Below are 288358 nucleotides of genomic sequence, written 5' to 3'. Positions count from 1 at the left end.
TATTTCCCGTCGCGTATATTTTTAAAGCCTGCAACCTTCGGCCGTACCCGAATTGCAACTGCACCAGCTGTTCTTATCAGCAAAAACAAACGTCACTCGCGTGTCATGATTCAGTCCATGGGTTCGCCGTATTCTATCCTTGTTATCGAAGACGCACTAGTTTCTACGGCCCAAATTCGGTTTCGGCATGGCACGCCGCGGAGAACATTTGTTTCGGCTTAGAAGGGGGTCCACCCTGTAGGTGGTTGCCACGAGAGAGAACCTTGGTGTCCCGAGCCATCTGGAACAACTTAAAACACCGAGAGAATGGGAGAGACAAAGATGCGCATTCCGAGGTCCTTTTCTTTCGACCTCGTGCCCTTTTCGTTCACCTTCGTTCGGATATACGTGCGCGGAAAGGGACAAGTCGGATCTGAAAGGATGGTCAAGACGACCGCGTGTCACCGATTGACAGTTCGGCTAGATGAACTCGTAAATGGGTCTAGATTAACCTGTGGATTACGGATTGTACGTTAAACAACGCCACCAGTCGCCCAGCGGGAAAAAGGGGAAACCGTTCGACAATGATTCGAAAGTTGCCGTTTACCGGAGGCCTACATCAATCCGTGGATTATACCGGCTTAAGTCGAATAACGCCACCAGTCGATCCGACGGATAATCGTCCTCATTGAGAAATTTCAATCTGATCTGGAAACTCCGAATCTTGACTTTCGACGGTCTTAGCGGAATTATCACCTTGGTATTTCCGTTAACAAGAACTAAAGCGGATGAAAAAAGTGTGACTATTCATTTCCGAGGGTCGGTCATACGAGGTTATGGAACGAGTAACACAAGAAAGACTAGTAACGGTACGAACTATATGGTGTCGATACATTGTTCACCGATACATTTTTAGAACTTTGTATAATATTTTTTAAAATATTTATTCAATTATTTCGTATTTACAATTAGATATATTTAGGAACTTCTTTTTAAATGCAGAATTTTACGAATTCGAGTGTGCTTCGTTTAAGAGATCTTTTCAACGAACTGTCGCAACGTCTCGCGCTTGTGCGCGTCACCGTCTCCTATTACCAGTAATTCCTGGTTTTCGTAACGTAGAAAGTTGTCAACTCCGAACAAATTACATAGAAACGCTCCTCGTGGAACAGGAAGAATTGAAGAAGGTACGAAAGATCCGCGAAGAAGACGGAAGTAGAGAAAGAGACAGATGGAGCGTTGAGGTGAACGCAGAGATGGAAGAGGCTTCGATGGCGAACAACATCAAAGGGAAGCGACAACGGATACGCGTAAACTTCGCGAGCTGCGAATGCCGAAAAAGCGACAGAGGTTCGAGGTAACCAAGGCGTTCTCGGGAAAACTCATCAAAGAGCCGTGAACGGATAAATGTAACCGGCCGTTTAGCGTGAACCCCTCGCTAATTTTAATTGCCGCCTGATTTACGTCTCGATACGTTTCTTCTCTCGCTTTTCTATTTTTTCTTTTTTTTTTGTTCCTCCTTCCTCCTCATACCGCAAAGATTCCCTTCTATTGAGCTTTCGGCACACATGGGTGGAAAGTCTCGCGAAGAACTCTCTTCGCGAGGAAAATGATAAATGTCTCGAGGACCAACAACTATTTGTCACAAAAATTTAATTGCAGATGCCGCGCGCATCGTCCCGCGTGCTTATTTTCCGTTCTGACAGTTCCCGTTTCTACGTGACAGTTTCTACACTCAATTTATGTAACAAAATCACTCCCCCCTCCCACGTATTGTTTATGTTTCTTCAGTCCCAGCGGTCAGTAGACTAAGTGCCCGGGTGAGAGTGATAAAATATACAAAGTGAATCTTTTTTTTTCATTCTCTAATCAAAATTAAATTTTTTATATTCCTCGTATATCTGCGAGAGTATTCGCGAAAGTAAAAATCCTTCGAATAATAATTTTACAATAATAATTTATTGTAAAGAAAAAATCAGAATAAGGTCGTGTTTGTACTCATTTTCAACGGGAGAACTTCGCCAATTCGTCGACGATACTCTTGCAAAGGTGTAAGAAAATCCGGAGATAAATATCTTTCGTGTCCCGCTTTCGAGCGAATTTTCCCGACTTTCTCATATCGAAACGAGAATTACGGTACTTTGTAACGCGGTAACATAAACGTGACCCTTTTGAAGCCGGAGTGGTTACATTTTTGCACAGTGTCTTCGTAATATTTTGTTCGTCGATGCAAAACGGTTCTACGGAAAAGAGAGAGGGCGAATTCACGCCAGACGTTTCCACGAAGATCAGGCCCGGCGATCGATGTCCGCGTTTCCACATCCCCTCTTCCCGTTCAGGTACGCGTCAGAACTAGGTTCCGTTTTCCTTCGCGTCCGCGCGGCCATCCTGGCTATCGTGTGTTCCAGGAGGTGGGGGGAGGGTTAGGGGAGGGAGAGAACGGAGTCGACGTAAGTGTGGACGCAATATTCAGTTTGGTTTGATGCCACAGTCCGTCACCCCTGCGGCTGTTTTCACACAAAACAAAGAAACCCGTCCCCCCGCGTCGATATTCCCTCGTTCCTGTCGCTGTCGTTCTCTACCCGAAGGGCGGCACTCCACCCCGCCTAGCCACCCTCTCCTTTGCCGACCTGCGCCTTTCTTCGATCGCGGCTCGAACGTGGACGCGAAAGTTCAGAGCCCGCAGTTACGGGAGCAGGAGAGACAGAAAGCGTCGTCACCATTGGCTCGCCGGACAGCCTTTCAATTACTGGAATGGTGGGGCACGGGGAATTGACGAGAGCAAAAGAGTCGCTCGTTATCAGGGTGACGAGCATCGCGTTCGCAGGACACGTAGAGTTAACGCTTTTGAGCTGGAATATGATTTTTTATAGAGTAGAGGAGTAGGAGGGGGAGGGGGATAGGCTTAAATATGCAATAGTGTTTTTAACCCATTAAGTACCAAATAACTGTTTTTTGACGAAGAATTGTAATGACTGTAAGGTAAAGTTAGTTCGACCAAAATTTTGCGAAAAAAAATTTCAGCTTGGAAGTATTAAGTAAACGAATGTATCTTTTTCGTTCATTACGAGAAAGTTTACGAAAATAATTATTATCTATTTGTTCGAGTCTCGACTCGTTATTTTAATAATCGTGTGACATTTAAATAAATTTTAATACGAAAAAGAAAATGTTTTTCTAAGTGTCCTCCAAATAGGACACCGGTATCTACTTACTGACATGAGAAGAAGATATTATCAAGTTACGCAATTCGGAATAAGTAGTGGGGGTAACATATGGTCGCGTATATTCCTTTCAGATTTTTTATTTTATTTTTCCAGAGGATAATCTTTCACTTTGCTTCTAGTATAATATTCTGTTTCCTTGTGGAGAACGAAGTCGTTGAATAAAATTACGAAATAAAGAGAAATAAAGGACGATAAATTCGGTAACGTATAACGATGGACTACGCATTATCTTGATTCATGGCACAAATATTTCAATTTTATCATTTTCAAGGGCACAGAAACGAACGAATACTGCGCATCTGATCAAAAGAATTCGTACGACATTGAGATCTTGAAACAAAAAAGAGAGGAACCTTGGGAGTGTATTTTTATATTATCGTGTTTGTACTTTCGAATCGTACAATTTCGTCGTTAGCAAGTGTCCCGTGTCTTGGAAAGATAACGAGCGGCTTGCACGGTGTTCTGTCTAATGACGGTCCTGGTGTGCATCTGTTTCACGATATTGTACTGCTTTGTCTTGTTTTGGTAACGATAAGACTTTGGAGAAAACATTTGTCTCGAAACTTTTTGCAACGCAATGACACTGTAGCGATAAATAGCGGTATTTGCCACCAAAACAGAAAAATTACTTGATCTGTAAAGAGCAATCGTATATTATATCATTAACCATCGATGTAACTAATAATCTCATAATCCACTTGTACATTATAACGTCCGATTCGATCTAGACCCAGAATGATAGCCACTTGTATCATTATATCTAAAATAATAAACGAAAAAAATGTTCAGGTGTTTGCCCCTACTTCGAGCATTTTCTCAAAAAATAATATTTAATGCACCGACAATGGATACTCGTAACTTGAAAACAAGGTCAAACAGGACACATGTTTATATTAACCTCTTTTATTGTCTTATCCCAGAGTCCACAGCTAAAGTGGCGCCCTCCTGTTATCGTATCTCCTGTATCCATGTTCCGACCTATCGAAGCCATTACATTCTCAAAATATCGTTCGGTGCAGGTCTCATTTGAATACTCAAAAAACAATAGGGGTAACCTGTAATTGAAGTGTACGCAATGTGAAAAAGTGAAACTCCGATAAGTAGAATGACACTGCTGCGTACGGATGAAAAACACGAAGGACGAACGTTCGTAGGTCATTTACCAAGATCTCTCCAAATACTTCCGATGGAGATTTGAGGGAACGACTGCGCTCGCCATCGTGGTCGGAGAATGCCGTCTTTGGCAGACAGCGTGGCACCGAAAGCTGTCTATCCTTCTTTTTTTTTCCTCGGGCGTGGCAATAAGGAAGTGGGCCCGCTGCTTAAAAAAACAGAGAGCCGCCAATATCGGGCAGGCCCTGCCGACTGCCTGAGAAAACAGTGAACCGTTTTCGGAATCCTGTCGAGGACGCTAGACGGACTTCACTTTTCGTCATGAATGAAAACGTGAATGCCTCGCGAGTCGTCACGCGAACCGTGTCCTCCAAGCGACGAACACAAGCATAAATATCTTGAGTCACGGCGCGCCTGCAACACCGTACCTTCTAACCCAACCTTACGAAATCACCGCCTGCGATTCGTTGTACGATTTTTCGAACCGTTTCGGTCCAATGATTCGCGTTCCGATCGACAATTCTGTATGCTCGACGCACGTATGTAGTGCGGTGCTGCCATCTCCTCGCGTTGCAACGCGCACAGGTTATGGTAATCGAGGATATCGAGCAAGCGTGCAAGGAGTCGTCAGAGTTCGGAGGAAATGTTCGTAAATTTGTCAAATCTTCACCGGACACACTATAATTAACATCTTATTAGGCACACCGAGTTTTCTAGAAGTACATTATCCTTTTGATCGACTTAGCGCTACGAAAAGTGTTCAAGATTTTACAAAATTCTTTCTACGCGAAGTTTTCAATTTTGAGATTTTCCGAGGTTATGGATCGTTCGGATCTCAAGGAAGTTGAGGTTGTTCTCAATGAAAATTAACCTCTTCGAGAATACGGTTTCGTTTAACTTTTGAACTGGTTTAGTTTATATATTATTACGAGAGTGATGACGTATAGATTGTATCGTTTCAATGTGAAATTATAAAGCGAGATGTCGAGAATGTCGTAGGTTTTGGAAGCGGAACGGACTTACGTCCTTCTGGATTTAAAACGAAACAGACGATCGTCTTTCCAGACTGTTTGCCGCAAGACAGCGTGGCACCAGCGGCCAGAAATCCGTGCCGACGTCCAGGGTAGGCGGTGACCGCTTAATTAACGGCCTGACGAAAGGCAGCGGCAATTAATACGATACCAGCTTCCTTTCAGGCTTTGGTGTCCCTTCGGTCCAGCTTGCACGTGTGAAATACCAGAAGATGATATTCGTCACGGCTCCGTCGTATATTTTCCTCGCGACCGAGCGGTGTACCACGCACGAAACAACGTGGTGATTATGTAAACAAACAATGCCGGATGGCAAACAAAGTATTATCGATCTAGTAAAGTATCTGCGGTAGACTTTATCCCTTTCGAAACAAAATGTTTTTGCCCCTGTAGAGTCACGTCGAACCTAAACAGTATCGGAGGTTAACTTCTTTAAGAACACTGTCACTTGCATGTTTCATTTTTAAATTATTTTCAAGGTTCCGACACACTGCAATCGTCGCAACACTGTTGATATCGGTTTCGAGGTTTTGCTTATTTCGAACAGAACCATTCGTCTCCGAAGAGGTGAAAGTAATCTTTCAACTCTCGTAACAGTGTGTGCAATTTTGTTTACGGAGTCGTGAGATTGGGATGACTCATGGATCTCGTGACTCGACGTCCGTTTCAATTTTTGCTTATTTGGAACACAAGTCGTGCCCGAAGAGGTGAAAGTAATTTCTCGACTCTTGTAACAATGCGTGCAATTTTTTTTTATAGAGTTGTGAACAATTATTTTGCACCCAATAAATTTTTCATGAATATTTTCTGGGTGAAAATGTCTACCTCATTCGGAGCGGCTCATTTTTGAAAAAAGCCGGTTTGTAATTAAACAAAGACGTACCCTCGCGATCGATCGATCGATCTCGAGCTACAAAAGCAGAACTCGTTATCGTTCCTCGAGCGATGCCAGTCTGTCTTTCGGTTTAACGAGTTGCCGCGTGAACGACAGAAACTTCGGTCCGGCGAAGGTGCAAGGCGGATACACAATGTGTGTATCTTTCGCGGTGAGCCCATAATGGGGCTTAATGGAGCTGACTGTCAGCGCAGAGTTTCTCCTTGTCTCGGTAGCAGTCTGCAACTGGACAATGCGTGCTCGGTAGCCATGCTGCCGGAGTTATTTGACAGGACGTGTCCTCGCACACGTGGACACACGTATGAATGATCATTGTTGAGAATGCATGGCGTATCGGGAGCTCGAAGAAGATTAAGCAAAATATGACGAAAGTGGTGAAATTAAACCGACAGTTACGAACGAGTTACAGTGAAAGGAATATTTTGGACGTCTCGAAATTGCTTAACCTCTCGAAGGTAACCTCTATAGGCGACCTCTACACTTGTAGACATCCGATATGTAGATAATCGATAATAATTATTATACAATGAATGATATACGCAGAGATGAAAATAAATATACTTTCGGTACAATTATTGTTATTGATCTAACCTTCAAATCAATAATATAGATTAAGAAGATGAGAAAAAAAATTTGTTTTAATCGCAGTACTATTTTCCAAACAGCTTTCCGTCGTTGAAGAACAATTTATATCGAAAAATTTTCACTTTTCGAAAACTATCAAGAATTTACCAACGATCCACGTATAATCAGAATTTTTGTCTCAAATTTCGTTTCTCGTTAATGTGCACCTATAATATTTTCATTGAAACGTGAAATATGTTAAAGATATGTTAAAGAAAGGTGTTTCAAACTTTTGAGCAGCAGTGTGGACCAAATACCGACGAAACCAAGCCTCGTGGTCCAATGTTTGACAGATTGGCGCGATAACTGAGTCGAATGTTCACTGTTTACCGTGACAAACTAATTACCATTATCGACTACCATCCTTCGGGACACTCTGTCTCGCGCAGAACCCTTTTGGCACTGTTTCTCCTCGCGACGAACGAAACGATTAGCGATTCTTCTTCGGGCCATCGCGTCCATTGGATGACAGCGACCGTCAGAGTCAAGCTATTCTTGGAGGGCTGGTGTTTTGACACGATGGCACCTCTGAGGATAATCCTTTAAACGGCCACGACGGGTGGTCCCTCGCGAGTCACCTTGCTCGCCAGGACCTGCCTCGTCGCTTCTGCCTTTAATCCTACGGGCCAATCCGGCGCACGAGCACTTCCTGGCGTTCTCGAGACCAGGAAAGTCTACTGCCAGGTTAATCCTCGCGAAAGTCTGAGGGACCCCATGCTGGGGTCAGCTTCCGCGCAACCTCGCCGAATTAGCGGATCCGTGAGTGTGTAAATCAGAGAAGAGGTCCAAGATTTTCTATCGAATCTTTTCGAAGAAACAGACGAAGACATTACGATAGCAGAGACGGTGATAGAGACTCGTCAGAACTAGGGTGGATGTTTAATTTTTCAATTTTAAATATTCCAAGATGGAGACGATCACCGACAATCGTAGCAACATTGTCGACATTGGTTTCGAATCTTATTTCGGACACGGTGAGTCGTTCTTAAAGAGGTGAATGCAATCTTTCGACTCTCGTAACAGTACATGTATTTTTTTTTTCACAGAACGATGAATCCCGTGTTTAAGGTCACGTCAATTCTCCCTAGGTTATTAATGACCACGACCTTGTGCTTATTTCATCCCTGAAGAGGTAAATGTAATTTTTCGACTCGTAACAGTACATGGAATATTCTTTTTTAAAGAATCACGAGGAATCGTTTCAGAGCTAATATGTTTTTGTAAATATGTTTCAGATGAAACTTTTTGCACTTCCTGAAAAGGTCTGTTGCAATTAAACAAATGAAGGAGAAGAAGTCCAAGTTTTCCTTTGCGTTGTTTCATCGACGATACATTACGAAACGATCGGAACGGAGATATTCGATCGAAAGAGGAGTGGGACTAACGTGCTCCCGTCAGATTCCGGCACGTGTTTCCCGGTGTCCATCTTTCTGTACGTCTGGAACACAATGCCGTCATTGTCCTAGACCACATATGAATACCGTTACAGGATTCGACGGTAAGAGCACGACGTGCCTCGTATAACCCGATATTCGAACAGAGATCCCAGCTGTCAGACCGTAGAAACTCGTAGAGGACGAAATCGTTAAGTCTATGGAGCTCGAAGGTTCGACGCTCTGAAGAGCTAAACCGAGCACTCTGTTTCGAAGGCAAACTTGTGATAAAATACCTCCAATAGCATTCGGCAGTGTCCAAAATGGTGGAGGTAAAGAAAAAAGGTGACCAAAGTTCATCAGAACACTCGATGAAGAGTTTACTCAATTTTTTACAAGAGTTTTACAAAGAGGAAACCCTGAAGATTACCCTCTTTTAAAGACCAACATATAGTAAATTACCTCTAACAATATTTAATAGTGTTAAAGCTTGTTGACTTGAAAGAGGTAAGAAAAAACAGTGATCAAGGTATATTAAGATACTTAATAACGAGTTTATTCAATTTTTTACAGGAATTTGACAAAGAGGAAACCCTGGAGGGCACCCTCTTCCAAAGACCAACTAATAATAAAATACCTCTAATAATATTTAATAGTGTTAAAGCTTGTTGACTTGAAAGAGGTAAGAAAAAAGAGTGATCATAATATGAAGTATATTAAGATATTTGATGTCAAGTTTACTCCATTTTTGGCAGAAAATTGACAAAGAGGAAGGTCGAGCCCAAAGGACGAAGAGCAATTTATCGGTCATTCGGCCTTTCTAAGGCTCAACGTTTCTGCGGTGGAACCTTTGTCTTTAATTCCCAGCATCCGGTTCCGGTCCTTATCTTACGTTACACATGTAACCTTCTGCGCTATTTGGCCCATTGTTGGCCACATGTGCCTCGTCTCAAGAGGTTTGCTTATGTTGGCCCACCTAACATAGCAAAGCTATGCCCAGACTCGAGTGTAAACTCCGCCGACAGACCGATCCTGGAATTCGATTGCATCTAATCGTTCTCTGGCAATGATATGACTCTATTTAAGTAACTTCGATAAGTTCCACGGCATCGGGGAGGGGGAGGAGTCGTTCCTCGTTTCCGAGGAGAATCAAAATCCACTACGACTACATTTAACGTTTTCAATTTTACAATAATTTTAAACGCGGTGCAACCGTTTCTGACGATGAAAATTTTATCAGCATTCGATGAAAAAATTTTATCGATTTTCCTTCCGATTAGTATTCTTTTCCACACACACACACACACATATATACATAGTAAATACTTCCAGAAAAGTCCCCAGTTTAACCAAGGAACCGTGTTTTCAGTTTTAGTATTATCGTAAATACGGAGCGACTGTTTCCGACGTGTTTAAGTAACGAGATTTCTTTTTTTTTTTGTCTTTATTGAGAACGCGAAAATATACGAGATGTCATCACAGAAAACAAGATTTCCACGAGATTCGTGATCCCGGTGTTTTCCGAACCGTCAGAGCGGATGGTGTTCATCCTCGCGTGAGTTTGAAACTCCTCGAATCTCGTATAAATTTTCTACTAGCGCCGAGTTTCCCCCAGAGCGTACTTGAAACAAGACGGGGATGAAATTAATTCCGGGTTAATCCCCGGAGGATGACTACGAAAAACCTTTAACAATTTTCTTCGTCGCTCGAGTGTCGTTTATTTTAAGTAATTAAATGTATTCTGTATTCCTTTCTCTATTTATGGGAAATACCGGTTCTCCGGTGAACGTAGAATAGAGTAACATTTATCATTTTAAATTTCTTGAAGATAATACTCGATCGTTCTCAAGTCGTATCTCCACATTTTTTCAAACAAAAATACTCCTATATGATCTCGTTCCTAACCAAAGACACCTACGATACAATTGTATCAGAGTAAAATTATTTTTTAAACAATAGCTTTTTGATACTATATTCTCTATATTCGAAATAATAAATTAAGTAATCTACTACAAAAATTGATAAGGAGTGGGTAAGGTAATTTCTTCCTCGCACGGATGATCGTTCTGTATTTAAAATAAAACGAGAATGAGGAACTCTTCGCTAATCGAATAGCCATCGTTGTACGACAATGGTCGTCAAATTTTTCAGAGGCTGTCGATCGGTCGGCGACATCTAATAAACGAGTAAATAATTTCGGTCACGTACCACCGTGGCGGGTAGTGTCCACAATGGCAGCTCCTTAAATAGGATTATATTAAGCTGTTTCGTCGGCGATGAATGGCGAGTCAAATGGAGGATCGTCGAGGATGTTTTGGTAGGCGCGACTACGTGAGCAGTCGATGGCAACGCCGATGGTGTGCCACCGCAACGCGTACCGCCGCGCGATGAACAGGACGAGGGGCGAGATGGTGTAGGAGGGAGGTGGTTTGACAGGTGAATGGTCAGGGGCATCTCAGTGGTCCGTTGTCCACGAGCTTTTCCCACGTCCTGCGGTGCTACTTACAATCGATGTCCTTTCTTTCCTTTTTTCTTCTCCTTTTTCACGCCCCTCCCTCTTTTTTCGAATCCTCGACGCTTTGCGCAAGTTCGAACGAGATTACCACGAACGTTTAGCAGTATCGAAACCAACGATCACGAGTAAGTACTGCGAGTGTATCGTTTGATGGCACGCGGGACGGCCCAGGGAGAGGGGGGAGACCCACTTTCACCTACCCCCACCACTGGACTTTCACTCTCTCCGTTACGCGCTCAGTTTGTGCGACTTTGACAAATAGTACGCTCCGTTGCTACAAATAGCTACAAATAATAGGGGAGAAGGTAAGAACGCGGATCGAGTCCTTATTTGCCTGTTAAATGCCACGAAATGCGAGGAAACGAACGGAACAATGTTCTCTGTTGTCATCGGAGATCTTTTTCCAATTGAAAGGTAAAAATATCTACTTTTACTTGTGTGAACAGTTCTCCAAGGATCGTTTATTTTTTTCTCGTGCTAATTACAGAGGTACGATCAATCGTAAGATCGAGCTTCAAAATATTGTATTTTGTTATTCGGAAAGATTACACGTCGAGATTTTTAGGTTATTGTAGAAATCGGAAGGGCAGGAAAAAATATACTAACGAGAAAGTTTCCGAGTTAGAGGACACGCAATTATAATTTTCTCGGAGAAAAAATATCAATTTATAATTAATGTCTCTTCCCTCTACCCGTTGACCTGACCCAAACCGGACAAAAAATTCTCCACCTATGCTTCGCGTACTGACGATCGGTCCCGAACATTTTTCGAGGCACTTATTTCATGCGTTCAATTTTCGATCGCGATTCAATTCGACGAAACGAGCAGAGCTGCAGCACGTGGGCAACGGTGATAGGGAACGCGTCGACGCGAGTTTGTCGTCGCTGGTTTTCAGATACCATAACCTCGAATTTGTCCCGTGTCGTTTCAAAGAAAAGGCGGGCGCCGTGCTTCATATATATCAGTGCGCACGCGCCGTTAAACTTTCATTTTGTAGCGCGCTCTGTCGCTCGTTTGCTCGGACAACGTACATACCGATTGAACCGCGGTCCCCATAAAACAGAGGCCTTTCAACGTATACAACGCGCCACCATCCCGAACCGAAAATCACCGACGTACTATTTCCGAGCCGCGACGCCGTTTTAAAAAGCCCGCCAATCGGTGGATACCCGGACTGTCGACCTGTCGTTGGATCGCCGCGCTCTTTGTCGTCGAATTATTTTAGCGGCCGATATTTCCATCCGTACTGCCACCTAAGCGAGGCTTCAAGCCAAAATCAACACGAGGAGCGAGCTTCTCCACCTTCTCTCGCTTCCTTTCGCTCCTCTGCCCTTTTCTCTCGTTCCGTCTCGCTTCCACCCCCGTGAACTTCCAGAAACGAATCAGAATTCGTGGACCGTGCAGGCAAGGCATCTCGCGTACGAACAAGTTGCGAGGGAGACGTCGCTGGAGTCGAGTTTTGCGAATTTCAATTAGGGAAAATTTACTCCAGAGCTTTGAACTTACCGTTGCAAACAAACGCTCCTCGTGCAAGATCCTGAAACTTCTCAAAATGTTCAGGTAGGTGATCGTCGAACTAATGTTGAATCGTGCAATTTGTACTGGTCACCGGTGTTGCCAAAGTTCCTGAGCAATTTTGAGAGAGCTACATGAATCTGGACAATTCGTTATAATTTTTGTATTTCTTCTCAATTTTATTTTCGTGGAATCGCAAATGTATTGGGTTGTTCGGAAAGTCATTTAGTTTTCCAAAATGGAGAATATATAATTTAATAAAATGTTCAAACACTCTAAAAAGATCGTGTTTCATTTTCATTGAAAAAAAAAACAAAAAAAAACGAAACGACTTTCCGAACAACCTGGTAGATAAAAAAAAAAAGTCAACACTTGACCTCACTGACTACGATGGCGCCTATGGGAGCTCGATCGAGTGCGGTAGACGCCTATGAGCGCCCAGCGTGTATATAAACTCGATACACGAGAAACTTTTCCGCACACGGTGCACGTATTGGGTCGAAGTCTGTAGTCAGAATATTCTCTTCGAAAGTTACGAACGTAATTGAAAAGATTATTTAACTCGAGTAGATATCGGCTGGGAAATAAATTAAAATTGACAAAAGATACATCGTGGAAAGTTAACGATAGACGAGAAACCCCATATTGGTACTTAATGAAGAAAACGAAAAATTGTACAATTTTGTTCTATCCGTGTAATTCGCGAGAGAAAAAAAAACTTTCGACCGCTCGTAATTGAGATTGACGATAAATCGACAGTGTCGATGGCGCCAGGTGAGTGGCGCACTGATCTTACATCGAATGTGCAAAACGAGGGAACGATTGAGTGGGGGGAAAAAAAAATAAGCATTGAAATTTGTTACTCCCGTCTCCCTGGTTTCTGTTGGTTCACGGTTATATCGATCGACGATCGTCGAAAATAGCGTTCCGTCGTCGCAGCGCCGGGATCGGCGAGTGGTCTCTGAGAATAGAGGGCTCGGCTGAAACGCGTGACGCAACGCGTGTCCTGTTTCCTCGAACATCGTCGCGACGAATCCTCGAGCCACCCCGTTCATCGGGCGTCCATAAATCGGTCGTTTGCCGTGTATCCGCGCGGGAACAGAGAAAGCAAACAAGAGATAAATCAACGATAAAACGCTCCGCCGATCGACGAATCGACCGGAAGAATAATAGTTGCCCGTCGACCCGATGATGGCACCGTGCTAGGTGCCAAGCCGTCTAGTTAGAAATGGGCTAACAAAAATAAAAGTCTCGCGCATCCAACTATCGTGAAATTGTTTCGGCCGCGATCGAAACGCACTCTGCATCTCCTTTTCCCTTTGACCTCGTTTAAAGTCTACGCGCGCCTCGTTTAAAGTCAATCGGTCCTTCTCCAAGCGTAGACGCTTCTCCAAGTTTCTTTGCAAGTTGATAATCATCGCATTGACTAGCTCTACGATAAGAGTACCCGATGAATCGTTTTTCGGGGGGGTCCAGGCGTACGTCCTATTACAAAAATACCGAACGTCGTCAAATATATCGCTTTCTTGGTCAATATCTTCTTTCGGGGACCAGCGGGACCGTGGCCTTCTCAACACGGAATCGTGAGTCGCAACCAGGCGACTCAAAGCGGATTCGAGTGTCGCGCGAGAGAGTAAATATTTGAGGACAGATGCATTCCGATGGAATCCCAGGTCCTCGGTAGACATTGTGGCAACGAGACGGACATCAATGGCGTCGAGAACGACGGACGACCGACAAAAGTAGGTTGCAAGTGAACGATTCGCTGCACCTCGACCTTTCACCTTGCCAATTACCTTGTGGTAAGACTTGGTGGCTGACGTTAGGTCCGTGGAATGATCATACGGGTCTGTATAACGAATCCTCGCGTCTATAGTCTCTACACGTTAGTGTTCAATCGTTCCATCACCAGTGTCTTCGACCACTGGACATTCCACAGTACCTTCAGCTACCATACTCATAGATCGTCCCCTCACCGATCCTCTATCTGCTCCCATAGCTCCAAAACTATGAATACGTAACTCCGAGGCTCCCATCTGAAATTAAAAAGTCAATGTAAAGACCAGTGGAATCCTTACGTATCCATGACCCTTACACGTCGATGTACAATCGTTCTGTCACCAGTACCTTTGATCATTGGACATTCGCTAGTTCCTTTGGCCAGCACCGTCGTAGATCATTCCGTCATCGATTCCCCGTCCGGTCGCACAGATCCGTCACCAAGCGTCGCAACCGTCCGTGAACCAATGTCTCCAGTGACACCTATCACGTCGCGCGATCTCGCACGAAAACGACTCGTCGAGTGCACACGGGGACGGGGGCAACTCCAGCCTGTCGAAAACTCGACGATTCAACGACTCACGGGGCCCCGGCCGCCTATCGGGATCGTCCCGATTATTTATATTATAAGCAAAATACCACGGGCTCCCGGGCACACTCGGTCCGCGCGGCAGAATCAGCGGCACTCGTAATTCGAACGAGGATCGGGCGCGCAGCCTGTCAAAAAACGAAATACCATCCGGTCCGCCTCGAGCCTCCACGTCCACTCGAGGATGGTATTATGAATGAACCGACGTGGATCGGGGAACGGGTGCAGAGAAGAGAGAGGAGTGACTCGAGGTCTCTCGAGCCACTCCAGGCTCAATGGAACCGAGAGAAAAATCCGTGCGGTCATTTTTCGAGCGCACAATGAAGTCGGAGCCCCGTACCCAATCCCCCTCCGCTCTTCGTTTCGTTGCCGTACTCCCCCCCACCCCTCGTCCACCGTGATCGCGGTCTCCGTGTTGCTGCGTCACAACAGTGACATACACCGGCGGGATTCCTCGGCGGGGGACAAGAAGCGTGAAGACGCGGAACGGGGACGGGGGTGAAAGAGAAAGAAACGGGGTCCGACCGGGGCCCACAATGAGCCTCTCTCGGATGACTTAGCGTCGTGGGGTAAGGCCTCCGTCGGGCTATTTATGCGATCTCATTCCAGGGACGAGGTGACACGGCCCACGTCGCCGTAAACAATGCGATCTTACGAGGGAAGAATGTCCCACTGATTCGATTAACGGCGATGATTGGTTGGTATCTTGGCTTCGGTCCGTTCCACGGGATTCTTTGGAACTTTTTCTTTTTTCTTTTTTTTTTTCTTTCTTTTGGTGGAAAAGAATCTCCTGGGAAGCGTGCCTAGGGGTACTTCTGGTTCTGTGCGCTTCGAAATTCTCGGACCGGGTTTCTGGTCTCTATTTGACAATTGGGGAACTCTTCTCGTACCTTGAAAAAAAAAAATAGATTGTTCCAATGGATTCTTTGGATTTTTTATCTTTTAGAAAAATAACGCTTTTGAGAAGTGCGTCTAGAAATATTTTGATCTGCCCTGTAACTTTGTGTCTCCTAATTCTACGATCGGGTTACTCGTCTCTTATTTGTTTCCTCGTTGTTACAACAATTTGGAAATCCTTGTTCAGCCTCCCTGAAAAAAAAAAATAGATTGTTCCAATGGATACTTTGGATTTTTTATCTTTTAGAAAAATGACGTTTAACTTTGTGTAACTTGTCCTATCAAAAAATACAAGATTATCGTTTGTGTTGAATGTTCGTATCTTCGATATAAAACAAAAGTCTTATTCCCAGGTGAGATTACTTTCTGAAGATAGTCCAAAACTGAAGGGTCGATAGAGTGCTCGGTTGAAGCGTTACTAAAAATTGTCATTTCCTCTCGAACGAGATTAGTTTCTTTCGTCTCGGTCTGTTTCGCATTTTAACCTCTTTGAGGTTAGGTTCGATATTGCACTCGATCAAGCGCCGCGAACGGGGCTAAATTATTCAGGTATTTAATGCTATTCCAGTTACCGTAAATTTCCCGAAATAGGATGGAAGCACGTAGCGAGACACTCGATACCCCTTGCCCCGATCACGGAGCTTCTCGATCGATCACGCGGTTCTATGCGAAAGCGTGATCCAGACGGCGTTTCGAGAATCCTTCGTCGATCCATCGGTCAAGTCGTTGACATCTTGACGAGGCGCAAGGAACGTCTGGCGTCACGTAAAAAAGCCGTTCGTCTTCACGAACGCATCCACCCACCGTCGACAGGTCTGACGCCTTCCGAGGGCCCGATGTGGGGTCTCCCGAACACGGACCGTCCACACGTACGGCGTACATACGTACATCTGAAGGGTCTTCAGCCGTCAGAAGCCGTTTCGCCTTTCGAAGCTTAACGGATGTTAATTACAACGGACTCGGTTAATTTCTGTAATTGGGTTTGCTCACTGGCTACGATTCGAGCTGCTCTGCAGATGTTAGGCAATGTACGTACCAGACGATCTCGTCCCAATCGTATCGCGTCGATTTCGTTTCTTATTCTTTCTCGATGCACGAGGCTGGTGCACGCCACCGTTTGATCAACAATTTCACGAGCCTGTTTTAGTCATTGGAAAGTTGTTAGGTGTTAACGACCAGCGGAAGCGATTCCTGGTGAACGATCCGCCCACCGATCTCAACGGAACAGGAAAGTGTCGTCGACTAGGTGACCCTCCCTCAGGAAGTAAATGATCGAGAAACCAAGCCCCGTTTTTGTGTAAACACGACATTGTCGCGCGTGTTGTAGCTCGATCGAAAACAGAAGCGTCTCTCGAACTCGTTTCTTTGATATACTACAACTTCGATTTCGCGCGTCAAGTCGTATCCTAATTCGTTCATTGTCCACCTCCAACTTCAGGTACTAAATCTAGCTGTACTCCTTGAACTATCTCTGTAGGTTTCCAGCAGTGTGCAACAGCTTCTAAACAAAAACAAAAAAGAAAAAGAATACATCACTTCCATACTCTCTCGATACCTATCAATACAATTACAGTAAATACATATTTACAATAAATACAAATTTACAATAAATACAATCCAAACTTCGACTATTGCATCAGTCTGAGTAGAGAGTAGTACCGAGTACCACTCAGGGTACAGTATCTCGTGCAGAAATATTGTAACTTCATCCTCCAGACGAAACGATCACACTCCAGTTGTCCTCGAATTATTTCCATCGGCCGGCAGCAGTGTACGGACAGCTTTTACCCAAGAAAAGAAGAGAGTATGACATTTCGATACTTTGGCGTTCGGTCGGTGCCACGCTTTCGTTTCGGTGTACGCGCCAAAAAAGATACTTCACACGATACGCTGTTCGACGTGCTTGTTTGCATAGGTCCGTCCCGATGCGTGGAAATCCGAGTTCCTACGGTTGTCACTTTGAAAACGCTTCCGACGGTTGCAGCCGATTTCCACCTCCTCCTCCACCGCCTCCTCCTCCTCCTCCACGGTGCCGACGCTGGGTGGTTCCGCTATCAAACGGTTGAACGCCTCCGAAGACGAATGTCTCTCGTCTCTACCCTGATTTTTTTCCTCGCGGCCCGTCACCCCTTTCTCCTTCTACTTCCTTTTCCTAGCCCGGGAGCTTTCAAGCCCCATTACCGTCACTTTGAAACACGCTGCAGCGGCCCGATGAGCGTTTTTATTGCTCTATTATTGGCCACGGCCCGACACCGCAAAAGATTGCCGAACATTTCGGCAAAAAGCTGTCTCGTGCTCTCGTTCTACGTCCCGGTCTCGTAAACGGACGACATCTTCAACGTTACATTTCAATTTCGCGGTTCGCTTGCGGCTGTACACGGACCGAGCACCTGCTTCCTTTAACAAAGTGCGTTTTGAAGTTGTGCGATTTTCGACGATCTTCTCAGGGGTCGTGGACCGTATGGCCACCTCGTTCTCGAATTGTTGTTTCAAACGCTGAAGTTCCATAACTCGCCACCGTCGCTTTTCGTCTCGGTGTCTCGATGCAAAGTACTGCGAGGTCCGTTTATCCTGGACCATTAAATGTTCAAGGATGTACAATACTGTAGAACACGGTACACGGTGTGTATTCTATTTTATTTATATGTAGAAATATTCCCGGTTCTGATAGGTGGGATCTACTATACTTGAGTAAGCAAACCAGCAGTCCATTATACGGCTTGAGAACGAAAATTATTCCACAGTTCTATAGTTGGTATTTTCAATGCTTAAAAATACCTGTCGGTATGGTTTATCCTTTAAATCAACGGTTTCCAAACTCTCTGGAAGGCGCTCTTCTGGAAAAGAAAGAATAAAAATTTCTATTCCGAAGATAAATGGTGGGTTTAAAATGATCGATGTAAGAAAAATATACTCCTACAGTTGTTAAACTCCGATGATCAACGTACTATCTATTAATAGTGATTGTTAAGTTATTCAGATTTTTCTGTTGCTTTAGAAAACACTGCTTTAAATTATGTGGTACTCGGTTTTACAGGCAAGAAACCGTTGTTGAAATATATTGGTGCTACAACATAAAAATATTATCAACACCGTCCAGGACGGGTACGATGATTAGGTTTTAAATTAATTCTGTAAAATATTACAATCACAATTCACGGTGTAATTATAATATTAAAAGAAAAATCATCCAGAATGTGTATTACAGTAAAAAAAAACATACTCACACAATCACCGTCCAGATCCGGTACTACAACATAAAAAAATAAATAAAATATAAGAAAAATCATCCAGAATGTGTATTACAAGTAAAAAAAAAAACACACAATCACCGTCCAGATCCGGTACTAAAATATAAAAATAGAAATAAAATATAAGGAAAATCATCCAGAATGTGTATTACAGTAAAAAAACACACACAATCACCGTCCAGATCCGGTACTAAAATATAAAAAAAGAAATTGGCACTCTGACCAGATTATAATATTTGTGCCCGAGTGGATCGACTTCTGCTTGCAGTTGTCAAACAGCAGCAGATCCAACCTCCACCCGGATGGTGATCAACATCGGTCACCATCGGTTGAGAACAGGACCGATGTTAACGTTTCATCGAGTGTAACGCGTGCTCTGGGAGAACTCCGTTAACACTGGGACTTCCTAGTGTTTGCGCAAGGTTCACACGGAACACGATTGACGCCGTGTTTGTTGACGTATCGACTTTTCCAAGGGAGATCTTTGATTCTGATAGACACCGAGATCACGCTGATCCCGGGTTATTAGTAGAGTCACTTGGCCGGGCGAGTGCGCGAAACGCTGGATTCGATGGAATTCAAACAAGCGGGTTGTCGGATGCGGTGAAGCGTGATATCAATAACGCCCGGGACCTTCTGTCTGGTCAGCCCCAAAATTGATCTTTTTATAATTGCTTGTCGCACGGCTCGTGATCCATCGAGCGGTTATTATTTCTCACTCAGCGTGCGCTATCTAATTTTCTTGATCCCTGGTTGGCGTATCTGTCATAATATGTTCTTAATATTCAACAGCGCTTACGACACGTTGTGTTGTGTCAACACAGCTCATTGCCAGCATCAACAAGAAACGGATACAGTCTAGGTGCGCGTCCAAGATGAACAGGATCGCGCCACCCGGTCTATATCGTTAGCTATCCACCAGAACTCTAGCCTCTATCATTGTCAGGGGCGAGAAGGGATCCAGCACGTCTGGTTGCACGTTTTCCTTTCGATTCCGTTCCACCGGTGATCGAGATCCTCCCCACCTGCGGTAAGACGAACTCGTTAGGTCTGGAAAAATTATTTTAAAGTAACGGATGAAACGAAAATGGCGAGGAAAGGTAGGCGAAAAAAAAAAAAAAGTAACGCTTGCCTCCCGTAAGGTATAAAGGTTCTTATTTCGCCTCCTCGCGTCCTACGTTCTACGTTCCTCAAAGTGTACTCGTCAGACAAGAGGAAGTGCTTTTTGTCCTGCCTGGCGCGTCCTACGCGTATATTTAACTTGGCATACCTACTTCAACACCTTCCGCGCGCGAGGAACGCTCCGCTGACTTCTTTGCCTTCTGCTATTGTCCGCTTCTTAGAATCGCTCGCTTTCGTGACAACATTCTGAAAAGATTTGCCAGTATGAAAAATTTGCGCGACCTTGACGACCGAACGACAACAGCGACACGCGATATAAACATCTCCGAGTTCTGTATTCATTTTTGTTGCTCAGCGAGTGAAACTTTCAAACAAGTTGGGAACCACTGACTCGAGGTCGTTAGAGAGATAGAATTTTCTGCAAATTTTTTACACGGATACCGTATCGATAAATTATGACTTCGTTACCCTTTTGTATAGTCCTCTTCTTAAAAACGTTCGCTTTTATGACAAAATTTTGAAAAGATTTGCGAACGTAAAAATTCGCGCGATATTGAACACTGAAGGACAACAGCGACAAGTCAGTAAGCATTGCTAAGTTCTAAATTCAAAAGGTTTGAGAACCACTGGTTCAAGTTCGTTACAGAGACACGATTTTCGGCAAATTCTTTATGTATATGCAATTTATGCTCGGTCATATGAAAATAAAAATACGCGACCGATGTGTCAACGTTAGAAACGTTACGGAGATTCCTTTTTGACTTTAAATTAGTTGGACCGTTTGATTAAATTCTCAATCGACGACCTTTTACTTTGCTGAACGATCGCAGATTGCACGACACTGTTGTATGTACACCACGATCCAAGAGTAGTTGCGCTCGGTCACGCACTGAGAATATTTTGTCAATCGTCAGTGGTGCTCGTTAGCGACATCCGTCAGAGACGCGGACGTGCCTCGGCGGCCTGGCTTCTCGAAATAATCACGTAGACGCATAGAACTCGCTCTTTTTTTATGTTTCTTCCTCGGTCTTGTTTCCCAAAGCATTTGCATCAACCCCAGTTGCGTTGGATGCAAATACGCCATGCTCGGAATACCGTATTGTTCGAATTGTCGTTACTTTCATAGTTACATCGAGTGTTTCATTTCTCGAGTGACAAATTTCTCGCCAGCACGTACAAAATGAGTCGTTTTCATCGATCAACGTAAACTTGGCGCTAATTATTAACGTTGAAAAAAAAAATTTCAAAATTGACCATTGACCTAAATACTGTCAACAATTTATTTAACTATTCATTATTTTTGTAACTATTCACGACATAACCCTCTAACGATTTGGGCCTGTTGCAGTCACGTGACTTTCTTTACAGTCCTTAGACGGACCATAGAAGGATTGTCGATTAAAAGAAATATATAGATTTATGTATAATATATTCTGTTTCTCCGCTACGAATTAATATTTAGGATGGCGGAGATATCGTTGTGGGCATTATCGCGTTAATCCATCCAGGTCGAGACCACGTATCAATCACACTGGGAAACATTTAGGAATAACAGAAAAGCCGGAAAAGTCAACGAGCAAATATGTGGGTAAATAAGTAAAGATCCAGATACCGCAGCGACGATACCGCGCGATGGTTATGCGTTCGTGCAGGTGGTTTTGCACGAGGACACGAAGCGGTGCTTGGCTGCTGTTTTCAGAATAAACTAGCGAGCTTATACTCATAACAAGAAAAATATTAAATCACCGTCATCGCCCTGTACCCACCCTATCGTAGCCCTTATCTGTGTGGCGCTTTCGATAACAACCGTGCCGAGTCAAGAAGCTTATTTGCCCTATCCACGATTCGATTATTTTTATTTTCATTTAAAACATTAATACGTAATAATTTACATGGTGCTAAACGGTGCGGGAGGACAGATTATTGCCGTTGCGAGAACGTTCGCAGTTTCTTGAAAAAATAGCCACGGAATAATTCACGGTCTGTAAAGTACTTTGACGTCTCGCGTAACGCAGAAAATTAAAATAAATCTCCATGAACGTACGTACCACCTGCGCACGCTTATGGGTAAATGTATCGTGCTTCTTTCCGTCGAACGTATAGATGTAATCTCCTTTGTCGCGTATCGCCTTAATGGATAGAGAGGAACGTTTGCCAGTTTATTCGTTTTCATTCTTCTCCGCATCGCTCGTAACGTGGCCAGACACGAATTCGCGTACCATTCCCTTCTAGGTTAAATCCACATCAACGACGCACCGATTGAGCCATTATGTCCGATGGTAATGCTATTTCGAAGATAGGACGACCTGCGGGCCAATCCGTGTTGTGTTCTCGTTCTACCGTGACACCACAGGAGGCACTCGCACACAATGGGTTTGCGTAAGGGCACACCAAACCCACGTTTGAGAAACGCTCGATTTACCGTGAAATCGGTAAATACGGCCATGTGTATGCTTGCCACCCTCTGTCAGCACGATGATCTTTTTCAGGGGATCACGTTCGAGCAACGAGGAAACCGGTCTGATCCATTTTCGACTAATTGTTGGTTGGTATGTTTTTTATGGAAGGGACGAGGGAAAACGATGCCAACTCACAGGTTAAAATTTTACACTTGAAACGAATCGTTCATAATCCACGTATCTACACAGTTTCTTACGACACAAATTACTAATTTCTTGGCATTAGATACCATCTATTTTACATTTATTTGGAAGATTTTCTTAACCTCTTTGGAGACGTATTATTTTGTTCGAAGCAAACAGAAATTACAACAGACATCGATCTTCCAACGATATTACTATGTAATATGTTGTATCGTTAGAAAATTTAATTCTGTATATTTATTTACTATTCGTTAGTAATATTACAAAGCAAATAAAGGAAGTATTGTTTGTGGACCACATTAGACACACGGAGCGTGTACTGTAGTTTCCATGGACTGTTGCGCGATAGAAAGTCGATACAGTGTGTTTGCCTAGTTAAAACAATGCAAACGATCTAGGGGGCGTGCTTTCGCATCTATAAGAATCGTACGATCTTAGATTCGTGAGTAGTGAAAAATTGTCTCTCGCGGAGCCCGGTGACGATTCTACCAATGCAAGAAGACAAAAATTTAATCCGACGTGAAAAATACAAGTCGATCGAGCAACGATGTGGCCGTCTTCTCACGGGAGCAAACACGCCGTAACTAGCGTGCACGAATTCGAAACAATGAGCTCATTGTCTGTTTCTCATTGTATATCTTTCTGTCCAGGAGGATCCCTGGCTGCATCCATGGGGCCTGAAGGTGCATCCGCGGTACAATACGTACGCGCGATGGGCGCGTAACAATACAATCGGTAGGCGACAGGAGGATATCACGCGCACGACTGGCCACCGGCAATGACTTAATGCTATTTGGAGCCCACGGCCTCCTCTTGCACGCCATTATGCACGCGTGGCGGGTGCACTCGTCCGTGAATGCCGTAACACGAAGCCCAAAGAGAGAACGCCGACACAACGGAAATGTTTACGGTTTCACGGGTCGCTTTGGGACGAACCTTGGCCACCAGATCGGAATCGATTTCCCTGAGAGAAAGTGGAAGACGCGAAATCGCATGGTGTGTACACAAGCATTTCTTTTTTTAAATACTTTTAATGGAACGGAACATTCGCGTGTAATAAATACATACACGACTGTACTTTTGACAATTACACACTTAACCTATTCGAGCGCGAATTACGGCCATCTTCAGAAATCATACATAACCTGATCGCTGAATTTTTCTCGATCGAATAATTTAATTTTATACACCTATATAATTTAAATACGATTAACTGTCCAAGGAAGGACAAAATATCAAATTTAACTTCGTACGAATTTTTTTTGCACTAATTTATCGAAATTTAGTTGAAGTTGTACGCGAATAGTCAGAGAAGTGTCGATATTGCGAAATTCGCGTAAATCGAACGTCATGCTCGTAGTTCCCCAAATAAGGCGGAAATAGGCTAAAATGTCCCGAGGCCGTTGATCTGTTAGCGTGACTTTAGTAACGATGCAATTCCGAGAAGAGGAGTCTATTCGACGGTTTAATGGCATTCGGTGTCAGAATTTCGTGGGACGCACGTACGTGTAAACAGGCACGGTGTCGGGCAACATACCGTATGGGGGTTGAACACCCTAAAATTAGCCCCGGAGCGAGACGCGACGCGTATACGCGAGCAGCACGATTGGACGTGGACCCACACGCGTGGAGAGCGTGAAAAAATGCTTACATTATCATCCGTAATTTCGTAAACACACCACGGGTAGTACGGGCATAGACTATGGGGACCTGATGGTGCACTCGTTGCGGGTGGCCCAAGGAACCGTCCGTCTTCCGTAGTGGGATTTCACTCTGGGAAGTGGGTCTCCCGTGAAAGGAACTTGAAAACCGTCTCACGTTACGGATTTAGACAAAAAAAAAGAACAAAATTGCATCGATATGTACACAATTGGAGAAATGGCACAAGTGCGACGATGCAGTGTTACTAGCCTGGTTATTTCACATTTTAAAAACTAGATTCTTCGAAGGCTATTTTCTTAAAATAGGTACACAGTTTAAAGAATATACACACGTGTTTCGAATTGAGAACAGCAACAAGAAAATATTCTTTAAAAAAAAATTATGTTTACTAATGTTCCTTTTTTTTATTCGTAGAAAAAATTAATTATAAAAATCTTCAATTTTCATCCGATCCTGATCCAAGTTTTCAGATTACGTGTACCTGCCTGTGTTTTATTTAAATGCAATTAATTTACAGATAATTAAATACAATAATTGAAGATATCGTCGTTGGGTTATTTCATCGTCGTTGCTTCTTAAATTGCATCGGTGTGTACCGTGATATTAAAATTACGAACGGTCGGTGTTTGAATACAAACGGTAGCATTAACAGTAGAAAACGGTCTGCTTACCTGAAAATCCCTCCGGGTGTCGGAATTATTCCGTTTACACGGCATCGGGCGCTGTAAACAATCCAGAAAACAGATACATATAAAGTATTCACGAGCGGACGATAATTCAGTGAAGTCGTACGTACGCGGAAAGATCGGTCGGCGCGGGCGGTTAATTAATTGCCTATTTTAAATTTGAATTACATACCATGTCATTATAACGTTGTCACGCGTTAGGACGGCCTCGGGCAACAACGTTACGCGTTACGGGGCGAAGGAGACAGACGGGCGGAATAGGACGGGCGAGACATCGATATCGACGTTCCTTCGTGTGTTGGTGGGTGTGCCAATTAAATTCGAAATTACCAGGGAAAACGAGCAAATTGTTGCCGTTGCGCGAACTGCAAATGTGCCTACCAAACGTTCCCGGGAACGTTCATCGCCAACCGATTTAGCATTTAACGTCATAATGACGAATGCATTTTCGACTGCGCCGTTGTTTACATTATTTCGAATCAAACCGCGATTAAGCGTGACCTCATCTACGCGAATATCCACGTAATGATCATTGCGTGGTCGGTTCGCGATCGGTTTAAAAACCCGCTGCTCGGTAAATCGTGGTATTCGCGTAATGGGTTTCAAGCTTACGGTGGATCGACGTGAACGGTCGGGATTTTACGGAGGAAATGTGGTCGAATGGATCGTACACCGACGCCCGCTTTCGGGGTCGGAGAACGGGGGCCATCGCGCGATTCCTCGAAAACGGGGTAGGTGGCGGTTTAAGTTCTCGCTCGAAACTCGGGAATTACCCTGCTGCTTTCCCGTGTATCTTCGAAACCACGTAGTTTAGAATATTAATCCTTAAAGAATAGGTGTTCGAAACGAACTTTACGATTAGAAAAAAAATAATAAAAACAAACTATGCAAATTTTGCTTAGAATCGAGAATTAAACATTGACGAATAATCGCACAATTTTTAACGGACCTCTAACAAAAACAACGCAATAAAATCTTGAGTCCCGTTGGAACTACCATCCGACTCTGTGCTAAAATTCGTAACGCGACACAATTTACGAGGTAGAAAATTACGAAACTTCGAAACGACGAACGAAAATATTACCAACCCCCCTATCGTTAGTTATCGCGGGAGTAGTGCGATCCATCGTTCGAAATTGTGGTGGACGAGTAGGAGGGGGGAGGGGGTTACGTTATCTCGCGGAATTCCAAATCGAGGCTGCCTGGTTCGACAAATATTTTTCTCGCGGGAGATACGCATAACGAGCACTCCCTCTCCCCTTCGCCCCCCTCCCCCGTCACAGTCGATGCTCTCGCGCGCGCCTCTAAACCGCTTTTGAGCGATTTTCACGATGGTGGTCGCGCGGGCAGGGCGATGCTCCACATCCAGCGACTATCGATCTGTACCTGCAGATACCATTGGATACCGGACCTTCGTACTACACCGACGCGAGCCAATTTCCAATTGGTCCGTGTGGCCCCCCCCCCTTCCCCCTCATACTTCGCTACGCTTTCTGTTTTCCTTTCCTTCATTTTATTCCTGTGGCCGTCGCTTTTCCTTTGTTCTCTTTTTTTCCTCCTACCTCCTCCTCCTCCGCGTATCCCGCTTCCGCTCCCCGCGCGTCCCTCCCTCCCTCCCTCCCTCTCCCGCCGAGAGCTCTGTCCATCTGAGAGACCGAGCGAGAGAGGGGCGCGCGAAGAACGTAGGAGAAAGGGACGAAAAATATATAGACGCCGGCTGGGAATATTGTAACTTCGCCGCTACCTATTGTAATTGCCAATTTTAATTGGCCCCGGTTCGCGCTACCGTTTTTTCAAACTCGTCCCCCCCGGTTCTTTCGCCCGGGTCCGGTTTCTACCTATCTTCCCGTTCTCCGCGAGTTCTTTTTGCACCCCACCGAGCTTCGCTCGAAGAGCGCGAGACTGTGTTGGATGTAAATTAAATTCTATTTATCCACCCGCGCGGGCACGCTCGCTCGCTCGCTCGCGGTCTCTCTACCGTTTCGGTTCGACTGTTTTCTTTTTTTTCCCTTCTTTCTTTCTTCTTCTTTTACCCATTTCTGTGCAATTTTTTCGGCGCGTCCAGAACGCGTTACACCCTTTCTCGAAACACGGTGAATTTCGTCCCGTTTCCCGCGTAAGTTTGTTTTAGTGGACCAGGTGCCCCGTGTTCGTTTCAACCTTGTTGTCGTACGCTCCGCACGCTGTTATCTGCTCGATCGCCTTCGTCCCGGGGTGGGGGGTTGGGGGGCGTGGTTACCGATCCCTAGATCGTGAGACGAGAGCGCACGAGATAATTTCAAGGAGCAGACGAAGGGATAATTTTGTCACGGATGTAAACAATAATAGGTATTCGTCGAAACGAGCAAATTTACGGAATATTATTTATCGTCGACGCGAATAGGAAATTGTAACAACGATCGCGACCAAAATTAAATTGAATCGCAAATTAAAGTAGGTAACAATGCACGTTGCAAGTATTTTGATAATAAACATGCTCGAAAAAGATCAATAATCGGACCTTTAACGATACGTACCTGCGATACGAATGGTAAATATAAAATGATCAATTAAATTAGGAGGTCTAATTTTTTTATTCCTCGCATTTTGGAAACATTTCACTGATGAACCACTCTCCGTGCGAGACACTTTTCTTTCGTTCTTTTAACATTTATTAGAAAAAGTGTCTTCTAAGTATTATTGTAACAATAGAAAGGTGAAGATGGTGGACGATTTCGGTCTCCCTCTCCCTCGTTATTTGCAATTCAGTTTGGAAACTTAGATCATTATTTTCTATGAAACGAGTGGAAAATAGATTTTAGAAGCAAAGGGGAGCCAGAGAGTGAACTGTAGGGAGGCTGTGCGCGTGCAAAGGACAAGTAACAATCGCAACGGTAGAAGCTGGCTACATGTATCGAGGTTAGGTCACGGCACTCAGCAGCGATTCCAGTTTCGCGTTTTGCCGCGGGTCTCTGGGAAACGCGCACCTGTCGTCTTTCCCCTGGACGAGCAGACGATGGTGAAACTCCCTTTTCGCTCCCGCTCTTGCCCTCTTCCCGGTACGTTCGTTCTTCTCTTTCCACCCTCCTTCTCTCCGTCAGCCATGCCTTGCTTCATCCTGTTGAACTTTTACGGTAAAAATATTCGTGGAAATTTACTAGCCGCGTTTAAGCGCGAAACCTCTATCTATTCCGTAGGTCTCCTTTTAAGCGTGTAAAGCCCAGGATTTTCGAAAGCAGATTATAATTTTGATCTTCAATCGTCGTCACGGTTTTTCATTGAGTCGAATTTTAAGTGATATTTTTAACGCGATTGGAGACTAAAACAAATTAAAATACAGATGGTCATATATTGCAAACAATTTTATTAAGTTGTTCGGAAAATCATTTCGTTTTCCAAAATGGAGAATATATAATTTGATAAAATGTTTGAACGCTTTAAAAAAATCGTCTTTCATTTTCACCAAAAAAAAAAAAAACGAAATGACTTAACCGGACAATAGTTGTAAATTACACGTTTGCGAGAAATGTTACAGTCAAAATTGTAATTTGGACAGGTTTACCTGAAAATGTGTGCGAACGTTCAGTTTGTTCCAACCGATGGTCTTGAAGTACAACAATATCGTATTTTTTGCTCTAGATAAATATTGTTACCGCTGAGAACAAGACGAGCGTCGTATACATCGAGCAATAAAATTCTTTTCAACGTTTCGAGCACATCTCCCCTCCTCCGGGTGGGAAAAAAATAGTAGTATTATAAGAACCGATGAAAGTTCGGACCTAGCTGTTTATTATTACGTGCAATTAGTTTCGCGATCGCGCTTGTTGCTCCGGTTTTAGCACCGTTTCTCACTTTCCAAGTTTTTTTTTGTAAGCGACTGCTAATGCCCTTTAACGAGAATCAATCGCGCCCTGTCCACATTCGTTACACATTTACAGCCGTTCACGGACGTAATTTGCGGGTAAACCGACAAAAACGTTCCCGTGGTGGGGAGGGAGGGCTCTTTCTTTCTTCAAACACACGAGAGTCCTAAATCTCTCGTTTGCCATCTAAATCGTTCAATGTCCGTGGATAGAGGCCCGTTAATAAAAAAAAAAAAAAAAAACCGAGATGGAAAGAAGAAATTGTTGCCATTTTTATTTTAACGTTCCGAGATCCGATGTTTGTGTGCGGTTGTCTCTCGCGATTCTGCAAGCTTTCTCGTTGCCCCTGTCTCGTCGCGCGCCGCTTAGATGAAAGAGAGAAAAAAGAAACAAAAATTGGTGGTGTTATACACGTAAGACGGAAACGAAAGAAGGTTTACGCGTTCGATTCTCCGTCTCTCTCCGTCCATTTCGTAGAGCGAACTGTTTGTTTAAGTAAGCCGGCGGCCAAACTTTTTTCACCCGTGTTCTCTTGTTTGAAATTGATGATTGCACGAACCGCTAATACGGCCGCAACGGTTACGCGGGAAGAAACAAAAAAAGTGGAAAAAGCGAACAGGAGGGAACGGTGTGGGGGGTGGGTTAGGTTAGGTTGGCTCGTGGTGGGGTGGGGAGGCGTTCTGTTCGCGTTGCAGCGAGCGTAGCGTGCGACTACGTTCGGTCCCCGCCGAAATGATCGTCATTTAGTCGTGGTTTTTCCGTCGGACGATGTTTACGTCACACGTGGGAACCTCGCCGTGATGTCATCAAACTTTCCAACGGTTTTTACGGGCGTGGATTCTTCTTTCGAAAGTGACGTTTTTTTTTTTTTCGTATCGTCGACAGATGCTTCTGGCGCGATAAGACGACGGAGAGTCGTCTCTACTCGTACCGGCAACGTCACGTGGGCCGCGATTGACCGTCGGAGACCATTCGCTCGTTTCGTCGGACGCTATTTTTCGATACCACCACCGGGAGAATACGTTTCTCGACTCGAGAGAACGAGTCTTTTTCTTTCTTTTTTTCTTCTTCTCGCGTCTCTGACAATGAACACGCGATAATCCCGATAGATCGTGGCACGTTTCACTCGCGATTCTGTCAGTCGGCCAATTGGCCGACTAAGGATACGTAAATAGTTCGTGATGGATGAAGAGTCCAGGTGAAAAACGATCGTGGCTTGTTCCAAAATCGAAATTGAGATTCTAGCAACGCGCGTTTCGAGCACATTGTAGCATAATGAGAGGGAGAACTTGGCACGGCTCGGAAAAATCAAGAAACAACGATGCCTGTGTTCGGTGGAGAATGATCAAAGTCCGAACGGACTTACGATTTTCAGGGACACGGTCCAACGCGAGTCTTCCACCGCCAACGTTCCAAACGAATCTCTGTCACAATGGGCATTATTAATTTTCATTCTCATTAATTAATTTACTTTCAAAAATTTATTTCTATACTTTACGATAATTTCTCACCATATATTTCCCATTACTTTCTTCTTTTTACACCGAACACCGTATCGATTATCGTGTTCGAAAATATACGATCCTGTTAAAAACAACACCGGTGACCTTCAAATGTCCTCTGCGCCACCTGCGAAGACACTAATTACATGGAATTACTCTCACCCTGAAAAAAGTTCCTTTTCGAAATATTTTCTTAAACAACGAACATCGTCACCCTATATACGATTAACAATGTAAATTCTATCGTAAATTGTTAGATCGCGACCGTTTACGTTACAATTACGTTTCGAAAATTTCGGGTTCGGTAACGGCCGGTATTATCGTTAGGTTGCGCGAGCGAAACAAAATATTGAATACTTACATAGGATAACTTTCCCCGTGTGTAGGTCTCGGATCACGAAGTTTTGCGGTCGTTCCATTGGCAACGAAGTTCTCGCGACGATCCAACGAAACGCTCAAGGGGTCGGGTTTCACGGGACGCCGCGCGGTGGGTTTTCCCGTAGAATCGGGCACGCTCGCCCCGACAAGGTATACGCGCGGTCATTTGGGTTAAGTTCCGGCGCGAAGGAGGGGGACGTCCGCGGAGAGGGGGCACCGTATCCGCCTCGACGTATTTGCGCGCCGCGGGGTGGATAATTTTAAGTGTTTGCCGTGGAGATAGAGCAACGAGGAGGGCCCGGTGACTTTTGCACCCTCGGTTTCCACTGTACCGGTCTAAAATTGCCCCGTTGCTTGCTCTCGCGCGCGGAACACCGCGTGTTTGCACGGTTTAGAGGCTAATGCCGAGCCGCCATCCCGAGAGTTTACGTTCCGCGCAAATACCACTTCTGACGCCCGTCACTTTCGCCCGTCGATCGCTAATTTAATCCCGCCTTTGATCGAGTGCCTGCCGCGAGCAATTAATAAACGCCACGATAATTCCCTACCGGTTACCGACCGCGTCGCGTTGTCAAAATTTAACGTCTTTCAGATCTATCGACTCTCTGTTCGTTTTTAATCCACCAATACACAGTGATCCACACTCGGAAGCGCGAATTTGTTCGATTTAGCGATCAATGTTCTATATTATTTTTCAAATCGTATGAATTGTTATCTACGAGTACTTTTTTCAATTTTTAATCGATTCGCAATGAGCGAAGCTTACAAAGCGTTACCAATGAGTTCACGAGGACACTGTGTCGACGAAATAAATTTCGTATACCCATGGTGTGAAAAAAAAAATAAAAGAAAATAAGTCTCGTATTAGAAACCCATTTTCAAATAAATTCAAGTAAATACTGTGTATTTACATAATTGCATAATTTATATAATTTCGATTATATACTGTCGAGTCTCCAAATCAAAAACCATGGGAAGACCATAGGAATACAGCAGAGTCTGTCAATGTGTATTGCACGTACAATGCTTTAAATTGTTCAACTATAATTTCTTAAATTATGAAAAAAAATATATATTACGAGGATAATGGAAAAAGTTCCGAGGAATGCACCGAACCGAGAGATAGTAAATTCTTCGAGGGATTCGCAGAAGAATTTTCACGAAGAATGGCCAGAACGCAAGGTAGTTAAATAGCGACGAATTGGACGCGCAAGAGCACCAAGCATTTCAAAGTAGTGTGTTCGTTTACCTTTCGGAGATCCTCGACCTCAGGTTTTCCATAAACTGGGAGCCCTAAGGCGAGAGGAACGGAATAGAGTGACGCGTGCTCGAAGGGATTCTGCTAACTGGTCTATAGGTACACGTATATACTCTATCTTTCGGCGAACTAACGGATTGGCGGCACGGAACGTTCCAAAGCCCGGCTTTATCCGGAGCACGTGTTTCGGCAGATGCAGTTAAATCCCGCCTCGAGCGAAAACCACCGACGGCCGAGCCAGAAACTTTGTTTGCTACTAATCACGGGTCCGGTGGTGGTCGTTGATCGTTTCTCCAACGTTTACACTCGGGGTTTCCTTTGAAAAATTGAATCTACAATTTTGCACTGTCGGGAACATTGTCGAAACACGGTCCGATACTTGAATACCATTTTTTGAGGGTACAAGGTCTAACATTTAAATATAATTTTTTTTTAGGGTTACAAGGTATACCAGAAACATAATTCGACTCTGTTCTAATAAATTGGTAATAGTATTGTCCGATTAATTAATAACATTAATGTTAACAGATACGAGAAGAGAACGGTACTTTTTAATAACTGGACATTACTTACTAACTGGACATTAGTTAAATAGAAAGTTATCAAATATAAGCTCCACCCTAAAAATCACACCCCGTATTTTGTTTTAAAGCAACTTCTAAAAGAAATAATATTTCTATACAATAGTTTACCGATCGAGAGTCAATTAGAACTGCATATATTGTTAACACGCATTTATATTTCTCTACAATACGTTCGCTCAAAAAATTGCACCCTTTACGACGAAACGTACAACCATCTCCCCCGTGTCCCTCGCACCAAGTGTCTTTTCTTAACTTTATCTCGCCCCTGTCGAGTAAACTCGCCAAAATAGCCCAGACGTCGCGCACCTATGGTGAAGCAGTACACGTTTCCCGCACCTTGCTCGAAAAATTATTTATCCGTGGATCGTTCGATGTGCAGCAACGAAAGCATCCGAATCCGCAACCCCCGCTCGTAAATATCGTAAGTTTCCAGACCGGTTTCGATAAAAAGTGACATTTACGCGAATCAGTTTTTCGGGCACCGGTTGTGCAAATGAAATTCCATCGGGATTACGCAGCGTTCGATGTCGTTCGAAATTGCTCGCGAAACATCATCGCGCCCCGGGTTGAACAGGCGCGCGAGGCGGGATATTCTTACCTTTCCATTACCGCCCACGCGGGCCCGATGCGGTCCGACGGAGAAATAATGTTTCGCAGATCGCGACTAGAAATAATCGAGATCGATCTCGCCTCGTGAGAAGCAACAAAGTGCCGCGCGGTCGGAATGCGCGCGCGAAGCTACGAGGATTCTGTTTGAAGATTTCGCCGCGGCTCTAAACACGCCAGCCCCGTACGGGTTCCACCGTATTATTGTTATCTCGGGTTTCGGACGGTGGCCGACGCTTTTATATCCGGCCCGTTCGTTCTTTTCGCCTGGCCGAGATTTCGTCGTTTTGCAGCGCGTATTACGACAAATACGGCCGAAACAAGCGTACAAACGTTTATTTAATAAACGTATCGATCCTCGGGGTCCTCTTCGGTACACAAAAGGTGATTTAACGTAAACGTTTCGACGCTCGGTGTCCTCCGCGGTACAGGGGTCCATCGTGCGGCGTGGATTTTCCTTGGGTCACGTATTAAATATTAAAATACTAGGTTTGAATCTTCGTTAGGGGAGTTTGTATCTGATTAGTAATTTCATATACAAATCGGGCAGGTTGCGTTGAATATTGAAATATTAGGTTTAAATGTTCACTAGGGACGATCGGTAAGTTTATGTATAAATAAGGTGGGTTGCTTTAAATATTCAAATATTAGATTTAAATGTTCCGGGGAGTTTGTAACGCGATATTTTTTTAAGGACAATTTTTAATTCTTTGTAAAAAAAAAAAATAATCGAAGTTACAGTGGGTTAAGGTAGGATGGAATCGGTGTAGCTTTTTTAGTTAAACGAATAATGTATTTATTTTTTATTAACTGTTCGATGTACATTAAAGGGATTCATAGGTGTTTTAAATATTGTAATTGAAAATTTTTGCCCAAATTTTTCCTTCATTTTTCAAGCGGTCTTCGATTTGTAATGTTTTTCGAAAAATTCAATCGTACCTACGTAACGATCGATTTACATTTCATCGAATGCTTTTATCTCTGTACTACAATTTGAACAAACGTCGAGAGAGCACCCCGTAAACGCGAAAAAGCTGATGCGACGGTGAAAACGTGCTAATCGTGGTCCCTGGTCGCGCGCGCGCGCGCGCACGCGATTGTGACCGTTTACCTCAAAAACGTCGAAACGGGGAAAATTTTTTCGCCCGTGGTCGACGGAATTAATTCGGACGAGCCGCGACTAATTAAAAAGTCGTGTTGTTTTCGCAGCTGTTTATATCGGGTCCCGTGGGCTGTACGCGCGCGTATTTTTGTAAGTAGCCGAGGTGCGCGTCGTTAAACAGAAAAATGGAGAGAAATGTAACGAAATATTTTTTTTCCAAGCACTCCGCACTGACAAAATCAATAAACATTCGACGCGCTTACGCGAAGACAATAGTTTTACAAGAGTTTTCGCGTTTCGAAGGTGTCGGGTACGAACAGCACCGGGGGGAGGGGGCGGGGGGAGGTGCGGGAAGTGGGAAGGACATAAAAATCGAGACCACGTAACTGGTATAGGTATCTCTCCCGGAGGAAGAAAGAAACAACAACCAGTTTTCGTGTGATTCATTACGTTTATTTCGTAAGGTTTTTTTTTTCGTATTCGCACGACTCATCCTACGTTAATAATTTTTTGCGGTAATATTACTAATATTAATCGTAATACCAATACGTTTTTTTGTATACATATATATATATATATATATATATATCTGTCTATTTATACATATATAGTTTTATCTATACAATCTATAACTATTTATTTATATATATATATGTATTTATATATCTATATTCTTTGTAGTAATATACACGCAGAGATCTATCTAAGATTACGATTCGGTTTCAATCGCTTCTATTATTCACATTATCGCACGTTATCAATAAATATATTATCTCAGCTCTCGTCGAACGATCAAAATCTCGTGCGCCCGAACCTCGCGTCGGTCCCGCAAGGAATGACGTTACGAATAAATGCACAAGAACAAGACACGCAACCTTCGAAACGATCACTTTGCTTTTTTACAATGAATATTTTTCAATTTTTTTTTCGTTTTTTTTTTTTTTGTATCATCACGCCCACGTCTCGCTCCAGCTAAATTTATCTAGGAAGAAACTTTCATGATTTTAAACGTCGTCGTTCCACGTCGCGAGAACGTACGGAGGCGATCGGTTCGTGCACGAATCGCGTTTCTCGGCGTTCTGGCGACGATTTATTTATTTATTTTATACTTCGATCCTAAAACCAATCGTAAAACTCCGCTACAATTGCTACTCGGTATGGAGTATAATAATGTACAATTTATCCGCGACCGTTACATTAACCCGTTCGCCGCCATCTTGGTAAGAGACTGACGAGACACCGCTGCCAGCGAAATAACCTACGAACGTTCCTCACGTTTTGTAAAACTGGCCACGATCGATAATAAAGTACCAAAGAGAGGGAAAGTTCACGATCCTTTCCTTCTTGTTATTTTAGAACAAATAAGAATTTGCGAAAACGTGCTCGTAAGAAGATTTGTCGAAACGAGGTGAGATATTGTACAATTATCTTGAGGCTTATCGATTTTAATTTCTCAATTTCTGAATCACACCTTCGATCGCTTAAAATCTCCTTTATTGTTCGATCGTTGTTTCTGCAATTCTGATTTCTACTAAAGTATCAATAAGAAAAGAACACCTTCCAAGAAGACCAATTCGACATTTCTCAATTTCACTTTTAATCGATTGCGTCATCATCCGATCGATCCTGGTTTCTGTCCAGGAACAACGAGAACGATCAAAGCGAATAACTTAATGGCGGCGAACGCGTTAAGAATCGCTATTCGAAGGGCTTCTCCGCGTCGCGTCGGAGGGAGATCAACTACTACAGAAGATCGATAAACGTGTTCGCGGATTAAAAAGGAAAACGTGCGAATAATACAGTGGTCGCGCGATTAAAAGCTACCCGTAAGGACCGAAATGTCGGCTGTATATAAAAAACAAAGAGGATCGTTGAAACGAGCACACTCGACGTACGAAGGTCTATTAATTTATCAAAAAAAAAAAGAAGGGAAACAATCAAATCAATGCGTCCCACGATATCGCGATGCATTTCGCGACGAATACATCTTGCGATGAATGCATGGAGAATCACGTGAGATTTATATATATATATAAATTTTTTCCCCCCATTTGAAAAGCTCTATCCATCGATAGTATCACCTACAGTACGCGGCGTCTATGCGACGGAAGTAGACGCGCGACGAAAAACAAGGACGAGCTTATGTTTTTTTTTTTTCTTTCTCTCTCTGTCGGTTAATTCACGGCAGTTTGTACAGTTGCAACCGGTTGGGCGCGGAATTGTGCACACGTTCGTCGCGAAAACATCGTTGCGACGAAGAAACGGAATCTCGAATCGGGGCGAAATTAACGTAGGTCAGGAAAGGGACCTGCCTTTGTTTGCACAGGTGACACCGGCCGACGATCGTCATTGATATTCACGGTTGTTTTCACGGCTCATCTCGCGCTCGATTCATTACCGAATAACTTTCGGCGAGCAGATAAGAACGATTACAGGACCGCGCGAACGTGTTCGGACCGGCGGCGGCGGAGCTACCGCAACGTTCTGAAATTTCCGACTCCGGCGTATTCCTGGAATTCTTGAAACGTTGCAGAGCAGGCTCGTTTACGAGCAGTGACGTAGTTCTCCCGTTGCGAGTTTAGAACCGGCAAACGGACGATGTTGAGTTTCGATTCGAAGATCTCGTTAAGCGCGAAGAAAGAGAACCCCGTCCGGCGCCAAAAGAAAGAATCAAAAAAAAATTGAATAAAGAAAGAGTTACGAGAAAACTTTCGACATTGAAACACGGTTTCCACCGATCGTTCAATTATCGAGGTTCAGCTTGATCCATGGACGAAAGAAGCGCGCGAGAGAGGAAATTGTCTCCGGCCGCCGACGGGGCCAGTTTCGAGGTTATTTATCAATCCACGGTTCCCTCGCACCCAAATACACGTGTACCGGGGAGTTTTTTCTTTCTTTCTTTTTTTTTTCGTATCTAAACGGTGGACACGTGTTCGCTGATCACGATAACGATTTTAGAAGCGGGGACGAACGTTCGTCGAGCTCGTGCCAGAATTCGAGAAAACTTTTATTCCTCGATCGCTTTATACGCTACCTCGATGTCTTCGTGAGTAGAATAATCGTGTACTCGCGCATCGTGCCCGCTTAATGGTCGAGGGAGACCGGTCAGGAATTTCGAGTCGAGTTACCAAAAATACACGACGGTGTATCCTTCGATGGAGTCGTCATTTTCTATTCGTTGATACCGCAACGGTTCTAAGCACGGTGGTTCGTTCCCCCTGTTCTCGAGCGACAATTTCTTCGTTTAGATCGCGTGGCTCGAGCGCGAACGATCCGTACTGGCCTCGGTTAAAGATCAAAATCGCGACGTGTTTCGCTTTCAGCGGTAAATGAATTTCGTCGCTCGAAACCGGGAATCACTGCGCGCGTTCACGGCTCTCGTTATCTACGGTTACTTATCTCGGGTAGTAGCTCGAACAATTCATCCGGGTGTCGATCGAAGACCACCGATCACTTTTCCGCGTTATTTAATCGGGACTCGGGGACTTATCTAGTTCCACTCTTTGGCGAGCTCCTCCGTGGAGGGGATCCATTCCTGCTTCACGTAAACCAAACTCGGGTCGTAGTGATCGGCGTGGTGTTCTTCAAGGCCCCGATGATGAGGCCTTGAATTTCGGTATTCTCAGTATTTGTGCAACGTGATCGGTAAATTGCCGCTGGTGTTAACGGTGTTGCAGTCTTGGTAATATCTGTGGTACAAGGGCGGAGACGGTGCCGCGCTCGTCGATAGTGGAGTGGGTGGGCTGGATCTGAAAAGAAAAGGAAAGCTACGATTAACCTTATTTTTTCACAAAGAATTTTTCTTAGCTGTTATCTCGCTCGGTGGTATTTAATCGTTACGAATGTTTGAACGCTGAACACGTACCGTGGGCGGAAAGTCTAAAGTATTTTATCAGGTACGACACTGACTGAATTCTTACACGCGTTCAATAATCTAAAGATTAAGTCGAGCTATATAAATTGATATGTACACTACCGCCGATCGAAAGTATTTGATCATGCATTCGGACAAGAATTTATTTTTACTACAAATATTTGCTTTCACGAGAACAGTAAAATTACGCGTATTATTAACTCCTTAAAAATAATAATCTCTTACTCTTCGTCAAACGTATTATCTGATAACTTTAATAAGATTTCCGAGGAAGTGGCCTGAGCGAAAAGGTGGGGCTGAAACTATTCTTCGGGCCTATAGTCTTGCTATCGGGTGTCACCTGATATTGTTCGAAAGAACGACAAGAACCTCCCGAGAGGAGTAAGGCCCACCAGGAATCTCATTTAAGTCGTTGGAGAACGCATCTAACGAGTGATCGAATACTTTCGGGCGACGGTGTATCTCGAGAATTCTGCTTTTAAAACTTAGTGGACAATTAAAAGGGAAAACTAACCTAACTTTATTGCGAGTACACACAAAGGACTCGGTCTAATAATTTAACCAAGCCTTTGTAAAACGATGATTATACACTTTTAGAACTACAGTGACAAAATGGATTTCTGTCTGCCAACAAGTGAAAGTAAATAATAGCGTCAACTACCGCGTCCACAATAAGTGGACCAATTTATGGCCTCTCGGAGCAAATATCAAGGTTGGGACCACTTACCTTCTGGAAGGCCCGATAAATAAAAAAACAAACTGTCTCGAGTAATGACATTTTTGAAAACTGATATTACCGCGTTTCGTCCTGGATTTGCTAATTGAACTTATCGACAACGCTTACATCTAGCAGATCCCGTCTCAGCTTTCAATTACTCCGCAACGTATCGATGCATAATTTACTTTCAACGATCAACAGACAAGATCTGCTATTTAAGCGTCATCAATAGAGTCCTACAATCCGAATGGACCGATACTACTCCGCGTATTAAAACTCTCAATGTTACCAAATCGCGAACTCACTAACGAATACATGCATACAAATTGCTTAAAAATCTCTCCCACGTGAGTCAAGATTCCTTGTAAGTCGACCGACGCGATATGGATCGATCCCGCAATTTTTGTCCTTACCTGTAAAGCTGACAGCTCGGCGATTGGGTGTCCTGATAAATGGCGGCTGTGTCGGGACTGGCGGCCTCTTGGTACCACTGCGAGTGTCCCGCCGTGTTGTTGTGGTTTCTCGAGTTGTATTCCGCGTGATCCATTATGTAACCGGTCGCAGGCGTGCAGTAGGGCGCGTACATGGTACCAGGCGGCGAACCGTTGCTTCTGGAGACGGTGCTACCGTGCCCGTATCCGGTGGTCGCCATCATCGCCGCGACGGCTGCCGTCGTGGTGGTCGTGGTCGTGCACACAGACGACAAATGATCCCTGGAGACCACCCCGGCGCCCATCGACTCCCTGCTCGTCATGATCGAGTGCGAGTGAGGATGCGGATGCTGAAGACCGTGGGGGTGGTGCGCGTGGTGTTGGTTGTCTCTGGACATCAACGCGGCGGTGTTCTCCCGTGTCGTCATCAACGCATCGACGCTGAAACTGGTGGGATCGAGGCCCATCGAGACGTCCTGAATGGAGTCCTGATGGACCTGGTGAGCTTGGTGAACCTGGTGACCGAGGGCGGTCTGTATGACGCTTTGTCCAGGTACAGCGACGGCCGCCGTGCTCGCGCTAGCCGTGGTTTTCGTCTCCTGAATGGGACTGTGAAGACTGTATTTCGCTTGCACGGCCATGCAGTGGCTACCGGCGTCGTTCACGGGTTCCCTCTTCGGTTTGCAGAGCGTAGCGTCCAGGGTACCGCCCAGTTTCTTCGACGCGGTGTCCGTCGGCGGTTGGATCACGATACTGCTCGGTTTCGCGTCGTCCTGGCTGCGTTTCTCCGGCACCAGGCCTTGCCTCTTCATGGCCTCCTCTTTCTCTTTGAGGGCGTCCTTTTTCTTGAAGCGTCTACGGCGTCTCAGATAAGAGCCGTTATCGAACATGTTGTAGCTGTCCGGGTCCAGTGACCAGTAGCTACCCTTCCCGGGTTTCTTATCGTCCCGCGGCACCTTTACGAAGCATTCGTTCAGGCTGAGATTGTGCCTGATGGAGTTCTGCCAGCCCTGTTTGTTCTCGCGGTAGTAAGGGAACCGTTCCATGATGAACTGATAGATCCCGTTTAGAGTGATCTTCTTGTCGGTCGCGTGTTGTATCGCCATCGTGATCAAAGCGATGTACGAGTACGGTGGTTTCACCATGTCCTTGCCCGGATGATGGATGTGTTGCTGAGTGATACCCGAGACCGGGTAACCAGCCGCCGTCGCGTAGCCGCCGTAGCGGTACTGTTCGTAGTATCCTGGCGTGGCACCGACTCCCGGGTACGAGGGAGTTCCCATGCCAACCGGGACCGCGGTTGCGTGCCGGTAGTAGGCATTCTGTTCACCGAATAGGGTATGCATGATTTCCTAACGCGGGTTTCTCGATCGCGTTCAAGTGGAAAGGTCCTTTCGTGGGAGATTCGTGAAAGATCCTTTCGGGAAAGATCAATAGAGACCGTCGCGAATCTTCGAGTCGCTCCTGGATGAAAACGACTTCAATGCCCCGCCGACACGTTCGACATCTTCGGTAACTCGAGATGGTCTTTCTTATCTTTCTTCTCTTCGATTCTCACTCACTGACAGGCGAACACTCGCGCGAATCACAGTGCCTAGCACGGGGTTCTACATCCGATCGGAACGGGCAGGCGATGGAATTTCACTCGATTTGTCACGATACGATCGCGATATACGTCGCGGTCACTCACTCAACTTTCCCGCGAAGGGCGAAACGGAATATAGCACAACCTGAGCCCCGGATCGATCGATGACGGATCGTCGCCGGCGATTGATTCCGTCGGGCGGGCAACCGAGACGACGGCGGGTGTTGGGTTCGTTTGCTCGTTAGCCGTACGAAACGGTGTTTTGTTGACGCTTTGGGAATATCTGTGTCTACGGGCGTGCTCGCAAGTTGCTCCCCGACGGCCGAGGAAGACAGGCGGCGTTGGCGCGAGACGAGGGTGCGATTCGGTGGTCGATGCCAGGCTAACCCGTAAACCCGCGTGCATGCGTATTATGATACACAACAGGCCGGAGTTTACTCAACCCCGAGTAAAAACACACTGGGGCCTCGGCCTCGCGAGCGAGCGAAGTGTTCGGTGTGCGGCGAGCACGGCTGCGCGACCCGTGGTGTGGCGCCTACTCTTCGAAAAATCCACGGTCCGCGTCGCCGACCTGCCGCCTATGTCGTCGCTGGCCAATCGCCGCGCTGGAACCGCGATCATGTGACTCCACCTACGGGCACCGGCCAATCGGGCGGCCCACCGTAACGAGGCGAGCCGGGACGCCTCTGCGGCCTACGTTGCCAACAATCGAACGACGATCCTAACCTAGTCACGCCCTCGCGGCTCGCACAGGGCCGACGCAACGAAAGCGAGACAACGAGCGTGTCGCCCCGCGCGTGGTGTGAGAGCCTCGCGAAATTTTTAACCGCGCCCGCGACTACACCACGGCCGTCGGATACTTTTAACGACGTGTCGGAATCGAGAACAGATTGGACGAAATCGGAAAAGGTTCGTGGCGCGGATCCTCGACCACGCCGAGGAACCTGAGCGGCCTCGCTGCTGCGACACGTTGGGCCCGTGGATGACGGGAAATCTCGAAGTGACACGGTCGACCACGTGGTGTTTCGATCGTATCGATTCGCGTTCATACGGGTTCTGAAGAGTGTTCGTTTATCCGCGATCTAGTGAGAGAGTTCTTTTTAGACGGCGGAGTTTTGATGGATAATAGCTTGCTGCTAGTGGTAATGATCCGTCTAATATACATTAAATATTTATATCTATTGTATCGTTATTGTCGAATGGGTGTACTTTTCCTTTTTGTACGACAGGTTTTTAATAACGTTAACCTAGAAAATTTTCTAACCTAGACCGGTTGTCGGAATATCGTATAGTTTCGTCCGCGTATCGATGAGAATCGATGCATTGTTTGTAACGATCGAATATTATAGAATACTTTAAAAGTTTTGTTCCTTTGCTTGTGCAAGTATATTGGTTATAAAAAAGTAAACGGTTGTAACTTGATTGATTTTTGTCGGGGAAACGTAATCAACATAACGTTCCAATCGCGAAGAAATATGGTTCTCTTTAGGTATAATAGAACGCGTATAATCGAAAAATATCGATAGGTATATTTAATTAAAGTATGTGTCACGAATATAGCCGAAGACAACAAAATTAAAATTCATACTCTTCATAATTATAGTATACACTGGATTAGATTTTGTCATAGTGAACAGTGGTGACCAATGTGGGTTAGAATATTACAAAATACATTCGTGTAACGCATAAAAGTATAAACAGATTCACACGTGTCTTCTTGATATTTGTTTAATGCTATTTAATGGTAATTCAATTTTCGTTCTTTCTTTTTCGATGTTTTTAGCAAGTATAGCAATTCTTTTCTCCATCGAAAGCTTGCAAACCTCTCGACGACACTTTGAGAAACACCGATGCAATCGCACAGTGTCGCGTATTAAGTAATTCCGTTCGGTATCGATATTTTCAAATATTGATAGACGTACTATCCCACGAATGTAGATACATTATTTCGTAATCAATGTTCAAACGTGAATGGAACACACACGCTCGTTTCACGACACGAATACTTTTTTCTTATTCATGCTCGGAACGATTAACAATGTTTACATTCTTTGACATTTTTCAAACGATAATGACCTCAATCGCGTCGCCGCGACACGTGCAATTAAGAGTGACGGAAATTACACGCGTTTCGTTGATACTCGGCGACAATTTTTCGCCCCGAGATACACAGATACGTAGATGTGTAATCTGTGAGCGAAGAAACTCGAAAAACCGTGGACGAAAGAGGCTCGAGTGGTAGAGTTATATAGATAAGGGAGAGACATCACGTTCTTATAGACGAGGGATTCAATTTGGCGTCTGTTTTTCCAAGGGTTCGACTCCAGCCTTGCGAAAACACTCGAGAGGACATCTCGGCTTCCATCTTGCCGTTTCGTCGCTCCTCCGCGAATCGCCCGAACTTCTATCCAGGTTCTCAAAATATCTTCGATCGCCGCGATGTTCCACTTTTTCGTTTACGGTTTCACGAGTCCACGGCCGCGCCATCGGCGACAAATTTTCCAACTACCGACCGTTCGGCCTGACAAAAAAAGTGATCGACGATCCGCGCGAATTGCACACTGCCATTTTACACTCTCTACGTGGAGGGGGGCGCGTGTACCCCTTGAACTTATGAAACGTTTTTCCTTCTAATTTTTTCATTTTTCACGGATTATTTAGAATTCAAGTTTTCAATTCGTCACGTTTTCAAATAATGAAAAACTTCCGAATTTTTGTAGAGAATGTGTGGATCGAGTAGAACTTGTTAAAGTCAGTCTTGGACTTGTTAAAAGTTGTTTAGTCACGCTTGATATTTTGTTCCAATTTTGAGACCTTTAATAGATCGTTTAGCATTCATACTTCGAATTTGAAGCAAATAATACCGACGAAACACCTTGCGGATTTTTTTGAAGAATATAAGCGAAGTTCAGTACCGCGATTACAACAATCGCAAACGAGGAAGTTTCCAAGGCATCGAGAGGAAGGTTATCTTAAGAAAATATTTCTTATGTTGATTTATCAGATTCTCGATAACGCGTCTGGAATAAGTTCCTATAATTTTGCGGGCATAATCATCGCCTCCGTGAATCGAGAGTGACTAAATGAGACGGAAGTGACGATTATTGATTCGGAATACCTACGGTACAGTAATGCACGATAATTTTGCGTCGTATTCTTTTCGCGAGAAAGAATATCGTTCACGTTTCTGAGGACTTATATAATAAAACTATCCTCCTTAAATTCAACACCGTTGAAAGTCGACTTTTACACAAAATAATTGTACAAATATATTCAGAAGTGATAAGGACCGATACAGTGACGAAATATTTAGATTCTATTTCGTAGCTCGAATTTAATCGACTCGTGCGAAATTGTGGGTAATTTCTCACCACTCTTTCTCGACGTTAAAAATTACTATTATTCGAGATGTGATCGTCGGACGATATATACCTGGCGGCGAACGTCGCTAGACTTTCGTTCCCGCGAATTTCACGAGGCAAGTAGGCAAAGGAAAAATCGATGGACGCGACCACGGCGTCTAATTTTCATTTAAATGAAACGACGTTGCTGTAGATGTTTCGATTCGGTCCCTCGCCACTCCCCGTACCGCCGGCAGCCCCTGGGGGCTACGCGAAACGCTTTCGAACTTCCGGCCAAAGTTTAATTGTCTTTTGCTTGCGTTCTATCTAAATTCGTCGTTCGCCGGAACCCGCGTTTCTCTAATGGATAATCCATTTGATAAGGCAGCCGCGTGTTGCCGCACTTCCACGCGATCCTTTCAAAGGAAAGATGTACGCAATTCATAGCGCAGATTGCGACCGGAAACGACGTCGACATCCTCGCTGAATAGGAACAAAATATTCGGAATAATTTCAACGGGGGCGTTGCACGTCGAGCGTGGCTTTTTTGAATTAGGTGGAGGGGGGAGGACGTTTGAAAGGTCATTCGAAGGTCGTTGATATTTTTCTACACAATATCGTGTATTTTTTTTTTTTTTTTACACACCTTAGTATTTTTTGACAAACTTCGAGCGAGATACTTTCTTACCAAAATTAACGATTTTTTTTATTTAAAATAATTTATACACTTGTGTAACGTATTATTTGTGTAACATATGGTTGGTTAAAAATCTGAAAGAAATGTTAATTTATCGTTTATGTAGATTGTATAATCTACGCTTGTATAATCATCGGTGAATTTATTTTTGATCTCATTTTCGTGTCGATTAAAGCGTAGGAAATTTTTAATAGACTTTTTTTGTAAGTAAAGAAGACTGTCGGGATTAGGAAGGATAGAGACAATATTTACAAATGTTTCTGGTATTGGGTGCTTCGATTAAAGGTAGTGTATTTCTGTATATTTCTATGTTTAGACTTTTTATTTCCTTACGTCGAATTCAATAGTCTTTGATCACTCGAAAGATACTGCTACTCTCACAATTATTCAATAGAGTCGGTCTAGGTTTTCAGAAGTTTTACCAATTATTTTTTCATTGCAAACTCGCGCGTTATTCGCTAACGGATCCTTGCGTAACGCTCTTCTCATTTTCTTGTTGACTTTTCTGCGCTTAATTAACGCCGGTCTGCACAGTGACCTTGCGGAACAAAACGCGAGCCACTTGCGGAATGACTCACGGCCACGGTTTTATTGTATGGCAAAATCTGATAAGTATCGCTCGTATCCGCGATATTTACACAGACCGGATTTACATAGCTCGCGTTCAATATAACGAGATCGAATCGCGGGGCGAAATTTATTAGTAATAGGGATTAGTATTGATTAGAGAGCGCGTATATGTACTGGAGAATACTGGAAAGAATGCATCCGGATGGAATTCGGAATTTTTGTAAAATTTTATTTCATTATTGGTCAGAGAATCATAATTAATAACACCACTATCGTCAAGACGTATTTTATAATTGGAAGCATTCTTTATAGCTTCGTACAATATATAAAGTCGATTCAAGAGCGTGTATATGTACTGGAGAATACTGGAAAGAATGCACCCGAATGGAATTCAGAATTTCTTAAAAAAAATTACCCCACTGTCACAATTTCGCGCCACGAAGTAAAGTTGAAAATTACCATCGTCGAAAATGTACTTCACGATCGAAAGCATTCTTTGCAACCTCGTACAGTACACAACAACCTCTTCGACGATAACGATTCGTACCCGAGTGATAGTTCGAAAACGGAAACTCGTGAAAAGAAGGTAAAAACGCTACACGGTGTAAAAAAACAAAAAAAAAAAAAAAAAAAAAAAAAGTTTCTCAAATACGTCGCACTGTTTGCCAATGTGTTTATCCCGTGTAGGTTGATTTGCACAAGTGTCGTCCCGGTTGATCGTAAACGAGTTACGCCCGTTGCGATTGAACGCGACGGAACGGAGACACGGATAAGAACGATAATAATTTTTACCTCGTTTCACGTTGATTCGCCGACAAGAAGCTTTTTCGCGGGGTGTTTAAGAAATTTCGTTGCCTTTCCAAATAAACGTCCGCCTTGACCTATCCCATGCGACGCGAGCGCTGCTTTTTTGCCCGACAGAAACAATAAACCGGGAATTTCGTGGCCTCCACGGGGTTCGGGTTGCGTCAATCCCTCCGTTAAAAGAAAGTAGAGTTTCTTTGTGACGCACGCTGTCCGCGAATCGCGCGCGCCAAACAGAGAGAGAAAGAGAGAGGGGTGGGGGAGGGAAGAGAGAGAGAGAGAGAGAGAGAGAGAAACTGTTACGTGGTGCTCGTCTTCTGCAAACAATCGTTGGGTTAAGTAGCGTTCAAAGGCTACGGTACCAAGGCCGGGAATTGAAGTCTCTCGTTCGGGCAAGCGCGAACGCGGTGGTTGTTGCATTTCGCGGTCGATAAGGACGAACGTTGATTGCATTCTCGCGGTTAACAGGCTGACAGTCGTTACAGCTGTCTGCATTTTCTGATAACAGATTGACGTTGATTGTACCTGCCGGTGGCTTGATAACGAGCAACGTTCAACGTACATTGTACTAACGGGTTGATAATCGAGTTACTCGACGACTGCTTATCTAGCATTGCAATTATGTGCATTTTCTGCTCGAAGGTTGATAATATTTTTCTCTTATTAGTGTACGTTTGTGTACAGTATTCGTTATGTATTACATTGTCGAGTATTCGGGGCATAGATTAATTCGAATGTATTTTCTGATCAAAGGTTGATAATATTTTGTTTTTTATATTAGTGTAAATTTGTATACAGTGTTTGTCAAGTATTTCTGGTCGAAGGTTGATAACATTTTTTTTTATTAGTGTAAATTTGTACACAGCATTTGTCAAGTATTTCTGGTCGAAGATTGATAACAATTTTTTTTTATTAATGTAAATTTGTACACAGTGTTTGTCAAGTATTTCTAGTCGAAGGTTGATAATATATTTTTTTTATTAGTGTAAATTTGTATACAGTGTTTGTCAAGTATTTTTGGTCGAAGGTTGATAACATTTTTTTTCTAGTAGTGTAAGTTTGTACACAGTATTTGTCATGTATTTTATCGTCAGGTATTCGATACATAATTCGAACGTAACGTTGAAAGTTATCGATGATGACGACGAGTGCTGAGCGTTTGTCACAACAAGTCGATCGTTAAAGTTACTCGAGACTTATCGGAATAGTTCGATGACGTCGATGGACGTTGATTGTACCTGGTCGTAACCAGTTGATAACGACCAACGTTTCTCGTATTTTGCGGTAATAGACGGATTATGATTAACGTCGAATGTACCAGGTGGTAACAGTTTGATAATGATTAACGACGAGATTGATAACGATTGAGTCACAGCACGGTTTTGGCGAGACAATGCAATCGAGTTTACCGGTTTCATTGTATGATTTATCGTACCTGGAATGCAATGACAGTATAGGTTGCGGGAATGTCGCGAATATTGGTTCTATATTCGGAGCGAGAAATTGGAGAATTTCTGTGATGGATTACGAGAATACGATAAGGTTTTCCATTCTTTGGTAATGGTCAATCTTTGCAAAGATTGGACTTGAAGAGAATCGTTGTAATTGATATTAGGTACTTGTTTGGTAAATGTGGGTTCTGCAAAGTAGAATGATGGACAAACGTTACTCTAGAATAGAATTATGAGAGAATAGTACTTCGAAGGAGGGTAATGAAAACATACTACTCCAAAGTAGAATAATGGAAACTGCTACTCAAAACTGGAATGATGAAAAATACTACTCCAAATTAAAATGATGCAAAATGCTACTCAAAATTAGAATGATGAGAAAATGCTACTCAGAACTAGAATAACAAAAAAATGTTACTCCAAAATAGAATAACAAAAAAATACTACTCCAAAATAGAATAACAAAACAATGCTACTCAAAAATAGAATCATGAAACATTGCTACTCCAAACTAAAATGTTGAACAAATGCTACTCAAAATTAGAATGATGAGAAAATGCTACTCAAAACTAGAATAACAAAAAAATGTTACTCCAAAATAGAATAACAAAAAAAATACTACTCCAAAATAGAATTAAAAAAAAATGCTACTCCAAAATAGAATAACAAAAAAATCCTACTCCAAGAAAACTCTACATCGGAATAGAGTAACATAAAAAGTCCTATCCAAGTTTAAAAAGTATTGACTAATTCCCAAGAAGCACACTTTTCACGAAACTCGTTACACTGGAACAAGACTGTCCGATAGGAACCCTACGAGCCAAATTTCCATCGAAATCGCAGACTGATCGAACTTAGAGTGAAGAGGAAGGACGAGGGGGAGATGTGGGTATCTACGAGAACGCAGATATTTTTACCGTGCGAAGAAGCACGCGTGAAAGAAACGGGTCCAAACGTCGAGCACCGTATCACCCGATCGGATTAACCCGTGGAAGTCTCTTTGGATTCCGTATGCTTCTCGTCTGGTCCCGACTTGGTGTTTACATAACGATGAAATTTAATTCTCGAGACCACCGAACTCAGGAACTCGTGTAAACCAATACGCGGGACGAGCAGCCCAACAGTAGGAACGACGGTTCCGCCGCAAAAACTACGGCTGAGAAGAACTCGGTGAAAATCGTTCCTCACCATCTTGGCTCGGACCACCATCTTCGAACGCGACCTCGAAACGACGCGTGTCCGATTCGTCCGACATTTTGATTGACGGAACGAAAATGCGACCGATCGAGTTCTTAATTAACTTCATAGCGGCTCCGATGGAGCAGATGTCTCAAGGGCTTGCATTATCTTCTGAACAATCTTGAATATTGTATAAAAAGAAAATTTATATAAAGGCACTCGACTTTGAGCTAGCATTATCTTCTGAACAATTTTGAATATTGTGTAAAAAGAAAATTTATATAAAGGCACTCGACTTTGAGCTAGCATTATCTTCTGAACAATTTTGAATATTGTATAAAAAGAAAATCCAGATGAAAGTACTTGACTTTGAAAGAAGAGGAACATTGACCAAAGATTTTCTCTTCCTACGACTATGATCTGTATTATCTTTCTTTGTGGGTTGTTCCTGAATTTTAAAATCTTTAGTTTTGTTTTTATTTGCATCCATGGACCTTACTGATTCTACGACTATGTACACCACTGAATTATTTTCTCTTGTGTATTATTTTCGAACATCACAAATTCTTCTTGCTTCAAAGTCGAGGGTTTTTACTCGTATCCATGCATTTTCATGGTTCTACGACTATGAACTATTACTCCATACAGTACTTAAGCACACGCCATATTGGAGTCATCTACTCTGTGTATTAATGTGAAGTAGAGGATAGGTCATTTCTTGAACTGGTGAGACTACCTTTCAATCTTTCAGCCATTGATGATACCTGGCACTAAGAAGTTTTTTAAGAATTCTCCACCAAGAGTTTTCCAAAACACAAAAAATCTCAATGTTACATCTCAAAGTTGCTATTTTTAACAGTAGATTCCATAATCTCAGAATGATCACCATTTCCCATTTTAGACCTGTTAGTAAGACTACTTTGCAATCTTTCAGTAAGACTACTTTGCAATCTTTCAATAAGACTACTTTGCAATCTTTCAGTAAGTAAGACTACTTTGCAATCCTTCAGTAAGTAAGACTACTTTGCAATCTTTCATTAAGTAAGACTACTTTGCAATCTTTCAGTAAGTAAGACTACTTTGCAATCCTTCAGTAAGTAGCCTTGCAATATTTCAGGCATTGGCGTTACCCAGCACTAAGTACTTTTTTAAGAATCCTCCACCAAGAATTTTCCAAAACACACCAAGCCTCAACTTAACATCCGAAAATCGCCATCTTTAACACCAAGTTTCGTAATCTCGGAATGACCACCATTTCCCGTCCCAAAGTTTCAGCGACGAATCCACAAGAACTAGAGTCGATGGCAAAGCCATCTCGCGAGTACGGTGGGCATCGCCGCCATGTCGTATTCATCGTCCATCGGAACCAGAAGCGTGTCCAATAGGTTCTAAATACTCGTGGAAGATCCTCTTTCGACAACGAAAGTCGTAAGTCGCGTCGATCGGCAACGAATTCGATTACGTTGAACGTATCGTTGTTTGTTGCCCCAACTCTCTCCCCTTTTTGGCACTCGGAACCAAAAATGTATTGTTGACACGCTGCTCGTCCACGGACGAAAGAAATCGGGGCCTCGTATCGCGGAGGAAAGTGGTAATGCTAACCAGATTAGCTTTTTCTCTTAGCGGATTTGAGAAACAGCAGACGCTGCATCGACGTGTTTGTTATCTTTATGCGCGATCGCATCGGCCCCCGCGCGCGTCATATTCCTGCATGAAAACGCGTGGAAACGGCGCAGCGTAAACCCGGACGAATTACAGGCTCGCGGGAGATACGATGCAGAATTGCTCGATGCTGTAAAGACAAACACCGGGGAACGCGCAGAACATCCGACCGTCCGTGCACGATGCCGTGGAAACCCCGTGGAATTGGGAACGAGTCCTACATCGCTTTTTCCGCTTCGACCACGGGATTGGGAAGCAGAAAATTATGTTTCAGAAGGTTGGGAGTATTTGTGGGGAATGTAGTTATTTGTTTTTTTTTTTAACGATACTTTTACTATTGGGATTCGTTTAAGGATCTTTTTGAGCGTGGATGCTACTGATCTTAACCTTAGATGCGAATGATCTTAACTGAACTTTGCATTTCTTAATGGGGTTTTTTTTTAAGTACAAATGACTCTGTTAGTTTACAAAATTGATTAAGAAAGGAAGTCTGGATAGAATGTATTGTAACAGTGCAGAGTGTGTGATAAAATATTTTTTATTTATAGTGAGTATTAGAGTAGTAGAGTCGAGGGTAAGAAATGTGATGTCGAGCTACACTCGACGTACGAGTGGTAAGGGTTGAAGTATCCTTGCGTTAGAGATTTAATATTTATGAACTGAAATGTCTCGAATGTATGGAACTCGTGATTTTAAATTTGCGATAGAATTTATGGGAAATATTATATATATGGAACTCTCGTTTTTACAATAGAATGTTAGGGATAACGAAATACAGAAGCATTCGGCCATTTTGTAATAGTTATGATTGTACACGGAGAATATATTACGGAAACTAAACGCAACTCGTGATTTCAACTTTACAATACAATCCATGGAAAATGTACAGAATTCATAATTTTAAATTTGCGATAGAATCTACGAAAAATATATAAACCTCTCATTTTTACAATACAATGTGAGGAATAACGAAACACAGACGAATCCTGCCAAATTGCAATAACTTCGACCATAATAAACCATACATTATTACATACCACAAAGACCGTACTTTTATTAATAATTCACCGTAGATGTAATCAAATCTTACATCGTCTATTAAAAATCGGTGTGTAATATCGACGAGAACTTTAATAACAGCAAACAAACATTACGAATAGACATTAAAAAATACACTATAGGGGCGAGTACAATTCATTGTTTCGAATCGTTCGTAATAATTTTTCGAATCACTGGACATTCCATCGAAGTCGGTTACCTCTTGGAGAAATTCGATCGGTAACTTTTTCTCCGGTTGGATCGAATAAACAGCCGCGATGGCTGGTGGTGGAAATCGGTGGTTTTCGTCGGTAAAACGAGAAACCTGCCTCGCGCCGATAGGATTGAATCACCCGGTGCGAGGGTGCGAAGTTGAAAAGGACCGCGGACGGAATTCAGCCGAACAATGCGTACCGGGTGGCAATTTCACGCGACACGTCTCACCATCAGCATATCAATAGGCCGCTGGGATTATCTGGATGTGCAGTGATATTCTGCGGTTGGCTCCGCCAGATAGGGTTGCGTGGTTTCCGGCTGCGCGTACGTGCACGCGCTTTAACCCGAAACGGTGCGCGTGTGTGGGTGCTCCGAGGCCTCCTCTGCGCAGGCGCGCCGCGACGTAGGAGGATTTACCAACCGCTTGTATCGCGAGGGTGCTTTACAGGGTTAGAAATTCGAGTTCATTATTTCCTCGTTACGGTGACTCGGGTGTCTCGAATCTTGTTCACCGATCGTATCGATATCGTCGTGATTGGAGCATTTTTCCTTTTTTTTGTTTTTATATAATGTGTTTATTTATGTTAGAGAATCGTTTGGAAAGTTTATTCAGATCTGTTGCAGAAATAACACAGCTTGAGGAATTGCCTTTTAACGAGGTGGACACTAAACTGTGTTATTGTCTATTAGTTACTACAATGCTGTTCAAGATGTATTTGATAGTGTTTTTATTTTTGTTTTTTGTAGTATTTTTAAGGTTAGAGAGTGCTTTGTTGCTTTGAATGTTTAGGTAGGCTATGTATAGAAATTGCATAGCTTGAGAAAGAATTGTCTTTTAACGAGGTGGACACTGAATAGTGTTATTACCTAAGGTTCTTGACCTAAGTTCCTCGGGTGAATAATGGCACGTCAGTGATATTGTGCTATCCGAGACGTATTAGATAGTGTTTTTATTTATTTTTTGCAATATTTCTAATAACAATAGTGTTTTTTTTATATGTCTATCGTTGTTAGAGAGTGCACTGTTGCTTTGAACGATTATTTAGCCTACTTATGGAAATAACAGCTTGAGAAGGAATTGTCTTTTAACGAGGTAGACACTGAACAGTGTAATTACTTATTAGTTACCACAGTGCTATCCAAAACATATTTGATAGCCAATGTTCTTATTTTTTTTTGTAATATTTCTAACGATGTTAGACAGTGCTTTGTTGCCCACCTATGGAAATAACACAGCTTGAGAAAGAATTGTCTTTTAACGAGGTGTACACTGAACAGTGTAATTACCCAAGGTCTTGACCTAAATTTCTTGGATGAATGGCACGTCAGTGATACTGTACTATCCAAGACGTATTAGATAGTCAGTGTTCTTATTAATTTTTTTTTTGCAATATTTTTAATAACAACAGTATTTCTAAACGAACACAAGCATTAGAATTTATTCACCGGTTGTGTTTTCGATCGTGCGTGCCCCCGGGGAGCTTCTTATAGGGGCAGACAAATTAATACAGGTTGTTCCACGTGTTGGGTCATGGTTGTAGAATTTTTGTATTTTTTTTACAATGAGTTTATCGATGTTAGAGGCTGCATTGTGGTCAAGGTGATGCATACGTAATGAGCTTGTGTAACGGTGATATTACATTATTGCTTTAAACGTTTATTTAGCTCCCCTATAGAAATAACATAGCTCGTTGCGGACGTGTGTTCGCGAAGAAAGTAACTTTTAACGAGGTGTACACTAAAGTGGATAAATAACGGCGCGTACAACGGTGATATCGCGTTGACTATGCGACAGGTTCGTTGTACGGTTATATTTGATAGTCGTGCTTGTTATTTTCACGACGATAACGTTATCGAAACATTCCGCAAATATTAGAATTGATTCTCCCCATTCCGAAGAAACTTTGCAAATTCGGAGTGTTAACGACCCAGATCCGAATCGTGTTTCTTCGGCACTCGTTTCGAAGTAGTATTCTTGTACGACCGAAGTAGAACCGCGAGTTATTCGAAGGACTTTATAGACTATTTATAAGCTCTAATTCGTAGATCTAATTCAGTTCTGTATTGATGTTGCAAGAGGATGTAACAAACCACACGATGTTTCTCTGATCGCGAATCAAGTTACAGTTGGTTGAATCTCTTGATTATAGACACGTTTTCCAATAATCCTTGCTGTAATTAATAATAGAGGATTTCGTGGATCGAGTACCGAGTGTCTTTCATTTTTCTTTAACAGAACAATAATCGATTTTACCTCACAATTGTCGAGAAAGAAATCGTCAATATCTTTGTTCCTTTTCTGTACATTTTCGCTGCGACAATCATTATTAGAATAATTATCCATTACGAAAGACTCGATTTCTTTATTTTCTTCACTATGAACATTTTTCAAATACAATACTATAGTTATTTGTTGCAAGAGACGACACAAATTTCTTATGCAATTTTAACGACAGAAAATTTTGCAATTACAAAGGTATAGTTATTCACATTCTTTATTTTTTTTCTATTTACTTTATTTTCTTTGTTTTTTTATTTGTTTTATTTTCTTCATTTCCTTCATTTTCGTAATTTTCTTTATTTTATTAATTTTCCTTATTTTCTTCGTTTCATTTCATTTTCTTTATTTTTTTATTTTCTTAATTTTCCTTATTTTCTTCGTTTCATTTCATTTTCTTTATTTTCTTCAGTTTTTAAATTTTTTTTCATTTTCTCCATTTTCTTCATTTTCTTTATTTTTTAATTTTCTTCATTTTCTTTATTTTTTCATTTTCTCCATTTTCTTCATTTTCTTAATTTTTTTATTTTCTAAATTTTCCTTCTTTTCTTCGTTTCATTTCATTTTCTTTATTTTCTTCATTGTTTTAATTTTCTTCAGTTTTTAAATTTTCTTCATTTTTTTAATTTTCTCCATTTTTTTAATTTTCTCCATTTTCTTTATATTCTTCGTTTTCTTAGCAACAGAAAATTTTATAAATACAAGCACCTAGAGAATCTCACGGATCACAATTATCCATCACAGGGGCCCAATATCTTCATTTCCCTTTCGTCGACAGAAAAATTTTTCAAACACGAAGCTACAGTAGATCTCACGGATGACAATTACCAACCACAGTACCAAATTTCTTTAAATTCTTCCCCCGAACGACCCCGTTTAAAACTCGTTACACGAAAGCGGGTATCACCGACACCGGAAACCGTCCGAGCGGATCTCTCGTACGGAGCGCGTCGCGCGGACCGTGTTAAATTATGTTTTCCCAGTAACAAAGTGGAGCAGCCACGGGTTCGATGTCCCGTTTCAACCTTGAATGAATCACGCGGGGACCGTCTTATTTTGATTAGGGTTTAGCAACATTATAATGCGAGCGATTCCCTCCGGATGAAAACAAACGCGGCGAGGTCCGACTTCGTCCCCCTTTTTCCGTGCCCTCCCCACGTTACCGACCGCGAGACGTTTATTTTTCTTGAAAACGTATCAGCCGCATTTCCTTCCTCATTGTCTGCCTTAAGGAAATAAATCTACTGCCAGACTGTCCCGGGCCAGCCCGTTTCCTTTCGCGCGCTGTCATCCGACGTTTCTATCTTTCTCGCGAACGACGAGCCGACGTGAATAATTTACCATCGGTCTCTCGTTAATTCCACTAAACGGTAGGGGAAAATACTTTTAGCTATTTGCTCGTTAAATATTTTTAACGAACGATCGCGTTTACACGGTGACGAATCGTTCCTGATGACGAATCGTTCCTCGGTGATGATTAGTGTCGATTCGAAGGTTCTGGAATCTTATTAAAAATTTCTGGGAAGTATTAACTTATTGTAGGATTGTTCGTTGGTAGTTAATTCGAGAGAAGATTGGCGAAAGTATTTAGAGTTACGAAAATATGTTTCGATTGTTTCTGTTTCAAGATTGATATCGTATATTTTGTAGAAACTTTTGTTGAGTATAGAGCAGGCTTAACAATTTGCGGAATAGTCCTCGTTTCTTTGTAATTGTTCACTCGAGATGATCGTTCGGAACCGGTTGGACTCTATTCTTCGTTGAGTACGAACCTTCAACTTAGGTTCACTCTTCGAAGTGAGTCGTGAATTTTCTGTTTCAAGATTACGGGATCGTTCGTTACGATAGAAACTTCGAGATGATTGGTTTAGAGTCAAGTTAAGATTGGTTTAGAGCGTTAGGTATAGGTTAAGTTTGAGTTAGAGCGTTGAGTCTGAGTTAAGCCTGGGATAGAGCGTTAAGTCTGTATTAAATACAGAGTGTTAGGTCTAAGTTAAGACTTATTTAGAGCCCTAGGTCTAAGTTAAGCCTGAGTTAGAGCGTTAGGTCTGAGTTAAGCCTGGGATAGAGTGTTAACTCTGTATTAGGTCAGATAGAGAGTGTTAGGTCTGAGTTAAGCCTGCGTTAGAGCGTTAGGTCTGAATTATGTAAGATAGAGAGTGTTAAGTATGAGTTAAGCCTGGGTTAGAGCGTTAGGTCTAAGTTAAACCTGGGTTAGAGCGTTAAGTCTGTATTAGGTCAGATAGAGAGTGTTAGGTCTGAGTTAAGCCTGCGTTAGAGCATTAGCTCTAAATTATGTAAGATAGAGAGTGTTAAGTATGAGTTAAGCCTGGGTTAGAGCGTTAGGTTTAATTTAAGCATGAGTTAGAGCGTTAGGTCTAAGTTAAGCCTGAGTTAAAACGTTAGGTCTATATTAGGTCAGATAGAGAGTGTTAGACCAAAGTTTGATCTAGGTTTAGACTATTAGGACTGAGTTTGTTTTGCATTAGTGTGTTAGGTCTGAATTACACCTGAGTTAGAACGTTAGGTCTATATTAGGCCAGATAGAGAGTGTTAGACCAAAGTTTGATCTAGGTTTAGACTATTAGAACTGAGTTTCTTTTGGATTAGTGTGTTAGATCCAAATTACATCTGAATTAGCATGTTACGTCTGAGTTAACTCTGGATTAGAATATTACGTCCAACTTTGATCTAAATTAAAGTGTTAGGTCCGACTCATATCTGGGTTAGATCTAACTAGAGAGCGTTTCTCCAAAATTTTCCATCCCCAAAAACCATATATTCTTTCACTACGAAAAAAACTCCAAAAATTCCGAAAACTACCTCTTAATAGAATCCACCTTCTCGAGAGTATTTTTCCAAACCCGGTCTCAAATCGTCCGCTCTAAAATAATCGTTCTCTCGCCGGATATGGTCCCATTGCGAGAGAGACTACGAAAAACCGGGTCAGGATTAGGTCTTCGAAAGCGTTCCATCGAACGTAGTCTTCAATTCTCTGTCCCGAGACCATGGTTTCGTCCGTTTCGTAGAGAAACTCCGAGAACTGGGCGCAAGAGGGGGGCTCAGGGAGGGTAACCGTGGAACCGTGGCCGGAAATCGTGGAAGCTACTTTTCGTGTCTGGCGTTCCAGAAAAGTAGACGCCGTTGGGCACGAATAACCGCGCCGTGGCAGCGGAGAAGATAATAGCCATAGAGAGGAGTAAACGGCGAAAGCACCCCGGGTTCCTCGTGGGCGGGTAACGCGGCTAATTCCGACTGTTTGGTTAGCAAGCATTTAAGGTTTGTCTTGGCTGTTGCTTCGTGTCTTTTAGACAGCCGATCTGTGTTCCGACCAAACGAAACGGAAGCTAAACGCTCCTGACGAGGTGACGAGCCGACGACTTCGTCGTTCGGTGTTCCGGTCCTTTCGCGGACGTGTCTGATTAACACGGTGACGTAGCGGCGGTTCACGAGCTCGCTAAATAGCTACCATTCCCGTGGTTCGACTTCGTCGAATCGCTAGAGTGGAACCATTTCACCCCGAGGGACTTTCAGAGTAAAATGTAATCGGTTTTTCGGAAAGTGGAAAGCGCAATTCTAGCTCTCGAGGGTCCTATATAGCCTCTATTCTCGTGGTGTACTTTGTCGGGTTGCTAGAGTAGAAAATTTTACTGTGAGGGACTTTTAGAGTAAAGTATAACTTGTTTTTCGGAAAGTGGAAAGCGTAATTCTAGCTCTCGAGGGTGCTATATAGTTTCTACTCTTGTGGTTCAACTTTGTCGAGTCGCTAGAGTAGAAAATTTAGTAGGAAAGTGCAAAGCTTAATTCTAGCTCTCGAAAATGTTATATAGCCTCTATTCTCGTGATTGAACTTTGTCGAGTCGCTAGAGTAGAAAATTTAGTAGGAAAGTGCAAAGCTTAATCCTAGCTCTCGAAAATGTTATATAGCCTCTATTCTCGTGATTCAACTTTGTCGAGTCGCTAGAGTAGAACATTTTACTGTGAGGGACTTTTAGAGTAAAATGTAATAGGTTTTTCGGAAAGTGGAAAGCGTAATTCTAGCTCTCGAGGGTGCTATATAGTTTCTACTCTTGTGGTTCAACTTTGTCGAGTCGCTAGAGTAGAAAATATTACCCCGAGGGACTTTTAGAGTAAAATGTAATCAGTTTTTCGGAAAGTGGAAAGCGTAATTCTAGCTCTCGAAGGTGCTATATAGTTTCTACTCTCGTGATTCAACTTTGTCGGGTCGCTAGAGTAGAAAATTTAGTAGGAAAGTGCAAAGCTTAATTCTAGCTCTCGAAAATGTTATATAGCCTCTATTCTCGTGATTCAATTTTGTCGAGTTACTAGAGTAGAAAATTTTACTATAAGGGACTTTTAGAGTAAAATGTAATCAGTTTTTCGGAAACTGGAAAGCGCAATTCTAGCTCTCGAGGGTGCTATATAGCCTCTATTCTTGTGATTCAACTTCGTCGAATCGCTAGAGTAGACAATTTTACTTCGAGGTACTTCTAGAGTAAAGTATAAATTGTTTTGCAGAAAGTGAAAGAAAGAGGGAAATTTTTCAACCAAATATTTGGATGTCAAAGTCTAATTCTAGCTCTCGAGAGTGCTATATAGCCTCTATTCTTGTGATTCAACTTCGTCGAATCGCTAGAGTAGACAATTTTACTTCGAGGTACTTCTAGAGTAAAGTATAACCTGTTTTTCAGAAAGTGGGGCTAGAAAAATGGAACATATACAATTTATTTATAGTTTACATTGAAACAAAGTTAACTAACAAGTGTGAAGAAGTTGCCACAAATTGAAAACTGCAATAGAGCACACACTTCTAGATTATTTCCACGGTGTCAATATCAAGGTCGAACTATGTCAAAACCGAGATTTTGATGTTCCCAGTATATAATTCTATTTCAATTTGTTTCTAATTTTAATCGTCGTGAAATGTCAATCTCTAAATTGTTGAAAAATCTCTAGAGTCATCAAAACCTTGTTGAAAAATGTCTAAAGTCTTCAGAATCGTGTTGAAAAATTTCCAAAGTGTTCATAACCGCGTTGAAAAATTTCCAAAGTGTTCAAAACCGTGTTGAAAAATTTCTAAAGTCTACAAAACCGTGTTGAAAAATCTCCAGTATTCAAAACCTTGTTGCAAAATCTCCAAAGTGTTCAAAACCATGTCGAAACATTTCTAAAGTCTACAAAACCGTGTTGAAAAATCTCTAGTGTTCAAAATGTTGTTGATTAACCTCCAAAGTGTTCAAAACCGTGTTGAAAAATTTCTAAAGTCTACAAAACCGTGTTGAAAAATCTCTAAAGTCTACAACACCGTGTTGAAAAATCTCTAGTGTTCAAAACCGTGTTAAAAAATTCGTAGTCTTCGAAACCGTGTTGAAAAATTTTCTTATTTTCAGAGGGCGCGGGTGGCTCGGTCCTTTCGAACCCTTTCGTTTCTCTTCGAACGCGAACGCGTGGTACCTGAGCGCTAAGTAGGCACATAGGTACCTACTCGGACACATATGTAGCCGCGTGTACACGAGACAACCGCAACCCTCCGCGCTGCACAAAAGATTTAGAGAAGTTGCGGCTGAACAAACACCGCTGGCATAAGCGCACGTTCCTCCCTTCGGCTTTTCCTGGCTGCCGTACGAGCAACCGTGAATGCCTGCCGGTTCTCTACGCGCTCCGTTCCCTGATAAGGCTTTTCTTAACAGCAACCCCTGTGTACATTAATTCATTCGCCGTACGATTACTTCCAGAGCGAGTAATTCTCGAACGACCTCTATTCTAATAGGTGCTTCCGAAATTTCCGTTTGAAAAAATGTCTCGACCCATATCGTGTACCAAATCACTCCAGAAAAGTAGTTCTCACGATATTGAAATCAATCTCAACACCAGTGAGACCTTTGTCTCGTAATACTCTACTGAAATTAATTTCAACACCAGTGAGAAGTTTGCTTCGAAATATTCTATTAAAATTGATTTCAACACCAGTGAGACTTTTGTCTTGAAATATTCTACTGAAATTAATTTCAACACCAGTGAGACTTTTGTCTCGAAATACTCGACTGAAATTAATTTCAACACCAGTGAGAAGTTTGCTTTGAAATATTCTACTGAAATTAATTTCAACACCAGTGAGACGTTTATTTGGAAACGTTCTATACACACTAATTTAAATACCCCTGAGACATTTGCTTTGAAATATTCTACTAAAATTAATTTCAACAGTGAGACACTTTTTCTTAAACACTCTACAAACAGAACACTGGTAACTTACGAACATTTTAAGGTACTTCGTACCCCGAGAGAAAATAATAGATCTTTCGTTTCGTTCATATTTGATCTTCTACTTCTTCTCTTCCTTGCAAACCGAACGACCTAGATTCATCGGTATAAAATAACACTACACTTATCACTATTGACGCCCTGCAAAACCACACATTAGTATATCAATCTTCCTTCATACAATTCATTGATATTCCCTTTAACCCTACAAACATCTTCCCAGTTATACCAAAAATTGATCAACATTCTTTCCCTCTCTCTTTTTTATTTTCTCAAATGGTATTAACTCAACAGTAAATCACACTTCTGCGCCACGAAACGAATCGATTCCTCTGCGATCCATCTCGAAGACGATCCCGTAGATCGGACACTGGGGATGTTGAAACGTTCCCTCGAAATCGGTTGCAGGGATCCAACGAGAGGAACACCGTCGATTCCAGAGCGACAGCCGGCAGAGATAATGGCGTCGAGCTGAAAATGCGACGCATGGAAACGATGCCTGTTGTTATTTTATGGGGGCGGAACAGCGGCCCGGCGGGGCAGGAGGGGGACCTCTCGTTAAACCGATTTGCACATCGGATGCACTCTCGATTCCTCGAACAGCGGACAATTTCACAGGGCTCTATTTACGCTGCTGCCTCCACCGTTCTCTCCGCCACACCCGTTCCCGTATTTTCCTCTTTTCCGTAAATATATCGCGTTGATCCGCTTTCCACGAGACTGGTCCAAGTCCTCCACCTTCCGAGGATGAGGAAAATATCGATGCATCGTCCGAAGTGGATCACGTAACGATTCCTGATAGATACGACGAAGGAACGAAGACGAGAGAACTTTTGCAAAAGGATATCAATGTTTGAATACTTACGGTATTAAAAATTAGGTCGTACAAGAATAGTGTATTGAGATAGGTTGATGAATACTTGTGGAATTAAACATTAGGTAGTACAAGAACAATGTATTGAGATAGGTTGATGAATACTTGTGGAATTAAAAATTAGGTGGTACAAGAACAATGTATTGAGGTAGGTTGATGAATACTTGTGGAATTGAACATTAGGTAGTACAAGAACAATGTATTGAGGTAGGTTGATGAATACTTGTGGAATTAAAAATCAGGTAGTACAAGAACAATGTAATAGGATAGAGTAGGTGTTATAAATGTATTGGGTTGAAAGTTAGAGACAGGGAGAGGATGCTCAGAAGTAAGTAAGTACTAGGTTGTTCGATAAGTTTTACTAGATTGTTTGTCGTTTTTTTCTCATTGTAAAAGAATAGTGTGACACTTCAACTTTGAATGACTGGTTAGTGTACGAACGGGTAGTCATATCTTTAGAAAAATAAAACGATGTATCTAATAGATTCATTTCTTATCGAACGATAACCTATTGAGGAAGCTATTAGAGTTAGATGTGAAAGTATGGAAGAAAAGAATATTGGATCGAATAGAGGTAGAAGGAAATGTAGGTGCTGTAGGGTAAAGAGAGAACGAAAATAAACTGACCCTAAAAGTGTGTGTTTCAGGGGTTTTTGACTGTCTCTAACCGATTCTACGTGCAAAGATGATCACGAGACTTTACTATCTACAGAATACCTAAAAGTTTCGAGACTTTGCTATCTTTAGAATATTCAACAGTTTCAGGTCTTTACCATCTTCAGAATGCTCAACAGTTTCGAGACTATACTATCTTCAGAATGCCCAAAATGTGTCTTCGAGGATTTCTAACCTTCTCGAATTTATTCTACGTGCAAAGGTAGTCACGAGACTTTGCTACCTTCTGAATAGCTAAAAGCTTCAAGACTTTAGTATCTACAGAGTACCTGAAAGTTTCCAGGTGCTGGAACTTTGCTATCTACAGAATACCTGACAGTTTCGAGACTTTACTATCTTCAGAATACCTAAAAATTTCAAGATTTTACTACCTACAGAATATCTAAAAATTTCAAGACTTTGCTACCTTTAGAATACCCAACAGTTTCAGAACTTTACTAACTTTGGAATACCCAGAAAGTGTCTTCGAGGATTTCTAACTCCCTCGAATTTGTTCTACATGCAAAGATGGTCACAAAACTTTGCTATCTTCAGAATACCTAAAAGTTTCAAGACTTAACTATCTACAGAATACCTAGAATAATAGTTTCAAGAGTTAACCATCTACAGAATAGCTAGAATAAAAGTTTCAAGACTTAACCATCTACAGAATACCTAGAATAATAGTTTCAAGAGTTAACCATCTACAAAATACCTAGAACAAAAGTTTCAAGACTCAACCATCTACAGAATACCTAGAATAATAGTTTCAAGACTTAACCTTCTACAGTATACCTAGAATAAAAGTTTCAAGACTTAACCATCTACAGAATGCTTACAATAGAATAAAAGTTTCAAGACTTAACCATCTACAGAATGCTTACAATAGAATAAAAGTTTCAAGACTTAACTATCTACAGAATGCTTACAATAGAATAAAAGTTTCAAGACTTAACCATCTACAGAATGCTTACAATAGAATAAAAGTTTCAAGACTTAACCATCTACAGAATGCTTACAATAGAATAAAACTTTCAAGACATAATCATCTACAATATACTCACAATAAAAGTTTCAAGACTTAACCATCTACAGAATGCTTACAATAGAATAAAACTTTCAAGACATAATCATCTACAATATACCCACAATAAAAGTTTCAAGACTTAACCATCTACAGAATGCTTACAATAGAATAAAACTTTCAAGACATAATCATCTACAGTATACCTAGAACAAAAGTTTCAAGACTTAACCATCTACAGAATGCTTACAATAGTATAAAACTTTCAAGACATAATCATCTACAGTATACCTAGAACAAAAGTTTCAAGATTTAACCGTCTACCGATTATCCAAAAATGTCCAAACTTTACTATCATCGGAATACTCGGTGGCCAAGACCCCCGAACCGATTCTACGCTCAAAGATGGCCACGAGAACCAAGTGATCTACGATCGTCCGAAGGTTTCCGATTTTTTGGAATACCCGAGCCGCGCCCGATGTTCCACGCGAGATCCGTCAGCCGTTATTGAAATAACGAAACATATTTCATTCACGGAACGTCGAAATTCACGTGACGCGTGTGCGTTATATCGCGGACGAGATGAAGAGCGGTTCATTTGCTCGTCTAGTTGAGTGCTCGCCCTGGCTTCCCTTTCGCACTGACAAGATGCAGCTTGCATTCGGACGTCACGTCACCCACGGAAGACCAGTCGTCGACCATTAAATCGTTTTCTTCGTCGCTCGACAGCCGTGGCTTCGCATAACTGGCGCTCCGGGACACCTCGAAGACTTCCAACGCGTTACTATGTCACTTCTCGGACCCACCTATTCGTTAATATTCTTATCGATACCTCGGGTATTCTTATAAGGAGACAATGCTTTATCTCGCGAAATTATCGGGTCGTTTTACGTACTTTGGTGTACTTGACCTTGAACTCTTTTGTTATGGTACTCGATTATAGAGGGACCTTGTCTTGGAAGACTTTCTTTAAATGAGAATACTGAATGAGAATATTCTTTTGAAATATTGAAAATTTTCTAGCAGTGTTAGAGTAGAGTTTTACTTGTTAGTAATAGTATTCTGTGGTAATAGTATTCTGTCGTTAAAATAGATAAACAAATATTGAAACTGGAAAATAATAACCCAGACCTAACCCAGATTACTTGTCTTGGAAGATTTTCTTTAAATGAGAATATTGAATGAGAATATTCTTTTGAAATATTCAAAATTTTCTAGCAATGTTAGAGTAGAGTTTTACTTGTTAGTAATAGTATTCTGTGGTTAAAATAGATAAACAAATATTGAAACTGGAAAATAATAACCCAGACCTAACCCAGATTACTTGTCTTGGAAGATTTTCTTTAAATGAGAATATTGAATGAGAATATTCTTTTGAAATATTCAAAATTTTCTAGCAATTTTAGAGTAGAGTTTTACTTGTTAGTAATAGTATTCTGTGGTTAAAATAGATAAACAAATATTGAGAGTGGAAAATAATAACCCAGACCTAACCCAGATTACTTGTCTTGGAAGACTTTCTCTAAATGAGAATATTGAATGAAAATATTCTTTTGAAATATTCAAAATATTCTAGCAATGTTAGAGTAGAGTTTTACTTGTTAGTAATAGTATTCTGTGGTAATAGTATTCTGTGGTTAAAATAGATAAACAAATATTGAGAGTGGAAAATAATAAGAAGTATAAAAATAATAAGAAGTAAGAAATATTATTCAAGTATTGAATAATAATACAATATTTATGAGTATAAAGTTACTACCCAATAGTGTCATAGTGCAGTTTGCTACATCGAAGACACCGACAGTAGTTATTAACTTATTCAAAAATTATTTTTTCCTTATTTTTATAACAAGATGTGTATCTCGACGTGGAAATTCCAAGATATTGGGTACAGAGTTGTATTCATTCTTACAGTTTCAGTAATAAAGGAAGAATACACAACGAAGACGCGATGGGTCGAAAAAGACCCGAGGGCCGTTTAAAATTGCAACAATAACGTTGGAATTAGACGGACACGCGTTACGTTTAAAGTATGAAACGTTTAAAAGTTTCGAGCCCTCTTCAATGCAGAAATACCTGGAAAAATAAAAGATTTGTTTTTTTCGATAGAAAAATATTTTTGAAAGAACACCGAAAAGCTTTGAGATCGAAACGTTTAAATACATCAATCCGAGCTCCATACTTTTACAAGTGTACATCGAGTCATCGTCAAGGGTGAAGTTTCTTCCACAATGAAAAAACGATTAAAAAAAAAAAATACCTAGCGAGACCTATCCAGAAAACTTTATCAACAATCTTTCAACAATATCAAAATCAACACCTAACCACTACTTTTACAAAAATATATCAAACTATCGTCAAAAGTAAAGTTTCTTCCCCAATGAAAAAAAAATGATTAAAGAAAAAAATACTTATTGAGACCTATCCAGAAAACTTTATCAACAATACGAAAATTGATACCAAACCACTACTTTGCAAAAATATATCAAACTATCGTTAAAAGTAAAGTTTCTTCCCCAATGAAAAAAACAAGTATTAAAGAAAAAATACTTACTGACAATATCCAGAAAACTTTATCAACAATCTTTCAACAATATCAAAATCAACACCTAACCACTACTTTTACAAAAATATATCAAACTATCGTCAAAAGTAAAGTTTCTTCCCCAATGAAAAAAAAATGATTAAAGAAAAAAATACTTATTGAGACCAATCCAGAAAACTTTATCAACAATCTTACAATACCAAAATCGACACCAAACCACTATTTTTACAAAAATATATCAAGCTCCATCGTCAAGAGTTTTCTCCCGGATGAAAAACGATTGAAAAAAAAAAAACCTACCCAGACAACTTTATCGACGACCTTTCAACAATTCCAACGTACCAAAATCGACATCGGAAGAGTATCGGAAGATATACGGAGCGATTTCATCGGCACGTCGATAAATAAATTGAACGTGAGGTATCGCGCGGGAAGATGATTAATATTTCTTGCGCAACCGTCCGTATAATTTACGAAAAACAAAAATACGCCCGAGATTCGACGCGAAACGAGCTGATAATTCTTTTTAATGGACGCCTCCCGTCAAATTTGACGATTTATACCCGTTGCCCGGTTACCCGCCACGGTTCCGAACCGGAACGATATTTGGATACGTTTCCCGGCCTATTTTCGCTCGTTTTAATTGTTCCCGTACCGATACGGTGGCAAGAGGAGAGAGATCGTCGCTTCGCGCGTCGCTCCTATCCGCGAACGCGACGTGATTCCACCCTGTCGAGCCCCGGGGGCGACGTGAACGATTTTAATAAATTTGGCGCTGGCTAAGCTGCAACAACAGCGCGTATGAATTAAGAGGGCCCGCAACACCGCTTGGATAAACATCTCGAATTAGGCACCGAATTCTTTTCCGTCCGTCCGCGTGCACGGTAGCTTTACGACTTCGGTATGTTTCGGCTGACGTGGCCGCGGTTGATATGTATATGAGCGGTTAGCGCCGCCGCAAAGTTGCGGTAATGGACGGGATATTTTACAGCCGGGAGATTCCGGTTCGATGTTCGCGGGATTAGGTTCATCCTTAACTGCATCGCGTAATCCGTGAAACGTGTGAGTTGATTAATAGGACACGCTCTCTCTTTCCTCCGCGGTAGTCTCCGATGGCGTCTGGGTTAACTGCGTCGAGCGTACACACGGCTATATTATCATTTTAATTACTGATCATTATTTCGCTAAGCACGGGTGAATTGTTGTCTAGTTACTGATTATTGTTTGATTAAATACGGGTGAATTATTTTGTTCAGTTGCTGATTATTGTTTGATTAAATATGGGTGAATTGTTGTCTAGTTACTGATTATTATTTGAATAATACGGGTGAATTATTTTGTTTAGTTGCTGATTATTGTTTGATTCAATATGGGTGAATTGTTGTCTAGTTAGTAATTATCACTTGATGAGTAAATAAGGATGAGTGAGTTATTTTTTAGTTATTAATTATTACTCGATTAAGAATTGGTAAGTTATTGTTTAGTTACTAATTAGGATTTAATCAAAGATGGGTGAATTATTGTTTAGTTACGGATTATTATTTGATTAAATTTGGGTAAATTGTTATCTAGTCAGTAATTATTACTTGATTAAGAATGGGTAGATTATTGTTTAGTTACTAATTAGTATTTGACCAAATATGGATAAATTATTGTTTAGTTACTAATTAATATTTGGCTAAAAATGGATAAATTATTGTTTAGTTACTAATTAGTATTTGGCTAAAGATGGATAAATTATTGTTTAGTTACTAATTAGTATTTGGCTAAAGATGGATAAATTATTGTTTAGTTACTAAATATAATTTGATTAAAGATAAGTAAATTATAGTTTAGCTACTAATTAGTATTTGACCAAGGATAGGCAAATTAATGTTTAGTTACTAATTAGTATTTGACAAGAGATGAATAAATTACTGTTTAGTTACTAATTAGTACCTTATCAAAGATAGGTCAATTATAGTTTAATTACTAATTAGTATTTGACCAAAAATGAGTAAATTATTGCTTAATTACTAATTAATATTTTACAAGCAATGAGTAAATTATATGTTTCGTTACTAATTATGACTTGCTTAAAGATGAGTAAATTATTGTTCAGTTACTAATTATTACTTGCTTAAAGATGAATAAATTATTGTTTAGCTACTAATTATTATTCGAGTAACGATAGAAAAATTATTCTTCAGTTACTAATTACCATATAAGTATAAATGGCTAATTATTATTTAATTACGAACATTTACGCGCAAATAGTCTTCAGATCGAAAAGAAATGAAAATTTCTTTTTTCAATTATTTAATGGAGCTCTTAGAAAATGTTTTTCTTTTCCATTATCACCCAATGCATCTTGCTTTGTTTCTAAAAGATCCGGATAACAACTTGTTCATCCTTTATTCCTTATTAAAAATGTTCATAAACCAATCTATTATACATAGGTACACCATAACTCCCGTAAAATTTCATCTGTAACACACAAATGGAATTTATCTCGCTCGGGAATTCATTGTGCAGCTCGGTTAAATTTCTATAAAAATGAAAAAAAGGACGGAAAATTCGCGAAACGAAAAGGTGAAGGACCACCGTGGCGAAGACTCGATCGAATAAGCCGTATACCTTCACAACCGTGACAATGCGTGGTAAATGCTGGACGGTTTAGTATTCTCGAATCACCGAATATCGACCGCCATTCCGGTGGTCCGATTCGAAATCCACGCGTGGAAAGATCTCATTCTACTGAAAAGGATCGAAATCCTCCCTCGGTCCCAGCCATTATGCTCGAAATGCGCGAGGAGACACCGGTCTACGATTTCTCGGTCATTTTATATCGTCTATACAACAAGAATCCCCGTGTCCACTCGCTGCAATATCGTGGTATCTGTACTCAACCTCTCGGATACTCTTTCTTGCGAGTACTCGAGTAATTCGTGGTTATAATCGAAGAAACAAATTTTTCCCAAAGGGGTGACAACGCTCCGAGACGTCGAGAAATGGGTAAATTTTGCGAATTTTTTTCTAAGTAGTTACTAAACGAAAAATGTAATCTTCTTCGGAGAATATAAATACAACTCTCAGTTTTGTTTGAAAATTTTGCGAAAGTAAAAATCGTACAAAATGGCGAAGTTATTCGTTTATTTCCAGAACCCCTTCTGGTGAAACGTTGTTCGTTGGGTGTCACAGTTGACTAGAAGGGAGAGGTTTGAAATGAAAAAATGTCGATTTGTAAACTCGAAACTATTGTCTAAAATTTAGAAGAAAAAACAATCTTTTTTGTCCGAGAAAACGATTTTAAACGTTTATTTTGGAAGTATTCTCAAATTTTTAATTTCGGTAGAATGCACGAATGATAGAAAAATGATAAAAAAAGAATCATATTAAATCTATTTTCTAATTGATTTATTTATTTCAAAATAATAATCTTATATACCCGTAGAAAATTGTGTAATACAATAAAACCTCGATTACAAGTAACATAGCTGAACGTTCGCGCAAGTATCGAGGTTTGCTGCGTCGAATGGTAATTATAAATAAATTCAATGTGTCGAGACATTGAATATATGAAAATATGAAATAGGATATATGAAAATACATCTAACATAGATTTTTTAAGACGTTTGAAAAAATGTTTGAGAACTTCCAATCTCGACCGATCCTCGATGCAACACCAGCTACCTGTGCTGTGTAAGTTTGGTCGGAAAAAGGTTTTCCGTGAACATTGACGTGAAACTGGCACTTGTCGACTAAATCATCGAAGGAAGAAATTCCTCTGTCGGATTTACTGGATTCGACCCCAGTGATCGTGACACGAGTTCGATTCCTTTTGTGATTTGACGCAGTCCGGTAACGTTGTTGTGTAAACAGGTCATTGGGTCTCGATGGTGATGGATCGGTGAGGATAATTCGTGTAATTGTTCGACGACGTTTCTAGGGGAATCGTTTAAATTCCTTTTTTTTCGTTTAATAGGTCGCGATAAGCTGGTTCGTCATTGTGACGAATAATCGTACGATGAAATTCGTTTCTTACCGAGGAATCGATGATCATCGATTTAACATCCCAAAAAGTTCAATTTTTGAAAAGATCGATTCAGATCGAGTGGTGACAACGCTAGAAACAACATAACCTTGCATGTAATATTGAGGTATGAATTTTTAGGTTTCAATTATTGTATATTATCAAAAAAATTTATTCGTAAGTTTTTATTCACTATTATACAAGTTACTTCCAGATTACGGTATTCAAAGTATCGTCCATCGAAGAGATAAACAGTGATGAGGTTAGCTCGATGACAACCCGAGAGACAGTACTACATTTCTCCCGTTAACGATTGTAAAATCGCGTTTTTTTCGTGAATTTTCCTAAGATCGTAAAACTTTTCCAAACATCGGTCAAACTCTCGTACACAGAGTGTCTATTTTGTCTCGTCAGGGTATAACAAAAATTTGTTTAGGAATATCGTTTGGTACATTGAGGCATGGAAAAATAATTTACATCATATGGCACCCTTCGTACCAATACATTTTTTTTAAACACTAAGAGAATAAATCAGAAATTTGCTTAACGACTATTCTACATTTTAGTCATTATAGATGCTCTTCTATTACTATCACAGCACACCTCATCTTCATTCCTCATTTCTCCAAAACATTGGATCACAATGTCCTCTTCTATTACTGTCACAGCAAACCTCATCTTCATTCCTCATTTCTCCAAAACATTGGATCACAGTGTCCACTTCTATTACACTTACATCACACTTCATCTTCATTCCTCATTTCTCTAGAACATTGGCTCATAGTGTCCTCTTCTATTACTGTCACAGCACACCTCATCTTCATTCTTCATTTCTCCAGAACATTAGCTCACAGTGTCCTCTTCTATTACTGTCACAGCACACCTCATCTTCATTCCTCATTTCTCCAGAACATTGGCTCATAGTGTCCTCTTCTATTACTGTTACACCACACCTCATCTCCATTCCTCATTTCTCCATTGAACTACAGGTTCCTTGGACGCAAATCGAAAATTTACCTTCCCATTTTTATCCCTCTAAAGGATCACCGGGTCCAGATCAATTAAAATCTCCTAATAGATACGAATTGTATTCCGAGCTGATGCGTCAGGTTGCACCGAGGCCATCGAGACTGGTCGATGGATGGACTAGAAAATTCCTTTCGTATCCACGCCGACAGGTGCGATCACCTTCACCTGCGGATATTATTTCTGTCAACCTTCCCCGTGTTTATCCGCATACATATTTGACGAACTCCTCTCGTGCGGGTCCGACGTCTGGGTCGGCGGCAGGAGCGTGTTACCTGAAGAAGCAATCTCTGTCGCATGAAATAACATTTAGGCCGGACTGCCTAAATCCATGCAGCCGTGTACACGCTTGTATGCTACTGCATACCGTGTTACGCAGTTCTGGTGGCCCCGAAAAATCCCTCCGGTGGAGAGAACAGGCTCCTCTGTTTTTGCACGATCACTTCTATTTGCGATTTCGATCTTCTCAGGGCAGAAAAAAAATAGATAGGTCAAAGATCGACGATTAAATGTAGTTCTTCTACACCTATCAAAATTTTACTTTTTAGATCTTTGTCAGATATTAATTCTGTACCAATAGTAGAGTTTGGGTTAGGTCTGGGTCTAAGATTGATGATCCAATGGGGGATACTATACAAAACTGGTTCTTCTAGGTCTAGCAATGTTCCAATGCTTTTCGTAGCCTCTTCAAACTTAAATTTTGTATAGATACTAGTGTCTTGATTAGGTCTAGATCTAGTATTGATGATCCAATGGGAGAAATTTGATACAAATACTTGTATTTGGATTAGGTCTAGTTCTAGTCAGAGATTGATAATCAAACAAGGGAGGCTATAGTTCTTCTAAGTCTATCAAAGTTCTAATAATTTTCGTAGCCTCTTCAAACTTAAATTTTGTATAGATACTAGTGTCTAGATTGGGTCTAGCTCTATTACTGACGATCCAACGACGGAAACTATACTTCTTCCAGGTATATCAACATTTCAATGCTCTTTGGATCTTCTTTGGACTTAAGTTTTGTACAAATACTTGGGTCGATTTTTCGAACCACCATTTTTGAGCCATGCTGTACACGCGTCTATGTCGAGGACACGTGTGCTGTATCTACACTTTGCACCAGTGGCCTTCTAACCAGGACTAACATTCCGACGTTCACAGGTCGTCCATTACCGGACTATTAGGGACTCGTCAACGCAGTTCGGTAGAACCGGGTGGTGGACATCTCGAGGATACCAGGTTATTTACCTAGTTTGCGTGACTGTTTGTGTGTCTCTTGTTCCGGTGGTACCCGTAGAGCTACTTCGAGTATTTAAAACGTTCCACGAATCTCATATTTTCACGTTATCGAAGATTGTACTGTTGCCTTTAGTCGGGTCCTCGATAGACAATCTTCTCAATCGAGGTTCTTCAATGTTTTCATTCCACGATCAAGTAATTGTTTTCTATCGACCACACCACCACCCTTTTAAAATCCCACAACGCGCGAGAAGAAGTTCTCTTATCCAACGAGCTTAGTGTCTCCCATAAACGGTGGTCCAAGTTTGCTTAAGGCCTCGTGAGTCCATCTTGGAATTCATTCCGGAGGCACGAGATGCATCTACCTTCGAAAAATTCCCCTTGAGCTCGAACCGAAAAATTAAAGACTATTTTCAGTTGCAAATAAATCGTCTCGTTCGCGTTTAGTAGTTTCGAGCTTGAAATTACCTCGTCTGTTGCTCGGTGTCGTTGATCTACGGTAATGCAATTTTTTAAATTTAATTTTCAATTTTTCTTGCAACGAATTTAACGAGGAATCGACGAATACGATTCCTGGAGAAATTATCGGTGTAAAAGTACACACGTTGTTGCACGTTGCAGCGGCAACAAATTAACATCGTGAAAGATCACGATCGACGACATTGTTCCACGCAGATGCATCGAGTGCAACGTTTCGTTCGACGAATCCCTATTTACGCGGTACGGTGAAGGTTTCCTTCCCACCCTTCGGGAAGAACAACATGAGAATTTCGAGGAAGAGACGCGAAGGATTCGGGGGAGTGTGAAAAATAATTTCCTGCCGCTGATATGTGGCGGATCGAACGAGGAGAAAAGTCCTGAGCGGGGCGGCGGCGGAGGAGTAGGAGGGGGGGGGGGGGTATCAAAATATTATTCGAAGGTTGCCTAGGGTAGCTCCGCATTCTCGCGCCGTATAGAAGCCGCGCCGAGGCTAAAGTGGATGGTTATCGGCCTCAACCTCACTGCGTGAGCTGGCACGGTCGTGCAGCACCTCTTGGCGGATACACGAATTTCGTATTTACCGCCGGTCAATCCAAGGAGCGAGTCGAAAACGAGACGACTACCGTGCGGACTTTATCGGTTGGACGATTAGAACCGCGAGTGAAAAGGAGGGAGCGAGGGAGGGCTGTAAATTGAGAAAGAGAGCTTTAAATTAAGAAAGAGAGCTCTAAATTGAGAAAGAGAGATTTAAATTGAGAAAGAGAGCTCTAAATTGAGAAAGAGAGCTCTAAATTGAGAAAGAGAGAGCTCTAAATTGAGAAAGAGAGCTCTGAATTGAGAAAGAGAGCTCTAAATTGAGAAAGAGAGCTCTAAATTGAGAAAGAGAGCTCTAAATTGAGAAAGAGAGCTCTAAATTGAGAAAGAGAGAGCTTTAAATTGAGAAAGAGGGGGCTCTAAATTGAGAGAGAGAGAGAATCTAAATCGAGAGAAAGATGAAACTCTAAACTGAAAAAGAAAGAGAAAGAACCTTAAATTGACAAATAGAGAACTCTAAATTGATAAAGAGGGAGCTCTAAATTGAGAAAGAGAGAGAGAATCTAAATTGAGAGAAAGATAAAACTCTAAATTGAAAAGGAAAGAGAAAGAGCTTTAAATTTACAAATAGAGAGCTCTAAATTGACAAAGAGAGAGCTCTAAATTGAGAAAGAGGGGGCTCTAAATTGAGAAAGAGAGAGAGAATCTAAATTGAGGGAAAGATAAAACTCTAAACTGAAAAGGAAAGAGAAAGAGCCTTAAATTGACAAATAGAGAGCTCTAAATTGAGAAAGAGAGAGCTCTAAATTGAGAGTGAGAGAGAGAGAGGAAGAGAGAGACACACAGACGATCTAAGTTAAGAGAAAGATAAAACTCTAAATTGAAAAAGAAAGAGAAAGAGCTTTAAATTGACAAATAGAGAGTTCTAAATTGGTAAAGAGAGAGAGAGCTCTAAATTGAGAGAGAAAGAGAGCCTTAAATTAAGAGAGAAGGACAGAGAGTCCCTCAAAATTATTTTAGGGAACACCGTGGAACCCCGGTGATAATTCAAGGTTTTATGAAAATTAGATTTCCCTCCGTTTCGTTTCGCTCGTACGCTTTTGTTATTGTATCGCTTACGAAATATTACCGCCCCCGGTACCGTCGTCGCGTTGCACAGGGTGTCGAAATTATCAAGAACAGCGAAGGTACAACTTCTCAGTGAACGAAGAATTTTTTTCCTTTCTCTCTCTCTCTCTCTCGCTTCGTTAACGAAACAACGATTCGACTTTTCGATGCGACACACAGGAAAGGGAAAATCGATCAAGGTCGCTCAAGGTCGTTTTGCTAATCGACGAAGCATGCGACGAACAAGTATTTCTTAGGCTCGTTCCGATCAAACTATCTACTCGATCAAAATGACCTTGGTACGACCGACTCGGGTCATTGTCGTCCTTTTTCCAAGTCGCGTAAAAGTACATAATTCCGTTTTAAAATGCACCAACGACCTACGAACGGTAATAGTTTAAATACAGTAAACGTTACCTCATCGATGACGAGCAAGGACACGGAAATCGAGATTGTATCTCGCGCGATAAGCCGGCAATGCGCCTCAACGATGAACAAACTACACACACGGATTGGACCGTAGCGGGGGTGTCGGTAGCAAATCAGAAAGCGACCGTGCTTCCCCCCCCCCCCTCCCCACTCTCGCGGCGCAATTAACGCAAAATCTTTCGCGCGGCTCCCAAGGAGCCCCGAAGTGCCGTTAAAAGCATAGGAGGGCCGACGCGAGAAAGGTCCGCCATTCTCGACACCTGGCAACAGCCAATGGTAGGATAAAGGCAGACAGGAGAGAGCTTTTGGTCCTCGAATGCCACACCCTTCATTGTGACCACATATCGACCGAGTCTCTCACGGGCTTGGGGCCGCGTTCGCTGTACAAATTGTAAGTACATAAGTACATACTTGCAGGTACTTGTGCGCGCGCGCGTGTTGGTGCCACGGTATTCGCGCCACGCGCGCACGCGCATGCGCGTCTCCCTCGAACCTGGAACCGAGCAAGACCGGTTACAATTTTATTTTCACCGGTTCCAACCACGCGCTCGCGCTTCGAGTTTCGAGAAACGAACAACAAACTGTTGGCTTCGAAATCGTCCTGGAAATTATCCGGCCAATGTATCGGGATTTCGCGAAAATCTTACGGAAGAAAGATGGAATTAATAAATTATGCGTTACGTAAAGGGAAAATTGTATGGTCATTACTTCGTATTATAGTGTCGGGAAGTGATTTTTGTAATGTAATCACTCCAGAGGTACGAACTTGAGTTTCTAACTTTACGACCGAGAATACAATACCGTAGCATCGAATTCCATCTGTTGTAACAATTGTAGAAAAATTTTATTACGTAAGATGGAAAATAATTTCGTGGAACGATAATTATCTAAGGAAGAGAATAATTTTGCAGAGAAATTTTAATTGTCCAAGGAGGGAAATAATTTCGTAGAAAAGTAAATAATGAAAGGACGCGATGGGTCGAAAAAGACCCAAGTAACGCACCACGGTCAACTCGAATCGCGAGTAGTACAGCGGACCACGAATCTTTGGGAATGGCTGCTCGAACGGGTGAGAGAACTCTTCGGCGAAGGGATCCGGAAATCCGGTCGTGATGCGCGTCATCGGCGTCCGCGTGAAAAATTGTATTCGCGGATGATCGGTGGTTCCCGGTACAACGTCGATTTGGCCAGAATGTGACGTACTCGAGGTTCCTGGCATACACCGCTTTAATGGAGACACGTGTCGCGTGTATTTTAGATCGTCGTTACACCATGCCGCGATGATGAAGAGAACGACGACGTTCGAGGAAGATTGATGAGGTGTGTTTACCGCTAACTAATTCCCGTCTGCCGGCGGTTCGCGTCTGGCTAACTAACCTCTACGCCGACGGTGGAACGAAGCCCTCGATAACTTCCCCAAAGTCGACGGCGGACAAATTATTCGAATTCCACGACTGGCGAAGCGGGTGATTAGCGATGGGATCGAACAACGCGCGGGTTCAAATCATCGCCGAGTTCCGTTCGAAGACGCAAGCGAGACCCGTTACCCGATTGGTAGATTTACGTTCACCGTAACGCCCAATGAACATTACCCAATCGTCGAAAAAAGATCGATAATACAGCTGGTAATAATCTTTGTGAGAACTTTATGGAAAAACGTAATTAAAAGATAGTCGAAGGTTGGGTAGTATTTGAAAATTAAAGGAATGATCATTGATGTTATAAAATAGAAAAGAACGAATATCGTCTGTGTTTCACACTCTCCCACTGAAGGGGTTAAACTGCGATAAAAATTCTTGCAATAAGTATCCTCTTTTCGGATGTTGTTTGTCTTTCAAAGCCTTAGAATTTCCAAAAATTAAATTACTTCTGCCTCTTCTTCTATATAGTGACATTCTAGGGATTTCTTTACCTCCAGAGATCTCGTAGACAACGATTCATGAAATTCACCACACACTCCTCTCTTCTATATCAGAACCTCGTTTTCGGACGCTTTCAAATTTTCCAGAACCGAATTACCTCCTCCACACCGCGACAGTGTACAACATCCTGGGGATTTCTTTACTTCCCGAAGACCTTACAAACGACGCTCCATTGAGTTCGCGGCCGCGATGCAAGAATCGCCATTCACCGAAGAAGTAAATTTCATAGACACGAGCGATGAAAACGAAAACCGTCGGCAGTCGTTTGCCGGAGGTGGTTAACGAAGCATCACCCTGGATTAGGCTTGCGTCAAGCCACAAAACCAGCCTCTTCTCGGGGTTCGGCGTACGATGAAGAAACGGAGGTTATTCCTGGTTGAACAAACACTGGAATGGGTCGCGTGCGCCTCCCACATATTTATAGATTTTATCTCTCTTTGACTTCGCCGAGGCGAGTAGGCGTTCGTGTACTCGCGTGCTGCCCGAGGGGCAGGAGGATGAGGGGGAGAATTTCGGGAGGGAAAGGGACGTGGTGTGGACGCCGCGAAAAGCAAGAGAAAATTTTTGGGATGCCGATGGAAAAAGAATGGGAAAGCGCAGGACGAGGGAAAATAACGGGAGAGGATTTCGAGAAATGTTGGTGGAAGCGTCGATGAACAGCGAACGCGAGGAACTATTACAGAAAAGATCACTCAACTTCTCGATTGAAGATTAAATTAGTCGAAGGTAGTGAAAGTTCGAACGAAAGAATTCCATTCCCGGAGACGTCAACTTCTCGATTAAAGGTTAAACTGTTCGAAAGAATTCTATCCGAGGAAACCGAAACGCGATAAGTTTAGGGACAGTTTCGTCCGTGTTCGTTGCAAAGAGATTGCACGCTCGAGAGAATAATTATTTCCCGAATATTAAAATCGATTCGTGTGTCCGAAAGTACCACAAGAAACTATCGTAGCGCGCAGTGTGCGTTCGTGTTCTGTCGTGCACGATCGCGCGTTTACGTCGCGCACGTGATAGTATAATATAAAGCGTCGCGGAACGATCATAGAAATCGAGTCTTGAACGATTCGCACGTAACGACACGCTTACAGCGCCCCTCGTACTAACGCGACCTCTTTAGGTATGAATCTCTCGTTCGATGTTCCGAGTTATCACGAGGCGATACATCCGACACTGCACGTGCCTACCTACCGACGGTGTTCTCTGCAAAAATATCGCTGCCTTGTAGGAAAATACGATTAAAAAAAAAGAAACTTATTCTCGAGAATCGGATGGTTGGAATCCCGCGGTCGTGAAAATCTGAGCAACGTGTGCGCGGGGAACAGTCTAAACGCGTCTCGTTATTTATTCAACGCTCGTTCCTGCAATTTTCGCCTGGCAGTCCACAATAAAAAGACAAACAACGTCCGGCTAGAGGGCAGAGGGAGACACCGAACAGTTGTCACCGGCAGTGAATGGGGGGATTTTTCACGAGCCGCAGAAACGGAACGGCCACCGAATCGGCCAATTGTTCGATCGTTTCGCACTGTTATTTTTATAATTCACCGTATCCTCGATCTTTCTGTCGGCTCTCGTGGCAGGCGCACGGTGTTGTTTTTATTGGCCGCATTTAGGGAACGGATCAGGAGACAGCGAGCAAAAGGGACCAAGCGCAAGAGAGACTGTACCAGGGAATGATGTAGCAGCGAGAAAGAGAGAAAAGGAGGCGAGAGTTGGGGGGGATGAACCGGTGGGAACGGGGTGTTGTTTCATCCCTCCTGGCAGCACCGTCTATTCTGTTCGGAAGCACCTACATTCTAGTGCCTAAACTGAGCCAGAGCTAGGATAGGTTGGTCTAGGGGAAGAGAGACACGATTTCGAGGGACGGAGAAAGCGACTGAAATGGACGATAAAGAAAGGAGAGAGAGAGAGAGAAAGATAGAGAGAATGTAAAGGAGAAAGGGAGAAGCGCGGAGGAGCGCGAGTAAGGAGGTTGACAATACCACAGCCATTCAATGTTATTTCAGCACGAATGCCCTCTCTCTCTTTCTCTCTTTCTCTTCTTCTTCTTTCCCGTCTTATCTCGTTCCCTCTTACCCCTTTTCTTCGTGCGTTTTTTTCTCTTCCTTTCATTCTCTACTTTCACTTTTCTCACTCTATGCTCTCTTATATTTTTGCCCTCCTCTCCCCTCCTTCATTCTTCGCGCGACTCTTTCATGTCAGCATTCCATCCGTTTCTTCGCGTCACTTTTTTCTATATAGATTCTCCTGGATCCGTCCATTTCGCTTGCCGCGAAAGAAAACATTCGTAGCCTTAACCGGTAATTATTACTTATCCTGTATTTTCCGCGGCAGCGGGAAAAGGGAGAACTATTATCGTTATGGATGGCGACACCGTTGCGGCGCACCGATCAGAGTGTCACGGGCTCGATGTGGAAACGAATAAACTGACGCGTATCTGTCGTACTGTCGTCAATGTCGAGATAACTCTAGTCGCGTTTCACGACCGTCGTATTAAAAGAGCGAGAGAAACACGATAGTATTTCGAAAGTAACCGAATGATTAATCGTACCGGCAACATGGTAATCTATTGGTATTTACAACGACCCAGATGTTCGGCAACTTAAAAAGAGAATCAATTTACAGACTGTTATGCACAATCGTTAATTAAAAACGAAACGACGATTGAGTCGGTTTTCACATTTCCACTCTTAAGTTCCTGGATCATTTTCCAAAAAATAATAACTCGAAAAGTAAGTAATGATAATTGTAAGTTTAGAGGAGAAATTGTGAAAATGAAAAAGAATATCAATTGTGAACTTTATCCAATGTGAAAACAAAGTGTCGATAATTTGAATTCGCGAGCGTTACGGGATGACAGATCGATTCGATTGACGTCGCGGATAATCGGAGTCATCGGTTTTTCAAGACGAACCTTACTGCGTCGGTATTGCAGTTCTCGTGGTCGTTCTTCAGAAAACCATGGACGCGCGATCCCGAAAATTAGGCGTCACTCTTCCGGATTGGAAGGAGGCTTCTTTGTGCCTGAAATATACCCCGGGATCCCGAACGAGTGGCATCTGTAATAACAACGTCCGTTCTTGCGGCTCTCCCTCTACGTACACGGCTACGTGAACGCTATGTACGATGGGTTTCCAAGAGTCCGATCAGCTGGGATCAACCATATCCATGTGGGAATACCGATTAACACCGATCGAAAACTAGGGTCATTAACGGTAGTAATATCAAACAGATGTATCGATCTATCGTCGAAGTCTGACGAATAAAGATAACTTTATCACTTGAAACGTAATTGTATTTCTAAAGAAGTATCCACGAATTGGTCTAAACACCGATCGATTTGTGATGAGATTCTAAGACTATATTCGATACCAATGCATCGCAATTTCAATAGTACCTTTTCATCGTTTACAATTTTTTTTCGATCCTAGTGATATTTTTTAAATACTTAAGTACGTACTAAATTTCAATCACGCGTATCGCATTAATATCTTTTTTCTTTTTGTAGTTGTGAGAACGCGAAAAACAATTTCAAGGAATATACTCTTAACTTTAAAAGGTCGTAGATGTATTGATATTTATGTATTTCGACCAATGAGAATGTAACTATAAAGTGACTTGCTACCATATACGTACTAATCTAAGAAATAATATATCATTTGCATCTATATCGATTGTTCGACTCTACACATCGAGTTTCCCAGCTGTGAAAAGTCGACTTTCATGTTCAGTTTTGTTCTAATACTTAATGATCGTCGATGATACTCATTTTACAACCCGAATGTCTGAATGGAAACAGTGACGAGACGAACTGGATGAACCGACACATCACGGGACAGCACGAGCCACAGTATTGTTTTGGTTATTTTGGCAAACCTAACACAACACCGGCTTGTTGTTTAACAAAATAATTGATTTTGTCGCCTCGTCTTTGAACTATGCTCACCCTTCTCTTTCTCTGTTCCCTCTCCCTCGCTTGCATCTCTTTCACTCACTGTCTTTCGACTGCTATGTACCGCACTGCAAGGTTCGCGTGCCAGATAGTTGACTACTTAGATGGCGTACAAAAACAAATTGTTCGATTCAGTTTGTTTATCTCCGGCGGAAGTCTCGAGTGAATTAACGACGCGCATCTTATTGTCAATGATCATACACCATGGTACGATACACGAGATGAAATAATTAACGAAGTAATTCTAGAAGTCACTTACAGTATGCAATACCATTTAATGTTTTTTTTAATATAGTTTTCGCAATTCCGAAAGTTGATTCACCAAATAATCTGTAAAATTGATTCGAATTTATTTTCAATTATAGGTTAGGTTATTTTAATTGCAGTCAATTTGATTACATTTATGAAGAATGTTTTACAAATGGTCCGTTTTTCTCTTTCGTTGATAAAGAAAACAACGATAAGTTTTGTAGTTAATACTAATCTAAAAGTAATGTCTATGTAAAAAGTTACGCGTGATACGAAGTCGACGATTGACGATGTCTTCACGTATCGTACTCGTCCACTGTAGTTTGGCCATACGGGAAGAGGAAAAGAGAGAGAGTAGCCTTCTGTCGCCGCCTTTTTAAAGCCAACAAAAATATTGTTTCACGTAAATACGCGTCCGTGATGAACCACTTTTATCCTCTCCTTTTCACACCTTTTAAGCAGTAAGCGCTGTGATTGTCATCATTCCGTCGTCGGGAACTTTTGTAAAAACTGCTACAAAAACTTAAGTGATTTGTAACGTATGAGTGTACGCCGATTTAACAAATTGATCGAAGTTTTATCTTAAATAAATAGAAACTGTTTTTGAAAATGATTAAAAATTATGATATCGTATGAACTGAACTTTGATAGCATTGTAATGTACGTTGCAGTTTTGATATTTTTAAGATAAATGTGAATACAACAATTAAAAAAATAGTAAGTTGATAATTATTGTTCAATTCTGTTTGAAAGAGAAACATTTCATCCGTATAGTGAATTTTCATCTGTTGTTTGTCCGAGCATTTATAGTGAGGTATACAAATCATTGCAAACTAACTAAAATTATCATGGGGTCATACACTTCAAAAAGTATGAACGAATAAGCGAAGAAGTGATCCATTAGGTAGGAAGCCCCGACTGACACACCCTGACGCTATCAAAACACGCCTTAAAACTTATATTCCTACGTAACGGCGTGGTAGTGGTGGAAAAACTGTATACGTGAGATAAAATAACAGAGTGTAGTTAACAGGCTTGGGTAAAAATATTCACATAGCTTCCAGCTACCCTCTCACCCTTCCTTTTCATTTCTTTTCTATTTTTCCCTTCTTCTTGCTCTTTTCGTTTCTTTTTATTTCGATGAATTTGCGTATATCGCGTGTATTGTATGTGAAACGATATTCTGTGATTGATTTTACGATAACTTCTTTTATAAAAACATCATGGTTTACAAAACGATAAATATTTGTAGATATATATAATAGTGTGAGTTGGGTTTAACTTATGATATAAAATATACATAAGAAATATTTATAAATAACTAACAATACGCGAAATATGTATCAAATAAGTGAACAATGTGACTTTGCGAACGTAATGTAGAGATTCTTATATAAAATAATTTCCGGAAGGAAACGTTTCATATAAATATAAATGTTATCTGTTGCTAATATATTATCGACTCGATTGCTCAAGTTCTCGGAAGGTGTCACTGATGCAACGTAATCTGTGAAAACGTATCATAAGTTCGTGAATAAGTCTATTATTTATAAATTAGTTCCCTCTATGAGTAAAAATAAATAGCGATTGTGCATCGTTTCTGGCGCTTGTAGCATTTAAACTGCTTGACATACGAGTAAAGCTTCTCTAAGTATTTGTTAATAATAAGTGATGTGTTCATAATTGCAGTTTGTATGAATAAGGTATGCAAAATTTAATAAAATATCCAAAGCGACAGTATGTCGATTCACGAATATTTGTCAGTTCCTTATTTAAATGTAATTCAAAGAACGTCATGTTCAAAAATATCAATCTTAGTAATGAGATGAATAGGTTATGTTTACCGATATCGCTTCAGGTAAGTAATTTCGGCGTTTCAATTCAATATCGATTAGACACATAGTTATGAAAAAATTTTTATTTCAGTTTTGCATTCAAATACGTAAAGAACTAAACACGATACAATCGTTACTTTTTAAAAATGACCCTTATAGAATTTACCCTTTTCGAACATTGTGCAGTACAAGAAATTTTAGCACAACTTCAAGATTGTTGGATAAAAACACCAGTAATGAAGGATCAGATAAATCGTCCAAAGATCCTAACAAGAATGATGAAAACATAATGTTAATAAAAAAGATATTATTTATCTCCTTTCTTACTCTTGTAGCTTTTTATTGGTTAGCAAAGCGTAGTTCAACTAATTATTTGGTTTGTTTTTACAAATACATAATTAGTTTGTTAGTTTATTGTTTAGTATTATTTCTTATTGATACAAGTCTTATTATTTTGTATTAGCCAAATACTTTGTCATGGGAAGATTTTATAAAGGATTTGCTCTTAAAAGGAGAAATACAAAGCATTGAAGTTCACAATTCAGCGTATATAAAGGTATATCTCCATGATGGTGCTGTTTTTAAAGGAAGTAGACTACCATATAAATCATTTGTCATAATAAATGAAGAATTTGTTAATAATTTAGAAGAGAGAATCAGAAGAATAGAAGAATCAATGGGTATCAAACCAGGTATAAAATATAAAAAGCATTTAATAAGAAATACAGCATATATTGTTCTAATAAAAATGTTATTTTATTAGAGGATGCCGTTCCAATTACGTATATACGTTCAAACAGTTCTACCATATCTTCTCTTCTATTGTTTGCTTCTCTAATACCTCTTCTCATTGCACTCTTACGAAAATCGGGTGGTATAAAGTCCCTAGATCCAATGAGTTTCTTGAATCAAAAAATGAAAGCAAAATTTACATTAGTACAACCTTTTTCTGGTAAAGGTGTGCATTTTAAAGATGTAGCTGGTTTGAAGGAAGCCAAAGTAGAAGTTATGGAATTTGTAGATTATCTTAAGTATCCTGAACGATATAAAAAACTTGGTGCTAAGGTACCTAAAGGTATTTTCAATTTCTCTAATTACAAAATATCAATTCATTCTGTATTTTTCTGTTTTATACAATTACGCTCTCAGCTGTTATTGATTCTGTTTATGTCTAGGAGCTTTACTGTTAGGACCACCAGGATGTGGCAAAACACTTTTAGCTAAAGCCGTTGCAACTGAGTCAAATGTTCCATTTTTAGCAATGAATGGATCTGAATTTACTGGAATATTGGGTGGTTTAGGTGCTTCACGTGTAAGAGATTTATTTGCAGAAGCTAAAAAAAGGTTAACTATTTTCTTTCTTTCATAAAAAGTATGCCAATTTTCTAAATATTTCTGTATTAATTTTTTTATTGTATTTATTTTGCAGAGCCCCTAGCATTATATACATAGATGAAATTGATGCAGTAGGAAAAAAACGATCAGAAGGCCGTGTGGAATTTAATGATGGAGAATCTGAACGAACATTAAACCAACTTTTGGTAGAAATGGATGGAATGACAAGTGCACAGGATGTTATTATTTTAGGCTCAACAAATAGGGCAGATGTTTTGGATAAAGCATTATTGAGACCTGGTAGATTTGACAGGCATATTTTAATTGATTTTCCTACTATGGATGAGAGAAAACAAATTTTTGATTATCATCTTAAATCGTTGTCGCTAAAAGGCAGTCCAGACAAATATTCTGGATATTTAGCTTACCTTACTCCTGGTTTCTCTGGTATTGTATACGATTGTTATTAATGCATTTTAAGAATATTCCTTTTCATTTTAATTCGATTTTAAATGATATTTTTGTAGGCGCGGACATAGCAAATATTTGCAATGAAGCTGCATTACATGCGGCAAGAGAAAAGAAAACATCAGTCACTGGTAACGACCTTCTATATGCAATCGATAGAACGATAGGTGGTATGGTAAAAAAGGACAATACATTAACCCCTTCTATGAAAAAAGTTGTTGCTTATCACGAAGCTGGTCATGCTTTAGTAGCATGGTTATTGGAACATGCAGATGTTTTACTTAAAGTAACAATAGTACCACGAACAAATTCACGTTTGGGGTTTGCTCAATATACTATATCAGATCGGAAATTGTATAGTAAAGAACAACTTTTTCAAAAGATATGTGTGGCATTAGGCGGAAGAGTCGCTGAAAATATAATATTCAATAAAGTTTCAACTGGAGCAAAAGATGATTTAGAAAACATAACAAAAATAGCCTACAAACAAGTTCAAGAATTTGGAATGAGCCCGGTTATAGGTTTAATTTCTTTTGATGAAGAAATGACAAGCACGGTAAGGTATTTGCATGTGCGTGCAAATGCGTACATAAGTATTATTATATAAATCAGAAATTAGTTCTATATGACATTGATTTTTTCTTTTTTTTTTTCAGAGAACCAAAAAACTGTATAGTAAAAAATTAGGAAATGTAATGGATGCAGAAGTACGAAGAATAATAACAGAAGCGTGTAAAACGACTGAGGAGCTACTATTGAAGAATAAAGATAAGTTAACATTGGTGTGTATAATCATTGTTTATAAAATCAATGTATATTTTAATACTTTTAATATATCTAATATCTCTATTGACTTTTCATCACAAAAATGTACAGCTTGCTGAAGCACTTCTAGAAAGAGAAACTTTAATGTATGATGATGTACAAAAGTTACTTGGTCCTCCACCATTTGGGAAGAAACGACTTGTTGAGCCAACCGAATTTGTTGCAGAGATAGAAACACAAACATAGAAATCAACAGCATTGTAGCCTATTTTAAAAAATATTTGTATCATATAAAGTAGTAACAAAAGAAATGATTTTAACATAAATTTCGTTACATCATTTTTCATAATACGATAATCTCTCAAAAGATACACATTGAGTATTTTTACGCAAACAATTGAACAAAATGAAGGTTTCCTAACTTTATTTAAGAACGAAATTTTTACAAAATACTTTTTGCAATAAATAAATTCACAATATAGAGTTACAAAAATTAAGATGCTTTGTTTTCATACAAGTCATATTTTTGCTTGCACTATACATTGTGTAAGTAGAATGTGTTGTGTGGAAAAGGAAAGATCGTATTATAATTTAAAAGTTATCTCGTGAGGAATTGTAAAAAATAAAACTGAAGCGTAAATAGATTATTAAACGTATAGATAAAAGGAATATATCTTTGTTATATTTTTCCCATTTATACTATGTCATTCTTCACAAAATGTACAAAGAGTACTTTTGTGCGATACATAATATATAGTTCTTGGTATTATAATAAAATTTACACAAGGTTTTACTTGATAATAAACTATCAACTCTTTAAGAATAACGTAAAAAGTAACATTAGTAACAACGCATAAAAGGAAAATTAAAAATAACTTTCTAGTTCTATACTAGTCTTTAAAGACGTTAGAAAAATTCTTAAAATATAGATAGTAATTTAAGAGAATAAACGTAATGGTACGTTTGTTCTCAACATCGTACATTATAGGAACAGTTCACTGACTCAAACCAATGAAGACAGTTTTGATTTGTGCATTCCTAGTCTTCAAGTACAGTTTCGACATTGTATCACATTTAATAATAAAATCACACTTGAACAATTACATCTTTCAGATGGTGCAGGGTACTTTCTAATTGCGTTCCATCCCAGTATACCTTTCCGCATCGCTCACAAACATAAAAACATTGTTCAGTTTTCAGTAAGGTTACTGGTATTTTTTCCAATTGTATTCTCACATTATACTTTGTCGAGCATGTCAAAATATTCTTGGAATACGTATTTAATTTCCACGTCCGATCTTCGCTTTGTTTATAATCATTGTTATTTAAATTTGTTATTGAAGCATACGGAAAACGATAATCCATATGTTTGTGAGTCAACCAAGTGCAGCTAAGTAATTATAAAAATTCATCATCATTATTATTATTATTATTATTGTTATTATTATTATAGTATTTAATTTTTTTAAAAAAGAAATTGATATAACGAACCTTTCTGAAAGTTGATACATTAACAGTTTTGGAACTTTTAAAAATTCATCGCTGTTACAAACTCTACATCGACTAAAGATATCTCTTTTTGTGACCAACACTTCAAAATAATTCAATACCTCTCGTAACTGATCGTCAGGAATATCGGCTAATATTAGATAATTGTTGCCAAGTGGCAAGTAGTGCGAAAACTGTGTAATACAATTTAAATAATTAATAAATGACGATCGTATTAACAAATTTAATTAAGAATATAAAACTAAATCTCACTTTTAGGTATTCTTTACGACGAGTTAGAAACACTCTATTTTCCTTCTTTGCGATTCGAACAGAGCGTTCTCCATACTGATCCGATGCAATATGAATACAATCACATCCACATATTCGTAATTTGCTGGTTAATCTACCTAACATCGAATCACAAACAACACGCCATTTGTGAGCCTGTATCTGTTTCTGATTAAACATTCGCGATCTTGCAATTCTATCGTCTACTCTTTTTACATGTTCTAATTTTCGTAGTGGCCAATTTTTTTTTAAATTTTGTTGCCTATCGGAATTTAATACTCCATTTCCAGGTGTATGCGACTGCAATAAAATGTATACAAACATGTGTAACTGATTTTAAACAGTTTATTCTTTTACCATACTAAAGTTTACCTTATACATAGGTTTTTTCGTATTCTTTTTTGGCGATTTGTGTGGAATGTATTGTATTTCTGCGCAAATATCAGAAAATGGTATATCCAATTGGTTACATTGCCTTTCTAAAACTGCATATATTTCTAATAAACAATATGCATCTAGCGCTGAAATAAGAAAATTGTATTACTATTATGTTTGACTTTGTACTCCTTACATGTTAAAAGAATCGATTACTAACCAGCATACATTATTTGACTTTCCCTTAGTGGTCTTTGTTCCCAATTAGAAAATTGATCAGATTTATCTAATTTCTGTCCAAGGCAAAGCTCTACGAGCTTGCTTAAACTTTTTTTGGTGAAATGGTCATCACCTTTGTGTGGAAATACAAATTTATAATCATCTACTAACTTTTTCCACAATACTACTATGTCTAAATATCCTTCCCCATACATTTTTACGTTTGACAAAGCAGGTAGGCTAACACGCATGACTGTCATGTCATGAGCTATCCCAAATCCTACATTACAAAATTATATAAATAGATACAAGTATAAGGTGTATTACTTTAATACAGTGCTTTTAATTAATTTAATTTCTTTTGAATTCAATTCTGAATCCTACTAGACCGGAAAGTTTATAATTGAATGACATTTACCGAGTTTTAAAATATTCTTGTTTTCAAATAAAGTAGAGACCAATTCAGTCCAGAATTCTTCTAATTTGGTTCCCATAGTTGTTACATCTAAGATGTACACATTTGTTTCAGTTGCTATTTGTATTAGAGCTAACTCCGTCTTTTTTGTACCTAACAATTAATAAGAGTGTTCCAATTATTTTTTATATTAAGATTCTTTACTAAATTATTAATATAGAATTTTACCGAAATTAGGTTTCCATTCTAAATCAATACCAACAACACAAACATCCTTTAATCCATCAAGAAAATCTTCAAAACTTCTCAGATTATTTACCACTTTAATAGAATTTCTTGATAATTTTAATTCATGATAATTTGCAGAATCATCAGAGCCTTCCCAATCACTCATCTCTCCTCTACTAGTGGAAGCTCCCTCATTTATTCCTTGAAAGCATAATTTTATGAAATTGTAGGTAATCAAAAGAAAGATATTAAAGCACAAAAAAAGATTACCTTCATCTCCAAAATGCTCCGCTTCGCTTAAAAGTGCCCATGGCCATTGATCTTTAGGTATATTAAATTCTTTAGCCCAATACAAACCTTCTTTAGCAATCCTTAGATTAATTAACGTTTTTATCATATAAAGTTGTAATTTTCTGTCATCTCCTACTGCTTCTTGTACCATTTCTTTCCAACTTGCTGTACCTTGATTTAAAAATGATTTACTTTATTTACATTGTTTAAAAATTATATCATAATTTAAGAAGTATACATACTTAAGCTACAATCCGTATAACGTTTGTGTATGAGGAAATGTAAAACACCTTCGCTTCGCCTTTTATTTAAATTTTGGCAAATTTCTGGTGAAAGATTATATAATTTAACATAACGTGCTATCAATTTAGTCATTGGTCTTGTTAGTTTCGTTGATATCTTTACATCTGGTATGTTTTTTTCTCTATAATACATTAAAAGTATTATTATAAATACTTAGTGTTTCTTTTTTCTCAATTATTGAAACTTACTGAATGATTGTAGTCAACTGGTTATGCATATTATTATCAGGTGCAATTAAATTATCCAGATATTTGACTAAAGCAGTTTGCATTTGTGGACAATCTGTTAAAAACTCTTCCACAATTGATAGTTTGTTTTGTAAAATAAGTGGTAACAATAAAGATTCCAGATCTTGCAAATGACTTTGTAATTGTAGTATAACTGCATACTGCGCTGCTTTTTTATATTTTTTGTCTTCAATCATTTGCTAAAAAACAGACATTGTAGATTAATTTAAATTTAATGCATTAAATTGTTTATTTTGTAATTATACCTTTATTATATGAAGAAACTCTTCTTTATGCTCTATAAAATCATATGTTATTGCAACTAATTTAACAAATCGCAAATTTTTTTGTTTGTTAATTAATCGAAATACTGGTAGTTTTAAATCTGGAACTAGGAAATGTTTGTATATATCTTTCCTTGGTTCTAACCACTTTGCAAATTCTTCAATAACTGGGATATAAAAAAGATTATTAAATTAATTATTGTCACAATATTAATGTAACAAGGTTTTTTTTTACATTATTGGTACAAATGTATCAAACTCTTTACATTTAAAAGAAGTTAACAATTAGCATAATGAATGCCAAGCTCCAGTTATCAAATGATTAAAGATATATGTTAATATTACATATATACAAAAATAAACCTGCAAATGCTAATGAGGAGTTTTCCACTTTATTAAAATCTTCTATGTTTACTATTATTCGTATTGTGCTTAAGTACGGATTAGGTGCACTTTCAAAATATTCTGTCAATGTTTTCTTTATACCGTTACACTTTTTCCCTGTAAAAATATATGACAGATGAAGCATTGAAAATAAAGAAATCATAATTACAATATTAACATTGTTATGATATGTATAGTACTTACAAAATTTCCATATATAAATAAGAGAATTCAGCCATTCTGTTGTAGCCTCATCTATTTGTGAATAGAACATTAAATCATCGTTAGCATCATTTGTAGCAAATTGTACTGCTGGAAAATCCAACATCAAATTTTGAATTTTGTTTGCCATTACTGCACAGAGATATATTGACGCTTTGTTACACGTAGCAAAAGCGAAATAGTTTATAGTATTTGTATAGATTGTTACGTTTGGCAAACAGTCACAATTGTTCGATGTAACAATCCTTCGTAGAAACATCGACCTATCTTTCGTTGTCACGGTTATTGTAAACGACGGTTCAAGAAAGAATTTTTTCCAGTGAAACGATTTATAGTGAAAGGGAAAGCCACACCGCTCAGAACTTCCAATATGAAGTAAATCGTAGCACTTAAATTCCCTAGAAACTTAATTCTATTATCAAATACAGAGGCAGGTCGAATGAAATGGGAAAAAATTACTTCCTTTTTCATCTGCATGATCGTCTTTTATAAACTGCTTAAAAAAATGAATAAAATACAAGCGCAATAAAAAAAATACAACAGGAGTAAGAATTTATAAATATTTCAAAACGAAATAAGATCGTTATGGCGATTTCTATGTTGATTTTGAAATTTATTATTTCCGAACACACGATTGACTGTATACTTTGTTTACGTCTTATAGAACCTATGAAATGTGGTGAGATGTAATGAAATGTATGTAGATTGTTATGATACGTAGTAAGGGGTTTGTGTTTACTAAAGTCGAACCAGTTTTAGTTGATTTGAATTTTGTCTTACTATTAAGCATTTTTACATTAGCAGTGATTTATTTATTGATTCCTTGAAAAATGATGAATCAGAAACTACTGAAAAATTGGATTGTCCTAAATTCAAAAACACATTCCAATAAAGTGTATTATTTCAATACCAAAACGAAACAGTCTTCTTGGGAGGAACCATCAGCGATCCAACCCGAACAAGTATTGTACAATTTTCTAATTATCAATATTAATTACAGTAAGCAGATAATTAACAATGTTTTGGTACATGCAACTTATACACAATTGCTTTTTTTGCTGTCATCGTTATTAGCAATGTAACTTTTAACCTGTAATTATAATGGTATCATATTAAAAGTTTAATTTCCACTTCATTGTTCAGATCACAAAAAAATTGACAGGATCTCTTAAGAAATGTAAAAATTCAGTTCAAGAAGGATATGTCTCTGAAATTCTGTCTAAGACTCCCAAACAAGATGTACTTGAAACAGAAACTAATGAGCGAAAGAAACTTGTTGCTAAAAGGTCTATTCCAAAGGTACAGGAGAAAACCAATGAAGAAAAAAAAGAAACACCACAGATGCGAACACTTCGTGAAAAAATACATAAAAGAAAAGAAAAGAATAATATTTCTAAAATTCAGAGTCTTAAAAATTCCAAAGATTCTATAAAAGTAACATCTTCAAAGATTAACAAAACCATTTCATTACCATTGAATTTTGAAAGTGATATAAATACAAAAATAACTTATACACCACAAATGCAAGCAATTCTTGAAAAAATGCAAGAAAGAAATTTAAATAGTACTTCTAAAACAAAAAAAATAAAACAAAGTGTAGACAATAATAGTAACAGGAAACAAGAAGAACCAATTAAACCTAGACGATTGAGAAGCCAAAGTATGTATCAACAGAATACTGTTTCAGAGTTTTCATGTACTTTACAAAGTAAAAATAAAAAAGATGAACAACAGACCCCAAGTCTTGGTAAGCATATAATGAAATTATTTTGTATTATATTCTACATTTTTTCTTTATCTTCAAAGTAAATAAATTATAATTTATATAACTTTGAATTATAGCTACAGTAGAGAAGAGTCCGACAAAAAAGAGAACAGATGATCGGAGTTCAGTTGGAACTATATCCACAAAGCGAAGTCAAAAAACTTTTAAGAAAAATTTAGGAAAGGAACGCATGGAAAAATTAAGGAAAAACTTAATTTTAGAAAATAGTAAGAGTGAAACTTCTGAATGTGCTAGCTGTTCATCACAGAGTACTGCCTCAATAAATAAACATGGTAATATTTTTTAGTAATATCTTACTATTAGAAAAAAAATGTCATTCTAATATTATTATAATTATAGTGGGGAAATTACCAAGTATTTATAAAAATGCAGAAGTTAGGTTGGTACGTTTAAAAAGCAGACTTTCAAAGAATAAGAATAAGAGTCCATGTAATGTCCAATCTGAGAAAATTGAAAAACTATCTGAAAAATCTGTAACAACAGTGGATGACTTAGCGAATCAGTTCAATGAAGATTCCTTTTATGAAGAGATGGATTGGGAACCAATGCAAGATGAAAAAATTACCTTTGAAGTAATGTCACTTACACTAATAAGAATTAATATATTTTTTATTCAAAACTACTTTTTCAAACACTTTTTATAATATTTATGTAAAGATTTTCGAAAATGGGGTCTAAACTTCATTTATATTACTTAGGTCCAGGCTGTCAGAACACAACTTTGCGCAGAAAATAATACAGATATATCATGCAGTACATTTTGTAATATTTTAAATTGTTCACCATTATTGGAACAACAAGAGAAAAGGCAATTGTACATTGTTGTTGATACAAATGTATTTTTATCAAATATTGAAGCTATTGAATTGGCAAAAGAAACTACCTTCAAAATTTATGATCAACCAGTAATTGTAATACCATGGACGGTTATACGTGTAAGTAATATATTAATAATAGATAATGTATGTCTTATGAAATCATTATAAGTTTTTTTTTTACAGGAGCTTGATTACATTAAAGATGATAATGGTAAAACAAAATCAGTAACATTGTGTGTAAAAGCAAGGAAAGCTGTAAATTACATTAACAAACTTTTTTCTTCTAAACATCCACGTATAATCGGCCAAACGCGAGAAGACGTTGCAAGAAATAAAGAAAAATTTTCAATTGATTGTCCAGACGATGAGATTTTACAGACGTGTTTACAAATTCGTGATTTTGAAAAGTCTGTGGTAAGTTAATGATTATATATCTGTCAATTAATAAATTCGGTAATAAATTCAAATTTTCATTTTTGACGTAGGTGTTATTATCATACGATATAAATCTTTGCAATAAAGCAATGGTTTATGATATTATGACCCTTGGAAGGAATGATCCTTTCGAAAAGATCGATTATTTGAATGCAACGAATTATGTAAACAAATCGTCTAGTGAGTCTAACGAACAAGATACAGGAAGATTGAGTCTGAATTCTGTATCTATTTTAAATCAAAAACAATGTGTAGCTGATGAAATCCTTGACGATGCAAAAAATGTTATAAGAGATTTTTTGACAGTGGCAAGTATAACAGGCATAAATAAAATGTATATGTAGTATATTATGTTACAAAAAAAAATGTTCTATGACATTTATAAACAAATTTGTTTGCAGGTAATTAGCAAAGAAATGCGTTCATTGTATGGAGATTCTTGGGAGAAGTATGTTATTATACAACCACCTTGGACAATTGTTACTGTTTTACAGTGTGCTATAAAACATTGGATAGCTGCTGTTAGCGAGTCATTTCTAAGAAAAGCAGAAGCTATTCTCAAAGAATTGTTAGAAGTATTTAAAAATGTTTCTGGTAATTTTGTTGTAGTAACGAGGTAACATATATCGTTTAGAGAATCTTTACTGGTATAAAAAATAATTTTTTATAGGCGAGTTAACATTAAAAGATGTTAGTTATATTGTGGATAAATGCAACGATGTAATTCAAATGGCTAATATAGACAAATATCCTGATTTGATGCCACGAATTTCCCAAAAAATTGATGTAATTAATTTCAAATTTGTTGAATAATGTTATTGAACTGTCACTATTCATATTCATAAATTGCATTGTTCTTTAGGAGTTGAGACAAAAGTGTCGCAATTTTGAATCTCTAGTCATCGATCACGAATTATGCGATGCTATTGGAGTTGAAAATAATGTTGCAGAACGAGAACGTAGAGCGCAAAAAGCTTTCCGATATTTTGAAGAGGCGTACATTTTTGCTCGTGATATGTGGCAAGTTTTTGAATTTGATTTTATATGATGCAATTAAATATTATTTAGGACTTTGTGCGACAATGACATTAATTTGTATACGCACGTTTTCATTTGTGTTATATAGTGGATTGGCAGCTGAAGCTGTGAGAATGCCATGTAGCTTTCATTATACTATTCCGAATCCGCTTCCACCTCTGGATTATATAAAACAAATACAACCAGAACTTGCGGCTAATGTAAATAGACTATTGCACACTTTGAGCGCGTGAGTAATTAATTTCAAAATTATTTAAAAAAAAAAGGTATTATCACCTCCTCGATTATTCCTTTTTGCAGTGTAATAGAGCAAGTTAAAGATTCTTCTACAAACTATCGAACGGTAAAGAATCTGTATCAGTCTTTGATAACTTTTCTCCCTGAATCGGAATCGATAAGAATGAAGTTGACTAACGATGATTTAGCGCCCCTTGACGTGTACTGTTGCGTCAAACAGAAAAAGGAAGTATTGGAAACAGGTTTGCGCCAATTACAAGAACTCAGTACGCATTTCTGTAGATTAGCAAGCTACAGATGTACTTAGGCGTAGATATAAATCGGTAAAAGGTGTACCGAATTTGATTGTACTTTATTAAAAGTATATACACATATTTGTTTAAATCAGCACCAGTGTCATGTCATACAGTGTCACTTAACAACTGTGATATATTTTGTACAGCTAATCGTGTATCTGTAAAAAAAAAGGAGAACTATAAATATTTAACAATTTTTTATTAACAGTTCTATATAATACAAGAAGTAACTTTTGTACAATGACAAAAATAAAAATGCACAGCCAGAATTACAAGCGGTGCTGTATCGTGTTCTTCAATGATTTTTTTCACAAAATGCGCTCCAGTATTCGAGCGTGTTTGGACAAATTTAATTCCTGTAAAGTTTAGGAAATCCTCCCGGAGGTGGTTGTATCCAATTTTCCTTCGCGTAAGACGAATGCTGCGTTTCGATTACGTGGAACGTATATGCGTGTCTCGATTTATCGCTTCTATTTGGATATGAGAAATGTACAACTTGTCCGTGAATGAGGATACAGGTTCCTTTATTGACTGGCACTGGTCTGAAATTACTAAGTTGATAACAAGGTGCCGCTGTGTCGTAAATTAACAATTCCTTGGAATTTGGATCTTTGTTCCTGATAAAACGTCTGTGTACACCACTTTGATGCGAGCCTGGTGCGATCCATAAACACCCGTTTTCTTGAGTACTATCATCCAGGGCGATCCAAAAACCGACTAATTTCTCTGGATCAGTGTATAGGTATGTTGCATCTTGATGCTTTTTTACTAATTGGGGCAAAAATTATGGTTATTAAGTTAAAAATAATGTAATTATTATTAAAAAGACGTTTATTTATTTCCTCAGCTAATTCTTATTTAACTTTACCCTCTGAACCAATGCCCGGATTTTTGTATATGTACATTGAGTGGCAAACAGCAGGCTCTTGATAACCCAATTGAAAGGCTACTTCTTTTACCCTTTCATCAAATGTGTACTTTTTGAATGTGGGATGAAGCCAGTGAAGTGCGTGACCTACCTGTTGGTTTTATAAACAAAGCAATTAACGATGGTTGTTGTAAATTGTTAATGTACAATATCGAATTCAAATATTATTACCTTATTTAAAGATATTCGGGGATGCACCTTCAATTTTCCGTCGTTATCCAATGCTTCGGATTCAAAGAATACGCTGACTTTGTGAGCGCTATCCAAGAAATATTTGTCATTGGTCTGAAATGATTACGATTTCAAAATTGAAATATACCGACGGATACAACAATCGAGATAAGAATATCTTGATCTAACCTGTTGTAATTCTATCGTATTGAAAATACTTCGTTCATTTTCCGGAGGTAAATTTTTCGTGAACTCTTCGCCGCAAAATTTGAGTTCATCAATTTCTTCCGGTTGAAAGAAATCCTCCAGAACGACGAAGCCATTCTTCTGAAACTTTTGAAACCCAAGGAGTATTATTTTCTAGTGATGAATCTACATAGTAATTTGTGTCTGTGTGTGTGTGTATGCCTCTTAAAAGTATTTCTTACAACTGTATAGAGAATTTAAAACGGTAAGTAAAAACAATATCCGAGTGAAATTTACATATATTAAGTTGTATGTAAGTTAGACATATCGAAATTTAATCTTACAATGTAATAAGACACATTTAATAAATAGTAATTTAATACTCGGGTCGACCATTTATTTATAAAGAAAATGGACAGTGAAGTGTTAAATTATTTAGCAGTAAATAAACCGAACTATTTATACAATTTAAGTAGTGTTTTCAACGTCAAAACATCTAAATTTTGAGAGAAATAATTCTAATTTTTGTCTGTAGATGACATCATTAATTTTTGTGTATCAACACACAGCCATATTCATGCATATTCTATTTTTCTTGGTATGTACACATAGATCTATATGGATTAAGTATTATGTGTAATAGCATAAGTTGCAACCTTTGATCGTTGCTGCAGTGTTCAGTGCTGCCATCTGCAACTGGAAACTGGAACTATTTTTCTACAAACTTGAGTATTTTGTTAATTAATTACTGCTTGTACTATATAAAAATAGTTCTATCCGTTCACTGCTAAATGGTTTAAAAGTATTTTACTATTTAGTTTTTTTGTAAATCCAATTTTCGGTATGTGGAATCTAGACACATTTAATACTACAACATAAGAACTGTCAGCAGTTTGACGATGTTTTTAACTTTACAATGGGTTAAGCTCAAGCCTGGAAATCGAACTACGGTATTTAATACGTCATACTATAATATGTACACAAATCGTAACTTACAAATCATGTGATACAATTCACCGATGCAATTCAACAGTTGTCGCTACTCAAGAAACTAAACATTTTTATCCTTAGAGTAACTAAAAATTCAACTCACTGTGATACGCCTTTTACACGTAGAGACTCTTAATTACTCAGTGTTTTTATTCGTTCCATTTGAAAATTTGACGCAAGAGTCATTTTGTTTATTGTCATGTCTATCTTTCTTGTCGGAGGAGCTAGGAGATAGAGGATATAAACAGAAATTCCCTAGTCCGAATGCCGCAGAGAAATTTTAACGCGAACACGTCTTCGATTGCGTTTTTCAGCTATTCGATACGACGTGTCGCCTCGATTACGTGTGCCTGGGTCACGGAACCTCGCGAAGTCTCCTAGTTTATCTTTGCAAAAAAAAAAGGATATAGGGGAAGAGATTCTCATGTATACGTACTCTTCTACGAATTCGGAAAAATGTGACCGAGCACGTGGTATTTTTAGCGTTGAAACGCGAACACGTTGTAGCCAGTAAGCCGTAAACAGACGGAAAGTTATATTCCATTGTCATGGAAACTCGGTGTTTGTCATCTCTAGTCTCGGATATGATTTTCCTCTCTCTCTTGGTACGACGAACAGCACTTTGTCTCGAAATCGTAAAAATACCACGTGAGAGGATTGACAAGCGTGCAATTCCCGGTGCTTAATATTTTCCATCGTTGTATACCGGTGACGGTGTCGCTTTCGTCGATTTGTATTTACTGTCGGTGAAGATTCAATTCTTTATAGCGCCGTCTTTGGTCATTAAACACGATAGATAAGAACATACTGAGAAACGGTTAGGTTACGACGGTGATTTTTTCTTGGTCATTTTTTTGTCCCATCGTTGGCACCGTTTGTTTTCATCGCGAGCTCAAACGGCCGGTCGACGTGTTTGACATTAAACGCGATCGATATAATTTGCGCTGCTATAAATGTTCGGAATAAATTAAGCTCTGCTGTACATCAAGCTCGACTTGGCTCCGGTTCTCGTGTCACTGAGAGCTTAACGAATGCACGGGCTTGAAGTGTTACTGTTACAATTACTCATTTTGACTCCTGAAACCGTTCATTTGTCTGTCATTAAACGTATTTCGCTTTGTCTTTCCGATCGATCATACAATCCAACTACTTTACTTATAGCACCTATAGTTTATGAAAAAAATACTCTCGATCTTTTGAAATTCTCATTCGACTGATATTTTCTATCTCGAAAATATTTAACGAGTAGAACTATCTTGGAAATATCAACGATAGATTTAACGAGTTAACGATCTATATAGCTGTAGATTCATTGGCTTTACCAATCGTTAGCCAATCACGTATCGAAGCATGAAAGTGAAACTATGTTCTAGTTATGTTCACCCACGAAAATAGGCGCGCGATCACTCGACAGGTGGGTGGACCGTGTACGTGGTTCCGTGTAGTGAAATCACAAGTGCAAAAATAGACGTAAAATGTAAAAACGTTTCCACGGAAGCAACGTCTCGCTTCTTTATATTTATAGAACTGTCAGTGTGGAGATCCACTTACCGATTTGCCAATGCGTAATTACACTTTAAATGAATATTGCTCGCGGATTATTTCGCGACTTCCCGGACGTGTCGATTGTACAAGTCACATGGACGCAACATTTTCCGAACCCGAAAAATTAAAAATTTCGAACTTTTCGTTCGACCGTCAACGCAAAATTTTCGATCTCAGCTTCGAGGATACATTCCAAATTTACAAACAAAAGGAGTTTTCCAATTCGTGCAGTGAATAATTCCTTGATCCGCGGTACGAATCTACGTTGCCGCAGACGCAATCCCGGTGTTCAATTATTCCCGGTGGGTAAGTAATATTTGTAATTAACAAGTGTAAAGATTTCCGATTCCTGGGTGGAGGGGGGTGGGTGGGTGAAAAGAAAACATTGTTCGGTTCGTGGTGTCGTTTAACGAAAGACGAACGACTCGATAACTTCGATTATTCTCCACCGTGGGTTCAATTATTACGTGAACTCTGTACACCGCGAATCCTTCGAAAAAATTTCCCCGATATTCACGGATGAGTCAGGTGAGTGAGCGTGAATCGCTTGGCCGAGAATAGAAAGGGGCGCATGGGCGTTCATTCTTCTTCGTGAATGGACACGGCGCAGTCTTTCGCGTTTTCACGGGTCCACGAGCCCGGATTTCACGTGGTCGTTAGACGAAAGTAACGACCAGACCTCGGACTCGATTGTTCCTTCGCGAGAGACCGTATCCGAACGCCCCTTTCCTCCATCTATTTCAATTATAGAACTTTTAATCGACGCGCTAAATGCGGTAATTTCCACTTTCGAGCGACAATTTGTACACCGGGCCCGAGCAACGTAATCATTTCAGCTACTGCGTAAGCTTCTTCGAACACAAGGGACCTAATAAACGCCAATGAAAAATTATAATTTTCACAGTTTTTCGTTGCGTCTTCGTGTCATTATCATCGATAGTACGGCGAGATTCTCCCGATGGAAACCAGTCCAAACGCGACCCTGTCTGGATTATGTTCAACGGCGCGTAGTTCGAATTATTTTCAAATTTTGAAAATATTGACGGGTCATCGAATAGGGTCGTGTTTGTACTCATTTTCATCGGGAGAACCTCGCCAGTGCAACGATAACACTCTCGTGACGATACGACGAAATATACGAAAATCTGAATTTTGCACCGGTGGCGCGTAATGTGAGACTCGTTCGCTGTTGCTCTGTCTCACTCGCTCACGGGGCGTGTCCCATTCACTTTCCCCGGTCGGTGATACAGATTGGACTGTCTGCTAGAAGAATTTGCTCCGCTTTCTAGCGAACGAACGATTTTCGTCGGTTGAAAGTGTATCGAGAATGTACACCTTAAGACCAACTATAACAATTAGAAATGAAACAAAAATTCACGTGTATTCCACTCGATCTCGCCAACGAAATTTGTCAATTTTTACGTAAATAAATAAAATAGTAACATGATAAAATTGAACCGAAAATAACAAAACAAGGGACCCTGCTCTGTCAGTTACTTCCACATTTGATAAGAAATAAATAAATATAATTATACTGTGCGTCCAATTTTTCGCCCAAGAAATTTGTCAAATTATATTATTGTCGGGGTAAGTCAGAAACTGAAATACGGAATTGAGATACGTCTCGTGAAGTGCGATTTCCCGAAATATATAGGTTCTCGAAGTACATTGTACACTATAGCGTTCTGCATTGGAAAACATTCGAATTCTATTGAATTACGCACGATTGGTGAACGAGAAACATCGAAATTGCTGTTTGAACGATTGCCAAACGTCTCGAAACACTACAGAGATCTAATTCCTCGGTCCGGTGTTGAAGCTGACTATAGACCGGCTTCTCTGTTGCTTATTCAACGATCGAATATCTACAGGAGGAAGAGACGAAGAATCGTTAGATTATCGCGGGGCCATAGATCAACGCGTGGAACGTATCGTGGCGATAAATTATCATCGGAGACGGGTCTCTGCTCTTAGTAAACAGTGCTTGCCTAAAAATACAGGGCGTCCTAGTCTCAGTGACGCGCCACCTTTGCTCGTTGCCGCGCGGCCTCTTCACCCCCCCTCGCCTGCGCGTCACTCCCCGCGGGGTCTGTACAGAAGTTCTCTGGGCTGGAATTCGAGTCCCGGGTTTCCGGGTTACTTGGACGAGTTCTCGCGGACCGAGCTCGAAAAGTTTTGAGAGTAAAAACGAAATTTCGAATAAAATGGAAAATTATATGCGTTGTTTTTTTTTTTTAAGAATTCTCAATTCAAGTCGAACCTTGAAAATGTTAACAAATCGGCCTCTTTTGAGAGTAAAAACGAAATTTCGAATAAAATGGAAAATTATATTATTGCGTTGTGTTTTTTTTTTTTTTAAGAATTCTCAATTCAAGTCGAACCTTAAAAATATTAACAAATCGACCTTGCTTTAACCTCGAATCCCCAGAGCAATTGATAACCGAAAATTGATGCATTCGAGTACGAGTGGAAAAATGACATTTTCAAATATATTTTGGAAAAAAGTTTTTTTTTTCCCGAATTAAATTCAAAAGCCTACGTGACGCACTAGGGCACTTCTTTCGTATTGTTTCCATAGGCGATGTTTTGACATTGTTAGTACATATCTACGTGAACAATTATTTTCCCTTTAAAAGACCGATAGAATTTTACACAGGGCGAGCTTAACAAACATTTAACGTCTATATTAAAAAAACATGAGGGTCGTAGAAAAAGATCTCAAGTTTCAAGTAAAAAAATATTAATCGTCCCCTTTGCAATGTATAATTTTGTAACTTTTCCAAGTATAATTAAACAAAAAAAAAAAAAAAAATGTAAAGTTTAAATAGTCATATCGAATCACCAACATTATTTCGAGGTGTCTTTTTTTTTATCCAAGAACCATACACTGTCACACAATGTTTATTCAGATATTTATCCAGTTACACTAGACGGTTGATCCGATTCAAATCATTCACCATTAGTACCAACTATATTCGTCTAATTGTACCTATGAATACCTCACGAAATTACCATATTATTTTTGTTAATAATTTTCGATTATATTCACGGTCGAGATACAAAAAAAAAAATGTCTTCCCTCGAAGACATTTCCCTCTGTACACATTTTTCGCATCGTTAATCGAATTTTGTTCGATTTGGAACCGCGATGAGTCGCAAAATGCAAATATCTCTCATTTCCGGTATTGGTCTATTGTCATTTAGAAATTTCCAACTTGTAAAGGTCTAACGTATTATTCCCTCTTGCGAGTGGATTTTTACATGTCCGTGTAGGTTGGACGAAAAAGAAAAGGGGAAAAACGGGAGGGACTGTAAGTGTTTGAACGCGAGCTATAACGAGGGGGAGAGAACTTTTAATGAAGAGACGTATGTAGAGCGGAGAATACGCGTATTAATCTTTTCCCGTCGGCCGTTGGAAGGTGCGCGTCATTTTAATTGCTCCTCGATGCCCCACCGTAATTACAGATGTTCCGTGGTACGAGAGAATGCAATATTAATTTTTCTGTGTCAGAATTTTCGACCATCCGGTCGCGATAAGGATGACAGCGAGCGATGTCTCGCCGTGCGGTGGAATTAATTTCTCGCCTTGGGAAAAATCATCGCGTCGATCCTCGTTGATAACGTAAGGTTCTACCCTCGTTATAAGTCTCGTAACGTTACACGAGCGAGCGGAGACGTTCGTGGGGCGTGTTATTTCTGCGATGAACCGATACTTTTCTATGAAAAAAATTCTACGTTTTCACGAAATATGTGTAAATAAACGTGCAAAGTTTGAATTAGCTATTGTTGATAGTCTTCGAGTAAAAAATTCGCGACGAACCCACGTCTTTTTAAGAGTGGAAAATTCGATAGAATTTCAAAAATCGGAGACGTTCGTGGGGCGTGTTATTTCTACGATGAACCAATACTTTTTTATAAAAAAAATTCTACGTTTTCACGAAATATGTGTAAATAAACGTGCAAAGTTTGAACCGGTTATTGTTGATAGTTTTCGAGTAAAAAATTCGCGACGGAACCCCTTTTGTTCAAGGATGAATGATTCTTGTGAAGAACTTTCATTGGACAAAAGAAGTATAATAACCGTAATCGTGAGTTTTGGAAATGCATAACAATTATTACTAAGAGTCATTTTTAAGACAATTCCGGTTGGACTCTTCGACAAGGCCATATTTAACGCCCTCGATCATTATTAGTCTCCCTTAATTAAAAGAAATATCTTACTTGGGTTTCCTCGGAATAATTAACGTTCGTTTATTACGCTTACAAAAACATTTTCCTTTGTACTTTTTAAACGATCTTCCGTCACCATCTACCGGTGAATGTTCACCAAAGTAATATAAACAAATAAATAATTGATGTTACCAGAGACGTCGTTTCCTTTGAGGAAACAGCTCGTTCGAGGGGTTGCATTTTATTGTATAATTGTTCGCTGAAAACAATTAGAGAATATTGCTTCTGAACCAGGATTTCAAAATGGCGGACACGACGAACGAAACGAATACCGTGTATCAAACGTAGCGACAATTTTATCAAACGTCCAACTTACGTGGAACTCAATCGTCATTTTTTTACGTCGCTCTTATCGAAATAATGCGCATTACTGATACTGTTCAAGGCTTTATGATGTAAGCAGGGTCTGTTTGAAAAAACGTATCGACGTTTCGCCGTTAACTTCCAACGTTAAAAATTAATATCAAGAATACGAAATTATTCGCAATTTTATCGATGAATTTCTGTACAAAAGATTAATTCATATGTTTTTTTTTTTCAGGTAAAGAGTGATGCTGAATCCTTCACGATGATAAATTATATTTATAATCGTTCAAAATTATACTTATTATAAAATTAATGTTAAAAATTACATTTGTAATTGTTCAAAATTACATTTGTAACTGTTCAAAATTACATTTGTAATTGTTCAAAATTACATTTGTAATTGTTTAAAATTACAATTTCTAACTGTTAAAAATTACATTTGCAATTGTTCAAAATTACATTTATAATTATTGAAAATTACATTTGTAATTGTTCAAAATTATATTTACAATGATAAATTATACTTATAATTGTCGGTGGAAGGAAATGTGAAGATACATTTTCACCGATTGTAAATGGTTAAAGTAAATGAAAAACCGATGGTATACACACGTGGATATATATGCATCCACGAAGAAGTTGAGATCGCGTGGGAGGATCGGAAACGACTTTGTGTCGCCCAAGCGCGAACGAGATAACACGCGTAGGCCCCCCTTGGCCGCCTAATCGTCACCTTAACCGGAATCTAAAAATGGAAACTCGTGCGCAGGCAGGGTCGAAAGATGGTCACGGAGTCGGACCACGTGCACCGATTGCTTAAGCGGTCCACAGACGCCGATGCACGTCGCGATGCAGGTTTGGATACATACGATGGAGTTTCAGTTTGGGGTAGGCCAGCAGTGAACCTGACAGATGCTGAAAGAAATTACCATGACGTAGGTATCGAATATTTGTACGTATGTCATGCAACCTGCAATGTGGATTGATTTCAGGTTTGCAATTTCTAAATTTTAATCAATTATCGTACCACAATCTTACGAACTCTGTCCATTTGAATATCTTCGTTACTTTAATACGTGGAAAAGCTGCAAAAATTGTACTGTAAGATTCAAAGAAGTACATAATCCAGTAAGAATGTTTCTTTTCACAGGTGGAGGAGATCTAGAGGTTAAGTTTGTTTCTTTAAATGGAACGACTAATTTTCTATGCTCGATTTTGATCGTATAAGTAACATTTATTGTTTTAAACAAGGAAGACATTCGAGTGGACAGAGTTCGTGAGACGGACTGTATGTATACAGGGTGTCCCACGTAACTAGGGCAAAGTTAAATAGTTTTGGAACAGAGCATACTCTGATATTAATTCTATACATCTTTCGTGCATCGATGTATCTAAAAATTCAATTGTACCTATTTTTTGTATCGTAACCTATAGTTTTAAATGCATCGATCGACGCACATTTTTCTCCTCTACGAGAAAGTATTAAGGTACTTGTGCTCTAAAACTACTAGTTTGGAAGTTATCGCGATTTGAAGTTTCGAGCTTTAGAATTGGTCGAGGGGCGGTGATGAAGTCCGACAGTGGCCAATTAGGACAATGCGTGCGGTGGTGGGGGAGCTAGAGTGGGGATGTAGACACTCCCTTAGCCTTCTTCTCGCGGACGAACAGTAGCGATCTCAACTTGGAAACAGTCACGAATTGAAAGACGTACATTGTCGTTCGAGCAATGACTTTCAGTCAGTGATTCTCAACTACGTTGCAAAATGTAGAGGTGATACCACGTCGCGTAAACATTCATTCGTTTGAGTACGAGTTACGACTTTATTCTCGCGTTGTAAAACAATCGCGTGGATTATTTTTCAAATTCTCGTAAACGTACTCGGGGCGGGCTTCGAGTTTCAATCGGGATTATAATTTCGAAAATACGATACGAAAGGGGAGAGAACCGGAGTGAAAATAGCGATATAATTAACGAGATATCAATCGGGCTGACAATAATTTTCACGAATAAAATGGCACTGATATATGAGACATTACAAATATTGAGAATATCGACGATACATCATCGAGTGCAAATAATAAGCTAATTAGTAACACTTTGCTCTATAGACGAATAAATAAAATGGCGATAATATCAACGTCAAAATGTTGCATAAAGTGACGTATAATGTCACCGGGAAAATCGTCGATAAATCGGCAATAATTTCTGCGGTGTACGGTTAAACGCACGCTATTAACATATACCACGAAACGAATTAACAACGAAGCAATCGTTGCTTTTCTAACAAACTACCGAAAACGTTATCGATAACGATCCTAAACTTTTAAATTGCAACGTTCTTACGTTCGATTCGCACAAATTTTTATCAATTTTCTTCTTAACACAATTTGTTCGATTTGTTATTGTTATTCTTTCTATCGAAGTTACGATTAAGTAGTTTCGATATTAAAAAAAAAAGAATCCTTAATACTTCAATTTACCATCGATTATTTTCTTTTCTTCGATTAAAATATTCACGTTATTCGAAATGATTTGTACAAACGTTCGTTTGTTTACAAAAGTACAAAATTGTTATACTATAATTTTTTCTGCACATATATCTATATATTTGTATATTTAAGAAATTATGTATAATGCTTCAAAAGGTGATTTTCAAGGAAGGTGTCCAAAGTAAAGTCGATTACTTTGAACTACGCGAAACTAATTATTTCATCGTCTAATTAATTTTGCGAACGGATAAACATTCGTACAAATCGCTTTACCTCTTTCACTCCCGAAACTACATTATTGTTCACCCAGTGGAATCGGCTCCCGAACGTTACAAATTACTCATAATGACTTCATTCAATAATAATCACCACGTTAATTACGTTTTTACCGAAAAGGACCTAAACGATGGTTTACGCTTCACTCACGTTTCTAAACGTTTGGTTTAATAAATTACTCGTAACGACTTTGTCCAACAATAATTACCACGTTAATCACACATTTACCGAAAAGGATCTAAATTTTCGTTTGGTTACAAATCCTAAACAAATTACTCACAATGACTTCCTCCAACAGTTACCATGTTAATTACATATCTACCGAAAATGATATAAATTTTCGTTAGGTTACGAATCCTAAATATTAAAAATTACAATGACTTCATCCAAAAATAATTATCACTATATTACATTACATATTTACCGGAAAGGATCTAAATTTTCGTTTAGCTACAAATCCTAAACAAATTACTCACAATGACTCCTCCAATAATAATTATCACGTTAATTCAATATTTACCCAAAAGAATCTAAACTTTCGCCTCACACATGTATCTAATCGTTCAGTTACAAATTCTAAAAAAAATTACTCACAATGACAATAATATCTCAAATACATCCTCCGATAATAATTACCACGTTGATTCATATTTACCCAAAATAATCTAAACTTTCTCGTCACACATGTATCTAATCGTTCAGTTACAAATTCTACAAAAAATTACTCACAACGACAATAATGTCGCAAAAAATATCCTCTAATAATAATTACCACGTAGATTCCATATTCGCTTAAAAAAACCAAAACTTTCGTTTCGTTCACGTTTGTAAACGTTCGGTTACCATTCAGATTGCGTAAGAAGTACGCGCGAAAAGGAAACAAATAATCCGCGCGAACGATCCGGTCGATACGATGGAAAAATTGGCACGACGTGGGCATTACGTGTCAATAGATACGGTTCGATTAAGTCGTTCGCCCCGAGGCGTCTTCGAAGCAATTAATGCCGCGGCTGGTTTCTATATCGACTCGTTTGGGACGCGGGCCACGACAGGAGGATGCCGACCCCTTCGAACCGCGAGAGGTCGAGCTCGATTATGTCAGTCGTCTTCGATGACGACACACGGCCCGGTGTCGGGCATCGAACGACGACGACCAAGTCCATTGGTCCCTTCCCCAAATCCCCCTCCCTCTCCGATTTCGTCGCCATTCGCCGAAGAGGACACCGTATCGGTGTACGTTCGCCTCGAGACCGTATATAGTGCCGCCGATCGTTCATGGATCGCTATCGCCGGCACCACGTGGCCGCGAGTTTCGATCCGAGAGTCGCTCGATCGTCGCGAAAACGAAATAACAATTTATTTTTTCCGCTTCCCTTTTTTTCTTTTTTTTTTCTTGCTCCCGCGATAGCAAACTTTTAAACAAGTCGAGGAATATTTCAATCCTCTCAACCGATTCATTGGTGTACGTGTACGTGCAATCTTTCCGGGTTATCGTTATATGTGTATACGTGTATATGTATAGTTACATTAGGAGCGAATAGCAGAGGATCGAGAATAAGACCATCGGGGTTGAATTGGGGTGTGCAATGTTTTTTAATCGTAGAAAAGTATTGGGTCGTTCGGAAAGTCGTTTCGTTTACCAAAATGGAGAATATATTATTTAATGAAATGTTTGTACAATCTAAAAAAATCGTGTTTCATTTTCACCGAAAAATACTAAACGACTTTCCGAACAGTCTAATATATATAGAGAGAATCCTAATAAATTGTTTCTTCTTTTCTATTTTTCGATTTTTATCCCTCAAGAATCACCGAAATATCAAACTTGTATTTGGATATTTCTATTTAGGTTTAATGAAAAAAAAGAAAAAGAAAATTACAGCGATAAACGATACAGAAAACAAACGATAAAATGTAGGATTAAATTTGATCTATCGTTATTGTTATTTCATCCACGATGAGGCGAAGAGGGCAAAAGTGTCCAAGATTCAGCTGTACATTAGGTTGGATTAGGTCGTGACTCTAATCTTATCTGTTTGTTTATCCCCTACTCTTACGCAATTTTATTTAATTCGTATTGCACTTCGGTGCAGTGGTAACGCACTGTCATTGCGATTCTTGTGATTCGATATTTATTTTCAGCATCAAAGATCACCAAATACCAAGTATAATGTGTTTCGATTAGTAACAGTATCGTAGGAGTTTTTGACAGGTTGCTAGATTCAGTAGGAGTCACTCTTTAACCGAGAGTAACAATTATATTTAACGAGTGATTTATCAGAACTCATAGAATCGAAACAAAATCTTCATATTGTTCTCCGAAATCATGAGTCTCTTTTCAAAATTGTACAAAACAATCTTCCATATTCAAAAATCACGTACAGAATCTAAACGAATAAATTTTTCATAACGTTCTCAGAAACCTTCTACTCAAAATTGTTCGAAGTAAACTTCCATTTTTAAGAATCGCCTACAGAATCTAAACGAATAAATTTACCGCTATGCGGTCTGGGAAGAACGAAGAGATTTTAAAAATTGGTTAAAACACTGGTCAGAATCACGTACCTAACCGGAACCGATAAGATCGGTCACAGTATCATTACTCAGAATATTCGGAAAAAGGAAAACGTTTGAAAAAATCGGCTGGAACACCGCTCAGAATCACGTACCGAACCGGAACAGATAACATCGGGCGGTATATCATTACTCGGAAAGTGGAGAAAAAGAAAAACATTAATAAATCAGCTAAAATACTGTCGGTAGTTACGCGCAGAACCCGAGCGAATAACTCGAAAGTCGTGTGTCATCGCTCGCAGAGTTCAGAAAAGAGAAGAAATATTCTTGGGAAGCGACTAAAACATTACTAGGATTCGTGCATTAAATCCAAACGAGCACGCTCTGCGTTATTACTCGCAGATTCTCGGCGAACGGAAGCATTTTAAAATGCAGCTAAAATATTGCCAAGAATCACGAACCAAAACCTCCCCACCCTTCCCTGGTGGGCAACTCGAGAGAGCTATCGCTCGCGAATCTCGAGAAAAAGTGAACGAGTAAATTCTACTCGGTGTTACGAAATTCGTATCCCGTCGTTACGCGTGCAAAGGTCGAAAAGATCGATGAAAATCGAGGGAAACTTTGTCCGAAAACCGCGCGCGAAAAATTCATTGAGTCGGTCCGCGGTGTGTACAATCGTTCGTTGTAAACGGCGACGTAACGAGCCGTTACGATACGTTCGAAGAATAATCTGCCTGGTATAAAAATAACACGCTTGTTCGAACGCTTTTGGAACGCCGTAAACGCACGTGTGGTAATTTCAAAACAATCGAATCAAGGTTACGCGTCGTTTCCTCTGTCGCGTCAGTCGCGATTTAACGAATTCCTTAAAAAAATTGTCAGTTCAGATCAATTGGTTAAGAATTGTAATTTTCAATTTTCGATCGGAATTGCAATTAAAAAATTGCAACTCTGGATTATTCGTCGAATTGTGCATCTGCGAGAAAATATCGTTAATGCGGGACTTTTTTCATTCTTGTGAATTTTTACGACTGGAGTATTTTTCCATGATCGTTTCCATGTTTTCGTGAAAACGTTAAGAATTGCGCGTGACACCTTATGCGTCTGCTCGTAAACGCCGAGAGTCGTTCTATTTTTGTCAAAAAAAAAAAAACGGTTAAAACGAGCCAATGTCACGAATCGCGTCCATCGTTTACCGAGGGGGAGGCTCGCGGTCTTCCCGGAGCGACTGTCAAAATTTCGGGAGTTTTCGGCGGGGCGATTCCACGTGGTCGTGGTCGAGTAACGTACACGAGCGTGGTGGAACGGGCCTTGACTTTTGCTCGGGATAACGTAACGGGGTCGCGCGAGACACCGTGGGTAGCTCACCTGCGACCGGATGTCCTTCATCCTATTACGTTCGTCACAGCTGGTCTCGTGCTGGTTGGTTGAGTTTTGCTGCAACACGGCCGAGCGAGTCGGTGAACGCGTCCGCGACTGAGTGCTCCTACGAAATGACTAGGTGAGCGGGGAGCTCGCGCGCGAGGCCTTGATTCGGGTCGAGTCGCGCGGAGTCGGGTCGAGTCGCGGGCTGCCGTACGAATCGAATCGAGTCGTGTCGCGTGGAACTGGCTCGGGTCGGTTCGGGTCGAGTCGAGTCGGGGGGAGTCGTGCGCAGACGCGTGCCGGCCGGTGGACGTCTTTTCCGCGCTCCCGGAATCCACGCCGGTTCACGGGGCTGGAAAGTTTCGGCGCGGTTGAGTCACCGTGAGTCACTCGCTCGTAACGCTGAACGACCGAAAGTGGACCATCGCGTACGAGGGTCACCCTTCAGCGACGGGAAGAAAGAAAGAGACGAACACGGTCTGGGTGACGCAAAATAGAAGACTCGGGGGGTCAGTATTTTTCCTTTTCAGGTCAAAGGTGTTTGGCTTCTCTGATTGGATTTTTATTTACGTACTCGCACGTAAAAATGACGCGTACCCGCCGGGGTACAATCGAGCTTTTCCCACAAGTTTCGAGGACGCTTTCAGAACGATCTATAAATATGAAATTAAGTATATAAACGTATGAACATCGAAGATAAGCGGTGGACGATAAAAGGAGTAACGATAGAATAATATCGAAACAGATATTAATGTAAAAGTTTTTACAGGTTGAATTTTACAGGTTTCACTACAAATGTAAGTAATTGGAATGGTAAATTCCGGCGGGAGAAAAACGGTACATTCAAATCTTAATTTAACCCCGCATACATTTCGAAGTATAACCCGTATAATTTATTCCAAGCAGATATTACCTCGCTGGTTAATATTAACTTAATTTCTCATCAGTTATGGGTGTAATTCCAACGTTTAAATTCGATCCGGACAGGTTACTCGTTAATTTCTATATTCTGTCTTTTCATTATCCGGGGGAAATATTTAAATTTCATTCAAATGAACATCGGTTAATTAGGGCCGGAGGTAATATTTTTTCTTCCCACGGCAGACGTGTATTATCATTACAATACTATTACATAATCGTTGTCGCTGATATGTATATTACTCGTTCGTTTTCACCTATGGCGGCGGTATCGTGTACGATTCCGGTGGAATTTCACGGCGAAATTTCGATTCGATGTCGTGCAACTTTAACGCGTTCCGGAGCATTGAAATTTCGCGAACACGTTCGCGAACCGTCCCGTATAATTCCGGTCCAATCGCTGAAATTTCCACTCCTCGATATTGGTCGTCCCCCCCGTTTGAATTTACTTTGAAATGCATTTAAGGGGGGACACCGTTCTGAGACGTCAAGAAACGGATAAATTTTGCGAATTTTTTTTCCAAGTAGTTACTAAATGAAAAATGTAGCCTTTTTCGGAAAATATAAATACAATTCTCAGCTTTGTTTGAAAATTTTGCAAAAGTAAAAATCGTACAAAATGGCGAAGCTATTCACTGTTTCCCAGAACCACTTCTGATGAAACATTGTTCATCGGTCGTCACAGTTGACAAGAAGAGAGAGGTTTAAAATAAAAAAATATTGTCCATTCATAAACTAGAGACTATTACCCAAAATGTAGCGTACGATTTTTCGAGAATTTTAATAATTGTAGAAACGGTCGAAGTTTGAAGAAAAAATCATTTTTATCCCTATAAAACGTTAAATAATTAACATATGACAAAAATCGTACGCTACATTGTAGTATATTCTATGCAGAATATCTCTATAAAATTCGAAGCAAATCGGACGTGTAGTTCCGGAGATTTCGTGTCGACCAGTTTAATGAAACAAGTTTACTTATCAACTTCGCCAATTGTTTGAATTTCGAAATATCTCTTTGACGTAACATTCCGCGCGCTAAGAAAAAGAAAAAGATTCGACTATTTTTCACTCGTCAGGGTGATGTCCCCCCTTTAATTTCGTAGCGTTTAAATCGTCTCGGTATCGCCCCGCGAAGAAGCACCTCGTGCACTTAAAAGCGACACGATCGAACTCAACCCTTAAACTTCGCTTCGCTCTCTTTCATCGGCTTAATTCGAGCAGCCAGCGGTGAACTTTGAAACTTCAATCTCGCTTGGCCTCGCTTAAAAGACACTCGGTACCTTTGTGTTTAATTAAAAATAGGAAAAAAAAAAAGAGAAAAAGAAAAAGAAAAGAGCGGAGAAAAGCAAAGAAACTTCCACTCCGCTTTGAAGGCTGCCCTCGACGAAATATTCAAATCTCGGATCGATTAACCGTGGAGGAAGTCGGTGACGAATCTCGTCGCGACGTTGCACGAGGAGTCTCTCATCCGAACGCGTGATTCATGTCGCCTAATTAATCGCGGACCGACGTGACTGGAAGAATATTCGCGTCGCGGAGGAACGCGCGCGAAATGATATAAGGGACGCAGTGACGCGTCACCTGTACTGATATACTACACGCCGGCAATATAGTAATACCGCGATAAGCGGCGTAATATTTTTCCGGCGCGGAAAGCCCGCGTCACGGGATAGATAAATCGCCGTTCTGCGCGATTTGACTCGGATAAATTATTTCTTTCGGGGAAATCAACGCTCGGTCGACGCCATCGTCGACACACGCTCGCCCCGTACCAGATTCAGCGAAATTAATCAAACACCCGGTACGAAAGTGGCGTCGTGACTTAATCAGTGATCGGAACCGCGCGAATCGAGACGATCTTGGGGAATTTTTTAACGGTGCATCGATGTCTTTACACGTGAATGTTTTTGTACAGTTTTTCTTTTTTTTTTTCAAATTACCACTTCCTAAAGGAGTGGCAATTTTAATTCAAAGCGAGGAAAGTTATTTGCGAAAATTATTACTGGGATATTTAACGGCGAGTGTTTAGAAGTTTATCGATTACTTATCAAGCTATGATGGTTAAAATAATTGAAGTAATTTTACCGTCTTTTTACCCGGGTAAAATTATCGGTTTGTGAAAATTATTACTGGGATATTTAACAGCGAATATTTAGAATTTTATCGATTACTTACCCAGCTATGATAATTAAAATAATTGTACTAATTTTATCTTCTTTTTACCTGTGTAAAATTATCGGTTTGTAAAAATTATTATCTGGTCACCTAATTGCGAATATTTACGATTCTTTTGATCACTGATTAAGATACGATAGTTGAAATAATTGAATAATATTAAGGTCTTGATTCTTAATTGAAAATTCTAAGGTGCAGTACGAAATGGATGATTTTTCAAAAATGTACGTCTAACATTGTGTGGACAAGTTAAACAATTGATACAAATTTCAAATTTTATTTATAATCGATGTTTACGGGAGAGATTGTTTCTCAAAGGTAAATGTTATTAATTTTATCAAAGAAACGTATTGTTTTAGTATTCGTTGATATCGATGATGAGGAAGAATTTATTTTCGAATATTAACAGCAAAATTTGCAAGAAGAATAGGAAGTCATAGGACCCATGAGGGTCTCGACGCAGCTCTGAGACAACTGATGGATAAAATTATTCGAGCAAGTAGTTCTTTAACAACGAGCGGAATAATTGTTTCTCCAACATTACGACTTAAATGAAAACGCTGCGATGGGAGTCCTTTGAGTTCGTGATTTCTCCGATGGCCACCTAGAGGACCAGCTAAGAACGAGTTGGAAAGTTCGTTTCGCGCGGCTCGTTAATATGTTAATCTTACGAGCAAAAATCTTATTTTATTGGCGAACTCGAGTGGAACGTTTTGTCCCGTACAAAAAAAAAAAAAAAAAAAACGAACCTAAACGATTATTGCGTAAAGATAAAACCGAGAGATGGTTTTCCAACCCTTGAATTCAGCTACGTTTTTTCCTCATTCGACGTATCGTTTGTTGCGTCTTAAAAATTTATCAGCAAACTTCTCGTCCTTCTGGACGTTTCTCAACAATTTAAAAATTAATCGTCGAATTTTTAAAAAAAAATTGACCATCGTTGAATCGAAAATTACTTTGGAAGTTCTCGTAAATTTTCATCGCACGATTATTTTCGTATCTCGATTCAAACGAGAAACGTAATTGTGGGAAAACAAAATATGAGTAATGCAAAAAATGGCGTCCATTTAGGTTAGGTCGAGTATTTCCAACAAGAGATCAAAGTGTCTCGTAAAGTTCTCGTAAATTTTCATCGCACGATTATTTACATATTTCGATTCAAATGAGAAACGTAATTGTGGGAAAACAAAATATGAGTAATGCAAAAAATGGGGTCCATTTAGGTTAGGTCGAGTATTTCTAACAGGTTAGATCGAAGTGTTTATGCATATTTTGTTTCTCAATGTTTCGAAATGTTTGGTTGCATGTTTTATTATACGAGTTTGTGTTTGTTAATGTCTACAGAGTGAATCGTTCCTCGAGGTTTCGCGTGGGTTTGTCGTCGTCATCTGTTCGCAATTTGGCCGCCATGATTGTCAAGATTCGTTCGAAAGGAGAACCTCGATCATTGGAAGAGCATCTTCGAATATCCGTTTCCAGTGACCGGTTCCGAAAATACTTTAAACTCTGGTCGAATTGTCGGAGCGTCTAGGGAGCATCCTATTACATCGAGTTTTGCATGCTTAGCGTAGATATATTTCCAATGTGTATAGCCTGTCGGCCATAACTCACCAGACACTTGCTTGGTCGGGTTGGAAAATGCAAATTAAGATACAGGCGCAATTTTCCGTGGCGATCTTATCGCCTTATTTTACCGTGCTTACTTATTTTAAGTTATTATTTTCCCGGTGAAATTTACAATGCATATATTACTATACCGAGTGTTTCATCTAACTCGACTATCTGAGATAGCTCGTTTAGTTTCGAGATAGGAAAAATTCCCTCCATTTAACTATTGAACAGCAGTGTATACAGATAGACGTAGCATAATAGTTAAAACATGTCCGAACGAGAGATTATTTTTACGATCGATCGACGATTTCTATTACGGTTGTAAATAAACGTACAGAAGTGCAAATAAATAACGGACGACTTGGTCCTCGTCTGTGTAAACAGCTTCTGAACTGAGGCGACCTTGTACCGTTTCCGGATCATTTCATCTCAGCTCACTGGAAATGTCCTGTCTTGTATAATAAACCGAGAAATACGATATCTTTCCCATGAACTGCAAACTAACCTTGAAGCAGCTGTAAAAAAATATGAAGAAATTAATTTTCTTTCTTAATGTCTGATAATTAAAGAATATCTGTAACGCATAAAATTCCATTTCACGTGGAAAACATAAATACACTTTCTCTCTGTCCACGTTGATAAAGAAATAATTAAATAAAATCTTGGACTAGATTTTTTTTCGCTAATAATTTTTTCGAATGGTTAAAACGTAATTGGGAGGGATTCTAAAGTGTTTTTCCTTCAAAGATAATTTTTTCCAAACTCTTTTCATACTTAAACCACATTCTTTTCGTTATCAAGTAATATAGTGACTTATTCACCCCTATCAATCTTTAGGAAATTTTAAAGTGTCTCTCCCTCCAGAAATAATTTTTTCCAAATCCTTCTCACACTTAGACTACATTTTTTAATCATCGCATAGTATTTCGCGATGTATTCGTTTTTATTAATTTTTTATACCGGCCAAAACTCAATTGGAAGATTTCCAAAATGCCTTTCCCTTCAAAAACAATTTCTCCAAAATTTGTCTCACATTTATATCCCTTTTCGTCAAACAACATTGCGATCTATTCGTCTTCGTTAATATTCTCTAAGAGTCGAACCTAACCTCGAAGCAGCTGCAAAAAAAAAAAAAAATGAAGAGACCATAGTGTTGCAAAGTGTCTCTCCCTCTGAAAAAAGTTTATTTATAACATTTTCAAATTTTTCTCACATTTACACTCCTTTTCATCAAACAACATTACGATCTATTCGTTTTCGTTAATATTCTCCAAGAGTCGAACCTAACCTCGAAGCAGCTGCAAACAAAAAAATGAAGAGACCAGAGTGTTGCAAAGTGTCTCTTCCTCTGCAAAAAAAGTTCATTTCTGATATCTTCCTCTCCGTATAGGAAATTGAAATACAGCGTTCGCCGGAGCGTGGTGGTTGGAAGCATTTTTAACCGTGGCACTCGGGACCGAAAACGAGTAGCAGTTGTTGCGACACGAAGGCCGCTTAGGCGGACAGAATCGACGGGAATAAAGTCCGCGGGAATAGCGGGTGCCATTTGACTGCTGGCCAAGCCAGACCGTCGACTTAGTTTCTTTTTAGACCGTAAGGCTTAGCCGTTGCGGTGTTATTGCGCTATTAATGCGTTGGTATACGGTGGCCATGGCACGAAGGAAAACGCGACTCTGTCTCGCGATACGCGAATAAGCAACCCCCCTGGGAATGGGAGGGGGGAGGGGAAAGTGTGCACGTTTCCTGTGAAACTGGATAACTTGACGCGCGTACACATGGCGGAATAAGCTCCTTGGTAGGCTGCCAGGTGTTCCCGCTCTTCGTGGAGACTTAACCTCTTCAAGGATACCGGCACATGTGTACCGTTTTTAACCTTTAAAGCATTCTTGCGTTCGAAATCTTTCGACTAAACGTACCCCTTCGAGTACGAAACTCGAGTTCTGAACTTTGCGACGGAACGTGAGGGCTAAGGGAACAGGGAAGTGAGTATTACCGGGCACGCTAGGGGTCGAAAATGACCCGAAGAAGGAGAGTTTTCTCATCCCACGATTTTCAGTGTTGTGTCATGAAAGTAACGAAAGTTGCGAAGAAGGAATGACATTTTTAAGGATTGTTCTTGGTAATAGTGTCCTGAGTTTGGTAGATATTGGAGACATGTCCTGTCATGAGAGAAGGTGGGTATACTTGTTGGGGAATTTTCATGGTACCTGTAATCAGTTCATGATTCGCTAATATTAATAGTCTGTTCTTGAGTGGTTTTTAAGTACTATTGCTGCTGGAACGTGTCTACCTGGAACTAGGGAATTTTTGTAATTGGAGCATTGTCATATTCGATCTATCATCAAGGGCAGCTTGGATAAAGTAACTTTTAGGTTTCAGGGAGGGTTTTACAGAAATACACTATGTTCGAATAAAGAAGAAAATCACTTTTCCTGTATGGTACGAGTAGTCTTCGATTCGAAAAAGAGGTGTACCCATTCCCAGAAGTGAGAGTCTAAGGATATCACAGATGGGGAGTAGCTTGGGTTAGATGAAGTAATTTTTACACTTTGGCATAGCTTCACACTGGTTCCCCATGTTGAAATACAGAAAAAAATTCCATTCTTCGATGGTGTCGGTCACCCCAATTCGAAGAATCCTCTCGTTCCCCAAAATGGGAACCAAAGGGTACCAAAAATCGGGGGTTCCTTGGTCGAAATAAAACAATTTAAAAATTTCAATCTACTCTTTTACAGATGACCTATGTCTCAAAGAAAAAGAAAATCACATTCCTCGATTCTAGCCCCCCAATTTGAAGAAAAATATATTTCCATTTCCTAAATGAGAATCAAAGTGTACCCAAACATCGTGATTCTCATCCCCGTGGGGGATTCCCCGGCGAGAGCCTTGCACGCGCGCGCGCAACGCACGAAACCACCCGAGCGATCGTACGAGCGCTCCGGAAACAAAGAAAACCAAAAGTAGGGGGCGCTGTTGCAACACAAAATTAACTCAAATTTTATTCAAGCTGCGTACCGAGCACCGTTGAATAACCAACGTACAACGTGCTCGGTAAACGAACCGATAATAATAAATTCCCTGAAAGGTCCAAAAAGAGAGGGGGGGGGGGAGGCGGTCGCGAAGGGTGGTGGCGGAGGGTGGTTGACGTTGAAATAATTATCCGGATTAATACCCCACCGGCTGGTAACGCGATTTCTGAATTATATTCATCGACCGTAGGCAACTCCGGGAACGCGACGTTATTTCGCGATGGACGTCATTGCGACGTCGTCGACGAGGATTCGCGTTTAAAATGGATTTAACATCGCGGCGAATTTAAAATCGACTCCCACCCGACCCCGAAAATGTAATTCCCGAAGCGTTCGCCATTTTAAGCGAGTTATTTGGCCGAGTTTTTTATTCGAGGAAGCAATCCCGTGGAATTTTATATTTAAATAGATTTGTGATTTTTGGTGATTCGCTGGATCATTCGGAGCACCGTGGTGTGGGTGTTTCGGGTGTGAAAGGGTGGAGGGTGGGGTGTGACCGGTGCTATTTTAACGAGCGCCAACTGGAAGCGATCCTTGTTTGTACGGTGGGCGGAATTGGCGAACGACGTTTGGTTTCGAGGGTAGGGGGGTGGGTGGGTGGGGTTGGAGGGAGATAAAATGAACATCGCAGCGGCCTCGTCGTGCTCTAAAAATTCGCGATACTCCTGGACAATAACCCTCGTTGGTTGGCCACCGGTCTGTGCATCCGTCGCGAGTTATCCGGGTCGATGTTCTATAGGCGTTTGGAAGAAAGTTTGCGAGCGCGCGGTAAGTCCCCCGACTTACGCGGTTAATTCGTTCCACGGGAGCTCGACGGCGTAAGTGGAATTGTATAAATACGCGGCTTGTGCACCGCGATCTTGGAAACAAAATTTAATTAAAGTTGGAGGTCCCCGCGCCGCCTTCCCCCACCCCCCTCCACGCGAAAAGAAAATCCGAAGGCAAGGAAACTCCGTTCGGTATGCAAATATGTACGCGGAGAACGCGCGTAAGGACATACGGGGCACGATTGTGTGCACGGGACATACTCGTTGTATAGCTCGACCATTTAGAAAGTATCCCCGTGGGAGTGGCTTAGCGTGGAGGGGATGAGAGTACGCGCGGGAAACGCGACTCTCCGAGAGAAACGACGAACGATCCTCGTCGTTTAACGGGTAGCTTCGCGCGCGAATAGTTTCTCGAAATGTATTTATAATTGTTGACAATTACGTACGGGAGCCGATATGGTGAGTATAATTAATTTATGGAATTTACAAATGTTTGGAAAAGGAATGTGAAAGGGAAAGGTGAATTTAAGTAAGGGACAGTTGGTTTATTTGTGAAGTTTTAATTTATATGTAGAGGGAGACTGTATTTTTTAAAGGGAACTATGTTTTTTAAAAACTATTTTTTAAAGGAAACTATGTTTTTTAAAAACTATTTTTAAAAGGAAACTATGTTTTTTAAAAACTATTTTTTAAAGGAAACTATGTTCTTTAAAAACTGTATTTTTTAAAGCGATTTATCAGTCGCCGGTTTCTTAATTAAAATTAGTTTTAATTAGGAGAGTGTTCGACGTTTTTTGTTTTGTCAGAGGAAACTGTAACCAGTCGCGAAGAAGCACGTGAGTAAAAATGTGGTCGCGAATTTCGATAAATAAGATGTCTCTGAGTTAGGTTTATAGGTTAACCACTCTGTTAACTTCGTCGTTTGATTTTCCATCCCGTTCGTTCCTGGACGTGTCCTTTCTCTCTGCGATCGACTAGAAATTTTATTTCCCAATTATTTCTGTCTTACGTTCGATCCTACTGATCGTAAACGTTCTGGAGAAAATTTGTGGGGCGTACTATAGTATATAGTTAACGCAGGCAGTCACTTACACACGGGTATTTTCGTCCACCAGTTGTGCATTCGTTGTAAACGTTTTTTAAAGAAATCTATACGGAGATTAAATGATAAGTGTGAAGAAATCATTTTTTAAATATAAATTAGGATCGATTTGATTTTTCAAAAATATAAACTACGATCGATTTTAATTTTTCAAAAATATAAATCACGATCTATTTGATTTTTAAAAAATATAAATCAGGATCGATTTGAATCTCTTTCAAAATATAATTTACTATCGATTTGCATTTTTTAAAATATAAATTACAATCGAGTTGATTCTTTTTAAATATAAATCACCATCGATTTGACTTTTTAAAAATATAAATCACGATCGATTTGTATCTCTTTCAAAATATAATTTACTATCGATTTGAATTTTAAAAAATTTAAATTATGATCGATCTGATTCTTTTTAAATATAAATCACGATCGATTTAACCTTTTTTAAATATAAATTACGATCGATTTGTTTTTTTTTTTAAAATATAATTTACGATCGATTTCAATTCTTTTTTTATACATCCTCCCTTTGTGTTTACGAAACAATATTATATTACTTTTTTTCGTAGACACTTTCAATATCCCAAGACGATAAATGAGAATTCGTAATTTTATTACGTTTATTATCGCGAATAAACAAACGATCGTACGACAGACGAAAATACTCGTTTGTTTGACGTTAATCAATTTTCTTTAAAACGTTTTATCCGCAGAAAGACATTGTTGGATCGAATGTCCCGAGAAAATGGTCCGCCGAACGTGCTCGTCCAGTATTCCACGATTCTTTATATTTTTGTAAAGCGGTTTCCGTTGTCTCCGTCTTATTATAAGATTCCGCTTCTCTTGTTTGCATGGAAATAACAGCAACAACCTATTTCGAAAGTAAAGACCCTGTTTGTTCCGGCAGAGTTGATTGTTTGTAGAAGATACGGGAGGTCGGATTTTACCGGAGACAAGAATGAAACATCTCGAAAAGTCGCTTAAAAAGCCGCATCGCGACGATAGACGATGCAAATACTTTTACTGTAACTCGTTGCTCGCTGCAAATGATCGTCAATGAACATTCTCGACCTTTAATTTTGTTCATCGAGCGATAAAAATATTCGTCGCGCACCTCGAGTTAATTGGGGGGTTCGATAAATGCGATTAAATGAACAATTAAACAATATATAACATACCTGTGAATTTTAATAATTACACTTTAATAATTGCACCGATATTTATCGACTGTATGCAGTGATATTTGTCGATAAGGTGCAACGATATTTATCGATTTGTTTCTGGAGTGAAGGTTCATCCAAATGTTTTATACAAAGAATAAATATGCTTTTTTTTTATACAGAACACAACACGTTTTGCAAATAAAACTTCTTGCAACATCTCTTAGAATGCACTCTGTCTGCATTAGTGCCAAACTATTTGCAATGTTTTTTGGCAGATGCAGATACTCACGAAAAAATATTCAAGCCCAGATTAGAGACAGTTATGCGACACTGATAATTTTCTGTGATTAATTATTCTGTCTAAAAAAAATTAATCTTATAGTCCACGTGCATTGCAATGCACCGCATGCGTAACGTTACAAATACATTATTCAATTTTACAAAGCTCATTCGTTTAATTTTAATCAAATTGAAATCAAGGTTAGATAGTCTTCACTGTCTTGAAGATATAATTTTGTGCCAGCAGCTACGAGAGTGTTAACAATAGAATATTATCAGGATTGGCCAATTTTCTCGTAAAACGAACGTTTCAAAAAGTTAAATTTCGCTTCGTGAAATATTTCATTCCACAATTAAAATTCTAACTTCCATTCAATACATTATTGAATACGAATTATTATTCAATATTTGTGTCTGAATCGTTCATGTCGGTTTGGGGCGCGTGAGATTTTCCAAAAAGCGACAACACCGGCACGTGATAAAACCAACGTGTAAATAGTTACGTATTTATTAAATTTGTCCACCGTCTGCCGCGTTCGTGGCGCGTGAGACCAGAAAGCGACGAGACTGGAACAGGAATCCGAGCGCTTTCAGCGCGACACAATTTTAATTTCACCAGAGATCACGAGGGGTTAATGGCGCGAGTAATAATTCGCGATCCTGTCGGACGTTGATTAATCACGATTACGCGTTCCACGGTAGCGTTAATTTCCCAGTGTGCATCCTCGAACTCGAAAGAGTTTCCTCGGATCGCGTGCGTGTCTGATGCACGTGAACCGGGCTTTTCCATCCGTGACCACGTGCTGGATGCACGTGCACCGGCCGCAGGATCACTCGCGGAGTAAAAGCAGCCCCGATTGTTCGTTAGTTGCCCCGTTAAACTCGATAATCTTCGGGAATTGTGCCACGCACCCTGCAACCGTGAATATTCCGAGAGTTGATGAAAATTGTTGATAGAAATTAATTGCAATAGAGAATACTTTAGGCTCGCTACAGCGGTTAATAAGACGTTTGTTCGTTAGGAATTTTTTTTTATTGTCAGAAAAAAAATATTACAAATACGATCCATGAATTTCTCGGACGAATAAACGTAGAATATTTATTCCGATGTTGATTAAGAAGAGACGTTTTAATGTGTCGGAGGGACTTAAGAAAGGTGTAAAAGTATCGTAGAAGGGATTTTGAAATTTGAGGTAATAAATTTCTACGAATAGTTGTTCAATGTTTACTGCAAAATTGGTACCGAAGAAGGTGTACTATAGTTTGCTGTTTTTAGTTTGTTTGCAGTTGGTTTAGGATTAAAATGTAGATACACACTTTAGGAGCGATAAATTTGAAACAGACAAGTACTTGGAGAAATTTCTAGGGAGCCTACCCTTTTCACAATACTGGAATAATATCTCTTCCATAATATTCTCGTGTCTTGGCTCGTCGTTAGAGGATACACTATTTATCATGTCAACTTTAAACATTCTCGTTCTTGATTACACGAAAAAGTGTCTGAAAGAGTCATTAATCACCTGGACCAACTATTACAATTAGTCAAATTTCTTCTCCGGCCTTATTAGAGATTTAAGATCAAACTTTTTGGGAGATTCAAGGTCATCGGCATTTTTCTCAACATTTTCACTACGTTAGTGTCACAACTAACGAAAATGCGAATTTAACAGAACGCAATACGCCAATCTTCGACTCGAAAACGTCCACAATTTGAAATTCAAGGTTATTGGCATTTTTCTCAACATTTTCACTATATTAGTGTCACAATCGATTAAAATGTGACTTGAACCAAACGTGATATGTCAATATTTAGACGACTTTCGACTCGAAAATGTTTATGGTTTGAGATTCAAGGTCATTGGCATTTTTCTCAATATTTTCACTACATTAGTGTCACAACCGATTAAAACGTGACTTGAACCAAACGCGATAAGTCATATTTAGATGACTTTTGACTCGAAAAGGTTCATGTTTTGAGATTCAAGGTCATCGGCATTTTTCTCAACATTTTCACTACATTAGCGTTACAACCGACTAAAACGTGACTTGTACGCGATACGTCGACCTTCGGACGACTTTCGACTCGAAAATTTCCACGATACTCCCTTCGATGTTTAATTATCAGGACCGTAGAAGACTGTAAACGTTCCCCGAGCTTTTAAACGCCCTCCCCCCACCTACTCCCGGACTTCGATATTCCTCTGGCGCGCAATACGACGCTTAAGGTACGCTCGGCTAGCTTCATAAATTTTTTAATAGAATCCCATCAGGAACAGGAATCGAATGTGACTTCGAATGTCTTCGTCAGCCGGACGATTGCCGTGCTAAAAATACGAACGCGTCGCGATATTCCACCTGCATATCGAGCCGGGTCCCGATTGGTCCGCGCGTCGTTTATCACGAGAAACGGCGATCTTCGATCGACGTTACGTACAGTGCGCGCGCGCTCGCGCACTCTTGACCTCAGATTAAACGCACGGTAGTCGGCCAGACTGACCCTCTGGGTCATTGGTACGATAGGAAGCAACATGTGTAACGCATTTTTACAGAGTTACACTTATCGTTTTTTCCACCGCTCTTTTTCACTATCGTTCCATGGCCGTATCGCAGGAATTCACTGTGACGTAGCCAACCACGACGAGGGTCTCGCCTTTGACACTCCAATCGCGCTCAAACCGCGCTCAAACCGCGCTCAAACCGCGCTCCCTTTAACCCATTACGCGTAACGATTTCGTTCTTCGAAATCGATGTTTCACTCTGATGATATATCATTTTTCTCACGAAAAGAAATTTTCTTTTCGAGTTACATTGCCCGTTGAATTATCAAAGATACATTACATGTATCATTATAGTGTATTACATTACCCTGGTGGTATCGAATAACACGTAGAGGCACACTTATAGTGTACTAGGTTGTACGATAAGTTTGGTCGTGTTATTCTAAAAAAATAAACTGACACTTCGACCTTGAACAGTTGTAAATATACGAATGTATCGATAGATCTACATGAAACTTCACACATGTTCATCGAGTAGAATTATCATTTAAAAAAAAAAATAAAACGAATCTAATAGCTTCGTTTCTTATCGAACGACAAAACTTACAACCTATGACTTTTGTGTACAGCACAAAACGATTCTAAGCTTTCACAAAATATTCTTTCTAGTGAAAAATAGTAGTAATAATAATAATAATAAATGTAAGATTTGCCCACCAGTAATAATAATAAATGTAAGAGGCTGAGATGAATAAAAAATGAAGAATATTTCGAAATTGAAGAAGGAAGTGTCTCGAGTATATTTTCTTTGTTTATGGTATATTAGGGAGAAAATTATGAAAAAATTGCAGCATACTTTTTATAATGTCTTGCGAACGAGACACTGTGGTACTTAATGGTAGCAGTTCGGTGTAATTTTTCCTGCATGGGAGGAAAAGTTGCGCTTTCATTACGGAGGCACGTTCAAGATGGCGGTGTCTTGTTGAGAATTTTCCGATATAGGCATCTAATGTAAGAAACGACCTAATTAGTTTCGCGTCACGTTATTAGCACTTCACTTAAACGACTTTGTCGTTGCAATGGCTGTGTCTGTTGCGATTAAAACTTGATCTGTTTTAATTGTTCCAATTGCAATGTTTCTTGCAAATTTGAAGCAATTTATATCGATAGATTATATCGTAACTCCAAACGGTTCGAAATCTGAGATTTGTAAAAAAAAAAAACGATCGAAAGTTACGCAAATCGTGCAGGAAAAACATTTTTCCTCAGCAAAGAGGACTTTTCTCGACGCGCGAAAATTCAATAACAACATACCAATGAGTGTGCTTGTCTGTGGTTTAAATAAATGGCGACGTCAGTCTGGAACTCGATATTTTTACTCGACGTTTCGAGTAAATTATAAATCCATTATTATGGATTATGTACACAATAATGACTTAAACGTACAGATGTCGATCGTGTACAATAATAAACGCAATATATTTTTCAATTTTATACTCAAGTTTGCTCCAAAGATTCATTTGTTGTAAATAAAAAAAACATATTTTAGCTTTTACGTATTAATTGTTACAAGCTTTTTCTAGTACTACCTACGTTCTAAAGAAAAACTTATGGATAAAGAAAAACTCGTTTCAAAATCCCCCTTAAAATCTCGTTCCTTTCTTATCTCTCCATATCTTGTGGCAACCACCTAATAGCTTCCACACCTGCGATGCACGAGTTTCAGAGCGAGTATCTTGATGCAGAGAAACCTTCTACGATAAACACCCCTTAGGTGAGACAAAAAAGAAATGATCGAGAGGATCAGGATCGAAGGCTCGATTAACCCACATTTAGTACGGTGTTATTTCGTCTATGTAAATATATTAATATTGTGCAACATTCGTAGCCCATCACTATGTCCTGTGAATAGTGAGTATTGCCTTAAACGACAACAGTTCACGTCAGTGAACTAACGGTACTAATTATCAGTTAAGTCTGTGATAGGTAACGTAAACAAAGGATTCTTCAGAAAACACTCATAATATTCATAATTAGATAAAATACAAGTCTAACGTATGATCAGTAGCACAACAGTATCAATTACCTAGTTAGATCTATGACAGGTAAGCTAAACAAAAGAGCTCTAAAAAAGCACTCATAATATCCATAACTACACAAAACACAAATCTAACCTAAGATCAGTAGCACAACAGTATCAACTACCCAATTAGGTCTGTGCCAGATAACGTAAGCAAAAGATCTCTTAAAAAGCACTCATAATATCCATAACTACATAAAACACAAATCTAACGTAAGATCAGTAGCACAACAGTATCAACTACCCAGTTAGGTCTGTGCCAGATAACGTAACCAAAAGATCTCTGAAAAAGCACTCATAATATCCATAACTACACAAAACACAAATCTAACGTAAGATCAGTAGCACAACAGTATCAACTACCTAGTTAGATCTATGACAGGTAAGCTAAACAAAAGATCTCTGAAAAAGCACTCATAATATCCATAACTACACAAAACACAAACCAACGTAAGATCAGTAGCACAACAGTATCAACTACCCAGTTATATCCGTGACAGGTAAGTTAAACAACATACCTCTCGGAGAACACCGATAATATCCAGAACAATTAAAAATCGAAATTTGACGGTAACTCCAGTGATCCGGTTCGCGATCCTCTCGAGACGATTGGCGGTTGCACGTTGAACGCCGTTCATTTTCGACGTACGCGGTGACGTGCGGTCGGAGGCGAGAAATCCTCATGGTAGGGAACCTGGAACCAGTTGTTCTAATCTCTTTCGACCGGCATATCGCGAGTCGAACCGCGAGTAGTAGTACGCTCGATGTCAGCGTGGACGTTCGACGTCTCGAGTTCTCTTCCATCGGGTGTTCTCCCTTGTTTCACGCCGTTTCATCCCCCTTGGCGGGCACACCACCCTAACCATCCACCACCGTTGAACATCCTAGATCCCGCCCGTAACCGTTTCCACGTCTGGGAACTTCGTCAATTTGCGGCCGAGCGTCTCGTGCTCCGCGCTCTGGACGATCATCGAGCAACGAAACCGTAACACGAAAGTAACGCTCACGTTCGTTGCGAACCGTTCGTTTTATTTCACGTTCACGAGCATGGTATTCGGCCGCGAGACGCGTAGGAACGGCCGTGTGCAGTGAATTAACCTATCGGTGGAGGCCATCGTCGAGGATTACCCCCCTTCGTTCGAAAAGTCCTCGAGGTGAGACGATACGAAATTGTTTATCGACGTTGAAGTGCATCGGGTGTCTGGTAAACTAAATACGCGAGGAGACGCGTGAGATTGTCCAATAGAAGGCGTCGTTTTCCAGAAACTCGAGTTCGTGTAGCTTTGGAACAGTATTGTGGCGAGAAAGAAACATCTAGGTGGAACTCGAACGAAGGAACTGGTCGAGTTTCCGCGAAGTTTCAAACGAAGATGAAATTAAAGTTCTGTTACTTATTCGTGGTATTTTCTCTTGGACGAAGATAGATTTTTCTTTCTCCCAGGAATACACGATCTTCTCGACGAGACGGATTTCGTTGTTTTCGTATTAATTCTATTCGAATGGAGGATACGCGAAGAGTAGCATTTGTTTGAAGAGTAGAAAATGTGAGAAAAAAAAAAGAAAAAAGAAAATACAAGAAACGGAAAAACAGAACTACTCGATAAGAATGGCGGGAAAGTTCGTGTTCCTTAACCTCCTCGCTGCATTTCTATTAAGAGCGGTGCTCGACGCTCTCCGCTGATCCAATTTAGTTTTCATTCAACGTGAAACCAAGAGCAATTTGAAAATTCTTTCAACCCCGTCCGCTTGCCCGTTCAATCAAACCGCAATTTATTCCGTTTCGTTCCACACGGCTCTGGGGGTCTTTCGTGTGGCGTGGGTATTTTTCGAAAAAAAAAAAAAAAAGAAAATTTTAAAAAATAAAGAAATAAAGAAAAGAAGAAAAGGGAGAAAAATAGGGTGATACGAAAAAGGTTTGAATTTATATAAAGCTGAGAGTATGTTGCGTTGTAAAAAGAATTTCGTAAGACCCGGTTTGACGTTTTATCAGTGAATAGCTCGCGGGAGGAAGGGAGTAGAGGAGGGGGGAGTGGGCGGGTGGTTCGTTCAGGCAAACGATTTCGTAGAAAATTTTCGTACACCGAGTCACGTTGTGTATTTGAATATTTTTAAATAAATTTTGCGCCGCTCCGGCGCGTTGATATTACGAAATGTGTTATTAAGAGGATAAAGCGGGTTAATCTCGAAAAGCGAACGCGAGAAAGTTTTCTTTGGAGGTTAGGTCCATTGGGTTAGGTATTTTCTTTCAATTATTGGGCACGGCTTTCTTCTGTTCAATGGGGTTACGCGGAAACGAGTACGTGGCAAAAGTTTTTCACCGTGTATCCATCGAAACTGTATTTTTGTTATGTTAATTCGACGGTGGAATAACCGGTATCGAATTTCTGTCGGCGTCTCGATACGTGGTTAGATACCTTTTTGATACGTTATTGTTGATAGAGTAGCTCGATAAAGTGTTCTAATTCTTTTCAAATCTTTAAAACAACAGAGAACTTAATGGTCGATTCCAGGCATCCATTGTACCCTACATTCCTTGCAATACATCGTTACTTAAGTTAACCTCAAAAAAAGTGTCATACCTTTCTCAGAAAAAAGGAGCTGCATTGCAAAAAAAGCATCAAATCTTTTTACATTACATTCCATATAAAGAAAAAATTTGATTGGTTAACCTAACAGTCTCTACTATTCCCTAAATAATTATTTAATTCTGTGTTTAACAATACTTACTCTCACCGAAGATTGCAAACGTTTTACGCAAATATTCAATACCCAATTGTTCGAATCGATTTAAAGAAGATACCAAGTTTTACACATTCCACGAATAACATTTAATTTTAATTACTTCGTACAATTCGAGTATCGGCCGTATCTTTCGTGAACCCTATCAACCTATCGTCACGTGCGGAGAACGCCCAGAGGCGTCCAACGATCACGTATAACAAACATGTTCGTAGTGTTCCGCACAGGACGTGGAAGATAACCTCAACGGCGTCGAATTCCCATTTTATCGTATCTTTTCTCGTACGAATTCGGCCGATGGAGAAAGATCTAACCTGTATTTTATTACACGCTCCGTTTCTCGTAGCCGGTTGCCCGCTTCGCGGTCGCTATTTGTTTATACACGAATGGCACCGTCCGATATAATTGCATCGCGTCGCGACGTATTTTTAATGGTCCGTGGGCGTGCATATAAATAGTATGTCGTGCCGATAACCCGTCCTCTCTTTCTCTTTTCTCGAGCTGGTCGTCTTGTCCGCGTTCTGATCGCACTCCCGTGACCCTAGTACTACTCGCGATCGTTATTGTCACTACTGCTCTCACTACTGATCTTGTTGCTATTACTGGATTGTTTATTAACGACGCCGCGTCGCCCTGATTGCATTCTAACCACCATTGATGTCAACTCGTTTCTTCGATACGTTCTTGTCCATTGTTAGGATATCTTCGTTCGCGGTTGCTCGCGTCGTTATTTAACAATTCGTAAATTGAAAAAAATCGTAGTACCTGTTTCGTGGCAAGACGTAAAAATTCATTAAAAAATACAAGCACTTCGATATTCGAAAGAATCTCTTATAAGCTAATAATTCGTTAGTAACAATACTAACTGTATTTTAATTTTTGCAGTTATAGATTTTCAAAAATAAAAATCCGATTCGAAATTTTTATTTTCAATCTGTCACCAAATATCAGGTAAAAGTCATTTGTAAGTCACTTATGACCTACTTTTGCACAAAAGTAACAAACAGAAAAATTCTTCACTCGAGCATTAATCTTCAATCTTGAATCTTCAATAAATTTCTATAAATGAAAATTGAATTAAACCAAGGAGCAACAAGATCGTGAAAACCTGTACATTATATTCGTTACGCAGATTCGAAAAAACTCTGCTCATTTTTCATCGTAATCTTTCATCGGTGTCCGCCAGCCCGCTTTCAAGTCCCGAACCGCCGAACTACTAGCTTCGAAGCCGAGAAAACCTCAAATAAGAAGTACGCGGTTACGCTCGCCCCGCTACGTGAAGGTCCATTAATCAGCAGTTCCTGTTAACCGAAAACTATCAATTAGGGCCGATGAATAATCCCCCGTTCGAGATCGTCGAGATTCCGTTCGCGACTGGTTCCCGGGGCCACGTTGTCGGAACTGCCAATAAGTGGTGGCCGGTATTATTAACGCAATTACAATAATCGATCCGTTCGACGTAGGCTACCGGTGCGCCGATATAGTCGTCGTTAATAATGCCATTATTACGGGGAACACGGTGGCAAATGATGTAAGGTGACGTGGCGCAATCTGTCAGTGTGCTATACCAGACACGCGCGCGCGCGCGAACGCGAGCGTGCCGCGTGAAATCCTCCTCGCGTGTAACCGCTCTTCAACTCGGGCTGGTGGTTCTCTACACAGGGGGACTTGACATACCGACGATACGGAGGCACCCGAGACGATTAAACGACGACGATTCACCGCTCGTGAGTAGGGAGAGGTGGTGGGGGACGGGTGGGAGGTGCCTGGCACGCTGAACAGCTGACGGGATTCGAAGGACCTGATTTAAGGAGAAGGCGTCCTTGCGGCGACGCTGAATACCGTAATATTGTTCCCGCGCTGTTCACCGCCACGAGATTCGGGCCGGGATAAAGCGACCGGGAATGTTGACACGCTTTGATGAGTCGCTTGATGGGAAACGTCTTTGGTCGGAGGTGGGGCGGGGGAGTGGTGGGGACTCCCCGGTGTCTGTATCCTCGTCGTTCTTTCGGGCGTTCTCGGTCGATAGAGCGTATAAGTGGAATTTAGGGGGTTGTTTTTGGGGAACGCTCCGGAGAAGTTTCATATCGGGAGCATTCTTCGTTAATTCCTTTCAACCCTCGTTTGGCGGCGTCCCGGGTCCCGAGCACGAAAAAGAGAATTTAATGGTCGAAAAAATCGAACGGGGAGTCTTGTCCCGGAACGTGTACGGTGGAAAGGGTAGTTTTGGGTGAGATGTTTAATATTTTTTTTTTATATTTGCTTCGGTTTTTGAGATTTTCAATCGACACGGGTTCGGTTCGCGCTTCCGGGTTTCGAGGGTAGTTTTCACCCCTTGAATGCCAACCAATGAATCCTCCCGAGATTCTAACACAATTACCATTGTAATCAGTGGTGGTAACGATTATGATCGAGGAATAACAGAAATAATCAGAGCGAGTGTAATCATCAGATGCAATTAACCCACTGATCATTAATCATTCAATGATTACACCGTTGGCTACGATCGGATTAACGAGTTGATAATAAAGAAGCTGCAAAAAGTTAGTAAAAGTTAATTAATCATCCTTGATTAAAAATTATCGGTTAATCTTTCATCAATTACGAAAGTAATCGCGGGGCAATCAATTACCGCCTAGCTCCGCCAACGGGTGCCACTGTTTATAGTTTTCGTTCGGTCAAGGACGTTAGAAAGGCGTGGTCGAATATTCCGGCCAATAGCGTTCGATGAGAGGAGCCCGCCTATTCAAGACGGATCTTCCAAGCTCCTATTAGTATTGTTGAGGTTCCGCCCAAAAATAAAATAAAAGCGTCCTTCGTGATTGAAAAATACCGATTAATTATTTATCGACAAATTTTCAAAAATAATCATAAGACAATTTCCACTTAGCTCCTCCAACGAGCACTATTGTTTGTAGTTCTCGTTCGGTCAAGGACGTTAGAAAGGCGTGGTCGAATATTCCGGCCAATAGCGTTCGACCTCGAAAGGGGCCCGCCTACTCGGGACGGATTTCTCGAGCTTCTGTCAGTACTGCCGAGTTTCGATAAATTTTTTGACAAAATCGTCGCATAATTCTCGTTCGCAAGCTTGCAACAAATTATCTTTCAGTCTTCAAGGATGTAATCGGTAAAATTTCAATTCTTTGTCTATTCCGCAATTTTGGTGCGTGTTTCTCTGTTCATCGAATCCCATACCGACGAGTCAGTCGGTAATTGAATTCGATCGTGAACCGAGTTACTCTTTATTGATTCAAAGTCAGTGCACTCCTGTCGTCGCGGCTCTGAACTTACTATTCTGAACTCACGATCCAGAACGCGGCAATTAAGGCGATTCCAATTCGCGTTTCAGCGAGCGCTTCGATAGCGCCCGAGACCGTTTGTATCTAAATAATGCAGGCCTATTAATACGAGTCTTCGTTTTATCGTCGTTGCGACGCTTCCTCCTCGAGTTCGTCGCGCGGCTCGCGGGTAAACACGCGCTTGTTATTCGAGGAATATCCCCGTCAGATAGGACGGCAGGTCGTTCTTGCGAGTCGCTACCGATTTTTGCCTCTGGCGACGACGACGTCGCCTCGATTGCGACGTTGCTGATTCTAAAAAGGACTCTATACGCGATTCGAGGAAATTTCGGACGATAATCGTACGAAAATTGGCCACCGTTGCCGGAAAGTCAATTGTTCATCTCTTCCGGGTGAATTTCAACTCGAAAGATTTATAAATAAAGAGGAGCCATTGCATCGGAAAGAAAGTGCAAAATCTAGTCGGATTTAAGTTTTGGCGATGCAACGGTTCGGTTTGAAGTCCCTAAAATGTTGTATGCAACGTGTACTATATTAACGAGTACTTGGAAAAGATCATCGATGAGTTTCAATGTTAGTGCGAGAACCGTTACTTTGAAGTAACGTTACTTTTTAAAGTAATGCTTTTGCTTCGACTTGAGATAATTCAGAGTAGAGAACAATCTCTGTAGCTGAACATATCGTGTGTGAACTATAAAAGCATCCACGATGAGAAAACTGAGAAGCCGAAAATTCCCGTTTTCGTGCGATACAATCGAGATCTTGAAAGCGGGGTAGGTAGCGAAGTAGAATTTCACGCGTACCGTTCGACGGGGAATATGAACAGGCGCGAGTGAGATGGAGCAATAATAACCAAGTTTCATGTTAGACGTGAAATAAGAATTTTTATATTTTTAATTGTATATTTGGTATAATTTATACTTTGGTAGAACTTTCGTAACTATTTCGTTCGATGACCTTCGATTGCTTCGAAGTTGGATGAAATTCGCATGAAATTACAATCAGTTCGTTACGGACTCTATTCAGCTGCACGGTCGTTCGAAACTTCAAAGCGGGTTACGTTGAACGTTTTCCCCGATGATTGTGAACTTCGAAGTATAAGTACGTTTCGAGCAAAGAGGAGGGCGCACAAGTGGTCCGTGCCTCTCTCAATCGGTTCGCGCAATCGGAAACAAGGATTGTTCCGCTCGATTGGCTGGTAAACAGTATCATTATGTCATCTGCAACCGGCCAGCAACACGGTAACGACACTGTGTACTCGGTCACGTGTCGGCCTTTCTCTCCTCACGTGTAAATTATTTTCGTATCGAGCTGTTCGTTCGCATCGATGTCGGTCAGCGGGTTTCTTCGTGTCTGCGCGGAACGTTCGATAAATAAATCGCGCGTGTGTCGTTCTCCAACCATAAATCGGAGTGCATTTCTTGACGTCGACGGAATAGAGGATTCGTGTGTAAAATATGGAAGTCGCAGATTTGAACGAATCGTCGATATTTGGTGGATCTCCTCGAGACCGTATCGCGTCACGAAATGTATGAAGAGATGTATTCATGGGAATTCATTTTTTCAGCCGGAGAAAAATTTGAAAATTTTTACATTGATTTGGTTCTTGATCAAAGTTGAACAGTAAAGTCGAAAATGTACTATATCGCGCCATAGAGTGCATAAAGAAATGTATTCATGGGAATTAATTTTTTCAGTCAGAGAAAAATTTGAAAATCTTTACATTGATCTGATTCTTGACTATAGTTGAACAGAAAACTTGAAGATGGACTATATCGCGTCATAAAATGCATAAAGAAATGTATTCATGGGAATTAATTTTTTCAGTCAGAGAAAAATTTGAAAATCTTTACATTGATCTGATTCTTGATCAAAGTTGAACAGTAAAGTCGAAGATGGACTATATCGCGCCATAAAGTGCATAAAGGAATGTATTCATGGGAAATATCTTTTGTAGTCAACTTTTTTTTTATCCTTGCATTGACTTGATCCTTGATAAACATCTAATAATACTATATATAACATGGAAGTCGGAATGTATAGTGTTTGCAAAGTGTACAAAGGAATGTATTCATGGGGATTAATTTTTTCAGCCAGACTTTGACTTACAGGGAGAAATTTAAAAATCCTTACAGTTGATCAAAGTACATATAACGTGGAAGAGTAACGTGTAATTGCAACAGATACGTAAATTTATAGCTAATAGATCGTAATTGAATATTAATTGTCATTTGCTACGGTCTATGGTTTTATGGCTGATTATATTGCCAGTAGCGATTATGGATAGCTCTATCCATCGTAATTATTCTATTCGAAGGTACTGAATGTGACATTTAAGAAACACGGCTTTCCAAACTTCTATTCGGACAGTCGACGACACTTTTTATTTGTAATTGAACGACATATCGTGTTCCAAGATAATATTACTTCGTCTGATTACATCTCGTATCGTTTTACCATGACCGTAGTTGTAGCATGAGTATTTATTAGACGTCAAGTGATCGTGGATGCAGATTTTATACACTACTAGAACGTTACAGTGTTCACATTTACTCAGATTCTTCGAAACAGTTTTATTTCACATTCGATAAGATTCTCATTCCTTTCATTCAGCAAACTTCGGATATATTTAGTTCTCTACTTTAAAAATCCATCGAATTTCGTTCAGTAGGTATTCAAAATTTCTCTTCAATTAAAAAAAAATTCCTGTACCTTTCATTTACGAGATTCTTACCAACAGATCGACGATCTTTTCCCGATGAAAACGAGCCCAAACACGGCCCCGTTCCGATCATTTTCACTTGCCCCAAATTTTACTAAATTTTGAAAAATATCCAATCTCACGTAACCAAAAGTGGTCCGAGTATAGTCGTGTTTGTACTCGTTTTCATCGCGAGAACCTCCCCGAAACATTAATAACGCTCTCGCTCTCGTCCGATTGAAAAATACGAAAACATCAATCCCCGTTAATAAATAAAATAATATTTCACGTACCTCGTCGCTCGTCTGAAACAATTAGTAACCAGATGAAGCCAACCAAACGTGAACACTGCCGTGGATGATTCAGTTACCGGAATCCAGTGCGCAAATCGTTGCTTGAAAGCGGGAATCACTGGACGTTCCGCGAAAATTAATTCCGATTTGGCGCCGGTCTATGTTATCTTTGATTTTCCGCTTGTGTACTACAAACAGGCGGTGTTTATTTGTAAACAAGATTTATTCGTAAACGGTGGATCCACTCGTTCGATCGTTGGTTGATATATCGCGAAACGGTTAGATCTACCGTTCGATCAATGAGCGATGCGTTAACATTTCAAGGGGGCCGACATCGGCGCGTCGCTGGAACGGTTTGTTTTCCACCCATTTTCCTACGATCTATCTGCGCTGTACCACTTCGGTCGCGATAACGGGCGAATTATCATTGTTAACCCGCTATTAGCGGTGTCGTTGCATTAGCGTATCGTCTAGCCCGCATTTATTTAAACACTCCGCCCGCTCGCAGTTTAATTGCCGGAATTAATAAAGCATCGGCGACGCAACCGGGCGGCCCGTTCCCCCGCGCAGTTATATAATAAATAATTAAAGGTCCACCGTGTGGACCTGGGCGCGTGCGCATGCGCGTGGGCGCGGTAGTCGGCTGCCGATTGAAAATCGTCCGGCGTGCCAGGCGAGACTAATCGACGACGATCCCTAATTTATTTCCCGCTTCTGTAGCTCGCACGGTGCCGATTTCTATTAATCACGACCGCCAGAACGTTAAATAATCGCCGTGTAACCCGTAAACGCGGGCGAATTTTCGATCGGGGCGATCGTTTTTCCATGGAGAAAATTAACTTTGACGCTTCCGCGGAATTATTCACCCCCCCCCCCCCTACTTTTCACCCCCGACAGGCGACTCCAGGCCGGTGTTTAATTTACCGCGGTGCCTAGGCAAAGCTCTCCGGAATCAAATATTGTGTCCGGTGAAATTGCAAAATTACGCGAACAACGTTATCGCGGGGTTAGACTCCTTGCGTTTTGTTTATTTTTAGGTCGAGAACGGTTCGAGGTTTATCTATGGATAAATAAGTTACATTTATCTGTGTTTATCTACCGGTAAATAGATTCTATTTATATGACTTTATTTACCGCGATGAATAGGTTACAATTATCTAAGTTTATGTACTGATAATTGAGTTCCAATTGTCAATATTTACCCTCCCGCTAAGTAAACTCTGTTCTAGGTTAATCTATTGTTAACAAAATTCTATTTTTTTAAGTTTATCTATTGGTAACAAAATTCTATTTATATAAGTGTATTGGTAACAAAATTCTATTTATATATGTTTATTGGTAACAAAATTCTATTTATCTATGTTTATTGGTAACAACATTCTATTTATCTATGTTTATTGGTAGCAAAATTCTATTTATCTATGTTTATTGGTAACAAAATTCTATTTATCTATGTTTATTGGTAACAAAATTGTATTTATCTATGTTTATTGGTAACAAAATTCTATTTATCTATGTTTATTGGTAACAAAATTCTATTTATCTATGTTTATTGGTAACAAAATTCTATTTATCTATGTTTATCTATTGGTAACAAAATTCTATTTATCTATGTTTATTGGTAACAAAATTCTATTTATCTAAATTTATCTATTGGTAACAAAATTCTATTTTTATAAATTTATCTATTGATAAAAAGATTCTCTTTATCTATGTTTATCCACCGACAACTAAGTTCTATTTATTCAAGTTTATCTACCCGACAACCAAGTTCTACTTATCTAAGTTTATCTATCGATAAATAAGTTCCATTTACCAAAGTTTATCCATTCATAGATAAGATAAATACTCGAATCGAATCGTTCGAATTTTCTCTCTAAATATACCATCCAAACAAAAAACAAAAACCCAGATAGAAAATCACGCGCGCGATTTGTATTTTCTCTCGTAGTTTCACCAAATTATTCCGTGTAATTGAGAAAGTCGTTGAATTCGCAAAACTCCAGTCCGTGGATCTTGTCGATGGGCAATTTTTTTTTTTCCATTCCCGTTTCCCAGCGAGCGATGACTGAGGAACTGGCCCCAACGCGTCCGCCATTGAAAATAGTCGACGTTCCAAGGCATTCAAAAATATTTCTCGTGGAAGTTGCTCGACATCCAGGATCTCCAGGGATTTGTCGATCCGCATTTGACCCTGAGCTCGTCACCTGCCCCGGCAGCCGTGCCGCCGTTACGATTTATGAGGGAATTTTCACAAGCCTGCCATCTTCTCGTAACGAGGTCCTTTCGGATCGTCGAGGTTCTTTGATCTCGAAAAGATTACCGGGTCGTTGCCGTTACATGCAGCGAAGATCCAGGCGAAAAGCGCGCCTTTTAATTTCGGGACGAAATTAAAATCAGTCCCGAACGCGTCACCGTTTTTCTTTGGAGGGTTTTCTCCCGCGCTTCCGCGTGTAACGACGATCACCGCGTTTTCGTTGAACTAACGACCTTCTTAGAAATCGGACCGTGTCGCGAATCAGGGGTAAAGGGGAATTTTCAAGAATATTTTTCTCTTTTACTTCCACGACGCCGAGACTACACCCGTAAGGGTTATTTAAGTCGGGGCGAACGCTCGGGGAAAAGATTATAGGTCGACGAACACAATTATCTTGTAACCGAGTCGGCGATTAACATGTAACCGGGGTGATCGAGGCGAATGTGATCGATTAGTTTTGTAATTGTTAATTGAGAGATTGATTTTCACTTTTCATTGCGATTGGACGAGTTAAGAATTAATAATGATAAAGTGGATCGAAATATTGGAAAATAATTTTTTTACAAATACTGGGATAATTTTTATAATTTACTTGAGAGTGTACGATACTCGACCCTCGCGAATCAGGAGTAAAGGGAATTTTCAAGAATATTTTTCTCAGGAGAAAAGATCGTAGGTCGACGAACGTAATTATCTTGTAACCGAGTCGGCGATTAACATGTAACCGGGGTGATCGAGGCGAATGTGATCGATTAGTTTTGTAATTGTTAATTGAGAGATTGATTTTCACTTTTCATTGCGATTGGACGAGTTAAGAATTAATAATGATAAAGTGGATCGAAATATTGGGAAATAATTTTTTTACAAATACTGGGATAATTTTTATAATTTACTTGAGAGTGTACGATACTCGACCCTCACGAATCAGGAGTAAAGGGAATTTTCAAGAATATTTTTCTCAAGGGAAAAGATCGTCGGTTGACGAACGCAATTATCTTGTAACCGAGTCGGCGATTAACATGTAACCGGGGTGATCGAGGCGAATGTGATCGATTAGTTTTATAATTGTTAATTGAGAGATTGATTTGCACTTTTCATTGCGATTGAACGAGTTAAGAATTAATAATGATAAAGTGGATCGAAATATTGGGAAATAATTTTTTTACAAATACTGGGATAATTTTTATAATTTACTTGAGAGTGTACGATACTCGACCCTCGCGAATCAGGAGTAAAGGGAATTTTCAAGAATATTTTTCTCAGGAGAAAAGATCGTAGGTCGACGAACGTAATTATCTTGTAACCGAGTCGGCGATTAACATGTAACCGGGGTGATCGAGGCGAATGTGATCGATTAGTTTTGTAATTGTTAATCGAGAGATTGATTTGCACTTTTCATTGCGATTGAACGAGTTAAGAATTAATAATGATAAAGTGGATCGAAATATTGGGAAATAATTTTTTTACAAATACTGGGATAATTTTTATAATTTACTTGAGAGTGTATGATACTCGACCCTCACGAATTAGGAGTAAAGGGAATTTTCAAGAATATTTTTTTCAAGGGAAAAGATCGTCGGTTGACGAACGCAATTATCTTGTAACCGAGTCGGCGATTAACATGTAACCGGGGTGATCGAGGCAAATGTGATCGGATAATTTCCATAATTTACTCGAGGTTGAATTCGACAGAGAAAGGGAAATAATACCGTATTTAAAATAATAATAAACAAGTTAGAGACAAGATAACAGCGATACACGGTTGTAGATTGTGAATGTTATTTATTATTATTGTCGTGTTTATTTTCACCAATCAATTACTCTCGTAATAATTGAAGACTTGCAAAATTTGTTTCACAGTAATTTCGTTCGGAACGATCGATAATCGTATCCCCCCCCAAAAATAAAAAATGGAACTTTCGTTAACGGTACAATTTTATCGATTTTAAAATAATTATTGTTCGATATTTTTCTTTTAACGAGGATTCATTTTTGCATTCACTTCGTTTCTTTCGATCGATTCTATCGTTGCTCACGATCGAAACGTTATTTTTGACGTCGTTGTTAACAATGCGTGTTACAGTTGAGTAGCCGAGCAACGAGATAAACAAATCTCCAGTCGGTAACCGGATCTGAAACTTTAATTTCTGTTTATGCCTCCGGTACTTCCCGTGTAACTTCCAAGAATTTAAATTTACTTTGGTAACAACGGAACTTATTCACAAACTAAATTATTACTCGGGAAAACACCACTCGAAACGCTTCTATTGCTCTCCTCATTATTAAAGTGTACCGTGTAATTTCACTACAATTAAGGAGCCGGGAAATTAAGTGACAAGACCCGAGAAATTTCACCGAGGATACGCTGACTTTGAACTCGGAGTCAACGTTAAACGCGTTAATTTTCCCAGTTTCTTGGAAATTTCGTATTCTTAAAATCTGCATAGAGGAGGGCAAGGTGCGCGATTTTAAAACGGTTTCAAAGCGATTTCAAACCTGTTAACGTAATATTCGTTCTACCTGCAAATCAATTTAATAATTCATACTTCCGTGCTTCTCTGAAACGTACATAACCTCGTTTGGCAAAAATTTCCTCACTTCGTCGAAACGAACATAACCTATCTCGGTGAAACACCGTTGGGTCGATCATTTATCGAAAGAACGGATAAAATGAGTGTACCTCCAGAGTATTATTTATTATTTATTTATTTTACCTCTTCGTACTCTTTGCGAGTAAACGTTCGTTTACCGCGCGGGACCAGATACGAGAAAATGAAGCTCGCAAAGAGCGCGCCCGAAGTGTTGTTTCCATACCTAACCTCAATCATCGCGCATTATCTCGAACTCGGGGAAGATGTTTCGCCGCATTATTTTTCCTCGGGGAAATTCGAATTCCTCGTCTCGTCTTTGATAAACCGCGGAAGTAAATATTGAACGAGGACATGAAGGGTCCGTGCCTTTTAAGGGCTCCTCTCGTAGCCACGAAGTGACCTTCGTTTCGCAATGGAGCCCCCTTTCACCTAACGTTCATCGAGTGCACTCGTGATTCAGCCGTCTTTTTATCCTCGTAATCGGGAAAATATCGAAAGATCGCGAGTGGAATGTAAATCCGAATTTAAAAACTTGGTTCGACATGGGTACTACACGTACCTCCAAACATGCACGTTCCGAGTCTCTTAACCTCGTTTTACGAAAAGAAAAATTTTCTTTTCTCTCAATCTACGTAATCGTGCGTCTTCTTCCAATCTTGTTCTTTTCTCGTGTCATCGAACGAAACGAAAAATGAAAATATACAGGATGTCCGTGCAAAGTATCGAAAATATATTTTTAAAAAAATTGTTTTATACGATAGGAGCGAATATTACACGGTGCATGATATTATATACAGTATAAATAATATTTTCACCCGTTTAAACAACATTCGTAAGAGAATTTTGATACTATCGATAACTCGTGAAATACTCCACCGGGTGAAAATAAAACAGACACCCTGTATGTCTAAACAAATGCTTCTGTCAGACATCACTTCTTAAGGGTGAACATTGGTCACATCTTCGTCAATATCTCGAATTTCTCAACACTTTATTACTGTGTTTTTAAATAATTTAAAAACAAAAAAAAATTTATTTTTTAAAAATTGGAAAGGTGACGGTGTTTACCCTTTAATTGGGACGTTTCACGTGTTGCGGGGTTCCTCGATCAGGTAATCCGCTTCCCAGTGCTCTCTGGATGCATGTATTGACTCCTGTCAGGTTCCAGGGTTGGGGAGACCGATTCTCAAAGAGCGTCGATATTCTATTTTATTTTTATCAATAATGCTTCCACACGGTGCTCGTAAATAAGATTTCGATTTGCTAAATAATCGGCTCCGCGTAGGCCAACGCGGGGGCCAACGGTAACATTATTGCGAATGATCACCAACGTTGCAGAACTTTCCGCAGACGGTGAGGGAGCCTTTCGCGGACAATGGGAACAATGAGGAACAATTTTACCGCTGCCTTTGTGCTCCTGCTGGTGCTGATGCTTCCGACGAGTCAATCTCTTCCGCGTGGCAAAGAAAATTCCTTCAAGAGAAACAGTTTAGCCGACACTTTAACCCCGAAGACTCGATCGGCCGCGACGACGTACGAGTGCCTCTTCGTGGACGAGAATCTGCCGACCTGCGACGTCAAATGGTCAGTTGTCTCGTTCTTAACCGTTAATGGCCGTAGTCGATCACAGAAATAATTTAATTCGAATTTTAAAACAATTTTTACACGTTTCGATATAGTCACCCTATAGAGACGCGTCCACGGTGGTTGTTTATAAAATTATGGTTCGCAGGATGCTAGAGTCGGACGAGGAGGACACGGATTCGTCGAGCGATCACAAGAAGCAAGATTTGGATCTGCAGCGTGACAAAATTACGGAATTACCTATTCAAAGGACGAAATTCGACGCTTCCGCCATGACACAAGTTGTGGTTTACACATTCGAAGGTTGTTTGCCACCGATACATCACGATAGGTGCGAGCTTTGTTTCTTTATCTCATTTATTTCCCCCGAGGAACGAAACGAGAGTCGATTCCGAATCGGATACGGGAGAACGTATAGCTCGACGATTTGAAAACGTCCCCGGGGGGTGTGGCCTGAGCGTAGTGGACGCGTGAGCCGAGCGTAGTGGGGGTGTAGCCCGAGCGTAGTGAGGCGTGGCCCGAGCGTAGTGGAGGCGTGGCCCGAGTGTAGCGGAGGCGTGGCTCAAGCATAGTGAGGGCGTGGCGCGCGACACCTAGAAATTTTAATATCTCGAGAACTGTCCAAGCTTGGAGGCCAAGATTTTGTAAGATTCTGGTCCCTAACATCGACTCGGGCCACGTAATAAATAAACAAAATACGTAGAATGAAATAATCCTTTTCTATACTTTGCTTCAGAAAGGTCCGCGAGTTGATAATTTTTTTTTCAATGTATGTACGAAAGTAAAGAAAAAAATTGAGTTCTCCCACCGCAGGGATCATTTTCCAGTCGTCGAGCTATATCTCGTTCTCTCTCCGTTTCGAAATCTAGGATTAAGAGCACCGCCATTAACTTCAATAGCAGAGTTTTTCGGATAATTTGTCCGCTTTTAACGCTATTTAACGCGCTCGCTACCGACGTTAAATTAGAAAACTGTCAGTCGCAGGTCACGTTACCGTTTGTGGCAACTTTATTTAATGGGCACGTTTTTAACTACGTATACGCGATTGGGTCATGACTCGTGCATCGTTTGTTTACACGAAAGATGAAATTATCACGGATACGCGACGTTGGTCGCTCGTGAGAAATCGAGCGCATCGAAGCTGGTAGCGAACGTAGTTAACCTTGTTACACGGAATTTTAATCGTTTTCATTTCGTACGATCGTTATTCCGATGTATCGAAGACGAAGGAGGAACAGTACAGTTCGTTGAGAAGTTTCACGTAGAGATATCGTATTGTTCTACGCGAGAGATCAACGATAATAATGCATACTCGTTGAATCGTTCGACAGGCTACGCTTTTTGATGCCTTTCTGCGAGGGAATTTCACTGGACAAGGTCGTGGGCGTGGAGAGATTTTATCCCTTCGCGATGAAGGGTGTGAAGAAACCGCCGCTCGTGTTTCCGGAAGTGACTCGTGACCAATGGTTGCGCATGATGACGCGACTTCGGAATCATGTTTCGTCGAAGGCACGCAAAGTGAGTAACCGAGCTTTTTCGCGACGAAAGGACAGAAATAGCCTCGCGAGCCGATAGCTTCGCAAATCCGTCCCACTTAGAGCTGTTCGTGTAAACAATTTAAATCGTGCCCATGAAATGTCGGATTTAGAAAATATTCCACCAGTTTCGTTCTCGATAATACAACAATTTTCTAATCTTATTTCAGCAACGTACCAACCATGCCCTTTTGTAACACGTTCACACACCTCGACTTTTCACGAACGAAATTTCTCTCAGCATTTTCCACGGTATCTTCTAATTCTACCGAAATTAAGATCTCCGCTTTTCCAATCTTCGAGCCAACTCTTCGATTTTCTTTCCGATGAAATTTCTGTTTCGTAACTTCCCGTCGAATTTCCTCCTTTATCGAGAGACTTCCAATTTTTTTTTTTATTCTCACGTCTTCCTCGTAGCCATCGCTTCGATAACATTTTCGTCATCACGGTTTTTAAAAATGTGCCGCCTTCTGTTTCTCTCATTTCTGTGCAATTTCCTCGCGTTACTTTCACTACGAATTTTCCGTTTTTCTTGCCTCGGTGAATCCTTCCAACCTACGGAATAAGTCTTCTATGAAACTTTTTAAAAGCTTTAAAGTTTTTAAAAAATCTGTTCCATTTTTATTCACATCAGTCTTCTCGATTATACGGAAATGGAATAATTGTTTTGAGTAGTAGACATATACAAGGTGCTTTTTAAAACATCAATACACAATTACAGAAAAGTATGTACAACAATTCATGAATCTGTTTATTTTTCGAAACATCCTTTATATGCACTACTGCTCAAAAGTTTAAAAAAGATGCCCTTAGTCTTTCTATAATTAAGTGAGTATTCCCAGTCGGAGACGTGGTTGTTTATAGTAACATTTTGGTATAAAATATTCTTTATAATCATAGATCAATAACCCCGAAACGATACTTTTTATTATTCAAATAATTGCATGTTTCCTACAGCCATTTTAAACGATACAAAAAATTCGAAAACAATATTCAATTAATCTATTTATCAGTTTTGCTTGTTTTGTACCATTTTACAAGCTTAAGAATTATGTCTTTGCCCTTGCTCTTATGTTGCCTTGTTAAACATGTTTAACACGAATTGTAAACAGTTCGAACGACCTGCTGATCTCGATGGAGGTAATCGTGAAAGAATTTAGGAGAAGACAAGAAAGGGGCAAGGTTGCGCAGAGAAATTTCCAATCGAGAGATTCTTGGTGAAACGAAGACACCAGATGTTGCCGGGAAATCGCCAGCTCGACGATTCGGGACGTATCGGGGAAATTATGGAATCGAGACCGTTGCTGATGAACGGAGGGAGTTCTGGGAGAGCCTGAAAAGCAACGAGCATGGAGTCACGTCAAGAATTTTGGGCCGTACCAACAATTTCGGGTCGTGCCAAGAATTTCGGGTCGCGCCAAGAATTTCGGGATTGGCCCTGAGAATTCCGGGTCGCGTTAAGAATTCCGGGTGGTGTCAAGAATTTCAGGTCGCGCCAAGAATTTCTGGATTGGCTCTGAGAATTCCAGATCGTGCCAAGAATTTCGGGTCGCGCTAAGAATTTCAGGTTTGGCCTTGAGAATTCCTGGTCGCGCCAAGAATTCCGGGTCGTGTCAAGAATTCCGGGTCGCGCCAAGAATTTCTGGGTTGGCTCTGAGAATTCCAGATCGTGCCAAGAATTTCGGGTCGCGCTAAGAATTTCAGGTTTGGCCCTGAGAATTCCGGGTCGCGCCAAGAATTCCGGGCCGTGCCAAAAATTCCGTGTCGCGCCAAGAATTCCGAGTTTGGCCCTGAGAATTTCGAGTCGTGGGTCGAAGAGCTCGACAAAGATGTCACGACCCGAATTCTCGTCGTCCAGCAGGTCCATCGGTGGAAAAATGGACGTGCCCGTGGACTCGAGAGTGATTTCGAGGAAAGGCTCATCTATGGGAAGAGCAACGAGGAAGAGGCACAGGAATCACTCGGAGTTGCTTTCGTTGAGGTAACGCAAGAGGGGACGCTTTTTTGACAAACTATGTAAGAACGTGGTATCGAGTAGGACAAATCGGACGTAGAGTGGGAAGTAACAGATGATAATTCCAACGGAACCACGGATCCGCGTTCAATCGGCAAATCCTGTTCCAATTGAGTCTCTCTGTCTGGAATTGGAAGACAGTTGACCTTCAATGAGGAGGACAATGTTCGAAATCGGCCATTTTTGGTGCACCCGATCGAAGAAGAGAAATTTGTACACAGGGTGGTCCGTTAGAAATAGAAGATTAATGTAAACGAACAGAGATGAACCGAGATGAACACTTCAAGGTCAACAAAGGTCAAATTCTAACACCACATTAACTGAATATTTCAGGAAAAAGTTGCTTTCAAGATACCGGAGTAATTTTCTTCTAAAAATTTACCACTCCGTCGAATTTTGCTACAAAAAAACTAGCCATTTCGATTAAAGAAGAAATTCGACCTTGAAAATTTTACAAAGAACTCACAAAAAATGTACCAATTAATTTACATGAATTGAACTATAGAAACAAAATTAATCGATCGAGTATTAGATCGATTATAAATATAAACTTAACAATTCGAGTGATCAGGTTATGTTGTGAGAAGCGTTTACACTTATCGCCAAGCTCGAAAGTACAATCGTGTTTGTCTCTGATAATTGTTACAGGTTATGTAAACGTTTCCCTCGTTGGTGCCAAAAATGGCCGGTTTCGAACAATGGCCGCCAATCGCGCGGGAAAGTTGCAATTTATTTTCGGTGGTGGGGATAAGACGATCGGTAAACGGTAAGCGTAGAGGTTATGTTGTTCGTTACGGTGGTTTCGATTTGTTGGGCGCGACACGATTAAAAGACCGTGTGCGCGGCGAGGAAGAGGCGTTTTGTTTCGCGTCTCGTTATTACGTTGACACTTCGAACGCGCCGCGCGGAACCGGACCACCGCATGATTAAAAATCGAGCAAACGCTAGCGGGGCACCGACGCTTTGTCACGACGGGAGTTTCGCGGTCCACCAGGCGGAATTCGCACGCTTATGGCGAAACTAATATAACTTTTAAATTACTTGCCGGACACGCATAGTTGGGATGCCGAAACGGCAACAAAGTACGTTTACATTCGTTCGCGTGTAAAATTCACGGGCCCCGGCGCTCGTTGAAAATGACGCTTAAGGTGTACACGCGGCCACGAAGGAAACGACGATAGATATTGGAATTAGCGAGGAGGGAATTAATTCAAACGTACCGCGTTGAAAAGGAAATAATCGTTTCGATGTTCTCGTGACTATATTTTCGCGAACGAGAGTATTAATATTAATTATATTTTTTAACGAACGAAGTCAACTTTTTCGGTTTGACGGTGCGTGTGTGCGTTACGATTATAGCGTGAACTGCGGCGAATGTGCACATACTAGGGATTTTAGTAAAAAGTAACTAAAACCTAACCTAACTCCAGATAACTGCTTCGTTAGCGAATGTATATACATTTGTTAGGTTCGCGTTTTAATTGTGACGCATATACAACGCTTTGGGGTTAGTAATTTGCGGCGTGGAATATACAGGGTGGCTCAAAAATTTCCCAACCGGAGAGTGTGGTTTCAAGATACGACCGTATTGTATATAATAGTTGTTAAATGTTGGAAAGAGTGTGTCCAGATTGCTGTAATCCGAAGCGACTTCAAACATCGAATTTGAACAAATTTCAACCTATGCAGATTAAGGTTATGTTCGGAGAGGGGATGTAGCGTGGCGCTGTCCGGCGCGAAAATATTGAGGGGATTTCCTCGTGTCTCGGGCGAGAAATGTCGATTTTCTCTCGTTTGCGTTTCCTCGAGATTTAAAGTTTTCAAAGTACAATAATAAAATAGCGAGTCGGAATTCAAAGAATCAACAAAGAGAGTGGCGTTCGAATAGGAAATCTTATCGTAATCAAATCTTTAAATACGTTTACCTCGGATTCGTGTTTCTCGAACCGGTAAACGATCGATTTACGGCATACAGAAATATAATTAATAACTCGTTTATTATTGCAACGAAACGCGTGAAAAAATTCACGCAATATCTGCGCATATACATTAATCAGAGAAAAAAGTTTCCGTTCAATACATCGTGTACTTTTCTCCCCAAAAAATTCCAAAGATTGCCCATTTTTCGACCCGAGACGCGAATAGACCTCGCTTAAAGATCGCGAGGAAATCTTGAGTAATCGAATATCGGTTGTGTACTGCTGTAAACAGATTCGAAGAATTTGTTGGCCATGTCGTGGCCTCGATTCTGTTTAAAATTTGGAACGAAATTTGTCAGCGAGGACAAGCTGACAGATTGAAAAGTGGTAGGGTTAAAGTCGACGGGGCGCTCGCGCCGACGTTCACTTCGTTCTTCTTTCTTCGCTTTCCTCTACATCTCCTCCACCCCTTCCCCCTTTCAGCGTTCTCCAATCCCGATCGAAGCACGGAAAAACGTCCCGACTTGATTCCTTATTCCGATAAATCGTCCGAGCTTCCCTTCTTCCGGAGGGATAAAAATATCTCTTCCGCGTTCCAGATCGAATTCCACGAATCCGAATAAGTAATTACCGTTATCGTGCTCGCCTCGATTGCTCGCGAATTATTTTCGTTCCGATTCGAGCGGCGAAGGGAATGTTCTCGACTCGAGACACCTTCATTGATCTCAGAAGACAAACACTGCGTGCGTGCACATGAATCCGGGGCGACGAATGCGCGACAATTCGTCCCGGAACCGATGGAGGTTCGTCTTGATTACGAATGTCAATTACGTGTATGTGATATGTACGTTAAGACGTTAATGTAACGTGTAAATAATTGTCGATCGTTCGCTGATTAGGAGCGGATTAATATTAAGTTATAAATGGTTCGAGCACTACCCTCGACTTCGTAATTTTCGTCTTTTGTTGTATGTATTCGATGTAGGGCTTTTGAATAAAATATTACGAAACATATTATTCGTGGTACCGAACAAAAGTTAACAGGATCGAGAATTAAAGAGTACGTTAACGACGAACAAAAATTCCCGCTTTCGAGCGAAAACGAATCACCGATTCGCTTGAAAACGGGGTAGGTACTTTTGTCTCGTTCGTTCTCGACTTCTGGTGTCGATTTTCGAACTAATCGTTGTGTCGGTGGTTTCTTGGTCAAGCTGTAATCATGGTTCATCGTTACAGGAAAGATTCCAAACAGTATTCTGACCTTTCTCGATCGATCGTCGGGTGTTCAGGTGGAACAGAGACATTACAAGAGGGCTTTGAATCGCAAACCGGCATCGAGGATTCTATATCGCCTTGGTAGCATCCGCAGAGTGGTACGCCAATGTCGGGTAAACAATTATTGGCGACTAGGGTGGCAGTCATTGGGGAATCCAGGACCTTGGTGACGTAGATCCGATGTGGTTACGACGATACTCGCGAGTGTCTGCCTTCTCTGATATTCTTCTCTCGATCCTCGATCGATTCTGAGATTCTCGATGCTTCAGAATTCTTTTGAACGCTGGTCGAGGATTACCCAAAGGTATCGAACGGATGACTTCTGGAGATATCGGTTCACTGGCAACTTCTTTATCTATCGATAGTGTGCTTGATTCCAGTTTAATCGGTCTCAAGAATCGTTCCTACCTTTTTCTTCGTCCACGTTTTTGCTGTCGAGTCGCTCGTACTCGCTCCGGAATTTCCTCAGACCGTGCAAACAGGATAATACTCCTTTGGCGGGCACCACGCAGACGGGTTGACGCCATCTGATAACATCGACCAGCTGTGGCTCTTCCGTTGTAGTCGGTGATTGGCCTTCGGTCCAGGAATGTCGACTTAGCTCACTGGTTAGCGTCAGGAGCACACCGTGGCTGTTGTTGCCTACCTCATTGTTGCGTTAGCACTAAGAAACTAGGCAGTTGGATCTCTCGTAGCGGAGAATTTCGATACGAGTCTGCGATGAAGGATAACAGAGTTCAAACCTTCTGCGATCAAGGATTGCAGCTTGTGAAGATCTTAATCCTTGCACCTTCCGAGCCCTGAGACTTCGATACTGTCACAACGAAGGATTCCAGCACTTGGACTACCCTCTTACGACGAAGAATTTCAACTTTTGTATCAAGAGAACTCTTGAACCTTGTTGGATCACACTTCGATGCTTGAACCTTTCACAATGAAGCAGTCCAGCACTTGGTCACCTTTCAAAGACTCTTCTTTCTAAACACTACCTTCATCTTCCTGGACCACACTTCGATACTTGAACCTTTCACGATGAAGCATTTCAGCACTTGGTCACCTTTCAGAGACTCTTCTTTCTAAACACTACCTTCATCTTCTTGGACCACACTTCAATACTTGAACCTTTCATGATGAAGCAGTTCAGCACTTGGTCACTTTTTAGAGACTCTTCTTTCTAAACACTACTTTCGTCGATATTAAATACCAGACACTATCCTGAAGTCAATGGTGAACTTTCTCAGAGGAACAGAGACATTTAACGAGGGAATGTTAGCATCACTAAGTGAAAACGGAAAATATGCCACGTTGTTAGGGCTCCATTTCGGTGTTCAACAATTGGGGAGAGCCTTTCGAGCTTCGTCGACGATCTGTCGGGCGATTAGGCGGGTCGATGAACATACCTGAGCTGAAACCGATTTTAGTGCACTTACGAGCGGCCACTAACGTCGCGTTAATTACCCTCAAGGGGACGCAGCGTTTATGTGTTGGACGTCTCTGTACTGGACAAGTTAATTGCAGGACTAAAATGCGGGTAAGGTGAAAGTTCAAGCATTTCCGAAATATTTCTGTCACGTTAATCGCTGTTAGCTATTGAAACCATTGTCCGGGTGTCTTCATCTCAAAGACACGTTCACTTTGATTTTTGCTCCTTCCCTTGATCTCGCTTTTCCATTTGTATTTATTCCTGTTCTTGATTTTCAACAACCGAGCATCAAGCACACGAAGCAAAAAGAATTTACGCTCGTTAAGATTGATCTTCGACCAGTTGATCCTTCCCTAATCAGTTGGAGCAATTTCGTAACTGGGTTACAGATAAACGTCGATGGCTACTAACCGTGTGTCAATTTTCTTGATGCACGCGCTTCATCGAAGTGCCTGGATACACGCAACTCTGTACAATGGCGTGCTTTCGCGTTGCATATGTTTAGGGTGAACAGAACCCGGTGCGCGTAACGAGGCTGTGTTACTCTGTTTTTGTTTATTTTCAAACGGAATATATTCTCGGCAATTACAATACGGTTCATATTGTTCTCGATGTTTTCTCCGTGATCAATACTCGTGACAAATTGACACCTCAAGTGGATGAAAAAAAAAAAAGAAAAAAAAAATTGTTTCAGCTAGCAACGATTGTTTCATCGATGCAACATGACGTTGACCTGCCACGGGATGTTATAAATACTCGACGTGTGGTTAGCGAACGCGTCAAAATCTTTCCGCTTTTTTTTTTCCAACGAGTAATAATACGTGTTTCCGAACTTTGATTTCAATTTTTTCACGTGAGCTCGTCGAACGAAATTACGCATGAAATATTCGACCGGAGTGAAAAAACGATCGAGCGGGAACGTGGCTTTATCTCGAAGAATGCGACGTAAATTCGTTCAACGTCCTGTATACCGTGACTCCCCGAGCAAGAATTCACCCTGCGTCTCCGATCATAAAAGGTGCAACGCGACCGGTCCATTTAAATTCCCTCTAATCTCCAGTTCCAACAAAAGCCCGTACACTGGAGTGTCTCGAGCCAGCAGGGCTGGTCTCAGATGCTTCCGAGAGAAACGTCGAGGCCGAGTCACCCGAAAATCCCACCCATGTGCAAAAGGAGCAACGCGACGCAGGGACAACAAACAGTAGGGATGGGACCAAGTTTGCTATATACTCCTGAATCCGAGTCAATACTCAGGATTCACAGATTGGTATTCAAGGAATAACGTTTCGTTGATGGTACAGTGGTTCCCGCTTTCGAGCGATAAATTCGTTGCAGTCGGTTTACTTCAAAGCGGGGTGGGTATAGATTTCTATTTCTGTCCCGAGATGAATAAAGATTGCTTGATGTAGATGGTGTAAACAGTGGAGGTGTAAACAGTCGATTTTGTGACTTCAAACGAGTGAAAGAATTGTTACTTGAAAGCGGGGATTACTGTACTTGCCAGGTACTTGGATCTACACGAGCTGGTTTCGAAACCCTGGACGAGGGTTCACAGGACGATACAAATAGTTCTTCTACACGATACTATTACTTGGAAGTATTTTTATTGGGTTTGTATCTGTGTTATGTAACTTGTTTTTCAAAATAAAGGATTCGAATCCAGACGGTCGGGATTCGAAGCTACTTGTAACATGTTCGATCCCATCACTGACCGAGAGCAGAGCGGAGCGTCTCTGCAAAGACGGTGATGCAGAGAACTCGAACACACCTGAGTGGCGAGGAAGAAACAACTAGCGATGGGACCGATATGATTAGGTATTGTACTCGAACAAGTTAATACCAAGTAGATACTTTCGTAGAAGTATCAGGCGTGATCCAATACGTCTTCACAGAAGTATCACAGATGCCTAGATACTTTCGCAAAAGAATCACACTTTCATATACGCATAGATACTTCCACGGAAGTTCCACGTATGTCTAGATATTTTCACAAAAGTATTACATACGCGTAGATACTTTCACACAAGCACCACATATCCACAGATACTTTCACAGAAGTATCTCACACATATAGATACTTTTACAAAAGAATCATACATACAGATACTTTCACAAAAGGATCATACATTCTAGATATTCCCATAAAAGTATTACGCACACATAAATACTTCCACAAAGTATCACTCACGCATAGATACTTCCGCTCAAGTATCACATACCCACAGATACTTCCGCACAAGCAACGCACACCCATTGATACTCCCATCGAAACACCACACGCGTACAGATATTCTCGCAGAAGTACCGCGCAGGCACAGATACTTCCGCGCAAGTATCTCGATACTAGTTCACGATTCCCAAACTCGGCCCCGATTTCGGTATCGTCGTTCCCATCGCTGAGACGATCCGACGGCTGTGGTGGGGACCAGATTCTTGCTAGGCTTCGTCCCGACGAAGAGGAGCTGCGACAGGGAGAGAGAAAGGAGGGGGGGGGGGGGTCCGTACGCCGAGGAGAAGGGCGGATCGGTCGAGACAACGGAGAGGGGGGAGGCCCGCGGAGGCCGTGGCGAACGCGCGGAGGTGGAGGAGCGATTTCTTCGGCGATGCCGGGACGCCACGGTGTCGCGCGGAGGCTGCGGTTAGAAAGCCTTAAGCCGGGCCCACAGTGTCGCGTCGGTGTTCGCCGTGGCCGCGTACCACCTGATCGTCCACGCCGCGCGACGGCACAACCTGTCCGGCATGCACGGTGTCCGCGTACTAACAGTGCCGCACGCCTGACCGACTGGTACCAGTACGGTACCAGTTGCCCTGCAGCCCGGCAGCTGCACGAGCCCGCGCGTGTCCGCTTCGCAGCGATCGGTGTTCCGAATCGAGGAACGCAGACGAGGCCCCGAGACGACCTCTCCGTTGATTCTCGCTTTCGATAGAACGGCGACGGTACCCGCGCAGGCGTGTTTCGTGGATTCCTGTGGGAGAGTCGCAGCACCTGGACGACCGAAAAGAGGTACGAGCGCTCCGCGGGCATGCACCGCGGGCACACTGGCGCGGTTTCTAGCCCGGTGAATTTCACTAGCAGCTACTGATGACATTTCGATCGTTACATGGATTTTTTTAACATCTCTCTCGATTCGTGATGATTATTGAGGGTTAGGGGAAGAGACTCTTGTAAAATCCATGAGCGCAGTGTTTGGGTTACTAAAGATGGGTAATAGATTTTGGGTTGGTTTACAAAGGTAAATATATAATTGTGGACGACATTTAAATCGTCACATTTTTTTTTTAACTTCTCTCGATTCATGATAATTATTTAGGATTAGGGGAAGAGACTCTTGTAAAATTCTCGAGCGCAATATTTGGGTCACTAAAGATGGGTAATAGATTTTTTGGGTTGGTTTACAAAGATAGATATATAATTGTGGACGACACATTAATCGTCACATAGATTTTTTTTAACACATCTCTTGATTCGTGATAATTATTTAGGGTTAGGGGAAGAGACTCTTGTAAAATTCTCGAGCATAGTATTTGAGTCACTAAAGATAGATAATATATTTTGGGTAGATTTACAAAGGTAGATATATAATTGTAGACAACCCTTTAATCGTCACATGGACTTTTTTTAACACATCTCTCCATTCGTGATAATTATTTAGGGTTAGGGGAAGAGACTCTTGTAAAATTCTCAAGTGTAGTGTTTGGGTCACTAAAAACGAGTAATAGGTTTTTTTGGGTCGGTTTACAGAGGTAGGTATTATATTTTCGGCCGAGTGAAATAAATTTCCAGAGTTTGTATATATTACGTAACAGGTAAATGGCTACGCGAAGGGGTACAACGGAAATTATTTTAGGTTAGGTGTTCGTTTCGCGCGTAATTACACCGATGGGGGCTCGAACACCGTGATCGGGAACGATTTATCGATAATCGCGAGCTCGAGCCCGAGGATGTTATTTTCTGCTCGACTTTTGTGAAATAAGTTACACCTCGTGGTTTTCACATCGAGGTAGAATTGTCGAAATAAATAACAGTTGGTGTAAATTTATGGAATCGAAAGGGGGGTGGGAATACCGATATACGTTATTTTCGGTTTTGTACATATCGCGTTATTACGTATTCGGGCAAAAGTGCATTAGTTACGAGCAATTATTACACTTCCAGTCTCGCCGATAATTATTCATTTTCCCGAAGAGGACCCAAGAAACTGGGTTAAAACGTTATAAAATATTCGCGTTGTGATAACGGTTACGCTCTGGATAGTCTAATAAACTCGATTAGTATTCAATACCGCGTGTACGGTATTTAACGGACCAATGAAATTATTAATGTTATATTAAAAATTCGCGAAACAGCAGCCGTACGGTATGCGACCTAGATTTTAATGTTTCTCCAAATATTTGTGGATGTTGGCCCGTCTGCGTGAAAGATAGAGGTATAGTGGGGAGAACAAATATACCTGGCGACGCGTGTATCGATGTAAAGCCACGCAATGTTCATTTTGACATTGAAAGCGATCGGTGGTGTTCGTGTAATTATTTGAAACTTGGTGTATCATCCGGCAGAGTACAACGTAAGTTCATTTCTTGCGTAACATTTGTTATTATTTACACTCGTGTCTAATTAGGGACGTATGTCGGTCAACGTGTTCAATTTTTTGCGTCGAATTTTAATTCTTCTCGGGAGAAACTCTCGGTGATGCTCTTTCGAGGATTCTCGAATCTCCGTAATTCGTTTCTTCCGAATCGAGGAATCGATTTACGCGAAAGAAACGAGTTCCGTTCGCTATACTCGCACCTTTGCGTACGGAGAAAGATTACGCCACCAGAAGATAGTCATCGTTGCTCTACACAATTTTTTTCTCGATTGTCTCTTTACACAGAAAAATCCTGAAACTCGTTCTAGTTTCTAGAATCTAATTCTGTATGGGATTATCAATGCCCTTGGGGAGTGTCAATGATTTTCAACGTTATATTTCTTTCGTACAGACGATCTTCAGGATTACGTGATCGGCTCGAAAATATTTGAAATCGTTCTTTTTCGATGTATACAGGTTTGTCATTGAAAAATCGTTTCGTTGTGAGTTTCTTAATTTTCGTTTAATTCGCGAAAAAATTATTTAACCTCGTCAATTTCTTGAAATTGAACAAGTTTTGACTTTTTATCACTTTTATTACATTTTGACACGACAATTTATTACTTTTTCAAACTCTTCGATCTTTCAATGGTCATCTTGTACTTCTTGTCATAAGCTGTGACTCGATGTCAATTTTTCGAAAACGAACAAGTTATGATTTTTCCAAATTCCTCAATAGTCATCTTGTACCTCCTGTCAAAATTGATGATGTCAATTTTTTGAAAACGAACAAGTTATGATTTTTCCAAATTCCTCAATAGTCATCTTGTACCTTCTGTCAAAATTGATGATGTCAATTTTTTGAAAACGAACAAGTTATGATTTTTTCAAACTCCTCAGTGGTCATCTTGTACCTCCTGTCAGAAGGTGTGGCTCGATGTTCTTCAGGTTGATGAGACTCCGGTTAAAATGATCCGATTCTGCAAAGAATTCTTACGAAAAAAATTCTTCGTCCCTCGAAAGGTACAATGCACTCTCGTCGAGTCTCGTGGTTTATTGTACGAGTTTTTTTTTTCCATACATTCATTCGGATATTTTTCGCATTCTATTTTCAGTTCCATTCTAACGCAAATAATTCTTTGTACCTCGAAATAGTATAGAGCACCATCGTTGAATGCCTTTTCTCGTTTATTGTGGGAATATTCTAAATGCAACAAGTTTATTCGGATATATTTTTTCTCCCCAGTCTATTTTTGGTTCTTCGTCATGTCTATATCCGGAGGCATAATGCTATGCATCTTCGGGGTCAAAAGACGTAGTCAAACCCGATTCTTTTCAAAAACGACCGACTCTCCTCGGTAACTGTTCTTGGTAAAGTAAACGAGTCAATAACTTCGAACGGGAATTCTTTCAATGCAAACACTTTCCACGCGTTTCAAGTGGAATTCCAGCTACACGTCCACACGTTTGCACGTCATTCCTTCGAGCGATCGTCCGAACGCCAGTATTTACTTCGCTGCATAATTGTTGCTGCACTTTTCTATCGACGCTGAGTTTTGCAACTGCAATATTAACCCAGTTGAAGTCGACGTTCTTCCAGAAGTCCTTCGATAACATTTTTAAATATACTATTCTACATTTACAATACATTATAAAAGATACATTCTGACATACATTCTTCAGAAAGGAGCATCTTAGGGATCCTGTCGATGTTAAACGATTGTCAAACAATTCTATTTATAATCAAACCTGAACAGTTTATGGTAACATTTTCAACAATGACGAAAGAAAATTAGTCTTGTTATTTCTACGCGTTAACTTTTTCTTTTTCTTTTCTTCTTTTCGTTCAATATCGTCGTTGTTGCACACGCTCGTGGTTCAGTAATTAAGTACACTCTGTGTATTATTAATACTGGATTTACCAACCAGTCAAAATTACTTCAATCACTTTTACGAAGAAATTTACTTTAAATTCCATAGTATATTTTCAAATGACTTTTTCTGTTTTATACATATAATCAATTTCATAAGTTTCTTTTTCTTTCAATCATCGATTTTCTGAAAACACATTTAAGTTTACCATAATTCTATTCACAACGAGACAAAGTGTTATTCCTAGTAACATTCCCTTTCATTTGGGTCTACGTGGTCCGCCATATTGAAATTCAACCACGCCATCTATAATTCTATTCTATACATACAATCAATTTCATAAGTTCCTCTTTTTTTCAAACATTGATTTTCCTAGCTCACGTATGAGAAACACTTGAATATACTAGAATCTATCGATAGTTCTAGTGTTAATTACCATTATTTTATTCACGACGAGAGAAAGTATTATTCATAGTAATTTATCCTTCCATCTGGGTATACATGATCCGCCATATTGAAATTCAACCACGCCATCTACAATTCTCTTTTATACATACAATCAATTTCATAAGTTCCTCTTTTTTTCAAACATCGATTTTCCTAGTTCACGTATGAGAAACACTTTAATATACTTGAATCTATCGATAGTTCTAATGTTAATTACCATTATTTTATTCACGACGAGAGAAAGTGTTATTCCTAGTAATGTATCCTTCCATCTGGGTCTACGAGGTCCGCCATATTGAAATTCGACTACGCAGAGCGTCTCTGGGGTCCCTGAAGCAGCTTGCGAACGATTCCAGCTTTTCTCACAGATCCCCCGATCGTTAGATCACGATTCGTACTCGAACGATTGTACAAGACCCGCCTATTGTTGAATGCCAAAAATCCTCTGTTGGGGCCACGCTCTCGGATCTTTCTCTCTCTCTCTTTCACGTCTCGCTGGCGCGTCACAGGTGCAACTTTCGATGCACGATTTAGAGGAGTTAGAAAGTGCGACGGGCCCCGTTGTGTTCGCCATTCTCTACCTTCTTTCCCTGGGCCGTGAGGTTTCACGTGCAATTGCAAACGCGCCCACGCGTGTCGAACATCTCGGAATATTCCCAACGATGCAGCTTGGCGCGAGATTGACATCCGTTTTATTTAAAAAAAAAAAAAAAAAGACAATAGAACTCCTTCCACGAGTGTCAGATCTTATTTTCGAATCCTTGTTTCGCGATCTACGATCGGATATGGAGGGTATTTGCACGTGATTTGCAATCATTTCGAAAAATCTTTTGTCGAGGGATTCAAAAATGATGATTCAATTTTTTAATTTTTTGTTCACGTATTGAAAACGTGAAAGCGAATTTACACGAAATTTTGAACTTTGATTTCGATATTTTGATTGTGCGATGCACGCCTATGGACAGGGTGAGTCTTGATACTCGGTAGGTGGATCATTATTGAAGGTAGGGGACACTTGCGAAGTTGTTGAGTTGTACGATAGTGAAACTTCTTTTTAGGGGTGTATCGGTGCAGTTGCAATTCATAATTGCACTTATCTTTTTAAATGAAACTTCACGATATCTTCCACGAGGATAGTTGACTCCAGACTCCAGAAGTTGCAAAAATGTTCACTATTGTGTCAATTTTGTCGCCTTTACCTAGGAACAGACATTTATATTATTAAAAATCACAGGAATATTATTTATTCATCCTTTTCCTAAAGAAAGAAATCCTTATTACTATCTAATGTCTAAAAAAGAAAAAAACGAACATAGTTGTGCACAATATAAATATTCAATATTTATTATTTTACATTAAATCTCAATTGTGACAAAATAGACACACAATTGTGCACATTATAAATATTAAATGCTTACATTTTTCTCGATTCGCTAACGACAAAATGGACGCCGTTAGTGGTTTGCAGCGACGGGTCTCAACGGACCCACGCCACGCTCGACGAGTCTCGAAAGAAAGAACAAATTTCTTCTCGCAACAATGGTGTCGGTATTGCATTAGATCGTTCGTTTTTCTTTGGTGAAAATGAAACGCGATTTTTTTAGAGTGTATAAACATTTTATTAAATTATGTATCCTCCATTTTGGAGAACGAAGTGACTTTCCGAACAAATCCAATAGTATCGTTTAGGGTAGCGTGGGTTTAGGAAAACGTAGTTTTAAGGTAACATTTGGCCAGCAACGAGCAAGAAAGGGGGTCACAGTTGACCCAAGAAAAAAGCGTGCTCTTTCTTTTTCAAAAGACAAAGCAACGTCGAACCAAGAAGCATTGAACAAAGTCGTGAAGTGTCGCAGAGGACTGTATCGTGGTTATTTACTATTGTCCAGCCATTGTCGAAGTATTAATTATTTATAACTTAACGAATCGTACCGCGGTATCGAAACGAAATTCCATTAAGAGGCAGTCGAACTCACGGATAGAGCAAAGAACGTGGTTTTGGTACATTAACAACGTGCTAGATAAGAGATGCAGATAAGATAGTTCGGGACAATTTGCATCGTCGTGCTCTAAACCAACACCACAGCCAGTTTTGCGCAACCGCGGCGAACTCTCTATTTACCGCGTTGGTACGTTACTTAACTTAGTCCCGACAATAAACCCAGACTTGGAAAAACTGGAACGAGGAAGGTTGCGTAACACGAGGCGGGTATACGCGTCGGGCGTAAACGACGCTCGCGTCGCGTCATCGGCCCCGATCCGGCGTCCGTGATGAACTCAAGGGTAGGAAAACGATAATTAACGCCACGCGACCGACGACCATTTTGTTATTAAAATCTCACGTCTCACAGTGTACCGCGTAACACTTGGGACCCGTGTCGTTCACCGCGCGTCGAATATCAACGGACCGAAGGTTCATTTACATATGTTAATTACAAATCGAGCTCGGAACGAGTGGTAGCGTCGAGAAAGGAGTGAACGGTGTTTTGTTATTATTTGAATGGTTTCTCCGTTCGTTATTATCTTCCCTCGTGTTCGAGTTGATACAATTTCCAAATTCGAACATTAAAAAATGTTTAAATTTGTAAATTGTATATTATACGTATATTAACTTTTGTTTGTACCATTGTATTTACACGGTGAATGATCATTCAGGTGGTAATAATATTGCAAAGAAAGAAATGAATGATTGTATTATTTTATCGTGTGCATAATGATTTTGACAAGTAGCTGTGTCTTTATTTAGTTCGCTTAAAATTGAATTCGAAATTGACGAAGATTTCAAATAAATGCGACGAGTGGTTAATATTGTGAATATTGTTGTGTTTGAATGTATTGTATAATGTATTTTATTAATTTGGAAAGTATTATATTAGTGTATCGATTTCGGTCCTGAGAACAGTTCCCAAATATTAGAGCGTATTTCAACCTTGAGTTGACTACACGTACGGAAAATCGATCAAGGTCGCTGTAAGCGAGGGACTAGTTCGATTCTTCAGTTGCGTGAACATTGGACTTGGATCTAACGAGCTCGTTGAAAAATCGTCGCCAAAGAGTCTCGAACAAATCGCACATCGAGATGACCAGCTTCTTCAAATGACCGTGCACTTGGGTGCAATTGGTTCGGTTTCTTTAGGTTTCGCGCGTATGTATCGGTGAATAATCGAAAACAACGACAATACACCATCGACACTCCTGACGATGGTGCAGTCGTTTCGAGCTCGTCAGTAGCACAAACGAATCTTAACCCTTAAGTAGTATATTTTGTCCTACATACGATATGGTAAGGTCTATAAGGCCTCGTATAATTGTCCAAATGTTTCCAAACGTTAAAAAAAAAAAAACAATTCGACGTTGTGGAATTATAATAATTTATCGAAAAATTGAGTAAATTGAACTTTTGATAATAAAACATCCAGTGAAGTCTGTTAGACTCCGTTTTATCAATTACGGGTTCTTATTACTCTAATTGTAATATTCTATAATAATAATACTCTATAATAATCTATTATAGTACTGTATTACACTCTAATTGTACAAATTTATTGAAAAATCGAGTAAAGTGAATTTTTGTTATCAAAAGAATCCACTGGAGTCTATCAGACCCCATTTTATCAGTTACGGTTTTTCTGCCTCTTATCAATTTATCCAGAAACTGAAAAAGTGTAATTTTTGATAACAAACAAGTTCACCGAAGTCTGTCAGACCCCAATTTATCAGTTATGGATTAAACCGTCGAGAGATTCCCTGTTGGTGTTGATAAACACCTGATGAAGACAGGAGGAACGACATAGTAGTCAAGTAACAAGCACCGGGGTACAAGAGTCACGTATAATAACGTGATTACGCGTTGCGCACAATATCGTGTTCGTGTGCGTTCACCGATTCCCGCGAATTGCGATGACGTGACCACACAATGTCGTAGGCTGCTGCTCGCCGCTCGCACGCACGTGTGTGTTCCCATTACGAGGCACCGTACCGGGGGCCCCACATGCCTGGCCATTCATGGCGTGGACGCTATGACGCAGGGGCCCGGGCGTCCATGCGCGTCGAAATTTCCATTGGAACGGTTGGTTTGGGCTCAATATTGCCAAACGTGGCTTGGGTCCTGCATTTGAAGGACCCCATATTTATTATTAGCTATTTCACATTTTATGACAAACAAATGCATATCAATGTTACTACTAGAGATACTAAATTTTCTTTTAAACTTTTTTTCTTTGAGAATTGAATTGTTCTTGTAGTGAATTTAGGTTAGAAGTTGGTTAGGTTAGGTTTTCTGAGAAATAGAGACTAAAGTATAATACACATTGTAGTAGCACCTGAAAATTTGTTAATTTTGTAATAGGAATAATGGGCCTTGCATTTAAGGAATCCCATATTTATTGTTACTTACTTCACATTTTATGACAAACAAATGCATATCAATGTTACTACTAGAGATACTAAATTTTCTTTTAAACCTTTTTTTTTTGAGAATTGAATTGTTCTTGTAGTGAATTTAGGTTAGAAGTTGGTTAGGTTAGGTTTTCTGAGAAATATAGACTAAAGTATAATATACATAGTAGTAGCACCTGAAAATTTGTTAATTTTGTAATAGGAATAATGGGCCTTGCATTTGAAGGACCCCATATTTATTGTTACTTATTTCACATTTTATGAGAAACAAATGCATATCAATGTTACTACTAGAAATACTAAATTTTCTTTTAAACTTTTTTTTTTGAGAATTGAATTGTTGTAGTGAATTTAGGTTAGAAGTTGCTTAGGTTAGGTTTTCTGAGAAATATAGACTTTAAAGTACAATGTGTACTATAGCTGTACTTTTATCAGTACATTTGATGAAAGATACGTGGAATCGATATTTGAAAGTTAGTTTACTCATATTTTCATATTCTGAAACATGAACTTAAAGTTTCTGAAACTATTCGTGTTGATATATTGCTTCTTCCCCCCTCCTCCGTAACGGAGTCAGAAGTAAGCAAAGAATTGAGCCTCGAAACTCATCTTCTGATATTTCAGACATCGTGATTCTTCGTAGAGCTCCTGATAACACCGATGCAATATGCACATTTTGCGGCGGACGTTATTCCACGAACCATCGTGGTGAAATATGGATCAAATGCCTCGTTTGTGAAATACGAGCACATAGCGAATGCGTATCGTACGAAGAACAGAAATAAGTGAGCGATTTTTGTTTAGAAACGATAGAATAATCGTCAGTTTCGCAAAGTATCATTTTTCATCATTTTTTCTTAGGGACCCATATTGTTCAATATTTTTTTTAAATTTGAACAATTCACTGGATCCAATTTGATGGTCACACTTTCAAGCTGCACCAAAGATTCTACGAATCCTGACAATCTCCTTTTACAGTCTTTTCATTTCGAACGATTTGGTTTTAGAACGAATGAACACAGACAGAGGTAGTAAAATTTTCTATTTCAATTCCGCATGAGAATAAGTTTTTCTATCTTTGCTCTCGACGTAATAGGTTCTCCAATGGGAATAACGAGGACTTCGAGATAATTTTCGTCGTAAACTAGAAATTGTTAAACGACAATATCGAGTCGTTACATCACTTTATATTTCTATTACGTTATCTCGGTCACGTGGAAGAAGAATCGAGTTCTTCCATGTGCTACCGATCGTACATACGTTACGTTGGTTGTCCCGAGGAACGAAAATTTGATCATTTTTTAACATTTCTATCGACTTCTGTCAGCAGCTTGCTATAATTGCACTGTACGCTCTTGAATAATATTCCAGTTGTATTACATTTTCAAACGGGCGTGTTTCACAAGAAATCGAATTAATTTCATCTGTAATACCATTCGATTAAAATTTCGATTCATTTCTCGTTAAATAATATTTAACAAATCCCCTTAAAAGACACATTATTTCCCAATTTGCACACATTGCTTCGACGAAACCACTCGAATAAAATATAAAATTACACTCAAAAACAAAAATTTTGAATACCCACAAAAATAATAATAATTTAATTTCACTTCAGGAGAACAATAATTTCCTCTCAAAAGAATAGTATAGATAGATCAGAAAAATTCTACTCTTAAAAAAAGACAATTTTAATACTCATAAAAAGAAAACAATACTAATTTAACTCCACTTTAGGAAAACAATAATTTACCCTTTGAAAAGTAACATTAATAGAATATTTGTACATTGAACTATTCTTCACGCGAAAGGTACCTAAAGTCTGGAAAATCACGATTCGATCATCTTTCATCGTTCCACGTTGAGATGGAGCTTGCGTCGCGCCACCGGATACGCTCTTATCGTAGAGCTGGGAGAGTAACTTAAATCGACGAGTATTCGAATATTTTTTATTGTTACGCTCGGTATCGTGCATCGCGGATTTACGTGTTCCCAAGCTTCATCGTCGTCGTGGTCGTCGTCGTCGTCGTTGTCGATGTGATAAAATACGATCCCGTCGAGCGTTTACCGTAACGAGAGTACCACCGACTTTCAAATACGCGCTTGATTTACAACGTTCGATCGCTCGAGCATCGCGCGCCTCCCGCAATTTCGCGGCTATTGTTCCAGCCGTTCCGTTCCTCGATCTTCGTTCCAACGATCCACGTCCCCGGGATTCGTTCCTTTTTTTTTTCGTCGCGAGTTCACCGATGCAAATTCGCCCGAAACGTTTACTCGTGTCTAATTGGGGCGAGAGCCGGCGCGTAACGCGAGCCAGGCGGTGACGTTACGCGTGATAATGCACCGTTAAAAGGGTGTGTTCTGGCATTCTTCGGACGATCATTGAGCAGAAGGTCACCTGTCAGGGGAAAAGATTTAATGGACGTCTTGCTTGAATACCTGGGAGTGCGCTATGTAGCGCTGTTTAGCATTAATAGGTCGTTTATCGGTTCTGGTGAGCGATTTTTCGAAAGGAAGAAAAAAATTGGAGCTTTCTAAAGATAAAACAGCGGGGGGAGCTGGGTGACAGAGGATACCGGATGTTGGGAAAAATTGTTCGGGTATTTGCAACTGGTACCTGGGAAGTATTTGGTGTCACAGGTACTCGGAGAGTATTTGATACTAGACGAACTCGGGGAGTATTTAATAATTTGGTATCACAGGTACTTGGAGAATATTTGGCAATGTAGATACTTGAGGAGTATTTGACACCACAGGTACTTGGATAGTATTTGGCAGTGTAGATACTCGTGGAGTATTTGATACTAGAGGTACTTGGGAAATATTTGATAATATAGGCATTTGGAGAGTATTTGGTACCACAGGTACTTTGAGAATATTTGGTACTGTAGATACTTGGAGAGTATTTGGTACTATATGTACTTGAATAGTATTTGGCAGTGTAGATACTTGGGGAGTATTTGATACTAGAGGTATTTGGGCAGCATTTGATAATATAGGTACTTAGATAGTATTTGGTACCATAGGTACTTGGAGAATATTTGGTAGTGTAAATACTTAGGGAGTATTTGATATTACAGATACTTGGAGAGTATTTTGTATTACAAGTCTGTGAGTGTTTATTACTATTGGTTGTATTCTCAGGTTTGTGTAATTTTAAATACTCTATATAATGTGGTCACCATCAGTTTTTAGTCGTTTTTGTTTTGTGAAAAAATAGTTAAATAATTCTATGGGGAATGTAACACCGTTTCAACTATTTACCAGCCGCGCCCGAGTTATCTCGAATTGTTTAGTCGCCAGATAAACGGGTGAAACTATTGTTAACGACCGAAAGAATACACAGTGATGTACAAGGAATGTAAGATTTGGAGAAGAAATTTTAAATACACATTTGCAATCGTTTTTAAATACTCATGCGGCAAAATATAGGGAATTGTGAAATATTTTTCATTCCAATTTTCGAAAGATATAATAAAAGAAATAATACAATGTTAGCTAAGAAAAGAAGCATGTTAATTAACGTAATTCGTTCAATATGTATTAACCGATGGTCGAAAGTATCGAGAGAGTCCTTCGTCCGAGGAGAAATCAGTCCGAAACATCTTATCAAGGTTTCTCGAACACTCTTCGTTCGAAAGAGTCGATCAGGGGCCAACGTCCCCCCTCCCCCTCCCTCTCGTTTCAGTCGGTCCAATTACTAAAAGTAGTAAACTCAACATCCCGAAGATCACCCTAATCTCCGGAGCTGTTCTTCTCCCGTGTAGAAAAGAATCGTAAAAATTCAAACTAGCAACGAGCTCGGTATTCGTGATCCCTGGACGAAACCCCGGATTCAAGGATCATCGGCGACCGGTTCGTTCGATAAACTTCGAATTGCCACCGATTTCTCTGATTTTTTGTCCCCAGTCGGCCGTGAAGAGGTCAACGACGAGCAACGCCTGGTCGGCTCGTTTCCTCGTGCACGAGAGGACCCGGGAGGAGGCGAGAGAGGAGGCACACCGGTTGCGGCAGGTCACGAGGAACGGGTCTTAAGATGGCCTACATTATCCGGTCTTATCGGTGAAAGAAGGCGACGCTCGGATCGAGGAAGAAACGAGGAGGAGGGCAGGAACCACGTGGCGGTTGCCGCGATAATAGCGGGACAGGAAGAAAAATGGGACAAGCGTGGTGCAAGGAGAAGACCACGAAGTCTCAGGACTCCAAGTCACCCTTGGACCGGGTCTTCGTGCGCTGTGCGCATCGGGTATGTGAACAAATAACATCTTACCGACTTATTTTCGCGAATCGGGTTCACGAGAATTCTAAGAAAACGTGGAAAATTTTATCTCCTTTGTGGAACCTCGAGTTAGTTCGTATTAATTTGGTGTTCGTAGAATGGTACCTCGCTTAAAGATAGAGTCAGTGTTAGGTACTTGGAATCGAGTGTTATTCCCACTTTCGAAGGTGCAATGAATTGTAAGAAAGTGTGGAAAATTTTATTTCGTTCGTGGAACTGCTGGGGTGGTGTTTGCAGAGTGGTACCTCGCTTAAAGATAGAGTCAGTGTTAGGGATTCGAGATCGAGTGTTATTCCCACTTTCGAAGGTGCAATGAATTGTAAGAAAGTGTGGAAAATTTTATTTCGTTCGTGGAACTTCAACTGGGGTGGTGTTCGTAGAGTGGTACCTCGCTTAAAGATAGAGTCAGTGTTAGGAATTCGAGATCGAGTGTTATTTCCACTTTCGAAGGTGCAATGAATTCTAAGAAAGTGTGGAAAATTTTATTTCGTTCGTGGAATTGCTGTGGTGGTGTTCGTAGAGTAATACCTCGCTTAAAGATAGAGTCAGTGTTAGGTACTTGGAATCGAGTGTTATTCCCACTTTCGAAGATGCAATGAATTTTAAGAAAGTATGGAAAATTTTATTTCGTTCGTGGAACCTCGACTGGGGTGGTGTTCGTAGAGTGATACCTCGCTTAAAGATAAAGTCAGTGTTAGGAACTTGAAATCGAGTGTTATTCCCACGTATGCAGGTGTAACGAATCTTAAGAAAGTGTACCAAATTTTAGTTTTTCCATCGAACCTCGATTGGCGTGGCTTTTACTCAGTGGTTCCTCGCTTAAAGATAAAATCAATGTTAGGGATTCAAGATCGAGCCATAATGTTATAACACTACGTTTCACCACGAATTGCTTTTCAAGATTTGCAATAATCGCACGATCTTAGTTCTCCCCACAATCTTTTATTAAACGAACTTTTCTAATATTAAACAACATATTTCATTCAACATTACCGCGCCGTTTTAATAATGGCGCGGAATACATCTTTTCAAATTGTTTCCGAACAGCTGTTACACATTCTTGCAAGACAGCTATCGCATATGGTTAGATCGTCGATTTGGCAAGTAACGTCGCTTTTTTGTCTTTCCTATTTGCACATAAAGTACATTTTATGGAACGGACACTTAACGTCGTAAAGATATTCAAACGAGCGTCGATGAGCTTACATCGTGTAGGAGCGATTTTCAAAAATTCGAATCATTGACTACTTCTATCGGTGGTGTCGTATTGAGCTCATAAATAATATTTGCGCGTTAAAAAAATATAAATTACATTCACTCGAGTATACAAGACGCGTATCTTGACAAAATGCTTGCTTTCTATCCACCTTTAAGAGACTACTTAAATTTTATGCGGCGGTCAAACTTGTTACAACCTTCTTAACTAATCTCTTCGCGAACTCTCGACTAAATTGCATTAATAAACGCGGTGGAAATATCAGATGGAGGGTACACGTTCATAAATAAATTTACTGTTACGCGTTTCAACGATCTTATCGTTCGACAGTTTACCTATCGAAAAACGGAATCTATCCAATATCTCTTTGTGTACACTCGCGTGGAAGATTTAAATAACCGATTGTTATATACTCAGCGGGCGTTCGTGTACCTACACGGGCACGTGGCGTGGATTTATCATTGTGCATCAGACACGAACGCCACTCTAATTTGGAATCCGAGACACGCAGATATGCGTGTAATTGCTAATTAACCGAGTGACGGTCCCTCGTTGCATGATGTACGCGAACGCGTGACGCGATCGTCCGCAAAAAGTCGTCGAAGTTGCGAAAACACGCGCGAAACGTTTGTTTCGAACTTTGCCGCTGATAACTGGATCGTTTGCTCGAGAGTATGGACGTTTTTATGGGATTAATTAATCGCTATTTCCGACGATAAACATTTCACCCCGCCATGGAGTCTATATTTCATATCTCGGTTCAAGTAACCGACCACGGAGTCCGTGTAATCGGTGTTCGATAATAACGAAATTTCAAAAATTTTGGAAATTGTTAAAAAAAAAAAAAAGAATCTCTACGTATTTATTTTCGTCAATGTTCCACTGACTTTTATATATTATCCAACGATCCATCAACCTCGTCGCGTCGATCGCTCGATTTTTTTTCTATATTCGTAAAGGTGGTATTGTTCGTTCACGTTCGATTTTATTTTCCACCTTTTATATAGATCTCTGCTGGCACAGAGTTAAAAATAAGTCGCACGGTATCAAAGTGCCGCGAGAAAATATTTCAAGACGCAGAAGATTGAACGATCGAATAATCAAATCGATCTAAATTATGCACTTCTGTATCAACAACGAAGGAAATCTATCCTCGTGATCTAACGCGGGTACATATATACATATAAAAGTTAGTGAATAAAATTACGTATTAATAGCGTTTTAAAGTACAATGGTTCGTATCTGGTGTGAATCTTGTACGAAATTAACGAGATCACAGTGAATAGGATTCGTTTGCGATAACGATATTCAAATGTTTAACTCGAAATGAAATAAACAAAATTTAATCATTTGCCACCCAGGGAAGATTGTCGGAGGTATCGAAACGTCGATCCTTCGACTTATTGTTTCGTTCCAAAGTTGTGCGCACCTTCGATACGTTCTATGGTAAATATTAATATTTATCTTTCACATGATGGTATTTAACAGCGGTTGAAACTTTAATGCAAGAGTAACGAGCGCGCTAATGAGCCGGCACACGTAACGTTCGCCATTACGTAACCCATCATGCGAAATACAGAGCGGAATAATGGGACCATTGCGAATGAAAAGTAATTAATTATCACGTGTATCGCTTTGATTAGCGGCTCTAAGCAGCCAGTGGCGGTTCTCCGCGACGCTCGCGCCATCTACGATTCGTTTCGTCGCTTTTTTTCGATACTTCTGCGCGTTAAGTGCACGCAAAACTTCGCTGGAAAAATTGCTCGCTTCCACGATCAATTCGTGCACGTGTACACGTTTTCGTTTCTATCCCTCGCCAGTTGATCGAAATGGCAAGATCTTCTTCGGAACGAAGAAAGGTCGTCGCGCGGATGTGTTCTGTCGAGAATGTTTCTTATGCAACTGCAACGCGTTTTGCAAGTGATTTTGCGTACTCGATGTAAACGCGATAAATGGTCAATCAGAATGATCACCGATTAAAATGTTCCCTCGTGTTTCTCGCGAATCACCCTACACACATAACCTCTCATCAACGCAACGACCTTTCCTCTTTGTTCCCAGAGATGATTTCGTTGCCATTTCGATCGACCGTATGAAGCGAAGAGAAGATATTTCGCGCGTCGAAATTTCTTTCGGTGCAATCTGTTCGTGGCCATATGCCACTGTGGGAATAATAATGACGTTGTACTGTTTGTCCGCCATCTTGGATTCACTGTACGTCCTCTGGACCGAGGTTGAGGTGTTTCGCGGGAAATTGGAAATTTTCTAGAGATTCACGGTTATTTGCTTCGCTGGTTCCGCGACTGTGGCTTCGAGTCCCACGAATTCGATGGGAAAACAAAGATGGACCGAAAGAAAGCAGACGTGCCGCGTGTTTGTTAGTTGTTGTTGGGAATAACTTATCGGGTTGGAGGTGCCCGACGGTAGCGACAAAGGTGCGAGAATTTGGCGGTAAATATTTTTACGGAATTTTTCTAAGCGTGCCCAAAGATAGTTTTTCGCTTTTAGATAAATCTATAATTTAGATAAATCGTATAATTCCATCTGTTAAATTTTGTTTACTATTTAAAAAATTTTAAAAAAATTATCAATAAATATACAAACCCGTAATAATACTATTAAATATCATACTATTAATGTTTATACACCATTCGTCGAATTTCGACACTTTTGAATCTATCCTCGAGAACTTAACTACGTCACTCTGTACGTTAGTTTTTTATTCAGAAGCGTAACAATAAACGTGGTTTCCGTCAGAGTCCGTCCATCGTACGAATTTGTGTAAATTCTCGTCACGAATTTCGAAAAACTTGGCGTAAGAATAATTAGAGTGATACACACGTTCGTTGATGGTCACTCGGTAAATGTTAAACCTTTCGTTGCAATTACGTCTAAATTTCTCGGAATTTACGTGTACGGAATAAACGAAAGAGGGAATAAAAGCTACAGGAGGGAATTATTCCAACGACCGAGAAAAATTCCGGTTCCTCGGACTCCGGCGAAGAAACCACAGCAGTGGGAAACACTAGCAACCTTTAATGCACGGAAGATAACTTATCCCGTCACTTACTGTTAAAATCACCGCAATGGTACAACGAGTTGACTTCCAGCGATAGTTCAATAATCACTTTCTCCGGAGAAGTTTGAAACCTCCGTCACGATAAAGCTAGATGGTTTCTCACACTTTTGGAAAGTTGAGAGACGATCGAAGATGAAAAATAACGATAATGACACAATAGGTATTCGATGATAGAGTTCGTTCACGGAGCAATAATAAATCAATAGAGAATACGATTTTCCGAGAAATTGCAATCGAAGAAATAAATGCACGAGATGTCTAAAAGGATACTCGAGAATACACTCAATAGGAAAATATTCCTTGACGAAGTAAATAATTATTCCGTGACTTTCGTCGTGTAACTAATTGCTCGCAAAGATTCGCGCCCCAGAGCCTCTCATCTTCACCATCTACTCTTCAAAATATCGATATCTATCGAGTTCCAAGATGAACACAGTAGAATCTCGGTAAATGTAACATCGTTCGTCGAATCGACAAATTTAGAACTGTTTATATTCCTTAAAAATTAAATGACGAATTACCTGTCGTTGTACCTCCATGAGAATATCGTCAACGTATTCGCGAGGTTTCCCCGAGGAAAACGAGTCCAAACACGACCATATTCGGACAAACTTTCTTCCACTCGATAGCAAGCTTTTCAAAAAAATTTTGAATCGACGATAAAAAAAATAGTCCGAACCAGGTCGTCATTGTACTCGTTTTAACCAGGAGAATCTCATCGATCCGTCGGTACTATTTTCACGAACATTAAACAAAAAAAAAAATACCCAAAATTTAACAATCATTTCTGGACTCCTTCTCCCGTGTATCTCCACTCACCCTCGATACCTCCTCGACTTGACCCTGCGTCCACGTATTATCTATCAGTTTTAAAACGACCGAATCCACGAAAAAGGACCTTCCCCGGATAACTGATACTCGGTAAACCTTAACCCCGTCGAGTTCGCCGTATTTATTCTCAACGGGAGCATAGTTCGTTGTAATTCATTTCCAATTGCACGTCTTACCGAGAAATCTCTCGCTCGAGGTGTTGGGAAGAAAACAACCGGGAGCATTTATCCGTTGTAGTTTTCCTCATTGTCGATTCGCCGCGTCATTGGTCGAAAACATTTACAGAACCCTCGATCGATCCACAAGACAGCTGAATGTTTCCTTAACGCGGTGAGCGTCGTTGAATCGTCGCGAGCATCTCTTTGGGAACCGTGGAGTGGGGGTTGATGGTCAGGAGGGATGGGGAGGGGTGGGGTGAAACGGACAGAATCGTTCGGTACGGCGAAAATAAGCGAGATGGAACAGGTGGTGATCGATAGATCGCGGCGGGGCACTCGTGTTTCACGGGCTGTACAGGATCAATTAGACGCGGCGCGGTAAGTTCGTTGCTAAATGAGAAAACGCGGCAGCGCCGCGCAGTCAAGGATTTACGGTTGCGCAAGAGCGTACGAAGGAGGAAAAATCGAGCTCGAGGCCGGCACATGTTTATTAACCGTACACCGGACCCCCGGCTTTTATCTGCACCGAGTACGGAAAACGGGGAACGACCGCCGCGATTTTTCTTCCGCGCGAATACGTTTATTTATGCTCTTACGGCTCCCGTTGGCCGATTCCCCGCATTTTACGCTCCCGGGATTCCGAAGGCCGGCCGCACGCGTTCGTTTCCGTGTTACGCCGAATCTCCACGAGTAACGAATACAGTCGTCGCTGGAGACCCGGTGGTGGGGATGAGAGCGTCGTCGATCATCCGTGGAGTGCATCGACGCGCACACGGCTCGCGCATCGCGTCACGTGTGCTTCTCGTTAGTACTGCTTAATCCTGGGAAGAACGTGGAGCGAGCCGTCGCGTTAAAGAGCGAGGGTAGAACGCTCGAGTCCACCTGTCTTGTCTATAATTATGTTTGAAAGGCATACCTTCTAAAAGGTATATAGTTGTTTATTTATCGGTCGAATAGGGGAATAGTATGTCTTTGATTGAAAGATTGACAAGTAACGGGGTATAATAATGGGGTATATATGGGGTGAAATTAATGAGTATGTAAGGAGGGGGATAATGTGGAGGAAAGAGAACAATTTTTGGAGCGAATTTTGGTCTGTTAATATATTGTAATTGTGTGGAAGGAATTTTGTAAAATAATATTGTATACAACTGATAGAACTTTGTAGAGTAATAAGGGATAATGATAGCATGGTTCTTAGATTGGACGAATAAACATTTGTGGGGAATTCCATAAAAATTGATATGTAGCAGTTCGCGTTTGTAGTAGAGTCAGATGTTATGTAAGTTCGTTTCCATACAATATTTTTCTCGAGCTTCTTGTTACTTGAAACACGTGAGAACCATTTAGATTATCTTCCACCAATCACACGTAATGTAATCGTAATATTTCTGCGCTTCTACTTTCAAGGTATTTTAAGAATTCGTCGTTGCTCGGTAAGGACTTAAAACCGGGGTTAAAACTTTGTATCGAAGAAAGATTATCGTTTACAACTCGTTTGTTATTTCTTCACGGCGAAAGAACTGGTAAAAAAATGTCATGTTTATTTAAGTCGTGTTCATTGTGATTCAAGTTGTACTGTTGGTACAATCGATCGTAAAAATTGTTATAAATGTATTCGTAAAGAAGTATTGAACAATGGAGCGTCGTAATCGTTCGGTTCGAGGTTCTCTATGAAATCGAGTTCGAAAGTTCAACTAGTTTCGCGTACTCGGATTTATTACGTATTTCTATTAATATTCCTGTCGACTTCGCAAGCCGCGACCTACGTTGATTAGCAAAAAATTGACAAAAAAATGTCTTTATAACCTTCGACGAAGTGAAATGACGCAAAGTAAAGAACGAGCAAGAAGTACAAATTGAAAAACAGAAAGAATTACAGTAATTTTAACTTTCGCGCGACAAAATCAAGAAGGACAATTCACTTGAAAGCGGGGTAGGTTGAGATTCAAAGGTTAAATATACCTTTGCCATCTTATCAGTTACACATTGCACACATCTTTTTAAGCTCAATTTCGACTTTCTAAATAGAACGCCCTATTTTTAAAATACACTTTTTCATAAGCAAAAAATAGTATATAACTCTAGTATCTTCTAAGCGACCACACCGATACAAGGATTCTCACCGTGGTGTCTTAAATATCTCTACAAATTTTCTTAAACTTTCTTAAATTCTTAAATTTTCACTCTTCAAATTTTGAAAAATTTTTTAATAGAACTTATTCTTAAGATACACTATATCATAAGCAAAGAATAGGAGATAACTCTAGTATCTTCTAAGCGATCACACCGATACAAGAATCCTTATTATGGTGTCTTAAATATCTCTACAACTTTTATTCCTAAACTTTCACTCTTCAAATTTCGAAAATTTTCTAAATAGAACTTATTCTTAAGATACACTATATCATAAGCAAAGAATAAGAGATAACTCTAGTATCTTCTAAGCGACCACACCGATACAAGAATCCTTATTATGGTGTCTTAAACATCTCTACAACTTTTATTCCTAAACTTTCACTCTTCAAATTTTGAAAAATTTTTTAATAGAACTTATTCTTAAGATACACTATTTCACAAGCAAAGAATAAGAGATAACTCTAATATCTTCTAAGCGACCACACCGATACAAGAGTCCTTACCATGATGTCTTAAACATCTCTACAAATTTTATTCTCAAACCGTCACTCCCAAAATTTCGCGAGATACCCAAAGCCGAAGATTATCCTCGGTCCACCCTGTATACGGAACAACGGTAACTGTAAACGCTGAACCGAAGAGCGGTTCCGTGTCTCAAGATTCCTTCGAAAGTGCAGAGTCGCGCACCGGTCACGTGCCCCATTCTGATCGCGGCTCGCTGTTACCGAGCGGAATACGATTCTTATTTCAACAATAAATCGATTCTATAATTGCGAACGCCCGTGTGTCCATATATACGCGTGTGTGTGTGTGTGTTTCCAGTGGCTATCGGGGCGTCGCTTGCGAAGCGCCGCGGGCTGTCGCGGCCATTAGTCATTCTTATATAATTCCCACTTAACACGCCGCTCGCAGATGTTGCGCCCCGAGAAAAACTACTCCTGCGCGTTAAAGGTTAATTACGCGTTCGTGTGCGCTACAAAACAAACTTTAATGTTGCAGTTTTTAATCGGATTGCGCGACGCTTTCGCCCGAGCAGCCATCCCAACCCCGGTTTGGAGGTCTCCCTGTTTCCGAGGAAGGGCTCGGGAGTTTCTTCGACGATTTATGAGCCGCGTTCATTAACGCAATTCGTTTGGCCGAGAAAACCTTGTGCAAACTTCACTCCCGCGAATACTTCCCAGCCGAGTTAAAGCCTCTTCCTCGAACATTTTTTAATCGGTTTAAACCAATTCCGTCTGTGATCTATGTTCGACAAATTTGTCGAGCGAAAACCGTCCTACGCTTCCGTCGCGCGGAGATTTTAACGCAAGCGGGAAACGATCGATAACCCGAGCCCCGTGGTAATTTATGGACCACGATTCCTCGAATTCTTTGCCCAGGGAGGGGCATAAATCGGTTGTACGAATTCTTGATCTCGGTTCGTTCGTCTCGATTATCTGGACAGAGGTTCGCTTATGGACTGCTCGTGAAAGAGTGCATTATTGTCGACGGATTGAGTCCCAGTGAGTTTGTTCCATCACAAAATTGAGTATTTTTTTATTCGGGTGGAAATCGGTGCGATTGTTTCCTGGAGTGAACTCTCGTGCTGAAGAATGTTGAAGGATATATAGATTTCTCGAGAGTAATGGAAATTATAGAAAATAATTATCATCGGAAATCTGTGTTACATTTTTTAGAACAAACTTACGAATAATTAGTTAACGACCAATTTGTAAATTTCTAAATTTAGTTAATGTACCTTCACTGGTACAATATTAGTCATCAATTGAGTTACAGTAGCTTTGTTCGTGCAAAGAAAATTTTTTGTTGACAAGAAAATGAATATTATTTTATTTATGTAGAAATTGGTGTCCTTTTCATATTATCGAGTGAACTTCGATATTGGAGAATATATAATAAGTCATAGAAAAATTCTTTATATTCTTTTACATAAAGTCACAAATAGTCACTTAACGACTAGTTTGTAATTTTTAAAATTTATCTAATTTACATCACAATAATTTACATTGCACGGATAACAAGTTTCTAACTTCTAATCTTCTCGTTCGAGAAGACACATTTTCTCTGTGTTTTACATTCTCAGGGAAAAAAAAGTTGCAACACAGAGCGAAACTTCCATAAACGTATTGCGAAGTTACGAATCGTAAAACTTCGTGTCATTCGAATCGTTGTAACGACAATAAGAGAATGGCGGAAAAACCGGAGATGGTTACTTTCTAACTTCGCGAAACCATCGTCGTTCCACTAGATTATTACGTAAGCCTTCTTCGTGCAAATTTCTTTCGTGTCATCGTTCTCATATTCTGTGTGAAAAATTTCGCGTTAGAAATTCTGTCTCATACCGGACACAATGATATTATTTTAGGTTACAATTTCGAAATGTTGGAAAACATTAAACAACCCTTCTGTATCTCTAATTGTATTTTTCGTGTTCTTTTCACCGGTACTTCGATAATTTAATTTTTTACCCCATTCTACCTTTTCCTCCGTTTTAACGCGGTGGTTATGATACTCGATTCACGATTCTACCACAAAAATGTGAAACAAAACCGAACACTATTTTATCCTTCGTTTTCTTTCATTGTACATCGATAAGTATCTAATTTCTGGATTTAATTTTCGACCCCCTTCTCCCTTTTCTTCTGTTTTAAAATGGCGCAGGGTACGATATGCGACCCTCGATTCTACCATAAAAGAGTAAAAGAAAAATTATCTGTATTTCATTCCTTTTCGCAGCTTTTCATTGTACTTCCATAAGTGCTTCATTTCTATATTTAAATTATGACCCCTTACCTTCCTCTTCGCTTTAAAATGGCGCAGAGACAATACACGATTCACGATTCTATCCACAATAAAGAAAATTATCAATATTTTATCCTACCCAATTTTCAGATTTAAATTTTACCTTATTATATCTTTTCTTTCATTTTAAAATGGCGTTGGGACAATATACGATCCATAATTTTACCCACAATAAAGAAAATTATCAATATTTTATTTAATTTCTAGATTTAAATTTAGAGCCACATTTTATCCTTTTTGTCATTTTAAAATGGCGTACGGACAATATACGATCCACAATTTTACCCACAATAAAGAAAATGATCAATATTTTGTCTTACCTAATTTCTAAATTAAATTTTTCACCCCATTCTATTTTTTCTACCATTTTAAAATGAAGCAGGGGCGATACACGATCCATAATTTTACCCACAATAAAGAAAATTATCAATATTTTATTTGATTTCTAGATTTAAATTTTCAACCTGATATTATCTTTTCTTCCATTCTAAAATAGCACAGAGACAATACACGATCAATAATTCCACCCACAATAAAGAAAATTATCAATATTGTATTCTACCTAATTTCTAAATTAAATTTTTACCCCATTCTATTTTTTCTTCCATTTTAAAATGAAGCAGGGACATTACACAATCCATAATTCTACCCACAATAAAGAAAATTATCAATATTGTATCCTACCTAATTTCTAAATTAAATTTTCACCCCATTCTATTTTTTCTTCCATTTTAAAATGAAGCAGGGACATTACACAATCCATAATTCTACCCACAATAAAGAAAATTATCAATATTGTATCCTACCTAATTTCTAAATTAAATTTTTCACTCCATTTTATTTTTTCTTCCATTTTAAAATGAAGCAGGGACGATCCACAATTCCACCCACAGGAAAATTAAAAGAGAAATGATCGTTTCGTCATACACGCCTCAATGGTTTCACGGAGATACCACTTATCGAGGCTGTTTTCGTGTCCGCCTTTAATTCTCCGTTATCTTTACCGAGGACGCGTTAAGATTGCTCGAAACCTACAACCGTTGATCGCCGCAGGGTGCGGCCATTTCCGGTCTTCGCCAACCTCCTTATCGCGTCCGACATTCGCACTTCACCGACACAGGTTACGCGCAAGAAGCTTCGTAACGCTCTGTACGACGCTGATTCACGCTTGTAGCCCGCCGATCTCGATTGAAGCGAGCGAAAGAGGAAGCGAGAAGCTGAAACGGGATTCTGGTCGATCGAGGCCCCCGTGTTCCAGTTTTGGAGCATCGTTGCGCAGGGGGGAGAAATCCACTCCGGTGGATGTTTAAAATTACTTCAATATTTACAATTCGATCGTTTGCTTTATTAGAGTGAATAGACCGAGCACTCTCACGTTCCACGATTTTGTTATCTGCGAATTCTTTTTCCCGCAGCCGACTGTATTAGATGGCTTAGCTCTTACGTGGATGGTTGTGTTCGAAAGTTGTAAATAAAATTGAAGAAAATTATTTTACTCGTCACGAGCAAGTGAATATTCACTGGGAAATAAATTAATATCAATTTTCAACGAAAGTTGCGAATAAAATTGAACAAAATTATTTTACTCGTCACGAGCAAGTGTATATTGGCTGGGGAATAAATTAATGTTAGTTTTCAACGGAAGTTGCGAATAAAATTGGATAATAATAATATCGGCTAGGAAATGAATTAATATTCACAAAAATGGTTGATGAGAAACACGGTCGTTGGTATTTAGTTAATGTGTGTACGAATTATAAATAAACGTGCAGTTTTACAACATTGTGTCGTTAAACGTTAGGACGGGAAGGAAGTTTTAAATATGCGAGAATTTGTCGTTTCCCTCGTGAAGTGTCAGGTAGAATGTAGAGATTTCTTAGGGAGAGGAAATCTAATTTTTATCGACATATTTGCAGTTGTCCGTAATTATCTCTAATTCGTGTCATCAATTATCACGAGACACGGTGCAATTAGCAGCGGATGGGGTATAGCGACTTAGTAATTTAAGGTTACGGTATTGTGAGAACTGTTCCTTTCATCGGTGATGCAGCAGGAATGGTAATTTCAGTTTTCTTTAATGACACCGCATCATTATTGACGTAAGAGTTGGGAAAAGGTGGATCGAGTAGATCGAGTCGAAAGTAGACAGCCTGAACCTGGTATGTATATGTGTACATATATTCCTTGTATTTTCACAAATTGTTAGTGATAGTGTAAATTACACTTTAATGAATTACTTTCACTCTAAATCGTCAACTTTTTAACACTCTCACCTATTTAATACTTGTCCATCCTAATCACCAAAAACCATATCGTGTGATTTTCAAACAGTTAGTCAGGATCCTAGAAATTTATAAATGTAGATCATCATTCCACTTTTGCTCTAAATCATCAACTTCTTCACAATATCACACACTTAATTCTCGTCCATCCTAAACTCCAAAAAACTACAAAAACGATACAATTTTTAATCGATTTTTCAGGAGCCTGGAAATTTACAAATGTAAATCAAAATCATTCCACTTTCGTTCTAAATCATCAACTTCTTCACAATATCACAAACTTAATCCTCGTCCATCCTAAACTCCAGAAACTCCAAAAGTATCCAACGATACAATTTTAAATCAATTTTTCAGGATCCTGGAAATTTACAAATGTAGATCAAAATCATTCCACTTTCGTTCTAACTCATCAACTTCTTCACAATATCACAAACTTAATCCTCGTCCATCCGAAACTCCCTAAACTCCAAAAATATCCAACGATACAATTTTTAATCGATTTTTTTCGTGATCCTGGAAATTCGCCTTTCGATTTCCTTCACCGACATCCTTGAGTCTACGAAAATAAAAAGCCACGTAACACAAGCGACCGGTGTGGTCGTAAATTCTGAATCTGAACAGTACCCTGACGTCATCGTTCGTATCTCCTTGGACTGTAATACGTTGCGTTGAACATGATCGAGTCCTCGTCGTCCACGGAAGATCTATCGAGATCCGACCTCGTTCGGCTCATTAGCGTTACACCGTTAAACGCGTCCGATCGATCGATGCAGTTGCAAATATTTTTATTTAGCGTGCGTGACGCTGACGACATTCGCGACACCTTGTTACGGTTACGCAAGGAGTAACGTCGAAAATAAATACATAGGTACACGTATGTCTAGCAACAGGATCTGCTTGTTAGAACTTCCTGCGGACCATCCGCGAACGCACTTTATTAATGTTTACACCGGCACGCTAAATGTATTTACACGATACTTGAGCAACGTTACCCATCTATTTACCGAAGCTTATTTCAGGAAACAACGATTTCAATTTGTAAATACACGGTGGAAGCAGATAGTCGGTAACAATGTTCATCGTTCGATCTGTATGCACAGATTGTGTTTGTATAGACGACATTGATCGTTCAAAAGTAGACTCGCGTAAAAGATGCGTTGAAAAATTCGTAGGAACGTTAAGCGAATCATAATACGTCTAGGGAAAGTATTCAAGTACAAATATTCAACGCTAGAGTCGAAATGATTGATTTCGATTGTTTTTATGAGAAAATTTTACTTTAAATTTCGTCGTAAGTTTTCTCGAGGTATGAGTCCTTCTATTCTATGCACGTGATCAATGATATTTGTTAGAGCGAGTCTATTGTGAGTCTAGAGTGAGTTATTTGTTAGAGCGCCTCTATTGTGACTCTAGAGTGAGTTATTCGTTAGAGCGAGTCTATTTTTTAGAGTGAGTTATTCGTTAGAGCGCGTCTATTGTGACTCTAGAGTGAGTTACTCATTAGAGCACGCCTATTGTGACTCTAGAGTGAGTTACTCGTTAGAGCGAGTCTATTATGACTCTAGAGTAAGTTATTCGTTATAGCGAGTCTATTGTCTAGAATGAGTTATTTGTTAGAGCGCGTCTACTGTGACTCTAGAGTGAGTTATTCGTTAGAGCGAGTCTATTGTGACTCTAAAGTGAATTATTCGTTAGAGCACGTCTATTGTGACTCTAGAGTGAGTTATTCGTTAGAGCGAGTCTAATATCTAGAGTGAGTTATTCCTTAGAGTGACTCTATTGTGACTCTAGTTTGAATTACTCATTAGTGCGCGTTTATTTTGACTCTAGAGTGAGTCTAGAGTTAGTCTAAAGTGAATTATGCGTTAGAGCACGTCTATTTTAACTCTAGAGTTAAAGTTAGAGCGAGTGATCTCTGCGTGTGTACATACATATGTAAGAAAAATAAATGATCCCGAAAGAAAGCGAAGAAAATCGATTCCCACGCGTAGAGGACTCTAAGAAAGTACAAACTAAGTGATGGTGAAACTAAAAGTGAAAATTGTTTATTATTTTTTTGCTTGTTCGATCGTGCAATTGTAGTTGTAACAAAATCACAGATAAAACAGTATTCAGTAGTGCACAGTAAACGTGTCTCGATTTTTATCCAGTTACATACCAATGCATTTTTATCCAATATATTTTTTTGTCTCGACCATTGGTTTTTCCGAGATGCACAGTGCATTTTAATGTACAAATGTATGTCGACGGTTCTAGTGTTAAATCGTTGCTAGTTCATCGTATCTTGCGGAAAGCAAATGTTTATAGAACGAACAAATTTAGTGGCTGTACGTTTGCATCGGACAACCGATTGCAGTTGACATAGAATCTTGACAAGTCTGGCTAGAGTAAAGTCTACTCCCGTGTTTAATAGGTCGAGAGTTGTGCATCAGGCCGAAGTACTAACAAGTTATGTATATTGAACGTGTTGCAATCGCTAGTTAGAGTAACTAGGGAGCCTCGATTTTCTTCGCATGAAGTCGCATTTACATCGATCTACCAATGGAACAGAGGTATCACTGTTCTAAGAAATGGTACCGTGACGACAAGAAGATGATCGGAAATAACGAGTCTCTTTAATCCATTTGCATCCTATTTCAATGCTCGTGGTAATCTTGATAATTTGATTGAACTACAGGAAGTCGAAAGTGCGCAGAGATATTTGAAAAAATTGTACAATATTACAACTGTAAGTTCATACTTATTACGTAGATACTTCTGTTCCAAGAAAGGGTACTCTTGAGAATTTAAATACACATGACAATCCTAGTAGTCATACTTAAATACAGAAGGTGGACATCAATTTCTAAAATAAGAAATATTTCACCTTGAAATTTTGCACGTATATTTATATAGATTATTATAACGTTTTAAAGTCTCGCAGAGACGAGCTCGGTCCATGATTCGAATGGTTCGACGAATCAACCATCAAATTATGGGTCTCTACGAGCCGTTCGAAGAACATACCATCGTTTCAAACCATGACCACTGGTTCGCAAGACAAATGGGGTTAAAATGCAAAATTTCCTCGTATCGTCGAGGCATTAATATTCGCATTCGAATAAAAGCAGCAAAAAGGTCTACTAGCGTGTTTTTTTCTCTGTTTTTTTTTGTTTTGTTTTCCGAAATGAATATTTATCGTCGAAAGAGCGATCCTTTTTTCGGTTGTTACGGTATCGAACGCGCGGAGGTAGCAAGATGGCGGCGCCCGAAACGCAGGTCACCGATCAAGTAGTCGCGCGACAGTTGCAAAAAAGGGATTGCGTTCTCCGCCATGGATATTCATTTTACGGAAAAGAAAAAAAAAAGAAAAAAGAAAAACCGAAACGGTACACTTTTTCTCCCTTCGTCGAGAGCACAATTCTCTCGTGCGTGGACTGAAACGACTTGCGTTCGTAACCTCGTTCCCTGATCCGAAACAAGTGGCCGTGTACGCGTAAAAAGGTGGCGCTTCTTAAATAGATAAACGAGACCTCGAATTTTATATGCAGCTCGTTAAACAGTCGCGTTTCCACTTCTGGTTCTCTCCATACGGGTGTGAGAAACGATTCAAATATGGACGTAAGGTTTCAAGAACGAGCTTCTCGTTGCACAAGAAGTCCGCCTTAAGCGACGTCTGACCTAGACCCGACGCCAGAAACGATGGTGTAACGTGAAACGTCGCGGGTAAATAATATTCCAACGAATATTGTATAATTGTTACGCGCGCGGTTGTGCAAATTAACGGATATTCAAATGCGAGGAGATCTTGTTGGTTGTTGACCCAGAGACGGGAGGTTAAAGATCTTAACGAAGAGGTGATGGTGAGAAAAAGTATAGAAGGATTCTACTACCAAATTTTATCGACAATATTCTAGTCTAGTTGTACAATATGAACACGTGGAAATTTTTCAGGGACAAAAATTAAGGTTTTCGAGACTCGTCAAACGTGTAACAACAGTGTCGCACAGTTGTCAGAGGTTTGAGGACTTTCAAGGTTTTCAAAGCTTCCAAACTCCTCGAGTTTCCTCTTTTCTGTAACCAAATTTCATCGACAATATTCTAATCCAGTTGGACAATGTACATACGTGGAAATTGTTCAGTATCAAACACTGTCACACAGTTGTCGGAGGTTTGAGGACTCTCAAGGTTCTCAAAGCTTCCAAAATCTTCGAGTTTGCTTTTTTCTATAACCAAATTTTATCAATAGTATATTCATCTAGTTGTACAATGTAAATACGTGGAAATTGTTCAGTGTCAAACAGAGTCACACAGTTGTCAGAGGTTTGAGGACTTTCAAAGTTCTCAAAGCTTCCAAAAACCTCGAGTTTCCTTTTTTCTATAACCAAATTTTATCAATAGTATATTCATCTAGTTGTACAATGTAAATACGTGGAAATTGTTCAGTGTCAAACACTGTCACACAGTTGTCAGAGGTTTGAAGACTCTCAAGGTTCTCAAAGCTTCCAAAATCCTCGAGTTTGCTTTTTTCTATAGCCAAATTTTATCAATAGTATTCTAATCTGGTTGTACGATATAAATATGTGGAAATTCCTCAGTATCAAACACTGTCATACAGTTGTCGGAGGTTTGAGGACTCTCAAGGTTCTCAAGACTCAAAATTCACGAGTTTGCTTTATTCTCGTAAAGACCTCGAAGTGGCTCGAAGCTTTATATTCTTTCCTGGTAAATCTGCAAACAAGAGTATTTGAGGCCCACAATCGAGCTTAACTACGATGTAAATAGTTTCTCTGGCCAGTTCAACTCTTAGGGGACAATATGGCGCCCGTGCAGCGAATCCGTCGTCGAATATCTCACATCGAGAACTCGTTGAATCTGTATAATATTCCGGAACAATTACAAGATCGACAACCTTTGTGAAGCCAAAAGTAGCCCATGTATCCACGTCTGACTTTTAAAAACTGTTCTTGTAGAAAAAATGTTTCAGATGTTGCGTAATAAAAGTTCCATGAAAACATTTACTTCATAACTAACCTATGATGAAGGACATGACGCATAGTATACAGTACTTTGTAACGTATACATGTCATTGTCAATATTATATCTGCATTCGGTAACGCAATAAGTCATCGAACAGTGCCGACTATTCGTCACAATGTAAAAATGTACCAATCGAGAGTTTTTTCGGTATCGTTGACAAAAATATCCGCTTCTCTCGAATAAGAATTTTCATTTCTTATAAATTCCATGCCAATTACAAATTTTGATATTCGTAAACATTTAATTTATTTCGTAATGCGAGAACTATATCTTAAATTGCAAACGTATTCAAGTAGTTTCAAACGTTTGCTTCAAACCTTGTTAAACATACTAAATTCCTTATTTTTCGAAACGTAATTTGCACGATGTTACGTTATCTTGAATTATCGATTTGAATATATATTGCCTCGTTAGAAAACCACTGACCTTGAAATCGCGTGAAAATACAGTCTGAAAACAAACTACTTGCCAGATCATAATATTTATTCCACCGAAACAATTACTTCCTGAGTCAGTGTTTTCTACTGTCGACGATAACGAAGGTAATCATCGACACGAGCGAGACACTGTACGCTGACAGCTTTGAAATATCTTCCACGTACCTGGCTGTCTGTAATTCAATTTCATCGATCATTAACTGACAAACATCCGTGACCACTCGAAAGAATTAATCTTCCAAGACAGCAATATTGCATAGCTTTCGTCAAACAACGATTACGTAAAGCGAGGTAAGGTATGCTCGCTCGTTTATAGAGGTCGGAATTATTCTTCTCGCGTTGGCTTAATAATAAAATTGCTTCCCGAGCAACAATGACATCGAGTCGCCGTGTCACGATTTTTAATGCCGAACGTCGACGAGACACTGAATCTAACCTTAACAGATTCAAAGCACCCTTCTCGTCCTTAGAAGCTTGACAACCCATTTCAAAGACACTTGAAACTATTTTCGCAACTCGTTAAGTAACACAACATTTTATCTGTCAAAATTACGAGATATCTCAATTAATCGTTCCTACGGAAATAAATTTTTCTCTCGAGTGTTTCGTAAATACGAGACTAATAAGCGAACCTACACACATTCGTCACAAAAATTTGTCAAAACTTCTTTTTGTCACGAAAGGTATATAGTAGGTTATTTAAAAAAATTATCGAGCCACTCTGACTTCACAATTTCCTATACAATTCGATACATTCATGGTTCTATGGATTATTTTAAGAACAGAAAAAATTTCTTTTACTTCCGAAACAAAATTATCCAAAATGGAAAAGTTTGCAAAGCATCTCGAATGTCTTCGCTGGTGTAAAAAAATTTTTTTTCGAAAATTCCCTAAATCTCGTCATTCGAAACTAGACCACTCCTCCAGTGGTGATAATTGAATCGTTATCGAGACACGTAAACGAGGGAGACGCCAATGCACGGAGAAGGCTCGAACAACCTACGTCGTTGTATTATTAATAGCCAGTGAAAGTTTCATTGTGTCTTTCCGTAGAAACCCGGTGAACGGTACTCCGATACGGAAGAGCGTAAAGTATTGATGATCATCGTCTGGCTCGTAATAGGCGGGATTGGTTCGAACCTCCCCGAGTACTTATATCGAGGTCGAATACAAAAGTCTCGAAAAGCTCTGGTTTTCGGTGTCACGCGACGCGCCATTGGCTCTCGGTACAATACATCGATCCCGTGCACGGGAGCGATTTCCCATTTTTAGGTTATGTTCTCGTTAACCATCGCGATAAACCGATCGTTCGACGAACAATCAACGAAATCGCGATTCGCTGTACCCTCTCCGGTTCCGCTCCGTTGTTATTCAATTTTTTTCCCCCAGCGATTCGTCGAACCGCTGTACGAAGGAAGGCGCGTTTTTATCGAAATTCAAATTTCTCGGAAATCAATAACGTAATTGAAATTCAAATAGTGCCGGTTTAATTTCATCCAGGTTGAAATTCAATCGGGAGAGTCCGGTAATTTAATTTCATCCGGGTGGGGTTTCTTGAATATTAATACCTCGATTTCGACTGTCAACGATTTAATTCTATCCAGCGTCGAAATTTTTCCGCTAGGATCGAAGGAAAATTCCACGACACCGTCGTCGATCCATCGTGCGAGCGCGCCACGATCGAAAAGTCGAAGAAATATTTCCAAAACGGTCTCCTCGCGACTTTATGAAAATTTCACCGCGACGCTCGGTAGGAGCTCTTTTGAAATTTTCTTCACGCTTTCTGGGTAAATAATAAAGTTTTACAGCGGAAGGACTTATCGCTTTTGAGCGTTCTGTCGCGGTGAAGTGCTTCTCGTTCTCACGGCCGCGACGACGACGACGACGACGACGACGCCTGGAACTCGCTGGAGGAGTTCCATCGGGGAGACACGTCGGAAAATATTGTCAGTTTCCTCGAGAAATGTGTAGCGCAGCGCTAAGTGGAAACGCGGGACACCGTTTTCCACCTGGAATTCAGAATCGAGCACAATGGCCCGCGAACGGAAGAAATACCACCCCTCCACCCCCCTCATTTTTCGATTCGGGGAACGTAAATGCCCCACCGTGTGTTAATCCCGCGCTGGTTCTCGATTTTATCGTCGGTCACGTTGTTACATCGAATCTCTCGAGTTGTCGCGTAATCTCGTTTCTCGCGCGAAAAACGATCGTACATTTGCGATTTACTGGGCGGAATTATGGTAATGGTAAAAATGGTACCGCGGCGCGCGCACTGAAACGAGAGAAACGAACTCGTGCTACGGAATTGTACAGGTTGATTACCGAGAAAGCGAATTGTAGAAAACAAAAGTAAGTGACGTTTCTGAAGAGATATTTTCTTAATTTTGTATCATTTTATTTGGAAATATGTGTTAATGGATTTTTGTTGGTATTGTGTCGTAATGTTGAAAATGATGTTAAAAATCGTAATTGTGTGTGAGACAGAATACCAAAAATTCAAGTGTCTTGAAAATCTGCCTTAATCAGCCTGAATAAAAAATTGACAAAAGTCGAATTGCAAACAAATAAAGTTCGACAAGTAACTTTCCTCGAGTAACTGTCATTTTAATCGGAGGCGCTTTTTCAAAATCTTGTTTTTCGGTATAATTTTTCGAATTTCGTGAATTTTATATGTGCGAATTAGAAAAGTGTCGAGGGCTTAGTTTAAGGTTTTGTGAAAGTTTCAGAGAAATTTCTGGGAACGATTCGAGACTTATTGCGACCGGTGCATCGATACCTATCGATTACATAAAGTTCGATACCCTATTTCGTTACCTTCACACCTAGAAAGAAATAAAAGAACGGTATCGTTTCAAAATCTGTCTGGACGTGGGACGTAACGGTCGTTTTTTGAGGTTAGGATTCGGTGAACTGGTGTTCTTTCGAATTATTTGATGGGAAAAACGATATTAATAAATACGAGAATAATAAATAATAATTGTACCGAAGTATTCCTTTTTTAACATTACGGTTATTATTCGAGAAAATACTTCCTCCTTTTATTTTATCGCGAGGAAGTGATCATTTTTTAAAATTCAAACTGCATCGACCAATCGACCATCTTCGATTTTTATAAAAATCTGGATAATAAATATACAACGTTATAAAATATTAGATTGTTTTTTTTACTAATATTCGCATTTAAGGGGTGAAAACTACCCTCAAAATTGTCGGGTGAAATATTTGTTTAATTACATATCTCAAAAACTAATGGAGTTAGAAAATGATGTTAAAACCAAATTTGGAATCGTACGATCTGAATAAAAATTTTACTGCAGTCAATCATTTCTTATAAATATCTATAATTATTATTTGATGTATAAAAATACTACAACATGCATGGTATGTATGTTGTATGACACACCTCACAAATATCAACGACGACTTATTTCGATACCTGTTTGATATCTCGACGCAATGCTTGGAAATTGATACGTATTAATAAGTATATCACTGGATAGGTCACATCGCTATCGGGCCGCAACGAAACACGACTTTCTGTCATACTGGATGCAATAATCCAAAGGCAAAAAAATCACATATATATATTATATATTATATATTCATGAAAGAATATATTCACAAATGTTAATTTCAGTTATCGCGAGGATCACAAAAATCGTGCCATGCTTGAGAAAACACCGCTCTCGGTTAAGGCCGTCGTTCTGAATAAAAATCAACGTTCGCTGGAGAAATAAAAAAATATCTTTGTACTCTACGTATAATGATTAATTTTGTAAGACCCAGGTTAATTTTACTTCTGTTCATCTTTCAATTTGCGAATAGAAAAATATTAAAATAAAAGAGAACAAAAGTGTTCCCACACTCTTTGTTACCTTTTAAACGATTGTTATTAATTTGCTCTTTTGTTATTTACTCGAACAAAAGATTACAAATGGACATTATTTTTAAAAAATCTTCACACGAAATATTCTAATAACTATTAACTTTTGCGTTACGGTACACTAATACTTTTCACTCAAAATCGCGCAAAGAATCGAATTACACGCAACACATTTTATAAAAGAAGGTTTCATTTTAAAAACAAATGCAATTGACAAATGTCGAATTGCAAAAAAATAGAGCTCGACAAACACTATAAAATTTCCCTCCACGATTTTGTTCTATCTTCACTGCGAACAGGAATTATCAAAAATAAAAGAAAAATATCGAAAGATAAAAATTCAAGTGTCTTGAAAATCTGCCTTAACCAGCCTAAAAAAAATTGACAAAAGTCGAATTGCAAAAAAATAGAGTTCGACAAACACTATGAAATTTCCTCCACGACTTTGTTCTATCTTGACTAAGAATAGGGATTTTTAAAAATTAAGGAAAAATATCTAAAGATAAAAGTTCAAGTGCCTTGAAAATCTGCCTTAACCAGTCTAAAACAAAATTGACAAAAGTCGAATTGCAAATAAATAGAGCTCGACAAACACTACAAACTTCTCCTCCACGATTTTGTTCTATCTTCACTAAGAACAGGGATTATCAAAAATAAAAATTCAAACGTCTTGAAAATCTGCCTTAACCAGTGCCAAGAAACCGTACGGTCCGATTTACATAGCGCGACTCGATCGCGACATTATGGTATCGGTGTCGCGGCACATTTACCAACGATGTATCAAAACAATGTCTCTAATTCAGGAGCGGCGGCAACTGACGCGGTAATTTAATCGACGGGGCAACTTTTAGCCCCCTCTGGTTCACATTCACCCCCCTCCATCTCCGAACATCGGGCAGCGTGTCGCCCCGCGACAACTTCGCCGACGAATTTGCAATGTAAACCGTGCTCGATGGAATGACACGTGTACGATCTCTGGAGGGACCACGGTTCGTACGTGAGTCGCGATTATGTGTGCACGGGGTGTCGATAAAAATTCTTGCATTACTAGGGATGCTTCTCTCTAAAACCTCCCACCCCCTCCCACCCGGTCCCCCCTTTGTCGTGCCCTTTCGTCGACGCGATTCGCTCGCAAGTGAAATTTCTCCGCGTTGGATTGCGTTACGGACGATTTGTCGCAACGCGATGCGATGGCTCGTGACATCTGGAATTTTTTTTTCTTTTTTAACCGATCGTTTGAATACGTTTTTTGTGTTTTGGATTTGTTTTTAGATTTTTGAAACAATTTTTTTAGTTTCCTTTTCGTTATTACTCTCCGGAGATCAATTGCGAAAGATTGAGAACTGCCAGTCAAGCTGCAACGATTGATTGACAATTTTGGATTTTTGTAAAAATATGGAACATGAATGGAGAAAATATATATTATTAATAATTGTAAAATATATCATTGGGAATTATCGTGGAAAATTTTGGAAGTTTACGGGGGAAAAATCTATGAGAATTACCAGCGAAACAAAGGAATGGGGAAGGTAATGGCGCGTTTTCATGTAATTCGAAGAAAGAAATGGCGTCTGGATAGAAATTATTATTTCAGTAACGGAGAAACGTATCTTTGGTATCTAGAAAGGAGGATGCACGAGCGTTGAGATTTTTTTGCAACGAGAGCACACTTTTTCGGAAGCAATACTTTTATTTATTGTAATTATCGTTCGTTGGGTCTTTTCAAATTTAATATATATATATAAAACAATTAATAAGATACATACGCAACAGAGAAGCCATGCAGAGAAGCATCTTAGTAATTTTATCTCGAAGTTTCATTCGACAGGTTCAATCCACCTACGAGGTGTCTCAAAAATATACAATCGAAGTATAAATCGCCATAGAAAATGATTGTTACGTAATTGAACAAAACATTAGAATACAATTTAACCAATCCCATAATACCAACCGATAAACGTTCGAAACTATTCGATAACATTTCAATCACTTTTTACGCAAAGTATCAAACCGTCCAATTGTAACAAAAGAAATATTTTTTGTTTATTTTTAAAAGAGAAGAAAATTATGACACTAAAAATTTATCCAATTCTCGAGATCACTGGAACAAGATCCAGTAGATTGGTTACTCGTTTTCGAGACACTCTGTGTATCCCAAGGTCTTGAGTGATCTTGAATCGCGATATGGAAAAAGCTGGCCCGGTTGATGGACAGACGAAGAGGAAAAGCTGACACGTTTTCCTTCATGGTCGCGTCACCGGAGGTGAAAATGGTTTAAAGGTCGATGGGACGGTGAAATCCTGTCGAGATCGATGCGAGCTCCGAGCGTCGAGTTCGCGTGCAACCGTGTTTTCGTGCCAGCGAAGACACAAAAGGGAATTATGCAACTCGCGCAGGATGGCTACGGTGATTGCGCAATCCTTCGGCAAGAACACCGGGGATCAAACGCAACTTCGTGCTGTTTCCTGTGCACGCGGTTTTGGCGTACAAACTTTGTAAGGTAGCGAATAATTTGTGTTGTCTTGTTCGAAAATACTAATAAATGGAGAACGAGACAAAACGAACCGTTTGGGAGGAGTTATTTTTTAAACTTATTTGTCAATTGTTTAGTCATCTTTGATGTAACACCAACATTGTACACTGTGGAGATTGTTTGTATAATAATTATACAAAGAGAAAGAAATTTCTAGTGGAAATTAATCATACCATAAATATAGAAAAAGAAAAAATTTCTAGTGGATATTAATCATACTATAAATATAGAAAAAGAAAAAAATTCTAGTGGATATTAATCATACCATAAATATAGAAAAAGAAAAAATTTCTAGTGGAAATTAATCATATCATGAATATAGAAAAAGAAAAAAGTTTTAGTGGAAATTAATCATACCATAAATATAGAAAAAGAAAAAAATTCTAGTGGAAGTTAATCATACCATAAATATAGAAAAAGAAAAAATTTCTACTGGAAATTAATCGTAGAAAAATTAATTTTCTATTGGAAATTTAATAATCATATTAGAAAAAAATATTTTTACTCATAGGTGTATAATATTCGTGTCGAATCGAGAAATTTTAATAAATCGTTTATTCGAGGCTGACATTTCGTGGTTTTCTATTTAATAAAAAAATTTGCGTTAACAAGCACGGTTTATTTTTTCATGAACTTTTCACCCTCGATTCTGCGATCTCACGTGTACGATCGACTAAATGTTATTTTTTAGGGTAAAGCTATGTTTTTTTTTTTTAATTATTATTCGGGTTTTGAAAGGCAATCAATCCATTTTGATTCGACCTTTTGATTCAGGCCACCATCAGTGAAATTGCAAACTGGTGATCTAGAGAAGCCGACGAACTGTTTTTTTTTTAATCGATTAAAAGTTTTACGGTAACTGACTGTTTCGATCGGTATAATTTAGTGTATACTAATTGGATTAATATGCATCAGAAAATGCTACTTAGCTACGTTTACGGGTACATAAATCTTTGTAACACCACTGAAGCAGTTTAAATGTCACTAAAATCTTAATGACCTCTCAAATACGTTATCTTGCATAATGGTTTTAAAAAGATACTTACAATCGGTTAACATTTCACGGAACCAGTTTCAGTCAATTTTCAGAAACGACACTTGAAGAAATAATTTGTCAAAAAACGGCAGATTATCGAACTAAAAATATCTAAACAAACACAAAGGGAGAATTTACGAACTACAATATTTACCAACAGATTTCCAACGGAATATTTACAGATGGAAAGTGTTGGAAAATTCGCAACTGGAAAATTCACGAGCGAGAAGCGTCCCGGCGAGAAATTTGCAAACGTAACGTTTACAAATGGAAAATACACTGTGAATTCGCAAATGAAAAGTTTTCCAATGGAACAATTTACAAACGCGAATTTCACTCTGTGGAAGATTCGTTGTAAAAAAGAAAAAGAAACAAAAAACAAAAAAAAAGAAAAACCATGCAAAACAATCGCAAAGTTTACCATGGAAAAATCCACGGATGCGTATTTTTTTCAAAGTGCATCGCGATTCGAACGTCAGTCGAAATATCGCTGAATGAGAACTACTGGCACGAATTTCGTGACAGCCTCGCGGGTCCACTTTAAATTTTAAATTATCCTTGTCCGTCCGTCAATGCCACCTGTAAGTCCAATTTAATTTCGGTCGGTGCTCGTCCACGGGGATCGCCGTTGCGTTTTAATTTTTCATGTTTGCTGGAGCGACGCACACCGAGACGCGCGAAGGAATCAATTTTTCTGGGACAATACTTGAAATTATATTCATACCGGTAGCACCGGGCCGCTGAATATTTCAAAGTTCCGGGACCGTGGGCAATAACCGTATCTTTCGTTCAACGTCGATGGTGAACCATCGAACCGCTTCTTGTCTTTATGGTGCACGATCGACTTTACGATCGGTCTCGAACGGGATACCGAGCATCGTTTCGCGGAGCAATCTGTATTAACAAACGTTGCATTCCGCGTAACAAACAACCGAATCGTTAATTTTCTTATAATCGTTCTTTCGTAATCTGAAATTAATTTTCGTATTATATATATATATATTTCCTTAACATTCAATTACCGCGAGAGATCAAGATGTAGCAGAGATGAATAAAACGTTCGAAGAGTTGCCTTTTTCCAAACCTAACCTCAAAGTCTACACAAATACACACGAAAGAGAGAAGAAGAAACCGAACGCTGTACATTATACTAACAAATGTAACGAATCTAAGACGGAGGATTCACGGATCGTGGTTACGGATAATATATGTACGTTTATCATAAATGTTTAATATTCCTCTTACAAGTCGAGCGACGTTAACCTCTTCGATGCTTAAAAATTAACGGAATTACGAATTTCTGATATTATCGCCAAAAATATGTGACCTTCCTCAAGGTCGAATTCTCGTACCGATATAAATCTCCAAGTTCTTCCTTTTCGCGAGCTAAGGCTTCCCTTTGGACGTACTCTCAACAATTTCAATTTTCCGTGTCGGAATAAATCGAAAAGTTCCTTTCGAACCACCGTTGGTTTCGCTCCGGCGTAATCTCGTTCATAAATTTTTCCCCCGTCGAATAACTCCCCGATCACATTCTATTAGAAGACAAAGGTCCAACGATTGCTCGAATTACCGCGAACCGAAGAAGAAGAAAAAAGAACGCCTCAAAGGGGCGAAGGGTCTGGTAAAGAGCGTAATCGTCACTTTTCGAAAAGTGCACCGGAGCACGCTTCGAGAACGGGGCTCCGTTCGATCTGGCTCTCCGCGCCCGTTTAAATCTCCCGGGCGGGCCGCTCGCAGACACCGGAAGCCCGCGTAATTTTCTTCCGCGTCGTTGCGCCTGAAATATTCCCCGCTGGCATCAGCTCGTTCGGCGTTTCCCCATTCGCCCGCGCGAGATTACACGAGCAACGACGCGAAGCCGCTGCTCGATCGGCCCGAGGGGGCAACGGACGGTGGTGGGGATGAAAGGGTGGGGGTAGGGCCGAAGACCGCACGTAGACAACTCATTAACAACTGGGACGGCGTGCTCTCCTTAGCCCACGGGAATCCAGAGCCAATTCTCTACAAAGATACGACCTGGAAGATCCATCCTGGCCAGTCGATTAACTTAATTCGGGTTGTTCGACTCGTGTACACGTTCGTTGACAGACTTCCGTTTGTCGGTTGCTTGTCGCGGGACGGCCAATTTTCTTAACGAGGAGAAAATTTAACGAGGTTAAGGTCGCGAATATATTCTTGTACGGATATAATGGAAATTGGTACACGATTCGTTTCCTTTTCATTCGTTCGTAGGTTAGGAGAACGATTATTCTACAATACGATGTAATACATGAAAAATTATTATATTTGTGTATTTATATTTGGATAATTTTAACTCGAGAATTTAGCGGACACTGAACGCTCGCCGTGTGCGTTAAACGCCCATAGGCGTTCGGTGGATATGTTGAATGCACGGTATTGTGGAATCCCCGCACGGGGTGTGCGACGAATTTTCGAAACTTCGCATCGGAAGGGCGAGGTTGTTGGTTTTCGAGATTTTCAAATTTGGTGCACACGCGAATACACGCGACACAGATCGTGAATCGTTCTTTCGGCGATCGGGGTTAATGCGATTGCCTCGAATCGAGAATACATTTAATTTATTAATCAGAACAGGAACGATCGGCGTCCGAGTTTCTATTTGGAAATTTCACGTGTATCGCTTATCAGCTGCGATAATTTGTATCATTCGCCGAGCGATACGTCTGCTTTTTCGAGATTTCTATTGGCTCGTTTTTGTTTCTTCGGTCGAAGGTCCGTTTCATTCGGTAAAATGTTATTGCTCGTTTAAATTAAACCGCCAAACAATGCACGTAAATTTCTGTACATCAATTACGTTAATTTGTGGCACGTATAATCGATGAAACGCGTATCGGAATCTACGAGGACGTGTTTCCTACCAAATCGTCGATTTCCACTGTTTCCAATTAAAAGTTTATTTTGATTTAAAATAAAAATATTTGATTTATCGCTCGATTAAAGTTAGCCAGCCTTAACCTGAGTTACCATTTTTCAATTTATATATATATGTTATAAAAAAAAAAAAAAAAAATATATATATATATATATATATATATATATATATATATATATATATATATATATATATATATATGTGTGTGTTATAAAAAATGTTTGCGAAGAGAGTTAATTAAAAAATATGCACACTTGTAAATCGACCGATGTTGCGATAGATTTAACAATTTAATATTGCTTTCTAACCAGCAGTGAACAAAAAAAAAAAAAAAAATACATTGAAATGGAAAGAAGAATAAATGGTAGAATTAAACAATTTTGCAACTAATGTTCCCCGTGTGTCAGACCGATTAATTTCAATAAAAAGATTTGGTACAAAGTATTTCATGAAATTAATATTTTTTTTCTTTCGACGTAGGTAATCTGATACTATTGATTCTCTTGTTTCAGATCTATCCAGGCCTGAAGGAAGAAGGATCGGTTCTCGGGGGTGCAACGCAAAGGGTGACTAGGTGAGTGTTTACAACTTTTGGAACTTTTATGGGTTTTCACCCTACTCTCACTTTCTCTTGATCAGCTGATTAAACAACTGGGCTACCAGAGATCTTATGAATAGATATCTTTACACAGGTGATGTAACCCTAAATATAGTATATCAGTAAGTCTATCTACCCTAACTGCACTCAACAGTCCCTCTTCAATTAGCTGCAGTATTAATGTGTTTGTGACGCGAAAATGAATACCCTTGAACATCCAAAAGGACACCATCGAACCTAGAATAACTTCAACTGTGCTGAAAAATCTCTTTTCGACCAGCTGAAGTATCAGTGCTCTTGTGAGGAAGAGAATGAATATCCTTAGACACCCAAAAGGACATCATCGACCCTAGGATGACTTCAACTGTGCTTAAAAATCTCTTCTCGACCAGCTGAAGTATCAATGCTCTTGTGAGGAAGAGAATGAATATCCTTAGACACCCAAAAGGACATCATCGATCTTAGGATGACTTCAACTGCGCTTAAAAATTTCTTCTCGACCAGCTGAAGTATCAGTGCTCTTGTGACACGAGAATGGATATCCTTAAACATCCATAAGGACACCACTAACGCGTCCATCGACCTCAGATAAATTCAACTGCAACACCTGCGAAACGTTCCTCCGAAAAGACACGGTTTACACCCCCCTCACCCAACACTCTCTCGAAAACCTGGAGCACTATCAGCCGTTGGTACGTGTTCGTTTAAAATATCGCGGATACGTACACAATTAAGTGGATCGGTGGCTTGTTCGGGAGCTTTATCGGTGGCGCGTAGCGGGATTTAAGTGTCGTTTTTAAGAGGCGCGCCGTTGGAAAGTTGCCCGCGCCTCGACTGGAATTGCAGCGCTGTTAATAACACCGGGGACGAGTACTAGCCGAGATAATAAGAATTCCGAATAGCTTGGCCCGCTGTCCATTAATTGCACACTTTTATTCCCGTTTCGGTTTCTCTTTATGACCACCAAGGAGTTCGTTCCGCGGTTGACGATCGCAGCTCGTACACTGTGTTCGAACGAATTCCTTCGTTTCTGGTTAATGAATCCTTTATGACCAGAAATGGAGGGGACGTGACACGTCCGGGCGACAATAGAAATGACGGAAAGGATGGCACACGGTGTCGCGTGTTGCAGCGCGAAATGGGTGTCTCCGAGGGTAACAGAACCTTGTCAAGGTTGCATGTCTTCAGAATGGGACACTGAGATGTAGGAATTATTTCAATATCACGTTAGAATCGATACCGAGGCAATGGGTAATCGCGGATGGTACGTTTATCGAATCCCCGGATAACTGATCTAATTTCCCCCCGGATAACTGAACGGTAGTAGTAGCTATTATTGTTGCTCTATATCACTTATAATTGATACCGAGGCAATGGGTAATTGAAAATGGTATGTTTATTCAATTCCCGGATAACTGATCTAATTTTACCCTCGGATAATTGAATGGTAGTAGTAGCTATTATTGTTGCTCTATATCACTTTCTCGGTCAGATGGTATGTGTGAAATTTGACTTTGAAACGAGATAAAAAGTTAACGTAAAAAAAAACCTTCCCCGTATAACTGATTCAAGAGCTAATCGATTTTTAATCGGTCTACGAAGATTTTTATATTGTTATTAAGTAGACAAAATTCGCGGATGACTTAACATAGGGTTACACTGTAATCCCCGGATAACTGAAACGCCAGAGACTCGATTTAGTTCCACTTATCCGGGGAAAGACGACAGTGTTCCAATTAAGATCTCTGTTTCTCTGTTCTTCTCACTTTATTAGCATAACACATTTCCTAACAACTTTGTTTCGTCCTTCGAAATTGTGGAGCAAGAATGTTATTTAACTGTTCCAGTTTAGACGTCCCGACCCACACAAAATGCAACTATGTAAATTGCAATCCTCTATTATACTTTCGTAATTTCGTAACATCAATATTTATTATTCGAGTACTGTGCAGCACTATCTCCACGTTGATACTGTATAAATGATTCCAGTGTGAATTTACGCGTTAATTATGTGTGCACATACATGCACATATAGATACAAACACAGCAAACAAATCAACTACGAGGCACACGAATATTGAAACTTAATTGAAAATGTTAGTTCTTCGTAATTTACTAACCCATGCAGGTATACCGTTGCCGACTTGTAATTATCGAGTTATTTTAAATATTGCAACATGGAAGTCGTCGTTGAAATTCTGAATAAATATTCATAATTAAATTTTCCAATTATATATTGCAAAACAGCGAATCACCTTGCTGCCTCTGTAACTGTGCATAATATTTTCTTGTAATTGAATTTGTACTTCTCGAACTACGAGAAAGGAAATTATTGCTCGAGAAAAACATTAAGGAAAACATCGAACAAATTTCTTTTGCGAGAAAACATCTTCTTTTACGTTTGCGTGAAAGAGTTCGATAAACTCTGTCCTCTCTGACAAAAAAAAAAAAAATGAAATAGAATAGTACAAATAAACCATGTTTCTTTCGCAAGGAACTACCTCTGTTAATTTGTCCACGTTATATGGCGAACAAGGTGGTTAAATAAATTAACGGACCAAGCTTGTCCCGATTAAATACCGTGAATTCGGGCGAACTTCAACTTTCGTTCGTTTCGAACGAAACAATTTATCTCCGAATAGCTTAAACGTGTTCGACTCGAACTCGCTATTCCGATCCGGTACTCTCGTTCAAGAGTCTAAATACTCGAAGACTTTCGTCGCGAAGATGGTTCCGTGTCGACTACGTTCTCAGTTCTTTCCTTAATTTACGTCTCCACGATATTTTCGAAGCCCTGTGACGCGAGAGAGACACTTTAAGGGTAGTCCACCGCGTCTCGGGCGCTCCTCGAACGTGAATCCAATCTAACCAATGACACCGGGGACGGTGAACGTCGGTCAGTTGCTAAGCCAACTTGAAATGGTCGCATCTCGTGCGGCGAGTTGCAACGTGCAACTCGAACCACGTGATTTCTGTCGCGTTTCGATCATTCGTGTTCTCGTCGCTGCGAATTGGATCACCGTGGGGACTAATTACGTTTCGTGGCACGAACGAGAAATAACTTCCGATCGACGAATTATTAAGGGATCCCGCTCAACTGACACGTGTCATCGCCCACGTGCAATCGGGCACACGTCGAGTTTGGAAAATGCAAATTAACTCTCGCACCTTGTGCCAACGAACGAGCAGGTGCACGATACTCGAAAATCAATAATTTAGAGCCACACGTACCTAATACGTCTCTTTCTTCCGGTTCGATTACGATTGGCGTCCGTAGGCATTGATCGTTACATCGCGCGCGGTAAACGCCCATAGGCGTTCAACACGCGTGTACACTCAATAGGCGAGAAGATCTCCCGCACACGGGGTACGTCTCGCGGAAACGAATCGATAAACAATTTGAAATCTCTCAACATTTTGGCATCGATGCTCATACAATTTGTTCGATATTCCTAAATTGGATCAAATTACAAAAAAAAAAGAAAACCTCACGGTCCCTCGATATTCGATCACAATGTTCAACCGATGTTTCGCGTCACCGATGACTTCTACGATGAATACCAAAAGGAAGAGAAATACCCACTGAAAAATATTGTAAAATATATTTCCTCGACAAGCGCATTTAACTCGGGATGCTCGAAGCGTGTCGAACCATCCCGTTGCGATGTATTTTCATTAACAATGATTTTAATAAACGGTCGTTGGACGTTACGCGGAAAAATTCAGTCATTTTATTCGCAACGACCTGATGTGTAATTTCGTAAAATTTCCACGCGCAATAATATTTCACATCGGTATTCACGCCTCTACCCCCCTCCCTCCTACCTCCCTCCCTCCTACCCTCCCCCTCCACCCACTCCCCTCTTGACACTTCATTCAAATTACCCGCTGTTATCCCAGTTTCCAGGGGAAACATCAAATATTGACCAATTAGCCGTACTCCGCATTACATCTTAAATTACCTTCCACTCGGTGCAACGGTGAAGATATTCCATACTCGTGGGTAGCACGCGTTTCGTGTAATTAGGAGAGCCGGTGGTGGGAGCCTTATCGATCAGTACGGATGATGATTCCTGAGCGGAACTAATTCGTATCTGGTAAAGAAAATGTGCTGGAACGTTTCTTCGTTAACTGGAGTGTCCTCCCGGAAAGAAACTCGATGCGCAGATCGGCTCGTTAACGTTTCAAGTAAATCGCAAATGAGGCTAATAACCGCGAGTTTACGCCGGTCTAGCCCTCGAGCGCGTACACCCACACGACCGCCGGTTCTTGGAAACCTACTTGTGTACAATGAAAACATTTCACGGCGCTGGAGATACGCGAGAATATTAAAGTTCGTTAACGGGGGGAGGAGAGGGGGGACACCACTCTCGGACGTCGAAAAATAGGTAAATTTTGTTAATAATCGCACCACGAACCGCGAAATAACGATAATCGTGGTAATATCGAGGTTGGGTCTGGGTTAGGTTCCAGCGACAGTAGCTGCATCTGGTGCATTGCACGATCGAATAGGTCTTCGTAGAAAATAATTTAAGTAGTGATAATTTTTTATTGTATCAAGAGAATGAACAAATTTATCCCACGTTCGATTATTTATGAATTTCGATTTGTTTCCAGCGTTCTACGCAATCGTGACTGCAGCGACTAATTGCATTCGTAGAAAAGCCTGTGTTTGATGCATCTTAGTTGCAGGGAGTCCTGGACGAATGCAATTCGTTTAAATTTGCGAAAATTTTTCAATTTCGGTACTTACATTTTTTTCTGCAAAGACTCTTCAATTATAGTTACGTTACTCGTTTTGTTCGTTTTTATTTCGTGTGTATGCATATTGCAACGACGAAAACGTTAAATAAATTGCAAAATTTAAAAAGTTCGTCGCTTTCACGAAACTATGGTAATTTTCCAGCTGCAGTGTTTTGATAATGGACTCGGTCTTCCAAATTTTGCTATCTTTCACAATTTCGAAACCATTTCACAACCAGCTGACAATATCGATTGTTAATTTTATTAACGCTGTAGCAACGAGATTAACGATATTAATTATCTGTCGATTTTCCCCTTATTCTTCATACCGATTTATGTACTTACTTTATTCGCAGATACAAAGAGTCACTTTTGCCACGTTATATATATTTTTATACAGGATAAATTACCAAGCGTATTTATTACAATACCTAATTCCGTGATTTATACCGTAGTTGGAAATTTTTGTAATACACGACCTGGGCTTAATTAAGAAGAATATCAAAGTTCGTTGATGTACTTCGTAATTAGAAATTTCGATGGCCGACAATTTTTCGTTGAATTTGTAATTTATTTTACTATTGTAACTCGTCGTTCGTTTTAATACTGGTGAATTTTTTACATTTTATTACTTCGTTGTAATTGATATTAACTTTCCTCGCGATTCGGGACGACCTCGTTTTCCGCGTTAATTTTTCCAACATCTAGTATAATTTAATTGTACGTTTCTAAATCAAAACACTCTTTCCACGTCGAACGGTACAGAAATATCAGAAATCGGAAATTTTCCATACGAGCAATACCCTCCCATCGTAATTTATTTATAATAATTTCGTGAAATTTTTGCAACGTACGTCCGGTTTAATTAAGACGAGCTCGATGAGAAATTATATAGGAGGTATTGCAACGTTGACCTATGACGTCACTGTTTCGCGACACGTCGACGGTGTTACATCACCTGGAAATTTAAATATTGTACGAATATTTAATCGCGGTGTTTCGCGTTGCTCCCACGTTGCCGATGTTCGAAATAACACGAAACTCGTACACTCGAGACCCGATCGGTTATTATCCCGTGGTCGTGGGATCGGGCCACGTGGTCTTGTCGATGATCGGGCAATTTCCATGTACACCGATCGAAGGAAAGATTTACTTTCACCGTCTTGTTTTCCTTTCTCCGGCGAAACAATCTCACCGTGAACAACTTTCGTGAATTTTTCACGACTCGTGATACGGATCGGGTTCACGTTTAACGTACTCGGACAATTACCCGCGCGAAACGAGTCGAATTCTCCGACGAAGATTTCAAATTCATCGGGGAGCGGTATTTTCAAATATTACAGAACGCGCGGAGAGCCTCTCTGCTCGAGAATCTATGCATTCTAAATTTCGTACAGGCGACTCACGGTGTCATAGAACGCGTTAAAAATTCCCCGAGTGTTCCCGCTTGGTTTTAACATTGACGAAATAGGCAATAACGGGCCTTAATTTAAACTTCGATAGGGGGATTGCGAACAGGAAATTTGGAAATGAAAATTTGGAAATGGAAATTTGGAAATGAAAATTTGGAAAGGAAAATTTGGAAAGGAAAATTTGGAAATGAAAATTTGGAAATGAAAATTTGGAAATGAAAATTTGGAAACATTGTCCAGTTTATCGTAAATCGTTTGTCGCTATCACCGTTGCTATTACCTTCCAAAACAATTCAATGCACTTTCGATGCACCTTTGATGCAATGTTCCTTAAATGTCGAGTAAATATGGTTACTGAATTTTCTCGAAATCTGTGTGGATGATTTTTACCGTAATGTTGTTATAAACTATTTTTAAACGAATAACTCAATACTGTATTACCCTCCCCTGGTTAGAAGTATTTTTCGTAAACAATGAGAAAAAATCGTTTTCTAAATAATACACTTTTCACTCTCTGAGTCATATTTTTTAACACGACTTATTCACTGTGATCATTTTCTATTATTTTTAATTATTTGCAGGTCATCTTGAACAATATAAAAATTTACGTAAATTTAAACGAACGAAAGAACCAACAATGTAAAATTTAAAATAACATTTTGAAACGATTATTAGATACGTAGATCTTGAATACCTCGCGATAAGTTTAAAGTGTACCGCTAATCGGGACTACTTTTATCGAGGTTCGAAAGAAACTAAATATATTTTCACACGTCACGTGTGAATTTACATACATACATATATATAAGTCTCTCTGTAATCTCATTTAGCGTCCGACGCTGTTATCGTTGGTTTCGAGTTACTAGTAGTATGGCGAGCGCGACACAACGCGGGGCGAGAGATCTCATTGGTCGACAATGTGTCACCATGGTCTCGCGCGGCGTATCGGTGCTGCTCGGTCGTCGTCGGCTCTAATCGGCAACACCGTTTCCTTTTACGAGACTCCACGGAACTTTCGAGCTGAATTCCGATTCCTGTTCTTTGTTTATTCGTCGTTCACGAAGCTACAGAAGCATAATTAATTTCTACGCGAAAGATACCCCCCTCCACCCCCTCCGCCGCCCCTCCTCTACCCCACGGTCGAGAAAATTGCTTTTCCAGCGTGGTCGTTGGTGCAGTCACGCGGCAAGAAAATTAGAAAGGACTAATCAATTGGAGTGTTCGACGGAAGCGTTCGCGCGTCCGTTCGGAAATCGGTTTTCATCGACGTTTAACAGGACCGGCCTTTCCCGGCCATTATAATTTCCGCGAATATTTCCGCGCCGCGTAATCAGACCGTCGCTCGACTCGTTCCGCTTTAAAACGAATCCGCGCGCGGTAGGCGGCACGAGGAGAGGGGGAAAAAAAAAAGAAAAAAGAATAAGGAGAGAAACGTGTCGATCGGCCACGACTTTCGCGACGAAACGAGGGAGGGGGAGGGGGATTTAAAATCCCGCGGGCGATTCGCGAGAGTGTCCGCGTTGCACGACGACGGAACGGTTAAACATTATCATTGTTAACGGGAGAACCCTTCAGGACAAAATACATAATAAGAGAAAATACGGTGGTGGTAAAAGGAACGAAGAAAGCGGAGCAGGGAACGTTGAATTCATCCGAGTTGTAATCATTAGTAAGTATATTCATGGGCTAATGTCTATTTTTATTCCGTATTTAACAAGTTTGTTCGCTGGGTAATGAGAACAGGAGTGTACAAATTCGCGTGCACCGAGAACGATGGAGATACACCGGACGAGTTATTTTACAACGAATGTTAGAGTTTTTGTACGCATATCTTGCGTTGTATCCGAACGAGAGTACCTTTGATAAATTTGTGAGATTTTCCCGGTTAAAACGAGTACAAACACGGCCATGTTCGGACTATTTTCGATAATACGTGATTCGAAAAATTTTTGAAAAATTTTTGAACAGTTTTTTACCGCGTGAAATCGAAAGTGATCCGAAGTGGGTCGTGTTTGGACTCATTTTTGTCGGGAGAATCTCAGGAATTCGTTTATGTTACTCTCTTGAACGTCAAACGACGAAAGATAATTTTGATTTTTATTATTCCCATTGTAGAAACTTTTAACATATCCAGTACATTCGCACCGTCTTGACGTACGATCATTTTCTTTCGAAACGAACTGTGGATCGCACCGAAACGATTAACTAGAAAGCGGGGAGGTTCGTACGAATCTTTTCCACTATCTTTGCGCGTTGAATTTTCGCTCTCGCATATATTTCGAAGCACTTCGTAGATAATCACCGATAATTTACCGGCGTTGCAACCTCAAAGGATAAAGGCGCCTATAAAAGACAAGGGCCGGGACAGGTCTCTCTGGCTATCGTGAATTGAGATCTCGATCGCGTGACAGCTTTTGTTCCCGTATAGAGACAAGTTTTAAGCCTCGTTACGTCGAATCCGCCCGTCGACGCGGCGTGGGCCGTGTTTAGGCTGGTTTTTCCACCCACGCCAGTGATTTCAACGCGATTCCTTTTTAAGGTCAGTGGAACGGCCGTTGCGTCCGCAGGTGTCCAAAAATAAAATGATCGCAAGAAGCGCGACCGGTTGCCGCCAATTTCGGAGAGTTCCTGCTCGGAATCACAAACATTGAACGATGAAATTTTTTACCAGTGAATATACTCGTCGAGCGATGAACGCATCGTCGAAGTTGATATTCATAGTTGCGCGATCGTTGATTAATTCTGCGATCAGTACGACGGTTAATCGATGAAAATAATCGGTAACAAGAGACAAACGTTGCAACAAACGTAAAATAAAAACTCCACGAGCGTAATCGTATATTGTTAATTAGCATTCCGTGGACGAAATGTAACTTCGCGTCTCTGATTGATCTTTTTCTTCGGTTTTCTTTTTATCAATAATTTATCGATTCAATTTACAATCGGTGGTACAATCGTTTCGTGATTAATGATTCACGAGTTAATCTTGTCTGTTTGGTCGCGTTACGCGTTAACCGTAATCATTAATCACTGTTTCGATTACACGGTAATCGTAAACGTCAATCGGTGAGATTTTATTTAGTTCGACATCGATATACCGTTTTCGTATAAAATTATCACGAGTTTCTCGATAAATTCGTACGAATTTTTCAACGAATTCTTGCCTCTGGCGGAACGAAGCGTATAGTTTTATTGAAAAATTAAGGAATCGAGGAAATGAATTTTCGGTCATTGAATAAATCAACGATAAGGAAACACGGTGCACCGCGATTCCAGGATTGCGTCGAAACATCGAAATTCGATTTCGAAATCCGCGCATTATAAATGGTTCACTTTCGAATTCAAAGCAAATCCGCCTGCTTGGTAATCTACCGCGTCTCCACGTATGCGCATTTACGATGCACTTGTTTTATATTCCGATCGCGGATCTCATCTCGTGTAAGCACAGGTGTACAGTAACATGTTTATACGCGGACGTTACGACCATCGAGCTATTTTCGGTGAACTTTCCACCTTTCTCGTTTTCGTCGACCTTTAACAAACATCATCCTCGAATACCGAGACCTTTTTCCCTTTTCCAGGACGAGGACGATTCTCGAGCAACGTTCAAACGAATCGCTCGTATACATTTTCTATTCAACAAATTTTTGTCTCGACTACGACAATAACGATCCGGTAGAAATACATCGAGCATCGAATTTCAATGGAAAATTTGCAATGGTTTTATTTTGCGTTCCAGCGACGAACGGTGTGCACATTCTTTTTTTGTTTTTTTATTGCGCTTAAAATCGTTACAAATACGTCGGGAGAAGTGAAAATTGAGAACCACTGCCCGAGGGTACTTGATTTATACGAATTATTAATCACGCAATTAGTGACCCAGATTTCGGTGCGGTTGTTCTTAAAAGTCACGTCACGTATGAGAAGAAAGATTTTACCATCAATTTGGTTTAATCTTCTTGAGCATGTCCATGTCTTATCGATAATTTAAACATTAGAAATTATTCGTTTCTCGAACACCTTCTCTTCAATCTGTTATGAATTTATCCATAGTCGCACTTCGCTGCATCGTTGCGCGTACGAAGAAAGTGAGATCGTAAGAAGACAGACATTGTATACTAAGTAAGCGCCAAATATTTTGGTCGCTCAAGGCCACCGAGATAATTAGCTATCGAGTATTCTCTCTGTCTCTCCATTGTGCAAATCTTCTCGTACACGTCCGAATGGTGAAAAAACTTTTTCAAAAAATTCCAATCGTCAAAATTTATTTTTTAACCAGGTATATTCTCTTCATCTGTCTAGTATATATTGTGCAAATCTTCTCGTACACGTCCGAATAGTGAGAAAACTTTTTCAAAAAATTCCGAACGCCAAAATTTATTTTTTAACCAGGTATATTCTCTCCAGCTGTCTAGTGTACATTCTTCTCGATCCAAAAATTATTTCTCCATTTCCAATAGTACGCTACTCGCATTTGGATGATCTCGAGCGGCCAAAACGTCTGGCGCAGACCTCGCGCTACTCGTTCCTGGCCACCTACACACGAAGATTAGATGCTTTCGGTTCACATTTTGATACAACTGCCGTCCTCATCCCAGTTACACCATCGATCTTCTGCGCGTGTGGCTTTCTGACCGTTCAACGATGGTTACGGTCGACTTCGCAGCTCGCGTGCGACCAGAAACGATCTGCGTAGCATAGTTATCTCTGCATAGATCTCTCTCGCAGTTATTACACCGGCATTCCTCCGGTGTCTCGTTACGCGTCACGATACGCGAGCGAGTAACACTGCGCCTCGAACGTACGCCCGGTAGCATAGAATTGAAATTGTTTGTAACGTATGGCGTTTATAGTCCAATCGTATTTTAAAACACTCATTGACGTACAGGTGTACAACACGAACGACTTCCTGTCAACACCATCTTTGGATATCTTTACCAGAGATCAGAGACCATCGACTCAGAAATTTCTAGGGAGATCATGGACCTAGGAATAACACGAGAAGTGACAAATTCATTTCTTTATTTAACATTTATTGCACAAAGTTTGTAGCAGAGAGTTTGAAAGGTATTCGTTTGTCGTTCGTCGATAGTTGAAATATAATTATATATGAAGGACGAAGTGTGCAGAAAAGGTACCTAACTCACCTTAAACCTAACCTCAAAATATTCACGTATCTTTATTTACCATCGTTAAAGTTTGACCCAAGTGAGTTCTCGGATCAGTATTCCTCGATCGTAAAATCTCAAAGGCCGACAGGAAGATTTATTTCTAAACATAACCTCAAAGTACTCGTGTATCTTCACCAATCATTGTTAAACTTCAACTCGAACGAGTTCTCAGATCTACATTCTCCAATTTTTAAATTTCAAAGGCTTCCATCATCTAGGAAGATTTATTTCTAAACCTAACCTCAAAGTACTCGTGTATCTTCACTAACCATTGTTAAATTTCGATTCGAACGAGTTCTTGGATCTATAACCTCCAATAGTAAATTCTCGAAGACTTTCATCATCAATAAAATTCTCAACGTCGATGTTACATGTTCCGCGACATCTCGTTTAAAAATCGAGTTCACCGTGTTTCCGTATGTTTAATTAATTAGCGACAAATACGTATCGTCGACCCGTCCACTTTCGCGACAAGCGTCATGCCTTATCAATCGTGGGTGTTCGAAAATCTAGGTTTCCCTCGTTAACAATTACGATACGTTTCCCTCGTTGGTGGTGCACGAGCATCGATTATTATGCTACTCGATGCGCGCGAGGGGATCCCCGTTTCGTGCATTAATATGTAACGTGCCACGATTGGTGGATCGACGCGCGCGCACACCAGCACGCGACGACCATCGCGACGCGTGCACTTTATTTATGCACTCCGTTAAGTCGGGTTCATACGATCCGACGCGACCTAATTTATGCGTCGGTGTGCACGGATAAGCGATGCATCGTTCCCATTGTCCCCGCCGAATTAGGCGAATCGAGACCCAAACTGTCAAAGTATTCCGTTGCACCGACGGGTATGGAATCTGGGTGCATCGTATGCAACGAGATGCACCGAATTGTTTCCAGGTGGATGGAAACCCCGTTGGATTAAACTTCTGCTCGAGATTACGACGGAATCGGTTCGCGTCGGTTACTGATGTCTTGAGTGACGTCGAGATTAGAATTTTTCGGAACGTCGAGAACCGGAAATGAGTGAATACTGCCACAAAATTTTTCGAGTGTCGCGTGCGAGGAGAAATACACGAAGCGCGAATGGAACGCATTATTCGGATCGAAAGTAGGAGAGGTTATTGTTCGACGTGTACATTCCTGCGTGGAATGTATTGTTCCCTCGCGGAGCAGAGGGTCGTTGATTGATTAAGGGTGTACGACAATGATGATGATAATAATAATAATAAATCTTTATGGTGCCGGTATTATATTCAGAATCGAAGTATTGGGTGAAATGGAAGGAAATAGTACGTAGAAGTAAAAATACGTATATGTTACAGGAGGTGAGGTTGTAGCTGTATGGTATTAACCTAACCTCGAAAACGATGTGATGAAATAGAAGGAAACAAGGGTGTAACGACAATGATGATAATAATAATAATAAATCTTTACGGTACCGGTGTTGTATTCAGAATCGAAGTATTGGGTAAAATGGAAGGAAATAGTACGTAGAAGTAAAAATACGTATATGTTCCAAGAGGTGAGGTATAGCTGTATGGTGTTAACCTAACCTCGAAAACAATGTAGTAAAAACAGAAGGAAACAATCTAAAAGAGAACGAGAAAAGTATATACGTATAAATATGAAAAGTTCGAGTACAAGTATTACGAGAAAAAGAGTGTAACCCGTATGTGATTATTAACCTAACCTCCAAAAGCATTTCAGCGAAAAGAAAAAGATAATACATGTATATATAAAGCACGGGTAATTGTATTAATTTAGTAACACCGGAAGGGGAGAAAGAAAGGAGAGAAATGAAATGTTATAATTGCGTTAATAAGTTAAAAGGGTAACTGTACGTACCTAAAGAAAGAGAAAATATATACGTACGAAGCTCGAGTAATCACATTAACGTAATAACACCAGAAACGGGGGGAGAAAAATGGGGAAAAAAATTGTTGTAATTGCGTTAATAAGTTAAGAAGGTAAGTAGAGGGATAAGAAGTTCGTCCAGTAACACGAACAACAGGGAAAAAGTAACGAAATAATAATAATAATAATAATAAAGAGTTATCGTTATCGCGGTGTTTAACGATAAATGCGATTGCTTCGCGCCAGAAAGGGGCGGGGCCCTGATAAGGCGACTAATAAACAATCTGGGGGGACGTTGGTGGAAAGTGATTCGCGATTTTATTTAAACGAAAGAAATTATTTTTGCTTCGATTCGTCGCGCGTCGAGGAGGCTAAACGAACGCTAGACGCAACCAATGCGCGCGTATGGTTATGCACGGGAACAATCGTTTTACGATTATCGCATAAAATGTATCCGCGATGCCAATACGTATTGCGTGGCCGTAGAATCCAATATCAGTGGGCTGCTGTTTGTAAGATACGCGTTGTTCAAACTTGCATGAAGGATCGAGTGCACGATACGCGCGGCAACCATAAGTTGCGCCCGGTTCAACTTTTGAACGGGGGTTCGGCCGACTTCCATCGATGACCAAGTAAATAGAGTACGTAGAGAATTATTATAATAGCGCGATATTGGGATGCAACAACGCCGAATGAAAACGAGTTACGGGACACGAAAGCACAACGAGGTGGATTTTCTAAACATTTGTCAATCGATCGACGAATTTCAAATACTCGATAAAGTGTTCACTCGTTCAATATTTCATCCTGCGTTATCCTCACGGGGAACAATATTTACGAAAAATTTATTTCGTCGTCAACGAAAGTTGCACGATTCCATTTGGAAATAAATTGTGCAGTTGCATTTTGCAAGAAGATAGAAGATTCATTTTCTTTAATTGTTACAATACACGAAACTTGGTGTTACTTTTGTTCTCAGTATTTGGGAAAAATTCATCGCGGGTGAAATAGTGCACGGTTGGTCCTCGTTTAAAGATCGAACATCTGGAACGTGATCATTAAGCGAGGGTCGGTATGAAATTTGTTCTCTCTACTTTTGAGCTCGGTATCATTCGTTGCACCTTTACGAGCAGGACCGATGTTTCATTTCGGGTCACTGATACTTTTATCTTTAAGCGAGGGTCGGTATGAAATTTGTTCTCTCTACTTTTGAGCTCGGTATCATTCGTTGCACCTTTACGAGCAGGACCGATGTTTCATTTCGGGTCACTGATACTTTTATCTTTAAGCGAGGGTCGGTATGAAATTTGTTCTTTCTACTTTTGAGCTCGGTATTATTCGTTGCACCTTTACGAGCAGGATCGATGTTTCATTTCGGGTCACTGAAACTTTTATCTTTAAGCGAGGTATCGTGTTACATTGGTCGGTTGTAAGTCGGTTGCGCGTGTAAATAAATTTATTTCCACGCACGAAGGAGGAAGCAGGTGACGGAAGACAAAGGACAAGTATTACGAGAAAAAAGACACGAATACGAGGAATGCAGCGATATTTTTGTTTTCGATCGAAAGAATTTCGCGGAGAGGGTAGGTTGGGGTGGTGAAGGGCCAAAAACGTTAATCGACGGAATTCCACGATTTTCGTCGATATTCTCGATTCGTTCGCGTACGTCTGAGCGTTCTGCAAGAAGTTAAAAGGAACTTTACTATAAAAGGAGGAGACCGTAACGCGCGGGAGAGAAATTCCGGCAACGTTCCGCGTCCCCCGAAGAGTTATGGCTCTGGGGACACGAAGAAACACGGTATGCATTTGCGAGTAACTGTATAATAGAGCGGCATTGTAGCGATGCCAAATAATTTCGGGTGGGTCAAGTTGAAAATTTTCGAAATACAGAAATTTCGTCCGAATTCACGCCGGAAGTTTGGAACAGAAGAATGGGACGAGGAGGTAGAGGGGGGTGGGAAGAGAGCAAATGGTCCGGGAATACAATGTGACGAGGAAGAGAATTGCTTCGTGTTCGCGTTTGATAAAATTCTCGTGAAAATTAAAAAAAAAAAAAGAACGATAAAATTAAAAAGAAAAAAATGATAAAATAAAGAAAAAGAATAATAGAATAAAAAAAGAAGAAGCGAAAGGATCTGGAAGATTGCGAATCCTTTCCAGGAATTTTTTTGTTCCTTCTCTTTCGATCGAACGTTCGCAACCGAGCGCAACCCGCTTTCAAGATCATCGGGAAAGATTTGGACCCCTTGAATCCGGGATTTTATTAAGATTGATACTGCACTCGGAATTGAATTCATAGAGTCAATACTCCGTGTGTTTCGTAAGTTTGAATTATTGCGCAAACGAGAAGTTTCGTTCGAGGATACATATTCGTAGGAAATGTTGCACGGTTATTGAGTAGTGTCGCATAACGAATCGTTCTTCTTTTTCCTTTGTTTTTTTTCTTTACTTTTTTTTTATCTACTTGCGAGATACGAGGACACTTTTTGTTTTTTTTTAAATGGGAAACTCGCGATATTCCTCGCTGGAATTCGCAAGAGCGTCACGCGCGCCGAGGGAGGAAAAAAAAAGTATTAAGGTATACGAGGTCAGAAGTTAATAGTTGCCGGGGTATTCGTATGCAAAGTTGGATGTTCCATTTAAAACGTCGAGGTTGAGCTTCATATCTGGATGAAAAAGCAAGATGGCAAGAAACTGATTACTATGTTACACGCACCCCTCGATGCCGCGCAACTTTTGTCTCGTACATGTTTTCGTTGGAAGAACGGTTTACGAGTAATTTAAGGTCGTCGGGAGAAGTGGTTCGTCCTTGCACACTCTGCGCAGGATGTTGGAAAAAAATTGGGGCCAGATTCCAGGGTTACGCTGCTCGTTAAAACGAACAAAAAGTGTCCATAAACGTGGATTTATGATTCGCGCGTACCTGTCGAACAATTTACAAAAATGAATATTAACAATTATCAAAAACCTTCTATGTCTCCGTAAAAGTTCACCAACATCGACTACAAGGCTTTGTCTGTTTCACAATTAATCAAGAATGTTTGTTTCCTGAATTCTCGAAATTTCGAAACGAAAATAAATACACCGTAATTTCATCCGACGAAATTAAACACATCACTCTCTTATCAAACATAAAGCACCGTACTTCTGATAAGAAAGAAATTCGTGGAAGTACAATATGTAACAAAAATGTCGAAAGAAACGATGTCCAAGGGTCGTCTGGGTATTACGTATCCCGGATAAAATATCGGGGATTTAAAATATATTCGGAAAAATTAAACGCGAGTGTATTAACCGAATGCCTCGTGGGATTAAAATGGCAACACGGCGGAGGATAATGATACGTCAATTATTCAAAGTAAATAGTGTCGGTTACATGATCTGATATTTCACCTCGTCGTTTATCAGTTTCATTGTACACGCAGCCGTACGTCGTTACGGATTTACGCGCGATTTTTACTTAAAAGCGACTGTCTCGATTTGTTTCCAGCTCGGAAATAGGCTACGCTGGTTCGCCGCCGAGGGAGGTGCTCACAAGGGGGAGGAGCATAGATTCCGTGGACAGGCCCTTTCATCCGAGCGACTGGGTCGACGTGAACCTCGAAGTGCCGAGTACACCGAGGGCGAGCTCGGTGCTCACGAATTTAACCGTCGACACGAGCCTCTATCCCGCCACCACCCCGACGTCCAGCTGTAAGCTCACAATTTATCGTCAGCTCATATTGCAAGCTGTATCCTTAACGAGAACATGCTCGTTCGGACATGCTGGCTGATAAGGACGGCGGTACACCGTGCGCAGATCCTACCACCCGGAGATGTTTGTTCTCTCTATTTGTTCGCGTTTTGTAAATAATAAACAGATTTTCACGATCGAATGAAAAAACGAAAATTCGTTTCGTTACGTTGCAAATTTACGAACGTTTTGCATCTCACGTTTGCTTTTCTCGGGCGAAGAGACGTTGCCGGTTCCATTAGTTTATTATATTTCTTACCGATGTTGCGGTTGACGTGTAATATATTATTCTAACGCGCCAGTATACCATTTCTACTACAGTCGGATAGAAGAGAACGAGGAGAGTCGATATGGAGCACTTACAACCGACAGATCTATTTGTACGATACAAATCTAGGTAAATATATATATGTACTGTGCGGAGCTGAGAAATTTACCTCTGGAAGAAATTTAACGGACTTACATAGTAGACCTATGGCAGAGCAAAAATTGTTGGATCGTTTCTACGTTCATCTTACGTATGATACACTTCTCTTAATCCAGGAGTCATTTTTCTAGCACTCAGATGTACATCGTATCAAATTTTCTTAGTTTCAAATTAAATTACCAGTACAAACTTAAGTACCTAATGCGAGGCTCGCTTGTCGTTGCTCTATCTCTCTCACTTTCGTTGTATCCTATTCACTTTTTTCGTCGGTCGGTACACTCGGCCTTTTTTCGAGATAAAAGACTATCACCGATTAACTGATATCTTCTCAACGAATTGAAATTTCATTCGAGATGCTTGTTCGAATAATTTATAACAAAATTTTCTATATATAATCAAAAATGGTCCGATCGAGCTGATGTTTGGATTCATTTTCATCGAGGAAACCTCCCCAACTCATTAATAACATTCTCGTTTGGAAATAATTTTAACTAAAATATCTTTATATTGTACACTCTATACTATAATAGATTTAAACGTGAAAATTAAAATTTTCATTACAATCTGAAAACAGAGATCAAATTTAACTTCGATGAAAAAATTGTTACTTGAAAGCGGGAACTGTCGTTTCTATCCCCCGATTGCAAAATGAAAATTTTCATTACAATCTGGAAACAGAGATCGAATCTAACTTCGATGCAAAAATTGTTACTTGAAAGCGGGGACTGTCGTTTCTAGTACCTCCTCCGATTGCAAAATGAAAATTTTCATTACAATCTGGAAGCAAAGATCCACTGTAACTTCGGTGCAAAGATTGTTACTTGAAAGCGGGGACTGTCGTTTCTAGCACTTCCAAAAGCGATTGCAAAATGAAAATTTTTGTTACAATCTAGACGCAGAGATCGACTTTAACTCCGATGAAAAAATTGTTACTTGAAAGCGGGGACGGTCGTTTCCAGTACCTCCCTCGATTGCATATAAGCGGGGACCACGGTGTTCTTACCACGATCTGTACACATTTCCTTTATCGTTCGATCAGCAGGCTCGAATCTGAAGGACACCACCCCGGTCCCGCCCCCTAGACGCCGAAAAAGGAACAAGGGCAGGCCCTTGCCACCGAAACCGGACGAGATCGTTGCGAACAACACGAGCAACACGAAACGCGTGGAGGGGGCTGACGAACCTTTATACTCGTCGGTGAAGTCTCCGAAAAGCAGCGGGGACGAGCAGGACGAGCAAGACGCAGAGGAGGAGATCGAATCGGACAAACACTGCTCGCGCGAAGACGCTGGAAGAAAGACGAAAGAGATTTATGAACACAAGGCGAGTATGGGGGTGTGGAGGGGGTGTTGGGAAGAGGGCCACAGGAGATTTCCATTGTAGATTCGAATTCGATATTCACGAGAATATTTACTCTCGCGCGAAACGCGACGCGATTGGGCAAATAGAGGGGGCAGGGGGTGGGTGGGGGTTGGACGCTCGAATCTGTGAAACAAATATCCGCGACATTAAAAAATATTTACGAATCGAGTCCCTCCGCCGTCGAATCGAGACTCGCGGTTCGTTACTCGGTCGGGTTGCAAGGCGGAGGGGTAGTTTTTTCCCTGTCGAAGCAAACCGGGACAGGGACGATGTTTTTCGTTCTACCCCCGAGGGAAAATATTGGTAAATGATTATTATTATTTATTCAGTATTTCGAGTATTTATCTTGTGATAGTCACCTATCAATGGCTACCTTCCTTTCTTTTTTGAGGGGGTGGAATGGTGTCTCGTGCTCCATTATGAAATATTCTTGGTTCGTAAAAATAAACACACGTACAAATAAGTTCGATACGTCAGCAATTTGCACGAAAGAAAATTTACACTCTGCTCTGTCGTGGCCAGTTAAATAATTTTCAGGCCAAAGATACCTTGTTTGTTCTCGAAAACGGTCGTACCAAAAAAATACATCAGCTTTCGCGTCAAAATTAATTTTCTTCCACCGGTGCAACGGTTGCAATAATTTTCGGGGGGGATACAGGTAAATGGAACCGGAAGGATAATATCGAGCGACATTGTGTCCGGCAAGAAGCCCTCCCACTCGGAGGAGAGGAATACTGGCAGGACCATCGAGACCAACCATCATCAACGGAAGTCGGACGAGGTTGAGGAGTATGAGAGATTCGCGAGGAACAGGACCAACAAGGACTCCTCGACACCTAATCGTGAGGACAAAAGGGGTCCGAGGGAGATCGAGATTCAGATCGTGGACACCTCGGGGGAACCCCGGAAATCGACTGGCAACGCGAGGATCAAGAACTACAGCACCGTCAGTCTGCCGAATTACGACGAGTTGGACGTAATCAGGCATCAGGAGCAAGGGACGAAGGATCACGGGGCTGGTGGGGACAAAACAAAGTCCAGGAGACCCGTCAGGAGCAGCACTGGATCCCTTCCAGCTGGATCCTTCCTGGCGCCATTTTCAGAGGTACGCAACTTATCTGCCACTTTGGGCGTCTCCCGCAGGATTGTTTTGACGGATGGAATCTTCTGTCCCCGATTATACAGGGTGTCTCAACAGAATTGAAACAAGTAATTAGTTTTTTTCGTTGTACAGTTCGCGATGCACAATTTAGACAATTTACATCAGTGGTTTCCAAAGTATCTAAGGGGATACGAAAGAAAATTTTTCACGCAGAACGATGTGGATAATTCAAATATCAACGATTGCGAGAGTACAATTGTTTCGAATCTTTATAAATCTTTGGGGAAATGTATTACTTCGATATCTTTTAAGACACTGATAGCACCCAATCGCAGTGGGCGAGAAAATTTCTAAATATCTTAATCTTCACTCGAATGCATTCTTTTCAGTTGCATACAGTACAAAAGACGCGCTCGATATCTTCCAAGACACTTTACTATCACACAAATGCTATCAGTGGACGAGAATACTTCTAAATATCTCAAATAACATTCGAATGTATTCTTTTCAGTTTCGTACAGTACAAAAGTCGTGTTCAGTATCATTCAGAAGACTTTAATATCATACAAACGTAATCAGTGTTCAAGAATACTTCTAAATATTTCAAATAACATTCGAATGCATTCTTTTCAGTTTCGTACAGTACAAAAGTGCGTGAAATTTTCCTAACATGCGCGACCAATTTCCAGAGACGTTTTTCACCCCGATGATGGACCATTTGGCCCGCAAAATGATCGTGCGGCTAAAATCTCGAGATCATCGAAAGGGTTGATCTGTCGCGCGGATAAATCGTGAATTTCTTTTAATCCCTCAGAAAACGAGCGTGCGACTGGAGGACTACATGACGAGCCGCGGTAGCCCCGATAACCTAGCGTCGTATCAGGTACTGGGGAAGCTGAACTGTGGGGAGCACGGGGTCCTGGACGCCCGTTTCGTGAAGTACGACCCGAGTAAATCGGAGGATTGGGATCTCGGCGGCATCAGTAATTGCGAATTGAATCACCAGCGGCGGTTCTCGTTCGAGGTGAAGCCACGGTCTGCCGACCGATCGATGTCCCTCCGCTCTTCGTAGAAATATAGTATGCTTCCTATTGCGAGGTGCAGATCTTTCGGTCTCTCTGAGGCCAATTCTCTCCCCGTTGCTAATTAGTGGCGCGCGAACTGGCAAAAGCGACAGAGATGTCACCGTGCGACAGTGGTTCTCAATTTTTTTCTCTTTTTTTTGTCTTCTCGTCTTGTGGAGAGTTCGCTGACTTCCCGAGAGGATACTAATATTCAGTCACCCATTCGTAGTGTTTTATCTTTGAACGTGCATCGTGTTGAAACTTTCATAGAATTAAACCTGAAAACGTAAAACTTGAACTTCAAACCTAAAGAAGTTTAAAACTTGAACTTGAAACCTAAAGAACTGGAGCTAACTGTATAGTAGCGATTTATCTTCGAACGTGTCTCACGTTGAAACTTTTAAAGAATTGAACAGAAAGATAATCACAGATCGACGATAGTGTGCTGTCGACGACAATCTGTTAAAATGACAACTGACCTCCAACATGGTAATTTTATTCAGAAATAATCCAACAGTATTCTCACGTTGTATAATACCTACGAGCGTGCAAGACACTGGTCGCTGGAGGTACGGTACACAAGGTAGAGTCATCTGACGTGCTTACCTTGAATAACTTGTTAATTATGCAAATATACAAAGTAGCTTGTTAATTTACACGAAGATTTGCAAATTTTCAAGAAACAGTGCAATATATCTAGCGTCGATTACCGAGCTCTGGTTCGATAAACGTTGATAAATACCTACCACTGAATACGATGATCCCTTTTTATAAATAAAAACGAGATTTTCAACTAAAAAAAGAACGTAATCGATGCTATCTGGAAAATTATGCAAATTCTGTAAACAACAATGTTTCCTGCAATGCAGAGTTCACGAGTTGTTCAATCCTGTGTTCGGTACCTCGTTCTGTGCTACCACAGTTTACAAAATGGCGACTGTGTAACAGTCTACCACGATTATACGATCATTTGACCGAGAAGGTTCGTTGTTTGTTAAAACATTACGAAAAATATAAATTTCACGGGCAGAGAATTCGAGTTTACCTCGGAAACACCGAAGGGTTCGTTTCTCGCAATAGTGGATGCAAGTATCGAGGTTCTCCGTTTTTCAGGACGTTCCGAGGGTCCACGAGGACAAACGTCCCGGCAAGGACGAGGACGTGGTCGATTTCGCGATGGTTCGAGGTAGCGAAAGAATGTCCCCGATCGATGGAGATGTCACCGGTTCCCCGACGTACTTGCAGAAGCCCGAGGCTTTTGGAAAAACACCGTCTCCCGTGCTCAGCGAGGCGGAATATTCTGAAGTGGATCCAAATAGGTCGGTAGAGATTATCCGTGGTCGGTGTTCAAGCGATTAACTGGATTTAATTGGGGCGTTCAGATGCCAAGTGGTGTAAGCCCATATTCTGAGGTTTTAGCTTCCCCTGCCCACTCTCTGCATGGATTTTTCGGTAGAGCTTTTACCTGTACCGGGCCATTGAAGTTTTAAATCCTCTTTCCTGCTACTCGACAAACTGAGTCCATACGAATTTTTCTCTGGTATCGTTTGAAACCTCTTAAGAACAGTCTGCATGCCATTGGCGTAGGAGAGTCGGAAAATAGTTGAAAATCATCATCAAGGATGAACGGTAGAGACGTTGTTGGGATGTTAATGCTTCTAATGTTACGAAAGTTGAAATAGTAATGATGTTAAAGGTGAGGTGATGTAGAATCCCATCGGATCAGGAGATTGAGAAGATATCGGTTTCGAATCGTTACAGAAATCAATGATAGAGATAATTATAGAACATCTATGCTCTTACGATTGTAAAAGTATTAAGATTTATAATAGTAATAAAAGGAATATTAAGGGAAGTGTTGTAAAGTTTCAAGAAGTTACCAAGAATCAGTGATAGATATATTTATAAAGCATCCAAGCTTCTACATTTATAAAAACACGAATACCACTATTAATAATAATGTTTCCTTTTTAGAGTAGAATAATTAAACCAAGTACCCTAGAGTCCCATCAGAATAGGGAGTCAAAGAACACTAATTCTAAATTAACACCTAAAACCAAGAATCAGTGATAGAGATACTTACGAGGCATCCAAGCTTCTAAAAACACTTATAAAAACACGAATACCACTACTAATAATATTGTTTCTTTTTTAGAGTAGAATAATAAAACCAAGAATCCTAGAATCCCATCAGAATAGGGAGTCAAAGAACACTAACTCTAAATTAACACCTAAAACCAAGAATCAATGATAGAGATACTTACGAGGCATCTAAGCTTCTTCACTTATAAAAACACAAATACCACTATTAATAACAATGTTCCTTTTTAGAGTAGAATAATGAAACCAAGAATCCTAGAATCCCATCAGAATAGGGTCAGTATAATCAAAGCTGACCCCAGCTCTAAATTATCACCAAGAATCAGTGATAGAGATAGTTATAGGGTATTCAGGTTTCATCGATTACAAAAATACGAATATCAAGAATAACGTGTAACAATGAGTAATAATAATGCACAAATAACGTTAGATCGGACACGGTGAAATTATCCCCGAAAGAAAAAGCTCCCGGAAGTCCTTTCTGAACGACTACACGTTTTCTTTCCCCGACACTCTGTTTCTGTAGGTCCCACTCGAGGTACTTCGATCCACCCACGTTGGACAGTTGCAGAATTTCAGCAGCCTGCGACTCGACCGCCACCAAAGAGCCGTTTTTCCTGGACGAGGTGAAACATCGTTCCGCTTTAGGTAAATAGAGTCTCCCGAAAGCCCAACGGTGGTCCTGGTTGCCGTCTCTCGTCGCCATTAACGCTTATCCCCGGCTACGAAGCGCGTCTTGAAAAAATATTGTCGCGATAACGCAACACGACACTCTTCGATATATCCGACCGCCTGATAACTCGTAACCCTTTTATAAATCACCAGCGGGTCGGAAACCGAGGCTGGGAGCTACTTGTTGAATTTTTCCGTATTCGAACATTCGAATACCGATCGGTGATTCGAATACAATCGACACTCGTAACGAGCGCCGGGGGATCGACGAAATTCGTGATCTGTTACTCACCATAACTTCGAGGAAGGAGAGGGGGGTCAATCGGGATGCTGGTTCGAAAAAATCGAGACACTTTTCTACAGATTTTTTCGAGTTTTGTGTGAAAAGGAAAAATGAAATTTTTAACTTCGAACGGCGGTCGGTTTTACTTTTTATACGAATTGTTGTTCTACTCGAAGCCCGGGAGAGATACACGCTGAAAAAGTTTCTTCTCGTGCATGTTTCAAGCGACTGGATATTCGAGAACCGGAAAACAATGTTTCGTTCGGATGGTTAATTTCGATGCAGGAGTGATTCGACAGGAAATTGATAACTTTTAATCGTTTCTCGTGAATTGTTAGTGTGTTGGTAAAAAATTATTACTGCATTAAATGATCAATTCTAAGAATGTGCTTACTTTTCGACGATGCACCCTGATTATCTCCCTTAAATACACCACCAGTACTCGCATTATTGAAACAGTAACGGAAGAATGATGTTCGAACGATAATAATCCAATAATGATACTCGAGTAACGGGATTCAAATATTTGAATATTCGAGTAATGAGTATTCTGATACTCAAGTATTCGAATTATGATATTCGAGTATTAAATTATTCGAATTATGATATTCGAGTATTAAATTATTCGAATTATGATATTCGAGTACTCAAGTATTCGAATTATGATATTCGAGTACTCAAGTATTCGAATTATGATTTTCGAGTATTAAATTATTCGAATTATCATATTCGAGGACTCAAGTATTCGAATTATTATATTCGAGTATTAAAGTATTCGAATTATGATATTCGAGTGCTCAAATATTCCAATTATGATATTCGAGTATTCAAATATTCGAATTATGATATTTGAGTATTAAATTATTCGAATGATGATATTCGAGTATTAAATTATTCGAATTATGATATTCGAGTACTACTCAAGTATTTGAACTATGATATTCAAGTACTCAAATATTCAAAGTACGGTATCCCAATAATAATACCTAGATACACAAATACTAAAATAACGATAATCCAGAAATGATACTCGAACAACGGGTATTCCAATAATACCATTCGAATAACTAGATATCGATATTTCGATAACGATATTAGAATAATAATATTTCAGTAACGATATTCGAGTACCGATGTTCCAATACAAGATACAATCCTCCAAGAATGATATTCGAATACACAAATACACGAATAACCTTAATCCAAACAATGACACCCGAATACTCGAATAATCGTGCTCAAGCAACGATACTCCACCGCTCGAACGTTCCAAGTTTATTTCTACGGCTTGAGTGCTACCCTTTCTCCCCGAAATCTTCGAACAGTTCCCCAGCCGTGATCGGTACGCGCGCTCAACGGCGAATCGGTCCAGTAAACCGAGGGACGATGAGTGAAATTAGCCAGTCTGGTCGCTGGCCGATATCGTCGCTCCCAAGGTACGTGGTCGTGCGCGTCCGGGCAGTAAGTAGACGACGAGGTTCGCTTTCCGCGCCGGGTAATCGTCTCCACGGAGCAGAAAGGACCCAACTATCTGCGCACGTGACCAGTTAAACCGCGGACGTTCCATTTGCCAGATACGATCGGAGGGTGCCACGATAGGGGCGAGCCCGATCGATCCAACCAATCGAGGATGATCTTCGGTCGGAGCCTGTCGAACGAGAGCGAGCCCGACGAGGACGCGTACGAGTCGAAGGAGCTGACCACGGCCAACCGTCGTCCGGCCAGCCTGATCCGCACGATATCGGAGGAGTCGTTGCCGCGCGAGATGCTCGAGCAGCAAGAGCTGGACGATTTCTTCGACGAGAAGCTGGCCAAGGACGTGCACAACAACCTGAAGAAGAGCCTGGACGATCGAATGACGAGCACACCGCCACCCAGTCCGGAGCCAAGGATCAAACCCGAGTTCCAAGACGACTCGGATCACTCCACACTGCTGAAGGTACTCAAAGAGGAGGCGGCCGAGGAGAGCAATCTCAGCTCGATGACCCCCAGTCTTACCGAGCTGGAGGCAGCTCTCTCGGACATGCTGGAGAAGGAGGAATCCCCGGACCTGGTCAAGGACGATACGAAAACGAACGGTACCGACGAACCCTGTCCAGAGAATCACCAAGATTCGGGGATCCTCCACACGGGGAAGAGGAATCACGAGTTCTCCAAGATGGACGAGATCGGTCGCTCGTCCACCAACGCCAGAACCGATACTCCGGTGTCTCTTGGACAGATACTGGAGGACAGGAAGCCGATTACCACCAGGAAGGTCTCGTTCTGCGCTTGGGAGGAGACCGTGGCCGAGATGGAGCCGAATCGAGAATTCACCGAGCGTCCGACGGATTTAGATAAGAACGTCGTTTCTCGTTCGAGCACCGAACAAGGCTGGCCCACGTCGGACCAGGTCGTCGCGTGTCCCGTGGATCCGCCACCAGAGAAGCCGAGCAGGCTGAATAGAACCCTGGACGATCTGCTCGAAGGCCCCGAGATCGTTCCTACGCCGCCCCGTAGGAGACAGAGGAGCCTCGGTGTCGTCAAGAAGGAGATCGGGGAAGTTGGCCAAAATGGCTCCGCGATCGGCGACCCGTACACGAACGACAGACTCATCTGATTCCATCGCGCGATACGCTCGCGAGTACTTAAACCCGGATGGACGAATCACAGGGACACTTTTGGGCAAAGCTGGGTGGAGAGACAATGTACGAGAAGTCGTCGATGAGGTGGACTATTTGTGTGTGTGTGTGTGTGCGTGAGTGTGTATGATGTGTTCTTCGACGAAGTAAACTAAAGTACGAGGATGTTGTCCCTATTGGATGTTGATCATTATGGATACTCGAGAGCGTAGGTTTTATGGATACGGGATTATTTAGCGAGGTGTGTACCTGCTGATTGTCGGTCGAGCAATTTCCATTTTAATCGAAGGAAAAAGGGACTTTGTAGAGACTTTAGGAATTCGATATGTCGTGCTGGTATAGATTACCCGACGAGCACTATCGTGTATCGAGCAAAGTTTTCTAAAGCGATCTTGACGAATCTTTGGTGCACTTGTGAAATTTTGAAGCGTTTGGGATATCCTCGGGTGACCTCGAATGACCGCAGATGCCTTCGCATGACTTCGAATGACCGCAGATATGACCTCGAATGACCGCAGATATGACCTCGAATGACTGCAGATGCCCTCGGATGACGTCGTATGACCGCAGATGCCCTCGTATGACCGCAGATGCCTTCGTATGACTTCGAATGACCGCAGATGCCCTCGTATGACCTCGTATAACCGCAGATGCCTTCGGATGACTTCGAATGACCGCACATGCCCTCGTATGACCTCGTATGACCGCAGATGCCTTTGGATGACTTCGAATGACTGCAGATGCCCTCGTATGACTTCGAATGACCGCAGATGCCCTCGTGTGACTGCAGATGCCTTCGAATGACTTCGAATGACCTCAGATGCCCTCGTATGACTTCGAGTCACTTTATATACTGTCGATTGACCTTTAATCGCTCGGAATATTAAACAATGGATTAAAAGAACTTAGAACGACTCTAGACTTTCGAAATGTTTCTGCTTCGTTCTCATAAATCCGGAAGTTGTCCGAACGGACTGTTTCAAGCTTCTTGCCCAGCACGAATTCGAGGAATCTAAAGTCGGGGGATTTCCAATCTGCGGTAGACTCGCGTCGTTTGACATCCGATCCTTTCGACCAATGACACAGATCCATTCTCGACGATCGAGCAATGATCTTAAACCGCCATCCCGGGCGGGCACTTATGCGAGCAGTTTGCAACTTCGGAGCATTCGTCGATCGATCGTAGCGCGAGCGCGCGCGCGCGCTCATTCGCTCGCGAGCCATCGATATCCGGTGACTTCGTTAGCCGAATATTTGGTGTCCTACTTGCGACGAACTATTTCGCTCGCTTAATGAAACTCGTTCGTAGGGAACCGCGAGCGAATCGCGGTATGCGTTGACGGACGTCCGTGTAAGATTAGAGTGGCGTCGGTGATAGGAAATTCGGTTATCGAAGGGTGATCGGAAACTTGGTTCTAAAAGATAATGCATTTAATCAATATTCGAACTATGGAATTGATGGGGCGAATGGAGGAGTATTATACCGAGCTAGAACCGACAGCTCGGTTGAAATTGTTCGAAATAGATGCCTGCTTTCAGAGTTTACGATATTTTGCTGATGGTAATCTTGCTAATACATTGGCGCATAAAGTTCGTGTGTATGTGTTTGTCGAATTTTTTTGTTCGTTCGTAACGAAAGTGGTACGGCAGATATGAAAATTGTAATTGCAAAACAGAAATTATTTCTCGATATCGATCGTCGGAATGTTGCAATACAGTCCAGTCAAAATTATAAGTATTTCACAAAAAGGGACACGGTAGTACGAACGTGTAAAAATAAATTATAATCGGTCGATTTGTGAATAATTTTCTATGTACTAATGGGTCGAAATGTTCGTGAACTAATTTCAGGAACGAGAGGAATTTTAATATAAAATTTGTGTTAAAATTTCCATTGGATGATACGGAGCAGAGTGTGCTTAGTGCGAAGCTGATGATTCTTGAATGTTCGTGAAATAGTGTATCATTTTAAAGAAGAAGTTGCAGTGCAACCAAGCAGATTTCGGAAAGCAAACAGTCACCCAAATGCCTTAGAGAATATTGTATTCCAAATAAGAAAGAACTATTTGTTTAAAAGATTATCCGTTCTCTTGGTATTTTCATGGGAAAAATGTTCACCAACGAGAACAATTCAGTTGTAAACTACAGTTATTCTAGAATGGTCATGACATATATTGTAACATACACATAATATTGTAAATATTATGTTTACATTTGGTAACGTCATAGATCAACTGTATAGTGTATTTAGTATTGTATGTACCGAGTTATTGTTACAATGTAAAAGTGTACGAATTGAGATGCGCCGGTATCGATAAACAAAATATCTGTTCTTGTTACGCGAGAATTTTTCATTCTCTTATAAATTTTATTCGAATGGAAAAACTTTTACTTTCCAGAACTTTCCATTCGCCCGTCTTCGTTGGAACTTATATAGCTCGAGAACTTTCAGTAATGATTTCGTTCAATGAAATCCATTAAGAACAAATCTTTCTATCGTACAAACAGAATCGTATAAATCAAATGTTCAAAGGCGACGTATCCACGTAATGCAGCTGTACAGCTTCGAGGGTTAGCACGAGGTAAGATAATAGCTACTTCAGCGACGTAGACATAGATTTTATGCAATTTTATTTATCATACTGTTTGCACGATACGTCACAGTTTATTGCAACTTGTCGTAAGACTCAACGTAGCGTAAACCCTCACATTTATAGTCCTATTAGTCGCGTATGATACACGATGCTTCACCTACCAATAAATGCCACTCTGGGTACACTCCACGCCCCTGTGGGCGTTACCGAAGGCGGGGCGCTGAGCTCTTCAGACGAACAAGATTCACATTTCTCCCAGAAGCAATTCCTCGACCTCGACATTATACTCGCGATTGCATTTTGCAAGAATACACATAAATTTAAAATTCCACACCATTCTTCATTAGTCGCACTTGACGCTACACCGACCAATAAATGCCACTCTCGGTATACGCCACTCCCATACTCCAACTGGGCGTTACGAAGGGCGGGGCGTTGAGCCGCCCAGTGTACCAAGCCCCGCCCCTTTCTCCCGAAAGCAATCGTTCGACCTCGACACTGTACCCACGATCGCATTTCGAAACACTGCGCGCGATTTTTCGTGTCGTCTTCCCTTTTCGAATCCTGGTGTTCCAAGTTTGATTTAACACCGTCTCGGCGAGAGCAGCTCCTGAAAATAATTTCGTCGTCGGGGACGAAGTTTTCCCCGCGGCGCAGGAACGATGGAACGACCGTTTCGCAAGGCGTTATCGCGATCGGATACTCGCCGCGAATATATACGAGCCACGAAGGACGAGCCGACGTTGTCGATTCTTCGGGGGTCAGCCTTTGGAATTCAGGAAGCAGCTTGTTCGAAGAAAAAGCGGAACGTGATTGGACGCGGAGGAAGACGAAGTTTCTCGCCACGGCTTGGCGCGGGATGGGGCGGGGAGGGGGGGGGGGGGGGTGGTCGCGGGGATGGGAGAGCTTCGGTCGAACCCTCGAGCGAGATTAATCTCGTTGTCGCTCGAGGAAGCTAAGTGCTCGTGACACGGCGCGCGTACAATCTTGCACCAGCGCGACCATAGGGATGCGCTGATTATGCGACTCGCGCGCGCGCGGATCCTCGTTCGTTGTGCAAATCTACGTATTTATGACGAATGGAATAACGAACATTGAGTCGTATAGTTTTTTTCTTTTTTTTATCATTAATTTTTTTCTCCGGTTCCACGATGCTGGAGACAACGTTACGGTTGATTCTACGGTGATTCGAATAATATTTTCTTTCCCTCTTTTTTTTATTTAACGGCTTTTTCGTTATTGAAGAAATAAAAAATAAAAACAGGATACGAGTACGATAAACGATGATGTAGACCAGTATCATGTGCTACGCATTATTCGGAATATTCCAGTTGGCCTATTAAATACAATTCATTCGCGTGTGTATGTATATGTGTGTGTGGAGATATGTATACAGAGAGGCAGGCACTACATTAAATAAAATTACTACAAATGTTGCGTGGTCTGTGGTGGATGGTTTCCCCACTGAATGGTGGTAGCGAACGTGTTAACTCGTTTCAACAAATGTACTTGAATAGAATAGGGAGCACATGAGCATACGAGCTTTCAAAGTGGAAACATTATCCTGACTATAGTTTGCTTCAAAAATTAGACCAAACGAAGTTAGGTAGCAAGTTGAAACGAAATTCTTCGAATGCTCGTCACACGTTTGACTCCCAATTGCTTTAGTTGTCGCATGCCTGCCAAGGACCACTTGATAATTTTCAACGGGGAACAACAATTCTACTTCAAAGATATTGCAAAATTTCCTCTGTCGTGAATAAATATTCATTTGTTGTATACTATAGTCGTTGGAGAATCTAAGAGAGACCATTTATTTTCGCAATTATTCTGTTTCGAAGCAGAGTGAATCGGAAATCGTAAGGAGAGCTCTTATCGTGTAGGTAAGAACCGAGCTGTTAACGAGTAGATACCGTACAAGGATTTTAAAGACACTAAGAAAAGTGTTTTACGTGTTCGTATCTTTTAACTCCAATAGTTTTTTTCATCGTCGAAGACGAAAAGTTTCGATTTACCTATTAATTTTTTAATTACTTTACCCCCCACTTCTTTTCTTTTTTTTTTATATCGTTGCGCACTCGGGCCGATTTTAATCGCCTTAAGGGCCACGAAGCTACCCGAGAAAACGATCTAGATGACTTTCGAAATATAGCCATCGGTGCCAGCGATAGGAGGCGCTCGGTCTAATTATTTCGTGTTTCATTAACTTTCGCGATCGAACGCTGGAAACTTTCGATATTGCAGGCCTTCGGCTGGAACTCGTTAAAATGATTTGCAGGACTTCTGTAACTCGAGGTTGCTCCATTTTCGAACTCGTACAGTGATTACAAGACACCGAAATTTTAAATACTTTCGAAATCTCGAGAAAATTGTTTCTCCTCGAAAATTTCTCTCGCAAAAATCGATCGAACATTTAACATTGAAAAAGAAGAAAAAATAGAAGAAAACACGTTGCCTCTCGGTGTTTTTACATTTTCGTAATTGAAACATTGTGGCTGTCGTTCCGTTGGTACCGATGCACGAACAACATCGCTCGTAAATTTCTGGCCCGCGGCAACGTGCATCATTATAATTTTTAAATTGCATTTCGAATGCAAGAGTTTAATCAGCGCCGCATCTTTCCGCTCGATTAAATTTATTTGCCGAAGGAAAACGGATTCTTTATTTGGAAAAGCACTTAAACCACCTTTAAAGTCCACGCAAATGTGTGTACTTCATTACGCGTCTTCCGTGGACTGTACCAGTTCCATTTGTAACAATATTCGATAAAGTCAATATTTATGGAATTACATGAGTGAATCCAGTTACACGGTCGACGTTGCACGAATAAAATAAAAGCGAAACGAGGCACGAGTTTGATTTACTACTACTTCTACGTTTCGAGCGATCGTCGATACGAAAAAGACACAAAAAGAAAAAAAAAAAAATACGTTACTAGAAATGAAAAAAAAAAAAAAAAAAAAATCCCTGCGAGCGACATAAATATTTCGAGCAAATAGTCCTTCGCGAAATAAATTTCAATCCGACGTGTGCAATTGTACAAGGAAAGGGGAAAAGTTAACGAGCTCGGACCGTTTAAAAGCGATTCAAAATCATTGTAACGGGAAAATTTATTTTTACGAAATATTTATTTTCCGAAAATTCTCTAGAGCGGCGACAATAATTGCGATCCGTGTATTTATTCATCGAACGTACGAACGAGAAAGAAAATTTGTTTCCGAAATGCGCGACTTCGGTGAATCATCGGCGAACGATTTTCCGAAATAATTTCCACGGGACGAAACACGTGGGAAAATAAACTCGCGAAAATTCGAAAAACTGCGGCGAAAGAAATGTGTGTCGTGTAAACGACAGAAACCAATTTACTTCTTACTATTTCTCTTTAAACGCCGTTAAAAAGGAAAAAAAGAGCTAGAAAAAGAGTTGGTCCGAATTCAAAATCATTTTTAACGCGTCCTTCGCAGGCTGCGCGAATGAAAAGGAATTTCGTTCGTTGGAACAGTTTCTGGACTCTTTGTCGGAGATTTTCTTCATTTTCTTTTTCCTTTTTTTTTTTTTTCTTCTCTACAGCACGATCGTTGAACGAGAAACAGCAGTTTCGAGAGGAAAGTGCCGAGTGGTCGAGAAACCGATAAACTTGTAAAATCTGACGTTCTCGGTATTCTCTGAAATTAGCGCGAACGGATTATAGGTTCAGTCTGTTCGTGACACTCCTATTAGTATCGTGGAAGGGGGAGCGACAGAAAATCGTCGGTCCCTTTCTTCTCGTTCCTTTCACCCTTAGGTCGTGGACGAGTATAAAGTCGAAGCTGGACGCGCGGTCGGGTCCGATCGCACTGGAATTTTCTCCCACAGTCGCTGAAACTTATTACCACCGAACCGACAGATTACAAAAGCGTTGTTCAAGGTCTTCGAATAAGTAGACAAGCTGATCTTGATTCAGATCTAACCTAAAACTGCGTTTGAATACTTTAGAGCGCCATTTGCCTATAACCTGCGTTTGAATACTTTGGCCTATGATTCGAAACGTTACAGATGGCGTAACTATTCGATAGGTTATGTGTATTATAAATTTATTTATGCTTCGTGTAAAATATTTTTTTGTTATAATTCGATCGCATTGGAATTTTCTACTACTGTCGCTAAAACTTATTATCACTGAACCGACAGATTACAAAAGCGTTGTTCAAGGTCTTCGAATAAGTAGACAAGCTGATCCTGACTCAGACCTAACCTAAAACTGCGTTTGAATACTTTAGAGCGCTGCCATTTGCCTATAACCTGCGTTTGAATACTTTGGCCTATGATTCGAAACGTTACAGATGGCGTAGCTATTCGATAGGTTATGTGTAATATAAATCTATTTATGCTTCGTGTAAAATATTTTTTTGTTACAGTTCGATCGCATTGGAATTTTCTATTATTGTCGCTAAAACTTATTATCAGCGAGCCTATAGATTCCAAACGCGTTGTTCAAGGTCTTCGAATAAGTAGACAAGCTGATCCTGACTCAGACCTAACCTAAAACTGCGTTTGAATACTTTAGAGCGCTCCCATTTGCCTACAACTTGTGTTTGAATATGTTAGTCTATGATTCGAAACGTTATAGATGGCGTAACTATTCGATAGGTTATGTGTATTATAAATCTATTTATGCTTCGTGTAAAATATTTTCGTTTTATATTTTAGAATAGAGTTTAAAGAATACTTTATCCACAGAGACCATGTTTCTTTTATGAAAGAATCTTTTCTATTGTTGGAAAGAATATTTTTGGAAGGTTGACTGTATACATGTTTGTAGAATTAAAGGTAGGAATGGGATCAAGTGTAGTTAAAGTATCGTCAAAGTATTTTGAGAAAGTGGATTAATTTTTTCGTTATCTATAGTTCGCATCTGAGAAGATTGCATTTGAAGTTACAGTGGGTCTTCTTGGATCAGACTACTCAGTATCTACTCGAGGAGATGGCTGATAACACCGAATGTAATTTTCTCGCGTGCGTACTGTACATTAAATCAAAGTAGAGTCAGACACCGAATTTCTAATAAATAAATAAATCGTTCGTTATAGTTATCTTCGAATATTTTGAAGGGTCGTGTAAGGAGTCTGAATGAATGCAGAAGTTATTTTACCAATATTTTGAAGTATTGTAAAACAAAGTGACATCTACCACTGTGCTTGAATTTATTAAAATATCGCACAGCGACTCGAGTAGACGAGTCGGTTATCGCAGCCCCGAGAGGATTTAAAACGTTGCACAAAGGGTGGCCAACAAATAGACGAACATACTTTGTCATTTTCCCCGGGAGGTTTACAAACGTTGTAAACGAATGGGTTCCTCGATACCGTTCCTTCGAGCGATTTGTAAACATTGTAAAAGGATTTTAAGTAAATAAACGAGTCGTTCTTCAACATCGTCTCCAGTGGTTTCGCGATAGTACTTCGATGTTGCACACTCTCTGAAGTGTTCCACGCTTAAAATTAACCAGGACAGAGATTAAATTAAATATTTAGCCCCAGATTGAATTAAATATTTAGCTTTCCTTTCGTCTTTTTTCCTAGAAATTTTTATCTAAACACCAATCGTTCCTCGTTTAAATTTTTCCTTCCTGGACATGAGAAATAAGTATTGCATGAATTTTGCAAAATTTCGTGTTCGAGAAATTAACATTCCACAGGTGAGATCAAAGTGCTGCGTAACACTTAGACTTTCGAACCAAGAAACTCAGACCTATTTTAAAAAAAATTTTTTTCCAAACATCGATCGTTTCTCTCTTCGTGAAAATTTCTCACCACGTTGCTTTCACATGAAAAATACACGTGAAAAATAAGTATTGCATAAATTTCGCAAAGTTTCGTGTTCGAGAAATTAACATTCCACGGTGAGATCTACGCTGTAAATACAACAGGCTTATCACACCTAATCGTACATGTACACCCGGCGTGGGCAAAGGCTGCAGTGTCGCCGAATAATTAGACACGCGGCCCCGAAAAGATTCCTGAGTGGTGGGGGTTGGAAATGGGGCAAAATTAGCGTAAACGTTCTTGCGAGGCTTTAGGGTCGGTACACAAGGAAGCCAATTGCCACGATAAGAGCGGGACAATGCGACACTTTGTCCACAAGACTTAGCTTAATCTTCGACGAAGCGAGACAGTGTATCCACGCTCGTCCTCGAAACGTTCGCGCCCCGATGCAGAGGAAAATCGAGCGCCGTCTCCCTTTCCACCGCAGTGTCCCGACAGCTTTTCACGCGACGGCTTGAATTTCCGGTATCAGTTTCTCTGCCCCGTTGGAAATTCACCGGGTTAGAGGGAAAACGGTGCCTTCGGTCGCCGACGGGCGGCAAAAAGGAGCATTTTAAGCGGATGCGTTTACTATTTACCAATACGAGAGACTTCGCGATAAAAACGAAACGCTGAGGGAGATGGGGCTGTACGAACTCGATAGTCCCTTATTGACGCACGGTTAAACCCTTAGTACGATTCAATCACGTGTAAACTCTTTCATTTTATTTCTATTCGATTATTTCCTATCAACGTTTCTATTATCTTGCGTATACTCTTATCCGTTAGCTTCATCTCTATTTCTTACTCTTCGTTATTATTTTATTACATTGTCATTGGATCGTTCTCAAGGTTGGATTATTATTATCCTGTACATTCTTATGTTTCTTCTTACCTTTCGTTATTATTTTATTGCATTGTCAGTGGATTATTATTATCTTGTACATTCTTATGTTTCTTCTCACCTTTCGTTATTATTTCATTGCATTGTCATTGGATTATTATTATCTTGTACATTCTTATTTCTTTTTCGCACTCTACGTTATTATTTTATTGCAACTTTATCAGAGTTGCGTCGATAACCTTTGTGCTGGACTTATAGTTAATTTTATTTTTAGAATTAATTATACGAAAGGTTATCTTGTTCTCTATCTTCCATCTCTTCGCTCGATACTGTATTTTATTGAATTCTTTTTCGAGGTTAGGTCGGTAACTTTTTAATTCTAATTTTGGAATTAATTATACGTAAGGTTATCTCGTTCTCTATTTATCTTTTCATTCCATACTGTATTTTATTGCATTTTTTTCGAGGTTAGGTTGGTAACTTTTTAATTCTAATTTTGGAATTAATTATACGTAAGGTTATCCCATTATCTACATTTTATCTTTTCACTCGATACTGCATTTTACTATTTCCTTCGCATATAATATTCTAAATAATTTATTAACCTATAGCTTCCCTCAAAGAAATTGTCCTTGCAAATCCAATTCCAGGTGCCTCTAAATCACGGTAGCCGATAGAGTCGTTCCTGGAATCCCAACCCGATCGACCACGACCCGGCCGAAATGGACGCAATGATCCTGGACTTTCTAGAACCAATAGAATTTCCAAATCCACCAAACCCACTGTCCAAAGGATTTGGCCCTCCAATTCTCCTACAAGCTATCCTCCATACTGATACACAGATGAACCTAACCTTCCAAAATTCTCTACACGCTCTCCCAGGTACCTTGGATGACCATTCGCAACAGTCCCGTGTGGTCCAAATGGTTCTCCAAAATCCAGGTCCTCCAGGTCCCCTAGGTTCTCCAGGTCCCGTATAAAAATCTCGCGGCACCTCGATAAAAGTTCACTCAACGACAGCGACGTCGAAACGCGATAGAAACCGTCCAACCCTCCACCATCGAGGCGAGTCAAGATCTACAATAAAGCTGAGATTAAGGCCGTTAAGCCACACCGCGGAGGAAGTAGTCTGCAAGGCCCCCCTTCCATCCCCCTCCTCATGTCCTTTGCATTTCATTCCACCGTTTACACCCACCTGTACTCAAACCTCGAAATTTGCCATCACGAGCCCCCAACGTTCCTCCAAAAGGGACTCTTCACCGAGGGGGAACAAAGACTAGATGGCGTTGTAGGGGAGGGAGGGGGAGTTGTACAGAACGAGTTAAGCCCGCAAATTTATAGACTCGGCCAACTATTTAGATAGGCGGACGGAAGTCGAGCGATTTCGCTTTTTGCCAAGGAGACGACCCACCGAACCTCTCTCTCCTCAAGTCGCATACTCGAGACGGTGGCAGCCGGTTTCTCGTGCGGCGGATTGCAACCACCACCCCCCACCGACCCCCCTCTCAATGGGAAAGTTGAACGCCTACACATCCTGCCCCCCGCTCCTGGCGTGAATATTTCCACGAAGACGACGGTATTCCGAGCTTAATTAGTTTTTCGTCGACGGATAATCCGTGCCCGGGCGATTTGTCAGCCGGACTACTGAGAAGTTTAGCGCGGGCTCGGAATTAAGGCGCGGCCTTACGGTAAGTGGTGGTGGGGGAAAAGGAGGCTGGAGTGGGCGGGACTTCGGACGAACAGGCGGGAGATTAAGACGATACTTAAACGGGGGCCTGGTTAGGCCAGTGTTCCATTTCCGGTATCTTCACTTACGGAACCCCTCGACCGTCCCCCCTCTCCCCCCACACGGTTGGATTTATTTTATCGTCGCGGCGAGTTCGATCGTGGGCCAAGAAACTACTATTTCGAAGGGAGGGGGGGGGGGGGAGTAGGAGGCTTACCACTTTCGCGAACGCTGCCAGAAGTCTTCCCTCGATGCTCCACAGGGGGATGATACGTGTATCAGGAGGGTGTAAGACGGTTACACGCGGATCGGGGTTTTGAAACGTTTTGTAACCGTGTACGAAGGAAGAGGGTCGAGATTGAACCCCCCACCTGACGTTGGGTGATTAATAAGGAATTAGGGGCCAATGCCAATGCGCGAGTCGGGAACGAAGAGTTCCGAGACACTGGATGAATGGGGGATTTTGAGGAAGCGGGTTCGCATGACTTTGGGTGTGGTTTTTCGGGGCAAGGGGGGGGGGGGAGTGGGCGTGGAGCAATTTTGAGCGTGGTAATTTGTTCGGTTAAGATAGCTATTCGTTCAATTTTTAGGGTGTTTTTTATTTATTGGGATTCACGAGCCAAGCTGCTCGTCGACGATTAAGTATTTATTTATTTACCAATAAAAAAATTTAGTTATTTACTAGTATTTATTTATTAATTTTTTTATAAGTTTGAACAATACCGATTTATTTATCTACAGAGACTGCTTTTTATGAAAAAAGTTTTCGATCGAGAGAAAGAATATTTCTCGAAGGTAAAATCTTGCTAGAGGATCGACTCTTCTTTTTATCGTTGTTTTTATATATTTTGAAACGCTCGGTATCTATAGTTCGCGCGCGAAGAAATTGCATTTGAAATTATGACAGTTTCTCTTAGATCAGGAGTTATCTTCTGAATGAAGAGAACATTCTATAATATACTATACATTACATCGAAACAGAGTTAGTGTATTGATACAGAATTTCTAACGAATAAATAAAGTTGCCATAACTCCAGATGTCAATCTTCTCGCGCGCGTACTGTACATTCCGTCGAAATAGTGTCAGAAAGTCGATAAAAAATTTCCGACAAATAAATAAAATTGCTCACGATTGATTGTCGTAATAAAATTGTCCATTATCTCTACTTCAAATAACCGATTGGTTGCCATAACTCCGGATGCAATCTTCTCGCGCGCGTACTGTACATTACATCGAAATAGAATCAGAAAGTCGATAAAAAATTTCCGACAAATAAATAAAATTGCTCACGATTGATTGTCGTAATAAAATTGTCCATTATATCTACTTCGAATAACCGATCGGTTGCCATAACTCCGGATGCAATCTTCTCGCGCGCGTACTGTACATTACATCGAAATGGAGTCAGAGTGTCGATAAAAAATTCCCGACAAATAAAATAAAATTGTTCACGATTGATTGTCGTAACTCCGGATGCAATCTTCTCGCACGCGTACTGTACATTACATCGAAATGGAGTCAGAGTGTCGATAAAAAATTCCCGACAAATAAAATAAAATTGTTCACGATTGATTGTCGTAACTCCGGATGCAATCTTCTCGCGCGCTTACTATACATTATATCAAAGTAGAACGAGAACGTCGGTACGGAATTTCTGTCGATCCATTTCGAAATCTTTCCGCGTGTTCGCGAGATGATTTACGAGATCTTACGTGGATCTTACGCGGGGTTGTAATTCAAGTCCGCGATCGTTCGCGTAATATTGGCGAAGAGAACGGGAACCCGCGAGTGCAAGCTTCGCCAGGTTCTCTAACGTGCTAAGCTGCTCGTAAAAGAGCTTTTACGCGATCAGACTTTCGCAATGAAACTTCGGCCCCCGTGGTCGATCGACTTCGAGTCATCGACGACTGTTGTTAAACTTTCTCGCGAATCATTCGCTGCGCTCGTAAAAACACTTTCGGAAATAAATTAACACGCGCCACAGACTCGTTACAGAACCTCGAACTTCCCTCGAAAAGTCCCTTTAAGTTGCATTATTCTTTTTTTACGGCCACCAGAACCGGAGGAATAAAAAAAAAAAAAAGGAAAAGAAAAGAAAAGAAAAGAGAAAAAGAGGGAAAAAATCGGTCACGTTCTTTGAATTGTTTCCGTGCGCTGTTCCGACGGTGCTTACATCACGAAACTAATGTGATTAACCTTTTCACTGCTGAATTAATGAGCGGTGAGAAAAGCCTCCGCGCTGAATTAATTTCACAATTTATTTTTTAACAATCATGCCCACGAATATATCGTACAGATTGAATACGAGGTAGAAAATATTGCGGAATTGTCCATAATGGCGAAGAAATGTATACCCCTGGTATTTTATTCAATTTGTAGATTTAATATGATATTGTTATTTCGTAATAAAGTTTACAGAGTTCACGACCTGAATCGAATCGTATTTGCCCCTTTTTTGTTGCGTTGGTTAAAGCAAACGAAATCTTTGAAGTGCTGTACCTTTGTGAGAAATAATCGTATAATGATCTTCGTGGGGTGATTTTGAAGATCGAATCTTCTACTTTTATGTCCCTGAGTTGAATTTTCTCGATAATTTTTTTGCACGAGGAAGCGATTGATAACGAAGAGGTGATTTTCTGAAAAAAAAATGGAAAAATGTAAGTTTGAGAATCAACAATTTGCAATCTAAACTGTCGCTTAAACCAGAAGAAAGTTATAAAGATTGATTACAATTACTATATTAGATATTTAATTAACATTTCTGCATTGTTATTACAATTTCACAAGTGCTCGAATAGTCAATCTACCGCTGCCAAACTGTACTCGAATATCGCCGGGAAGCTTTTCATTCGAAGTAGGATAACACGATGAAAAAAAATTGGCGCGCTAATATTTAAGAGGTTGTTGCAAAGAGGAGGCTTCAATCTTCGAACTACTGATAATTTCAAATACGTGAAAAATTCATTAAACAATTGGGAGCGGTTTGAAACTTGTCGACGAATTTTTCGAAAACCGTCTTGAATTTTCCAAAAGTTTCGCGATGCGAGAAAATTTTCGAGAGAACTCGAACCAGCATCGTAAAAGTAGAAAGTTCGACCTTTAAAATGACCCCAGATACATCATTATACGACTATTTTTCCCGAAGTTACGACCACTTGGAAAATCGATAACCTTTAAGGTCGAGTGCCCGGAAACTTTCGAGCGTTACCACGCGTGCCCTGTGTATAGATTTTATTTAAACAAACGCACCGATTCGCTCGAAATTCGAACCTCCGGACCTCGCGACTCGATGATTCTTAAATACCATTGGAAAATTCCCCCAGTTTCCCGTGAGACGAGACACGAGCGGATGGAGGATTCGTTATCGACGAAACCGTGACGTGTCACGATAAATACGAAAAATCCGCTGGCGGTACGTGCGTATTCGCGAATATATCTCGAGGAGCTTGCGCGAGCAGAGAAAAGCTCCGCGGAGACGCGAAAGCAACGGGCACAGTGGAAGCTGTCGCGAACCAAAGCAGTTACGACTTTTCTCTCGAGTCAACCCCCACCCCACCTCTTAGCTCCTAGTAGGGGCTCCCCTCCACGCCACGACAACAACCATTCCCAAGGGAGAGGTGGAGGGGGTTACCTCCCACGCGAACGTAACATTAAGGAACGGCGCTCAAACTTTTATGGCGGCTCATGGTGACTGACTTCCCGATATATTCCATCGGGGTAGCTTCTCCTCGTGATGTTCAGCCCCCTCCCCTCCGTCCCCCCCCCCCCTCCATCGACGAGGGCATCTTTAATTGGCAATTGCAACTCCGGCTCGACGGTTTGCTCCATTCTGTAACGAGGACCGATAAAATCTCCTGCGGATATTAAATACGTCGCTTGTTAAACTGTACTCGCTCCGCGCTTCCGACGAGCCAGTTAGTCGCCGATGTTCACCAAGATTCAAAGGCGATGAAAAAATCGCGGGGGAATTGGTAATTTTCAATCTGAGAACCCCTGAACACGGATCCGCCGTCAGGAACCTGGTTGGAACCCTTCCCTCGAGTCTGGGTGTATTTCTAGCCGGGGGATGTACTGTGACGTTTTCATCTTTTTGCTTACTGTCATATTTGAAGCGACTACCTGTACATAGTGGGAGTATTAATATCGGATTTCGCGAACAGACGGTCCTTGGGTCTTGTACGACGAGAAGGAGAGTTGTATTTGGGATGAATGTTGGATGAATATTGAATGAATGTTCAGTCGATTGCAATTAATTTATTATTGGGTAATAATGATACGTCGTTGTTGCAGAGAGTAGGTCGTCGATTAACAAAATTGTAATAAAAGTGAAACACAGGAGGTGGGAAACAGTGGGGAGAGAAAGGTATATTTTTTTTTAAGATTTGTTTATACAAAGTTCCTTGGCGTTGAAGTTAACTATTCTAGAAATTTTACGGTGTTTTAATTAATCGATTGACGAAAAGGTGTTTATCGATTTCGAAGGATCTTGATGTCGTGTATGGGATGAAATATGTGTTAGAAATTTCTTTTTTTTTACTGATGTATTCGATGTTGTTTCTCGAACAATCGATCAATTAGAATTTTGTCTCTGCTTGAGCTTTTACGATCGACAAATTTCGAGCACGCGAAATCATAAACAGTTCGTCGACGAATGGGAACAAAATTTGACGAATAACAAGTTCGACGTACAAATTGCGAGAACGTGTTGGGCATTTCAAGGGACGACACTCGAACGGATATCGTTCGCGTGATAATTCGAATTGTCGACTGTAATTAGCCGAGAGACAAGTCCCGCATTTTTTCGTGATTGGAAATTATTTAAATTTTCGAGGTAATTATTTTACATCGCACAGGCGACATATTGTATTACCGTTGTTGTCGAGTACATTTGCGTATGTCCTGGATTTCGCGTCAGAAATATTGTACGGATATCCGTGGAGAATATTTAAAATATTTAAATATTTCACGTCGTCTTCGAGTGCTCTACATTCACTTCTATCGAGGAGAATCACAAGACGACGATCAACTAGGGATCGGTGGACGAAAAATATTTATAAAATAAATACATTCCAGAAATTATTCCAAAATGTAATTAATTTTGGAGGTTATGAGTGGAACAACACCATCACTGGATGATCAGAAAAATAAACTTGTCCTCGTTTAAAAATTTTGATTTGTAAAATAATGTCGTCGTTAATTAGAACGAGTAGAAACTTTAATTAGGGCGTCGTCAATATTTATTATTAACAGTAAAATTTTAAGTATTTCAGGCCCTTTATCGATGCAAGTATTATAAAATAGGCTGGGACTAGAATGACAGACCGTTGCAGCAAGTATCGTAAGTTGCTTCTCGCTTGGACGTTTTAGCAAGTACAATACATCCTGTCAAGTAGTATATCCCAGTCATAGATGAGACATGGCCACAAATAGAATATATAACTATGTTTAGTGCAAGCGCAAGTAGTATATCCCAGGCATCGACCAGCCATGGCTGTACACGGTATACGCACGTGCAAGTAGTATACGCCAACCACAGACCAGACATGCGTGCAAATAAAAGGCAACCTTGCAAGTAGCATATTACTATCGTGGATCAGAGGTATTTGAACCGATAGGAAATACTCTAATAAAGTATTCAGGTATATCTACCAATAGATTGCATTCACACGAGTAGTATATCTCCAATCATAGATATCGATTTGATCAGAATTATAGGTGAAATAGGTTCTGAGTGAAATAAGTTCTTCATTGGTCGGACACTGTTTCAATACGTGGTACAGTTTCGCCAAGAATCGAGTATATTACAGTACGTTAAGTAACTAGACACGCTTTGTGCATTATTTTAAGAACCCTGCATCCTTGAATACCTCTTCCAGACCTCTGTATACAATTAAAGCTACATTTTCGAGGAGGTTTGTTTAAGAGATTAAAGCTATCAGACAATTGAAGATAGCTTTAGCTCTTGCAGCTCCTTTGCTCTTTAGGGAGTGTTACATCACCTTGAATGCTTAAAACCCTTTTAGTCCATTTTCAAATACCTTTCACACGAAGATACTTCGAATAAGAGCACTCTGCACAATTCATACGATCATACCTTTCATCAATTAAGAACGTCAGCTAACCAAACATATTTCAATCAAACCCATCTTGAATCTTTAATCTCTTCCAGCTCATTTTAAATACCTTCTGCACCAATTTACATAAGTACTCTGTACTAGAATACTGTAAACACTGTACACAATTATACCTAACATCTCTCGAAAGAGATATCTCTCAGAAAAAAAGAACATCAGGTAATCAGACACGTGTTACTATTCAAATCCCCTTCGAATCCTTAAGACCTTCTGGCCTAATTTCAAACACCTTCTGCACCAATTTACATAGGCACTTCGTACTAGAGCACTCTACCTAATCAAGAAGAACCTCCTTCACTTCATTGTACAATACCTCTGCAACAGTCCGCGTACATTCTTACACTCATAATCATTCCACAATTGAATGGCGTATCAATTTACTATATATAGATACTTTGTACTAGAGTACTCTAAACACTTTACACAATTATACACCTCTCGCAAGGAATATCTTTCAGAAATGAATAACATCAGCTAATTGGACACGTGTTACCATTCCTTAAACTCTTCCACTGCATTTCAAATACCTTCTGCACCAATTTGCATAGGTACTCCGCTCTAGAGCACTCTATCCAATCAAGAGGAACCTTCTCCAGTATGCAATACCTCCTGCAACAGTCTACGCACATTCATACACTCAGAATCATTCCACCATTGCTTGGTACACTAATTTACATGTGTACATCATACCAGAATACTCAAAACACTTTCAATAAGAAAGAACCTCCTCCAGGTTACAATACAATACCCCCTGCAACAGTGCACACATACATTCCCCAACGTGATCCCAAAGCACCGTTTACACTCGGACTGATTGTACCTGTAAACGGGTCTTTAACCGGAATTCGGGATGATCCCGAGCCCAGGGGTATTCCGCTGATCACTGCCGAGCGTTACGTGGCCCCGAATCCTTAAAACACCACTTCTGGGCGGTCCTGTACAGGAAAGATTACATCGTCCCGGGAGAGGGCCGTGAAACGAGCCACTAACGACGGCCAATATCATTCGAGGTTTTCGGCGGCAGCGGAACCGGGGATTAGAGAGACGCGAAAGGGCCGAGTAACGAGGGCCACGGAAGACGAAAGAAGGTGGGCCGGCCGGTATCGATTTAAATGTAAAGCCCGAAAGAGTAGGGAAACGGTTTCCAACCGGGAGAGTAGGGAGACCCTGGAACGCGAACGGGGTTACTGTGTGCAGAGACGAACGATGGAGTGGAGGAGGAGGAAGAGGAGGGGGGTGAGGTTGTACGGGACGGTGGAACGAGACGTGGACAGGTGGAGGGGGTAGGTCGGGTGTGCGGCAGACAGAGGAGGCGTAAAATTAATCACCCCGTAATACGCACTTAGCGCCGACACGATCGATCGTGACGAATGAAAAGTGGGACAGGAACCCATTTCCTGTCGGCGTAAGCCTCTGTCACTCGGCAAACAGCGGAGATAAAGCGCGGCCCCCACCGATTGACGCTGGCTACCCGCCCCCCACCCCCACACACACCCTCTGCTTGTAAATAATGTCGTACGATATTAGTTTGCGATCGCGGGCACCGTGGGGGATCGGTGACCGTGTTTCGCGTTGTGTTAATTTATCGCCGCACCTGAAGCGGTGATTTCGCATTAACCTACGGGGAGTGGGCCGTAAGGGAGCGTGGGGCGGGGGGCGGGGTTGGATCAGGTGGAGGGGGACCGGTGGGGCCGATAGCGACGAGAGTTAATACGGAAAAACAAGGCACATCGATATCGTTTGATACCGTTCGTTCGTTTCGGTCGATGGGAACGCAACTGGATAATATAGTTTATACACCGTTTAACGAAGTTCAGGAAATCGGTTATCCCAGTTGTCGAGCGTTAATGAAATTTCGCGTTAATGTCGCACCGACCCGGACGCCCGGTGTTCGAATTACGGTAATGCCCGCTTTCGAGTGATTTTTCCGTTTTTTTTTCTCGTCGGATTCGAGCAACGGGATTGTCGGTATTCGGTTTCTACGGGGAGAGAAATCCCTACCGACCCCGCTTTCGAGCGAGGATTATTTTCATAGGGGATTCGAGTGACGGGATCGTTTACCTTTGTTGTTCGTGTGCGCGAGAGCGATTCTTGTTGGTTTTTAGTTTCTCCAGGGAGAGAAATCGCTACCGACCCCGCTTTTGAGCGAGGATTATTTTCATAGGGGATTCGAGTGACAGGATCGTTTACTTTTGTTGTTCGTATGCGCGAGAGCGATTCTTGTTGGTTTTTAGTTTTTCCGGGGAGAGAAATCGCTACCGACTCCGCTTTTGAGCGAGGATTATTTTCATAGGGGATTCGAGTGACGAGATCGTTTACCTTTGTTGTTCGTGTACGCGAGAGCAATTCCTGTTGGTTTTAGTTTTTCCTGGGAGAGAGCTACCAACCCCTCTTTCTAGCGAACATTTTTTTATATCGGATTCAAGTAACGGAATGGTATCATTTATTGTTCATGTTTACGAGAGCATCAATAGGGGGGAGATATCGCTACCTAGCTCGCTTTCAAGCGAACCGGTGGTTCCGTGGTTCGTTACTTGAAAGCGAGAAATATTATGATTGATTTTTTTTTTCTTTCTACGAAAATTAGCCAATGACTGATTGGCATAAATGAGAGCGTTTCTATTTTTTCTTTAAGGTAAAATTAATTAACGCGAAAATTTTGTTATTTATTCAATTCGAGCGTTCGGAATACCCATTCGAAAATTAGCGTCATCCATATAACGAGATCATAAAGTTGCGATGTTTCTCGGCGAGTAAACACGCCGTAGGTATTGTCAAAACGTTTCAACAATAGGCGGCGTGGCACGCCATCGCGATAACTAATTTCACGGTATATCGGTTCATCGATACACTGGGTGTTTTTAAACGGAACAATTACGGAAAGTAAAGACAATTGTTGATCAAAATTCTTTCAGTGATCTTATTTTCTTGACGACAGGGGTAAATATGCGGTTATTTATAAATAAAATTACAAACATTATTCTTCAGTAGTATTCCAGTATTATAAATATACAGGTAATGTAAATGAATTATTATTTTTAAGGAGTTAATGATATACACAACATTACTCATTTCATGGAAGCAAGTATCAGTAATAATATGTATATTATATAAGTTTAAAAACCTTATTTAATCGAAATGTTATTTTCTTTTTGTTTTGGGTTACCCAGTATATAGACATGTATGTGCACACATGTGTCTCCAGCTCGTAAAATAACTCGATAAATATCGCGATAAATTTCGACGCGGCATGTATTTTTATATTCCCGTTGACCATAAATTCATTTTGTCCGTGCGCCGTGCAATCGGAATGCCGTTTAAATATGTTTTATGAAAGTACCAAATACCCCAAACATTATTCCGCGAGCGTCCATCGAGCCGTTTGGATTGTCATCGTTCTTCAGTATCCTTTTCGCGGTTAAAGTAGGTAATAATATCCGATACGACTTTTGCCTTCAAATAACAAGTGGCTGATCGTTGTACAGCCACTCTCTCAAAACAAGAATCTAGAAGTCGAAATATTTTGGGAGTGTGGCTCTACATGATCCACCCACTAGTTATTGAAAGGCAGGAAAAAATTTTCAAGTTGTGGCACAGAGTAATTTGGGATCATATAAAGGGAATAGAAGCAAAGGAGGCAAAGAAAGAAAGATACTCGAATTATTCGCAGTGAATTTACTTTGTATAAGTTTAATACATTTTCACACGGGGCAAAACTTTTCAATATCGTAATATAATATTCTAAATTCGCAGCCAATTAGCTCGGTACTACCCTCGACGAAAAATTATTGTTCGTCCCGAGCAATACCGATTACCAGGTCTTACCACGTGGAGGTTGCTGCGAGTGAAGACCCGGAGAGAGATAGATGGAATCAAAGTTCCATCGATCTCCCTCGACGCGCAATACAAACGAAGCTACTAAACCAAGGAGATGGAAGGAATCAAAGTTCCTTCGATCTTCTGGTTCAGTTCTGCCCAGCGATTACATTACGCAAAAAAAGAGGCAAAATTAGGAAGAACGCGACGCGAACCGTATAGTTGGTCCTACTAGGTCTATCCCGTTTCCCCTCAGTAAGCCCGATTGTCGAGGAAATGCGCGACGCCGTCCACTCCACTAGGGGAGTGCCCCGTTTCTCTCAACTCTGCAGTCAGGAGCCACGCAAAGCGTGGACCTGACTCACGGAGGATGACGAAGAGAGGGTCTTATTCTGGATCAAGGGCTTCCGCAGGGACCGGCAAAAATACCTGCCCCTGTGTTCGCAGCATGTTCTCTCTCTAAGCGGACTCACCAGAAGAGACGGAGATAGACCGTTCGGACCACCTACACGGCCGGTCACTTGCTTATGCAACAAGCAGTGGTGACCGGGCTGAGGAACGAGGAAGCGAGCAAAATTAAGCTAAAGATTGGATAATTGCTCGGCAGATCACAGATATTTGTACACGGTGGCCTTAAAACTAACTTATTCTAAGCTTAACTAAAAATCCCACGGTGGTTGCGACGAAAGTGTCCTTTTCGCTCTTCCTTCTTCTTTCTTCTTTCTTCTTTCTTCTTTCTTCTTTCTTCTTTCTTCGTTCTTCGTTCTTCGTTCTTCGTTCTTCGTTCTTCGTTCTCCTATTTCCCTACCTAAGAGAAACCTAAAGTCAAGGTTTGATAAAAAATAGAAATGATGTTGGTTAGTGATTAAATACAGTAATTCAGTAATAAAGAAAATAAACATGGAAAAACAAGTACAAATTAAAATCGGAGAACAAATAGAATAAATTAAACAAAGAAAAAATGAAAAGAACAAAGAAAGGATTAAGAGAGTGGTCGCCAGTACTGACCACCGCCTATCGGCAATCAGTACCGGTTACCAGGAGGGCCCCTCCCCCCTTCCAGGCACCTAAAATGAAGACGTCCGTCCATCTCGGAGGCTCCCCGTGGAATGAAATTTCGTTAACCGAGGGGCTCCTTATATACCCACAACAAGGTCACTTACCGTTACTTCGATTGTTTTTGTTCGATCTAATCGAATATTTCAAGAAATTGATGGTTTCTAAGCCATTATTTATACTAGGACATTGTTAATAATTGTTTAAACTATGGTCCTATAACAGTTGTTAATAATTGTTATAAATAAACATCAAGATTTTGCAAAATTCGTAAAGGCGTACAGTTTCAGTGAATGTTTGTTCTTAAATGCGATTGTTACTAACATTCATGCATGTTCCCAATAATAATCGAACAATGGGCATCTTGTTTATGCATTACTATTGATTAAGTAACTTATAGAAATTGATTTTGATCGAGATTCGAAGTAAAAACGTCTTTCGTAAAGTTTTAAAGCATGGAAAGTAATAATTGTCTATTTGCTAAATTAATTTAACATTTGTTTAATTCTTATAATTTACACAATACGCATAGAAGTTGTATTTTTTACTGAGAAGCGCCGAAATTCAATTAATTTCTTTTCTAGATAGAAAAATCATGGCGATAAAAATTTGTGAATCGATAATCGATATGTGTAGCCTTGACAATGTCGGTTGAACCTCAATGAAAAATTCCATCGCGAACAAAGAATACTTCAACAAAATGATACTTTAAGCCATTATTTATACTGGGACATTGTTAATAATTGTTTAAACTATGGTCCTATAACAGTTGTTAATAATTGTTATAAATAAACATCAAGATTTTGCAAAATTCGTAAAGGCGTACAGTTTCAGTGAATGATCGTTCCTAAATGCGATTGTTATTAACATTTACGCATATTCCGAATATTAATCTTAAAATACGCATCTTATTTATGCATTATGAACGATTAAATAAACTGCAAAAATTAATTTTAATCGAGATTCAAAGTAGTAGATGGCATTTGACGTATTGTTCAAATAAATAGAGTTTAAAAACGTGGAAAGCAATAAAACCAGCATAAAAAAGATGTTAAATTAATGTCTATAATAAACAATTGTTATTTTCTATTGTTAAAAGTCTACTAATACATTTTATATAAATAATACGTCCGAAACCACATTTTACTTCGAATCTCGATTAAAATCAATTTCTATAAGTTACTTAATCAATAGTAATGCATAAACAAAATGCACATTGTTCAATTATTACTGGGAACGTGCATAAATGTTAGTAACAATCGCATTTAAGAACAAACATTCACTGAAACTGTATGCCTCTACGAATGTTGCAAAATCTTGATGTTTATTTATCACAATTATTAACAACCATCGTAGGACTATAATTTAGACAATTATTAACAATGTTCTAGTATAAATAATCGCTTAAAATATCATTTTGTCGAAGTATTTTTGGTTCGCGATTGAATTTGTTATTCAGCTGCAACCGACTTTATCAAGGCTACACATATCGATTATCGATTCACAAGTGTTCATCACGATGATTTTTCTATCTAAAAAAGCGATTAATTGAATTGCGGCGCTTCTGAGTAAAAAATACAACTTCTACGCGTATTGTGTAAATTATAAGAATTAAACAAATGTTAAATTAATGTATCAAATAGACAATTATTACTTTCCATGCTTTAAAACTTTACGAAACGCGTTTTTACGTCGAATCTCGATTAAAATCAATTTCTATAAGTTACTTAATCGATAGTAATGCATAAACAAGATGCCCATTGTTCGATTATTATTGGGAACATGCATGAATGTTAGTAACAATCGCATTTAATAACGAACATTCACCGAAACTGTACGCTTCTACGAATGTTGCAAAATCTTGATGTTTATTTATCATAATTATTAACAACCATCGTAGGACCATAATTTAGACAATTATTAACAATGTCCTAGTAGAAATAATCGCTTAAAATATCATTTTGTCGAAGTATTTTTGGTTCGCGATTGAATTTGTTATTCAGCTCCAACTGACTTTGTCAAGGCTACACATATCGATTATCGATTCACAAGTGTTCATCACGATGATTTTTCTATCTAAAAAAGCGATTAATTGAATTTCGGAGCTTCTCAGTAAAAAATACAACTTCTACGCGTATTGTGTAAATTATAAGAATTAAACAAATGTTAAATTAATGTATCAAATAGACAATTATTACTTTCCATGCTTTAAAACTTTACGAAACGCGTTTTTACGTCGAATCTCGATTAAAATCAATTTCTATAAGTTACTTAATCGATAGTAATGCATAAACAAGATGCCCATTGTTCGATTATTATTGGGAACATGCATGAATGTTAGTAACAATCGCATTTAAGAACGAACATTCACCGAAACTGTACGCTTCTACGAATGTTGCAAAATCTTGATGTTTATTTATCATAATTATTAACAACCATCGTAGGACCATAATTTAGACAATTATTAACAATGTCCTAGTAGAAATAATCGCTTAAAATATCATTTTGTCGAAGTATTTTTGGTTCGCGATTGAATTTGTTATTCAGCTCCAACTGACTTTGTCAAGGCTACACATATCGATTATCGATTCACAAGTGTTCATCACGATGATTTTTCTATCTAAAAAAGCGATTAATTGAATTTCGGAGCTTCTCAGTAAAAAATACAACTTCTACGCGTATTGTGTAAATTATAAGAATTAAACAAATGTTAAATTAATGTATCAAATAGACAATTATTACTTTCCATGCTTTAAAACTTTACGAAACGCGTTTTTACGTCGAATCTCGATTAAAATCAATTTCTATAAGTTACTTAATCGATAGTAATGCATAAACAAGATGCCCATTGTTCGATTATTATTGGGAACATGCATGAATGTTAGTAACAATCGCATTTAATAACGAACATTCACCGAAACTGTACGCTTCTACGAATGTTGCAAAATCTTGATGTTTATTTATCATAATTATTAACAACCATCGTAGGACCATAATTTAGACAATTATTAACAATGTCCTAGTAGAAATAATCGCTTAAAATATCATTTTGTCGAAGTATTTTTGGTTCGCGATTGAATTTGTTATTCAGCTCCAACTGACTTTGTCAAGGCTACACATATCGATTATCGATTCACAAGTGTTCATCACGATGATTTTTCTATCTAAAAAAGCGATTAATTGAATTTCGGAGCTTCTCAGTAAAAAATACAACTTCTACGCGTATTGTGTAAATTATAAGAATTAAACAAATGTTAAATTAATGTATCAAATAGACAATTATTACTTTCCATGCTTTAAAACTTTACGAAACGCGTTTTTACGTCGAATCTCGATTAAAATCAATTTCTATAAGTTACTTAATCGATAGTAATGCATAAACAAGATGCCCATTGTTCGATTATTATTGGGAACATGCATGAATGTTAGTAACAATCGCATTTAAGAACGAACATTCACCGAAACTGTACGCTTCTACGAATGTTGCAAAATCTTGATGTTTATTTATCACAATTATTAACAACCATCGTAGGACTATAATTTAGACAATTATTAACAATGTTCTAGTATAAATAATCGCTTAAAATATCATTTTGTCGAAGTATTTTTGGTTCGCGATTGAATTTGTTATTCAGCTCCAACTGACTTTGTCAAGGCTACACATATCGATTATCGATTCACAAGTGTTCATCACGATGATTTTTCTATCTAAAAAAGCGATTAATTGAATTGCGGCGCTTCTGAGTAAAAAATACAACTTCTACGCGTATTGTGTAAATTATAAGAATTAAACAAATGTTAAATTAATGTACCAAATAGACAATTATTACTTTTCATGCATAAAAACTTTACGAAACACGTTTTTACTTCGAATCTCGATCAAAATCAATTTCTATAAGTTACTTAATCAATAGTAATGCATAAACAAAATGCACATTGTTCAATTATTACTGGGAACGTGCATAAATGTTAGTAACAATCGCATTTAAGAACAAACATTCACTGAAATTGTACGCCTCTACGAATGTTGCAAAATCTTGATGTTTATTTATCATAATTATTAACAACCATACTAGGACTATAATTTAGACAATTATTAACAATGTCCTAGTAGAAATAATCGCTTAAAATATCATTTTGTCGAAGTATTTTTGGTTCGCGATTGAATTTGTTATTCAGGTCCAACTGACTTTGTCAAGGCTACACATATCGATTATCGATTCACAAGTGTTCATCACGATGATTTTTCTATCTAAAAAAGCGATTAATTGAATTTCGGAGCTTCTCAGTAAAAAATACAACTTCTACGCGTATTGTGTAAATTATAAGAATTAAACAAATGTTAAATTAATGTACCAAATAGACAATTATTACTTTCCATGCTTTAAAACTTTACGAAACGCGTTTTTACGTCGAATCTCGATTAAAATCAATTTCTATAAGTTACTTAATCGATAGTAATGCATAAACAAGATGCCCATTGTTCGATTATTATTGGGAACATGCATGAATGTTAGTAACAATCGCATTTAAGAACGAACATTCACCGAAACTGTACGCTTCTACGAATGTTGCAAAATCTTGATGTTTATTTATCATAATTATTAACAACCATCGTAGGACCATAATTTAGACAATTATTAACAATGTCCTAGTAGAAATAATCGCTTAAAATATCATTTTGTCGAAGTATTTTTGGTTCGCGATTGAATTTGTTATTCAGCTCCAACTGACTTTGTCAAGGCTACACATATCGATTATCGATTCACAAGTGTTCATCACGATGATTTTTCTATCTAAAAAAGCGATTAATTGAATTGCGGCGCTTCTGAGTAAAAAATACAACTTCTACGCGTATTGTGTAAATTATAAGAATTAAACAAATGTTAAATTAATGTATCAAATAGACAATTATTACTTTCCATGCTTTAAAACTTTACGAAACGCGTTTTTACGTCGAATCTCGATTAAAATCAATTTCTATAAGTTACTTAATCGATAGTAATGCATAAACAAGATGCCCATTGTTCGATTATTATTGGGAACATGCATGAATGTTAGTAACAATCGCATTTAAGAACGAACATTCACCGAAACTGTACGCTTCTACGAATGTTGCAAAATCTTGATGTTTATTTATCATAATTATTAACAACCATCGTAGGACCATAATTTAGACAATTATTAACAATGTCCTAGTAGAAATAATCGCTTAAAATATCATTTTGTCGAAGTATTTTTGGTTCGCGATTGAATTTGTTATTCAGCTGCAACCGACTTTATCAAGGCTACACATATCGATTATCGATTCACAAGTGTTCATCACGATGATTTTTCTATCTAAAAAAGCGATTAATTGAATTGCGGCCCTTCTGAGTAAAAAATACAACTCCTACGCGTATTGTGTAAATTATAAGAATTAAACAAATGTTAAATTAATGTACCAAATAGACAATTATTACTTTTCATGCATAAAAACTTTACGAAACACGTTTTTACTTCGAATCTCGATCAAAATCAATTTCTATAAGTTACTTAATCAGTTGTAAGGCACAACTAAGATGCACATTATTCGATTAATATTGGGAACATCCGTAAATGTTAGTAACAATCGCATTTAAGAACGAACATTCTCTGAAACTGTACGCCTCTACGAATTTTGTAACATTTTGATGTTTATTTATCACAATTATTGACAACTGTTATAGGACCATAGTTTAAACAATTATTAACAATGTCCTAGTATTAATAATGGCTTAAAAACCATCCATTTCTTGAAATATTCGATTAGATCGAACAGAAACAATCGAAGTAACGGTAAGTGACCTTGTTGTGGGTATATAAGGAGCCCCCCGGTTAACGAAATTTCATTCCACGGGGCGCCTCCGAGGTGGACGGACGTCTTCATTTTAGGTGCCTGGAAGGGGGGAGGGGCCCTCCTGGTAACCGGTACTGATTGCCGATAGGCGGTGGTCAGTACTGGCGACCACTCTCTTAATCCTTTCTTTGTTCTTTTCATTTTTTCTTTGTTTAATTTATTCTATTTGTTCTCCGATTTTAATTTGTACTTGTTTTTCCATGTTTATTTTCTTTATTACTGAATTACTGTATTTAATCACTAACCAACATCATTTCTATTTTTTATCAAACCTTGACTTTAGGTTTCTCTTAGGTAGGGAAATAGGAGAACGAAGAACGAAGAACGAAGAACGAAGAACGAAGAACGAAGAAAGAAGAAAGAAGAAAGAAGAAAGAAGAAAGAAGAAAGAAGAAGGAAGAGCGAAAAGGACACTTTCGTCGCAACCACCGTGGGATTTTTAGTTAAGCTTAGAATAAGTTAGTTTTAAGGCCACCGTGTACAAATATCTGTGATCTGCCGAGCAATTATCCAATCTTTAGCTTAATTTTGCTCGCTTCCTCGTTCCTCAGCCCGGTCACCACTGCTTGTTGCATAAGCAAGTGACCGGCCGTGTAGGTGGTCCGAACGGTCTATCTCCGTCTCTTCTGGTGAGTCCGCTTAGAGAGAGAACATGCTGCGAACACAGGGGCAGGTATTTTTGCCGGTCCCTGCGGAAGCCCTTGATCCAGAATAAGACCCTCTCTTCGTCATCCTCCGTGAGTCAGGTCCACGCTTTGCGTGGCTCCTGACTGCAGAGTTGAGAGAAACGGGGCACTCCCCTAGTGGAGTGGACGGCGTCGCGCATTTCCTCGACAATCGGGCTTACTGAGGGGAAACGGGATAGACCTAGTAGGACCAACTATACGGTTCGCGTCGCGTTCTTCCTAATTTTGCCTCTTTTTTTGCGTAATGTAATCGCTGGGCAGAACTGAACCAGAAGATCGAAGGAACTTTGATTCCTTCCATCTCCTTGGTTTAGTAGCTTCGTTTGTATTGCGCGTCGAGGGAGATCGATGGAACTTTGATTCCATCTATCTCTCTCCGGGTCTTCACTCGCAGCAACCTCCACGTGGTAAGACCTGGTAATCGGTATTGCTCGGGACGAACAATAATTTTTCGTCGAGGGTAGTACCGAGCTAATTGGCTGCGAATTTAGAATATTATATTACGATATTGAAAAGTTTTCCCCCGTGTGAAAATGTATTAAACTTATACAAAGTAAATTCACTGCGAATAATTCGAGTATCTTTCTTTCTTTGCCTCCTTTGTTTCTATTCCCTTTATGTGATCCCAAATTACACTGTCCAACAAATTGAAATTTCTTTTTTGCCTTTCAATAACCAGTGATCACCAGTGTGATCATTGTTGAACCACACTCCCCAAAAAAGAATCTGGAAGCTGAATTACTCTATCGCCCCTAGTTTTCGAAAGAACAAGTTTTCATAGAAACCAAAGATTCTTTACCAAAACGAGGTATTACATGAAAAGTAGGAAGGTTAGAAAATTCTAATTGATCTTTGAAAATAGAGAAAACTTTCATAATATAGGGGTATATAATTTATTAATTAGTTTTGGTCGTAAATAGTTATAAATTAATATCAAAGTTTTAAAAATTCTTGAATTATTTAAGGAAGTAATAAATTTCTCGAATTGGTAATTCAATCGTTGCAATGTTTGGTAAATTGTAGTTAAAAAGTATTCTACAATGGTTGCTGAATGCGTTTCTGTATCCTTTAATGTATTTATAAACGAAAGGAGACGATAGAGTTTCATTTAAATGGTCGAAGGTCTGCCGATAGTATCGTTAACATTTTTTCGAACATGTTCAATTCAGGAATGATCGACAACTAGCATCCGGGCGGGAACACGTTAATAAACGCACAATGTGACGCATTTGAAACGAGAACCGCTGTCGCAGAAGTAAACCTTGCGCACGTGTCTGCTGGTGACACGTTATTATCGGAGGTTCGCTGGCGAAACGGAGGATTGCACGCGATTAATTCTTTCGTTCTAAGTGCGCCGCGAAATACGTTGTTGTTACGAAGCGAAATGGAAAACCGGACTCTCGTGTCGCGTGTTCGCGGATCGCTGGAACCGATTCGTTCAGCGAATCGACAAGGGGATACTCCCTGTCCGAGTCTCTGTTCTGTAACGAGTCGTCCGCATAGCAATTCAATTGTTTGCTGGTTGTTGCTGGTTAATGCGACGAATTACCATGGATTGTTTCATGGCAGTAGCTAGAACTATTCGAGTAATTTAATACTCGAATATCTTATTGGTATTTGTATATTAGGAATGAACTTCGAGTATTGTTATACTATTCGAATGTCATTACTATTTGAATATCATTAGTCGAATATTATCAATACTTAAGTATTCGAATTCTCAAGTATTCAAATTGTGCACAACATTTAGTGCACGAAGAAGTATAATATTTAAGTTTGTTCAAATTGTGAAGTATTCGAATACTGTTCGAATTATATTCGAGTAGACAAGTATTTGAATTATATTCGAGTCGTCAAGTATTCGAATTATATTCGAGTCGTCAAGTATTCGAATTATATTCGACTAGTCAAGTATTCGAATTATATTCGAGTCGACAATTATTCGAATTGTATTCGAGTAGTCAATTATTCGAATTATATTCGAGTAATCAAGTATTCGAATTATATTCGTCTAGTCAAGTATTCGAATACTCTTCAAACTATATTCGACTAGTCAAGTATCCGGATACTATTCGATTTATATTCGACTGGTAAAGTAATCGAATACTTGGATAATATTGCAAGTTATATACGTTGAATATTCCAAATTATATTCTCCAAATATTTAAAATGGTGAAATTGCTCGAAGATTCGAAAAGAGGAAACTTCGTCGAGGGTCAATACGTAGAACGAAATCGATTCGTCAAACAGATGGTTCCGAGGTCCCGAAAACGCGGCCGAACGCGTGTTTTCTTTTGATTAGTGATTTCAGAAACGAAGCTACCGGGTCTATTCCTCGTGTTCGTTTTCACGAACGAATTGCTCCGAAGATATTGACTTCGTCGGCCGCAGTCCGACTAAAAACTTAATAGGTTTCCGTCTTCTCCTTCGCGACGACTCGCTGAATTCCATTCACCTTTGCGCCTCCCTCGCCCGATGTTCTGTCTGTTCCATTATCCGCCATCCATTATGCATTATTCATTGCTCGATATTTATTTCTCACGATTGCACGATTCCCCTAATTGCGCGGACGCTCTCCGCCTTTGGGTTTTAGTCGGACGGCTGGGAAGAATTTTGATGTTTCAAGAACCACTTAAGTATTGATTCTGTTCGTTCATTCTTTTTCAGATGCAAATCTTCGAATTATTCGATAAGTTCAACGATAAAAATTGTCGATTACTAATTATTCGTTTATTTTTTATTCATTCATACAATTTGAACGTCCTTATCGCGCAACGTTTACTATGTTATACATAAAAAGTAGATCATGTTTTACCCTGGGAAACTGGGCCGTATGCAAAAATATTCGACTTCGATTCGAATCGGATTTCAGTATTCAAATATTCAAACAAAAACATTCAAACGAAAATATTCAAACAAAAACATTCAAATAAAAACATTCGAACAAAAACATTCGAACAAAAACATTTGAACAAAAATATTCAAACAAAAACATTCAAACATTGAAACATATTAAAATATTGAAACATTAAAAAATATTAAAACATTTAAGCATTCAAACTTTCAAACCTTCAAACCTTCAAATCTACAAACCTACAAACCTACAAACCTTCAAACCTCAAAATACTCAAATCCCCAAATATTCAAGTAGTATTCGAACTACATTCATCGAACATTTAAATCACCAAAATAATGCTGAAACATTCGTACGATAGAAAAGAAGAGATTTTCGAATCATCTTGTCAGTGGAAAATAGCTCGATTTCGAGCCGGGTCGCTTACTTTGTGACACCCGGTAGTTTCAAATTTGAAGGACTTTGCTTTTAACGTAACGCAACGGCGCGACGAAAAGGCGAGAAGGAAAAGAAACGAAAGGAGCAAGAGTGGATGAGGGCAACGAGGGAGCAGCCCTTCTGGGATGCGCTGGCAGTTATCTAGCAGAAGTGCATTAGCTTTTGTTTGTCGCTGAGGGAGAAGGATCCGGAACTGGATCTCGTGTGTTCGTGAATGGGGTTATTCTTATTCCCTTTCGTCCAGCCACCACTTTTACACCTCCCGCGCCGTCCCGTTGGCTACCAAGCCCCGAGGTGTATCTAGATAACTCGGGACTGGCTTTTCCCGAGCTTGCCTCGCGGCCCCGCTATTCGTCCAGCTGGTTAATTTCGTGGTGGTAGGAAAGATTAACGAACGATGTCGCGTAGCTTTAACGAACGGGCACCGATGCTTGCCAAAAGCTGCTCGTGGGTCAGAGGATTTCAGCCTGGTATCTTTTCGATGACGCGAATACGTTACTTTGGATTTATTACCCAAGAATAGGAAAGTAGATACCCTCTATGGTAGAGGTATTCCAAGTGTGTCGAGAAGTTCAAGATATCGATCAATCCTGAAAGTATCAAAGTAATTAGAGGATCGAGGTGTTCTACGGGGTGTTGAGTATTCGTAGAATCGAAAGATCCCAAGAGTGGAGAAATCTTGTTTACGTAAACAGTTATGGGAAGTTGTAACGTTCTATCGAGAAGTCTGGGGCGTAAGTCTGCCGGGAAATTCTAAGAGCATCAAGAAGGTCTTCGGTGTCTAGGAATCCTTAGGGTACCCAGAGTTGTGGAATGGCCGAAGATTCTAGGCTCGGGGGAATCGGTGGATTCTAGAGGTACCGGGAGGAGCCCGGAAAATTCATGAAACCTTAGATGCAGGGTTGGACCAATACTCAAAGGTCTAGGTGTAGGGTTGAACTAACTGGGCTGAAGATTCGAGAGATCTTAGAGGTATCACGAGGTCTGTGATGTCGAGGAATTCTTAAACTTTTAAAAAGTCAGGAGATTTCAAAATCATTACAGTCTCTAGGGTCAGCAGTATCTCGACTCGTTGAAAATAGTCTCGCGAAGACCTGTCTAACAAATTCGGTGAACCTTTGAAAGTTTCAAAGAATCTGCAAATTGTGTCCAGTCGTAAATTACCAAGGGAAAGTCCCCTCAAACACAGTCAAACTTCATTCAACCCAGGACCAAGTACGACTCGATTCGGATGAGTCGAGAACCCTCTACTTAGGTTAGAAGATCTCACAATGAATGGAACCTACATCCGTGACTTAGTCGTCAGTGTCAGCATCATTCGTATCCCTTCTATTAGTCTTGGAGTCATCAGTGCCCCCAACAACCCACGATCTCCCATCAGTGCTACTCTACTCCATCGATATCACCTACTCCATCGCGAACTACTCCTACTCCTACTCCTACTCCTGTTTCATCAATCGAACGAGACTCCCTTCGAAATCCACGTTCACTCTACACACCCGTTGGATGTTTATATTCTCACGCGACTCACGTGGTGGACAATCGCGCGTAAGCACACCATAGCGGGTTAGGTGGATCGTTTAGCTACCGCCACTGAAAAGACCCTGCGGGAAGAGGACGGGTGAAACGAGCCCGAGAAGGAAGACCCGGTAAGTTCGGAATTCCGCGAGTTTCGTCGCATACTTGCCCCTAAGTTATGCTCTCATAAACTCACAGGGACATACCTACGTGTCCCCATCCCCGACGACTCTGTGTTGTATCTGTTCCCGTCCACGAGGAACCGTGTGGGAACGCGTTGCGCTAAGGCGGTAGCGAGAGAGTGGGGGAGACGGGGACGAGTGGTGGGGGTGGTGAAAGGTTCATATCAATTGCGCGGCGCCCTTTCGCGCAGGCAGGCCCGCGAGCCCGGGTATAGGAATTAGTAGCCGCGCGGAAATGGCGGATGGAAAGTATGGCCGGGCCGTATTATGCCCGAGCACTTAAAATTAGCATACTGACGTCTACGCGAAAACCATTCGTATCAGTTAGCGTACAGCCGGAGGAACTAACGTGGCCGAGTTTATGTCCGCGGCCGTTCTTCCGAGGTATGCTTAAAATTAACATAGAACATCGTCTTTCCTTGATACTTACGGCGGACGGTTTTTAACGCCAGAAGTCTCTCGCTAGTTTCCGGACGCCCCGTCGCGACGCCCGGGCGTCCTCGATCGTCTCGACTCGCATCAATTTTTATCGTTCTTTATTTTTTCTTTTTTTCTTCTGCCCGAATGGACGTATCATTCTTTTCGTTGTAGAGAAGTTTCTTTTTTCGCCAGGTGGCGATATTTGGTTAAAGTCAACATAAAAATGAACGTTGCTCCGTATATCACTATAATTCACTTCCTTCCCATCCACCACCTCCCCCTCCTTCACCATCTACGATTCCCTGTTTGAAAAGTTTTAACTCCGGGCGAGATGCCACCGCATTCATCGTGGAATAATTTTAACAGTTACTATTATTCTTATTTCAATGGCTTTTATTTTTCTTTCTCTCTCTTCACGCTGTTGTCGTCCCGGAACTTCATATTCCGGTGCTTATCTTATTTCAGTTCGCTCTTGTATTGTTTCTCTCCTTTTTTTTCTTTTTCTTAACAACGTTATTATTATCTTATACATTTATTCTTATTTGAAACCTTTGTTCCTTTTTCTTTTCATTCTTTATTCGCTTATGATATTTTTGGTACGTTGCTCTCGAGGTTCAGTTAATAACATTGTACAGCTGTACCTGGTCTTTGCACCAGAGAACATTTCGCTTCACTTTCTTGGTTCGGTATTGTTCTTTCTTTAGATGCACAATCTTCGTACGATAAAAACGTATTATTATTACTTTATTTCAATATTTTACGTACTTTTACGTTACACAAGAATCATAATATCGAATCTCAAACTCGCTTTTCACTATCACAATCTTTATTTATTTCATCATATTATTTTACGTCATCTTCAACGCCACTAATTCCATCGTGTGGTCTCATTTTTATAATCGCTGAATCACTTTCGATACACACGAAACGTCCAAAACGCAAAAATCTGTCGACGAAATATTCGTCGAGCGAGAGTCGCCTTCCGAGTGCAAAGGTCCAAGCGTATCACCGGTTACCCAAGGTACAAGATTCTCGATTCCGCGCACGCATTCGCTCGACGTCTATATTTCCCTGTTTAGAATTACGATTCCCCCTTTGAAGAAGCCCCGATAACTCCGGAGCGTCAGGTGACTCTATACCGGTGACTTCGGGTCGCGGTCGTACGACCCGGCGTCTGACGCGACCCTCGAGTCGCGAGCAGCGCAGTCGTGAAAGTCGATATCGATGACGCGAGGCGTGAAAATTGAAGCGTCTCTCGCCTCGTTTGCAGGACACGCTTTGCACGCGTATACGGGGCGAGTCTGCTTAATGCGTTCAGAGAGACAGAGACAGAGACAAAGATAGAGAGAGAGAGAGAGAGAGAGAGAGAGAGAGAGATTTCTGAAAAGCTGAAACCCGTTTCGCCGGATGATGAACCCCGATCAGGTTAGAGCGCGGCGCGGTCTTGTTTTTACATGCGATATGGCCGTGCAAGAAATGCCCATTTGTTGTATCGAGTTCACCGAACGATAAAAACGCATTTAAAGAGCCGGAAAGAGCTTTTTCCGCTCTGCGTTCAATCGACGAACACGCGATTCATGTTTCCTTTCTTTGTTAGACTGCGAACGGATTGTGTGCATCAGCGGAAGAAACGGTAACACGATTTAACAGAAGCTTCGAGCTGCAACTATGTGTGCTCCATTTGATGTATCAATCTCGTGCAATATTTCGAGTTCTGTACCAATTGACGATATTCGACAAAAATATACTTTTGGTATTGCGAGTATACTTTCGGTCAAGCATTGTCGTCTCTTGACATGTGAACGTTCTCGACTGTGAACATTTTCACTCGATAGTCGAAACATTGTCTCTGGAGAAGGTTTCGAGTGTCGAAAAAAAAATTTTTCCCGAACGTGTAACGTGTACAGTACGCGTGCGAAAAGATTGCTTCTAGAGTTGCGACTGGTGTCATTCTCGAGCGCTTACGGAACAAATATTGGCTTCTTCGGAAAGTCATTTCGTTTTTCTTCTTGGTGAAAATGAAACACGATTTTTTTCGAGTGTATAAACATTTTATCAAATTACATATTCTCTATTTTGGAAAACGAAATGACTTTCCCAACAACCTGATACATCCGCGCATGGTTCTTCTGCTCGATGAGATTGCCTCTGAACACTCGCCGTGAATCCAGATGCAATCTTCTCGCGTGCGTTCAGTACATACGCGCGTGTCCCTGAATCTAGCTTTTCCTTCGTCTCTTCGAATAAAATCCGCATTGAACTACAACCACATATTCCACGCATTTCCATTACGTTAATACCAGTAGCTTAGGCAACCACGGGACAAACCGCGCGTGGGTCCGAACAGACCCCTAACAGCTCTCCCAAACATTTCGAACAGAAATTCTCTCGTTTCATCGTACCTTTTTCTACGAAAGGTTCTAGGAAAATTTCTACGAAAAGTTGCATCAGAACTTTCACTCGTATCAACGTTACAATCGAGTAATTCAGAGGTCTCTGGGTCCGAAAAGACCCACGCGCCGCCCGACAAGAGTCAATCCCCCGTTAAACGTCACCGTACCGAAGATGCACGCGATTGAACATCGTTCCTCTATCCGAGCATTTCGATTATCAGAAATTACGTTCGTTCTCCGTTCGAGAGACTTTATCGCGGTTCTTGATATTCGAATCGACACGAGCAATCTTCACTTTCATCGAATAAGGGAAGAGCGGTTGGGAAAGAAGTGGAAAATCCCCCGCCGCGGTGTAACTGTGAGCGTCTACCATAAACCGTGGGGGCATCTCTGGAGGTATACAAGCGCGACGAGGGACGAATTCCTTTGCGAACGAGAAAGTTAAGGTCGGACGCGGTATCGTAATGATCATAGCTCGTAAAGAGTGCGAACTCGCGCATAAGCCCGGGCCCGAGAACAGACGAAACTGCCGGTAGGAACAGGCCAGACCAATATCCGCGCTGTGCCTCCTAAGTCATGCGTTTAAATTACCTTATTATGAGGCAGGGCTGTCATAATTACGGGGCGGGTGAGAGGGTGGTCGAAGAGGGGTCGGAGAGGGCGGGGAGGGGGTGATAGAGGGAGAGAGAGAGAGAGGGAGAGAGAGAGCTACCACCGCCAGAAAACGGGAGGATGGCGGCGGGCCGCGAGCGAGCAAAACGGGGTGGGCTGATAGAGTAATTAACATCCAGTCAACTCCAGACCGTGCCAATAATTTCCTACCATCCCGGCCGACTGAGCTCGCGAAAACCGCCGGCGTGTTCCGCGTAGCCCTCTGGCGCGTAACCAGCGCGCGAAAAAATCGCGGGGAGCATCGTTCGCGTGCTCCTCTCGTGGACGAAGCGACGTGCAATGTCGCAGGTTCTGCGAGGATGCAGCTGTATGCAGCTATAGATGCAGTAGTGGATATCTTGTGGTTGGAACGTAGGATTGAAATTTTGTTTATTTAAATGTGTGTACGCGAAAATATCACGTGGAATATCTTTGGTGTGTCCTTTCCCCCTCCCCATCTTTAAGGACGAAATGAATGTTGCAGGTTCTGCCAGGATGCAGCTATATGCAGCTATAGATGCAGTAGTAGATATCTTGTGGTTGGAATATTCCATAGGGTTGAAATTTTGTTTATTTATATGTGTGTACGCATGAAAAAAATATGGGAAACGTTGTTGGTGTGCCCCCTCTCTAGGACAAAACGAATGTTGCAGATTCTGCGAGGATGCAGTTATATAGTATGCAGCTATATCCAGTTATAGATGCAGTAGTAGATATTTTGTGGTTGGAATATTCCATAGGGTTGAAATTTTGTTTATTTAAGTGCGTGTACGCGTGAAAAATCACGTGAAACATCTTTGGTGTGCCCTTTCCCCTTCCCCCTCCTCAATGACGAAGCGAATGTTGCAGGTTCTGTGAGGATGCAGCTGTATGCAGCTATAGATGCAGTAGTAGATATCTTGTGGTCGGAATGTAGGGTGGACAAATTTCGTTTACTTAAAGGTGTGTGTATTTAAGGAAAATTGATGGTGAAAGAGGGGTTTACAAAATGGATGTGTAGAATAGAAAAAAAATCAGGAAGATACTAAAAAATGATGTTGGTCATCAAAATGAGGATTCGAGTGCAGTTTACCTCACTCTGTGCTAGGAAGAGAATTTCTGATTCGAGTGAAAGAGTTTTTTTTTTTATTGTAAAAATTGTAATTCGTAGCGAACAACAAATTGTATCACTATATAGACCAGTTATTCGGTTAGTAGATTTTTCAGAATGTTGGTAAAATAAATTGATATAAAATACTATTATTTGAAATTTAGTTTCACAAAAACCTCCAATAAGACAATATATATTTTTCTCTGTGTTTTTCTATCCCCGTTACTCTTCCAAATGTTCCCAGGGTAGTTCTCACCCCTCGAACATGAGTACCAGTCATCTGATAACATTTCCTCATAATGTTTCACTCGATATTGATTTAACACCAGATTGACTCGAGATGACTTTCAAATTGCATACAATTTTTGCACTTTAAAATTCCACATCATAATTTCTTCCATTCCTCAAATATGCACGATTCAAAAAAATTCCTACTTTACTTCCTCCGTTGAAACAAAATTGTCGGAAAACCCATCTGAGAAACAAAAGCGCGAGTCATCGATCGCGAAAGTGTCAATAATTGTCTCTCTCTTCTCCCTTTGGAACACCTATTCGTATCCACACGCGTACTCGTGGTGTGTAACTCGGCAACCGATACACGTGGAGCAACCGTACTTTGAATTCTACGGTTCTAAACATCTCTTCGACGCTCGAAACGATCTTCTCGTTTCTGCGTTAACACGCGCGGAGTCGCGAACAAGCAAAACGGGCAACAATGGCGGAAGGCGGCGGACCGTTTCGCGTCCCGTCGCGGTTTGCCGACTTTAAAGGAACTCGATTCCCCGTTGATTACATTATATACGTTGTTACGGTATATAGATCGAAATTACGCTCGGAGCGGGAAGAGAGGAAACGGCCACGGCTCCTCTTCTCGTTTCGCTCTCGTTTCCACGGGATTGGTTCTTTTCACGATCGATCACCGGTCGCGCGCCACCCGCCCGCACTTAAACTGTATCTACGGGCTGCACTCCTGCAGACGACGGAAAAATGTTTGCCCTCGGTTAATGACCACGCTCGTTTGGCTTCCAGAAATGACTTCTAAATAAATTTTCAACGCTACGGTCGACTTAATTATCCTCGAAACCGGAGAGTCGCAACCACCCCCGCTCCAGCGGACCGTTGAAAGGTATCTTCGGTGGTGGGGAGGTGTAGATGAGATCTTTTCTGCGGAACGCAGAAAGGCATTGTTTGTTATTCGTATTGAAAGCCCAAATGAAAATTGCTTGGCCGCGTAATTTTCGCGAGAAGCACCTCCATAAGGGTGGATTTACCCTTTTTTGTTCGCGGGTATCGAAGCGCGAGTGAAATCAAATTTTTCGAATTACAATTACGAAAATTGTACAGCGTGGAGTTATTCGCATACTCCATCGAGCGTGAATTGACCCTATGGTGTGCAATTTTTTAAATTTTACTCGGAGTAAAAGAAAAAGTTTGAATAAATGTGTGATGCAATTTTTTAAATTTTACTCGGAGTAAAAGAAAAAATTTGAATAAATGTGTGATACAATTTTTTAAATTTTACTTGGAATAAAAGAAAAAGTTTAAATAAACGTATGATACAATTTTGAAAATTTTACTTAGAGTAAAAGAAAAAGTTTGAATAAATGTGTGATGCAATTTTGAAAATTTTACTCGAAGTAAAAGAAGAAGTTTGAATAAATTTGTGAAGAAAATTTTGAAAATTTTACTCCAAGTAAAGAAAATTTTAATTAAGTGTACAATCTAGAATCTGTACAATTTTACACCGAGTCCTTTCTACAAAGAAAAGAAAACTATGCAAGAAATACAGGAGACACGATAAAGGAGAAAGAATCATTTTTAATTTTTTGTTATTCTTCCCGTCGTATATTTTTAGAGTACGTAAGAAAACGAAGGCTTGTTACATTTGTAATAAACAAATCACTACCCAAGTGAATAAAAATATGCATCGTAGCTACGAGTTTGACCCTATCATAGTTCCCTATTTTCCTACCGTCTAATGAAACACCTGTGTCTACATAACCTCTTTTTCTCGTCTCCGTTCATAGAACATTTCAACGTACTTTGCTCAGAAATGTCCTCCCCCCACTCTCCGGTAAAGTCTCGCGAATAATTCAAATACACGACCAGTCATCAAACAGTGGATCTTACGAGCGACGCGCAGTAAAACATTCACCTTGTTAACTCGAATAAATCAAATAATATTTCGGATCTCCTTCTCTCTTTCTCTCTCTCTCTCCCTCTATCTATCTATCTATTTATCTCTATCTATCTGAGAGACTGTCGGTGCTCTTCTATCCCGCTTCCGCTTCGCGATACGTTTCTCTGTCCATCTGTCGCGACGTTCCGTTTCCGCTCGCTCTTTATCTTTTCCTACCACGATACTCGTGGGGTGTACTCTTTACGAGGAGATGTGTGCGCGATGAGAAAAGTGGGCTCCGATCGTATATCAGAAGGCGGACCGAGAGGTCGATCGGTTATCGGCGGGAAATATTGCGCGTCGGCGAGAGAGGCGCGCGGAGACATTTCTCCGACTGCCAGCTAGTCGATGTTCTCGATATAACTCGGGTCGGAATAATCGGGTGACCCCCTCCACGCTCCCCCAGTTCCCCCTCCCCACTCCCTCAGTTCCCCCACCACGCCGCAGCCCCGTTCGCGAGGTTCCGCGCTAGCCGAAACGCGGAGACCGAAACACGATTCTCACCGGGGACCTTGAGCGTTAAGCCACGCTCGCGCTTATTGTTGGCTACTTTCACATTTCATACGAAACAAACGAATGCAATTGTACCGATGGAGGTCTACACCTTTTTTGTAACCTATTCTTGGAATTGCAAGATTCTTGTTAAGTAACCAAGTTGAATGCAATGGCACCGAACGAGGTTTCCAAATTTTTTGTAACCTATTCTTAGGATTACAAGATTCTTGGTAAGTAATTGAGTTGGAAGGTGTATCGACAGGATTAAGATGCGCGGTTTTTGGAAAAATTTGGGTTTTCGAAGTACTAAGTGGTTCGATAAATTTTATCGAATGACAAAATTTTTCAAATTTATTGAAATACTGCAGTTGTTCAATAAATTTTATCGAACGACAATACTATACATGTCTCTCGATATACACAGTGAGAGATAGGGAGCAATCGCAAGAGCAGGGAGGCGGGGCTAGCGCTTACGACAGAGTGGGAAGTGAAAGGAGAGGGGACTCCGCGTTGATCAGACCGGTTTACGCATGCGCACTTAGAATATTTCGCTCGGCCAGGCTATACATCGATACGCTCAATTAATTTTCTTCACGTCTTGGTCGTCACGATTTTTCATTTGAAAGTGAATCACACTGCAATTATCCACTCTAGGAGGGTCATACTACAAACACTAAAACTTAAATTACTTTCTATAATTAACGAATAAAATTTGATTATTCCCAACCGTGACATTGAAAACAGTAAACAAATATATTTTGTATTTAACGAGAAGATCGTACAAACAGTGTGATTTGAACAAATTTTAACACCTCTTCGGAAGTAACCTTTTTAGAAATAGAGAATTAATAACTCTATTTTTGTCATCGAAGAAACTCTACTTGTTCAACATCATTACTAATAAATTCTCTTGGAATCCTGTTTCGTTATTGTTGCAATTGTACCGGTAATTTTTCATCGATCTTGCAGTCGCACGCGCGAACGGTGTAAATCGTTGAAAAAATGTTTCATTATAGGCGTCCACGAGACAACGTTCCCTCTAATATCTCGTTTAACGAGCTTCGACGCTCTTTCCTCTTTTCCGGTCTGCTTTTGGTACTTTGAGCCGCAAACTTTCAAAGCGGCCACGCTCGCGGCCGCTTCGATAATTAACACGGTCAAAGCGACGCACGAATTATCATAGGCCGGAATGAAAATCGGGCCAGGAATAATCGTATCGCGGCAGCTAATTACCGTTACACACCAATTAACTCATCGACTTCCATTAGCGGTAGATTGTTTCGTCGCGGCCCTCAACGTTCAACGAAAACTCGTTGACGCAAGTATTGGCGGTATAAACGTCCGCGTATAATGCGTGCTCGAGACGAGAACGTTCCTCGTTGCGTTATTGCTTCGTTATTTAACTTTTGTTTCGATAATTTGGAATCGAACGTGTAATTTGTATTTTTTTTTTCTTTTCGTTGCTCCGGGCATTGTTTGGCAATTGTACACGTCAGGGCTGAGATTCGCGTTAAAAGCGACAGGGAGACGACTTGTTGTGAAAAAATGAATAAAAAACCAGCAGTAGTATTTTTTCGTACGAGGCTTCGTTTCGAAGAAAATCGCTTTTGAAAAATTATAGGGCATGTCGAGTAGGTTTCGGTTGGCGTGTCTGATCATTGCTAGGTGTTTCTACTTGTTCGAGCGCGAACGACGATACTGGTACGGTACGATCCAGTAATAAAGAAGATGAGAAGTATTTTTTTTTTTTTCAATGTTTCAAGGTAGTTCGAATCTTGTTAAGTTAGACTTCTCGTGGCGACTGGGACCAAAATGAATTCAACGACCTACGCCAACTTCGAACGAAGAGGTAGGGTATACGGGGCAGAATCTTGAAGTCTGAAGATTCTTGAAGCAGAAGTACTCAAACTTCGTGGCCCGACATTGTCTAGTTGGTGTCCAATTTGTCAAACAGAACTTGGAATTTTTCAATACTTTATTGTCCATGGAAAATGTAAGTCACCGGAGAAATAACCAAGTAGTATGTTTAATTACGTCTCAACCTTTTTACATCATTGTCAGTCCTAGATAAACTGTTTCATCTTTGGACAACAAAACTAGTAAACCTATAAATAGAAAATAATCATTTCTTCTTTATTCACTACTATATATTTCAATATTCTTCATCCATACTCGAAGTCTCGTAGTTTATTCCTTCAAGATTAATCCATTCAACAATGCAAAAATTCCTAAACCTACAAATATCATAGAAAAATACAATCATTTCCCATTCACGAACTTACAATTTCACTACCCTTCGTCCACACTCAAAATTTATTCCTTCAAAATTTATTCATTTACCTTTAACAATCGACTCACTCTCCAACCGCTCCAATAGTATCAAACCAACAAACAAAAAAATACAATTCATTTTCCGTTCCCATTAATCATTCTCCGTCCATAAGTGAGTCGAGATTTCTTAAATAAATAACTCGTCCAACCCCAATGTTCCATTTCCAAGGGAATCAAGCAGCGAAAATAAATCCTAGATCGTTCGTAGTACCTTACCCTCGGGGGTCCCCCAACAGGTATCCATTGTGAAAATCGCGGTGCAGCTCGTAGAACAAGCTCTACCATGTGTGTCCATGTGTGTGTGTGTGCGCGCGCGCGTCAGCGTTCTCGGTGATTCTCGTCCTGCTCGGACGACAGGAAATAGAAAATCTGATCGAGGACACGAGCGGCCCGAAAAGTTACGACGGTCGTCGGCGGGAGCAATAGAAGACAGCTTATCATCGTCGAAGGTCGATTCGGCTGGCGCGGTCGGGAGTCGTCGGGTGTCTTCCTATTTCGATGAGAAAAGGGGGACCCCGGTACGGGTGAAAAGGTACGCGCCCCACAGCACGGTACAGGGGGTGGGGCAACGGCACACACGAGCGGAATACTTATAACGGGGTTACGCGAGTCGGCCGCGCGAACGTCATAAATATCGGGGAGGGCGGGTTGGAAAAGTCTTTCGGGCATATCTCGTTCGGCGTGAGGCCCTTTAATCATGCAGCAGCCCGCGGGGGATGAACTTTCGAGGGAGGCGCACCCCGTCAGAGGGTTGATACGACTCGTCGGCTCGCGATAAAGCCTCCTCGATATTTCTTCTTCGCGCCCGTTTCGAAATTTCTTTGAAATCAACGCGCCCGCGTGCACGGCCGAACTTTCATCTGCTCGGTACGCGGACGCGTGATTACGGCCCGGCCGATACAATGGCGGACGGACGAAAGGGAATATATCGGATCATTTCGTCCCGGGGCATTGCGCGTTTTTATTTAAGTGAATTGCTCATGCGAGGAGCGCGTGGTTCTCCGTTGTCGTCGAACGACGTCTTCGTTGCGAATCGTGCATTGTGCGCGATATTAAAATGTAAACGGGACTGTAGTTAACAATTCCGGAACCTAACCTCAAATACGTATCCGTTACAGTCGTCGAACGTCTTTGTCGCGAATTGTGCATTGTGCGCGATGATAAAACGTAAGCGGGGGTGTAGTTAACAATTCCGTTGCGAGACTTAACCTCAGATACGTATCTGTTGTTGTCGTCGAACGTCTTTGTCGCGAATTGTGCATTGTGCGCGATAATAAAATGTAAGCGGGGGTGTAGTTAACAATTCCGGAACCTAACCTCAAATACGTATCTGTTATTGTCGTCGAACGTCTTTGTCGCGAATTGTGCATTGTGCGCGATGATAAAATGTAAGCGGGGGTGTAGTTAACAATTCCGTTGCGAAACCTAACCTCAAATATGTATCGATGTAGGAGGAAATATTGACGATGAAAATAAATATTGCAGGGTGACGATAAATGAAGCAGTGAAACGTTTTTGAAACGACGTGTTCAAAGATTCTCAAAATAACCTTCAGTAACGATGGTGATAATAATAATAGTAATAATATTAATACGAAAATAAGTAGAATGTAGTTACAAAAGTTACAAAATGTTTCTTTAGAAATATTCTACGACTTTGTCGTTCTTTCGAACTCGAGGAAGTATGTAACTCGAATATTATAGTTTAATTTTGTAAAAATTGGTTCGACCCTCGACAGTGGTTCTCAAACATTTATGTAACATTGCAAAGTTGGTTTTCGGGGCGATGAGAACCATGGACGACAGTTTCGGTAATTCTAACATACTCTTATCACGAGTTCAAAAACGGGGGGAGGGCGAGGGGGGTCTGATAAACGGAAAAAATTACTCCGGCAATGAACGTTTAAAAGTGGCGGAGAAACGTAGCGATTAGGGGCGTAGGGTATTATGAAACGCGTATCAGATAACGCACTGCGTAAACCACGGAATGATTCTCGAAATATAAAAGTGTCGCGCAGGACAGGGGGCAGGTGTACATATAAAGGGGTCGTGCATCCTCGTTATCAGCGGCGATTGTCGTTATTTATGCTGCTGAAGGTAATTAACTTATCTAAGTGTCCACCGTGAATGTATCTGCTGAATTATGGGGCCGACGCATCCAGGAAGCTTTTTCTGTCGGTAAAATTCTCGATTCCGTGGTTATTCGCAGCCCGTGAATCTGACAATGCTTCCTGTACCTTTTAACGGGGTACCGTAAACACTCGGCCATTTCTGCGCGAGAACGCCGTGTTCGGAAACGATACGCCATTTGTGGAATGCATAGAATATTCTCCAGAAACGTGAGAAAGAAGTAATTACAGATGACTAGGGAGATACGTAATTGTACAGGAGCAACACTGCCAGGGTCAGGTCTTGTGCTCAAAATTAAAGTAAAAGTATGTAGAGATAAGAATGGGAGGGGCTGATTCCACGTTCAAAAATGAATCGAAAACGTAGAGTATAATTTTTCCTTACGTGGCCTCGTTTTCGAGAAAATTAACTTTGTAACTGTTTGAGGCAATCTCGTCGCTGTGCAATTGTGGAGGTAACTACTTAGCAACTTGAGGGACGTCACTCTAGCTTGAAACATAACGGTTTCTATCTTCAGTTCGTGCAAGTCATCTTACGAGTGAAAGATTCGAGCGCCCATTCCTGTTCAAGGAATTGCCCTTTCGCCTTTCCCTTTCTATGATCCAGTAACGAGGGTAGCTTCATGATAACTTGACAGATATCCTGTACCTCGAAACATTTTCATCCACAGCTCATAGCACTTGAGAGAAAGATTCAAAATTCGATCTCTGTCCAACGAACGAGACACTAACATTAGCCCCGCCTCCGTGAAACAATGGTGGGGATAGAACCACCCAATACACAACACAGTACCTCGAAACATTTTGAGGTGAACAACACAATTCGCAACACTCGAGAGAGAGATTCGAGACTCGATCTCTGTCCAATGAACGAGACACTAACATTAGCCCCGCCCCTGTGAAACAATGGTGAGGATAGAACCACCCAATACACAACACAATACCTCGAAATATTTTGAGGTAAACAACACAACTCGTAACACTCGAGAGAAAGATTCGAGACTCGATCTCTGTCCAATGAACGAGACACTAACATTAGCCCCGCCCCTGTGAAACAATGGTGGGGATAGAACCACCCAATACACAGTACACTACCTCGAAAGATTTTCGTCCACAGCTCGTGGCACTCGAAGCGAAAGCTTCGAGACTCGGATCTCTGTTCAACGAACCAACTGTTTCAAATTTTTCTCTCCCCCACTCCTCGTCCACCAGGGGACAAATCCTTTCATTAGGAAGATTCCGGTTCGACTGAATCGCCGTGTACGGTTATCCGTTCGCGAACAATGTCGTTCGAGGGCGTGGCTTGGACCGTCCGAACGGTCGAAGCGTCGCCGGTCGTAATTTCGATCGTCGCGCGGTACAAAAAAGTGCTCGCGAGAATGGCCCCCCGGGTCGTTCCGGCTGACACGTAGCTTAACGCCCTGGCATAACTTAGCGGGCTTTAACAACAGCCGGCGGACACGCAGTCGGATCTAATAAAAGTTGGTCAGCGTGAAACCGCGGCTTTAACGAGTGCCGGGGATCCTCCGGTACAGGCGGCGAGCAGAAGGCGGCCCCGGTTCCAGCTTATTAAAAGTGAAACGGCCTTAATAAACAAGCTTGCAAAAGGTCCGTCCGCCGTCGACCGTTCGGTAGGTGGTGGGGGCGAGGAGGAAATTCAACCCACTCCACCGCCCCGTCCCCCGGGGGGCAGAAACGAGCGTGAAAAGCACTCGATACCGAGGACGATTACACCGTCCTCGGCTGCGGGTCCTTTTTCGGCCGCCCTCTTCAACGGGTTGGCATGGAGGACCGAATAAACGGCGACGATCATTTTACCGCCGCCATTATGGACGCTTTACGATTTGTTTATCCGTCCGACGAGAAGCGTCGGACGATTCAACGATATTGTTCGATTGCGTAACCGGTGTATTCAGGGCGCTGTTTAACTTGTCAAAAGGGGATGCTCGGGGTTGCCATTTTCACGAAGACTCGTAGAAAATGGCAATCGGTGTTTTCGCGCTGGAATTTTGATAGTATAGTTCACCGTTCGACGTGGAACGTCCGTTTCGGATATGTCCGAAAGTAGATAGTATGGATTATGGGTGAAACGTAGAGTAACCCCGCTTTCAAGTGATTCGTCGATTTGCTCCAAAGCGAGGACACCGAGTTTTGTATTAATTTGAAGATTGTATGGGGTTGGTAATATGCCTCTAATAATTGAATCGTTCCGTTGCTTGAATCCGGGGTAGAGACTGTTACTTGAAAGCGGGGATGATTGTATAATTATTTTCTTTTAAGGGGACGGAGAGGGTCGATTCCTTTTTTCGTGGATTTTCTTCAAAAATTCTGGTCTCTTTCTCCATTAATATTCATACCTGTGTTTGAAACGAAGATTTAGTTCAGCTTGGTTCCCGGAATCAACAGAGTTGAAGCGGATATTGCGCGAAATACTACGTTAGTTGGCGCCACAAGTGAAAGGGTCCATTATCGATTAATCAATGAATAAAATGTTCGCGTATCGCCTTTGTGATACAATAGGAATTTTAATAACGATACTCAAGGCACTTAAACGTGAAGAGTCTCGATCGTTTATTATCGAGTCGATTTCCTTCGATTCGCGGCAACATTCGTACGAGCTTGAACTCGCAACATTACCGTTGGCAAAGTCCGTCTGTCCGCGTGTTGGTCAGATATTATTTTTTTGCCGGAGGCGAGGCGAGATAATGGTGGCCAGCGAAGCGAACGAAAGCATAACTCTGCCCGATAAAAAGCTTTTATTACCGGCAATTAGGATAAGCTTGCCCTCCTCCGTCCCTAGTTGCCCTCTCCTGTTTGTCTCTTCACTTTTTTACCATTGTCTCCCCGTCTCTCGATGTTTCACGTTCGACGGAACACGACGACGAAACGCATCGACCGAATTCGGCCAAGTACTTCGACAACACACTTTACGATACTTTATATGCTTTGATCGCATCCGCTTCCGAACGGGTTTGGTGTCATCGAAAGCTCCTGAAAGCTGGAAACAACAACACCGTGAGAACCGTAACGATAGGTTACTGCTCTCGAATCGTATCGATCACCCGATATATATTTATTCGGTCTGCAATGTTTTTAACTTTGATACTTTTAACGTTGAAAATTTCACAGAGTTTATGTACAGAGTGGTAGATACATTTCAACTTTCTCGATCGACGGATATATATATTTTTTTCAACGTGCAATGTTTTTAACTTTATTATTTTTAACGTTGAAAATTTTATAGATTCTATCCACAGGATGGTGGATAAATTTCAACTTTCTCGATCGACGGATATACATATTTTTTTCAACGTGCAATGTTTTTAACTTTATTATTTTTAACGTTGAAAATTTCATAGATTCTATCCACAGGGTGGTGGATAAATTTCAACTTTCTCGATCAACGGATATACATATTTTTTTCAACGTACAGTGTTGTTAACTTTATTATTTTTAACGTTGAAAATTTCATAGATTTTATCCACAATGACGTGGATAAATTTCAACTTTCTCGATCAATGGATGTACATATTTTTTTCCGTAGTACAATGTTTCTAACTTTATTATTTTTAACGTTGAAAATTTCACAGATTTTATGTACAGGGTGGTGGATAAATTTCAACTTTGTTCGATAGTCACCAGAGAACGGTTAAAAATAAAACTATTATCTACTCCGACATCTACTCTACCCACTCGACGATGATCGGGAACTTCTAAATTTACCAGCGACGCTCGAACAGACGTTCGCCCGCCAAGGGATCCCCCCACCGCCATTTTTCTGAACTTCGTTAATCCGATAACGACTGCATAATAGGCCAGTTCCGTGGCTTCCGGCTGGACGACCGTAAAAGAACTTCGCGTCGATTTGCAATTCAGATTCGCGATTCTCGATTCGCTTAATAATGGGGGAAACGGGGTGAGGAGCAACGCTGTCCAGTCAGCGACGATCCTGGAGTACAGAGTATCCTTTAAGGCGAGTTTATATACACCTAACGGTGGCGAACAAATGACTCTGGTCCATTGACAGGTTGTTCGAAAACGGTTCTTTCGTTTTGTCAAAATTTCCATCTTTTCTATTTTGATATTTTTTTGTTATTTATTATTTTCAATATATCAGGTCATTTTCTTTCTCGCGTTTAAGATACCAGTGTCTACTTTGTCGAGATAAAAAAAGTTGAAGCAAAAAGAATTTGTTTCGATGGGGCTAATAGTTCGAGGAACAGAAAATTGCGTTTCAAGGTCACATTTTACGAGATTTTAAAATAGCAGGAGAATCAATTCACGAGATGTTTCCGTGACCATACTAATGTAGGTCATAAGAAACAAAAATCCAACCAAAACCTACGAATGACCTTGAACGACGTAATATAATACATTTACTAATTTCTACGCATACATGGACCCATTAACTCATCAATGTCCTCGAACAATGTAATCTAAAGTGTTCACGAGTTTCAAGACACATAAATACCTATCTCGTGTCAGAAGCTGTTCAAGACTACTGTATAAAATCGAAGATAGCGTTTCAAGGTCACCGTTAACGAGACTTTAAAATCATCCTCTCGTTCTTTCCCGACTCGTCACGTTTCCGTCACCACAGTGACGTAGGTCGCGCGGTAAAAAGAAGTCGGACCAAGTATATCAACCGTCGAACGTCCTTGAATCGATGCGATCTAACACATTCGCAATATCGAGTCTCCCCACCCTCTACCCAATTACCTCTCGCGAGCTCTGCAAGAATAAAACAGAACCCGCAGCCCCGTTACACAATTCCGTCGAGTACAGGTGAAAATGTTGGGCGTTCTCGAGCGCGGCAAAAGTATTACAATTTCCTCCGCGTCCTCGTTACGACGAGCCTTTGGTATGCCCAAAATTCCTCTTTCGGTCTCATTCGTCCGTTATCATCGGTGCACGGCGAAGCGGAGAGAAGACGGGAGAGAGTCGACGGAAGAATTTCACTTTGGCCGTTTTCTCGGTGGCCTTATTTCCGTCCACCACCCCTCCTCTTCCCCCGCCCCCCATCCCTGCCCCGCTAAACCCCTCTTCTTTCCTTCCAGAATACACCGCTCGTTCCAGCGGGCTCGCTAATCCGCGAAGTGCAGTCACGGTAATCGTGGCGTGAAATTGCGCCGGAGACGGGTGGCGCCCCCCCTTGCGAACACGAAGCGGCCAGAACGCGTTTAGGCGAGGCGGATGGTTGCTCGAAGAAAGGGGGCGCGAGCTGCGCGGGGAGGGGACGAACCGAGGCGTATATATCCAACGGAGAACATCTACCACGGTTCCCGCGCGAACACACTCCTCCTCCGACTCCACGCCTCCCGACCCCCCACCCACTTACTCGCGAAGGGGCGTCGTTCCGTGGCCGGATATGTCGGCCGTAGTCGTTCCGGAATAATATTTTTGGCCCTGTTCCCGGGACACCGCGTCTCGCCTTCAACCAAGGATCCTAACAGGGCCACCCACCACGTGCGGCGACCACGAGACCCCCGCGATCACTGGTCGAAACGACGCGCTCCCAGCCGTAGCTGGAGAGCGTTACACGGGAATTTTGCTGCCCACCCTCCGCTAAGTAGGCCTTACGAGGCCCATTACCGCCCGTGGGCTACGTGTAATGGGCGGACCGTTACGTTACACCGAAGCCCCGTCGCGTTAATAAGCCCGCCGCACCGGGGAACCGCGTCATCCTGAATACCGGTAGCGGCGGCGGTGGCACGGGGCGGGGGGCGGGGGGGGGGGGGACACCACCGTGTGTCCGATAGGCCCGCACGAATAATGGAGTTCCGCGAATCCAATTCCGTTAACCCGATTCCCAACGAAAAGTTTTCGGTTTCGTGAGGTGATAACCCGATTTCGACCCCGGGGACCTCTAGACGCTGAACACGGGGGCCACTGTTGGAATTTTTATACCGACGTTTTACGAACGTTTGTCATTTTTTTTTTTTTTTTTTGCTACGATGTTTGAATCGATTTAGGAGGATCGAGAGCCGTCACAAGTTAGTCCATAATACTTTTCGAAGGTTTGGAATTGTTTCGGTACGATATTTAGTAGATTTTGTTCCTAATACTTTTCGAATGTTCGTCATTTTAATTTGTAAGTTTGCTATAAATTTATAATTCGTTAACTTTCCCGGAGATTGTATGGGGCAAGGTCCCGGGTCTTTTTTGACCCATAGTGCTCTTGACATTACATTGTTCTATTATTTTTTTAAAGAACAGATCGATTGGATACTCGATTGCACAAAGTTGTTACAATTTTCCACGCTGGGTTGGAGGAAAGAAAGTGTTCAGAAGGATCGTGTCGGATTGGACATAAAAATCGCATTTAGGAACGAACATTCACTGAAACTGTACGCCTGTACGAATTTTGCAAAATCTTGATGTTTATTTATCACAATTATTAACAACTGTTATAGGACCATAGTTTAAACAATTATTAACAATGTCCCAGTATAAATAATGGCTCGAAGTATCATTTTGTTGAAGTATTCTTTGTTCGCGATGGAATTTTTCATTGAGGTTCAACCGACATTGTCAAGGCTACATGTATCGATTATCGATTCACAAGTTTTCATCGCGATGATTTTTCTATTTAGAAAAGCGATTAATGGAATTTCGACACTTTTAATTAAAGAATCCCATTTTTACGTGTATTGTTCAAATTCCGTCAAAGGGGGGGCTCCTTATATACCCACAACAAGGTCACTTACCGTTACTTGAATTGTCTTTGTTCGATCTAATCGAATATTTCAAGAAATAATGGCTTTCAAGCCATTATTTATACTTGGATATTGTTAATAATTGTCTAAACTATGGTCCTGCGACGATTGTTAATAATTATGATAAATAAACATCAATATAAGATTCTATTATAAGAAACCGTGTCCCTCCTTCGTACAATCTCTACGTGTACAAGTACAAAAAATCGTCGATACCTCCTTCGATTTCAGCGCGCGAAAAAAATCGATACCTCCCTCGGTTTGAGCGCGCCGAAGCGGCCCGCTTTGCAAGATCGCATCGATTAGATTCTTCGTGGGACACTGATCGTGTCTTTAATAATAATAGATATGTTTAACACGATGACGTCGAATGAGACACTTTACACATTCTTCACTTTCGTAATGATTTTCTTAATAAGATAACCAATAATTTTTTAATTCCATAATTTTTCAATTCTTTCGTAGGATATTTGCACCGATACATATTATATTTAACCCAATACCAATAAATACACTTAACCTTGTCCAAGTAGATTCCGGACACCCTATATATTCTCGTACTATCGTTTCCCCAATAAAACACATTTCCCATAACCTCCTCGATGTTCATTCCCTGCTCCATTCGCCAACAGCACCGAATACCTTCAAATCGATTCGTATACACCACCCGGTATACACCGCCATTTGGAAATGCTCATTTTCGTAGGTATTCGAATTAATAATCCCGCGCGATAGCCATCGGTCGCGCTAGACATCGTCCTTTCAATTCGTAACCGACATCCTTAACCCCGATCGAGTCGAACGCGCCACCCCGTATACACCGTCAGCTCCGAAATGCTCATTTTCAAGGATATTTGCGTTAATAATCCACCGATAGCCATCGTCGCGCCATTGTTCCACCGTTGAATGGTAACGGATACGCTTAACGCGATCAAGTCGAATCGGGACACCCTGTGTGTACCACCACTGTCCGTCGTACCTAGGTCGCGGCGTTTGTGTGAAGCGTGGGTGTCCCGTTCCGTGGAGATCTACGTTCACGGGCGGAATCCCCGCGTCTGTGCTGCCATTCGTGTCCGTTCTCTCGACAATTAATCGCCCGCGTCCGTGTGTCCGTGTCCGTCGCAGTTTCTCAAGCAGCTATCGGTGTCCGGTTCCGATTTGTGTCCGACCGGTGTTTCTGCTAGTGCTGTCGGTGGGGCTGTTTACCCTAGCGGAAATATGTCTTTCGCGTGTGGCTCCCCCTCACCGTTGTCCAACAACGAGGGAGGGGGGTGGGTAGGGTAGTCCCGATAGTTTTTAGACGGTGCACTGGGTCACGAAAGCGTTTGTTGCCGCGCTCACCGGTGAAGTCATAAAGCAAACAGATAGAGCTATCCCCTTTTCGGAATTCAGTCGCGCCATCGTTCATCCACCCTCTGTCGTGCAAATGCTTTCGTCGCTGAACTATTTTCGAGCACTCGATAGGCCTTCCACTATCCGGGCACATGTCGCTGTTCAACGCGGACTTCGGGACCTGGAATCCGAGGGATACGTGGATTTGTCAGGGTGGTACCGAAATGGTCGGGGGATAGAATTTTGGAAACAGGGTTAACGTGGACTCCCTGGTACGAGTTGCGAGAAAGTTGGCCGAGACGAAGCTTCGGGAGAATGCGCCAGCTCGAATAGTCGAAGAGGGTCTTTGTAAAAATTTAGAATTCATCGTTGGGGGATTGAGGGTCCATTGAGTGTAGACGAAAGAGAGTGTGTAGTTCGGAGTTGGAATGATCACCTTTGGATCAAGGGAGCGATCCTGTGTAACAGAAATATTGACAGCATTGAGCAACTTTTGCTGAGGTCCGAGTCAATACGATTCGTCATTCGTGTCGGGTGACGTCTTTCCAATTTCTCACAGTACATTTCAGAATTCCTTGTTAGAAGCCAACAGAAAATGATCTTGCATCGTGGATTGATCAAACGGTCCGTTTGTTACTTTCGAACTACTCTAACTTGAGATTCTTGGACACTTGTACTTTGGGAAGCTGGAAAGTTAACACCTGGCAGAGTTTTCGATTCATATTGGCTCGGAACTTTTAGTCCGCTTGAACAAAGATTGCTTGGCACTTTCCATATTCCTCTATACTGCACTCCCCTTGATCCAAGTGTCATCTTTCCAGTCCCTCATAATACATCGAGGGACCTGAGAACCTGCCTACTCCAACTATAGACTTTATAGATTAATCTTTGAAAACTTCAACAACATTCTCAGTAGACACATTCTTCCTTCACAAAATTCCTAATCTACTCTTACCAACTTCAATATTATCCATATACCCCAACACAGGGTATTTGGGTATATCCCCAGCACTTCCCTTAATCCAAGTGTCATCTTTCCAGCTCCACATAGTACACCGAGGGTCCTGAGAATATGACTACGCTAACGATCCACCTATTACTTTATAGACTAATCTTCGAAAACTTCGGTGAGACACATTCTTCCTTCTCAAAATCCCTAACCTACTTTTACCAACCTTAACGTTACCCATATACCCCCAGTACAGGGTATTACACTTCCCTTAATCCAAGTGTCATCTTTCCAGTCCCACATAGTACACCGCGTGTCCTGAGATCCTGACTACGCTAACGATTCAACTATCGCTCTATAGACTGATCTCGGTAGACACGTTCTTCCTTCGCGAAATCCATAACTTACTTCCACCAACTCCAACCACATTAATCCGTGGAAGGACCAACGACAAATCGTACCAGGGGCTCCTCGGTCATATTACAGCCGCGACAAACGACTCGCACATCGCCACGTCGTTCCACCCCCTGTTCCAACAAACCAACCCCCGCCTCGCGGCGAAACTCCAACCCGGTCGCCAATATTCCGAAAGAACCCAATGCGGAGGATCTGCCCCGATTTTCGGTTCTCACGCGGCTCATACTACCATCCGTCTTTCTCCCCTAGGTATGCACCCTCGGTAGCGCATCTTTTTCCCCATTTTTTGGACAACTCAAGGAACCAGCCGTATCTTCGCATCCCCTGTCAATCTATCTGTCGCTACCTCCGAAAAATCCACCCCATCTTCGGGGGCCTCGGTCTCCGTCTATTTATCTCGCCCAACCGGGCGCGCCGCAACATCGACCAACCCTAAACCCTCCTCACCTGCACCACCCTAGAACCCTTCGTCAAACTGTTCTTTCCTTCCTCATCAAATAACCGCTCCCTCGTCCCGAAACCTCTTTCTTCTTCTTCTTCTTCTCCTCCATCCCTTTCCCTGGAATACTCGTATTCGTGATCTCGACTGGTTGGGTCGGTACCAGGGGGGTGTTGGGAGGGGGGTGGTGTTTCTAGAGGGTGTAACAGTTATCGTTTGGCAGAGGTGCCAACCGCACCGTGCGCCACTTTGACGCGATGGCTAGGTACAAGCCTAATGGCGCACGCTGCTGCGAACCAGGCCGGAGATAGGGTTGTTCGTTGGCGGAAGCGAGAGACACCGGGGCTTGTGGGTGGCTGGGCGGTGGTGGGGGAGAACGACGACCACGGGGGACGGAGGAATCTGCATATCGCCCCGTGTCGAGTCTTGCAGTACGCCACGGTGTTTTGGAAAACGTGAGAATAATCCTCCGCCCGGTCCTTTGCATATCGCGACGCCGACCGCCTCCGGGGGTGGGCGCTTGTAATGTACACCCACGGAAAATGCGCGAGTCGCGCTTGTAAACTGTCGCGCGGGTTGTTAGGCGGCCCTAATAACGTGGAAAATTGTCCCGCGCGTGTTCGTGGTACCCCCGCTCCTCGGCCAGGATTTCCAGCTTTTTAATACGGTCGTAGTCACAGTCACGTGGGCCAGGGGAGCTAAGGGGGAGGGGAGTGCACTGTGAAACTTTCGATGGAGGGGGGAGTGAGACGCGTTAGTCGAACAAAGCCTCGCGAACTTTCTTGCGCGTTCCAGTCTGTATCTCGTTAGGTCCCTGCAATTTTCTCCTGAAAAGGAACCGAACGTTTTCATTGGCTCGTGTCTTGCGCAGTGGTGGGGGTAATTGTGACAGGGTTAACCGACATATTTTTCTGTTTCTAAGGGGGATGATGAGGTTCCTAAGTAAAGAATTGGAATTCTCAGTTTGGGTCTGTCGGAGGCGTGGGGGTAATTGTGACAGGGTTAACCAACATATTTTTCTGTTATTATTTTTCTGTTTCTAAGTAAGGAATTGGAATTCTCAGTTTGGGCTTTTTCGTGGGACCTTACTTGTTGGTTTGTGTTTTCTTAAGGGAGTGGGAGTAACACGTGGGTATGCAGAATTTTAAAGTCGATGCACTATGAACGATCAGCGATGGAATTGAAACGACTGATCGATGGGACAAATTTTACGCTTTTTTTTCATCCCTTGGGTGAACGCATTTATGCAGAACGTTTCGAAACCAATAATTTTGTTATTTATAGTGTATATACAGGGCTAATTGGAATCACTAGAATATCCGCTTTATTTCTCGCTGTGTGAGGAAACTTCCAAGAGAAAAAAGTTGTACCGTTTTGAAAGTTAAATTTTTCCTCAAGATTCTTTCTTTGCGAGATTTCAAGGTCAACATTAAGCTTCAATATTATGCTAGTTGAATACCTTTTTTTATAAGCTCCATAAAGATGAGAAGGAAGAATCGTCGACCTTGAAATCTCACGAAGACCCTGAGGAAAATTTTTTTTCCCCGATGAAGAAATAACCTCGAGAAAAATTTTCTTCCTCTGGTAAAAAATAACCTTGAGAAAAAAATTGTATCCATTACACGTAGCCCTTGAAAGAACACAACTCTGTTCTCGAAAGTTTCTTTACACTCCTTTTCCAATACATTTTCAACGATACATGTGCAATTCGTTTAAAAAATTATCCTTCGATGTGTTTCGATCTGCACCTTGCAAACTAAAACGGAGATAACGAGAGAGTATCTCCGTATCATCGTCTGGAGTCGATGGTACAGGAATTCCAGGCCTCCGTTAGAATTTCCCCTCCCCCTGGACACGATTATCCCGAAGAAGACCAAGCACATGGATCTTCGACGCAGCGAGGATCTAACCGAGCTTCCCACCGATCGTCACGCTTTACATCAGGAGATCGTTACCAGACGCGATGGTGGTGCGTCGTATCGATAAACCATCGTCGTGACACGCATACGAGCGAACGACCTTGCGCAGCCCCCTCGAGAGGGTTGCTCAAGATAGGCGCGCGAGCACGTTTCCCTATTGGGGATCGGCTGCGTGTCAGCGTGGGGTACGCATCGGCATTAGCAGCAAATTAAGTTACGAGACAGCGGTTTACCTGACGCCCGCTGTAGATCGTAATGAAGGATACCTTCGCGTTAAGCTGTCCAACGAGGGCAATGAGGAGAAAGTGAAACCAGGTCATTTCGATAATTCCACCCTAATTTCCACAGAAAGATGTATCCGTAATTTTGATGGGTAACGGTAGAGATACATTACTCGTAATTGTACACAAAGTAGGATTTATGTCGATTAAACAGTTTTTAATTATTTAGGTGAGCAGTATAAGTCGTTGAAGTATTTTCAGTAGTATAAATCTTCAAAGTATTTTGAGTAGTATAAATCTTTGAAGTATTTGCAGTAGTGTAAGTCTTTAAAGTATTTTGAGTAGTACAAGTCTTTAAGTAGTATAAGATAATAAGTGTATTGAGTAGTATAAGACTCTTTTCTTTATCATCCTATTCAGAGTGTAGTAATTACATTAAGACGTATTTAAGATTCTTCTGGCTAATGATAGAAATATTTTATTCGTGATTATATAAATTGTAAGACTTACGTTTGTTAAACATTTTTTATTCATTTCGATGAGTACTGTGAGTTCGTAGTCTCGAACCTATTCTTGTGTCACTCTGTATATAGTATTGCAACTGTCCCCTTATTTAGGGGAGTAGAAATCCACACGTTCGGACGTTCTAAGATTTGTAAAGGAAAGAAAAATGATTCGTAGATTAAAAAAATTTCGAAATTTTATAAACACTACGCTCCATTGCTGCCCGGACTAGAATATTGCATTTCTATTTGGAATCCCTATCATCTTGTTCATATTGCCTCTTCAGAAAGTATCCAACGCACGTCTCTCTAAATCTGTTTGCTCTCGAACAGTCGTAGAGTTATGGCTGACTCGACGTTTGTATTCAAAGATTCCGCTGGACGTATCGATTTACCTGAAATTTTCGAACTTTTCGAACTCGATGCTCCACCGAGGATATTTGGCAGTTTCTTCATTTTTTTTTTTCTAATACCACGCTCCCTAGAACCTGATGAATACAACAGTGCAAATCGTAGACACAGTCAACAGTGCTCGTTGTGCCTTGGATTTTCACTCCGAATCGACAGCTTTTATAACAACATATACTAGTATACACAATTCACATTATTACATTTACTTGTACCTCGATTTCCAGTATGTATTTTTTACGTATCACTACCCTCGAGACCTCACCAATAATACCCACTAATGAACCAATCAACTAATCAACGAATGAATTTAATAATAATACTCACTAAGAAACCAATATAAAAATTTGGAGCATCGAACGAAAGGAAAAGGGGAAACATTTTCTTTTCTTTTCATTTCTTTCGGTTCTGTTTAGCCGAAATGAATTGCAAGAACGATGGATCATGATTTTTAAGTTTTGAAACGATGCCAGCTTTACGGTTCGCTTCGAAATTATGGACCACTTTGGATCGAATAAAATTTCCATTCGATGACTGGAGAAGATTTTCATTCCGCTCGATTCGCGACGTGTATTATTAAACACGCCTCGTGACCGAGAAACTGATGAAATGAAAAACGCAAAAGTGGAATAGACCGGGCAACGAAACAAATGACGAACGAAATCGATCGCGAAACGTTCGCGGTCAGTTTCATCGCGGTTGAGCATAGAAAATTATGGCCAAACGAAACGCCTCGGAGGACCTTCTCGATTTTCGCGAAAAGTGCAAATTTCGAGTGGATCGTCGCCGTTTCGTATGTTTCGGATATTCGAAAAGATATTCGTAAACCGACTTCCGGTTTGGTCCAGGACTTCCGGTTTGGTCCTCCACTTCCGGTTTGGTCCCCGATTTCCAGTTTGGTCATCCACTTCCGGTTTGGTACCGGACTTCTCGTTTGGTCCCCGACTTCCGGTTTGGTCCTCCATTTCCGGTTTGGACCACAACTTCCGGGTTGGTCCTCAACTTCCGATTTCGTACCGGATTTCCGGTCTGGTCCTCCAGTTCCGGTTTGGTCCTCAACTACCGGTTTTCCTTCAACTTCCGGTTTGATACCGGACCATCCGTTTGGTCCTCAACTTCCGGATTGGTCCTCAACTTCCGGTTTGGTACCGGGCTCCTGGTTTGGTCCTCCACTTCCGGTTTGTCCCACAACTTCCGGTTTGTTCCTCAACGTCCGGTTTGTTCCTCAACTTCCGGTTTTTCTTCAACTTCCGGTTTTTCTTCAACATCCGGTTTTTCTTCAACTTCCGGTTTTTTCTTCAACTTCCGGTTTTTCTTCAACTTCCGCTTTGGTACCGGACCTTCCGTTTGGTCCTCAACTTCCGGATTCGTACCGGGCTTCTGGTTTGGTACTCCACTTCCGATTTGGTCCTCAACTTCCGGTTTGGTCCCCATCTTCCGGTTTGGTCCTCAACTTCCGGATTGGTCCTCACCTTCCGGATTGGTCCTCAACTTCCGCATTGGTCCTCAACTTCCGGTTTGGTACCGGAAGTTCTCAACTTCCGGTTGGTACCGGAAGTCTTCCGGCTGGTACCGGAAGTCCTCTGGAACCGGAAGTCCTAAACTTCCGGTTGGTACCGGAAGTCTTCCGGCTGGTACTGGAAGTCCTCAACTTCCGGTTGGTACCGGAAGTCCTCTGGAACCGGAAGTCCTCAACTTCCGGTTGGAACCGGAAGTCCCCTGGTACCGGAAGTCCTCAACTTCCGGTTGGTACCGGAAGTCCTCAACTTCCGGTTGGTACCGGAAGTCCCCTGGAACCGGAAGTCCTCTGGTACCGGAAGTCCTCAACTTCCGGTTGGTACCGGAAGTCCCCTGGAACCGGAAGTCTTCGTGCTGGTACCGGAAGTCCCCAACTTCCGGTTGGAACCGGAAGTCCTCAACTTCCGGTTGGAACCGGAAGTCCCCTGGAACCGGAAGTCCTCTGGAACCGGAAGTCCTCAACTTCCGGTTGGTACCGGAAGTCCCCTGGAACCGGAAGTCCCCTGGAACCGGAAGTCCTCAACTTCCGGTTGGTACCGGAAGTCCCCTGGTACCGGAAGTCCTCAACTTCCGGTTGGTACTGGAAGTCCCCTGGTACCGGAAGTCCTCAACTTCCGGTTGGAACCGGAAGTCCTCTGGAACCGGAAGTCCTCTGGAACCGGAAGTCCCCTGGTACCGGAAGTCCTCAACTTCCGGTTGGTACCGGAAGTCCCCTGGTACCGGAAGTCCTCAACTTCCGGTTGTAACCGGAAGTCCTCTGGAACCGGAAGTCCTCAACTTCCGGTTGGTACCGGAAGTCCCCTGGAACCGGAAGTCCCCTGGTACCGGAAGTCCTCAACTTCCGGTTGGAACCGGAAGTCCCCTGGAACCGGAAGTCCCCTGGTACCGGAAGTCCTCAACTTCCGGTTGGAACCGGAAGTCCTCTGGAACCGGAAGTCCTCAACTTCCGGTTGGTACCGGAAGTCCCCTGGTACCGGAAGTCCTCAACTTCCGGCTGGAACCGGAAGTCCCCTGGCACCGGAAGTCCTCAACTTCCGGTTGGTACCGGAAGTCCCCTGGTACCGGAAGTCCTCAACTTCCGGTTGGTACCGGAAGTCCCCTGGAACCGGAAGTCCTCTGGAACCGGAAGTCCTCAACTTCCGGTTGGTACCGGAAGTCCCCTGGAACCGGAAGTCCCCTGGTACCGGAAGTCCTCAACTTCCGGTTGGTACCGGAAGTCCCCTGGTACCGGAAGTCCTCAACTTCCGGTTGGTACCGGAAGTCCTCAACTTCCGGTTGGTACCGGAAGTCCCCTGGAACCGGAAGTCCTCAACTTCCGGTTGGAACCGGAAGTCCCCTGGTACCGGAAGTCCTCAACTTCCGGTTGGAACCGGAAGTCCCCTGGAACCGGAAGTCCTCAACTTCCGGTTGGTACCGGAAGTCCTCAACTTCCGGTTGGTACCGGAAGTCCTCAACTTCCGGTTGGAACCGGAAGTCCTCAACTTCCGGTTGGTACCGGAAGTCCTCAACTTCCGGTTGGAACCGGAAGTCCTCTGGAACCGGAAGTCCCCTGGTACCGGAAGTCCTCAACTTCCGGTTGGTACCGGAAGTCCCCTGGAACCGGAAGTCCCCTGGTACCGGAAGTCCTCAACTTCCGGTTGGTACCGGAAGTCCCCTGGTACCGGAAGTCCTCAACTTCCGGTTGGAACCGGAAGTCCCCTGGAACCGGAAGTCCTCAACTTCCGGTTGGAACCGGAAGTCCTCTGGTACCGGAAGTCTTCCGGCTGGTACCGGAAGTCCTCAACTTCCGGTTGGAACCGGAAGTCCCCTGGTACCGGAAGTCCTCAACTTCCGGTTGGAACCGGAAGTCCTCTGGAACCGGAAGTCCTCTGGAACCGGAAGTCCTCAACTTCCGGTTGGTACCGGAAGTCCTCTGGAACCGGAAGTCCTCTGGAACCGGAAGTCCTCAACTTCCGGTTGGTACCGGAAGTCCCCTGGTACCGGAAGTCCTCAACTTCCGGTTGGAACCGGAAGTCCTCTGGTACCGGAAGTCTTCCGGCTGGTACCGGAAGTCCTCAACTTCCGGTTGGAACCGGAAGTCCTCAACTTCCGGTTGGAACCGGAAGTCCTCAACTTCCGGTTGGTACCGGAAGTCCCCTGGAACCGGAAGTCCCCTGGTACCGGAAGTCCTCAACTTCCGGTTGGAACCGGAAGTCCTCTGGAACCGGAAGTCCTCAACTTCCGGTTGGTACCGGAAGTCCCCTGGTACCGGAAGTCCTCAACTTCCGGTTGGTACCGGAAGTCCCCTGGTACCGGAAGTCCTCAACTTCCGGTTGGAACCGGAAGTCCTCTGGTACCGGAAGTCTTCCGGCTGGTACCGGAAGTCCTCAACTTCCGGTTGGTACCGGAAGTCCCCTGGTACCGGAAGTCCTCAACTTCCGGTTGGAACCGGAAGTCCCCTGGAACCGGAAGTCCTCAACTTCCGGTTGGTACCGGAAGTCCCCTGGTACCGGAAGTCCTCAACTTCCGGTTGGAACCGGAAGTCCTCTGGTACCGGAAGTCCCCTGGTACCGGAAGTCCTCAACTTCCGGTTGGTACCGGAAGTCCTCTGGAACCGGAAGTCCTCTGGAACCGGAAGTCCTCAACTTCCGGTTGGTGCCGGAAGTCCCCTGGTACCGGAAGTCCTCAACTTCTGGCTGGAACCGGAAGTCCCCTGGAACCGGAAGTCCCCTGGTACCGGAAGTCCCCTGGAACCGGAAGTCCCCTGGAACCGGAAGTCCTCAACTTCCGGTTGGTACCGGAAGTCCCCTGGAACCGGAAGTCCCCTGGTACCGGAAGTCCTCAACTTCCGGTTGGTACCGGAAGTCCTCAACTTCCGGTTGGTACCGGAAGTCCCCTGGTACCGGAAGTCCTCAACTTCCGGTTGGAACCGGAAGTCCCCTGGAACCGGAAGTCCTCAACTTCCGGTTGGAACCGGAAGTCCTCTGGTACCGGAAGTCTTCCGGCTGGTACCGGAAGTCCTCAACTTCCGGTTGGAACCGGAAGTCCCCTGGTACCGGAAGTCCTCAACTTCCGGTTGGAACCGGAAGTCCCCTGGTACCGGAAGTCCTCAACTTCCGGTTGGAACCGGAAGTCCTCTGGAACCGGAAGTCCTCTGGAACCGGAAGTCCTCAACTTCCGGTTGGTACCGGAAGTCCTCTGGAACCGGAAGTCCTCAACTTCCGGTTGGTACCGGAAGTCCCCTGGTACCGGAAGTCCTCAACTTCCGGTTGGAACCGGAAGTCCTCTGGTACCGGAAGTCTTCCGGCTGGTACCGGAAGTCCTCAACTTCCGGTTGGAACCGGAAGTCCTCAACTTCCGGTTGGTACCGGAAGTCCCCTGGAACCGGAAGTCCCCTGGTACCGGAAGTCCTCAACTTCCGGTTGGAACCGGAAGTCCTCTGGAACCGGAAGTCCTCAACTTCCGGTTGGTACCGGAAGTCCCCTGGTACCGGAAGTCCTCAACTTCCGGTTGGAACCGGAAGTCCTCTGGTACCGGAAGTCTTCCGGCTGGTACCGGAAGTCCTCAACTTCCGGTTGGAACCGGAAGTCCTCTGGAACCGGAAGTCCTCTGGAACCGGAAGTCCTCAACTTCCGGTTGCAACCGGAAGTCCCCTGGTACCGGAAGTCCTCAACTTCCGGTTGGAACCGGAAGTCCTCTGGAACCGGAAGTCCTCTGGAACCGGAAGTCCTCAACTTCCGGTTGGTACCGGAAGTCCCCTGGTACCGGAAGTCCTCAACTTCCGGTTGGAACCGGAAGTCCCCTGGAACCGGAAGTCCTCAACTTCCGGTTGGAACCGGAAGTCCTCTGGTACCGGAAGTCTTCCGGCTGGTACCGGAAGTCCTCAACTTCCGCTTGGAACCGGAAGTCCCCTGGTACCTGAAGTCCTCAACTTCCGGTTGGAACCGGAAGTCCTCTGGAACCGGAAGTCCTCTGGAACCGGAAGTCCTCAACTTCCGGTTGGTACCGGAAGTCCTCTGGAACCGGAAGTCCTCAACTTCCGGTTGGTACCGGAAGTCCTCTGGTACCGGAAGTCTTCCGGCTGGTACCGGAAGTCCTCAACTTCTGGCTGGAACCGGAAGTCCCCTGGAACCGGAAGTCCCCTGGTACCGGAAGTCCTCAACTTCCGGTTGGTACCGGAAGTCCCCTGGTACCGGAAGTCCTCTGGTACCGGAAGTCCCCTGGTACCGGAAGTCCTCAACTTCCGGTTGGTACCGGAAGTCCCCTGGTACCGGAAGTCCTCAACTTCCGGTTGGAACCGGAAGTCCCCTGGAACCGGAAGTCTTCAACTTCCGGTTGGTACCGGAAGTCCTCAACTTCCGGTTGGAACCGGAAGTCCTCTGGAACCGGAAGTCCTCAACTTCCGGTTGGTACCGGAAGTCCTCAACTTCCGGTTGGAACCGGAAGTCCTCTGGAACCGGAAGTCCCCTGGTACCGGAAGTCCTCAACTTCCGGTTGGTACCGGAAGTCCTCAACTTCCGGTTGGTACCGGAAGTCCCCTGGTACCGGAAGTCCTCAACTTCCGGTTGGTACCGGAAGTCCTCAACTTCCGGTTGGTACCGGAAGTCCCCTGGTACCGGAAGTCCTCAACTTCCGGTTGGAACCGGAAGTCCCCTGGAACCGGAAGTCCTCAACTTCCGGTTGGAACCGGAAGTCCCCTGGTACCGGAAGTCCTCAACTTCCGGTTGGAACCGGAAGTCCTCTGGTACCGGAAGTCTTCCGGCTGGTACCGGAAGTCCTCAACTCCCGGTTGGAACCGGAAGTCCTCAACTTCCGGTTGGTACCGGAAGTCCCCTGGAACCGGAAGTCCCCTGGTACCGGAAGTCCTCAACTTCCGGTTGGAACCGGAAGTCCTCTGGAACCGGAAGTCCTCAACTTCCGGTTGGTACCGGAAGTCCCCTGGTACCGGAAGTCCTCAACTTCCGGTTGGAACCGGAAGTCCTCTGGTACCGGAAGTCTTCCGGCTGGTACCGGAAGTCCTCAACTTCCGGTTGGAACCGGAAGTCCTCTGGAACCGGAAGTCCTCTGGAACCGGAAGTCCTCAACTTCCGGTTGCAACCGGAAGTCCCCTGGTACCGGAAGTCCTCAACTTCCGGTTGGAACCGGAAGTCCTCTGGTACCGGAAGTCCTCTGGTACCGGAAGTCCCCTGGTACCGGAAGTCCTCAACTTCCGGTTGGAACCGGAAGTCCTCTGGAACCGGAAGTCCTCAACTTCCGGTTGGTACCGGAAGTCCCCTGGTACCGGAAGTCCTCAACTTCCGGTTGGTACCGGAAGTCCCCTGGTACCGGAAGTCCTCAACTTCCGGTTGGAACCGGAAGTCCTCTGGTACCGGAAGTCTTCCGGCTGGTACCGGAAGTCCTCAACTTCCGGTTGGAACCGGAAGTCCTCTGGAACCGGAAGTCCTCTGGAACCGGAAGTCCCCTGGTACCGGAAGTCCTCAACATCCGGTTGGAACCGGAAGTCCTCTGGTACCGGAAGTCCTCTGGTACCGGAAGTCCTCTGGTACCGGAAGTCCCCTGGTACCGGAAGTCCTCAACTTCCGGTTGGAACCGGAAGTCCTCTGGTACCGGAAGTCTTCCGGCTGGTACCGGAAGTCCTCAGCTTCCGGTTGGAACCGGAAGTCCCCTGGTACCGGAAGTCCTCAACTTCCGGTTGGAACCGGAAGTCCCCTGGAACCGGAAGTCTTCAACTTCCGGTTGGTACCGGAAGTCCTCAACTTCCGGTTGGAACCGGAAGTCCTCTGGAACCGGAAGTCCTCAACTTCCGGTTGGTACCGGAAGTCCCCTGGTACCGGAAGTCCTCAACTTCCGGTTGGTACCGGAAGTCCCCTGGAACCGGAAGTCCCCTGGAACCGGAAGTCCTCAACTTCCGGTTGGTACCGGAAGTCCCCTGGTACCGGAAGTCCTCAACTTCCGGTTGGAACCGGAAGTCCCCTGGAACCGGAAGTCCTCAACTTCCGGTTGGTACCGGAAGTCCCCTGGTACCGGAAGTCCTCAACTTCCGGTTGGAACCGGAAGTCCTCTGGTACCGGAAGTCCCCTGGTACCGGAAGTCCTCAACTTCCGGTTGGTACCGGAAGTCCCCTGGTACCGGAAGTCCTCAACTTCTGGCTGGAACCGGAAGTCCCCTGGAACCGGAAGTCCCCTGGTACCGGAAGTCCCCTGGAACCGGAAGTCCCCTGGAACCGGAAGTCCTCAACTTCCGGTTGGTACCGGAAGTCCCCTGGTACCGGAAGTCCTCAACTTCCGGTTGGTACCGGAAGTCCCCTGGTACCGGAAGTCCTCAACTTCCGGTTGGAACCGGAAGTCCTCTGGTACCGGAAGTCCCCTGGTACCGGAAGTCCTCAACTTCCGGTTGGTACCGGAAGTCCCCTGGTACCGGAAGTCCTCAACTTCCGGTTGGAACCGGAAGTCCCCTGGAACCGGAAGTCCTCAACTTCCGGTTGGAACCGGAAGTCCTCTGGTACCGGAAGTCTTCCGGCTGGTACCGGAAGTCCTCAACTTCCGGTTGGAACCGGAAGTCCCCTGGTACCGGAAGTCCTCAACTTCCGGTTGGAACCGGAAGTCCCCTGGTACCGGAAGTCCTCAACTTCCGGTTGGAACCGGAAGTCCTCTGGAACCGGAAGTCCTCTGGAACCGGAAGTCCTCAACTTCCGGTTGGTACCGGAAGTCCTCTGGAACCGGAAGTCCTCTGGAACCGGAAGTCCTCAACTTCCGGTTGGTACCGGAAGTCCCCTGGTACCGGAAGTCCTCAACTTCCGGTTGGAACCGGAAGTCCTCTGGTACCGGAAGTCTTCCGGCTGGTACCGGAAGTCCTCAACTTCCGGTTGGAACCGGAAGTCCTCAACTTCCGGTTGGTACCGGAAGTCCCCTGGAACCGGAAGTCCCCTGGTACCGGAAGTCCTCAACTTCCGGTTGGAACCGGAAGTCCTCTGGAACCGGAAGTCCTCAACTTCCGGTTGGTACCGGAAGTCCCCTGGTACCGGAAGTCCTCAACTTCCGGTTGGTACCGGAAGTCCCCTGGTACCGGAAGTCCTCAACTTCCGGTTGGAACCGGAAGTCCTCTGGTACCGGAAGTCCTCAACTTCCGGTTGGAACCGGAAGTCCTCTGGAACCGGAAGTCCTCTGGAACCGGAAGTCCTCAACTTCCGGTTGCAACCGGAAGTCCCCTGGTACCGGAAGTCCTCAACTTCCGGTTGGAACCGGAAGTCCTCTGGTACCGGAAGTCCTCTGGTACCGGAAGTCCCCTGGAACCGGAAGTCCTCAACTTCCGGTTGGAACCGGAAGTCCTCTGGTACCGGAAGTCTTCCGGCTGGTACCGGAAGTCCTCAGCTTCCGGTTGGAACCGGAAGTCCCCTGGTACCGGAAGTCCTCAACTTCCGGTTGGAACCGGAAGTCCCCTGGTACCGGAAGTCCTCAACTTCCGGTTGGAACCGGAAGTCCTCTGGAACCGGAAGTCCTCTGGAACCGGAAGTCCTCAACTTCCGGTTGGTACCGGAAGTCCTCTGGAACCGGAAGTCCTCTGGAACCGGAAGTCCTCAACTTCCGGTTGGTACCGGAAGTCCCCTGGTACCGGAAGTCCTCAACTTCCGGTTGGAACCGGAAGTCCTCTGGTACCGGAAGTCTTCCGGCTGGTACCGGAAGTCCTCAACTTCCGGTTGGAACCGGAAGTCCTCAACTTCCGGTTGGTACCGGAAGTCCCCTGGAACCGGAAGTCCCCTGGTACCGGAAGTCCTCAACTTCCGGTTGGAACCGGAAGTCCTCTGGAACCGGAAGTCCTCAACTTCCGGTTGGTACCGGAAGTCCCCTGGTACCGGAAGTCCTCAACTTCCGGTTGGTACCGGAAGTCCCCTGGTACCGGAAGTCCTCAACTTCCGGTTGGAACCGGAAGTCCTCTGGTACCGGAAGTCCTCAACTTCCGGTTGGAACCGGAAGTCCTCTGGAACCGGAAGTCCTCTGGAACCGGAAGTCCTCAACTTCCGGTTGCAACCGGAAGTCCCCTGGTACCGGAAGTCCTCAACTTCCGGTTGGAACCGGAAGTCCTCTGGTACCGGAAGTCCTCTGGTACCGGAAGTCCCCTGGTACCGGAAGTCCTCAACTTCCGGTTGGAACCGGAAGTCCTCTGGTACCGGAAGTCTTCCGGCTGGTACCGGAAGTCCTCAGCTTCCGGTTGGAACCGGAAGTCCTCTGGAACCGGAAGTCCTCAACTTCCGGTTGGTACCGGAAGTCCCCTGGAACCGGAAGTCCCCTGGAACCGGAAGTCCTCAACTTCCGGTTGGAACCGGAAATCCTCTGGAACCGGAAGTCCTCAACTTCCGGTTGGTACCGGAAGTCTTCCGGCTGGTACCGGAAGTCTTCCGGCTGGTACCGGAAGTCCTCTGGAACCGGAAGTCCTCACCTTCCGGTTGGTACCGGAAGTCCTCCACTTCCGGTTTTGTACCGAAAGTACGGTTTGGTCCTCCACTTTCGGTTTGGTCCTCCACTTCCGGTTTGGTCCTGGACTTCCAATACGTATACACACGGTGATGCCAGATCGTTATTAAAAAAAAAAAAGAGAGAACATAAGGGCACATTCCACTCACGTAAATGGAGAAACGTGACAACAAACAAACCCGGGTCGTGGAATTAGACATTTTTGAAAATCCCTCGAGCGAGAAGTGCGTACAATGGGTACTAGTCTCTGCGAACTATTCTCGTTCGAAATGGAACTATTCTTTCGTATAGAAATTTACGCAGTATGGTAGCTTCGAATCGCTGTGATTTTTAAATTACAATTTTGGTAAACTTTCAACGAATTATTTCCCAATCACAAAAATATTCTTTTTTCTTGACGAATGCAATTACAAGTGCATTTGGAATATCGAGTAGAATATCAATGGAATTTAGATATCTATAATGGACATGCATTTTACTATTTTCTGTAAATAATGATTCTGAGTACGTGTTAAAAATCGAAAAGATGAAATTTTCGTACGAGAATGATATCGAGATGGTGTGATCCATATTTTTAAATTACATTCGATCGGAGTAATTATTATTCCAATGTTACGGTATTATTCGATGGAAAGCGAGAAGTTTCTATATTAATTTTCTTTTACGATACTTTGTTCCCGAGCGAGCCTTCCTCGTCGTGGTCTGTCGTCACGATGATATCTTATCGATCCTCTTCGACGAGGTCCAATTCCACTTCGGGTAGATTAGCGATAGAAGGCTAACGAGTATATTCCTGAGATGTGTGCGGGAAAGATTAACAAGAGCGCGGAACGAAACGAGAAAGAGTTCCCGAAGAAGGGCGTAACGGAGAAAGTGATTCGAAATGAAAACAGGAAGACATGTCCCGTGATAACAGTGCTCGCTCGATTTCCCGTTCACGTCGTTGTATTATTTACAGTTCATTTTACGTATTATCGTTCATCAAACGGGGAG

General features: G+C 41.1%; 7 protein-coding genes across 15 annotated transcripts; 4 read left to right on the top strand and 3 right to left on the bottom strand.

Moving 5' to 3' along the window:
- Positions 1-34831: 34831 nt before the first annotated feature.
- Positions 34832-40620, bottom strand: Croc (forkhead box protein crocodile). Its single transcript, XM_076314032.1, has 2 exons — positions 39140-40620; positions 34832-37883 (listed from the first exon to the last, which is right to left on the bottom strand). Exons 1-2 carry the CDS (start codon positions 40501-40503, stop codon positions 37757-37759), a joined length of 1491 nt encoding a protein of 496 aa, XP_076170147.1. The 5' UTR covers positions 40504-40620; the 3' UTR covers positions 34832-37756.
- A 41205-nt stretch (positions 40621-81825) lies between these two features.
- Spg7 (SPG7 matrix AAA peptidase subunit, paraplegin) lies at positions 81826-85789 on the top strand. Its single transcript, XM_076315017.1, has 9 exons — positions 81826-82141; positions 82210-82494; positions 82582-82810; positions 82882-83193; positions 83294-83462; positions 83548-83900; positions 83981-84477; positions 84578-84703; positions 84798-85789. Exons 1-9 carry the CDS (start codon positions 81989-81991, stop codon positions 84930-84932), a joined length of 2259 nt encoding a protein of 752 aa, XP_076171132.1. The 5' UTR covers positions 81826-81988; the 3' UTR covers positions 84933-85789.
- Positions 85703-89784, bottom strand: Nbr (exonuclease mut-7 homolog). 2 transcript variants are annotated; one of them, XM_076315014.1, is made up of 13 exons: positions 89396-89784; positions 89171-89308; positions 88790-88974; positions 88485-88723; positions 88236-88417; positions 87973-88164; positions 87703-87903; positions 87478-87627; positions 87061-87339; positions 86838-86986; positions 86448-86765; positions 86178-86368; positions 85703-86076 (listed from the first exon to the last, which is right to left on the bottom strand). In XM_076315014.1, exons 1-13 carry the CDS (start codon positions 89670-89672, stop codon positions 85773-85775), a joined length of 2805 nt encoding a protein of 934 aa, XP_076171129.1. In that variant the 5' UTR covers positions 89673-89784; the 3' UTR covers positions 85703-85772. The 2 variants fall into 2 exon arrangements, with proteins under 2 accessions (XP_076171129.1, XP_076171130.1); XM_076315015.1 differs by having other exon boundaries at positions 88790-88914.
- Positions 89785-90014: 230 nt separating this feature from the next.
- Positions 90015-94869, top strand: Swt1 (Swt1 RNA endoribonuclease). The gene is made up of 12 exons (XM_076315016.1): positions 90015-90375; positions 90557-91160; positions 91256-91471; positions 91539-91771; positions 91898-92134; positions 92201-92431; positions 92503-92760; positions 92854-93046; positions 93123-93238; positions 93315-93472; positions 93579-93719; positions 93791-94869. The coding sequence occupies exons 1-12, from the start codon at positions 90244-90246 to the stop codon at positions 94032-94034; spliced, it is 2763 nt and encodes a 920-aa protein (XP_076171131.1). The 5' UTR covers positions 90015-90243; the 3' UTR covers positions 94035-94869.
- On the bottom strand, positions 94206-109192 carry Phyhd1 (Phytanoyl-CoA dioxygenase domain containing 1). Of its 2 annotated transcripts, none has more exons than XM_076315020.1 (5): positions 109028-109192; positions 95312-95449; positions 95123-95236; positions 94892-95042; positions 94206-94791 (listed from the first exon to the last, which is right to left on the bottom strand). In XM_076315020.1, exons 1-5 carry the CDS (start codon positions 109046-109048, stop codon positions 94373-94375), a joined length of 843 nt encoding a protein of 280 aa, XP_076171135.1. In that variant the 5' UTR covers positions 109049-109192; the 3' UTR covers positions 94206-94372. The 2 variants fall into 2 exon arrangements, with proteins under 2 accessions (XP_076171135.1, XP_076171133.1); XM_076315018.1 differs by having other exon boundaries at positions 95312-95455; positions 109028-109187.
- Positions 97678-146576, top strand: LOC143148574 (uncharacterized). Of its 6 annotated transcripts, none has more exons than XM_076315022.1 (5): positions 97678-98145; positions 139880-140113; positions 140262-140444; positions 141445-141631; positions 142761-146576. In XM_076315022.1, the coding sequence occupies exons 2-5, from the start codon at positions 139905-139907 to the stop codon at positions 142806-142808; spliced, it is 627 nt and encodes a 208-aa protein (XP_076171137.1). In that variant the 5' UTR covers positions 97678-98145; positions 139880-139904; the 3' UTR covers positions 142809-146576. The 6 variants fall into 6 exon arrangements, with proteins under 6 accessions (XP_076171137.1, XP_076171139.1, XP_076171138.1 ...); XM_076315024.1 differs by lacking the exon at positions 97678-98145 and adding an exon at positions 102916-103234; XM_076315023.1 differs by lacking the exon at positions 97678-98145 and adding an exon at positions 103180-103318.
- A 4504-nt stretch (positions 146577-151080) lies between these two features.
- Positions 151081-221091, top strand: LOC143148107 (uncharacterized). 2 transcript variants are annotated; one of them, XM_076314035.1, is made up of 10 exons: positions 151081-151283; positions 163471-163807; positions 192664-192725; positions 209423-209625; positions 211135-211415; positions 212113-212559; positions 213371-213580; positions 214734-214939; positions 216247-216368; positions 218250-221091. In XM_076314035.1, the coding sequence occupies exons 2-10, from the start codon at positions 163718-163720 to the stop codon at positions 219272-219274; spliced, it is 2646 nt and encodes an 881-aa protein (XP_076170150.1). In that variant the 5' UTR covers positions 151081-151283; positions 163471-163717; the 3' UTR covers positions 219275-221091. The 2 variants fall into 2 exon arrangements, with proteins under 2 accessions (XP_076170150.1, XP_076170149.1); XM_076314034.1 differs by lacking the exon at positions 151081-151283 and having other exon boundaries at positions 163483-163807; positions 211132-211415.
- The last annotated feature ends 67267 nt before the right edge of the window (positions 221092-288358 follow it).

The sequence above is a fragment of the Ptiloglossa arizonensis genome, chromosome 6 (assembly GCF_051014685.1).
Source record: "Ptiloglossa arizonensis isolate GNS036 chromosome 6, iyPtiAriz1_principal, whole genome shotgun sequence".
NCBI classification, from domain to species: domain Eukaryota; kingdom Metazoa; phylum Arthropoda; class Insecta; order Hymenoptera; family Colletidae; genus Ptiloglossa; species Ptiloglossa arizonensis.
The sequence above is the reverse complement of the archived record's forward strand: the minus strand, read 5'-3'. Positions and strand labels throughout refer to the sequence as shown.

What these genes read in the sequence shown, in the direction of transcription:
- Croc (XM_076314032.1), bottom strand. Translation starts at nt 40,503, where the DNA reads ATGCATACCCTATTCGGTGAACAGAATGCCTACTACCGGCACGCAACC. An exon ending in CCGAGCTGTCAGCTTTACAG is followed by an intron (nt 37,884 to 39,139) that starts GTAAGGACAAAA and finishes TTTTCTTTTCAG; the next exon opens with ATCCAGCCCACCCACTCCAC.
- Spg7 (XM_076315017.1), top strand. Translation starts at nt 81,989, where the DNA reads ATGCAAAATTTAATAAAATATCCAAAGCGACAGTATGTCGATTCACGA. An exon ending in GTTTACCGATATCGCTTCAG is followed by an intron (nt 82,142 to 82,209) that starts GTAAGTAATTTC and finishes TTTTTATTTCAG; the next exon opens with TTTTGCATTCAAATACGTAA. An exon ending in TTTGCAGAAGCTAAAAAAAG is followed by an intron (nt 83,463 to 83,547) that starts GTTAACTATTTT and finishes TTTATTTTGCAG; the next exon opens with AGCCCCTAGCATTATATACA.
- Nbr (XM_076315014.1), bottom strand. Translation starts at nt 89,672, where the DNA reads ATGTTTCTACGAAGGATTGTTACATCGAACAATTGTGACTGTTTGCCA. An exon ending in CTCCTCATTAGCATTTGCAG is followed by an intron (nt 88,975 to 89,170) that starts GTTTATTTTTGT and finishes TTTATATCCCAG; the next exon opens with TTATTGAAGAATTTGCAAAG. An exon ending in GGAGCATTTTGGAGATGAAG is followed by an intron (nt 87,904 to 87,972) that starts GTAATCTTTTTT and finishes TATGCTTTCAAG; the next exon opens with GAATAAATGAGGGAGCTTCC.
- Swt1 (XM_076315016.1), top strand. Translation starts at nt 90,244, where the DNA reads ATGATGAATCAGAAACTACTGAAAAATTGGATTGTCCTAAATTCAAAA. An exon ending in TGCCTCAATAAATAAACATG is followed by an intron (nt 91,472 to 91,538) that starts GTAATATTTTTT and finishes TTATAATTATAG; the next exon opens with TGGGGAAATTACCAAGTATT. An exon ending in TACCATGGACGGTTATACGT is followed by an intron (nt 92,135 to 92,200) that starts GTAAGTAATATA and finishes TTTTTTTTACAG; the next exon opens with GAGCTTGATTACATTAAAGA.
- Phyhd1 (XM_076315018.1), bottom strand. Translation starts at nt 109,048, where the DNA reads ATGAAGGACATCCGGTCGCAG. An exon ending in ATACGATAGAATTACAACAG is followed by an intron (nt 95,237 to 95,311) that starts GTTAGATCAAGA and finishes TAATCATTTCAG; the next exon opens with ACCAATGACAAATATTTCTT. An exon ending in CCCGAATATCTTTAAATAAG is followed by an intron (nt 95,043 to 95,122) that starts GTAATAATATTT and finishes TAAAACCAACAG; the next exon opens with GTAGGTCACGCACTTCACTG.
- LOC143148574 (XM_076315022.1), top strand. Translation starts at nt 139,905, where the DNA reads ATGGGAACAATGAGGAACAATTTTACCGCTGCCTTTGTGCTCCTGCTG. An exon ending in CCGACCTGCGACGTCAAATG is followed by an intron (nt 140,114 to 140,261) that starts GTCAGTTGTCTC and finishes TATGGTTCGCAG; the next exon opens with GATGCTAGAGTCGGACGAGG. An exon ending in TTTCGTCGAAGGCACGCAAA is followed by an intron (nt 141,632 to 142,760) that starts GTGAGTAACCGA and finishes AATTGTAAACAG; the next exon opens with TTCGAACGACCTGCTGATCT.
- LOC143148107 (XM_076314034.1), top strand. Translation starts at nt 163,718, where the DNA reads ATGGGACAAGCGTGGTGCAAGGAGAAGACCACGAAGTCTCAGGACTCC. An exon ending in GCAACGCAAAGGGTGACTAG is followed by an intron (nt 192,726 to 209,422) that starts GTGAGTGTTTAC and finishes ATTTGTTTCCAG; the next exon opens with CTCGGAAATAGGCTACGCTG. An exon ending in CACCACCCCGACGTCCAGCT is followed by an intron (nt 209,626 to 211,131) that starts GTAAGCTCACAA and finishes TCGTTCGATCAG; the next exon opens with CAGGCTCGAATCTGAAGGAC.